Source organism: Lytechinus variegatus, chromosome 3 (assembly GCF_018143015.1).
Source record: "Lytechinus variegatus isolate NC3 chromosome 3, Lvar_3.0, whole genome shotgun sequence".
In the NCBI taxonomy this organism is placed as follows: domain Eukaryota; kingdom Metazoa; phylum Echinodermata; class Echinoidea; order Temnopleuroida; family Toxopneustidae; genus Lytechinus; species Lytechinus variegatus.
The window spans coordinates 36,677,956-36,954,031 of record NC_054742.1 but is presented as its reverse complement, the minus strand read 5'-3'; the positions used below and the strand labels follow the sequence as shown (position 1 = coordinate 36,954,031).

Genomic DNA, 276,076 nt, shown 5'->3' with positions numbered 1-276,076 from the left:
TAAGTTTGAGTGAACTGATTTATTTCTGCTACACCATAACTGCCAAATTTTGTGGTTGATATTAAAGATACATATTTTGATTAAGTGTAGACAAGGAAATTATAATTACTCTCTCTCCCTCTCTTTGTCCAAGATTGAAATCTAAATTGAATAAGATCTTCAGCTCCTAAAGGCTAGTTTAATACTGTATTTGACCCAATTCCTGTGCCCTTGGGGTAGGGAGACATTCTTATATCTTTCCAAGTTGTAATCAAAGTGGCATTAAGTCCTTGATCAAACCCAGTTTTTACTTTTTTGCGGGGGGGGGGGGGGGGGTGGAGGAGAGGGCACTTCCATTGACGAGTGGATACCATGCGCGACCATGAATTTTGAAAAGGATCCTAAACAAGTATTTTCTGTATCCTGAAAATGCACCCCTTAACAAGTATTGGCGTGTGAAACCCTACCCTTAACAAGTATTGGAAACAAAACAATGCCCTTGGCCAATGTTCCCTGAATTGACCCCCTAAACAAGTACAGCGATATTTTAAGTCCTGGACGTGATCACAAACATTGGCTTTACCTTTACGTACATTAATCGGGTTTAGTATCGCCCCACCTCCCACACCTTGTTCAAATAGGACTCTAAACACGTAGTGATGGGGTAACAAGTACATACCTAACATCAAAATCACTTTAGTTGTTTTTATACCCTCGCAAATGTGACCATAAACATGAAGCTTTCCTTTAGATATACATATCTTTTTGTGTGTGTTTTTGACACCCTTATCTTGAATAAGAGATCCCATTTATGCTTTTCTTTGGTCGTGCCTGGTATCCACTCGTCAATGGAAGTGGTCCCCGGGCTTTTTTGCCCAAAATATTTGAAAAAATAAGCATTTCTGTCAGACCTTGTAATTTGTTTGTGTGACACATGTATAGGGCTGAATAAAATCAATATACAATGTCCTAATAGAGAGGGGAATAAGTTCAGATAAAGTTAATTAGTCATAATATTACCCTTGTTACAGAGCATTATCAATTGCTTGTTGCTAAAAATTGTGTTTTTGTTAATGTAATGAAATGTTGAATTAACAACATGGTGCTAACTTAATTATCTTGTCAACATTAATATTACTAGTATTGAAGCATTCAAAAATTTTGTCCAGAATTGATTACAATTTTGTTCATTTTCTTCTTTCTTGTTAATACAGCCTCCTTTTTTGAATGTCTTCATGTTTAAAAATTGAAACTAGAACTATCAGTATCTTAGATTGTAATTGTATTAAGACTAGATATTCAAAGGATAACAGATTGTTTCTAAAAACTCACAAATATATTGCCCTCCCACACACCTTACAATATACCATGTACAACTAAACAAATTTATCATATTTACAAACATCAGTTAGCCACCAGGTGTGGGGAAAATCCCTGTCAAATTATTGTGTTAAAAATATCATTCTATAATACTTTTCATATTTCAACGTCATAAGGAATCATAATATTTTGTACTATAATCGAGAAAGAAAGATCCAAATGATATTTAGTTTTATCCGGTCACATGCCAAGAGTTGCTGTTTAACATCTTGAACATCTTGATGGGTTATTAAAACAAATGTGATCAAATGAAAAATTGAATTTCAGAGTTTATTTCAGGTAAGGCAATGTTGAATGGTCTAGCCATTTTCTTTCCTTCGTTTTACAAATCATGGAGGAATAATTTTCATATCTATTTTAGGGGAAAGTAATTGAAATATGCAGTTGATTATCATGTTATCATAACTGATTATAAGTTTAAGTGAAAACCAAAGAATCTGTTGTTGATTAGATTTGCAGAAATTTGCCTGTTGTCTTGATTGTAATGTAACATACATTTCTTTGCAAAAAAAATGTCTTTGACATTTTAGTTTTATGCAATAAATATTGTCGAACCTCATGAATAATGATTTTAACAAGATATTACTCTGTCTTTCAATGGAGGTGAATGAATGATTTTCATGGAGGAAAACTGAATAAATGGTTGCCTTGTAATACAAAAGTATGAACTAGTTCTGGATAAGTATAATTGATCTTGTTGGTTGATATCATAATTAGATATGTAATCAAAACAAAAAAAATTAGTAATATTTGCATATCCTATTAAAAGTTAATGTTGAACGAATATGAAATTGAGAATATTATCTAATTTCTAAATGCAATTGACATGCAAACGAACAAATTTCCAATTCTGGACTGATAGCCAGTAGAGAATAATTGTTCTGATCTCATTTTATTAGCCTGCATGATATTGGGATATTGTAAGATTCCATTGACATTGTGAAAACACTTTGACAGGCATGAAACTATCAACTCTATTTACAATTCATTCACATAAATTACATGAATAGCATGATCCTCATTATATTTCATGTAAAGGCCAAGCTTCACATGTGGTTTTTGCTATTTCTTCTGGTTACTAAATACATCAGATATTGCATCTTTTTATGAGATAAAATAAAATATCAATTGTTTCATCATTCTAACTATAATTTCCCAATGTCATCCACTATATGTGTATATTCAACACAAGTTAATTTACTCATCTATTTCATTTTCTGAGTATTTGTAACTTAAAAAAACCCCACTTAAATCAATGTCATGTTCCTTGATATTCCCAATATCATATCATATATATTTCTTACCTTACTCCTTTTGTTTAGTGTATTTTATTAAGAGACATGTCTTCAAATGTACCTTTTTCATTTGATGGAATAGTGGCTCAAGCCATTGTCTATAGAGTATTATTCAATTGCTCCTAAAATAAGAATGAGGCTGTATTACAAAATATATGCAATATGACAAAAGTTTAATATATGTATTAATCTTAACGACCTGTCTTCTTGAATTCCAACAATGTGTATTACCATATTAAATATAAAGTTGATATTAAATTAAAGCATGACTTTTATGAATAACAAGCAGTTGTCGAGATGAGGCTGTGTATAAAATTTACATTCAATTAAAGTTGAGGGGAAATATGTGAAATCACATCATACACGTCAATTGGGAATATTTATGAATAGATATTGAAATATATGTGTATATAATTACAGAATTTGGGAAAATTCATCTTCATACAATTGTAAGAATTCTGATGGATTCTGATCGCAGTTATGATACATGGAATTTAATCTTGCAACAACTCACTGATCGCATGTAATGTAAAAAATGATTGTTATTTTCTTAAACAGAAATACATTATATGAAATGATATGATTGTATTTTCATATTTATGAACATGTTTAAATGATCTGTACACAATTTGTATGGTTTTCTTTTGTACCATGTAAATGAAACATTTTGTATTAATTAATCTGGTATGCACTGTTACTTTTGTATGCATTATTTCATATTGGTGCTGAAATGTAAAGTCATGTTTATAAACATTTTTGTTTGGTTACTTTTGTAAATATTATATTATTTGATGGTTTAGTCCAAAAGTGAATGAAAAAGTAAATAAAGAGAGTATAGAATTCATTAACATGGTTTGTTGCCTGTTTCCCATTTACGTTGTATAGAGATCTACAGGGAGATGATGAATGAAAGGGAAGGGGGAAGAGAGTATGGGGACGGATAGTGGAAAAGGGGAAAGAGGAGAGAGGGGGAAGGGAGTGTATGGGATGTGCGTTAATCAGGACAGGGGGGGACTAGAGAGCAAAGCCCGTCTCACACTATGCGATCCAGTGCGACACAATTTGTCAAGAAATCGCATTTTGCATTTGAATATGAAAATTCAAAGAAGAAAAATTATTTCGTTTAAAGTTTGGCATAATGTTAGGAAAACTAAAATCATATTTTTACTTTGAGGCAAGCCCTATGGTCGGAGAAAAGTCTAAATCGGCTTCAAGTCGCAGTTGATAATGATGTCATTATGATTTGGAATTAAATTTGTTTTTATTCATTCATGGAGGCTCTAAATGGAGTAAATTTTGATTTCAGTAGTCCTACCAATATTCTGAGCTCTGATCCATAATATTTTATTGGTTGGAATGTCCATATCAAAGGTTATCACAATATGAAATTCGGATTGCAACAAATTGTAGTGTGAGATGGGCTTAAGAGAAGAAGGGTACAGTTTGACATCACAAAGAAGTACACAAAACACAGAAAGGTGTGCTATAAATTCTTAATGTGATAAAAGAAACAGTTCCTGTAAAACACACTCAGTATACTCTCAGACGAGTGTGTAAATCCCTGCTACAGTAACCATTACTTTCATCTAAACTCTTCTAATAGGCACTTTACCAAATGCTCATCTTTCATTTAGGGATTCTTTTATTTATCATAGACAAAAACAATGGGGAAAGGAGGAAAACTGCTCCAAAAGACAAAAAGCGCCATTAAATCCAGTGAAAATAATCAATATATCATTCGGGGTGACTTTCCACATTGCCTATTGTTTTATCTGTAATGAATGTTGTAATGCAAGGTTTTTGTGTAAAGATGTGGATCTGACTTTTTGTAATAGAGTATCGGAGCAATGATGTCAGTTTCCATGGTGTCATGGCGGCCTGGTTCTAAACAAATGAGCCCGGGGGCAGTTTCATAAAGCTGTTCGGAAGTTGGGAGCAACTATTTTAGGTGGAGAAGAAATGTTGACAAATCAAAATAGTTTACATACAACACTGCCACCTTTATCATTTATACAAAATCTTGTTTTATTCTCTAAATCACAATATTTCACGACAAAGGAATCTTACAAGAACTGATAAAAACAATGGTACTTTCAAACAATGACCCTCTATTTGATTACTACCTAATAAGTCAACATAGCAATCAATGTTTCTATCAAACAACACATTTTCAAGATCAACAATAATCATTGAATTTTATCACATGTCTTTAAAAATACCATCATTATGATCAAAACTATAATCTCTTCAGACACATATAAAAATGCTAATATTTTCAACATTATTCAGTATCTACCATGAAAATGATATCACCACTTTACACAATTACCAATTCATTTACAAATCACATATCTACACACTTCACTAAAGAGGTGATATAATCATTAAAAAAAATCAAAGTGTACAATAAAATTTGTTACAATACTTTATAATTACTACTTAACAAAATCTCAAAATATGAACAGAGCTAACATAGATGTATGTTTGTCATATACAAATATGAAAAAGGCAGTGTTCTGAAAGTTTGCAAGATATATTACATTACACAGATGACAAGAACCAGAAAATGTGCATGATATACAGTCCCCTACTTGCAACTTCCCTTTCCAAATACGACTCCTTCAATTTATTCCATTTTGCTCATATTTGACATCAATTATCAAATATGTACAGAAGCAACAAATGCATACTCCTCTAGCCACTTTAGGAAACATATTTTAGTAAAAATTAATTCAGGATCTAGCAAAAGCAGACCTTCTTTAAGTTGACCAGATTTCTGTGGTTCTTAAATATTTAACTTACAAAATTTCACCTGTACAAATATCATGTTCTGAACTTGTGGCAGAAAATTGTTATAATTTACAATACACTTCAATAGTCAATAAATATATTCAATCAAATTAGATTTTATATTCTGAAATACTGAAATATGAGCATGATGAAATGCAAATAAAGAAAGATCAACATCTTTATTCAAATTTTAGAAAGATATTAGTTGTTAAAAGCATAAAATACAAATTTTCAATAATTTTCTAAAAATAAATCATAACGAAGTAGAATACTTGAAATCACATAATTTGTGAGTCCAGAGAAAGGGCAGGGGTATGTGATACAAAATACAAGAATGAAATAGAAATCAGAAGAAACATCATTTACAACATAGTGAATCCACCATACAATATATTGTATTTTCTTCTACACCTACATAACAAAAAAATGATGAAAAATGAACATTTGTTTGAATTCTAATGGACATTAAGTACATTCAACATTGTGGCTTTAATTGGAGCAAAATCCACAGTACATAACATGTATATACATTACATCATTTCATGTAGCTATAAATAGTTGAGTTATAGGGATATTGCACTGCTCCATTTCAGCTTAGGAAATAACTACTTTAATACTGTAACAACACAATTTATTCCTGATATCTATGCTCTATACTGGTATATATTGTGGAATTCATAATCTAAATACTGCAACAATATTAGTAAGAATTCACTTCAGTTTGAATTTGGCCCCTTAGAAATATAGCACCTGCATGAATAGGGGCTTCTAGTACCCTCAAATACATATTAATTCACATCTAATCCTAGTTCAATTCAATAAGGTAAACACAGTACTCTCAAGCAATTTCCAGCAAGGCGATTGCAATCATTTGTAGTTTCTTTGAAAATAGAATATAAACAGTGATATTCAATTCATGCAACTCTGGAATGAGAGCAATATGCCCAACCAAACTAAAGAACATTGTTTAAAAAGGCCAAGCAAGAACAAGCATCCTGTTCAGATATAATAATGTAAAATGAGGCAAACAAGCCATACTTAAAATAATTTCATACTTCTTTTAATAGTATGAGGTAGGTCATAATTAAGGATCGGTATAATACATACAACACTGGTTGTAAAAGCAGTGAAGTTATTAAATAATATTCCCTTTGAATACGCAAGCCAGCCAAATATCATTTATCATTACATTCTTTTGAAAGAACATTAATACTTTCAGGATGGAATCACCCAAACTCTCAAACTGTCTCAATTCAACTACAGTTTGCATACTATAAAGTTTGATAAAATCAGGTACTGGTAGGTAGAACAGAAATGATTCTGAAAGGATGGACAAAGATGCTATAGGGGTCAATAGAAGTACATGAACTCTGGAGTCAATAAACTCCACACAGGCTAAGTTTTGTTGGCAGCAGGGAAATAAAAGAAGAAATCCCTTACAATTGCGACATGTTTGGCTTTTATTACAAGCAGCAATTCAAGAAAATGAAGCCGAGGGGAATGCACGCATTGCATGCAGGATATATTCCAGCTTTCCTGCCATTCTGGACGAGCTTTGGGCAATGTTTTGACTCTTGCATGTAGGTCACTACTAAATCCACAAGACTTCTTTGTCCCACACATTCCCCATTCCACCCCTGCTTTCGAGGGTTCAATCACGTTTCCCTGTAATCCTAGATTTTGTCTTGCTCTCTTGAAGTGAGTTTGTTAAGAATGGTTACATGGAGGATTAGATTTTCCTCAGGTACTTTCAACCTCTTGTTAGCCATGTCTTTGAATTGAGTATGATTGAAATTGTGCTACATTCTGCATCAATCAATGGAATAAATGGCAACCAATTACCTTCTCTTTTTAATCTGAAGAATACTGAAATAAAGTCAAAGTCATATAACTCTACAAAATGAAAACATTCAACACAATTTGAAATAATTGTGCTTAGCAAAGGGCTATCAAAATACTTGTTAGAATCACAGAATAAAGTGAAATGACAAAGTTTCAGAAGAGTAAAGTTAAGACATTCTCCCAATTTTAGTGTAACCATATTTTCAAATTACAAATATGCATATCAGTGACTTTGCATGGACTGTCTCACAACTTTATATATGAATCTTAATGAATTCACCACACTTTAAAGATGCAGGGGAGCGGTTTATGAAAGGACTTGTCAGACATTTTATCTGACAAGTCCCATTTCATCTGACAATTTCCATAGTAACCATGCTTCTCAGCCAATCAAAATCAAGAAAAGCAATCAGATCTGACAACTTGTCAGACAAAGATGTTGATACAACTCTCTCCTTGTATGTGTAAAATATACAAGTGACTTAAATCTAGCTCTCATCATTAATGGGACCCTTCACATCCCCAAAAGTCTTAAAATTATTTTTTGACAAAGCTGTACAATCAATTCTCTAAAAGTTTACCATACTTTAAACTTTAAAATAATATTAAAAGAAGTCTTTTTTATGGAGAGATTGAATATTCTCTGGCCAACATGTTCTGATGAAACTCACAGTGACTCATAGTGATGCAGCTGGGTTTAGTCTTTCTACTGCAAGGATTTTTTTCTTGAGGTCAAGTAGAATGATACTGTGACCTGTGAAATGCAAGCATCAGCTAGGAGTGGACTATGTCATACAGGGTACCTCATCTGACCTGGAATTAAGGAGCACAAAACCAACACTGTCATGGTTTGCTTAATATGCTAACACAAGTTAATAATATCACATTATTGTATCCATTTTTAATAATGCTTAGTACCTCATACGTCTCAAATCCGTTTCTTTTCAGTCACAAGCTGAATTCTGTGTTGCCTGTATTCATTATAAACACATTCTTCACTCCCTGGGGAATGTCTATCAAGGCCCTCAACACCCTGAGCCAACTATATTGATCTCCACAACACCACTTGCACTGATACAACTTTGAATTCACTTTGCAAATCTAATCTAATTTCTGTAGATGTTTGTAGTTTTTACATACAGCAGTTCTACTGCATATGTCAATGAACACAATAAAAGCATCTTCTTGGTCCCCAACACAAAGTTTGTAATAGATTACAAAAATAGAACAATTCTGATTTGATCCTGGTCTGTATTTTGACGAAAATGTACAAGCAACAATGGATCTAGATTGGCCCTTGCCATTTATTTAGTGACTCGAAACCACTGGTTGAAGGAGATCTGATTTTTTGGATTTTAGATGTTAGCCATTTCTTGACAGTCAGAAGGCCAACAGGTATACATATTTTAGGACACCTATCATATGCATCATCGATGATGAATGATTGATTTTACACACAGGACCATGGTGATACCCATTCTTGCTTCTCATAAATCACCCTATAATTGGAGAATCAGCTCATAGTAGAATGCACATGCCTAGAGAATCAGTGACTATGAAAACTGTTGCTTACAAGAAACCTCGAGTTATGAAAGTCAGAAAACCTGAGTGGGAATTCACAGCTTGAATTCACCCAGAGAATGATTTGAAAAACAAGAAATACTCAAGAAGTAGAGAAAGATTTACATATTAAGTGAATTAAAGGTCAATTTGGTAGACTGGGAAAGAATTGTATTTTAGCCTATCACAACAGGAAAGATTAAAAACAAATATAATCATCAGTCAAAAGTTAGAGATTTACTGAAAGACGAATTCTTCCGCTTATATTGAAAAGGATCAAAAAGATTACATGAAAGTCACAACATATTGCATATCAATTGTAAGATTGCATGAATCAATTAGTGTCAATTATCATGTAATTATGAAACACAAGATGATCAACTCTTTGGACACTTATAACATTCTTGTCACACTTCTACAGGAGGTTTGAACAGAATGTCATCAGAGTTCACTGCATGTCATTGAGATCAAATCACAAGATGGACTGTAGGCATGGGAATAGGAGAGTGACAATCGAAACCAAGAACATGGATGGGAGGCATGTATGCATTTCAAGACGGTGATATTAAATTTGGTTGCCTGGTGACAAGTTGGTCAAAACATAGCTGTTGTCATGTGCAAGACAGGTGCATGCCCTAAATAGACAACATATCACCATTCTCCTCCTTTACTTAACCCTTCAAAGACTCTCAAACTCTCATATATTCACAGATGGACACATATTCCTAATGAAAATTCAATCTTGTAGAATAAGTGATTGGATTGAGGTACGAGTATGACAGAGTACTTTCAAGCTGACCTCCCCTGTACATTTTGGCAAATGTAATTTGGCCACATCAATTCTTTGCTCTGACCTCTCCTATATGGTTACTCAAAATGAGTCACATATTTTTTGGGGTCAAGATATACAAAACATCCAACATGATGGATAAAGAGTTAACCATTCATGCTTACTCATGCTTAATCTAGTGAAACCTCTTTTTCAAAAATTTCATGAAATTATGACCTTTCTGAATTTCTTGTGATTTAGAAATTACCTCCTACATATACAATGTATTTGGGGATAGTGTTACTCTCATATTTCTCAATTTAAGAATACAAATTTTTGGACAAAAAAGGGAAAAGAGAACAATGGTAACAAAATTGTAGAGCACCAAGTGGGAAAAGAAGGGGGAGCGACCATTGTAAAAGTTAAGATACCACAAGACAAAATAATCAAGACTATCAAAATTTTCCTCCATATCACCCAAATCTTACAGTGGAAATCCTGATAACACATGAATGGTTTAATTTTGGATTTCAAGATTTTCATGAACTTGATCATTCCCTTAAAGCAATATCCGCAAATTTCAAATTGCTTGGAGGAAATGGGAAAGGATTCCTGAAATACATTGCATGTCAACACCGATCCTCTCCCTTGAATCAAGGAATTGTGATAGATGTAAACCAACATGGAGAATTATGTGAGGAATGACGCCAGAGATGAATCCCACAATAAATCAGTCTGCCCTCTATATGTGGATGGGTGTTTTGTCTCTTTTTTTGTCCAAATGATTCAGGCACTGGCAATGGGACCTCTCATGAGAGTTTGTTAGACACATGAAAGTCATTATGTTGCATCTCAACATGTTATGATGAATTCAAGCTATTCCTGGTGGTAAGTGTGGACAGCCTGTCAAAGAACAATGTTTATAACTTTGAACCATTCCAAATATGGATATACGGAGTGAATTCTCCCTCTTTTTTTGCAATTTTGACATTCTCAGTATTCCAAACAGCTTTGTCTTAATTTCTCGAATTCCTAAAATACATGTTTACTGTTTCAAGAAATGATTGAGGAGGAACAGAGCAACCTTGATGTGAGCAACTTTAAAGTGAGGAAAATGTTAATGAGATCTCCTACAGAATTGTAACAAAATATACTGCAGTATAAAGTGTACATGCAGTCAATCAGACATATTTTCTGCAGAAATACTGCAGTACTCTCAGTTTTTTTACAAGGACTTGTATGAATTTTATAATTTCACAATATATCTAAAATGCTTAGAATAGATATCCGAAAATTGTAACGTATATTGCAATTCCATTCTGTCAAATGGGCCTCTAGCATAGGCACAAACAACAATATTAATAACAATATTGTCATTTTGGCATATAACATTCATTAAGGAAGTATACACATCATGAATGAAACACTGCTACAAGTTTTCCATTTTCACTCTGAAAATAAGATTGACGGTCTCCACAGCGAACCCAAGTCCATCTCAATTCTACCATTTTGAGGAGGGTGTGTAGATAATGGATGTAATTTCTCACTCCTGCTCCCAAACTGTCATAGATGTCAGTGACACATCAAGGGGGTAATACATCAAGGTGTACCAAGATGGAGGTGTAACTAAAGGTCCTTTCATACCAGACTGATCAGCTCATATACTTTTTTTGTTCTATAGAAAAGTAACTTGTAATATCCCTAAAAATAATTACCCCCAAATCAGTAGATATTTTTCTGACCTTTTAGAGCTTCACATGTACCAGTATTTCTCAGAGGTTGTAGAGATTGTGACTATGAATGCAAATTGCAGTAAATTTTCATGTGATGCAAGGGTGAACATCTTTTTCTATATTGCAAAAATTGTTTCATGTTCATGACCATGGAAACTTAATATTGTCAATATAACAGTGAAGGTGAATTATCGGATGATTCCAGGCTTGAAAATTTTCTTCATTTCCTAATGGAGGAGGTGTGAATACACCAACACGGTCTCCAGATACTAAAAATGGTGGGAGAGGTTTCCTCTCCATGATGAATGCAACCTCTTCCATCCACCTTCTGTCTATTTGCTTTTAGTAACCCAAGATGGATGGGGTCATAGAGAAGTAGTTCCAAGTCACACATTTTACTTGTAACAACTCTTAGCACCGATTTAGAATTCCTAGCATTCCTTGGAGAAAGATATCTTTACTCGACTCACAACAAAAATAGACATGAACTACATGTATGTTTATTCATGCCATTTCTATCATGGATTTGTGCGAAAATAGGTCCCTTGACAGTAGACTGTAAACTTGAGATTCAGCACAATGAGAGAATAAAAAAGAACTTGAAAGGATTTAATTGGGAAAAATACTTTGGGGTTGGTTTACTGTGAAATAAAATGAAATACAATATCATGCATAATGCACAGACAAATGACTTTTTTTGGAGTATTGGAGTTGTATACAATCATTAACTGTCAAAACATCATACATACCTTATCTAAACTCATCAATAACTATCTTTCCCTCAAACAGATAGACACTTCAAGGGAGGACTGAGAGAGAGAGTGCAAAGGTATTAATTATTCATTTCATATTCCCGAATCAATTTCCAATTTTCCACACCTATTCTAAATGGCCATAGGGAGGAGGAGGGCAGATCATTGGGCCACGCTCTCTTGCGTTATCGTCCATCATCAACCTTGGATATCACTCCATCTCCTGGTGAAAAGTAATAACCATGATGCGTGAAATGCTCCAGTTAAGGAGCGTGGGATGGGGGCATGGGTAAATAACCCAGACAGGGAGAGTTGATATGCGCAGTTGTGCATATAATAAGTGAGCAAAGATAAATGAAAATGCAATGCTAGCCTTGGGTTTCAATTATGCACACAGTGAGATAAAGAGATGCACTGTGGCATAAAAAAAGATTCCATGGAATTTTTATAAATATGCAACCAAGGACAGATAAAAATGAAACTAATCATCCAATATATCTCATAGATGTAAGTTCCTTTGAATGATCACATTTCAACTTTCAAGAAGAAAGTCTTTGGTGGAGTGTGGTCAAGGATGTTTTCTAGTAAAGATACAACCCGTCAATTTGAACAGCAACACATAACAGATTCATCATGTTTCCAATGAATATCAAATAAATGAAACTGTAAATATATTCATCTATATCTCTCCTATGATTACCATCATAATGCAGTTTCATTGACAGTATGCCTGAGGATATATGATTGTCATTTACTACTCAAGTCAGATGATTGTATCACTTTACACTGTCCGGGGAAATAAAACTGAATTTCAATCCCATTCTAGATTGAGATGGATGGGATATTCTTTTTTCTAATTCTCTCTACCATCCCCCCCCCCATATCTCTCCTTTTTGGTTTTCCTATCATCCTAAATACTGCAAGTTATTTTCAGTGACCTCTCATATGTATGATCAGTATACACCAAAGTATGCTATTCTGCACAGTATTATCAGTTTAGAAGATAGATGGGAAAGCTTCGTGCCCTTGATATGTTCATCTTCTCCTATATTATGGAAACATCTTATAAACCATGCTGTTAATACCAGTAAATTATATTTTCTTTCTGTTCACAAAAAATTGTATGAGATAAAATATTAATAAATTTAGGTTATTATGCACAAGTCAAGAGATTTCAGATATTATTTTTTACAATTTTGGTATTGTTTTCATGTTCAGCAATAGCAAAATGCAGTAATGGAGATTTTAGAGATGTTGGACTGAAACCACTGTGAAAATATCAACCAACATGTTCCATGCAAACATTTTCCCGTGGGACAGTAAAATTAAATTTCTTGGATTGATTTCACCCAAAATTGGCATTGAATGAAATTGACATGTCCCTTCCTGGTACATGATATCTTGCTATTGAACAGATTGTCCACCTAATTCACCTGCCTCTTTGAATCTTTGCTGAAGATTCAATTTCATGCATGATTCTTGAAACAAAGATTGGCAGGAAATTGGGCAATTACAGACATATGGGAGGTGAAATTATATACACATTTATATGAAACAAAATGGGACAATTTTTATCTGAAATCAAACTGACAAAATCTGATGCACAGAATCATCAAGATATTCAGACCTCCAACTGAATTTAGGTAGGTACGTATCATGAGTAATACTTAGTCATCCTCACTCTAAATTTAAAAGATTTAGAATAAAATCATGAACTACTGTGAATTGTGACTAACTGAACATTGGATTTAGATTTTAACCTCAAGTTAAATAGAAGATTTGAATTGGAATCTTTTGAGATTTGATAATAAATCCTTAAGATTCTAAATAATCCACTGTTCAGCTGGTATTTGTGCACAGCCTTTCTGAACTTACTTCAAATCTCTGAAATTTAGAGTGCATTAACTATTAAAAGACAGTACTGCAAAAACCAATTGGACAATGACACATCATTCAAATTGAGTACTGATAAACTTCTTGGTACATGTACTGTTACTAAAGTACATCAACTCATATCATCAATCATTCTGTGCATCATAAAAACCTTGACACCAAATCCTATTGTGAATGTACAATTAGATTCCATGCTTTGTATTCAATTGCATTGGGCAAAGTGTTGTTATCTTAATCAAAGCTCAATACAGTTGTATACAAATGAACAATTACTATGAATTGATTTTTACCCAAAAGAATTATTCAGATATAGGGACAGGTATCATTAAAAAATAAACAAAACATGCATATATGTATTATGTACCCCTTTTCAGATCAAACTATGCACACTAATAAAACCAAGAATGAAATATAAATACTTGTTTTTCAAATGTATTATGAACTCACTACAACTCAGTACTGACAGCTTAATGAAAAATCATAAATAACCCTTTGATAACAAAAATTGAAATAGAAAACACTGTTGTTGGATATCTTATAAACAACAAAGCATATGCTTCTATCAGGATTTGACCTCTCTGAACAGGTGATTATTTTCCTATAATGAAGAGCGGCAACGTTTGATGTTGCCAATTCAATGAAGATAGTGGTTAGTCTGGAGGTAGAAAAAGTTCTTAAAAAGAACTGTGACCTTTTGTACGTAACCAAGTACAGTACATTAAAGGTGATATGATATCCCTTTTTATCACTCTTCTTTCAAGAGACTGTTCCAAGAGATAACGTCACTACGATAATTGAGTCACAGCAGAAACATATGAGTTAACACGTATATACCGATACATTGTTTTTTTATTTTTACATTTAAATATTTTGCCAAAAAAAATCTTGAAGGTGAGTTTGAGTTACAGGTATACTTTGAGCTATGAGATGCAAGGTAAATCATTTCATAAAGGAATATAAACATTAATCTATCACACTTTAGATTTGATACAATTCAAGTAATATTAATTCGTACCATAGTATCAAAAAGTGGGCATTGCAATCCTGACAGGATAAAAGTAAATTTAAATACATTCATGTGATCAAATAATTACAGAGAAATATTATTATCCTCCATAATTTTCATAAGTATATACAAGCAACCTCGTGATCACATACACCTCTTCATAATATACACCTCACGTTTTACATCCAAACGCTTGTTTCTAAAATCTTCATGTCTGAAGCAATCAATTGTCCGATGTTTCTTGTATGCTGCTTAGTAGATCTATTAGGCAGAAGAAGGGATAGCAGATTACCATATGTTATGATAAGGTATTGAGACGGGTGAACAGGGGAACACTCACTATGTTAATATCTTACCCTGATAGCAGGGCCCTGTTACACAAAAACAGTTGGCACATTACATGCTACTGTCATAAGCTACTGAGCTGCCATTTTATTGGCTGATGAAGGAAGAGAATAATTTTCATAAAGTTCAAGTAATTACTGCAGATAGTATATTATTGAGGAAAAAATGGTCAAATGTTTTTGGTGTTGGTAGATTGGCAAAAACACATCTAATATAGAATTATTACCATGTTCTATGTGTTAAATCATGAAAACACTGCCCAATATAGTGCATAAATTGCAATGATAACTGCAACACAAAATGATGAAGAAATATACATAAATCTTATGGTCAATGGGAACAATAAATAATGGATGCATAGGCCTCATCTTAATACAAACTTAATTTTTCATAAAAAAATATATAGTAGAACTTTATATCATATCCAATGTCTTGACATTTTCTGTCCTACTTTCAAGTCTTAAGTGACAAATTCTGTATTCTATGAGAAGGTTCTTTTTGCTACATTTCAAGATGTCTATCATTTAAAATTACTCATCAAAGATTATACCTTGATGGTCAGATAAAAACCATTCAACTCATACATATTCATGACACCTTGATACACATTCCTCATGCCTTCATACATATTCATGCCTTATCCCACATGTAGGTTTTTTTTTTCAAAGGCCACAAAAGAATATGCAGCATTTTAGTGTCGCAGCTACCTATAATGGCAGAGATTGCATTTTTGAATATGTTAGTCATATATTCATTTCAAACACTAATGTGAAATAGAGTCATTGCATATTATAGAAGTAGCATTCGGATATGACCATTACAACATATGTTGCTCACGGTATGCATAGAGATGGCAATAGCTAAATATAGCAAGTGCAATGAGATATGCTGTTCTTCTCAGACAGAATGCTCAAAGGCCTTTAAGAGTTCATTAAACCATGCATGGAAAGCAATCATGAACTTCTTCATTGTCTCCTACAACAATCCATCCATAAAAATAAGCAATTTTACCATCATGTCAGAGTCTGAATTCTGGCCAAATTTTCAGGACAACAATCTGTGTTAAGTTTGAAATGAGGTGCATGTAGTTTAAAAATGATATTGCAATTTTAGGCAAGATCTGAGTGGGCAAGAACTTTTTTTTTAAATAAATATATTTTGTTCCAATTTCATGTTTTGAAACAAACCACCTATAGTTGGCTTCAGTTACTCCTTCTGGGAGTGTTCTCTTTATTGTAAAGAAACATTTTTCTAGGGATGTGAAATCTTTCTGATTAATGACTTACACCTTTCTGACGTTGAAGGAAAGGTATGATAATTCAAGTTTTATTGGACGACAATAAATTCAAACTTTGAAAATGAACAATCTGTGAATTAAGCAGGCTTTTAAAGATTGAAAAATAATGACAGCATCATGCATTGTGCATTTCCATTAACATTGATCCAATGCAAGATTGGGAAACAAAACAGAAATTTACCTTCCACCCTAAATGGAAATAATGGCAGCCTCAAATGGCTTCGGGGAAAAGAGAAAGGCAAGAGTTAATGCATTCAGAAAAGCCTTGGTGCACTGCATGACAAACCTGCAAGCCAGCTTTTCTACAGAATACCTTTTCATTCTCCCCATCACCTTTTAACTTGCTGTAAGAAAGACAAGCACCAGACTCAAGCCTTTAGGGGAAACCATTTTGTATGCTATGCGTTATTAATGAATGCATGAAGAATAATGACGTGGAAGCCTTCTTTGCCTGTAAACAAGAACCAAGTGTGTTGCTTGATGCAGTGCACATCATTTCAAATGACAGTTCTTGAATTAATTGCTATTCCAGTTTACCACTGCAAGCGTGATAAATCAAATTAATATCTTATAAGATTATTCAGAACTCATCTACATAAATGAATCATCCATTGTTTCTCTTTATCATCTGGATGTTTTTTTTTCATTGACATTCATAATGTACAATGTTTTGCTAAAACTTTCTAAACCCACTGCATCATCAAGGGCAGAGTTTTCTATTGCAAAATTTAATGCAGTATTATATTAGTCTTCATAAAAATACCATGTCTATCTCTTTTTAATACTAGAAAAGTGCTACATGACCTACTCTGTTTATGAAAACGGACACAGCCAACACTATAAGGGTGCATGTTCTATTCCAAACGCGCATACAAAGATGTTCATGAATACAATACAGAAAACAAGAGCTGTGGCAAAGTTGTTGATCCAATCCAACTTTCGTTGTTTGTAGACATCGTTGAGGTTATCACGGCCTAGAAGGAGCAGGAAGACGATGACGATGATTAAGAGTACGATGGAGAGGATGACCAGGGCAGTGACAAAGCCATGGAATTGATTCTCTTTGCCTGCTGTGATGATAGTCTTAAGTTGGGCAGCATTAGCAGCAAGGAGAGCCACTACCAAAAAGCCCTCCGCTATCGTCTTCTTCGTAGCATATAGGTTGAAGTCTATCGGAGGCGGTGGCGGGTTCTGGAAAGAAAAAAAAACAGATATTTGTGATAAATTAAAAATAAGATTATGAATTGCAACAATACTTATTTAACCACTCCTAAAGGATGAGATAACTGAAAGGATATTAGATTATGGATACTTGGTCAAATGAAAAATTGAAATTAAACTTCAATTCATGTCAAAAAGAAAATAAAACAGAGCAATTGCAACCTCTAATTGTTTAAATGAACAACACTTCTGATTTTTTACAGTGTAACATTACAAAGTGTAATGTTGCATTCATTATGATAATAAAGTTACTTCATTCATAAGACCTTCTAAATGCTGATATTACATTTTAGTCTTTAGGGGCATAATTAACCCTCACTAAATACATCCACAATTCAATACACATCATATTTACAAATACTATTCAACATCTGGTCCAGTACCCTTGCAAAAACAAAAGAGAAGGGGTGAGAGACAAAGAGAAAAATGGTGCACCAAAAGTAACCCCAAAGCGTCCATATGGACAATGCACTTCACAAGTTCACATGAATGGCACCTGTGAAAGAAAATTTGAACCGCTGTCTCCTCCTATGCCAACAAATTTCATATTTCACACGCTTGATGAGACACAGACATATGCAACCAGACACCATTTTTTCTTGTTTGCTTTTCTCTCTCTTTGGACAAAACTCTCACAGCTCTCCATTGACAGTAGCATTCAAGTAACGAACAAAAACTATGGCATGGGTACGAGCAACGAGCTACTATCAAACAAAGAAAACTCATTCTTCAAAATATCATTTATCAATTTTGGGTTCTATTTTAAGCTACTGCATAACATAAGGATCATTACGATATTTGTCATAATGCAGTGTAGATATGTGCATTTGTGGAATCAATTGCATCCATAATTTAATATGACAGAAATATGAAGGTTTTCAATTAAGTTTTTTAAATGTTTACACCTTAACAGAAAGATTTATTTTTACTATTTTTTCAAAACAATCCATACAAATTGGAAAACAAATTTCATTATCTATTCATATTTTACTACATATTCCCCTGTATAAAGGTATAGGGGAAATTTTAGTAAAATATGGATAGATAATAAAAGTTGCTTATTTCACCTATTCAACTCATTCATCTTCCAAGTTTTATTTTATACATCATGTAAGTTTGAATTTTCACTTGAAAACATCAAAATAATCATTTTCCACTATCGATATATATCTCACTAACTTCACATCATTATAAGATTGTATTGTTCCTTTAAGATGAGAATGTAGAGGTTTTCTCTTCTGAGATTAGGGTCAATGGGTTTATCGATCTGGAGAAGGGGAAGGTGAGAAAAGATGAGAGTCTTGGGCCAGCTACCAAAGGAACCCAAAAAGGTGAGGGATGCTTAATGAATTCTGGTGTCTCAAGACAGATCAAATTACACCCAGCATCATGAACAGCAAATTACTAATTCTTATGCACAGCACACCTCCCTCATTTCCTCTGGTTTATGCCTCACAATGGGAGATTCGTCCATCTTAATGTAAAGGGTGTTGACAAAGAGGCTATAAGTACCTATTGCACTTTGGGGAGGATGCTTTCTATTTCTTTCTGTTTTTAGCATTGATGTGCAAAAAAATAATGAATTGTTATCTTGATCTGAAATCGATTGAATTTTTTTAAATTTCAATCGGGGGGGGCACTTACATTGACAAGTGGATACCACGCGCGACCCCAAAACCATGTAAAAAGAATGTCTTTTTCAAGAGATAGGGCACGTTTTGTACGTAATGTAATAAGGGTGTCACAAACACTAAAATAATGAAAAAAAACTATATCTAGGAAGCTACGTGTTTTGGGTCAAATTAGCGATGGTGTAAAAAAATTAAGATTGAATTGTTTTATAAAGGATGTACTTTTTGCCCCAAGAGTCATCACTACGTGTTTAGAGTACGAGTTGCGCAAGGTGTGGGAGGTGGGGTTGTACTAAACCCAACGATGTAGGTAAAGGTAAAACCGACAACCAACGTCCATGACATAACAATTAAAATATTGCTGTACTTGTTTAGGGGTTCAATTCAGGGAATACTTGTCAAGAGTATCGTTTTGTTTCCAATACAAGTTGTTAAGGGTAGGGTTTCATCACACGCCAATACTTGTTAAGGGGTGTACTTTCAGAATATGGAAAATATGTGTTTAGGGTGCTTTTCGAGACCTCATGGTTGCGCACGCATGGTATCCTCTCGTCAAGGCAGTGCCCCCCCCCCCTCCTGGGATTTCAATACAATATTCATCAATATTCACAAGTATGTTTATGACCCCAAAAAGGAAAATATCTCCCTCTCTCTCTTGCTTATACACACCATGCTCTAACCCCCCCCTCTCTCTCTCTCTATCATTACATTCCACGGTACTCTCTCATTATCTGTAATTTGTCTGTCTGGTTCTCTTTATTTTCTCTCTCCATCTCTTCTCTCTCTTCATTTTAATAAATATGTAGTACTACAATTTTCTGTAAATTGTAAATAAAAACTCAGCAACCCCGCAGAACCAGTATATTTCATCATGAAGTAATGACCACATACAGACAAAACACACAATTCATGATTCTTTAGTCTGCTACCTCCATATTTGCTAGCTGCATCTCAAGTTCTTCCATACTAACAGTGGGCCGCGTCTCAAACGGAGGGTATCTCCTAGGGGGGCGTCCCCCACAGCACAAGGAATCTAACCTCATGGTGGTATAAGTATGCCGCTTGGTGATAGGAGGAGATGAGCTACGGCTGCGAGCGGCTCGGTACGTCGCTGGGTTAGCCATTTGTTTCCATAGCAGTTCCACACCACACTAATCACTATCAAAACTAGGATGAAGCACTCCTATGAGGATGAACTTGAAGAAGCTCTGCCAGGAGATATCAGACTGTTTCAGTTCTTTCAGTTACTCCAAGAAAAGCCGTACAATCCAAAAGTGCATTAAGGTGCTTTAACAAAAGCAGACCATGCAGTCACAAGCTAGTCCATATTGAATGCAGTAAGAGTCAAACAAATCAGCCATAATTCAAAAATATGCATCCTTTCATGCAATCAGCCGGTAAGAGGAGTAAAACCAGGGCAAAACATCATCGCATGGCAGTAGAAGTCCACTGCAGAGACAAGTAGCATAAATGGGTATAAGAGATGGATAAGAGAGAGGGGGAGATGAAGAAGAGAGGGGGAAGCGTGTGTGTGCGCAGTGAGTGTCACTCGCTGGGTTTAATGTGTGGAAGATGAATGAATGAATGGAGATGTTTGTGTGTATATGCGTAGTGCATTGATATGGACAGGTACTCGATGGAAGAGCGTTAGTTAGTTACGTGTGTTGTTGCACAGTGAGCTGGTTAAACACAGGTGGATTTTTTTTCTCCCAAGGTTACTACTACTGGTTCTCCCAGGGGTTGTAATTAGTCTTGGAAAGCAGGCTTCCATAGAAATATAATTCTCTGTGGAATATCACACCCAGCAGTGAGGCAAGTAAACATACCACAAATAGAACTGATTTCTGTGATGCCTTACATTGTATGGAATGGCAACAAATATACAATTGCAATTTTTTCTTTAATTAAGGACGGGTGGAGAAATTTTTCTTTAATTTTCTAATCAAGAAAAGATTATTTCTAGAAGCATCTGTAGTGTTACATGTTACAATGAATTCAATGCAATTAAAAGAATAAACTTTATATTCATAAAACATAGTTATTGCATATAAAAATTTTGCTTAAACATGCGTCATATCTACTAATGAACTACATAACCTACAATGAAATAAGATCAGAGGGCATGTAACCTGACTGTCTGTGTCCCTCCATAAAAAATAATAATTCCAACCAATTTCATATATCCACAATACATGTATAAGGCTGCTCTTTGTATTTTCCATCAAAATGATAATAGTATGTGAGCTCATTCACAATATAATTCCAGGGGGGACTTCCATTAAAAAGTAGACACCATGCTCGTACATTAACTTTCAAAACAAATATAGTCCTTTGATTTCGAACTCAGAACCAATATTTTCAATATACATCAAACAAGTCATGTTTTCCCCATCCTAAATTATGCCTCAAATATTTTTCATAATTGGGTGAAATATACATGCCTAACTTTTCCACATACCAAGATTTGAAAGGTATACCATTTTTTCCTGTTTTCAAATTTTGATACCCTTTTCACTGTACGTGCGTTCGATGAACAACAGTGAAAACAACACTTTTTATCTGTTTTGTGAATGAGCAAGGTTCCCCCATACCCAGATGTAATGGCCTTAATCTGGAATGAATATATATTATTCAGATACATTAGTACAGAAAAGAAGGAACATAAATTTTGAATAATACATTGTTAAAGATAAACATAAAACAAAAAATGAGAAAAATAAAAATGAAAAGAAAAAGAGAGCCTGATCAACAGAAGCTTCGGTAAAGCTTGTTAAGAAGAAGAATCTTTTTAGCTTGCAACCACCTGGTACTACAAATGAAAAGATGAAAATTAAGCCTTTTATCGCTGAATTTATAAAGAGGTGAAATGATCACGTCCGCATGCAAGCCATGAATTATGGGAAGGATAGACAGACCCTCCATGCACAAGATCTCAGATCCAGTCAAACAGTTGCTGTAAATCGCCCCAGGGTGAAATATGGAATATTGGTTTACAACAAAAGTTAGCACTTCTTGATGGGAATTCTTGATAAGGAACACATGTGGCCAAGAAATTGGATTTTGAGGGAAAGCCTTTGTTGCTAGTGTAACATTTTGATGAGTTGTTCATCCAACCATAACTCTCAATGAGCCACAGAATAAGGAAATTATTGAAGAAGGGCACTTGTTCATTGGTTCAGGTAAAAAAAACTATAATTTATGATATTTACATAGCAAAATTAAAATCTCCCTTCAATTATCTACCTAAAATGGAAAAAATCAGGACTATAACTATAAATTTTGCCTCTACACTTTCCTTGCCAATTTATGATTTTTATATCATACTTCTAGGGCACCTCCCATCATTTTACAGTCAAATATTGCACACATAAATAAAACATGCACATTAATAAAGATTGATAAGGTTTAATAACAGATATGATTTTGTTATGATGTCTTCTTAATTATTCCAACAAAACTCATTAAAAGATTCTACTTTCAAATTATGGATTATGTCTCATGTAAACAGAGATAAAAATTTTGTTGCATATGAAGCTATTCATGATTTTTTTGACTTGTCAACTGTACCAACAACATGAATATATTAATTTGTCCATTTGAAACATTTTGAGGAAACTTTGGGAACAAATTCATGTGTCAAATTTCATGTTATTGCATTTATAGGCTATAAGTATACTGGATTTTATTTGATGGTGAAGTAGGTTTCTTTCTAATGGTTCAATAGAAAAATACAAAAATAATATTGGAGCATCTTCACATAACAGCCACAATGGCATCAAGTCAACAAAAATGATGTCTATAGTTAGTTGATTGAGTAAAATATGCACAGTAATTCATTTATTCATTCTCGGGATTGATCTTCTGTGGTCTGGTTTCCTTATTTCTTCAAGAAAATCTTTTACAGATATTGCATTTAGGACCTAGAATCAAATGGGGCTTTTTTTTATTTTAAATCAAGAACAAGGTAGGTAAATGAGTGTCTATTATAAAGTAGGAGGAAGGGTGAGCCATGTTGGTAATAACGAGAGTCCTCCTGGTGTGTATGTGACATTATCAATTCCCTCATGTGCTATGCGTTTTGCCTCAGTTTTTGAAAAGTAGGATAAGCATGAATATTCCATTAGCACTTCTATTTTCAAACATATTTTAGCATGATTCTTGTTCTACTAATTGATTCATTCAAATAAACCAATTGTTTGGTGGATTTTTTCTTATTTACTGATACATTCAAATTAATCTTACATAAATAAAAATATACTAATAATAGTACTTGAAGATTTTTTGTTTTCCAAAGAATTGGGCTGACCTCATAACCTTTACGACATATGCTGCTCCACCACCTCTTGCATCATCCACTACTCAAATGATGATTTACCAAAAAGTCATTTTACAATTTTATTGATAGAAAATAGGACGGTGTTTGCTTCAAGAGCTCATCGGACGCAATCACATCTTCTGGGAGAGGAAGGTTGGGCATGCTTTTAATTTGATGCTTGAGGTTGACATTTATTAAGCCTAACTAGAGAGGGCAGTGTTGACAAAGACAACAGGTGGTGATGGGAGGAAGACACTGATCTTTGAGAAGATGGCTCAGTAATCATATGCAAGAGCTCTAAATGTTTATCTTACAGCGTAACCTATCAACCACATTATAAATGATGCATGTTATGCATTATAATTCATGTCATGCATCAAGTATATCCTTATTAAAGGACGCCTAGACAGTTCGAGGTATCCATTGGTTGTATATGAAAACTTACTTAAAATTCTTCATTCTGCATCAAAAACACTTCATAGTCATGTTTTCAAACCCTAAACTACATTACACATTCTTCCAATATAATGCAACATCATATTTCAAAGTATTTTTTGTATCAGAGAAACTTAAAATATACAGCTGTAAATAATCATATGGTGACAATAGCTCATTCTGGTGTGAAAATAACACATGCACACACAACTAAAGGTACATATCAAATTCACCTTTTTAGGTGGTCTGTCTATGACAGATCACCTATTGATTTCGTCAGAATTTTCTTTATTTCTTTCTTTCTTTATTTATTCTTATCACCTATGTTTGTCGCCAACTTTTCTCCGAATTGGCTAAATCAATTTAGCTGATTTTTCTGTCATATATAGAATCTATCATAGAGACGGCATACTAAGCTTTTCAAGGTCATCTGGTCATGATGACGTCATCTACGCGCCATTTTGTAAAATTCTTCATTTGATCATATCTTCATTATCAATTATCAAAAATTAACAATACTTACATGACATTAACTTCATGTCAAGGGTCAACTGTCAATGTCATCAAAGGTCATGTAAAGGTCATGACGCGCGCGTACGCGCGCGTCAAAGGTAAAAAAAATCGTCCAAACGACCTATAAAATTTTTTGGGTACGTTTCAGGTCATTTTAAGCATTTCAAAAATTTGCCGTTTCCGCGCGTTACACCTTAACGCAACGCAGAAAAACCGTTTCTTTTAATATCATTGCATTGCTAATAAAATTCTGAGCAATTTGATACCTTGATCAACCTTCTACAACCATTAATAACGAAATTAACACCCGTTAAACTTTGCAGCACGTGTGCGCGCGAGCTCTCACTATAGGCCATATATGGGCAAAAACATGCCTATTGAAAATTCACTGTAGCTCTTTAAATAGTCCGTTGACCCCCAATTTTTTTTTCATATATCGATAGAGTATTAGTTGTAGATTTGATTTCATGTCACCATTGTCCCTAGATTATATCGTGACGTCATCAAAATGGCGCCTAAACTAAAAATTTCATTTTTTCAAAAATGACGTCATCAAATTTATGCAAATTTGGCTGTAACTTCTCGAATATAGATTGTTTTTCGCCCAGATTTCAATATGTTGTAGTTTAGAATGTACTGTTTCTGCTCAGTTACATAAACTTTCGTTTTGAGAAACGCATCATTGCGTAAAACAGCGATGAAAAGAGGCCTGTCATTTTTCTTCATTTTGCGTGTAATCTCTATGGGACATGACTTTTTCTCAAAACTAGATTCGACATTCCTCTATTTCGTGAGCCATATCTCCATTTTTTCTGGTCAGTTTTCCCTGAGCATTTAGTATGTTGTAGCTGAGATTCTGAGCTTTCGCAAGTGTGCCCTTCATTTTTTGATCAGATGCCGGGATCATGCCCGTATTTCGCTTGCAAAATTGGACTTGTAATTCTCAAAATTGCTTACGTGTAATCTCTATGGGGAATATCGTAGCTCAATGGATAACGCATTTGACTTGCTTTCTCGAGGGCGGAGGTTCGAGTCCTGGGGTGAACAAGATGATTTTTTTTCACTTTTTTTGTCTTTTTGCCACCTCTTACATGATCCTTTATGATAATTAGAAGGCATAAAAGTTTAAATTTAGTAAGATAAACCAGATTATAATTGCTTTTTTCATATCACATGTATTTTGCGTGTAATCTCTATGGGACATGACTTTCTCAAAACTAGATTCGACATTCCTCTATTTCGTGAGCCATATCTCCATTTTTTCTTGTCGGGTTTCCCTGAGCTTTTAGTATGTTGTAGCTGAGATTCTAAGCTTTCGTAATGTGCCCTCCATTTTTTGATCAGATGCCGGGATCATGCCCGTATTTCGCTTGCAAAATTGGAATTGTAATTCTCAAATTTGCTTACGTGTAAAGTCTATGGGAAATATGCTAGCTCAATCGGTTAGGCGTCAGACTTGCATCTGATTCAATCATGCAGGCAGGGGTTCGAGTCCGCGGGTGGACTTGATTTTTGTTTTTTTTTTGTTGTTTTTTTTTTTTACTATCTTGCGCACGATCAATTATAACAATTCTAATAATTAATAGCTAAAATATTGCAAAATAAAACAGATTATAATTACTTTTTTTCGTATTATATCTATCTAATCATATCCGTCCATCCGCTATCTGTTATAAATCTATCTATCCATATATATATGTCTATCTGTCTATCTACCTACTCTGTATATGTATCTGTCTATCTATCTCTCTCTCTGTCTAATATAACATATCTATCTGTTTAGATATGTATATCTATCTATCGTTCTATATATCCATCAATCTATCTGCCTGTCTCTATCTATCTTTCTATATGTATGTCTGTCTGGCTATCTATCTATATCAGTCTATTTGTCTCTATCTATCTATATGTCTGTCTGTCTGTCTATCTATGTCTTATTAATATAACTACCTATCATTTATCTCTCAATCGATCACTTGATCCATCCATCGCTCCATCCATCACTCCATCCATCTATATATATAATCATCTATCTTGTATGTATCTGTTTGAAGATGTATGTCTGACGATTGTCATCACCACATCAAGAATCACATTTAGCAATGGTCAAAACTTATTCTGAGGATGTCTACGATCAAGATTATCAATGATATCTAAATGATTTATTTCATACATCAGCCGACACTGAACAAATCATGACAGACCACCTAATTCGTCCGCATGACGAATTAAATTCTAGTTCAAGTTGATTTTCCAATCACAAGGAATGAATTTCATCACATGTAGTAGAGTGAATACCACATCATAGCAAATAATCGTTATAAATGTACTGATACTGCCTACAGTATAGATGTACTTTCCTTGTGTCTTTACTTGACATCATCATTGGGGACTGTTATCTCATATTTTAACACCTTGAAAATCTAGTTCGATTTTAAATTTTATGATTTGTGCTGGTTAAGGGATGAAACACACATGGCAATGTCAAAGCCAACACCCCCCCCCCCCTCCCCCCAGAAAATGTGTGTACCCTTGTATTGGTATGGATATTTTTTATAATTAGGGGTACAATTTAAAGGAATTACACTTGATTACAGGTCAAATTTTTTTTAAGCATTTGACAAATATTTGAGATGCTGATGCTATTGTTAATGCAATATATTCATGCTGTGGGAGTTGAGTGCCCATTCCTTGGTTTTAAATCCTAGCACTCAATCCCTGAAGAAATAATATTACTACATCATAACAAAGACCACAACTGTACAACACCTGGCATCAGTGAATACATTATATTCATTGATACAGAGGTGTTGTGGTTTTTGTTAAGGTGTTTTGTTAAGTTTGGTCACGGGGTTCATGATTCAAATCCTACCACATTCATGTCATTTACCACTCAATGCAATTCTAAACCCAGTCAGAGTACATAACTAAACTTTAAAGCTACCTTGATTACAAAAGGCAGCTCAGCTACAACTCAGGTAATAATGCAATGCTTTTTCATACATTTAGGATTAAAGATTTACCAAATGGAAGTATATCATGTCAATGGGTCTGTTAAAATTATAAACTAATTAACAATCTCATGAAACGTGATTAACAATCTCATGAAACGTGATAAACAGAGTACATGCAATGCCATGGTTGGTAATCTGATATTTGTGTCGTTTACGTGACCTTTCAAGTTTTAAATGGAAGGTAACACTTCTATGTTGCTTTTCAAAAGCATTTTATTGAAGATTTCATACAATAACAACATATGCTTTAAAGGCTCTGATTTCTCACCATTTTAATCACTATTTTGCCTCATCCAATATCTACAGCCTGAGTTCTTGAAGCTTGTTTTATTCAGTGTTGATAAAATAAAATTCTAATAAATATTTCATATTTCTGAGACACAATTATCCTAATCAAAGTTTTATTTTCTTAAATCTAGTGATCAAAATATTTTTAAGCACTGAAACAATGAATCAGAATGTATTTTACATATAATTTTTTTATTGAGATACAGTAGCAAATACTATACAAATAATGATAACTTATTAAAGACAAATTCCTATAGAACCAATGCGTCTTCTGTGTTTTCTCTATGTAAAGATTTAAACACATCAATTACAACACCAATAAGCAATACAGTGAAATATAAGAAGCACCTATCTCATATCACACAGCTGCACTTGGCTTTCCACCTGCCCAAGGCGATGAGAAATCTTATGTTAAGATAACCCTCCCCTACCTCTCCTCTTTCAATTGCCCATTCATATACATGCAAGGAACTGTGACTGAGACCGTGTCAATAACTATGGTAATGTATTCCTCAGCTTCTTATCGCTTAACATCGTGACTCTAATTAGAATCACAAATGAACTCTCCTCATGAATGTTCAGAACATGAAAAGGGATTTCCCAGGCTACTCACCGCTTCATGAAGTCGAGTGGATTCGTCTCGATGCAAAGCATAATTAGCAAGCATGATCGGTGAGGCAACGGAGAACCCGAGTCAGATACATGTGTACATGGAATCTACAAGAATGAAATGTGGCTTCTCACTTCCAATACGACATAAAATACTTTCAGTCACTCATGTCTGCGATGGTGATACGATCCTTCTCTGAGAAGCCATAATCAAGAAACAAATCATGGATTCACACATAAGAATAAGCCAGCCCGGCAGTTGATCTATCATTCATGCAGTCTTAAATGAAGTTGGATGGGTTTCACAACACTTCCAGACTGAAACAAAATTAGAAAGCGTCAAAGCAAATCCCTACAATGGCAGCTTTTGCTAAATTGGCAACCAGAAGCGATAGGGGCAGCCAGAATCAAGACGGCAATATCGCTGTATAAGGAATCTATAAATGTTTGAATAAAACTGGCAAAAAGACTTTTGTAGATTAAACCAACACTGCAAAGTAAACTTGCATCTAATCTTCAGAGGAAATGGCACGCATGCAAATTGGCAACAAAAAACGAGCCAAGAGTAGATGACCAGAGTTACGAGGAAAGAGTCATAAAAAAATAGTGGCGGCTTCCATGTTTATCCTGAGGTAATGCGGTAGTGCAGAAGTGGTGATTATTATCATCCCTTTCTACAGGCATCTCCTAACTGACGTTGCATTAAAAATGGAACAGTTAGAAATAGAATGAAGTTTATGAAGTGCATGATCAGCCCCATTTCACATGCACTCTGGCATTAAAGGAGTGCACTGCCCTCAAAGCTAGATATCTGCTCAAGATGTGAAAGTAGTGGTGACATTTTATTTAATCAAGTCAATCACATCTATAGCCAGAGGAGACACACACTTTGCTTTTATCTTTCTCATTTTTATGACTGCTTTTGTTTTCAAGATGGCTATGTCAATATTGTGTCAATACATACAGATTAATCTGACAATTAATTACAACTTCAGGCAGCAAAGATGTATTTTCCAGTTCCTCAAAAAAAGTACAGGCTTTTGAACTAGTTATCTGTTTTGGGTGAATTTCTTTCAGCAAATATCAACAATTTACATAATAGTAACACTGGATTTCAATTAAATAAGCTTCTAAAATTACTCTGCAATCTCCATTAAAGGAAAGGATGGTGACAATAACAACAAACATTCCATTATTGCCTTAAATTTTAACCAAAGGGCACAATGATTCAGTTATTAAATGAACAAGACAACTTATTGATTTCTATATTCTCTCTTTCATAATAAATTCCTGCATTAACATTCACTATAACTAATTATATTATTTCCACAAAATAATTATTGTTACTACATTTTATCCTGAAGAATTGAATACGATGTCCAAACTATATATTTTCAGGTAAATAAGATTGCTGATAATTGCTAAAGCCTTAAATTATGTAAAGCTCCTTGAGGTGTAGGTATAAAGCACAAAAATCCTTAATTTTTCTGCTATTATAATATAAGAAAGTAACACAAAACTTGACTGATTTACATATTGGCTGAAAATATGATTGCCACTCAAATTGTGAGGTAAAGAATGTTACATTGTTTATCAACATTTACTGATCTGCTATTAATTTCAGCTAATGATTGGAATGCGTAATGATCAAGGAAACTAGCTTGTTTTGCAATACATTACATCCCAACACCTGCAAGGTCAAGGGTACATTTAGCTTTAGAAAAGATCTCTCAGGATGAGCATTATGAATTTGTAAGAGAGATTTTATGAAGCACACTGTAGTTTCATGGCTTCATCTCATATACATCCTCAGAGAGTCAAACACCCCCATCTTCCTTCTGAGTGTAAAACTCATGCTTGATATATAGTGGATCATGACATAAATAAGCGAAATAGCCAAATTTCCCAGGCAGAATTGGGACATTTAATACACAAAAGGAAAGCCATCCAGCTTTATTGGACTCATATGTGATCTGTGCTCAATTTCACTTGGTAGTCTCCAAAGAAAGTCTCTTGCATCATAAATGTTCATGCATACTAACAAAAATACACAGGAATATATTATTACACAATAGCCTTGTATGAAAAAATTTTGCAAAAGGCAGGATATTTCATACTGCAAAAGTTACTAAAACTTGCATATAGTTTCAATGAATGAATTTGCAATGTAGCCTCAATGATGATTTATTATCTAAACATTTTTTCTGAATTGGGCCAAAAAATAAAACCTATAAACTGGCCAATAAATTCACTATATACAGTGCGTCCCAGAAAAAACGAAACCGAGATTTAGCGATCATTTATCATTACTTAATCATAAATAAAATAGACAAATGACCTACCAATTTAAAGCTTAGAATCTCCTCTTTCATCTGATATTACTTAGATTATTTCTTATTCACGCATGAGTGAGCAAATGCAATTTGAAGAAAGGATATCAAAAACTCATTTGGCGGGGGGGTATCTGGGTTTCAAAAAGAAAACCACATTTTTGAAAAGTTCAATATCTCCTCTTTAATTTGATACCTAAATTACAGAAAATGGTCACGAAATAACAAAGTTCTGGTCATTTGAAATAAGGCTTGAATTTCAATAATTTCATAAAATGAAGAGGTTCTCCAGGATGGCTTTCAAACTCTCTCGACACTCTGTTTTGTTGACGATCAGCCATGCATTAAATCTTTTGTTCACCATGCGAAAGCTTCTGTGGGAAACCGGTGAAAACACGTTTATCTCATGAAAATATGGAAATACAAGCCTTATTTCAAATGAACAGAACTTTTTTATTTCTTGACCATTTTTTTGTAATTTTGGTACCAAATTAAAGAGCAGATATTGAACTTTTCAGAAATGTGGTTTTCTTTTTGAAACCCAGATAACCCCCGCCAAATGAGTTTTTGGTATCCTTTCTTCAAATTGTTTTTGCTCACTCATGCGTGAATAAGAAATAACCTAAGTAATATCAGATGAAAGAGGAGATTCTAAGCTTTAAATTGGTAGGTCATTTGTCTATTCTATTTATGATTAAGTTATGATAAATGATCGCTTAATCTCAGTTTTGTTTATTCTGGGACGCACTGTATAATATTGAAACTAAAAAAAAACAATATGGAGTGCAAATTTCTAAGACTAGCCTCTCAATTGCAGCATATGGCAGGCAGATGAAATAAAACGGTCTTTCATCAAATACTCAAAAGATTGGGGTAATAGAGGAGATGAAAGGAGGGAGGACAGCAAGAAATAGACAGAAGGAAAGAGAAATGGATGGGATAGGGCAATGAGAACAAGAAAGAGTGGGAGAGAGAAAGAGAGACAGAGTATGCAAGCAATAAAAAATTTAGCATTTGAAGATTTTGATTTGAATATTTTGAAGAAAAAAATAAAAAAATACACAAATGTGTCAAATAGTGAAAACAACATGGAAGAAAATAATTTTTCTTTATTTATTTATTCATTAAATGTTCAGGATATAATGAATAATAATGAATCAGCAAAGCTGTATAAAAAAAAATAATGTCTTGTTAACACAACCACACAAGATATCAAATGCCATTCTTACCTTCTTACATTCTTATTCTTTCAGGCAAAATAAATGCAATTTTATTAAGAAAATAATAAAAACCATAAGACACGATCTGTTGTACCTACCATCATAAAGTTTTGGAGTTAATTTCAATAAATATGATATTTACTCATGTAAAATCCATAAAAAAAACATGACGTAAAAAGCAATAGTGAGGGATCCAGGGAGGGTACGATTTGAATTACGAAGAGTGGGAGGGATGGAGGGAACAAGAGAGAAAAGGAGCAAGGGTAGATGAAAAAATAAATCCAGATACAAATCTTGAGACTGAAATGAATGTCTCCAGGTCAGATCCGATGCGGTTTGTTTGCTCACGTTGGCCTGTGGGGGTATTATATGAGAGGGAGTCAAATCGTGTTATATCTGATACCAAAGAGTACATTGTCCTCTCATTAGAATGCAGAGTAAAGGAGGGCAGTACAACCAAGCATCACGCAATATACCATGTACGGTGCTACTCAATGGCATATGAGAACAAATTCTAGTTCTTCATTGACACAGTACAAATGCATCCAAAACTGGAAGAGTACTGGGTGTGAAGTTACCACAAATTCTATTCAACGTTTTGAGTACTTGGTTATTATTGCAAACCTATCCACGCATTTCCGTTTCATCCATTCATAGCAAAAATGGTGACTCAATTTGAATATGATGGGCATTTCTTTCAACCCCAGTTTTCTGGGGGGATTCTCTCGCTCACTCACTCTCTGTCTCTCAGGAATGAGAATGCAAGTGAATATTGTGCTTTTCTGATATAAGAGAAGTATCCTAAATGAAGTTTGCTAAGGAAATGACAAAGGCCATTAACCAATTCCATCCATCATAAATGAACTTGTGTTTGAACAAGAATTTCAAGGATGTCTGGGCATCTGTTACAGTATTTCCCCCTGACTGATGTGGATGATTCAGATTCAAATACAAATATCCCTGCAGCATTTCTTACTTTTTTCAATTCATGGTTTGTTTTAATATTTCTCCATAAATATAAGTGATGTTATTAAACACATGAAATTTATGTTTGAGATAATGTTGAGAAATATTATAAAATGTTTGATATTTAGATCATCCTCCAGGGTATGAATTTGAAATTTTACCATAATAAACTTCACCTATTTCATAACTTTAAGTTCAATTTAAGTGAATGAAGAAAAAAATGTCTAAATAAATATCACCTGAATAAAAAACGCCAGAATTATGTATATATTTCTAAACAAAATGTGAGTTCCAAGGGGTTCTATAACAAAATATTTACGATTTGAACATAACACATTATTTTGGGACTCAATATCACCCTTTTGTACAATAAACTCAATCTGCAATCAGGTTCCATACCAGTTCTTTCTTCCAAATGCAAGTCATAGACATATTGTAAAAAACTTATTACAAAACATAGATTTTGATTTTTTAAGATTCTTCCCCATAAATCCCAATTTTCATATAGCATCTTCTTATAAGATTGAGATGGATAATGTTACATGGAGAGGTAGAGTAAGTGTCATCACCCTGGTATTAAGCATCACCTGCTAAGCAGTTTTTCTTCTCCACCCCCCCCCCCCCTTGCCCATTCGTCTCTCCATACTCTCATCACATAGGGTGGTGTGAGTAATTGGCTGCTTTTATGAATGGAAGACTTCATGTCTGCCAGTGCATCTGATTAAACAAGATGGTCTTCTTAATCAGACCCTTTCTGTAGCTGTAAGAAATGCATCAGGTTGAATGCTTCATTGATAATTTTTACTATAATCTACTTATATTAATTTCAAACAAAATTTATGGGGAGTAAAGTAATAAAAATGCAATTTGAATTTGACATGTACATACATGGTAACACTTGTGCTTAAACTTTGTTTTTCCTTCCTTTAATGGTAGTTGAAAGTACCTTTCAGGGGCGGATCCAGCTTTTGCCAATAGGGGGGGCCGAAAAATATTTCCATCAATTTTTTTCTTGATTGGCTGCTATAATCTGATTTTTTTGTGGGTTTTTCAGGGGTAACTAGAGACTGAAATTTTAAGTATATGTTACTTTTTTTATAGTTATAAACAAGATAAGGTATCTCAAGTGGTCGTAATATATAATGCGAGCGCGAAGCGCGAGCTATAATTCTTTGATATTTTTAGAACTGAAGATTCTGAGCAGTTTTTATAATCATGAACAAAGATTAGTATTCAACTAAACAATGCGAGCACGAAGCGCAAGCTGAAATTTTATTATAGTAACGTGAAAAGGGACTCAATTAGGACTGTTTTTAGTGATTAATGAAGAGGATACAAGCATCACCAATTAAATAATGAGAGTGCAAAGCGCGAGCTCAAAATTTTTGATATTCCGACCTGAAAACTAAACAGTCTAAGCGCATGTTTATTTAAATAAGGAACAAGCTGCGTGTCTCAAACCATTAAATGCAAGCGCGAAGCACGAGCTTAATTTTTTATATACTGACATGATAAAGGAGCATTTTGACAAATTTCCAAAGAGAATAGATATCTCACAAGTCAAACAATGCGAGCGCGCAACGCGAGCTGAAAATTTTGATATAACAATTTGTGTAAATCAAACAAAATAATGAAAGCTTGATGTGCGAGCTAAAATATTGTGTGCAAATTGATTTCAGAACTGGATATATGAAGTGTCATTTAATCCTCTTGCATGGGATTCATTACACAGGCAATGCGAGCGCGAAGCGCGAGCGAAAATTCTTATATAAAGTCTTTTTTCCAATTCTTTCCCCTCACCTTTCTCTTGTTTCCTTTCGGGGTCGGGCCGGCCGTTACGAGGCTGTAAATTACACATCATGGGTATAATGCCTCTTTCTTAATTTTCTTTCTGCTTTTTGTAGTTTCTATCAAGATAAAGTACACTTTTTTCTGCAGGTTGTCAAAAAATAGGGGGGGCCGGGGCCGGTTCGGCCCCCTTTCATAAACCTATCCTCTAATTAGCCGCCTAAGGGTAATGCAGATAATTCAATAAAAATTGTGTTCATAAACTCCGAAAATAATCTGCACTATTTTTACGAGCGCCCGTCCTGAAAAGGGAGGATAATCTTCATGGCAACCGAACACACCCCCTCCGATGCAGTTGCGTTGGAAAAGGGTGGTACCTTGTGACCGCTCCATGGTAATTATCCGCATTTCTTTCGAAATGCATTCATAAAGTCAAAATCTGGTCCCGATGCTGCTATTATGCAGATAATTGCAGCATCAAAATAATGCGGATAACTCTCATCCTCCTCCGATTTTACAACCAAATTATGCTGCTATTAGCCGCATAATTGGGTTTATGAAAGGGGTATAAAATGCCATCCAATCTTCACTTCAATCACATCTTTAAATCCAGAATCTAATCCTTCTAGAAATACTTATCATTATCATAATGAAAGCTATGATTTGAGAGATACTGAGATACTAATGGCATCTAAATGATTAAATTTACTGAAATTGAAAAATCATGGCTAGACCAGTAATCCCATGATCATTATCCCTTAAGCCTGCAAGAATGGAGATCATATTGCACTCAATCATCCAAGCATAAATCATAATAAATTCATAACTCTTTATGCCTCATTAAATATCTACAGTAGGGATGCATGTCCATTTTGCTGGGCGACTGCAGGACTTTGTCCAGGTAATCAATAATCCCATTATCTCATTGCCATAGCAACAAGGTCCTTCTTCCTTGTAAAAACCTTTCACTCGCCACCCATATACACACTAGAATCCACTTACCCAAGCTTCATTTCAACCCATGAGATTGCAGTGCACACGCTAACAGGTCACGTGACAAAATATTTTGCTCATTATGCGGTGAATGGTGCAATCATAGCGGATCAAGAGTGACCAGAAATGCCCAAAGGCAACATGCATTGTTTTCATCTTTATATGCCGGCTTATAAGCTTGCCGCCAACTGAATTTATCAGGTTGACAGTTTAAAAGAGGAAAATGAAACTGGATTGAGAGGGCATGGAAAGACAATAATATCAATAAAGAAACTCAGCAGGCATATATATCAGAAACAAATATAACAAATGATTCAATGTTCAAGGTTCTCTATTAATATACATATTTTATGTGTATAAATGTATCTCTGTAGATCAATGTATGTGAATGAAATTTCACATGTAATATCAAGCCAAAGCCAAGGAAAGGCAAATATGAACTAGTAAGATATTAGGCTTGCAAAAAACATCTAAAGGTGCATGTCCCTATTCCATATCATATGAATCCATGTGCTCTAAAATGGTTATGATATTAATATGAAGGATATAAACTAAAAATGTTTCTCATTGGATAACTTGACTGATTTTACATCAAAATCTGTTTCAATCAAGTGCTCAATCAAAAAAAAATATTGACAGTTTGGTCTTAAAACCCCTTCTCAAGCATGAAATGGAGTGAAAATATCAGGATGTAATCTTTGTAAGTAGATTGTAAATATCCATCATTAAATGCCAAGTAAGAGCTACAAGAATATTTTGAATAAAAATGGAATCATTTCCAAGAGAGGGTGCTAGATTTAAATTAAATCCTATGGGCTGAACAATGCTAAATATAAATTCTTATAGCTTAAAAACACATACTTTCAGGGTATAATTTATATTACTGACCCTTCAACAAAACTAAAGGTATTAAGGTCCTTTAAGAAAAGCAATTTTACTCTCATTTCAATGTGTAATTTTCATTAACATGTAGGACAGTCTGTATCATCTTTTCATTGACATTAGAATTTCTTATTTTGTTTGTCTCTCTCCCTCTCTCATCCATCCTCCTTAACACCCCCCCCCCCCATGGTTCTCTCTCCCTTTCCATTTCTCCCCTTTCTCTCTCTTCTCCACTCACTTTCTATGCATGCCCATTCTAAAATTGTTTCCACAAGCGTAACTTAGATGGTATAGAGGCCAGTAATATTAGCTGTGTGGCTCAGTCAATACTGACTGGATGCCCTCTCCTCTCTCCTTGCATCTAAAGATGGAATCTTCATGTGGGTTACATAAATACACAGTCATATGAAATCACATTTGGTGTTTGCCGACAAGGCACAGAATGGTTGATCAAGTAGCATGTTTGCTGACATACTTTGTTTCATGGCCTGGCTGTAAGACTGCTGCCAATGTCTGCATTGCATTGAATTGAAACACTACATCTCATGATTTGAGGTTTACAAACTTGATCAAGAAAAAATTGTGGGTGAAAAATGACAAAGAATTTAGATTTAAATTCACAAATACAAATACCCTTGCTTTAAAACATTAAGAGAATGACGCATGTGTCCATGAGCAGTGTTTGCTTTCATAATATGATAAAAAATTTCATTTACATTACATTTAATCATATTTTGAGGAAAAATTCACATGAACATATTTTGTTTTCACTATCTATTACAAGAAAACTCTAAACAATTTCTTCTTATTTTCACTAATTCCTTTCTCTCATTCCTGCTTTATTTCCCTTTTAATGCCAAATGCAGTTGTGACTCCTCATTGGCAGACCAACTGAAATCATTGTTGATACAACTCATTGAAATATATGTAGTGGTCACTGGCTGGCTTGACAGTTAATTCTATCTACAAAGACAATCTTCAATTAAGGAATTCATGAGTCACCCTACTGCACAGAATGTAACAGGCATTCAGCAGGAAAAAGCTAATCTATCAAATATTGGCAAATTTTGAAGTGAATTTAACTGGGTGAAGAATGCATGCATCTTGGTCCTGTATGGCCTGCATGACTATGACTTATGAGCCGCAACCAACTTTGTGGATTTAATCAAGGAACCAGGCAATCTTCCGCATGGTAGGGCAATTACATCCACCATGTTTCTTCACTTATGAAGATGAGCGACATAATAAATGCAATACTGTATGGTTCAAGCATACGTAGTATCTGTAGAGAGGGACTACATGTAGGTTTACATCTTCAGAAGATAGCATTGCATCAATAGTTTTTTCAACAATCTGTTATTTTACTCATCTGTATCCAGGGTGTTTGTGTGATGAATTCAATGAAATATTCATCTTTTTGTCTTTCAATTTTGACAGCATGATAATGAAGGTATGGAGATGAAAGTTCTACATCAAGAAGCAGCTAAGCAGGTGGAGCAATTTCCTTTCCAGATCACAGGGGATGAATTAAAGCTCCATCAAAGATATTACTTCAGTGATCTTACTTCAACGATTATGTCAGGCAAGGAGTATGAAAGTGACACCTGCACTAACAAACCTGTCAAAACTACAACAAAATAAGCTCTTTTTAGATATTACAAAAATATTGCAAGCCATATCACAAATAAATATTACAGAAATATGAAGATCATTATATGTATACAATTTATTTTCAGATGATCATGTGCACCTAAATAGTAAATATACAACTGAAATACCACGAATCATCATAAATGTACAACTATTAGATTCTTGGTGTATGTATGTTTGTTTAATTAATTGCTACTGCAAAATATAGTGGTTGAATGATATCTATAGTAGATTGTAAACAACTCTCACTTTAGGTGATAAGCTTTGCAGTGCGTTATTCATTTGCACTTTACTTTAATACTCCAAAAGGAAACAGATGAATAAGTCTAAATAAAGGAAGCTTTGTTTGAATGATTAACTTTGAGAATTAAAACAATCGACATTTTATATGAATATTAACTTTTGGGCTAAGTAAACATATTCTTGATATAAATGAATCACAGAAAATTGGATATAGCACCAAATAAATGCATGGATTTTAAAATGTAGACATGCATGTTAACATGCATTTTTTTTTTCTAGTATCCTACTATCAACTATTCAACTTTCTCTCTGAGGATTTCAGAATATGACCACTTTCTTTCGAGCTGATAATCAACAAAACTCCAATTTAAGTTATACAAGTAGTGGTATTTATTACACTCATTCCTTTGTTTTATTTCATTCGCTTCTTTTTCTTTATTTTGTTGGCAGAAGAGAGATTATTCTGGAAAAATACAGCATCTTAACATATGTTGCAAATATACACCCTGAAAGATCAATTGAAATCAAATGAACGAATGAAATTAAATGGATGACTGAAAACAATCTGCTACACCACTACACCTGTAATGAACACAGTATTATCGGCGATCTCTAGCAGCCCTCATATCACATACAACAACAGCATACACGTGTGTAATTAAAATCAAGACACCTCGCATGATCAGTACTACAATCACATCTAATTAAATTGAGGATTACTGCATTAATTACAGTATACCCTCACAGTGTCAGAATTCAATAAACACAGTGTAAACCTGATAAAAACCATTCCATCTTATGGTCTATTATCCATTCCAATATGTCATTAACCTCTCTTTAACAAAATGGCTGCTTCTCTTTCTTTATTTCTAAGTGAACAGAGTAAAGTTGATTGTCTCCGCTTCAGTGGATTACCTAAAGATGCCTACCGGTGGCCAGCCCCTGTAGATAGGATTAGGCTTTCTACTCCAGCCGACCTACCAAGCCATTGGTGGTAGTTAATATTCATATTTAATGAAAATGAGTCATACATGTGCCCGGCTTGAGAGGGGGCATGGGCTAGGTTGCTGATCATAAATAATGGGAAGAATTCAGTGAGGCATGGAAGAATTATGTGCGGAGTATGAGTGGATTGGTAGGATCACTTGTATGAGTGCTGTGGCATTTCATTGCAAAAAGGATCAACTCAGAGTGGGTTTTTTTTCTGAATGAGCAGAAACCACTTGTAATGTAATGCTTTGGATTGTTGTAAGAGGTCCACATGTATGCATTACAAAACCAATACACTGTAAAAAATATTGGGTAAAATTCTAACCAGCACAAGGGTAATTATGTGTCCAACTGATTTGGGGCAGTAGTTTACCCAATATAGTAAGCATATTGTCCAGTAAGGTTAAAATTAAGCAGCAATTACTTTAGAATGGGCAAACTTTTCATCACTGGATAAATAAAAATGCCAACAAGAAATGCCCAATGTTCGTTAGACACATAATTACCCTCATGGAGCATTTTTATCCAATATTTTTTAGAGTTTATGAGCTAACGAAAATAAACTACTACCCCCCTCTATCTCTCTCTTACAATCACGATAGCTCAAAATTTTAGAGACGCAAGGATATTAACCATTGATTATGTTCAATTTTAGTACAAATGCTATAGAAATGATTTGTTGCAATAATTCATTTGTAAAGCTATATCTGTTTCAAATATAAATCTACTTTGTTTAATGATTTACAGTATGTGAATTAATTTTAAAAATACAAAGGTATATGATAAGAAGGTCACCTCTAATCATATTCTGTGTATAAATAATTTTCAAAATACTTTGAATTCTGTTATTTCACAATACTTTGACATTTGTTATTTCACAGCTCTCTTGTTATATTTTGTTTCAGCTTGTCATAATCAACTTACCTGAGGAACTGGGGTAGCTGGAACACTCATTGCTGTCTCTACATCATACTCATTCTCCACAATATTCAGATGCCTTCTAACACTGCCTGGCTGAACAATCATAGATAGGGAACGCCTGTGTACTCTACCCTTCTGAGAACCTAAGGTGCCTTTAGCTGAAGAGCTACCAGCACGACTGCCTGCTCGACTTGAGGTGGCGGAGCGCTTTGCCTCCAACAAGGGGCTTTCCTCGTCCGAGATTGGGGAGCCTGGGTGGGGGTAAGGATGTGCCTGAGGCCGGCCTAGTTGAACATGATGGGTGGACACATTGTCCTTGTTACTCAGGGTACTATGTTTGCTGGATCCTTCTCCACCAAAACTGGAAGACTGGAGGGGCTCGCCGTTTTCCTCGTCAGCTGGAGAGCTCTGAAAATAGAAATGATGTGCCTTAGAGTTTGGACAAACATTCTGAAAGTTGGTAATTGGATTTAGCGGCTTAATCATTAATTACAAGAGGTATTTCCATTTGGAAGCAGAAGTCATTGCTTATTCAACAGTCAGGTGGATCCATTATAAGGCATGAATTTAACAGGTCGTCAGCATGAGAAAATAGCACTTCTAATAGCAATGCACTAATAATTAGCAAAACAGATTTGACAATTTTACAAAATCATAATCTTGTAGCAAGACTTACTACGTTATGATATGAAATATACTTGGAGTAATTCAAATTCTCTTCAATGTGTCAGGGTATCTTCTCTCAGTATACGATCCTCCCAATTCAATCTTTAGTACTTCATTATTTTGCATAGATCTCTGAGTCTATCAATGCCACTCACAACACTCAATATCTAATTTGAAATCATACTTGTTCTCTAGTACATGTAAGTGCTATTTACTTTAGTCCACAAAATGTGCACTTTCTTTCATCTACTCAACATTTTATTTCATCAATTATATAATTTTGGTATTGTAAACAGTGTGGTCTATTTTACAACTACATGAACATATCCCTTTTTTTATCAAGAAACAGTTAATGTACAATCTTCTATAATTTTTTTCAAAAATTGACGAAACACATAACTAATATCTGGATACAAATATGTCCATTATGTATCTTCCTCAGTATCTCTTTCGTGCAGTTTTGGTCTTCCCATCTGAAAATCAGTAGGAGTTGAAATTCGGCACTGTGTTTATCAAGTATCTTTTCAATGACCTTTTTCTCCCCACGTTCATAATTCATCATACTGTGGAACAGACTGACACAGTGGCCCGTATTCTGAAGTTTGGTTTAACTTAGACCATGGTCTAACTCTGTGCTAAAATTATGGGGAGCCAAAAATTCAAAAATATGGTTTATATTGTATATTTCTTATGTTTACTATATCATTTTCTTTTGCTTTCACAATGAAGAAAAATACTTCAGTTATCATTCTCAGACAATTATGAAGAATATGAGTGTCAAATGAGTTTACATAGTACATTTGTACAGATTTGTGCCCAAATTGGCAATCCATAGTTAACAACTTAAAACCAGGGTTTGATTTAAACCCAAGTTCAGAATACGAGCCAGTAGGTTTAATTCACTGCAACATTTATTTCCTTTATTATGAAAGAGTGACTCCTCTGATATAAACTAACACATTTTGTACAGTGTGTGTATACTTACACATAATGGATTCAAAGATAGTCTTAAATGACCACACTTATATGGTCACACTGTCAATGAATTCATGGGGTATACTCCATTTTCTGTGTGGGTTTATACACAAAATAAGACAAACTGGCTAAATACAGTGTTGAAAAAATAAACTATATTTCTTCAATGTCCCGCATTGTTCCAAAGTGTGACAAAGCTCCTGCAATAATGTTGAACATTCACACCACTAACTAGATGTCATGTCTCTCACTCTTTATTTCCAGTCAGGTAATTTATCATTCACACATAGGATATATTCAGTATTATTTGGTATATTTGAATATTATAAAGAGTTGTTTTTAATTCCAATAGTGAGCTTTTCAAATACATTTCTAAACAGTCATGCTCCTGAAGGCATAGTAGAGGCCTGGACTTTCTATATCAACAATACTAGCACTTGCAGGAAACAAAAGTTGTTCTAAACCCCATCCTATGAACCAAAGTTCTATTGGTGAAGGAAATAACTTAATAGGTCATTGCACAATACAACACTGGATTTACTTTTTTGGTCTTGTTTTATTTATTTTATTTATTCATTTATTTATTTATTAGAACATATTTAATCAGGTACAAAAGATCAGTATAAAACTGTTTTTCATCAATGACCTGATGAAAACATAAAGAATAACATAAATCATCACATCATACATGAAAATATAGTCAAAATCTAAATCAAAGATAACAATACTTAGTAACATAAATAAACAAATATTGTTACTTAAATGGTAATATTAATCAAACTAAAATATTTTAAATTATTAAAAAGGAACAGTTACTAATTTTAATACTACTAATTGTATAATTTATTCGCTGATAAAAACAATGAACAATGAAATAATTTTGGCACAATAGAAAATCGTGTGAAAAAAAATGGCAATCAGTTATAAATGTATTTATTTATATTTAATTTCTTTTTATTTGGAGGGAGGCATTTCCCCTTCTATATGTACATATACCAGTCCACTATGACATATCAATGGATCAGAGGCAATGATCCTTAGGATGGCAGCCCCTACTCATGAAAATATTTTTAGGGGGCAAACATTGACTTGCCCCCCCCCCTCTCAATAATTTTGACACCATGAAAAATGTATACTATGCAGTGGAAATAAATGTTGGAAAAGGCATTGGAAAGCAGTATAAAAGCATTAAACTTGGCATAAAAATACTTAAAACATAAAATCATCAATTTCTTAGAACTGCTTTGCAAATGAAATTCTTCATTATTTTTGGTACTCAATTTCTTACAATATATCTACACTTTTGCCCCCCCCCCCCCATTTGAAACATGGATCAACGCCCTTGCCATGGCCCATGGATACATCTTATTTCATTTAATCCTACAATTTCATCATTTTGTTCCCTCCTCAATCTCTTTTAATAATGCTCACTCTCAATTATCCACTTACTCTCTCCATCCATAATTTTTCTGATTTGTTTCCTTTTTCTGACTGCCTCCATCACAAATATTAAAACAATTACTAAATCATCAAAATAGCCTTCAATTTTATACAAAATGTATCTGAATTTCTGCTTCCAATTAATTTCCATGCCTATCATAATTACCATACTTCAATAACTAGTAATCCTAATATTGCATAGTGAATGAAAGGAATACTTTTTTTTTTTTTTTAAACAAGTGCACACCTAGTTACCAATAATGCATATAGCATTTCCATTTATTTGAAAGCAATATAAAAGAGCATTGTAGATTAAATGATTTGCTCACGGGCATAGGTGCCGCAGCCGGGGATCGAACCCCGGACTTTCCATGTATAGCCAGGCGCCTTAGACCACTCGGCCACGGCACCTCACCTCTACACTTTTGCCCCCCCCCCCACACACACACCACTACCCTGACCACTACCACCCAGGCCAGGTGATATTTTGTTAATCATGTGTCAAGTAGTGAAGAGAACCATTTTCTGCACACTATTTTGGAATAGTTCATTCCATACCCATTCATACATTCCTTGATATACTGTAAACAAGCACCTCATAAAACGAAATGAATCAGTAATGAATAAGGCATTCTTACCAACATCACTGGTGGCGAATCCCCCGATCCATCTACCAGCGACCCGCTTCCGTGCGGCGAGCTTTGGCGGCGTATCTCCTCCGTCATGCGTTGAGATGTTATGAGTGTGATGGAAAACACTGTTGCTATTTAACATAAGATCAGGTCCTTGAAAGCGTTATTTCTTGGAGAATCAACTTAAGATTCGAGTATATCTTTTGCTTGGATTGTCTACATGGAATAACTCTTTATCGGTTACTCAGCAAACAAGTGTCGAGTACAGATCCCGGAACAGATTTCATCTCACGCTCAACTCACTGCCTGGTCCCATCTACATTGGATGTACATTGGCACAGTACACAGAATTGTATGCTGACCGAGCTCGGAAAACAATACAAGAATATGATGCCTCAATAATTAGTTCTGTCTTTCTTTCCTTTCCTTCCTTTCCTTTTTCTTCCCTTTTCTTTTTTTTCGCTATTTCTCTTTCATCTCTTGCGATTTTTTTAAATGTGTTTGTTTGTCAGTGCAATTCATTTCATTTCAGTTGTGTGTACGTGATGTGTTGCGGGGCATGGTGTTCGTGGGGAGAGAGATAGGGGCGGCTCGACCCCTAGCTGTTTTTGCCGCAGTCTATTCTTTTTTTCAGTGTCATTATTGAATAATTCAGCAAATGTGGTAATCATGCACTCTAAATTCCAAGAATTTGAAATAAATCCCGATCGGCTGTGAATAGTGACCAACCGAATATTATATAAAGATTGTAACCTTGTTTATTTAAATACATGTATAAATCTAAGAGATTTGAATTTAAATCTTGATCTCAGTGGATTTGAAGTTAATCCTTAAGATTTGAACTGATAATAATATTTAATTATAATTTAAAAATTTGGCTGGTCACTATTCACAGCCGATCTGGGTCTATTTTAAATCCTTGCAATTTAGAGTGTGAAATTTATTTTGGGGAATCTCTATATTATGTGAAAAATAATTATATTTTTTGTAAATTGTTGTTATTGCATGTTACTGATGACTATAATTAAGGTAGGCCTGCTGTAGGCCTATATGAGATCGCCTGTGCGATTTGTAGATTAATATTGTTACATTTTGTATTGCTTTCGGATTAAGTTAATATATTATTATTCCATAAGAATACCCACCTGTTTTACGTGTACACTTTCTAGTATAGGTAGGCCTATACTCGATGAATGAAAAATAGGCTTTTGTCTTGTTCACATCTGTTTTGAATAAAGAAAGTTTGAAGGCGAATCAAACTGACTTAGGACCTATAGTTTAGATTTACCAAACGGTTAAAATAATGGAAATGGATGCATGGGGAGAGAGTGGATTTCGGGTTTGAGTCACCGATTTGAGGACCTTGGGCCATCTCTAGGCTCATCAAACTATGCTTTCTAAATGAATTTTAATTTCGATGAATGCAATAATCCCATTATTACAATGTGCCTCGACGCCCCCCCCCCCCCCCCCAAAAAAAAAAGTTCTGAAATTTATTGTAACATTAGACCCTATATATCGTGATATTACTTCTAATTTCAACAATGAATATCTTGTTTTTCTAGTGAGGCTTTGAAAATTATTTTCTTGGGATAGCCTTTATCTGATCATGACGAAGTCAGTCTCGGAACCACTCCAACTCCTCATGGAGCCGAGACTACAGGCCATGAAGGGGCCCAAGCAGCTGCGGTCACCTCATTGCCGGGCCCCATTGGCTAAGCAAGGAGGGAAAGGGGGGGGAAGAAGCCAAAATTGAGGGGAGAATTAAGAAAACAAAAAGTTGCATGATTATGAAAATATAGGAAGACGCGGACCCGGGGACGCGGATCCATCTGGATTAGACACAGTGGTTTTGAGAGGCCGATTATTGTGCCAAAACGATAAACAATATTATAGCCCCTAAAATGGTATTATGTCAAACTGATCCGGCTGGTGGATCCGCGCCAACCACCCCCCCCCCCCTCGCACTTCTGCCGACTCGCCCCTGGATCGTTCGGAGAGCATTGTGATTTGGCCTTTGGTCTGAAAGCTACAGGGCGCCATCCGCGGTGAAATCTTGCACCATAGAGATTTTTATCCATTTTCAATTCAATTCATTTATTTCCCAAGATAAAAGCATTAATGCAATTTCAAATTTTTTAACAACACAATGGACGGTACTCTGTAAGCAGTGCTTGTGATGAGTGCACCGTGACATATAGACAATAAAGACATAATGCAAAAACAAATTATCCGTACAAAGTACATTACATAACAGGGGAAACAAATGGAAAACAAATCAAACCAAGGAGGTTTCAAATGAGATGGAGTAACAGCAAATAAAATCTCTTTGAACAAGGTTAAAAGCCGCCAGCGGAAAGTATGTCAGGCATGCACTTTGCTCAACATCTCATGCAATTGTGCAGACAAATGATTCCCGCATGACTCCGCAGCTATAGGTCATAAAGGGAAATATGCTATTGTGATGATAATTACTTTTTCGCCGCATCTGGTCTGGTTATATGTGTAGTACATAATTCGGAGGCATGCAAAAATAAACTATGCAATTATGTCCTGAAATATGACTCAAATTTCCTCGACTAGGCATGTGCTGGCACTCATCTGGCATATACAATAATGAATAGCACTATTCCATCGACCACATTTGAAATTTTCATTTGCCGCAAACGATCGGAAAAGTGTTAAAATCTGGTTTCAGTAAAGGTCAAATTCTTACTTTTTCTACTAATTAAAGGTAAATTGATATAATCTGGGCAAATATCTCAGCGTAATAGTGCTTGGTTATTGATGTCTTGTCATACGTAAAAATTTCTGTTCGTTTATTAATATAAAAGATGGAAAATTAATCCATATGGATATTCGTAAAATTTCACTCCTCGGATTTCTTCACTGAAACTGTCGGCTTCGAAGGCGGACATCAAAAAGGTCATAACTGCCGTTCTTCCTTTTGCGCTTCTTTAGAAATGAACAGCTGCTTGAATAAATGTGTTGCCTGTTGGAACTCCAGTCATAGAAACTTCTTGATCAGACCAACTCTTACATTATATCAAATGAAACAGTAAACAAATCGTCAAACCAATCATCCTACAACTGTACCTTGAATTTATTTTCAAAATTATGTGGAGTGGTTGGGCAAATTATTCTAAAATAGCGTGACGTCCGATTTTTTCCCAGTAGAGTTGAATAAATCCAATCTCCCTCTCTATCTGGCTGCTCTTCTTTTAATTTTCCCCCAAAATTTTGCCCGCCCCCATTACTTTAAACATAATAGGGGCAGCATGTTCAACGATGTCTGATTTATTGTCAAAATGTAATCGTTATATAATATTGTTAAAGTAGAGGTACCGTGGCCGAGTGGTCTAAGGCGCCTAGCTATATACATGGAAAGTCCGGGGTTCGATCCCGGCCGCGGCACCTATGCCCGTTAGCAAAGCATTTAATCTACAAAGCTCTTTTATCTTGCTTTCAAATAAATTGAAATGCTATATTCATTATTGGTAACTAGGTGTGCACTTGTTTAAAAAAAAAGTTACGTAGAAATCAAATTAAATCTAATCACCCCTGTTTCATGCATTAATATTCCGCGAGTGAGCGTATCGAGTATAAGGGATTCCGAAAAAAAAATGAAATAAGAAGTTGTATAGGTAGAATTACTATTAACAGGGAATCCTTTCCCTTGTAGTAATTTTGTTTGTTGATTAGAAAGTGAGAGTCGACATAAACTATAGCCTACAGGGGCGGGCCAGATAAATATTTTCATCCATATTGTCCCCGACAGGCCGTTGAAAATTTATTTTTGTTGTTGGCCTTTCAAAAGGTATATTCCTACTCTTATTAATCCTAAATAAAAAAAAGCTACATCTTTGATTTATTTTTACAAACATAAACATTTCTGAGCAGTTTTGTGATCATGAAATAGATTCGTACTATTATACTGACTTTAATAGGGTTTTGTTAAAGGTCAAGTCCACCTCAGAAAAAACAATGTTAATCTGAATCAATAAAGAAATATCAGATAAGCATAATGCAGAAAATTTCATCAAAATCGGATGTAAAATAAAAAAAAGTTTAAACATTTCGAAGTTTCGCTTATTTTTAAAAAACTGCATAGTTATTATGCACAATTTTATTCACGTGCAAATGAGCGAATCGATGATGTCCCTTTTTCACTATTTCTTTTGTTTTTCACTGTTTGAATTATACAGTGCGTATCAAAAAAAAAGTTTACACTTTAAAAAAGCCCTCGGAATTAAAAAATAGACAACATGTGGGTATTTTTTTTTCACATATTATCTTGGGTTTGGGTCATATCTATCCAATGAAAGTAAAAGTTTTGACAGAATGTTACACTTGAGTGAGCACTGTCCATTTTTGTAAAGCTCACACAAATCTGTTTGCGCAGAAATGCTTGTTTTCACGCTGTGTCAAGAGGAAAGGGCGAAATCAAACTTACCCTGCGAGACATTTCTCATAAATTTCCCTCGGACTTTTGGTCAATTGAAATAAAACGGATACATTCAAGCATTTTGTAACAATTTTGTAACCCAAATTGAAATTTCAACACTTAGTAAGCACAACCTTTATCCCTTTTGTGCCAGCTGGATCTGAGGACATAACTAAATCTGAACAAAACTTTATGTAAGACATTTCCACCTTTTTTATTAAGTTTTTATCATTTAAAGTGGGTTTACATGTCATTTTACATTTAATACTTGTTTCTCCACACTTTTCCCAAGCTTGACAATGATTAACAAAATGAAAATCAAGCCTAAGCCATTTCATGTAAATCGCAGCTCAGTGTAAAGCAAATACGATGACCTCGGTGTGTGGGGGAGTGGGGTGGGCCGCAATGCACTCTTCGAAGTGTTTTGGGCAAGGAAACAAGTTTAAAAGGTAAAAGATATCTTCAAATCAATTTTACTAGCTAAATTCCACGTGTTCTTTATGATTTAGGTCTACTTTTATTCGCATAACTATTTCAAAGTTCTGCGCAAATAATTTTTCACTAACTTTTCAAAAGTATGTGGTGCTCACTCAAGCGGAAATATTTTTCGACAGTTATATCGTCAAATGCTTGAATGGATCTGTACCAATGATAAAATGTGTAAAAATATTCAGGATATTACAAATGTATAATTTTACAGGATTTTTATTAAGTGTAAACTTTTTTTGATACGCACTGTATAATATTTAAATTTTACAGATTTGACAATAAGGACCAACTTGACGTAACCATAAGATGTTTAGAAATGGTCAATTCCGCACGTTCAGGGAGAAATAAAACTTTGTTTCATAGGACAATGGAGAGAAAATTAGAATATTATTATAATATATCATATGTTTGTGGATCCCCTTAAACCTCCAATTACATAGGCGGATCTAGGGGCCGAAGGGCCCTCCCTCCCCCCCCCCCCCCCATTGGCGGAGCAAAAAGACAAAAGAAAAAAGGGGGAAAGAAAGAAAAAAAAAGAAAAATAAGGGAAAAGAGAGGAGGAAAAAAGAAGGAGAAACATAAAAGGAGGAAGGTGAGTGAATAAAATAAGATAAGGGGAAGACTTGGAAAATATTATTTTTTAATATTTCATGCCACTGTACAGTATCAAATTTTCGCTCGCGCTTCGCGCTCGCATTGCCTTTTAGGTGATCTTTATCGCTCAGTATGGAGCTTAAGTATCAAATTTTGTAGTCAGTATTATATACAAAACATATTTCAGCTCCGATATTCGAACTTTCATTATTTCATTTCATTTACAGATTGATTTTTAAAACTCAGAACTGTAAGAATTTGTATGTTTTATCTTCTAAATACATGTACTAACATTTTCTGCTAGCGCTTGAAATGTCCAGCTTTTAGACCATAATAACTTAACAGATTTTGCGCCCTCATTTGGCTTGTTAAATTAATAAATAATATATTAATTTAATAAAGAACATTGCCCCTTTTTCAGACTGGAATATCGACAAGCTTGATCTCCCGCTTAGGAAGAGAAATAAGAAGATAGTCATCATTTTCATATGATGACATAATGTTCTTAGAATGTCCCGGTCCTATGTCAAAACTCATATTGATAATAATGAAACATATCAGATCTTTTTTAACTGCGATTCAAATCCACCACGTAATTTTCCTACAAAGTGCTTAAAATACAGAGATTAAATTGAACTTTTTTCAGATTGGAATAATATCAATATTTTAAGCTCGAGCTTCGCGCTCGCTTTATTGATTTTCATGATAAAAAAGGGTATTTAGAATGCCCAGATTCTAGGTCGAAATCTGAAACACGCGCACGCATGTTTATTCAGATACGAAGCTTGTTCTCTACTTCAATCATTATGAGCCTATAATCCAGTTTCATATCAGAATATCAAAATTTACTGCTCACCCTTTGCGCTCGCATTATCAAGTTATACCCATTTTTCATGATTTACAAAACATGAAGAGAGTGTCCCGTTTATATAGGTTTGAAATCTCATTTTATCCACTCGCGCTTCGCGCACGCATCAATATTGTTTGGTTATACACTTATACCATTGATGATTACAAAAAGTGCATAGAACGTTAATTTTTCAGGCCGGAAAGTCAAAAAAATTCAGCTCACATTATTTAATCATTGAAATATGTATTGTCTTAATGGCTAACTGCAAATCGTCCTTAACAGGACAGGTCCCTTTTCGACAGAACGCATTATAAAAAGTTCTGATCGCGCTTTGCGCTCTCAGTAATAATTATCTAGTTACATAAACGCATTCAGGTTTACAAAGTTTGCCCACGAATGTTCAACTGAATTTTCAAGACAAAATATATGAAATTTCAAAATTGTTTAGCTCGCACTTCGATCGCGCTCACACTATTTTAATAAATCGATCACGAAAAAAAAGAGAAAAGGGTAAAATATATATTTTCCAAATATTATGTTAAAATCTACCATAAACTTGGATTTTTGTAATAAAAATGTCAAATTTTTTGCTCGTTCGCTTAGCTCGCTCGTAACTTCTTATGAATTTTACGTGATACACCATTTCGAGCCCCCTCAATTTTTTTGGCGCATTACGTCACACGGACAACCCCTTCAAAGAAAGAAACAAAAATCAACTTTGAGCGACCGATCGGAAAAATATGGGTGAAAAAAGTTTCGCCCCCCCCCCCGCCATTGGCGGAGGCTGGATCCGCCCCCTGCACTTAAAATTGTAAATGGAACAAAAATAACGAGAGCTCGATGTCCGAGCTAAAATATGTTTTGTATATTAACTTCAAAACTTGCCTCATATTAGCCTATTGATGAATATACCGTACAGGCAATTCTGGCGCGAAGCGCAAGCAAACATTTTATTTAGTAACATAAAAGATTTTTTTTTTTTGCAAGTCTTCCCCTCATATTTTTTCATTCACTCGTCTTCCTCCTCTTATTTTTCCTCTTTTGTTTTCTTCTGTCTTTCTTCTTCTTTTTCCTTTTTTTCTTTTTTTCTTTCTCCCTTTTTCCTTTCTTTTTTGCACTGCCAATTTTTTTTCATGGGGGCACCTGGCCTGGGGGGCACACCAAATCTCACGTGCCCCCCCCCCCAGGCCCCAAGGGCAAACATGGCAAAACCCACCTAAAAAGACGCAAAATTTCGTTCGTACGTACAATTTTGTGTGTGTGTATTGTGCCTCTCAAATGGGGGTCGGCTTGCCCTCCCCCCCCCCCCCCCCCCTGGATCCGCCAGTGACTCTACCCTTGCCTCTGATCTGGCGACAAAATTCGGACTCACCTAATTGGTCGGAACTCGGAAGTATTGGATTTAAATGTATTTGTGTGCGTACCATGTGCCGTAAGTGACATTCCAGACTTCCCGTACGTACTATTGATCAAGCTCATTCAGCTTTATCTATCTCTGAATGGGGTTCAGTGTAATACTACTACTACGGTATACTACGACCGCATGCATGCGCTATACGAGTACGTAACGAGACTACGAAATGGTAAACACAACAACACATGACGAATACGGTACAACTTAACTACAAGGATGTGTTAAAACCAAGTTTGCTAATGCTACATCATCAGATGATTGACATCATTCCTGGTCTGAAAAAGGTACAGCAGGTGAGTGGAAAATCGTAATTTTTATCCTTGTAGTAAACTGAGGAGAAGATGGGCATTATGATGAACAAATGATAGAGTTAGGCCCACTTGAATAGAATTGTGAATTTGATGTGATAGTGAATTGAACGACCCGAAAAAAGCGTGGCCTAACTAAAGTAAGAGTAGACAGGCGCCGTTTGTGTGGCAATCAAACACACGTTGGAGCTCACATATATCTAGTCATACGTGTAGTTTACTTACTTTACTTTACTTTACTTAAGTCCTCGATGCTGTAGGCTTGTGTTGAGTGCCTGTTCATCGATCGGAGTATCTCCTCTGGTGGTTGTACAGTATCCATGATATTAGAACAAAATATATACCGGTACTTAAGACGAGAAAGGACTGACGGAAGTGTGTACATGTATGCTAGAAACCATGGAAAAACAAATACAATACTGCCTTCACTGGCTTATAGAGCAAATCATAATTCCTTGACCAGTGCCTATCTTTACTTTTAGCCTCCTCGTTCTACTTACTGCTATTTTACTAGCATGACTCTAAAATGCTAACGGCCTACTAACTACGGTACCGGTATGCGGCGCTACCGGTATCTAGAGAGTAGAGGGCTAGATTTAGTCAAATAGAGTGCTACATGTAGATCTAACGAGTAACGTTAGTAATAATCATACCGGTAGGTCTAGATAGGAATAACCGTCGTTTCTGGGGAATTTAACAATTTCTGACATTTAATGATCATGATGATGGTGGTCTTTTCTACTTTTTTTTAGCCTTGAGCTTGCCTTTAGTTTGAGGACTCCATGATGATGTTTTTTTTTTATTTTGACATGTATGGTAGGGGGTCCTAAAATAAAGGAAAGCTGCGCGGGTCCTAAAGCTACGCACCACTCATCACGCATACAGTTTTTATGGCAAATGCGCACTCTGTGTTGAAGTGTGAGTCTGTGACTGCAGAGTGATGAAGGATTCCTATTCAATTTTTTTCTACAGAGGCTGCAGTAAATCTCTAACGTTAAATGCAGAGAAAACAATTTTTTGGAATTTTTGAGTTATAATCACTTTAATTTCATTTTATCCTATAATAATGTGAATATGGTAGTGGATCGTATTACCAAACACTTTTCATGAATTCAATCATATCAAAAACATTCTCATATCTCACCATAAATACACAATTACCTACAAAATATAAATATGTAAAAAAATTGCCGAAATCGTTTTTCTTTTTGACGATATTAGCTTCCAATCGGACCCCTCTCCGCATGTGAAATATTTTGGTCACTTGAAAAAGGTATCGTATTACCGAACGTGTGTTTTCTATGGGAAAAGTTGAGAAAACAACAGAATCACTGAGCTATTTTGACCATATTTTATTATTTTTAGAATATTAAGACTTTGAAAATGTGTTTTTGACCATTTTTCATCATCTTTCTATTCAAGTTCCCTTTGGAAGGATGTTGCAAAGAATTGAGCGTATGAAATTATTTTCTGACGTGTACATGTACGATGTGCGCGTTCGGTAATACAAGGCCGGTTGGTATTACAATCACTATACATTTCAGAAATTGAGGCACAGGAAATACTATTTATTTACACCATAAATCGAGTGCACAGCTTAAGGACCCCTTCTACATCGGGGGGCGAAATCAAGAGGTGTTTGGAAAACACAGCGGGATTTTCGTATTTATAGTGAGTTTTGCGATATTTTCTTCTTGGTTTAATGATCTTTAGAATGTTTGCCAATTGCCACAAATAAGTGAAAGATAATTGTTCAAATATTAAAATTGGCATAGTTTTTATCGTCTGAAAACAAAGTGCGTAGCTTTAGGTCCCCCCATCATACTTCTTCATCATGGAGCCTTGAGTCTGACACTCTTCTCATATGCAGAAGCGAGACCTAGACACCAGTCCCAGGGTTAAATCGTTTTGTACGGGTGAATCTTTTTAATTTGAACCTTCAAACGCCTAATGATGGCTGCGTATGAAGGTTCTAAAAATTGGTTAATAAAAAAGTGAAAATTTTAGGTTTCTTATCAGACCAATCTCATGTAGATCCCTTGATCCGTTTGTCAACAAAGCAAATACAAGACCGTCTGACCCTTGAACCGTGTTGTTATGACGTACATTTGATTAGCGATCTTACAAAATGCTGTTTTGAAGAACAATTCATAGATTATGATTTGACAAATACTAAAATTTAATACTAGATTATAAATAATTATTATTTTTTCCCATGAAACTGGCATCAGCGCAGGTCGCCACCTGCACCTGTGAATTCTTGAGAAATTTGAAGCTACATCATTACATGAATTAATTTGCATTCTGTTATGACTCCATCCTTTTAACCTCCATGGTGGCACCATCATGACCATGTAGATATGAGTATACATGTATGACTTCACATGCCTTTTTTTTGTCTGGCATGCATTGTGTTTTATATTGTCAATATTCCACTAGGGCTTACATGTACATGTAGGCCTAATTGTATACTGTCAACAAGACCCATGGTCAACCATCATCAGCATTAAATTTATCAAAATTCAAAGTTTGTAATAGTAGGCCTACAATGTAGTTTATGTTGGCCATATATGTCAGTGGACCTCAGACATTTGGTCCAGTGATCACTCTAATCACCAGATTCTCTATGTCCATATCGTCTTATAACCAGCTGGTGTACTACTACCCATTTTCTTTTCATTCATTTTGCCCAATGAACACTTTGTCCAATTAGACCAAATGGTATATGGACCAAATGGCTATATGACCAAGTAGCAATTAGATGAAATGGTGAGTGGACAAAATGGCAATTAGAGTAGACCATGGAGCTACTAATCAAATGTAGCTCCATGATTAGATCATGTGAATAGTGGACGAACTGATAGTAGACCAAATGATAGTTGGGAATTGGACGAATTGGCATTGGACCAATTGATTGGAAATATTGATTGGAAATAAACCTCCCATACACACCGCACTGGTGTTACTGATAGTACACATGCCATAATGATAACAATCGGCTGGCATGTTCTAGCTGTGCATAGAAACATGACGAAGAAGCAAACCTTGTCTTTTTGGAATCAAAATTTTGTATTTTACATCTCATATTTTGAGAAACTGCTGTGATGATTATATTTGCAAGAAGTTATTTTTTCCTCATCAAAAGTGGGATAAGCAGTTATCAAAGAGGGTGCAGCAGCTCACTATTTTCCCTAGACTGATATATCCACTGTTTTAGGGGAGTTTTTAACATTTTCTGATTTTTTGTCCCAAACAAAGTCTTTGCGAAGCATATCCCTGACAGAAATAGACTTATAATATTAATTGGTCTACATTTTCCCCAAACGCTATATAGTTAGGCTTGACGCGAACCACCCTGTTACAAGTCCTGTGGGACACTTCCAGCTGTGTAGGAGGAGAACTAAGAAAAATCAGATTAAAAAAAAAAAAACTCTTAAACAGTCAAATTTTCAGTCTGCAAAAGGGGAATCTATCCAAATGTGATGTACATGTAGAGCTAAAGAGAGCTGCATATCTCACTTTAGTTGACTCAGTGATCTCTACAAAGCGACTCATCACCAAAGTGCAAGATAGACCAATCAATTTTAAGAGAAGGTAACTGGGTTATGGTGTAAGGGAATATGATGACAATTGATTCATCCTAATCCTACTTCAATGCACAACTCAGCTGGAAAGTTGAAATCGTCTGTTTGGAGGATTTTTTTTTTTAGAGAAACTGTACTGAGATGATTTTGATTATTTAGAGCTTAATATTAAGAATACACAAAACAAAAACAGGGTTTAGCTGTAGTCTATTCACAAATCATGCACCTGAAACTGCAATGATACACAAGCCTTACATGTAGAAGTCTTGCATTTGTCTATGATTTTAGACTTTTTATACTATGACTCATTCATCCACTGTGCACCAGTGAAGCATAACTTGACCCAAGTACTGAAATTTATTACAAAGAATCATTAAAATATATATTATAACTTGGGGAGTTTAATTCTTATATTTTTTTCTGAATTTTTTTTCACAAAATATGATTCATAAAATAAGATTTCATTTGGGGTCTAAAAAGTTAGAAAAAAAATGAAATTGAGCCCAATGAAAATCTAAATCGCTGTTCACCGATGTTCTGCATAGTGCATGTAGTGTGTAGATCTGAGCAAGAAATTTTTATGTGCCACATTTTCTGAACATGCGAGAAAAAAATTTGGTAAAACTGATTTCTTTTCCCTAACTACTGTATTTTGACAGGTACATGTATGGTGCTTTAAAATTTAAGGAGTGCAGTAGGCCCAACCATATAAGCAGGCCTATATTCTGACATAACTTTCTTTAAAAACCTATTTTTATGCAAATTTTATTTTTATGCTTCTGCCCACCTCAGGTGGTTGTTAGAGGCATTATGTTTCCACAATCTAGATTGTCTATCCCTTTTTCATTTTCTCAATTTGACAGATAAACTTCAAACTTAGTCCAAACTGAATTGATGGTTTTGATTAAAAAAAAAGTTATCTCAACATGGATGATTTCCCCCAAATGTAAAAAAAATGTTGCTTTGATAGTTGATTGATTAGTGTTATTTTTTACTTTTTTTATTTCAGAGAGGACTGTGGCTACGGCTTGGTGTAAGTTTGTATTAAAGACTTCATAAAATACTGTGGGCTCTAAGCGTGAAAAGTTAATCAGAGATGAAGGAAAATTACAAAATGTGGCTTTCACATCCAGCATCACAGGACAAGTATCGTTATCGAGGTCGTTGAACCTCCAGATAACCAGCTAAGAATCATACCATGTATCCAGTCGGTCTCCAAGATTCTGAACGGGAGCAGGCTGTCGTTCATTCAACAAATCAACTTAATATATCATTGACTTCCGGTAGTGTAGGTGGCCTAAGTGGTGTTAGCAATGTTGGTGTTCGAGGAACCCTCCAACGAAACCCTCAGCTGACTGCTGAAGAACGTCAACTCAGAAGTAGGTATCGGAAAAGGCGTAACCGTATAGGACTCCTACTTATCTTTGCCACATTACTTCTATTTGCTGGACTTGTCATTTGTGTGAACACGAAGGAGTACATTGCCGGAGCAACGATCAGTGTAATTGGAGTTCTTCTCGGAAGTTCTTCCATGGTACTTTGTCTTCTTACAACAGACTCTTGCGGGAGAGTGGGTGGTCTTCATGGGATCCGGGAACGAGTATCGAGTTACTCGCGATCAAGCAGACGTCAGAATTCAACCAGAGATCGTGCCAATATCCAGGGGTTGCAACCTCGTGATGGGGATGGTGCAACAGCATCCATTGCAAACTCTTCCATCAATATTCATGAAACATTAATGTTACATTCACTTTCACCATCATGTAACTTGTCAGGAGATTTCTTAAGTCACCTTCCACCGCCATCGTACGAGACTGCAGAGATTTTACGACGGGAGGACATTGGGGCTGATCACATGTTAGGAGATGTACAAGGTGCTGCCGGTGGCTCTGCCAGTTTTCAGTATGTTCAATTTCATTTGATAATATTATGTAGGCCTTTTACTTGAAAACAAAAATCTTATGTGTACATGTAGGAGCTGATGCAAATGTAAATTATTTATCAAAACAAAGCAAAGACCAAAGGGCATCTTCTTTCTCCGTGCCATCAAAATCTGTGCACTTCCTGTCCGGTTAGCTCCCACTGTGGGGCATTGGGCAGTATACCCAAAGATGAAGAATTAATTTTTGTTTTTGATTAAACAAGAGATTTAGAGCACTTTGTCTAGGTAAACAAGCTTGTATATCCAAAAAAAAAAGAGCTCAACATTTCCATGACCAAGCTGTAATCTTAATCAAATATTTGTATCCTGGTATTTTTTTGACAGGTACTATAAAGTGAGCCAGACGGACATCCATGACAACCCATTAGCATCGTCGTCATCAACCAACCTTGCCTCATCATCGACTGCCCCCGTCTCAAGCCACATGTGCGAGGAATGCGTCCAACGTCAGCAGCAACACCTTGATGACAGTGGGGGTGCACAAAGCCACCCTATATCACCTGAAGAACAAATATTACTAGCGCCAGCTATAGTTGTTGAGCTACCAACGTATGATGAGGCAATTGCTGAAGATAGGTAGCAGGCAAAGTGTGTTTGGCATTGCTTGTCAGCAGCTGTAATGAACATATTTCATGATGAAATTTCATGCTAAAGAAACAGAAACTTTAATGAGAATAACTGACATGTCAGAAGAATGAAAGTTATAATCCATCAATGTATTTATACTTCTCACCATATCAATTTAGACCATTACTTCAAGATTTTTAATAACTGTTGTCTATTTATTTCTACCAAACAACTGATATGAGTGAAAATAACATGTACATCATTCCAAGGGCTAAAAATTGGCTTCCATCATTGTGTCTTTTCTACTGAACATGATTTTTTGGGGAAAAAAATTGTCTTATTTGCATGGTCAATTTTCAATGATTATATTCTCTTTGTATGCTAATACTACAGCTAGAGCGCCTTTGTCAAATATTACCCTAAAAAGTAAGTATGCAAGTTACATGTAAGTGATAAAATTATTAACGATACAACATTGGTATTCTCATGTGATCATAACATATGATCGGGAAATACCTTTTCATTTCTTAACCTTAACTAGGCCGGGCTTTTTTGGCTGTTCTGTGGCCGCCGATTGCGCCAGCGCCGCAAAAAATTTGCATGCTTGTAGTGTGCAATGTAATCTACAAGGCTGTATGGTAAAATTTTCCAAAATAATGAAATTTTATATGAATTAATTATGCTTATTTATGCATAAATCGTACTTTTTGCTCTAATTCACTGAATAAAGCTCCTAGAATGCTAATTTTTTGTAAAAATATTCTTTGTAGCAATCTTAACAATCGCAATTGAAAAAAACTTCGGTTTGGAAATCAATTTCTTATGTATTTTATTGTTTTATGAATTTCTTATGTATTTCCTTGTTTTTCTTTGTGTTTTTTTTCACCAGATTTATTGTACAACCGTTTTGAAGCATATTTATACTAAAATCAATTGATTTCAGCTGTTTAAAGTAAAATAATCATACCTTTATGAATAAGATGAGAAAACTAAATTTGCATTGACTTTGTACACAGAATCATGTTTTGGAACAATTTTTTGTCTGACATGCACTTACAAAATGTTGTGTAATTTCGGAACTCCGTACCCGGGCATCGTAAATTTGGTCTCAAAAGATGAGCGAGACTTAAAAGTATAAACTCTGCGAGTGGCGCAGTCCAAAAATTTCGCGTGGCAGAATGGTTGCAGAAAATGTTGAGGGGGGGTTGATTCAACCCCCCTGGCCTGTTTAGGGTTAAATTATTATTGGAACTGTTCTCCTACACTCATGCTAATTGTTCCAAGACAGTTCTGCATGTATATTGTTTGATAAATACCCCAGGTATTAAAGGGAAAGACCACCCCTGATACCAAAAGTTGACTTGAATAAAAGAGAAAAATCAAACAAGCATAATGATGATAATTTTAAATCAACATTTTGGTGGGGTGGACTTGTTCTCTTGTATGTGGCATTGGAAGATACACATTGCTATCTTATATAATCATTGGTTAGATACAAGTAATAATGGTTTATTAAAACACATGTCATTCTTTATCTATATTAAGTATGATAAATATGTTACTCTGTTATGTTGATTTTTTAATGTCATCTACCTTTTTTTAGGTTTAATATTTCCACTTGTAGTACTAAGATGTATTTTTCTACCTTGATGCTGCTGAATTGACGCTTGAGGCTGTTACATGTATATGTTTCATATTGTGTCTTTATAAGTATTTCAAAGGAACATTATAAATGAATATCCAAGAGCAATCTGAAAAGAAGTTCAAAATCAAGGATGTGTCTACATGTCTAAATGATTGGGGAAAAGGGAACAATTTATTTGAACTCCTAACTTATGAATATCTGCAATTCTGAAAATACCTTTTTTTCTAGAGAGATTTAAATAAAACACATATTTATTATATGTACAGTACATGAATATTATCTCTGATAACTTATGGCTCATGCAATTGCAAATATTTATTTTAACCATGTTCCATGAATGTATGTTTGGACAATTTGATGTTCTGCTAGTGTGATTGGTAGATATTCAGAACTCCTATTAGAAATTTGAATTGATTCTGCATGAAATTTTGAGGGCAATGAAAGATAATTGAATTTCTCTACTTGAAAGTTCAGATCTAAGAAGGTAAAAAAAAACAGTCGAAGAATGCAGGTGAAAATACAGTACCAACATACGATCCTATCCTAAAGGGGGATAATTATTCTAATTTCAGATATGTATTAGTTTAGCCATTTTTGTTTTACTATCATAAATATTTTGTTCTTTTGTACATGGTGTTTTAACTCTTTGCACGCTGAATTAATTTTTTTGGGATAATAATGACAATTGTTTCCATGTTATTTTCTTTAAATCAAAATATCCATATTACACCAATTGTACTTATTATGTAGATGTTATCCAGGAACTACTGCCTTTTATTAGCTTATCTAATTGAAGATAGGGGAGAAATTTATTAATTATAACAATTGTTGAATTTAATTGTACGAATGTACAAAATTGCAACATCAGCACGCAAAGGTTAAAAAAAGCAGTTTTAAGTTCTGCATGAAGTTGAAATTAGGTGAAATCCAGGGCCCTGGGAATGATTATTTTACAGGTGGTGCTGATGTAAATTTGATAAGCAAAAACAAAAAAAAGGTTTCACTACAGACTGAAGTTATTTTTGGTCCCAAGAAATTTGACCAGCAAAAAAAGGGGGAGGGGGGTCATTAAAAATGTTGGCCCTCAGGGTTATATTCATCCACTTTGACACATGTACCACAAATCCAGGGAGTATTACCTATGGAAAATAACACACACAGCACCCCATCCCCCCCAGGAATTTCTTGGGGGTACCACCCCCACTTCTCACGGCCATGGTGAGATCCAATCTGGGTTAACTAAATACTAATTTTATTATTTGTTGAAATCAGGGTGCATTTGATGAAGAGTTACCACAATAATGGTGATTTTTACCTAATAACTACCATTGTAAAAGTACTCGGCAACCAATCACAATCAAGGTTTCCATGGCAATTTAAGTTACTGTAATTGTAGGTTTTTATGAAATGGACCTCTCAAACATGTGATGTTGTAGTCACATTTCCCCTGCGGTGCCCTCATGGCGAGTCGAAAATATCTGTTATTTATGTACATGTAGTTGTGTAAAAATGTTTAAATGGTTTTCAATGGCCACTGCGTGGGAAATGTGATTGCCTTATAAGAAGATATTCATTTACACAAAGTGAAAGCAGGAGCAATATAGGATATCTCTTATAGGAGAAGGACAGTTACCAATCTTGTGTAACATAAGTTAAAAACATGTAGAAGTATCTTTTAAAACAGTCCCTTGGGATATTATTTCAAATTTATATGTCGTTTGCAGGAAGACAGGGTAAGAAAGAGAGGTGGAGGGGTCAGAAAGTGAGACTGGAAGGTGAACTTCTATTCTTTTTATATTTACATGTATGCTCTTGAAAGGATTCGTCATAATAACCAATTTGTTGGTGAATATTCGGCAAGAAATTTACCCACAATGTGTTGCACTCAACCCAGGTGAGGTGAATAGGTACCTGGTAGGATTTATTCCTTGAATGCTTTAGCGCCTATACAGCGGCTCAGCTACAGGTGGGGTAATAATATGTTACCAACCAAGTATCAAGTGCAGTCGAGTATATGCAATTGTAGTAGCTGCGCTATACAAATGGAACATTGTTTTTTTTCTTGCCCAGCTTTAGTAATTGGAGCGATAAAGATAAGATGTATTGTGTAACCTGTATTATAATTATCAATGAGTTTATTTAACACGGAATTTGCAACGTTTTCTTGCAAACAAATCAAATAATGATTTTTAACAATTTCATATCTTTTAATGTAATAAACAAATTTTTGTGTTTTTTTTCTATCAAAAAAAATGTTTTTGAGTAATAAATTGTACATTAATGAAAATGTATTATTGGGTAATTAAGTATTAAGTTTTAGGTCAAAATGATATGTCCATACAATCCCGCAGCTTTTATTGCGTCATCAGCATTTTCATTTCCAAGAAATGCTAATGTGAAACCGTTGAACGGTGAGTCTCGATTCTTTTTTTGTTAATGTGTATCAATTCAAATATAATGTCTGCTGCATCTTTTTTTCTATCAATGAAATAATGTGAACCTTAACCCTGTTTCATGCTTTCCATTGATGTACATGTATACTGTTGATAGGAATCTTCAAGAGCATATTTTTGTGCAATTTTGTAACATAGAGATGCATTAAAAAGAAATAAAAAGTCAGTGAAATGTAATGTTAAAATCGTTGGAGATATTCAGTGCATGAATCAACCTTTGTATCATTAATTTTTTTTTTTTGGTGGGGGTGAAAATGTTTATATGAGGAAGAATGAGGAGGTGTAGGAGAGATGTATTTCTTTCTGAGTGAGAAAGTATGCAAGAAGTAGAAATAAGTGTTTATAAGGAAATGTCGAACAGTAGACCAAGAGCAAAGAATTTGACCAAAAATATTGATATTTTAGAATTTGATATATCATTAAAGGGGAATGAAACCTTTGGAACAAATAGGCTTGTGTAGAAACAGAAAAATCAAAGAATAAGAATAAAGAAAGTTTGAGAAAAATCGGACAAATAATGAGAAAGTTATGAGCATTTGATTATTGCAATCACTAATGCTATGGAGATCCTCCTATTGGCAATGCGGCAAGGATGTGTGATGTCACTGATGAACAACTTTCCCTTTGGTGGACTATAAAATACCCTCAAAATGTATCTTTTTGCTTTTTCTTATGATGATACAAACTCTTTATCCATGATGTATTCTTAAAAAATATGTATTACATGCCCTCATGTAGAAAGAACACATTATCTATGGATAGATGTGACAAAAGAGGCAATTCAAATGAAATATATACTAAAGTAATGGGGAGAGTTGTTCACAAGTGACATCACACATCTTTGTCGCATTGCCCATTTGCTATCTCCATAGCATTAGTGATTGCAATATTCAGATGCTCATAACTTTCTCATTATTTGTCCGATTTTTCTCTAACTTTCGTTGATCTGTTTCTTTGATTTTTCTGTTTTCACACAAGCTATCTTGTTCCAATGGTTTCATTCTCCACCCCACAAAAAGTAGATTTTAAAAATTTCATCAAAATCGGATGCAGAATTAAAAAGTTATGACCTTTTGAAAATTTCCCTTAATTTCGTAAACTTATAGTTGAATGCACATCTGGTTGGAATGCAAATGAGGGAACTGATGACGTCACAAAATCACTTGCATTTTATTATAGGAAATCTGATGAAATATATTAAATTTTTCCTCATAAAAATGTTTACATATTGTGCTGATTTTCTGAAAAATTGCAAAACTTTGTAACCTTTTAATTTTACATCTGATTTTGATGGAATTTTCAGTATTATGCTTGTTTGAGTTTTCTCTTTTTATTCAATTCCACTTTTGGGGATGGATTTACCCTTTAATATAGATTTTGAAGAATTTTTTTCAAATTTACAGATGAATAAGGAACGGGAGTTTGTTTTTAATAGACGCTTCTGTACAACTGAACTGCTAGATTGGGTTGGTAGAGAGATGGGTATGATATAGAGAGAGAGGGAGAGCGAGAAGGGGGGGGCACATATTTCCTCTTTATGAATTCAAACGCTACAAACAATCCACTTAAAGGACAAGTCTACCCCAACAAAAACTTGATTTGAAAAAAAGAGAAAAATTCAACAAACACAACACTGAAAATTTCATCAAAATCGGATGTAAAATAAGAAAGTTATGACATTTCAAAGTTTCGCTTATTTCTAACAAAATAGTTATATGAACGAGCCAGTTACATCCAAATGAGAGAGTTGATGATGTCACTCACTCACTATTTCTTTTGTTTTTTATTGTTTGAAATATGAAATATTTTGATTTTCTTGTCAATGTCATGTAAAATGAAGTTTCATTCCTCTCTGAACATGTGGAATTCCATTATTTTAACATTTTGTGCTTCAGGCAAGGAGGTCCTAATCATCAAATTCGTAAAAATTGAAAAATTGTATAATTCAAACAATAAAAAACAAAAGAAATAATGAGTGAGTGCAGTCAGGGGCGTCGATCCATTTTTCAGATTGGGGGGGGGCAAAATCATGAATCAATTTTCCAAAAGCGCTCGATCACACAAAACGAACAAACTCACACACATATGCCTATATATATGTGTACATATATATATATGTATATATATACACACACACACCCACATATATATATATATATATATAAAACATATCTCACCAGCAGATTAATGCGAGCGCGAAGCGCGAGCTGAAAAATTTTGATATTTCGATCTGAAAAAAAATGAGTTTAATGGACGTTTTTAATGAAGAACAAGATATATATCCAACAAAAGATTATTGCAAGTCGAAGTGGGAGTTCTTTTGAGGTTTAGAACTGAAAATGGGACCATATTCACCTATTTAATCATGGAAAGTATGGGTGTTTGTTACAGAAATGATGCGAGCGCGAAGCGCGAGCTGAAATTTTTTGATATTCCAATCTGAAAAGTGGACATTTTGAGCACGATTTTAGACGAAGAACGAGTTGTGTATCTCAATCTCGCTCGCTGATATCTGTGTAACATCACAATCTTATTTTATTTTTAGCACATGCGGAATTATTGGGGGGCAAAACGATATGTTTGCCCCCCCCCCAATATTTTCATTGGTGGGGCGATCGCCCCCCTGCCTCCCCCATAATCGACGCCTCTGACTGTGAGTGACATCATCGACTCTCTCATTTGGATGTAACTGGCTCGTTCATATAACTATTTTGTTAAAAATAAGCGAAACTTTGAAATGTCATAACTTTCTTATTTTACATCCGATTTTGATGAAATCTTCAGCATTGTGCTTGTCTGATTTTTCTCTATTGATTCAAATCAACATTTTTCTGAGGTGGACTTGACCTTAAAAAAAGGATCTCACGTTTTACATTTTTGTTTTGTGGCAGACTAACACTTATCTTCTTCTTGAATTCAGTGTTCTTTTTTTTCAGATTAGAATATCATCGATATCTAGCTAGGTCGCTAGAATTAATTATATAAGCCTATATCAATTATTGAGAGCTCAGTAAATAGGGCTCTACGCGAGTGATCTGAGGGAATGAATATAGCATGGAACTTTAAAACATACAGCTCCATAGTACAACCGCGTAGCCAAGATTTAATTTTGGAGGGGGTGGTAAGTGCACGCAAAGCGTGCCAACACAGAGCGCGCGAAGCGTCTCGTTTAGGTTTTTATTCTTTTAATAAAAAAGAAGGGGAAACCAACAAAGCTATACCTTTTTTATCCTTTTTTTTGGGGGGGGGGGGTTACGCACCTGATATAGTATATAATATGTGTATTCTTGCGAACCAGATCAGTCCGGCTTTCCTGATGCATTGCTGCCAGGATGGCGCTATTCAATGTTCATCTTCTTGCACAATATTTTGTAGCAAGTTTTTATTTCCATTTTCTCTGTTATCATGTTTATTACTATTAAACATTCCAAATTTATGAGACGTAAAGAACGAATATTTTCATGCAAATATTAAAAAGTTAAAAATTGGGTATGGGGAAACCTCTGTCTTTTCTAAATGGGCCTATGTTTCGCTAGCTCAATGTGGCCCATTTTTGCTGTGCGTTGACCCAATGTTGATAGCATGCGTAAATGTGTCGGATAAATTATTATATTTCCGAAATATTTGTATTCATGTGTAATTCTATTCATTGTTATAAGACATTTGCCCTATCCGTGTTGAAATTAAAATTCAAATTATTTTAGTCTCTCAGTAAAACCTTTACATAAAAACAAATACAATACAAAGTTAAAATACATGTATTACAAATCGGTGAAAAAGACAGTCTAAAAATTGCATTATGGTTCAGAATCATTCTGAGGGGTAGCAGCCAATAGGTAGAAAATCCTTATGATTAGGCCGACCCATTATTAAAACGAAAAGGTGACATAGAAAATGCAATAATTACAGGGATATAGCAAAAACAATTCTTTACTTTAGCTTCCTTTGGCAACTCTTTTATTTTCAATATATTGTGAAAGATGGATGAAGAGAACATTGGTAGGCGTAGCTTAAATCAAGGTTCCCGAGAGCTATCTACCCCGAAGTTTAGAAAAAATGGTGATGCCGAAAAAATGTCTCTGCCGGGAATCGAGTCCGAGCCCCCAGCTTATATCGTTAAGTTCTTTGTAAGTGAAAAAAGGGCCCTCTTGTGAACTGTGAACACTATAGATGTTTTGGGGAAAAAGGTATGAACTCATTTCTTCTTTTCCTTATATTCCAGCTAACATACAAACACGGGGGTGGGAGACAATCGCATGACGGTAGGCCTAATTATTCATAGAGATGTATACTAATTATTATGTATATATCTCTATGGCCTAATTCCAGTGCAAAGCAGCAGCTAGTTGGGCTAGGGGACATGGGCGGAAACATATTGTTTTGCCCCCCCCCCCAATAATTCCGCATACATGTGCCAAAAATAAATGTTACACAGAAATCAGCAAGCGAGATTGAGATACACAACTCATTCTTTATTTAAAATCGTACTCAAAATGTCCGCTTTTCACATTAGAATATAAAAATTTTCAGCTCTCGCTTCGCGCTCGCCGGGGCGCTTGCATCATTTCTGTAGCAAAACCCCTTACTTTTCATGATTAATTAGGTGAATAGAATGTCCCGTTTGCAGTTCTAAACCTCACAAGAACTCCCGCTTCGATTTGCAATAATCCTTTATTGGATATATATCTTGTCCTTTATTAAATACGTCTACTAAACTCAATTTTTTTTTCAGATCGAAATATCAAAATTTTCAGCTCGCGCTTCGCGCTCGTATTAATTTGTTGGTGAGATATATATATACACAAACACACACACATATGCCTATATATATAGAGAGAGAGGCATATATATATATATATAGCAGGGGCGGATCCAGCCTTCGCCAATAGGGGGGGGGGCCGGAATTTTTTCAGCCATATTTTCCCCGATCGGCCGGTCGAATATGATTTTTGCTGGGATTTTTTGTTTCTTTGAAGGGGTAGTCCTAATGGTCACTTTTTAGCTTTATTCTTATGAAGCATAAATTTGTAATATTGTTAATATAATGCGAGCGCGAAGCCCGAGCTAAATTTTTTGGAAATCTTATGTACGCTTTCATAAAATTTTGAACATTCTGGGATATGTTTGTTTTCCTGAAAAAAAAGATGTGTATGCAAGTTTATAATTACTACGAACGTAAAGAGTGAGCAGAAATGAAGTGACGGAAAAGGAACTGTTAAATACTTGCTTGCAATTAGCCATGAAGACGTTACATATTTTTAAAAATCAAATAATGCGAGCGCGAAGTACGAGCCGAAATTTTTGACATTTTTACCTAAGTAATGGAAATTCTTGGCACTTTTTGTAACTTAACAGAATAGGTATATAATTAAATATGCGAGCACGGAGCGTGAGCAAAAAATGTCGATATTTAGACCTACTGAACAAGACACTCTTTTCAATTAGTTTTGTAAATCATGAAAAGGATGAGTAAGTGGGGATCTTCCTTACATTAATAATGCGAGCGCAGAGCGCGAGCAGAAAATCTTTGTATCCGTTTTGAACTGCTCGAAATTGTACCTGTTATGGACTGTTTGCATTTAGCCATGAAGACGTTACATATTTTAACATTCAAATATTGCGAGCGCGCGAAGCGCCAGCTGGAAATTTTTGACCCTTTTTACCTGAATAATGGAAATTCTAAGCACTTTTTGTAATCTTGGAAGGACTCTAAGTATATAAACTAAACTTTATTGATGCGAGCGCGAAGCGCGAGTGGAAAAATTCTGGACACTCTATTCATGTTTTGTAAATCATGAAAAGGATGAGTTATTATCAATTTTCATACATTAATAATGCGAGCGCAAAGCGCGAGCAGACACTTTTTGATATTGTTATCTGAAACTGTATAATGATTTAAATAGACAACAATCTGTGTATCTGAATAAACGTGTGTTTCAGATTTCCACCCAGAATTTGGGTATTCTAAGTACCTTTCTTATCATGAAAATCAATAAAGCGAGCGCAAAGCGCGAGCTAAAAATATATGATATTCCGATCTAACAAAGGGTCAATTTAAAGCTCTAGTGTATTGCAAACACTTTGTGGGAAAATTGTGAATTGTGATGGATCACAGTTAAAAAAGAGCTGATGTATATATTATTATTACTTTGAGTTATTACATAGGACCGGGACATTCTATAAGGGCATTATGTCATCATATGAAAATGATGACTATCTTCCTATTTCTCTTCCTAAGCATGAGAGCGCGAAATCTGTTAATATTATGGCCTGAAAACTGGACATTTAAAGCACTTTTGTAATTATGCATAAGATGCATGACAATATCTATCAATGCGAGCGGAAATCGCGAGCCGAAATTTTTGTCAGCAAAGTGTCTGACTTAGTAGTTTGATTTAGAATTAACATTGGGGTGTACATAACTCACTAATCAAAATGCTAGCGTGCAGCGCTAGCTGATACGTTTTGACAATCTGACCTGAATAGGGATATTTTGAGAACTTAATGGAATACAGGAAAATAATAGGTACCTGACAAATCAAATTTTGCGAGCGCGCAGCGCAAGCAGAAAATGATAATATTCAGACCATAACACAGACATTTTTACAGAGCACTTTTTAACAATCAATTTGTAAATCAAACAAAATAATGGAAGTTTGATATTTCAAGCTCCATATTGAGCAAGATATGCAAAACCCCTAAAAGACAATGCGAGCGCGAAGCGCGAGCGAAAATTTTATATCCTAACAAATAGACTTTTCAAAAAAAATATTTTCATAGTCTTCCCCTCATGTTATTGTATTCAATCATGTTCCTCCTCTTACGTTTGCCTTTCTTCTTTTCTACTCTCTTTTCCCTTCCTTTTCTTTTTTGCTTTCTTTTCCCCTTTTTTTCTTTCTTTTTTTTTGCTCCGCCAATAGGGGGGGGGGGCCGGGCCCCTCGGGCCCCCCTGGATCCGCCTATGTATAGGCATATGTGTGTGTGAGTTTGTTTGCTTTTGTGTGATCGAACGCCGCTGATTCATGATTTTGCCCCCCCCCCCCCATCTGGATCGACGCCCCTGCGTCACTGGTAATTCCTTATGGAAATTATGAACCATCAACATATCAATGATTTGAATAACTTAAAAAATAGCTTTTCCAATGATTTTGATGAGTTTGATGTGCAATATGACCTTGATTTTAACTGTAAATACTACCTCGAAAGTGAATTTGAAGACTTGTAGGGATAAGTGCTCTGATAACCATTTTAGTATGTTACACTTTAACTCACGCAGTCTCTCCAAAAACTTTCAGGCTATTTCTGACTTTATAAGTACATTACCTTTGAGTTTCACTATTTATGGTTTCTCTGAGACTTGGATCAATAATAGCACTCCCATTTTGTTTAATATCACAGGTTATAATTTTATTAATAAAGACCGTAAACATGGAAGAGGTGGTGGTGTGGCCTTGATGGTTGATGATAAGTTAGATATTACTATCAGAGACGATATACTTGCCAATGAAGATGATTATGAATCCCTTTTTATTGAAGTTAATTTGAAAAAGAGAAAAAATATATTGGTCGGTATTATTTATAGAAAACCACAATCTAGCATTACTCATTTTAACGACATATTTCAGAACTGCTTAGAAAAAATTGATAGTGAAAATAAACCTTGTTATATCATGGGAGATTTTTTAATATCGATCTTATCAAATCAACCAGTGTGGGTTCAAACCATTTTCTTAATGTCTTATATGCCAATAATTTTCTTCCTTTAATTGACAAACCTTCTAGAATTTCAAACATCTCATATACTCTTATAGACAATATATTTACCAATAACCTAAATTGCGATATATCATCTGGCTTATTTTATAATGACATTTCAGACCATTTACCAGTTTTTCAGATTACCAAAGAATATAGCCTCAATACTAAAAATGATGGTTGTGTGAAACGACTCATTAATAAAAATACTATAAACGAATTTCAAGAAAAGCTATTAAACATTGATTGGAATGTATTATTTGATTATGACAATGCCAACAAAGCATATGATATTTTCTTAAACAAATTTCTTTTATTGTATAATGCAACTTTTAAAAATGTAAAGTCAAGACCTAAAAACAGAGCTAAAAAACCATGGATTGATTCATCACTACTTAAAATGATTAGAAAAAAACATAGACTTTATAAAGATTATTGTTAAAATAGATCTGTAAATAATAAAAAGAAACATGTTATACTCAGGAACAAATTAAATCAATTACTAAAAGAAGCTAGGAGGAAATTTTATGTTAACAAATTTGATGAATGAAACGGAAATATTAAAAAAACATGGAATGCTATCAGAGAGTTACTTGGTCAAAAGAAAAAGAAGTTACCAGATTATATAATAAATGGTAATGATTCAATCCATGGTGATGAGAATATTGCCAATTGTTTTAATGATTTTTTTTGTGAAAATTGGTTTACTTTCAAATAATTCTACAAACTTTGGTGGTTTAAATATTTTTACAAAGTTTCTTCCGGAACCATGTGATAAATCATTATTTCTTCACCCTGTTTCAGATAGCGAAATATTTGATGTTGTAAAGAACTTAAATTCAACTTCCTCTTGTGGAATCGATGGTATTAGTCCTATTGTCATAAAGAAAATTATATACTTGATATTAAAACCATTGTGTTATATTTTTAATTTGTCTTTGTCTTCAGGCATTGTTCCTTCTAATTTAAAGATTGCTCGAGTTACGCCCATATATAAAAAAGATGATGTACATAATGTCTCCAATTATCGTCCAATATCTGTTTTGCCATTTTTCTCTAAAATTCTTGAAAAAATAGTTTACTCCAGACTGTATGATTTCCTATGTAAAAATAATATCTTGAACCAGTCTCAATTTGGATTTTTGAAGAATTCCTCCACTGACTTTGCCGTTATAAAATTACATGATTACATTATTGATGCCTTAGATAAAAAATTAACTACTATTGGTATATTCCTTGATCTTGGTAAAGCTTTCGACTGTATAGATTTTCAAATATTATTGTATAAATTGCAATGTTATGGTGTAAGAGGTACCTCTTTACTTTGGTTCAAACATTATTTGTATGATAGATCCCAATATGTATCGTATAATGAAACCCTGTCTGACTCTCGTTCAATTTCATGTGGCGTTCCTCAAGGGTCCATTCTGGGCCCACTGTTATTTTTAATTTTTATCAATGATTTACCATATTGCACAGACAAACTCAAGTTTATTTTGTTTGCTGATGACACCAACATTTTAATCTCCAGTGATTCATTTTCTTCATTAAATACTTTACTTAATACTGAACTGAAGAAAGTCTCACTTTGGTTCTCTTCAAATAAACTTTTATTGAATACAGAAAAATCTAATTATGTATATTTTCATATCAACTCAAAAAATTCACCACAGCAATCTTTGGATAATTTTCAAATCAAAATGAATGATAAAATTATTGAACGTGTCCATCATACAAAGTTTTTAGGTGTTTTAATAGATGAAAAATTATCATGGAGTATTCATATTTCTACTATTACAAATAAGGTAGCAAAAAATGTTGGTGTTATCAGCAAACTCCGTCATATTCTCCCTCAACGAGTTCTTTTGACTTTATATAATACATTAATCTTATCTTACCTAAGTTATTGCAATATTGTATGGGCTAATACTTATCATTCAAAACTACAACCATTGTATCTTCTCCAAAAGAAAGTAGTCAGAATATGCACTCATTCTCATTACTTGGCACATACAAAAGATCTTTTTATTCAACTGAATGTACTTAATATATTTAATCTAAATGATTACCAATGTGCAATACTTATATTTAAAAATGAAAATAATATTCTTCCTAGCACAGTTTCATGTATGGTAAATAAAAATTGTAATATACATACTTATAACACAAGAACTAGGGAAAATTATCATTTATACCCAGTTGCAAAAAATTATACACTTCAATCTTTTCGACATCGTGCCCCAAAAGTTTGGAATAGTCTTTCAATTGAAATTCGATCTTGTAAAACACTTAACGTATTTAAAAGGAAGCTTAAGAAATATTTGCTGACATCTTGAATATTTTAGATATGCTGCTTTGTATAGGGTTGTGTGGTATCTGTCCTATTCTTCTGTTAATTTAATTTCAATATAGTTTTATATCTGGTTTTATTTCAATATTGACAATAATTTATTTCCCCCTACTAGGGTAGCCTGCTCGACAAGCCATCTGGCTTTTTTTTGGCTTTCCCCTAATTCCTGTAAATTGCAATATGTTAACATTATTCGTATATACCATGTATATCAAATTATTGTTTAATCCTTGTTTCTATTGTGTGTAGATATATGTATTTTCTTAATGTTATTTTTATATGGAATTTGAAATAAAATGAACTGAACTGAACCTGGGATTATGGATTTTGTTCGGTTATGATATAGTTATAGCCATATAGCCATATTATCGACTACTATACGCTACAGCGCATGGTTTGCCCCGATTGTTTGGCAACCGGCATCCATCTCTACCGGATTATCTTCTTCTCTTTCCCTTTTGATGGTACAGGGGAAAAAATAACGTTATGGAAATTAATAAGAATTATCAGAAATATTTAGAGGTAGAGGGGGGGGGGGGGCTGGGGGGTTATGTATTTAATATTGCACGCAGTACAAATAGTCGCACCTTTGGAAATTCCTGAGTGAAAAGGGATCCATCGATTTTTAACAGGTTGTGAAGATTCGGTGGCGAGGGTTGGAGGTCGTTTTTTTTCTGTTTTCAGGTAGTTCAATACCCATGAAATTCCGAAACATGCATTTTTCAACAGGGTTCGTTGTACATTTTATGTTAATATTTTAATTAATTCGATTGCTTTAATGGAAAAATATTCATTTTTAGGCAATAATTTAATTCAATACATGTTTTGTTTTTGGGAATATGGATAAAATTAGACTCATAAAATACCTGAGCATCCCCCGCTTACCAAGAAAATCCCTATTCATTAATGGTATTGCCCCACTCAATACACATTCCTTCATTCCTGGCATATTTTCTATCAACTTGTTTGATCCCCGTTGCGAACTGGCGATTGTTTGTCGCTGCCAAAAAATTACAAGTCCATTGTGTAAAGTGCGTTTGGAAAGATCATTCACTGAAACAACTTCTTAACTGAGCAAAAGACGTCCCACAAGATTATTCCCTAGTATTTCTTTGAAGTCAGTGTAGCATCATTTTGTTGTTCTTCAGATTCTGCCTTTGTTTACTTCTCAGCCAGGCAAGCAGACAGCTAGCAATCTACATTTATTTTCTCTCCGTGTTTAATACGTGCTGCGAGAGCAGATCAGAATTGGGGTGCAAATTCTCAATCATGGAGACACCACTTGATGTTCTCTCCCGAGCGGCTACACTGGTTGAAACAGATCCTAAAGAAGGTGAGTTTCATCATTTATCTTTACTCTCTCAGATCAGAACAAAATCCCTATCGAAATATAACAACGGCATACAGACCGAGACACTTAAAGACGTTGTATTATACTACCACTGCACTGGCACTCTTGCCAGTGTTTCTACATTCATTCAGTGCAATAGCAACCTGTTAGCACGTTTTTGCTTCCGAGTCCGACGACGCCTCTCGCACTCTCTCTAGCACGCCCAGGATGCCGGGATGTGCGCTGCATCAAATGCCGCGTCGGAAAATCGTCTATTCTCGATCGCCAAGCAAGCTTCTCTCTATAAATGTGTGGGGGTATCATGTTTTTAAATTAACTTTAAACAAATGAATATAATGAGGACTATTGACCTATCTTTTATTAGTAGTAATATTAGTATTATTAATTTTATTAGAATAACAAACGGGACTGTCCAAAAAGTTTGGACAGAAATCATGATATTTTCTCATCCCACTGCTGCCACCACAAAGCACAACTATCCTAATTTAGGTGAAGAAACTATCATAATCCAGCAAAAGCAAACATCTAGGACAAGCACCAATTTAAATCAAGACCCAGATCGGACCTAGCCTGGGGCGTTTTGGGGACTGAAAGTCATATACTGTACGTATGGAGTCACTCCATACGTACAGTATATGACTTTCAAAACGCCCCAGGCTATTAAATCGGACCCAAAAGTGAAAATGACAAATAACTCCTGTACCCCCTCTACGGGATTCCAATCAAAAGCTTTATATGAAAATGATAAACGTAACAATCGGAAATAGGCCACAAGGTTTACAAGCATCACACCGCTTAATACTAAACCAAAAGCTTCGGTCTGTGTTATATTGATTGTTCCACTGAACTCCGTTGGCTCCATTCACCAATAACAGATCAAAGTATGACTCAATTGGTACAGGAACTCCATAACCGTTTTTTTTTCCTTTTAAGTTTATTTTTTTTGTTTTGGTGCATTTCAGGCCAAAATGGAACAATCTTTATTTGGGTCCTGTTTTTATATATTTCTATGAAATAAAGACAAAACTCGATGAGCCCCGTCGGGGGATTTTGCATTGTTAACCTAGCCAGGCGTCGGGTAACGTTGGCGAAGAACAATAGGAAGTAAGATGGCGGCCTAAAGATCAGGCAAGTCTCTTCCGTCTTTTCACAATATTTTTCTCATATTTTTGATGAATTTTTGTTCAAAAAATAACGAGAGTGTAGAAATGTCGGACATGAAGTTTTATCCCATGTACATGATTTAGGGCTAGATCTTTTGGAAGGAAAGTAGAATTCTCGGGGGTTAAAGTTTCAGGTTTTGGCTTCCGTCGTGTGGGTCAATGACCAGGAAGACCTGGCTTCGTATGAGAGTAAGCTTACGTTAGTAAATGATTTTTACTCTCTAGAAGCCGCCTGGCTATGTTAACCCCCTAATGGCGGCTGCGCAATCACGAGCCGTCTGTGTATAGGAGGAAAAATTAAATATTTTAAAAATGTTTAAAAACTCAAAACAGATGGCTGCCAACTGTCTAACTGCTTACCAGCTATACTTTAAAGTTCTGGTATTTTTGCTTGAGAAAAGCTCCAGTTCATTATCAGGCTTCAAAAACAGACTTCCTTGTGCTTTTGCTGGCCTCGAGACTTTGATGTTGTGTTAGAAATTATATGATTCCATATAGGTTTGTACAGAAAAACAGGATGAATTTCTGCTTCTCAGATAAGTCATTTTATTTTCTTCTATCACATAGAGATAAATATCTTTTCTTGCGTCACAGACTTGAATTGATGAAATCTTCATCTACAGATTACTTTTTGCCATATTTTGTTTCCTGCTTATCTGGCAAGTCTATCTACATTCAGATTAGAATCTATATGTGTAAAAACTCTCTTTCCTGGCATAGCAATTTAGGCCCAATAAGAGCTGAAGAGTATGGGAAAGACAAGTAGTGAACCACAGCAAATGCTTCACTATCCACCATACAAACACTGAATTAAATTTAAGCAATCATATTTTGTAGGTTCCCCCTTGGAACAATCTCCAATTAAAAGTACCGGTAGATTATCACTACTGGTGTACTAGTCAAATAACCACCTAAGCTATGACTAGATATCATATTGCCCTCTCTCACTTGCTGCATAACTGGCCACCATCAGTGTAAAAACCTGATCAAAGTAAATTCACTGCCATGAAATCCTACCTTTAAAGGACAAGTCCACCCAAACAAAAAGTTGGTTTTAATTAAACGAATAATCAAACAAGCATAACACTGAAAGTTTCATCAAAATCAAATTTGTTTCACTTAATTTCACAAAACAGTTATATGTACACCCTGGTGAGGTGACTGATGTCATACGCCATGGACATGCATTCACTCACTTTTTCTTGTGTAAGTTACTAGATGAAATATGAAATATTCTAATTTTCTCATTGTCCTTTGAAACTAACATTTATTAGCCCCTGAATATGTGAAATTATTGTTTTAACATTATGTGGTTCAGTCAAGTTGCTCCATATTGTCAAATCTGTAGAAATTGAAATATAAAAAACAAAAGAAATAGTGAGTGAGGGACATCAATTACTCTCTCATTTTTGAGTACTGTAGTGCATATCGGCCACGGCGGCCTATTTAACTTTTTTTTTTTGGAACAATATGCAAAACTTTTAAATGCCATAACTTAATCATTTTACATATATGGTTTTGATTAACTTTTCAGTGATATGCTTTGATTTAGTTTGATATCTCTCTATTCATTCAGATCCACAACTTTCTGGGGAGGACTTGACCTTTAAAGGATCTATCATGTAATTAATAAGAGACAAATAAAGGAAAACCAATAAAAGTAGATGCTAGGATGAATGCAGATGAATTGGGTTGATATTCAGTTCAAGACACAGCTGCACAAATGCATTGTACAGGTTCATATAAAAAAATTACAAATGTTTAACTGTACAATGATTATAAAGGAACAAACAAACCAAAAAACAGAATGTGACAAGATGCAAGTAAAGAAGAATGTTTTGAATATTAAGAACAAGACAATAGAAATATTTCAAGTGGAGTTTAGGTGGAATGGAAACAAAATGTATACCGGTATGTGAGATGGAACAGAATGGGAGTTTACTAACTGTGAGGGGGCGTAAAAATGAGAGTGAAAAAATATAATGTACATTATACCCTTATATGTGGCATATGTCATGTGTAAAATAGAGATGAAAAAAAATAAAATTTATATTGATGAAATAAACAAAGGACCCCAGAAATCAATGAAGATGGATATGATATTTCATTAATATTATCTTTGTCATAATTTGAATTTAACCATCATATTAAATGCTCTCTCTGTGTATTGTTTTTTTTTTCTTTATACACCATGACATGTAAACATGATAATTGAAGCCAAAGCCAGAAGAGAAAGATTGCATCCTAAATTTTTTCTTCTCATATCATGCTTGTGAAGGTGTTGTTCATTTGAGATCAGCAGGTTTACATATTTTTTTTTTACTACATAATGGAATTTTTAGTGTCTTGTCCGATTTCTCCTTGTTTCAGGATTGAAGCAGATTTCCTTGAATTCCTGAAAGTCACAATGTAACAAAATTTGGTAAAATAAAATATCAATTAATTGCTTGCTTTGAAAATTTAAAACAAACCTTGAATTAAGTAATCAAGTGGTGCCTTCGGGAGGGAGGGGGGGGGGGTGCATGAAGTCAAGTATGTGAGCATGTATAGTTCTGTAGGAATCAGTTTTGTTTCTTGGCGTATTGGTGAGAAATAACTCACTGTCACGACTTGTATACTGAGAAGAAATATGTCAGCATCCATGGAAATCCAAGATGGTCACATGACCATCAAAATCCAAAGAGTTGCAGCTTTTTTCTTAATTCACATTTACTTCACACTATCACTTTACTGTATACGATAGACTGCACACATTACTTTGAACTTGAACACAAGGAAAAATAATCTACATCATCTGCCTTTCCTATTCAAATTTTAGCTGATGCCTGTAAGACTCCCCTCACGAGCACAGTCATATTGAAAAATCATCCAAGTTTGCACCAACATTAACCATTTCCGCTGTAATTTTCTTTCCTGCAAACTTAAAGGAGACTGTTGAAATGGGATTTGCAATTTTCGCATGCATTGTAGTTTGCATATTACATTTCCATTTATGTGAGAAAGAGTACTCAGTTAATTGCAAGCAATTTGGCACTTCAGAGGAAAATTGTTTTAGATTGCTTAAATTTGTATTATTGATTTACAGGGGATAGGGGACTAAGTGGGGTCTGAGTGGAATTGTGCCAGAAGCCTGGTTCATGTTTGGATACATTTTTTTTTAATTATACATGTACCTTATTTCACAAATAATACTTTAGTCATGCTATTTCAAGAAATATCCCTGGGGACCTGGGGGTCAATCATTATTTTGTAAATTCACTGATTTTCAGTTTTATTTTCAAATATACATGTAGACCTACAGTTTATCAATGATAAAAAAATCTGTTTATTAGGGTTTTTGGGGGAAAGGGATAAGGAATATTAGCCTACATGTAGATGTGTTTAGCAGTTCATGAGGGGGATATGTATAAATTGGAGGAAAATATTGAGGTTTCCAATAGCTTTTTCATATAAACTACACTTTTATGTGTAATGATCACATGGCCAGCAACCTTTCTATTACACTTGTGAATTATTCAATAAATCGCAGTAATACTGCGTTATAGTGTGTTTGGGGAAGATCCTGTTTAATCTATCAGCAACTCGCCTGGGATTTCCAACCAAATGTGAACCAGTGACATTGGCAGTGGGTCCATGAAATGCTGAGAGAAATTATTAGTAAAAGGAAGGAAATTGCCACTTTAGAGGAGAGAGAACAGCAGAGGGAAATAGAGAGAGGTATGGGGGGGGGGACAAAATATCAGATGGTGATAATACAGACAAAAAAGGGAAATTTATGGGGGAATAAAGGTTTATTTTGGGTGGAGGGGGGGGGGGACAAAGAGAGAGTGAAGGGGGGGGGATATTATGACAGAACCAAAGCTGGGTATAATTCATAACAAAATGTGAACCCCCCGAAAAAAAAGGATTTTATTTTGGAGAGAAAAAGTTGAATTAATAGTTTACACGTACTAGTATACCTGTACATATGGTTTAAAGGGAAGAACAGAAGCTTCTCACCCATAACAGAATTATGAATCAATTGATAATTTAGAAATTGGAGTGATGTTTGAATAAGAACTTGGAAATTTGCATGCTGGCAGAATGGACATCTATGAATGATATGAAAAAATTGCATCCATTCTGTGAGATACATGTACATACATGTATATTCATTAGAGTCTCTTGGGGTGGGCCCAGGGTTCCCAGATCCTTATAATCAGAAGATCAGATCCTGGCCCCCACCCCTGGATCTGTGATGACACTTTGTTAGCTTGTTTACTTTTAACGACAAAAAATTCAGTAAACCCCGTCTCCATCATCGCAAGAAGAGCGATTCCTGCTTGAGCGAGGCATTGATGCATTACGGTTATGACGCCATGAATAAATAATCCCAAGCGCGTCTGCACCTGCAAATTTGGCTGGTGCCGCGGCTCTACTGTGTCAGAGGGTTCTTGATCCTCTACCTTTTTATGGTTTGTAGTTTAATCTTGAGTTCCTCCTGAATTGATAGAGGCTATCAATTTTGAACAATTATGTAACAATCATTTGTATTAATATTGTATTTGTTGTGTATATTGTATCAATGAATAAATCAATCCATAGAAATTTTGCTAATCATTGATTAAGAATATGATTGAAAACCTAACCCTAAAATGAGAGTAGAATGTTGTCTCTTTTTGTAAGTTTAAATTTTCTTTCTGTGAAAGGATCGTCCAATCAAAGACACATTGTTGTGTTACTAATTTGTTTGCCTTTGCAAATTTTTGGATGTTGACACAATTTTGTATATATGCCCCCAGGAGATTCTAGAATTATACTACAAATTTAAGCTTTGACTGGTGCCTTCTGCATCAAAACCATTTGGAGGGAATTTGATAGAAATCTTTAGCCAAGCAATAGGGGGCTTACGGAGAGAAGTTTCGGAATGCAGGTAATTTGCTCATTTGAAAAACATGGACAATTTCAAGCTAACCAAACCCATGTGGCCCCAAATATTTCACGATTAACCTGGACATTTGAACCAGGGGAGTTTTTAAAATGTACACCCTGTAGTCTTGTAGCACAGCTCTCTATCTTAGACACTTTCACTGTAAATATCATGATAGTATGATTGATACTGCTACATTTTGATGGATATATATATATATATATATAATACAATGTTACTTTTTCATCTATTACTTTGCTTGGTTTGAAAATTAAGCAATCTTTGATCTATATTATCGGTAAGGCTTCCTCCAGTTGCTTGTATGTGTGCTTACGCTTTTCTTTATTCATTCAGCACGCCTACCGGGGAAGTGCGCTTTCAACTTTCACCTCGTCAGCCCTCAAGCTGTTGTTAAGATCTGGTATCCAGGGATGTTGGGATGACCCCTACATTCTTGGCATAGCACAGATTGCCATTTGCATAGCTAGCTGGTGTTTGGACCTGGTTTCACTGGTTGCAGTCTGAGACATGACTTCAAATTTGTGTTAGGTCCGTGGTTAGGGTGATTGTGGGTAAAAAAAAGTATTTTTCCCATTCCTATTATTTGCTGATATTGCACATCATGCCGTTGAGCAAATCGTTTTATTCATTTTCTGAATGTTTCGGTGGCATTCTTTGACTTACTATGAACATGCCTGAAATCCCATATTTATTTAGGCCTATGCTTTTTACCTGTAAGTTTCAGTACCACTCCATTCGGGATTGAGAATAAGTTTGCAATCACACAAGTATACGCTTGTATTTCTCTCCCCCCTCCAGAGGGATCAGGGGCACGTAATACAAAGGTTAAAGATTAATCGCCAATTTGAAAGAAGAGTTTTGATTGGATCCTTGTCTGTGTACTGAGCAAAATGCGCATTCAATAATGATCTTGATAGGCCATTTCATTTAGCGATTAATCGCTTAACTTTGTGTTCCGGCGCCCAGATTATTACATTCACATTTTTTTGCCTGCATGATTAGGAAGGGGAATGCTATTCCTGGTACCGATTTTAGTACGGCAGTTCTTATGTTTTGTTAAAACTGGTCAAGTGTTGTCACTACACAGGAGGCCTGGTGGGATCACAAGCGAGCAAGCAGTGGTATTTTGGGGTTGGTCGCAATCCCTGGCATCTGTGGATTCCACTTCCCAGGCTTTGCCATTTCATCTTTCTAGTCTGTGTGAGAAGGCTTGTGTAAGTGAAGTCTTCAACAAAGAAGAAGGTTTAGCATTGTATTTTATTGTAATCGTAGATTCATATACTATTTGTTACCTTATCTCCAAGTTCAAGTAGCACACTGACTCCCAGTGAGCAACAGCAATTGATCCAGTCAGTTTTAAACAAGCTCCATGACATAAATAACTTTTTTGGTACTATGAGAATACAAAAATTGTTTTATATTGATAATTCATAATAAAGATGGTTAATTCTATCATCAGCCATTGAAAAGTATCTCCTTTGATTATTTCAAATCATTTTCACAATTTAATGTTACAATGTAGGGATCCACTTTCTTTTACATTTTCTTTATACTCCACAATCCATTTCTGATGAAGACCGGTATGGGGAACCAAGACTATCAAACAAGTTGATGCCTGTAAGAATTTTGTTTCATTACTTGCAAGGGATGCTCGCAGAAGATGCCTGCTCCTGATTGGATGTTCAATGCCATGGTTAGTTAGACTGATGAGGTGGTAGTAGTAACGGTGGTGGTTGGATCAGAACTTTGGGACGGAACCACAGACCAAGTGTGTGCCAGTGCTAAAAGATGCTGATGGAATGGTCGGTAGTGTGTTTTTTATTGAATTCTTCGAGGGATCCACTTCCTGCGACCTGTTTCAATCTCTGTGGGTGTATGTTGTGGCTTTGATATTCCTGGAGCCTAGAGTATCTCCTGATTGCATCTAATCTGTGGTGATTCTTTCATCACAACTTGCTGTGGATCATCAAGACCACAGGTTAAAGACCATTTAGACCAAGATCTTGGGTTCAGTTGACCTGGCCTATCTTCTAGCAATTGTTTTTTACATTTTCTAGAAACCTCGCCTTTGTTTCTGAAGTGGCAAGATGGAAACAATGAGCTATGCGCCATTCTTGACATGTTTCAATGCTTTCCATCTACCCTACTTATCTCCTCCAACAGGTAGGTTAACCTTTTGACAACTAAATTATCTTATTTTCATAGGAAGACTAGAGGGAACGACAAAGAGTAGTCCTAGATTCCCATTCATGTACATTGTTGTTGCTGATGGGGTCAAATAGTGAAAATACTTTCTCTGGGTTTTTTAAAATGTCATTTATTGAGTCAATATATTTATATTTCTTTCATTTTATTTTGCTTTTGTATAGAGATATATGTGGCTTAGAAGTTTATCAAATATAACCGAAAATTGTTTATTAGCTTATAGCAACTTGATTTACAAACAAGCAAATGCATGTATTCTTATGATAATAAATAAACGTTTCTTGTATAGTGCATATCACATCTCTATGTGCTTCCAAATTAGGGACATGGATATCATTACCTCGGCGTTCTTGTTTTTATTCATTTTATTATTCAGTGTTCAGGATTGGCTTTGCAGCAGGGCACTAAAGAAAAGATAACAGGCAAAACTGCTCCTCAGATTTCAAAAAAAAAAAAGTGTTACATGTAACTGGTATGGGGACAAAGTTAATCGCGCATGCGTCAAGTATTGACCACATCAATTAGTGTCAGTCCGACAAAACTTATGCCTCTAGCTAGTTTACTTGTAGGGAGTGAAATGTGAATAGTAATTATTATTTATGCAGGGATTTTTTTGTGTGTGCGTCATCTTTCCTTATTTCTTTCTGTAAAATTATGATTTTGTTACTTCAAAATATTTTCTAGTTATCATCAAAAAGTCATGATTGATCCAATCAATTACAACTATGGAAAGCCAGCAAACTCAACACTTAAAATACATGTTTCTTCAAAATATTTTCTAGTTATGAGGTATGTTCATATTCATACATTAACTATTTTCTTGACCATTCTGTACGCTTCTCTTTGTTTTCAAAGGACATTGTGCAAATTTCCTAAAGAAATAAATTATGACACTGATGGATTTCAATAGGGTTACGATCGACAGGATCAGTCGTGACTCTTTGTAAGATGGGGCCTAGATAGTTTATTTGGGACCTTAAACTAGTGGGGCTACTTTTTTTAAATCAAGAACAAGTTAGGCAAAAATAGTGTCAAATCCAAAATGGATGGGGCAAGCTCCACAACAGTCTACAGAGTACTACTTTGCAGGATCAAGGAATAGATTTGAGATTTCCTTTTTATTTTCTAGAATTTGAATTTTTATATACTTTAAAGAAGTTGGTTGCCCAAAAATATAGTGCCTTCCAGGCAAAACTAAAATAATTGTAAAAATGGATGGTTGTGTACATTACATGTAAAGTGAGTTTTAGATATAATGAAATAGACAAATGCCTAGCTTTCTAGCTATGCATTCACTCTCGCTACTGGAGTGGGAAGACAAGATGCATAAATTAGCTCTTTTTTCATTATGATTGAAAAAGATGACTCATTTTTCTTCAGCGTCACTGTTGCCAATGTGTCTGTCTCTCCTCGTCAGATGGCGACTTGGAGAGGTGGAACAAGAAATGAGAGAAAAGGGATTCATAATTGATGCATACCGATGCGGAGAGTGGATGATAGGTGGATGCTGCTGCTGCTACATGAGCAATGTGTATGACAGTTTGTGTGTCTGCATGTCTTTTGATGTATGTGTATGGGTGTGCTTTAACTCTGCATGCACCATACATACTTGTACAGAAATTTTCATGAATGAAATGGAATATATACTGTCAGCCGGACAAAATCGCAAAATAAGCATCACTTGTAGATTTTAATTCCAATGATAAACTCTACAACTGCTCAATGTAGAATATGCGCGATAATGATTGAGAATGATTGATCTGCTCTCGACCATACAGTGTACACACAACCATAGGGATTTAAAATTTTACATTAAGTACCAACCATGCTTTTTAGTTTGCTGGTGTATAGATTATTTACTGTACTATAAGCTACATGTATACTATTTTCAAATCTCATATTACAAGGGGTCCATATGGTTTTGATATATTTTGTTGCATTGCATTTACTATTGTAGTGCATTAAGCATCCATTTTGATCATTAAAAAAACCCCGAAAATAATGATGATCATGCAATTGATGAACTAATTTATAATTGGTCTTTGGATTAAATGGAAGGAATATTTTGGTTATTAAAAGGAGCCAATTGTAAATATATATATATATATATATATATATATCATAATGCCTCCCGATGGGCTCTAAACCTCTAAACCTCTAAACTCTAAACCAATATGAAGAAAGGGAGAAAAAAGATAATCCATATCCCTCTGGGTAATTCTTGAATATTTTGAGGGTGTAGATGGACATAGCATTTGTTCTCTCTGCTGAACATTTAATTTGCTCGGTTACACTACACTACATTACACTACCTACGTTACATGTACATGTATGTAATGTGTGGTTTTTGTATGGTGTTGAGATGACATGACAATCATAGTGAGCGTGTGAGTCATACATGAATTAAATACCTTGGATTCAGGTTGTGTACATCGTGTGAAATATTCCAATGGTGAATATGTCCACGGTACACAGACCAACATTTGTGATAAAGCAGCAAAAATACCCCCACCCCCTTGGAAATAGTAAATTACATTGATGGATAGAAAGAAAAAGAGATGGGATGGGGCATAGCAAAAATGGATGCATGGTAGAGGGTTCCAGATTTGTGTGTGTGTGTGTGGGGGGGGTAGGGGCGGGGTATCCATCCGGCTCCAGTGGGGTGTAAACATGTACTATGCTTTAATACATTTTCCATGTCATACAAAATTCCCAACATTTAATTTTTCATATCTTTGGTATGGTGGTAAAAAAATTCATTTTTTTTACCATTAGGTTTGTAAGTAACATCAGAACACTGGTATGATTTTTCCCTCCTACTAGTATAAATTATATCTACTCCAATTTATGTTCCATTCTATATTTTATAGTTGCAATTTTAACTTATACTAACCTAATTCATGGTTGCATGTTTTTTATTCATTTTTAGAGTTTGGATGCATTCCAAAATGTAGGAAGAAGGAGTAGGAAGTACAAATCCTCATCTACATGTTGTTAGCTCTGCCTAATTTCCTTCTTTCAAAACAAGGGGAAATTTGGCTTGACAGAAACAAGAAGTTCAATCAAATAATATGCCATGTTTGATATTGCTTTCATCTAAATTCACATTTTTGGAGGTATTCTTTTTGAAGACATGTGGAATTTCCGATGGCAAAAGAAATTTCACAGAGTAAATTTTAATTAAGAGAACTGCTGATTAAATTGCATGATTTGTTAAAGGTTGTTTGTAATACATAAGAATTGCAATTCTTGAATTAATTCGAATCGACAAAGGGCCCTTACAAGAAGGCAATGGGGAACTTGCTCACACATAAAACTGGTCATTCTCAGGTGAAAGGGACACAGAACACGTTGGTGTGGGACTTTTTTCTTGGGTAAAAAGGGGCACTGATTTGAGAAAGGGCACTTACAGGAAGGCAAGGGGGCTTTAACAGGTCCTCAGTTGAAAGGGGCACAGAACACGCTCGAGAGGGAGCATTTTCACTAAAAAAAAGGGGCATGTATACTAGAAAGGGCACTCGGTAACACCTAAAACAGGTCTTCCATAGGAAAAAGGGGCACAGATCACGTTCGTGGGGCACTTTTCTTGGGTAAAAATGGGCACTGATTCGAGAAAGGGCACTTTATAGGAAGGCATTGGGGCACTTGCTCAAACATGAAATGAGTTTCTCGGGTGAAAGGGGCACAGTTCATCAGGGTGGATTTTTCTTGTGTAAAAAAGACACCTTTTCAGTGCTTCAAAAAGTGGGTGCCCCCCCAAGGATTGCTGCCCCTGAAATGTTTTCATAAAATATTGCTGCACTTAGAAATTAAATAACTTATTTATCAAATTTTGATGAAATTTTCTGTATTTTGCTGGGTGAATTTTACTCTTATAGATATAAGTATTTTCACCAAGATTTTATTGATATTGATTTTTTCCCCTGTCTATTATATACCTCAATATTTCTTATCTTATATTTGATCTTCATTTCATTTTAGCAATACTCAAAGATCCATTTCCTTGTACATCAAATATAGTAAGATTAAGAATTTGAACTCTATTTGTTATTTCTCTCCCTTCATTGTATTGTTCGGATGTACAGTCAAGTTGAATTTAATTTGATGCTTTAATGTTTCCACTCCTGGATATAGAGGTAATTTTTTTCAGTGAAGTCATGGATAAGGGATGGAATCAAATGAAAATTGGCAGGAAATACATCTGTTTTATGATGATTATGACTAAGTTCAGTACAGCAAGAAGAAAAGGGGGTTTAAAAGTAGGACCATGATACATGCACTTTTCCGACATGGAAGTTTTAATCACAACACTACATTTGGACATCCATGAAATGAGCACCATATCATACATGATTCCAAAAAGGGCTGTATGTTTTGTATTTATTTCCTATAATTTTGTTTCTTAAAAGGATGAATGAGGGGATCTATAAATGATTGATTCTCACTTGATTTGAGATGATAAGAAATCTGAAAATAGATTAGGATACCTCCTGATTGTAATTCATTTTTCCCTTCTGACTGAAATATATGAATGTGTGAACACCATAAGTGAATAAAGCTGAACATTTATATGCGTGTACTGTAGGACCCATAGGATTATTTCATAGCACTATAAAACAAAGAATAAAACCCCAATGAATATTAAGTTACAATTTCAAGTTTACAGTTCCAAGTAAATTTTCCTGGTGATAACAGGTAATCAATGACACTTTCTTAATATGCATAATCACATTAAGGCAATTTTATTTCAAACATAATAAATAAAATCTTATTCTGATTGGGGGATATGTTTGTCCAAACTGTTTAATACTTGATGGACCTAGCAAAACGTAACACTAACATTTTTCTTCCAAAGATCATAGTACCGTGGACCCTACCATATGATAGTACCATCTTTGCTACGGTTCTTTATCTCCTTCATGCTGTAGTTATGCTTGGTTTTTATAGATCTCTGGTTCATATTCATTGTCTGTGAATCAATAACGCTAGTCATTAGGAATTCTTCACATACCAGCCTTCCAACAAAGGAAATAAAATACATAGAAGAGGTGCACAAAAATGCCAGGCTATTGTCAATCGTGTTGACACGAGGGCTGGGCTCTGCTACTAAGGATTCCACAATGCACAAAAATTAAGTCAAAGAAGGTATTTTTCATATATCACTGCATTCAGAATGCTCTCTAGTACTACTAATGATCCCGTTTTTGTGTCAAAATTTCTTGAACTCCATGGTGGTTTGCATTTGAAAGGGTTTATATATGTATACTGTATGAATAAATGTCCTAAATACCTGAATATATCCAGATTTTATAAACATACATGTCCTTCACAAAAACATAGCATTGAATAACAGCTTATCAATATTTGCATTGAGCAAGAAAATGTAGCATTTTGCTGATTCTGACATTCTGTACTCTTATTTACTTTGATACACTGTTTTTTACATCAATTGTTCCGATTTTTTAGAAAAAAACCCAAACATTTTAACAGAGCATGGGTGTACTACAGTGCACTGATTGGAGTTTCTCTGTATATCAACATTGATTTACTTCAATAACTCCATACATCTACTTGATTTGCTAGTTCAGCCCTCTGGACTGCCATACCCGAATAGAACTCCCAAGGATTTAAAAAGCGCGAGCGCGCCCTCTCCCGTTCAGGCTTACTACCCATGATCACCGCGCAATTAGCGTCCATCTCCCTCTTTTGCTTTCGGCAAGCCACCTGTCAAGACGTGCTCAGATAAGTCTCCTAAGAGCTCAAATCTTTTTGAGCTTTGGTATATTATTTTCGCTTATCTGTGGTGCATTCTCCCTTTTAATTTCAATCTTTCCATTTGTGTGTAAGATTGTGTTCAGAATTTACACTTGGCGTGACTTTTTAGACGTGTTTTTGGTGACACTTAAATTGTTTTTCTAACGTTTGAGTTCTCGTCGCGCCGCATCGCTAGCGCGTTCGCGAGGCACCGGGCTTGGCCTGCCTACGTGGCAGCAAGCCTTCACCACCTGTCTTGGTTATTGTTCTTCACGTTCAAAGCGTGGTGGCTTTTGGTGCCGTTTTTGAATTAATTTCTAGACAGCCTCTACACTTTGTTGTCGAGGGTGTTATTGTTATTTCTTTTTGCAGGTTGGGATCTTCAACTCTGTTCCTTCCTTGCTTTCTGGAATTGATTTATTAAGATTTTCGATTGATTATTGATTGATTAATTCTTCAATTCTCTTTCCTTTCTGTTCTGAATAAATTTCTTAATTGATATTTTATTCACAGGCGGATCTTAAAGCTCAATTCGTTTTTCCTTCTGTTCTGAATAAATTTCTTGATTGATATTTTATTCACAGGCGGATCTTAAAGCTCAATTCCTTTTCCTTCTGTTCTGAATAAATTTCTTGATTGATATTTTATTCACAGGCGCATCCTAAAGCTCAATTCCTTTTCCTTTCTGTTCTGAATAAAATTCTTGATTAATATTTTATTCACAGACGCTTCGGGGATTGTTTAATTCGGCTTACGCAATTATACCTGATGATTGTTTGGTTATTCAATCCCCCCCAAAAAAAAAAAAAAAAAAAAAAATTTTGTTCTTTACAGGTGGGGTCTCCTTCCTGTTAGAAATTTTTTTGACCTGTCCCGGAATTGTTTTCTTCGTTCAATTCCCTCTTCCCTCCTAGTCTTATATATTTTTTATTTCGACAGGCGGGCTCTACGATTCCCTTTGAGGATTTACTGTGTCGTTCTTCCTCTTGGAATCGTTACTAGAGACGTTCCTCCTTCTGTTCTGAATTTCTTTACCTTTCCACAGGAGGTTACTTTTTTTTTTCCTCTTGGAAATTATCGTAAAATTTCTCTTATCTGGAATTATTTGTCTCTCAATCCCTTTTCTTCCTGCTCTGAAATGCTTGTTTTTGTGTTTCTTCGCAGGTGGAAAGTTCGTTCTCTTCTGAACTTGCATTCAATTTTGAATTTTTGTTTCGAATTTTTCCTTCGGGCACAAAAAAGAGAATATAGTAGGGGAACATTGTAGGAGTTTCTTTTTTCAAAGTCTCCGACCTCCTTTTTATTTTCTTACAGGCAGATACCTAAACTATTCTTAGTTTTTTCTTCCTCCCTACCCCTCCCCTCTTGTTTTGTTCTGTTTGCTCAAACAAACTCCTTTTAGGAGGAGGGAAAGACCACTCCGGTCTCCACCTTTAATCTACGAGATCTTTGTAAAAAAAAAGAAAAAGAAAAATTCTTGTTTTTCCTTTTTCAGGGTAGAGAGAGGTATCTTTGAATGGGACTAACACAGCCCCAGAGGACCTGGTGCCCTCCACGGGGACCGTCCCGATTGCAAGTTACAGAAGTCGGCCGCCTCCAGGCGAGCAGGAAGGACGCCGCGGTGAGCGCCCAGCGGCGGTGAGTATGAGGGTGCGTCGATCAGCATTCCGAATTTGCGGTCGGATGCTAAGAGAAGGAAGGCCGAGACTGTGGTGCCACGGTCTCGGACAAAGGAAAAAGTGGTAGCCAAGGCTTCCAAGCCTAAACTAGGTCCTGCCGCCGCAGCACCCATAGGGCTATGCGACCCACCGGCTACCGGGTCACCAGAAGTCCGGAGGGAGAGTGTGGTTCTCTCCCCCCGGCACAGGTCAGGATCTCTGCCGTATAAGTCGTCCTCTGTTGACAGCATCGGGAGAGATCGCCCAGCCCCTGACCGCGAGAGGCGTCACACAGACTGTAACCACAATCTGATCGTGACCACAATCTGACCCCGTCAGATTCGGGTGAAGTTTCGTTGTTGGCGGCCGCCCTGCCAGGGGCGGCAAATCGTAAGAGATCACCCGTGCCTCTTGTGCCTTCTTCTGCTCCGGCCACGCCGGCGGAGCCCGCAAAATAAGAAGAAGAAGAAGAGGTCGAAGGAGAGGTCGGCCAGCCCTGTTGCCATGGGCATTCCTCCTTCAGACCCTCTTATCGGTGGCCAGATGTTACAGTCATACATGTTATGCTGCTATATTCTGCTACCGCGAGAGGCGTCACACATCGGGCTGTGACCACAATCTGACCCCGTCAGATTCGGGTGAATTTTCATTGTCGGCGGCCGCCCTGCCAGGGGCGGCAAATCGTAAGAAATCACCCGTGCCTCTCATGCCTTCTTCTGCCCCGGCCACGCCGGCGGAGCCCGCAGAAAGAGAAGAAGAAGAAGAGGTCGAAGGAGAGGTTGGCCAGCCCTGCTGCCATGGGCGTTCCTCCTTCAGACCCTTGTGTCGGTGGTCAGATGTTACAGCTATTCATGCTGCTACATTCTGCTACCGCGAGAGGCGTCACACATCAGACTGTGACCACAATCTGACCCCGTCAGATTCGGGTGAAGTTTCGTTGTTGACGGCCGCCCTGCCAGGGGCGGCAAATCGTAAGAAATCACCCGTGCCTCTTGTGCCTTCTTCTGCCCCGGCCACACCGGCGGAGGCCGCGAAGAAGAAGAGGTCGAAGGTGAGGTCGGCCAGCCCTGTTGCCATGGGCGTCCCTCCTTCAGACCCTTGTGTCGGTGGTCAGATGTTACAGCTATTCATGCTGCTACATTCTGCTTTCGAGTAGTGCGGGTTCACCCCACCCTCGACGTCTACTCACCCCGCTGATGCCCCTGAGCATCAAGCGAGACAAGTGGGCAATAACCACCAGACACCCGGGAAATCCTCGAGCGATTCTGTTAAATCGCCAGCCAGTGCACCGACTAACCGGGTGCCCCAAGATCGCGTGTGCTTTCCAGCATTTTCGTCGATCTCAGAGCACGTGTCCCAGCCGACACGCGGGGCCACCCCGGCGCTTACTGGACAACCCCCCGGTTCAGTCCATAGAGCGAGACTCCCTTTACGAGGACAACACCTATCCCGCGGTCGACTTTTCAGTAAGCGCTCAGGCGCTGCTTGACAAGTATCTACCTCACATCTACCCTCCGAGTGGGGGTATTGATGAAGCAAGGGAGTCCATATTTTCTCGCCCCGCCTCTTCAGGCGCTCCGAGCTCAATCGGCCGAATTGGGGGTCTCGGAGAGTGACGGGGTCGCTCTAGACGAGGCGGCTCCTACGACGAGGAAGCCGCCAGCTCCGTGGGTGTAAACCCACCCCCGCTCTGCTGCTGCCCGGAAGCGCCAGGCTCCGGCGCCGCCGTCTCGAAATTTTCAAGCCTCTCGAGGCTAGCGAGAAGGCAGAGGCAGGGGGGGGGGCGATTATTATGCAGGTTCTCCCGAATTCGCCCTCTACGTCAAGCTCACATACGGCGACGACTCCTTCAGCGGTAACTCTCTCCATTCTTCCCCCTAAGCGGGCCCGTAGATTGGAGGTATGAATCTCTTACATACCGCATGCCGCACTTCTCTCGTGAGAATGTTTGGCTGCTTTGAGAGGACAACCTATCACGTCCGCGGACCGTCCGCCCAGGCGACGGGACCGTCGCTTTTCTGGCCTGAACCTCACTTTCTAGTCGAAAGTAAGGGTGCCCTGTCTTACTTAGCTCCTACCCTTGCAACGCCAGAGTCAGGGCTAGTACAGACATCCGTTCTCCAGCGATCGCCGCTGAAGAGAGGGCGACTCTGATATGAGCACCATCACCGCTCAGCGGTATGTCTCACTATCTCATAGCTCTCCGAGCTTATGAGTATGTATATCGGATCTGAATGTCACGGCGATTAAAAGTTCTCCTGTGCTTAATAATCGCTATGCCTTCACCACCCGGTGCATTATGGTTATGTTAACCTATTTGTCTCGTATTCGGGCGGCTCGTACGAACCCTGCCCGAGCTGCCATCACCGGTCGTCCCCCCGGACACCGCCGGCAGCACCCGCACCGAATACGTGGAAGGAATCAGCTTTTCATATGCTAGATATCCCTCCTGTTGACATTCACAGCTGTTCCCCGAGTCTTTCCCGGTTGGGTAAACATCATCTCGGAGGAAAGTAACCGCCGTACATCTCATGAGATTGTTGGCTATGTACGCGCGTTCAAACTTGTTTAAAGCCCCAGGATTCTCTGTCGGCATTCTATGCCTACTTTCTGGGCACACCCACCGTACCGGGTCGGCGAGTTCACACCAAACTGTACACCGCCAGACCATCGGTCGAGCTCTAACTGTCTATCTTATAGACTGCCCTCTATGTGGGTCAATCTTGCGGGCGTCTCCGCCGCTCCCTCCTTGTGCGGAGTGGTCTACGGTGGATGTCTTTACCGTGCCCGTTAGTCGAATCGGCTTCTTTCTTAGAAATTTTTTCACGGCACACTCGAGTCGCCCCGCATGCTGCTTTCATCCTCCTTCCATGCAAGGCATGTGGCCAGGGTCACCGCACGACCGAGGATGATGTAACAGTGGATGGATGTATGCTTATGCCTTCCTAACCACGATCACTACGACCCGCCTTCTCTCGGGCCGACTGTGGATGAGCCTCTCCATGTAAGTGATTTACTTCACTGGAGTTCTTCTTTTAGAAATTTAGATTCTCATCCCCCGCTGCTTAGGGCGTCATTTTTGCCGCCCCCCGCAGCTTTTTGGAGCTCCTTATCTTACCGATATCGGACTGTTCCACGCTGCCGCAACCGGCGCCGGCGGTGCTCGCTCTTACGATCACCTGAGAAACAGGCCTTGTGACTGTTTTCATAAACAACTGGTTCTCACCGCAGACTGATGGAAATTTTGTGATTACTTCCTCAAGTCTCCTTCGCTTGTTTCTTCAAGCGAGGACTTCGACACTCTTAGCCAGTTTCCGTCCCTAACTTGATAGGACAGGGCCGTTGCTACCTCATTCGATTCCGTTGGGAATGTAACGGTTGAGGTATCATATCTGGCGATGTCTGTTCGTTTAGAGCATCTCTTGATGGTCGTTTACACGTAATATCGTGACAGATTTTTTTTCGCCAGCTCCCTCTGGCGTACACTTGCTGCTGCTAGGGATTCCCCCGCCCAGCGGTCAGCCATCGCAGCCTAGCCTCACGGGCTCTCTCGGCGATGGTGGCTTGAGCCAAGCCACCTCTTCCACCGCGGGCACTGCACCCTCAGATGGGTGCTTCAATCAGTATGGGAGAAAGGGGATCCTGAGTTCTCTCTCGATCACTCGGTCTAACACACTTTTGTCGTGATGTGTACCGCGCTGTATTCCTGACACGCCCGGTTGAGCTGTTTTGACCAGACTGCTCTATTCTACATAGGCAACATGTCCGCGGCATTCCTTTTTAACAGGATGGCACTCAGTCGCTTTCTCGACCCTTGTCTGCCTTACGAGTGGTTTTCTTCCTAAATCCCTACTCTCCGTCGTTCCTGGTCCCCTTCGGACCGCTAGTAACTTTTTACCACAGCTCTCTATCAGAATTCTGCAGATTTCTGCCCTCACGCATTTGAGACAGATATCGAATTCTGGGCGCTTTCTCCCACGCGGAGGCTTCCCCTACAGAAATTTCCAAGCTTGCGGGAAGCGTGCGACTAGCTTGCGCAAGCTTGCGGCATGCTAGTAACTAGCATGCGGTTAGCTTAATAAGCGTGTGATATGCGTGCAGAGTAATAGTTAAGCGATCTTTTAGCGAGCAGGGACTGTTCGCTAGCATGCACTCGCTTATTAAGCGAGTGCCCTGCTAGTCGCATGCTAGTTACTAGCAAGCGGCACGCTTAAATTTCGGTAGGGGTTCTGAGATATCTCGCCTTCTCAGACTGGTCGATTGATCACTTACTGAGCCTTAAAAGCTTCAGTTTTCCGATCACGATTCTTGTTGAAATTTTCAACAAATTTCGATTCTTACGCTCTAGTCAGCAGGTGATGTTGTTCTCCTGACACTAGGCCGAGGGCCCATGATACTTAGTATTCCTGAGTATACAGGGCATTCCTCTCGAGGACATTTTTGAGGGCCGCCTTTTGGCGCTCAACTAACTCCTTCACTTCTTTCTACTTGAAGGACATTCCGTCCAGCGAGGCGAGATTTGCTGCTTCGGCGCTTAAAGCAGCTGCGGCTTTTTCCCCCTCTCCCTAAATTTCGTTGTTTTTGTTTTTTTCTTTTAAATTTTCTTAGGCTTACAATTGAAAACATGCCTCCCTACGGTTTGAGTCCGTGCTGGTCTAGCAAATCAAGTAGATGTATGGAGTTATTGAAGTAAATCATGAAAATACTTACCTGATTTTCTTATTTACGAGATAACTCATACATCTACTTGATACCCTCCCACCGACCCTCCGCCTTGCGTAGCAACATGTTTCAACGTATGGGCTTGCGAAAGGTGAGGAAGATGGACGCTAATTGCGCGGTGATCATGGGTAGTAAGCCTGAACGGGAGAGGGCGCGCTCGCGCTTTTTAAATCCTTGGGAGTTCTATTCGGGTATGGCAGTCCAGAGGGCTGAACTAGCAAATCAAGTAGATGTATGAGTTATCTCGTAAATAAGAAAATCAGGTAAGTATTTTCATGGATGATGGTAAAAGATTGACAGAAGATTGTGAAAATAATACAAAAGTTCAGGGCTTGCAACATGAACTGGAAAATTATTGAGATATGAAAAAGATGAAAATAAAGAGGAGGAGAAGAAAGTTGAACTGTTTTGTCAGTGGCTGTCCCCGTCTCTGTTCCTGTCGCGGAGAAGAAAATTAAATCAATCCCTAGGCTCCATTCCCTACATAGTCTGCATAGCTGAGGCCTGTTGATAGCGTGGGAAAGTGGCTGGTGAGCTTTGCCTACAGAGCGTTTGCTTGCACGCACAAAGATTTAAAAAAAGAAGAAGAGTGAAGAAACAGGGAAAAGTACTTTAAAATAGGAAGAGACGGAAGATATTTTTTAGTTATTTTAGAGTGAATGTTGCCCGATGCTGTCAAGGAATGAAGGAAAGTGCACAGGCTATGCTATAAACATCAGATTTTATTGTCATAATCCATAAGATTTATCATTTTTGGAAATATGCTCTCTTTGTGCTTCCTGGGGGAGCTTTTGTGTTCTACAAGTTGGTTAAATCTTGAAATATTTCTTTCTTTTAAAGAAACTCATCAAAGTAATCATTACGGAAAGTCTGAAAAAAGAGTTGTCCTATAGTATTGCAGTTTTGTTGGGGGGTGGTAAAAATTGAGATATATTTTTGCAGCATAGAAAAATGATAACAAAACCACTCTTTTTCTGACTTTTCTTTTTTTTTTTTTGGGGGGGGGGTACATACATTCATGCAGGATCACCAAAATTTGAAATAATCTTTATAACAGAGTGATTTTAGTTATAGTTTGAGGGGCTTGGCAGTGGACAAACAAGGTGACCTTTATGAAGATTTCTCATAGAGGTTGGTGTCAAATAGGACTGTGTACCAAGCAACAATGAGTCATATTTTCATGGAGCTAGGACAGTGGTAAAGGAGTTCAGTTTTATTCTTTGAAGATTAATCCACCCCAGCTAACAGGTTATTCATAGTAAAACAAAGACAAAAGAAATCATACAAACAGAACACTGAAAAAGTCTTTAATTTTGTATATATTTCATGGTTTTATGCACAAAATGGCTGTTATACAAATGAGAAAAGAGTTTCATGCACACAGGTCTATTTCCATTGTATTTATTGTATGATATTAAAAACCTTTTTGCAGATTTGATGGTAAGCTTTAGCTCTTTTGATTTTTAATAAAAAGATTTGAAATCACTAGCTCAGCAGCCACCCACAGCACCATTGCCCAACTATATAGAAATATATATAAAGTTCTCGTAATTTTGTCAAGTACCTACTATTTAGCGTGCATTTTCTTTCAGGGATATTACATGTAATTTGCTTTCACACTGCCAAAGTTACCTGGTATTTTCTGATCGAGGTAGATCAAATTTCCCCAATCAGAAATACCTGGAACTGATGAACTTTGAGGCGGTCTGAAGCCACCTAGTGATGTAAGTTTTCACTTCCAATTAGGCTGTGTTTATGCGACCTCAAGCCAGAATCATGATTTGAATCATGATCTGAATCATGATTCTAAACACAAACATGAACCACGATACCACAGAATCAGGGTTTATACGACTTTCAATACATTATTTTTTCTCGTATTCGGGCCAATCCAGAGCGCATCACAGTGCGCACTTTGGCCTGCAGGAAGTAACTTTTCGCGCGTGTTTTAGGTTTCAAAAATTAAATCTTCTGCTTCTAGACTGATATTTGTAATATTGCAAATATTTCCTTGCAATTCATTTTAATGCAGGCCTATTTTCAGTTTGTCTTTTATTTTGTATCAAATCTTATCAGCACCCATGTTTGTTTGTTTTTGTAGGTGACATGGGTTACGCCATGGGCAGACGATCAGAATCACCAAAGGAGTTACCATCACGCATTAACCGACAGCGACGTAGTGTAGAGAGACGGGAAGGTCCACTCGTCATGAAGTGTGATGGTGACCACAATCATAAGGCTACGAGTACAGCAACAACGTCGACAAGGTGTGCCAGCACGCAGACGTGAGTGTCTTGCTTCGCTAGCTATGCTTATCTCGCACTTTATTACAGGGAATTATTCCCCTTCTGGCCTTCATACCCTTTTAATATAGATAACAATAATAGATTGATGTCCTGTCTTTCCAACTGAACACATTTTTTTTATTCTCATTTTATCATGTTTTTCTATTTCTTTTTTTTTTGCTACCTCTCTTATTCTCATTCTCCATCTCTTTATTCCACTTGATTTTCTATTTTATTATTATAATAGGAAAACCAGAGTGAATATACAGTGCGTATCAAAAAAAAGTTTACACTTAGAAAAAATCCTGTGAAATTGTACATTTGGAATATCCTGAAGATTTTTCCACATTTTAACATTGGTACAGATCCATTTAATCAAATGACGATATAACTGTCGAAAAATATTTCCGCTTGAGTGAGCACCACTTACTTTTGAAAAGCTGGTGAAAAATCATTTGCGCAGAACTTTGAAATAATTATGCAAATAAAAGTAGATATTAATCTTGAAGAACACATGGAATTTAGCTAGTAAAATTGATTTGAAGATCTCTTTAACTTTTCAAAACTTGTTTCCTTTCCCAAAACCCTCCGAAGAGTGCATTGCGCCCCATCCCACTTCCCCACACACCTAGGCCATCGTGACGATATTTGCTTTACACTGAGCTGTGATTTACATGAGATAACTTAGGCTTGATTTTCATTGTGTTAATCATTTCCAAGCTTGGGAAAAGGGTGGAGAAACAGTATTAAATGAAAAATGAAATGTAAACCCACTTTAAATGATAAAAACTTAGTGAAAAAAATGCTAGAGATGTCTGATTTTAACTTTTCTTCAGATTCAGTTATGTCCTCAGATCCAGCTGGCACAAAAAATTGTAAAGGTTGTTGAAATTTCAATTAAGGTGGAAAATTGTTACAAAATGGTTGAATGTATCCGTTTTATTTCGATTGACTGAAAGTGCAAGGGAAATGTAAGAGAAATGTTTCACAAGGTAAGTTTGATTTCGCCCTTTCCCCTTTACACAGCGTGAAAACGAGCATTTCTGCGCAAACAGATTTCTGTGAGCTTTACAAAAATGGACAGTGCTCACTCAAGTGTAACATTCTGTCAAAACTTTTACTTTCATGTGATAGATGAGACCCTAACCCAAGATTATATGTCAAAAAATTACCCACATGTATATTTCTTAATTCCCAGAGCTTTTTCAAAGTGTAAACTTTTTTTTGATACGCACTGTATAATCATTTATCTTTGGCATACTGTGAGATACGATCAATTTTGGCATCAAAAGCTTGTACCCAGGTGATTTGTAATAGTTGTATTATGTTATTATTAGTTTGTTTGAATGTTTTATCTGTATGTTCATGTCTATATTGATCTTTGCATGAACAGTGTATGCTAGAGGGAAAATCACTGTCTACGTGTAAAATCGTCTTCCCTGTTGCTGTAGAAGCCTATTCGGATTTTAATTTTCTTTATTTTTTGCTCCATAGATTTGTACACTCTGACCCTCAAAATAGATAAGAATCAAATAGTTGATATTTTGTTTGCTCAGTGCCATGGATAAGCCACATTCCTTGCATATGTAGGTTGATAGTGTCTGTTATAGAAGACCTGTTCATATTAGAATATTAATCTTTCCATTGAGGACACCATAAGTGGGGAGGGGGTGTAAAGCCACAGAAATTTGTTTCAGTACCCCTTTCTATAGAAACATGAACTCGCTTTTAATATATAGCATCCTTAAAATTTGATTTATTTTCTATTTCCTCCTCTTGTCCCAAATAACACCTTGGCTAGGCTTTTAGTCTGACTATCAGGCCTACAAATGTGAACATTTAAAGGGAGCATATACAATTATGTAATAATCGTGGGGGGATTCAAATTTAGGCCATACATGTCATTACATCAGAGTAATTTGATACTTGGAGTTCTTAAATCATGCCCCCCCCCCAAAAAAAAAAATTATATCAACATTTTTGTGTATTAAGAGTTTAAAACTTACAGTATTCCCAGGAAAGTAATTGGAAATGTTTGACCATATGAAAATTGAGTTTCCATCTAGGCTCTAAAGTTATGTATTTTATCAAATAGGACTATTAAAATTTGTTTCATTTGACATGCCACATTTCAACTTTTCTGTGTGGTTTTGCCTTTGAAACAAGTAACAATATCTCTCTGTTAAGTTTGAAGGATAATTGACAGAGTTGGAATGGAACATGTTACAAAGCTATTGCTACATGTAGGGGAGACGGGGGTTAGTTGGAACGCGGGGTAAGTTGAAACATTGTAATTTTCTTTAACGCCTGTTAAATAAATTTATGCAATACTGCCCTCAATTTATTGTTGATAATAATACAACACTGTTATATTATTAATAGCAATAAATTCAGGGCAGTATTGCATAAATTTATTTAACATGCGTTAAAGAAAATTACAATGTTTCAACTTACCCCGCGTTCCAACTAACCCCGGTCTCCCCTACTTTTTGGTGGTATATTGGGCAGTTGACCAAATTTGTAAGAATTGCAAACTTTTGACCCTCGAAGGACTTGTGTGCTGGTCAACAATAGGGTGCAAAGCTTGACCATCGTTTGATTCCTAATATCTGAAATGTATGGTATTTTTTTTTTTCACTTAGGCCTTTTGTTAATGGAATGTCCTCTGGGAAGAATTTGACCCAATACAATAAGAACAAGTCATACATAAAATGTTCAAGAATTTAAGCTTTATAAGAATGGCTGCAATATGTAAAGAGGTTTATTGTTGATATTTACTAAATGATGATCCAATGGCAATGAATAATTACACTGTATTTACCCCACACCTCCACAAGAAAAAACTGAAAATATATACCTTCTCTAAATGTGTCTTTAATTGTGCATGTAGGTGTGCAACTGTGCATGTGTTTGAAACCTGCTGTAATGTGGAAATTTGGACAAAGACCCCTGTTACACCGGATTTCCTAAGTACATGTAGCCTCGGGGTAACCCAAGACCAGTGTCGGGCAGGTTTCTTATGCAGTGTAAAAGCACATACCTACCCGAGACCCCTTCAAAGCAAACCTAACTTGGACCACCTCGCGATGTGTTCTGAGACCGGTCTCTAGGTGCCCCGAGACTGCTTTGGATTCGGTCTAAACGCAAACCTGCCTGAGACTGGTCCGAGACAGGTTCGCTTGATGCGCTACACATGGAATGAGTGTGCGCTTGGCACCCTGCCAAACCTCTCTCAGACAGCTTTGGTAATTCAGTGTAAATGCACAGAAAGCTGTCTCCTGGCGCCCCGAGACCCCTTACGATTTCGGTGTAATTGGGGACCAAAAATTTAGGTCAACTTTTTGGAAACCAGTCTCTGGGCGCCCCGAGACTGGTCTCGGGTAGGAAACCTGTTTAACAGGGGTCGGAGTTATAATTGTAGAAAACAAGGAAAGCAATGTCTGGCACTTGATGGAAATTCTAATAAAAATGGTATTTTAATTCCATTATTAAATAATGCTGATCAATTCTAATAGTTATTAGATAAAGTTAAGTTCATAGTGTCTTGAATCATAGGAGTTCTAATGAAAGGTTACTAAATAACCTTTTATTTCATAGACAGTGTGTTGAATCATATGAATAATATTCTCTTAGTAACGAATCATGCTACTCTTACACATGGTTCAGAGAATCTTAGTGCTGCAGTGGTGTTGAAACCCTTGGTCAACAGACGAATTCAGAAATAAACATTGCTGTTTTATTGGTTATTTTCAACTGGAGGGGCTGAAATTATGCACAATAAAAGATGATTCATGCACTCATATACCTCATTCATTGCATCACCACTTAATAATTTTCCATCTGATATCAATGCAATTTTCAGCATTGCTTGATTGATTTTGCTCTATTTGCTTAAAGACAAGTCAACCTCAACAGAAAGCTGATCTGAATTTAAAAAAAAGGATTCCAACAAGTACAACACTGAAAATTTCATCAAAATTGGATGTGAAATAAAATAAGAGTTATGACATTTTAAAGATTTGCTTAATTTCACAAAACGGTTATAAGAACATCCTGGTTGACATGCAAATGAGGAGACTGATAATGTCATCCACTCACTATTTTCTATTTCATTATGAAATATGAAACATTCTAATTTTCTCCTCTATCAAGTGAAACAACAATTGTTTCATCCCTGTACATTTGGAATTAGCATTGTTTTAGTACTACATATAATGGTTCAGTCAAGTTGGTCTTTATTGTCAAATCTGTAAAAAATGAAATATTGTATAATTCCAACAGTAAAAAAAAAAGAAATAGTGAAGGACATCATCGACCGTCTCATTTGCATGTCACTGAATTGTGCATGTCACTAAAGGTGAAGCTTAAGAAGTCATAAGTTATTTAAATCTGATTTTGATGAAATTTTCATCATTATGCTAGCTTGATTTTTCTATATTTGAATAATTTTTTTTCTGGGGTGGACTTGCCCTTCAAAATAATTTGTCACTAAGATTAACTTTAAATCTATTGATCCGCTTCTGGTAACATGTCCTTGGTTCATTGTGCATTGCTATCTTTGTAATTCTCTTTCCACGTGCAGGTTAATCACCAGTGAGATGGTAGGAATCCCTGAGATCAATCCAGACCTTCCAATACCAAGTAGCTCTAGCCTCATATCACAGGACAACCTACTCAAGAGACCCTCTGCCATCCCACCACCACCACCACACCCCTCTCACAGACACAGGAATATGCCCCCGCAGCTTCTACGCCCATCAGTCATCACCTGCGCCCCTGCACCACTCCTGAGAGAACCCAATAGGACCGATCCAGGACCAGTAGCCATGGGGCCAGGAGCGGGGGCAGGGCTTGGTCCAGTCCCGTACCTCAATGGAAGGGCTAGTAGCACAGAGAGGTGGTCGTCGAGGATGCCTCAGAATCACTTACCATCGCAACCACAAAATGCAGGTGAGAATGGATCTTGTCTTCATTTATTTGAGCTACAAATATATCTTAAGTAGGAATTATAAAACAATTGAAATCAATATTTTATCAGAATTTTGTATCACTTGCATCTCTTTCACCGTTAATAATTGATTTTCATGTTTCCTTTTCAGATATAGATCCTGATATTGAAGAGCATTTTAGGAGAAGCTTGGGCCAAAATTACCGTGAAACCTACTCCAGTCCCCCACCCATGGCCACCAGTCCACCCAAAGCTACTTCACCTACCCTCAGACAGTCCTCATCATCACCTAAAGAGGTCAACATTACAGGGTCTGTTGATGATCACTTTGCCAAGGCTCTTGGAGACAAGTGGTCCCAGATCAAAGATGTTATTGAGCCGGTGTCAGACAGGACATCACCCTCGGTGTCCCCTTCCCTAGCAATGTCTTCATCTCCCGTTGTACAACATCAGCAAGCTTCAGTGGCATCGTGAACCTTACTAAGAGAGAATGCCATGAAGAAATATACACATTACTGATATGTTGGTTTAGACTGGGACAATCATCTCTATTGTGCAAAGGAGATGTGGACAGTGTTCTGAAATGTTACAAACCCCTTGGATCTTACATGTGCACATGGAAAAACTTTATATTCATCATGTGTTTTTTAACCAGTCATTTTGAGCTACAGACTTTCTAACCCTTTGAAGTCTATTCATCTCTCATCTGTGTTTGCCAGTCATTCTTGCTTCTGGAAAGTCTGCATATTTGATAGAACATTCATCGAAAAAGTTTGAGTTAAAAACTAGTTAGGTGACATGATCATTAAAAAGTCCAAATCAAGTAAGTTTAATTGATTACAGCTGTAGGGATATTAGACAAAGGCCTAGATGTAAGGATGAAAATAAACTCTTCTATTTTTTTTTTAATTAAAAAAAAAATGATTTGAAATTAAAATTTCTGAATGCCTGATACTTGCAATATATTATCTATTATTATGATATCAAAGTTTGCTAAGATTTATCATGGGGAACTTATTAGGCCAGTGATGGGGTAGGTGACTGAAATATGATGTGCTCTGTTGAAAGTTATATCTTTACTTGTACAATGTATGATATGTGCTTGGTCTTTTTTTTGTAGTTATCTTTAATGTAATGAATAGAGTTTTATTCAAATTGGAGAAAGATATTGTTGTACTTGTACATGTGGCTATAGATGAATTGTGTATGCTGATGTGAGCCTCAGACAATAGGCTTCATCTCTTCGTACCCTGTATAGACCCTCTTCTGTGCTGATAAGATTTGAGAAAGGGCCCCCATAGTAAATAGATTGGCAGGCATTACACTATACCAACGGAGAGGGGGCGAATGGGAGAGAAATTTAGCAGTAATAATACAGAGAGGGAGAGAAAGAAAGAGAGGGAGAGAGAGAGAGAAATGGCGAAGGGGAGGGTTGTGATTAATAAGGGTGTTTCAAGAAGAGGATTAGATGGGGTGGGATCAGTATGAGAGAGAAAGAAACAAATGGAAAGGAAAAAAATTATGGTTTATATTGTCCTCCCAAAAATACTAGGGGGGAGATCTTATCTTTTTAATGACTGATAGTCCACACCATGTTCAAATCCCCTGCTATCCAGGTGACAGATCACGTTCTTCCATTTCTTTCATTATTTTGCTGATTATGACATGGGCTGCTGCTTTCACTGACTTACAGCTCATCGGTTTATTTCAACACACCAAAAGCAATTCTTCATTCCCCCATCTCTAACACCCAACATGGTTCAGGGGAGAGGGGGCAAGCCCCTGCAAGCATCCACACTTCAGTGTTAGTGGGGGATGCTCTAAATGTGGGGATTGCTAAAAATGGAGAGAGAAAGGAGATAATGATGGGAGAGAGAGGAAGGGAGAGAAAGGAGGGAGGGAGGGATTTGGGGAAGAAATCTGAAGAATGAAGGAAGGAGAAAGGAAGAAGAGCAGGTGCATGGCTATGATAATTTGGCATGTAGCCAGGTAGGCTAGAATTAGCTTTTGTGTTCAAGTTTAAGTGCACAGACTTCATAATCTAATTTGCATCTTGTAATTGATTGGTTACAAATGCCCCCCATGGAGCCTTGTATTGTTGGATTGAAGACAATAGCTGGACACCCATGTGAGTGAGGAAGGGGGGGGTAAGGAAATCAAGGTGATTTGTAATGACTGTAGATTCTGTACTCGGTCTACCCATCTTTTGCTATCTATCTAAAGATTTCCAGTTGGTTTTTCATACTTCTATGATCTAACGATAGTCTCCCCTCATACATCCTTTTCTGCCTATGCCTGCTATACACCCAGCCACCTGTATAGTTAATTGCAAGACCACATGCTGTATACCCTCAATATTCATATGTAATTGTATATGTGATGTTTATATTCACTTAATGTTTTTTGCAGCAATAATAAGAACAAGTTGGTTCTTTGCCATTCCCAACTTCTTGTACTCTATATTCAAATTACAGGAGATGAATATATTATATATGCTTTCCGTCATCATTTTACATGGAAAATGTACATTAAGTGTCATGACAAGCTAAGCTTCTGGAATATCTGTAAATATTGTACAATATAAACTGAATTATATGAGAACTGAGCTAGTGGTGAGTTGCTTGTCTTGAATGTTGAGATACATGTAGGATTGTGACATTAATTTGGAGAAATATCAAGTGTTTGTATTGTATGTGAATGTATAGCTGTGCTTCTCCACACATGCAATGTAAAAGTCATGCAACAAGTTAAAAACATGTGGAAGTACATGTATGAGTAAGATCTTGTTCAGGTGTGGAGATATTGTTTACTGTGACAGGAAATAATGAACCCTGTTGTTACTGTGAAATAAAATATGGACATTTTATATCATATTTTTTGAGGTTGGTACAATTTTTTTCTTTCATGTGAGAGAATTGTGTGGTAGGCCTATATGCAGGAAAATGGAATGAGATGACAGTCTGTTTGTATAAATGTTTCATTCGTTTTATTCACAAAGTGAGGAAAATATAGAAAGGAAATCGCAAGATTGGATCCAGGAAAAAAACGAGGATTGGGATAAAAACTTTGTTGAACTATTCCCTATAATTAATATATTTAACTATGACTTTAAAATAATCCAATATGTTGGTTTGAAATGAGGTAGAGCCAACGTGGTCATGGTATGAACAATTTGGTGGTGAAAATATGATGGTGATATGATGATGGGATTGTGATAGATGATAATACTGATGGAGAAGATGAATGATGGGTGATGATGAATGGATGACATTGGTGATGATGGATGACTATTATGGTAATGATGTTGTCCTGTAGAAGGAGGAAAAGAAAGAAGAAGAGGTAGTGGTGGAGGAGGAAGAAGAGGTTGCGGAGGGGGAAGAAGTAGGAGGTGGAGGAGAAAGAAGTAGCAGAAGAAGGAAGAGGATAAGAAGGAAAATAGAAGGACGTGGTGGAGGAGGAGTAGCAGAAGGAGAGGGAGCAAGAAGAAAAAAAAGGAAGAGAAGAGGTGGTGGTGAGGAGGAAGAAAAAGGAGAGGAGAGGAGAAGAAAAAAAGGAGGAGGAAGAACAAGTAGGAGGAGAGGAAGAAGTAGCAGGAGGAGGAGGAGAAGAACAGAAGAAAAAGAACAAAAAAAAGAATGAGGGGGAGGAGGAAAAGAAGAAGTGGTGATATGATGATGAATCCCAGTCGAACATGAGAAGATAAATCTGCTAATGATAATGGTACAATCTATTAAATATATTTATGAAAAGTTTAGCATCTTCAGATTCATAATCCTATTGCGATATTTGTAATAATTACGAGAATATACGATTAGGATGAGGATGACGTCGTATCATTTACGTCAAAGGATCACAACTGACGTATGCGCCTCGTCATAATGCCTGGCTTTAATCTCTTCATATACATACCGTACATGTATATGTTTAATTAGAATCACAGTAATAGGTATCCGTTACCATAGTTACATTGGCTTGCTATATCTAACATCACCTTTCTTGTATATTTTGCATCTTTCCTACTTTTAAATCACCCTTTTCAAGAATACTGTTCTCGATATTTCAACTCGGAAGGGAGCCCCTGAAGGTAGCGAGGCGCCTTGGAGTGGTGACAAAGAAAAGTACTAGTAAGCCTATGAGCGAGCAAGCGAGATGTAATTATTCATTTTATGAGTCAATTAATTGTTCTCACCGTTTTGTTGTAAAGTTGGTCACATTTATGAATTCAAATGATCTGCAGCGGAAGCAGCTACACTTAATACTCTGATATTGTATTTCACCGTTTCTATTGAACTATTGTTGTTTCTTTGCATTTTGAATATATTTCACCATCGTTCAGAAAGAAATTAAATCATATGAATTAGATATAATAAAACACACATGAACCTACTTAGAAAAAATATATATATATACAAAACATCTGTGATCATCTATCGATTATTCTGAGTAAATGCTCTTGCTTGACATAGAATGTTTGAAAACTTCGGAGTGCCCTCTCTCGTGGTCGGAAAATAAAGTCGGAATAAAGTTGACGAACATGACTGTGTATAAGGTAAGATATGCTTTGCTTGCCCATGTCATGCAGGCTGTCCTATCATGAAAATAAAAAAGCGGCGATAAGCAATTTGCATCGCTTATGTCATGAATGACAAGAACGATATGAATGAGAATTATTTTTGTCAAGGCCCGTTCGCTCTTCGCTCTGATGATCCTGTCCAAGCAGGTATGTGAAACGCGCAAACTTTGCCGTGCCGGAAGAGCAATACAGATTATAGGATGCGTTTACACCCAGTCATTTTAATCTTGAATCATAAAAAGAGAACAAGTACATTTAAGTACAAGATGTGCGCATGCTCATTGATTTGAAGAAGTCCATTGACCAAGCGATGAAAACGAAATCTGCACTATTCCCTCAAATATAGGCCTGTATGAAATTTTACTTATAAATATATGGAGATTGTTGGATATGAAGGCATCCATAAAAGTTGAAGAGGATTAAATACTAGTACTCTGAAGGAAGGAGATATGAAATTGTCCAAATTCTCGGTTATAACATATATATAATAATATTATCTTAATCGAAATGCAATGTATAGCGAGTACTTTCATTTTTACAAACATTCGTTTTTAAGTAGGGGCAAAGATTTAAAAATTGAAATGAGATGTGGAAAGAATATAGACTTCATCAGATTAAGACCAATTTCCATGATAGAATCATTCAGGCCTAGTACAACATGCAGCGGATCTTGGTTGCTCCTAAGGGGCAGGCGGCATAGGGAGGGCAACTGCCTCTCAATTAATTATAAAAAAAAGGGAGGGGGTCAAAAATTGAGAATAGGGAGAAAGAAGGAATAGGAGTATACATAGATAGAGGTTGGTCTTTTTGAAATATTTTTTATAATTACAATCATAAAAAAGAGTCACCTTCGCACCACGATCGTCCCTTTCGAATAGAGACCCCCCCCCTGTTGCAACTTACATTTATTGGGTACTAGAAAATGTAACTACAATCAAAACGGTAAGTTGAATGAAGAAGGCAGTGTGTGAACACGAGAATGAAGAAGGCAGTGGCATAATGAGCCAACATTTTTTAGGGGACCAGATAGGGTGTATATCGGGCAAAATTTGTAAAAAGTTGTGAGCGAGTGAAGCAAACAAGCAAACTTTTTTGACATATTTTTTTACAGAAGCAGTGGTGGTACGGGTGGGATGGTGGCATTTGCCCCCGTCCCAGGTCAGTTTTATCAAGTTTTATAAAACGGGCCACATGCAGGTGCCTGTTTTATAAATCTTGTTACAATAATAAATTTACAACTACAATTTAAAGCTACTGAAATCATTTGATTGGATAATAATAATAATAATTGGTATTTATATAGCGCTTTATCAATCTACGACTGGATGGCAGTATACTTGTTAGAGAAATGTGTGAATTTGTTATTATTACACGTTTTTGTAAAACAGGACATAGGTTTGTCAGCTAGTCCACTAGTGACCCTATCCCTTTCTGATTTATGAATGTGGCTGCTTATTAACCCCAATTAAAGGATCAGTTGATATTTACAGATATTACTTTAGTAAGTGAACATACATGAGATCCAGGGTGATATGCATCGACCATTGAAATCAAATATTGAAAAAAATATATACAAATCATAGTCACTTTTGTAAACATCATTGTATGTCTGAACACCATCACCACTACATAAGAACAAAACCACCACTAGCAACAGCACCATAAGACATGCACCACTACCTTTGCCAATATCATGAGACACCACCATTACTGCAACCCATCTGCACTATATCACTAACATTTCATGCATGCCTTTACTTTGAAAACTTGGGAATTATTTGTCAGTATACTCGGAATGATGATGAAAATCATCAAAGCCATCCCCACCGTCATTTTTTTCAGTTACGTTCCAAATAACCAGCATTACATATGTGACCAGCCCCCCCCCCCAAAAAAAAAAAATTGTTGCCCCCCCCAAAAAATGGTGCTTTTTACTTGACTGAATGCAGAAGAAATTCTGTGACGGCTTGAAAAAATATGTGAAAACAAAATTTGAAGTATGGGTTTCACTCAAGCATGAAATGCACTCACTGTGTAATCTTGGTGAAACTTCTAGTTTTTTCCAAAAAAATTGTTTTCTATTCAACTTTAAAGCTTCAAAATTTGGATATTATTTTCAAATGTTTGATGTTTGAAGACCAAATTACTATTTTGGCTTTTTACAGAGAACCTTTCCTTGCAACCTATTGTTGGTTTGGGGTGACTGGTCACATAGGCCCGTATTCTGAAGTTAGGTTTAAGTTAGTCCATAGTAAAACTCTGTGCTAAAATTATGGGAAGCCAAAAGTGTCAATTTTTTTTACTAAGTTGTATGTTTTTTATGTTTACTGTGCTCTTTCCTGATTCATCGATGGTGAAGACAATCATCTTTTTATACTTCCTAGACAATTATGAATGATTTTAGAGCCAAATGAGCTGAAATATGATATCTCTACAGTTAGTGATTTATGTAACAATTGGCTTACCATACTTAAACAACTTTAAACCTGAGTTTAAGTTAAACCCGTCTTCAGAATACAGGCCATAATGTATATCTTCATAAGAATCACTGATTTTTTGTTATGTCATAAAACACACAATCATAGACCAATAGAGCTTGGTGATATATGAGAAACAAATTGGGGTTTATTTTCCATAATTCCTAAATCTTAATCACAAATGAGAAATAATTACTGTAATCTACTAATTGCACATTCACTTTGTCCTACTTTGTTTCCTTTGAGAATAAATCAACTCTGAAAAGACTGATGATGGTGTGGCATCTATCACAAAACAATATTCAGTAAGGACCCTGACATTGGATAATCTCATCCATTTCAACTGTATCACTAGATTTACATTGTAAAATCATAATTTTGTGAAAAATATGAGATGGAATTTGATATGAAAGTAAATAGATCTAAGATTATTCTCAGTATCTCCATCATAATTTCAACTATTAGTTTATTAGGAATGGATTGAGTGACTGAAGCATATAACAAAATCTGCTATATTAAAAAAAAATCTTTTAAAGCATGTATTCATACCAATCCAATGCAAATATATTTCCACATACCATCATGCAATAATGAGAACAGAGAATGGGTATACAAAAATATATTATCATCTTTAACCATATACATCAAGAAATAATATTCATATTCATCAAATATACAGAAAAAAGCAAATATCAGCAAAATAATTAAAACTATAGGCCGAGGTCCATCATCATCATAGGTCTTCCAATAATCTCTGATCTAACAAACTATCCTTATCAGAAAAATCACATTTATCTTTATATCACATACAATTTTAAACAAGACACAACTATCAATTATTTGCGGGCATCAGCGCAAAATTATTCTTCAGTTAACCTTTTCAAAATCATCAAAATGTTACAGCAAGATGATAAGAATTTGGGTTACATTATATATCGGTATGGTAGTCCTGAGAAGGACTGTTGGGTAATCTATCTACAGAACGGTAGATCCCAATATATTGAGCATGTTAACTCTGCTCTTTGTCACTCCTGACGAAGATAAGGGTTTACGTGCTCAAAGCGTACAGATTAACATTACTTCAGAAAAAGTTTATGCGCTCAAAATGTTGAGATCAACAGGACTACCTTATCATTCAGTCTTACCACCATGCAAACCTTCACAGCTCACATATTACAACAATTTACTTACTAAAGTATGAACTCTGTAGTTTCATCATAAAGAATTTTTTTGAAATTGATAAAAAATGAAATATATTGATAATCAAAGCTAGAGTTTTAGAAATCCAGGCAAGGCTAAACAAAAAGTGTACATTATGTGTTAAAGAAATTGTTTTGATCTTGTTTCCAAATGACAAAATCAAAGAAATCAACTTTGTTTGTTGAAGGCAAATCAAATGTTTATTTACAAGATGCAACATATTTACATATCACGACCATCAAATAGTTCCTACAAATTCTGAACCATAAGATTAAATCATTATAGCTTCATCAGACCCCCCGTAACACAAAGGTTATCGATTAATCCCTGATTTGAAAGAACAATCCCGATTGCTTCCTCTTCAGTCTACTGAGCAAAATGCGCATGTAACAATGATCTTGATTGGCCATTCTATTTGGTGATCAGTCTGTAACCAATCTGATACGGGGCCCAGATTTGTTTGAAACCATCTTACTGATTTACAACAGTATTCCCAAAGGTTTTGAACAAAGATCAACGGAAAGGTGTTTCATAAAGCTGTTCGTAAGTCAACGACTGAAATCAGTTCTTAAGTGTTGAGTAAAATCTCAATCCTTAATATTGATTATCTGAATATTATAAGAATGTCAGTCCTATTTTGTTGAAACACCAGTGAAGCTATTCAATATCCCATTCAGAACAAGAATAGAACACCAGTAATGCAAAAAATTTGTGCATCATGTAACAAATAATTTCATGAAGCACTCTGCTTTTAGTAGGAAACAGGTTGACAGGCATCATATATTTAACAAATCAAACTTATGTCCTGGTATTGAACCTGCAATACAACAGAATTTCAATTTCAAACAAGCATAAGATGTGCAATAACTATCGCTACTACAAATACAAAAACATATCAAAATAATCTGAATCATTACATGGATTTTGAATAAACACCATTACCATGATTATCCTCACGTAGCATAGAAATAGAAAATCCCAGTATTTCATATTTTTCATGGTTTTGTGAACACAATAATGCAAAAAAAGATGTTTTAAAGGGGAAGTTCACCCTAAAGAAAACTTTGTGGTAAAAATAGCAGAAAAAATGGTAAAAATATTTGTGAAGGTTTGAGGAAAATCCTTTAAAGAGTAAGAAAGTTATTAAAGTTCAAAGTTTTGGATTTGTGACGTCATAAACGAGCAGCTGCCCCATGTGTTATGTAATATAAAATGCATGAATTTCAAATTTTGTATGGTTCCTGATGACTTAATTTTGTTTTCTATTCATGATCAGGTGTGAAATGATTTGTCTATTGATATACAAAAGGTACAGTGAAAACCATTTTCAATTTTCTGAGGAAATGGCATTTCATTGATTTTTTACCATTCGCTATGTAGGAATGCTGCTCGCATATGACGTCACAAATCAAATAATTGAAATTCTAATAACTTTTTAATTATTTGATGAATTTTTCTCAAACCTTCAGCAATATTTATTATTATTTTTTCTGCTATTTTTACAATAAGCTTTTTGTCAGGGTAAACTTCCCCATTAAGGTTATTTTCTCCCATAGATGTGTACACACAATCTGTCCCTTGTATTTGAGCAAGTTTCAATAATCATAAACTTACCCATCTCGTAAAAATCTAACAAAGCTTTCATTGAAAAAAAAAATGAAATTTAAGATAATCATCATAATTTGCAATTATATTTCTACCTCAATATCAGATAATTATCTTATTCTCTATCTCAATGGCAAGTAACAGTATACTCTACATTCTATCTCATAAAAATGGCAGCTATAGTACATATAACTTTCAAGGCATTGCCACATACTGTCATTTAACATTTGTTTGCCTCTATCTAATTATGTCACACGGTATCAAATGGCGTACAATTTAACCAGGAACATATCTAATATAGTCCACATACTTGAGACAACCAGCTGAAGAATAAATGAAGTATGTACTCATTCTTTCACAGATGGGGAGTTTAGATGGCAGGATGTGACATGGCCTATAATATTCACTTATCTAAAACATTCCATCCGATTCTGCATTACCTGTGCTACTGTACTATCATAAGACATGGAGTAATAATTTCAACATCGATCAATCTTCTTTTTCACTCATAGGTCAGATATATTTACTATTTTAAGTAGACACACATTGAAATTTCCAAAATACAAATTCAATAAAGCTAACAAACACAATAAATCATTTAGCAAACTCATTTTCACTGATACAATATGAATATCTGAGGAGCAGCTCTATTGATCTCTTTTATTATTAGCACATTATATCCCCACCTTTAGCGCTTATCAAATATCATTATCAATTCAAGAAGCCATTTCAAAAATTCTTTTTATAACCAATGTCCATTTGTGAGGTATAATATGTAAGTTACATTCATATCATAGAATGCAGTTTTCAAATGCAGAAGATTGATATAGATGGTGAATAATACAAGTTCTGTAGACATTTTAAAAAGCAAGTCACACTTCATTATATATATATATATTAACATGAGCACTATACTATAGGGTATGATGCCATTTAGCTAGCAATTATCCTGAAAAAGAAAGGAGGATTTGCGGTCCTTTATACAACAAATTAAAAGAAAATACTTGGTTTGAAATAATTCATTATTGTATTTTGCTTCTGCATACCGTTTTTTCTTCAATTATACCAAATTCAGCCAATATCATTTTCCTGTGTGTCTATGTTAAAAATTTCTTCTACGCCTATATCTTGATGCACATACAAATGTTAATCTCAATACTTGTAAAGTATTGTACATTCTAGAAATTAAGATATCTTGCTTTACTAACATGTAAAACACACACAAACACTGATAACAACAATAATAATAAGAAAAACCCTTCTTAAAAGGTATCTTTTTTATTACAATATATCAAAACCAAAGGGCTTTTGAATATTTGATCTAGCATTAGATCTCAAAATCTTTATAGCGCTAGGAGTCTGCCACATAACTGTGCCATGTAACACAGGGACACAATCGAATTGTTGATTGATATAAATCGTAAACATCTGGAAAATAATGTACTTATGAAACTGTTGATGAGATTTAGGTTAATCTCTTTACATCACAGTGTACTGGTTTAATAGAACCAACAACAAAGGATAAATGATGAACAACCTCATATTTCATATATCACCCTAAAAACATCTTATCAAAATGTGATGTATTTGTTTTCCTCTCTGTATCACATGGAACATCTCTTTCCTGTTGATATCCAGTAAGATCCAGGAGTAATGATGAAATTATTGAGATGATGAGCTCATTGTTTCATCATCGCTGAAATCAAGGATCTGCAAGGGGAAGATGACAAATAGAAAGCAATATAATAAGATACACATTTAGAAGTATCCAAGGAATATGAATGATGATTATACAGACAATAAGATTGGAAAGACAGCCAATGTCAAGGACTGTGTGTATCTACTGGATCATGCTCTCACACAGCCTTAGTAATGCGCATATAACTATTTTCCTTCAAGGCTGCGCCCCTCGAGAAAATAGTCACGTTCTCATCACTTCGGGGTCCATAGTTCCAACCGCCTCCTCAGGGGACCGTACATATTTTTTCACACTATCACCCAGACAGAACATTTACCTCACATCACTTTTGTCAAAGTCTTTAGTGCAACGTATATGTATATTTTGCCTCAATTTGGATGAGGTCATTTACCTACAATGTATACAGTCATACCTGTAAAAATGTCAGGAGAAAAATGAATTTGTATTTTGCCACATCATATTTGAGTTGTTTGTAAAGATATGAGTAACTTTCTGTATAGCTTATGAAACTATCCCCTGGTATCATTCTATTTATCATGATTTATTGCTACATTGGTGGATTTAAATTTAATTTTGCCAACTGATGTGCAAAATTACACATTTTTAGAAACTCACTGAAGAATAGTGAAAATATTTTCTCCTTACTCTTTGTACTACAGAAAAAAAAAAATTATGATGAAGTATCATCCTTAGAATAATGTCAAGTATTAGATCTACAATGATCAAATCAGAAATTACAACAAATATCACAAGAATAATTGTCATTGTTATCTTAGCAGAATTAACACAACACACAAAGAGTATAGGCCACAGCATCTTATTTAAACTAGGCTAAGACTTACATCACTTTATGTTCCACTCCCAATAATATGATACGCATGAGTTTTGTAAACGTACATTTTGTGTTGAAAATACATGTAGATTAGGCAGCCTAAGTAACACTCTTATAAATACTAAAAGCAACACCAGCACCATCGCTATAAACACTAAACGTGAATTCCGTCACTGACTAACCTCTACAAGTTCCGAATCCTGATGCAGCTGACTAAGTCCTGTCAAATCTTCAACAAACCGTGGTTCATTAAACACCTTGAGTAAGAAGTCAAAGCCATCTCTCTCATAGCTCACCAGGACGATATCACTGCATGCTGTACACTTATCAAAGCATATGCTAGCAGGAAGCACACAGTGATAGCGTGCTAGGAATCCTCGAATCTACAGAAAAAAGGAGAAAAATTGTTCTTAGACATGTCTACTGAGCTATGAAAGAAAGTGTTCAAAATGAAAGCCCTCAGTTGAGGTCACTTGCAGTGTTTTGAAAAATAGGTAGGGGGCATGTAATAAACTTGTGTACCCTAGATTAGTCTTGATACATAATACATGATAAATATGCGATATCTTTGATATTATGGCCAACTCAACCCCACAAATGTCAAAACCTTAATTAGCAGGTCCATTTATTCTGTGCACACTGTATCCATGGATCTGCCCCAGAATATGTTAATTTGTTGATGCCATACAATCCTCCTCGATGTTTAAGATCTTCTGATTTGAAATTGCTTGTAGTTCCTAAATCCAAGAAATCATGGGGGCTCAGTCATTTGCACATGCTGGACCATCCTTGTAGAATCAGTTGCCATATTCCATTTGTAGTATTTCAAATATCGATAATTTCAAAATTTCTCTAAAAACCCATTTGTTTAAAATTGCCTTCCAGTAGTTTCCTTTCAATGTCATGACTGTGCTTCTTTTATCCTTGTCCCTTCCTGCTCCATGTAATTTTTTCTCTTATTTCCTTTTCGCAGGGCCTTCAGTACATAATCAATGTGGATTTTGTGCCTCAGAAATATTCTATATTATTATTATTACTTTTATTTGTACACATGAACTAAATTTGATCTCTAATCCAGCTGGAGCTCCATTACAGCAGAGATGCTAACCTTATTACAAGAAATGCATTATTTCAAAGAAGAAAAAAATACTTTGGGTGGATAAACAGTACTTTCTACTTTTCTGCATTAAGCATGAGTGTCATCAAATTATAGGAGAAAAGTAATTCTCATGAATCTCCCACATTTTCATTAAAATATAAAATGAAATACTGCAAAGAAGGAACAGTATGCATATCTGTCACTGTATGTTTTGTCTGTATAGGGGTTCATTTGTAAATCTGCTATGTATTTCTTCCTTGCGAATCGGGTGAATTAAATGTTTAAACCACATAAGGGTGTTTTTTTATAATAAAATTGAAAGAAGCTCCATAATGCAACTTGCAGTAGATTCTGGACCCCCAAGAGGGGTGCCAAAACTATTGTGATGAATTCTGGGTAATTAAGCTTGCTTGCTGTATAGCAGATAACCTGAATTACCTGATGAGGGACTAGACCTAATGGTGATGTAAGATCAACTGTCAGATGAGAATCCTTGGCACTGGTCTCTGCTGCTGCATAGCCTCTAAAATAACAAAGAATTCACAAGGTTGATAGACAGATATTGATATGTGATTCAACACACAAAAAGTAGTTTCTCTCCAAGGAGTGTGGTTGGGTTCACAAATATTGTGAGATTTTGAAAATAACTTGAAGTAAAATATTAAAATACTGTACATATATATATATTTCTTTAATTTGAATTTTTCTGTCTTTCTATCTTTCTTTGCGCCTCTTTTTTTTTTACTTTATTAATTATATAGCAAAGTCAGTCATCCCTGCCAACTTTCATATTAGCTAGAGGATAGTAAGTCTTGCTAGAATGTCAACTACCATGACAACAGTGAAAACTATGCTTTTGATTAGCTCTTCCAATGAAAATTGATATTCCAGCATGAATTGCTATCATAACAACCTGGTGTGCTGCTCCGGATGCAATTGGTTGTAACTTACCCCTGAGAATGTTGTAGAATGCTGACCATGAGTTCAACTACCAGCGCTGCAGCAACCATCGACAGACCTGGCCTCGACACTGTACACTGTTGGTCTAACGTCCGGTCACGGGTGGACTGGCCAAAAGAAATTTCAAGTTGGGAGAGTGTTCATGGGTAATGTAACAGGTGAAATCAAAGTAATAAGCGAATGAGTGTATTATTTCTCCACATTTCACATCAAATAATGGTTGTGATAAATAAAGCTTATCAATATAATGCATTGTAAATTGTAATATAAAAATCAAATTAATTGTGATAAAGTGAATTTGGTAGAAACTTTAAAATAGATCCATACATATCACATGAATGGCCTGGAATTGTGAGAGAAATTAAAGTAGAAATGTATAAAATAGGAAATTACGGTTAATTAATTAAGGTTAATGCCACATTATATCTTTGTTTTAAAAATGTGCAAATTTCCCATTCGAGCAACTCTCTCCTGAGCCAATATTTTGGAACCCATCGGAAATGATTTCAATACTCACATCACCAGGAGCAACGACATCATTGCAGAAATAACATCCTAGTTTATCTCCTGGAATATGAGAGAGATTGATGGAGGATGTGGAGCATGCTGCCCCTCCCGCTGCTTCTGATGTTGATGATGATGGAGTTTGGTCTGGTGGTGGCTGGTCTCGAGGGGGTTTCATTCCATGTCGTAGCACCAGGTAGGTATCAAACCCCAATGCAGCATTCATTACAATCTAAAAACAGAGAAGAGGACACTCTCACAATGATAACAACAACAATAATAATCCATTTTTTCTGTAAGCCTTTTAAGTACATAGTGACAAAGAGCATCATTACCGAAGTCTGTGAATTTTTTTTTCTAGAATACAATAAATGTAAATTCTTCATCCACTGGGTAGTATGCATGTCAGCTGCTCTTTTGACAACCTACTCGACAGATGCATTATAACGTTTAGTGTTGGGACAGTAAGTAGCCGTTAAAAATCAAAGACCACTTTCATACACTTGGACTTCACTCAGACCATCCACATCACATAGAAATGAAAACCTAGTAATTTGCAAAATAGAGTTGAGATGTCAACATTGAAGGGGGCATAATCAACTCTAAATTAGAAGTGGAACAAGGTATTAACCATATTTAGATGTCAATATGATGAAGTTGTATTGGTCATCACTTTTCCCAGTTGCTCTGAATAATCTATTCAAGTCATGCATGCCACAAATAAAAGGAAAAAAAGTGAACCTTATAAAGTCCATCTTAAGTTTTGGTAGAGGGTCAATAGTGCAAATTATATCTGAGTATCATCTATTTTGCAATCTTACAAAAGTTCAGTGGCTGTTAAATCTTTCCTTTCAGCTGTGAACAATTTAACTGTGATTTTTTCACAAATACATACATCTAGCACCCTTGATAATGTTTTGATTTTAAAAGAAGATTTAAACTCTAATTTGGAAAGTAAAATTCAGAATAAGAAAACAGTATCTCAGAAATTGAAAAGTAACACAGTTGTTTTGCAATTTTCTCTACCATAAAAGATGAAAGCATGCTCAACAAGAATAAAATCTTACATGTAGGTAAAGAAATTCCCATATCCATGACTCTAATTTAAGATTAGTACCTTTCTCTTACTGCCTGCTATGACAGTAGGAAGCCATCTGCTTTCTCGTGTGTCCATTAATAAGAATAACACATCATGCTCATCTATTAGCTCTTCTAATCTCTGAACAGACTCCCTTGTTTGTTGTATTGCTTCATCTGAAATGAAAACAGGACTTTTATCAGTTTCACAATTCAAATCCCTGGAATAAATTTCCCAAGCATTGATCATTCAAGATATCTACAAATAATTTCTCCATAACATACATGCATTGTTTAGAACTTGCTCAATCAATTTAGGGTTGTTCTGAGCATGCATTTTTCTGTAGATTTTGACACTGAAATTCCTGAACCATGAAAAATATTCAGAACCGACATTTTTAATAAATATCAGCTAAATGAAGGGCTCGGCAGTAGAAGTGGCCCGGTGGCAACCAAAAATGAGAGTCGGGCCACCAAATTTTTTCAAAAGCCCACTACCAAAGTTTTTATAAACTGCAATGTTTTCTTTTGTTTTAGGGCCACCACATTAGATTTGAAGGCCAGCAAAAATATGAAATCAATGATTTTGGTGGACTGATTGGGCCATTAAGAAAAAAAAAGTTAGTGTGCGTCCTTGGCTTGATGAATATTGTGACCAAACCAAGAAAGGGTAGTAACATGGTAATAATTGAATTTAATTTATTGGGAAATCCATAAAGCAATGTTTCCTTTGCTTCCTGCAGCCACATTAGCAAAGTGTTAAATTAAAATATTGTAAGGTAATATTGTAAAATGACTTTCTTATGATAGTGACATTATATCTGGATTGTTTCAATACACAAATAATTCTCCTTCATGAATAAATCTGGTGCTTGCATACATACCTGATGTACCTACTGCATGTCCTGGCATTGGGATAGAGAGACTTATTCCTTTTGTTTTCTGTCAAATACAATTCAACCAATGAAGAAAATGATTTGCAAACCAACTGGTGATAACGACATATATATTTTAGAAATAGAAGAGTAAGAAAGAGAGAGAGAGAAAGAAAGAAAGAAAGAAAGAAAGAAAGAAAAGGAAAGAAAGAAAAAGAAAGAAATGGAGGGAGCAAGAAAGGAAAAGGAAAACAAGTGGAATGCCTCTGGCCGTCTCACCTGCATCACGCGGTTCAATATAGCAGCAGTGCTGACTTTGAATACTACTCTAACTTGCACAAGATGTTCAGTGATACATGGTTACTCTTATGTCCACTTTTTATGAACTAGACCAATAAACTTACAGAGATATGATGGTTATTCAACAAAAAACCCCAACATGGCCAAAGTTCATTGACCTTACATGACCTTTGACCTTGAACATGTGACCTGAAACTCGAACAGGATGTTCAGTGATACTTGATTACTCTTATGTACAAGTTTCATGAATCAGATCCATAAACTTTCAAAGTTATGATGGTAATTCAACAGATACACCCAATTCGGCCAAAGTTCATTGACCTTTGACCTTGGTCATGTGACCTGAAACGCACACAGGATGTTCAGTGATACTTGATTACTCTAATGTCCAAGTTTAATGAACAAGACCAATAAACTTTCAAAGTTATGATGATAATTCAACAGATACCCCCGATTCGGCCAAAGTTCATTGACCCTAAATGACCTTTGACCTTAATCATGAGACCTGAAACTTGCACAAAATTTTCAGTGATGCTTGATTACTATTATGTCCAAGTTTCATGAATCAGATCCATAAACTTTCAAAGTTATGATGGGAATTCAACAGATATCCCCAATTCGGCCAAAGTTCATTGACCCTAACTGACCTTTGACCTTGGTCATGTGACGTGAAACTCATGCAGGATGTTCAGTGATACTTGATTAACCTTATGTCCAAGTTTCATGAACTAGGTCCATATATTTTCTAAGTTATGATGACATTTCAAAAACTTAACCTCAGGTTAAGATTTCGATGTTGATTCCTCCAACATGGTCTAAGTTCATTGACCCTAAATGACCTTTGACCTTGGTCATGTGACATGAAACTCTACTAGGATGTTCAGTAATACTTGATTAACCTTATGGCCAAGTTTTATTAACTAGGTCCATATACTTTCTAAGTTATGACGTCATTTCAAAAACTTATCCTCAGGTTAAGATTTGATGTTGACGCCGCCGCCGCCGTCGGAAAAGCGGCGCCTATAGTCTCACTTTGCTTCGCAGGTGAGACAAAAATGGAGGAAGGGAGCAAGAAAAAAAAGGAAAAAGAAAGAAAAGAAAGAGAAAAGGCAAACTAGATAGAAAGAGTAAAAGCATGAAAAATAAAAACCCAGGGTGAAAATGAACAATAGCTATTAAAAGTGCCTTTCAATATATCTGGTCACTGGTGATATAATGCCATTGCAAATGCTTTGACTGGGACCCTGTCTAATAAAGGGTTGTGATTGATCCAATCAATCTCAACTTTGGAAAGTAGATAACTCCATCTAGCATTGATGACCCTTTAAATATGACACACATCACTTTATATATCACTCTTCTCACCGATCAGCATACTGAATTTCATTCACAAATAATGCATATGCAACCTAGATGAAGAATCAGACATCATAGTCGAGACATAGATGGGATCAACTGGAATAATTAAAGAATTGTTAATAATCTTGGCATTTCTATTGCCACTGATAATGGACAAAGTAGTAAACATTTCTTTTCAACTGGAGTTACCGGACAACACAAATTCCTTTAGGGAAAGTGACAACTTCAAAGAATCATGGACTACATTGATAACTTTCAATATGATGTCTATTTGCACTCTCATCCTTCTTGAAATATATAAATAGATGCCTTGAATTTTTGAGATCTTACCACTCCAGGAAAGATCTTTTGTATCTTCTCAGCTGCAGTTTGAGCCTTGGGTTTTCCTCCTCCTAAAGAGTCTTCAAACTCAAAGAGACTCTGCCTTACAGGATTTGAGTAGGATACGGTAGAATTGTCAACAAAAGTGATGGTACGAACACCCCAACCCTGTAATATAAAAAACAGAAAATATTTTATCTAAGAGTATTACAGGTAGATAGTATATAACATGTAAGACAAACAATTTTTTTTCAAAATTCATCAAATTAAAACATTTCCAAAATGTAATTTTATTTGACATGGCATTACTTGAGTAAATAATTTCTAGTATTCAAATAAAAATAAATTATACAGTATTTGAGGGGCATTTTGGGCTTCTTGACTGCTGCTCTCGTGATTATATGCTATTGGATTTTGAAGCTTAAGTTAACACTTCTATAAGCAGTTTCTTAGTTATCACAAGAATGAAAATGGGATGGCCAGACAGACAAACAACCAATAATCATAAAGACTTTGGCAACAACCTACAATGGATGGATGCATAAAAATTGAAATTGCAGGTTAACTCAATATAAACATAATCATAAAAAGTCATTAAAAAATCATAACAGCCATAAAAGCATGATTATATGAATATGCATGCAATGTCATCAAAATCAGACCACATTCAATGGTTGCTGTTATAGGTTATGCATTCATTAAATATATGTGCGTGGTATTATGTTTATCATGCAGTGCAAATATTTGCCCTTGTTGGGTGACTGAAATAATGAGATGCTTTGGCATTCAAACTCTTCAAACATACATGTAGCAATTGCATATGTGATTCACTATGGGGAATTAATAGTGTAAAGCTTGGGGCTGTGGGAGGGACTCAATTTGACACCTCTCTTTCAGATCTTTGTGGTAACAGGTCTACATAGGTCCAAATAGAAAATGTTTGCACAGGGTTTTGGAAACTGCTGTATGGCCCAGGGAGGGAACGTTTCTGAAACTTTTGGCTGTCATACCATATAATTTCATCGGATACTTGAATAGACATCCCATATCTGACTTTGCTCAAATAGACTGAAACAAAAACCTGCACAGACTTGTCTACTACTAGATAAAGACAGATTTAAACCTTTCATCTTTAAGAATACCTTAATATTTATGGTTGACGACAATGTTCTCCTTCACTAAAGATGATGGGTTGAACATCCCATCCCTCTCACACAAAAACAATGACAATATAACTTTGATACCAGATGAAAGGTGCCAGATTCAATTCTTCAAAACGCCTCATAATCTTGTTTTGGGACTTAAATAATGAACAAGTGAAGCGCCTCTGGCTGTCTCACTTGCATTACACGATTCAATATAGCAACAGTGCTGACTTTGAAAATGACTATGAAATGATTATTTACCAAAATCACCATTCATATAATATGCTACTATGTTCATTGACCCTAAATATTTGACCTTGATCCACGACTACCACCTACTACTACCTACCACCTACGACTTGTGCAATATGAGCAATGATACTGGATTATCCCTTATTTCCACATTTCATTACATATATCCATAAACTTTTGAAAAGTATGATTGAAATTCAACAAACACCCCGAACATGCCCAAAGACCCTAAATGACCTTTGACCTTGGTCATTTGACCTGAAACCAAGGAAGGCTCTTGAGTAATACTTAATTACCCTTAGGTCCAAGTTTCATGACCTAGGTCCATATACTTTTTAAGTTATGATGTCATTTCAAAAACTTAACCTTAGGTTTCATCGCCGTCAGAAAAGCAGCGCCTATAGTCTCTCTCTGCTATGCAGGCGAGACAAAAATGCTGCATAATAAAAAGTAAGGATATACTATCAAGGAACAAAGTGGAATGGCATTTTAAACTGATCATGCAGAAGTAGAATATTAAGTCAATATTTTGTAATAAAAAAAGTCTAAGACTGACTCACTAATAAACATCTTGCCACATTACATCCAAGAGTACCAGATCCAAGCAGAAGGCATCTTGTCTGAGAAACCTTGTCCAAGTCTAAAGAGGGCATCAGACGCCATCTCATAAGCTTGAGATTTAGATCAACTGAAGTCTCAGCTAGTCTGTAGGACAATGCAAACAATAAGTTCAGTGTTAATCCTGGTGTGGGTGTTGGAAGTGTAAATCATATTCCCTTCCCCGGCTCTAACATCTAACATGAGTGAACAAACTTGATCCAAATCATATTTTTCAGCCGAAACTTACTGAGGCTTCTCCCAAAACCAGCTTCATGTTAAATTTTGTGTTGTGCTGATGGAGACATGGGCAAACACTAATAACAAAATGCCAACACAGAACTTTAAAAAAAATATATACTAAGTGTCAATTACATATTATGGTAGCTTTGTAAAATATGAACACTATGACTCTTCATATTATAAAAGTATGTTATAAAGCATATGCCTAAAGCATGAAAAGTTCACGTCAAAAGAGCCACATGCTTTGAAAGACTATATAATTGAAAGTATCTGACCAGAAATGTACCTCAGAGAACATAGTGCTTATAAAGAGTAATAGTAGAACAAAGTCAATAATTGCCCTATTGCCCCTATTCATTCAGTTCCATTCATAAAAAAAATCAGTGAAGATGATTAATACCCCCTTCAATCACAACTGCCTTATATGAGTAAATAGTAATACCATGTGCCATTACATTGACCAAATAGTTTGTGTTTCTGATACACCCGAATAATGTGTTTTGCACTCTTCACTCCAATGTTTGTACCAAATTGAACATTGGGAATAAAACTGAAGAAGTACTTCGCTCTGCAAGATTTTCCTGATTTATTACCATAACATATCATTACCCTTTGAACACAATTCAAGAAACGTTAAAAAATATGTCTAGCACGTCTCTCTACAAGATCAATGTGTGTGTCCCGAGCATCAGACAAAAACAGGAGGAAGATTGATCTGCAAGATTTCCAATGGATTGACCTGGACATGCTGATTACATAGATAAACCATTTAAAATTCAGAGGGAAAAAAGCCATCACCGATGAATTTCTATGGATTTATCACATTACATGTGAATAAAATCAAGATGCTCAAAATGACTACTCAAAATTCAACTCTTTTATTCCTTTATTGATTTTCACTAAACCTAAAATATCACTTTCTTTTTCACATTTTTAAAAAGAAAAACCCGATGTCAGGGTGGACTTCTCCTTCACTGTTATTCAACAGTGAGTAAACTAACCTTGTTGGGTCCATACTAGAACTTAAATCAACTTTCCTTGCACCAAGTTTATTCCTCTGATTCTTCTCCCATCCAACACATTTAGGACAAGCTGTCAGACAAGATAGAAGTACACAAATAATTTTTAGAAGGGTACCAATCAATACTGAGAAAATATTTCCAACTGTAACATTATCAACATTAATTACAATAAATAGCTTTCACAAAAGTTTTCTAAATGTAGATTTGCTATAAATAAATGTGTAACATAGAGAATCTCATACTCATCCTGGACCATGTTGCAGGACATTCACTGTTAGAGTTTACCTTGCAAATCAATAACACACACTTACTATTCTGTTTTCTGTTGGGCATTGTAAACATAAAACTTAACATTAAATGCAGTTACCTTCAACAGCACGTTTAATGCAACTGATTGAAGGATAGTCAAGATACAGATATAAAAATTAAAACATGTAAAACTACCATGAGGAAAAGATATCTTCAAACTTATGCTCAACAAAATTATCTGTGGCTTTAAATAATGTCCCTCATTTAATAGACATTATATGTGTCTTTCTTTGACAGCACAAATTTTCTACTCCATGGACATATGTATACTGTTTCAGAATAAAAGCAGGAAAAATATCTCACATATTTCAAAACTTGTTGAAGGAACTTGCAGTCTAAGAACCAAACTATGAGAACTGTTCCGGATACCTTCCCTAGTTCTGTCCCTGAAACAGACCACTGTTACTTGTTCCAGCTGGGAAGCCCTGTAAATTTTAGAAAATAAAATCTACTGAGTTAAGAAAAAACTAGGTTTGTTTATCTCAATCAAATATAAGTATTTAATACTACCAGAAGTCTTTCAAATTAATTCTTCTGATTCACTTCTACCTCCCTGCTCTCACAGCATGTTCGTAAATAGCAAACAGAAAAATGCCTGGCAGCATCGTATTCCCTGCAAAAGAACTTTCACATTCACTTGGTTTTTGATCCCATAACCTGGTTACAGAACCACTGATCCACCAGTGCTTTGTACCCAACTCTCTTAAATTTCATCAAATTTAATTTATCATTAAATCACATTTCACTGTTCATGATTAAACCACAGATTTATTTTGTCTACCTGGCACTTGGTCTAAATACTACCTTGTGTAATCATCATCAGCCAAAATTTAAATCTACCCCCAGTTAAATTGGACTACATTGGATTAAATGGGGATAGCAAAACATGATACTAGACAAAGTAGTTACTAAGCAGTGGAAACTGGACAGAATGGTAAGTAGATTATCTGGATGCAAACAAATTCTATTAAGACCATGTGAAGTTTGACAACTGTCAATGAATCAAAGTGGTTAATGTGAAGGTAAATCAAGTAGTAGACAGCCCACATGAAATGAAGCTCGCATACCAGTGACATGAGATGAGGCAGAGGAAGTTCCTTAGGGGCCATCCTGGATATTGGTCTAAAGTACAGGGATCAGCATAACCAAACATCACCTGAAAAACAAATTCACACAGCAAGTTTTAAAAGATGAGGTCCAACGTACTATCACATATAACAGGCAGTATAAAGCACACATCAACATACATCAACTTCAATCATGTCTACACGAGTGGCTTACATAAACAGGCAAAAGGATAAGTCATAAAATTTATGAATTATACAAATGGGGGTAGACAACGGCCAAAAAGGAGTGAACATTGAAAGAGTCCAATGGAGCATGTACATGAAAATATCAGCGATATCATTGTTCAGTGCATGACAAATTCTGTTTTGAATTGTGAAATATAATTTGTAAACAGCTACCACAAAAATTGCAGTCTTTTAGATTTATACCATTATAGTCTGAAAATGAGAGGGTAAAGAAATAATCAATGAGAATCAGTTGACAAGTAGAGAAGAAATATATATTTTTTTTATTGCTGCCACTTAAACAAACTGAAAATGAAAAAAGAAAATAATAAATATGTTACTTGAATACAGGTCGATATTAGCTTAACTTAACCTCTTCGAACTCCTCTACCACTCACTTCTTCCATGTCTTTTTTTGTTCCCCCTCCCATATCCACCGAACAGGATGTGATAAACATTCCTTCTCCGCAAATACTAATTTACTCGTCGATATCCAGGATCTCAGAATAGGGAGGGGAGGGTTTGATGGGCACATAACTTTTTTTGAAGTAAACAAGCTAAATAAAGATCATCATTTTTAAATGATGTATTCTCATCCTTGTTTCTAAAAGAAGGACTAGAATGAGACACAATATATATGTACTAAACGGAATTCTTGTGGGCACATATTTGGATAAAACAGGCATATCTTCCCACCTACTCATACTACCTTGGATTTATCTGTGATCTGATCCCAAGCTGACAGGGGTAAGACCGCAGTCTTCTCATCTTCTGTTGATATCAGAAAGAATGCAGGATCTTGACCCAATGACTCTGATGCTGTATCGTAAGCTGCTTCAAGAGCTGCTATCTGAAGGATGCAAGATTACATTGAGAAGTTAAAAGGTGAGAGTTGAACATTTAATGGAAAGGAAGACCAATCCCCATGAATCTTAGAGTTACATAAAAATTGTGTATTGCAAAATCAGAGGGAATACACTGCATAAGACAATTTCATTGAAATAATAAGACAGTGAAGCTTCAATGAATAGACAGTACTTCATACACAATTCATCATCTCTAAAGGTTAAAATTGGTTTTAAAATGTTCCATGCAAGTCACCTGCTTTAAACTGCTGTGAATCGCTGAGGTAAGGTCTTAAATCCATACACTCTCCCCCTTCATCCTTGTCCAACTGAAGCAAGGAGTCATTAGAATGGCAAACCTAACCTAACCCTGTATTGTACCAAATACAGCCTTTGATATTATGGAAGATAGACATTGATGAAAGATTCATGAATGATTGTGATATTAGGCCTGGTGATCAGCAAAGATATAAATACACAATTAAACGCTTCTATGTTAGGACAAATTATAGTATATTATTCATGATTATTATCATATAGTAGACTTGCCTTCTCTTGATTCATGTCCTTATCTAACCGTTGAGGTGGTTGAATTAGTTTAATTCCTTCTGGTGCTAATAGAGCTGGGAATGCAAACCAGTAGCAGTAGTGATACTTCTTCAAATCCTTAAGGTATAACAGAAAGAAATACAATTCAATATACAATCAATCGTAACTTACAATGCATGGTTTGCCAGACTTCAAGTTATGATTATTTGTATTGTATTGTGGTATACAACCAGGGCAAATGAATTACACAAATATTTAGCAGTTTTTACAGGAACATGGTGTCATGTAAAATCAAACAAGCAATATACAAAGAAAGACTGTGATAAAGCAATTCCTGTTTAAAGAATTTTAATATAAGGATTTCGCTATTCAAATACATCAATATGATTGTACTATTCATCTGAAGTTGATTGCTTTTTTTGATGCGCTGTTGTATCTAACCACATCAACATGATAAAGGTTTTGGTAAATCGACTCTAATCAGTCTTTAATTATAAGTTACTGCCAGTAAATTTGATACTTACAGCAAATGTAAGAAGCAAGAATCGAGACAGCAAGGATGGATCTTGAATTGCACTGTCTTGTCTGATGTCATCCCATAGCTGCAAGAGAGAGAGTTGGAGGCAGACCAGAAAAGTACATCCATTAACATTTTCCAAATGAAAATATGACACCAAGTGCCTCACTGTTTATCCCTTTCCAGTTTATTCTTATGCACAAACATATTTTAGCCTAGCCCCCCCTTTTTTGGAGGGGAGGGGGGAGAATTTTTCTTCATAATTTTCAGAGCCCTTCTATTGGTGTTATATATGTTTTGAATTTCTGCTTAATACTGAACTACTTTGTAGTTATATTAACATTTGTCATGCCATAATGCTATTATTAATATACTGTTTGCTATATAATGGAAACAAAATCAAATAAATCATAGTAAATATAATTCTTCAAATATACCTTCTCAGCTGTGACATCAAGCAGTGCCTTTTTATCACATGTTTTGAAAGCATCCAGAGTATTAAAGTTGACTAGTGTTCCCCTTGAAGAATAACAGTGAGGAGGAGTAGTTTCTGACCTGAAAATGAATTAATATTATTATTACTATTATCATTGTCATGATACAACAACTTAATTTGACAAGATTGAACTGTTGTACTTCAGTGTTTTTCTCAACCAATTAATGAAAATAGTAAAAAATAATTGGTATAATTCTCTTCCTTTCTAAAAGTTTATGCAGATTGTCATGGAAATAATACTTTATGACTTCATCTTCACCAACCAGTTGTTTGCGATCCATATATTTCAAAATCTTATTAATTTTGGTCCTATAAAATACAATATACAACCTCTCACTTTAGATTACTAACAACTTGAATCTTAAGAATATAAATATAAGTAGAATTAATCAAATATACAAAAATATGTCATTAACCCTTTGCACGCTAATTTTGCACATTCGTACAATTAAATTCAACAATTGTATTAATTTTTTTTTCCCATGACTTCATTATTAGCAAAGCTAATGAATGGCAAAAGTTCTTGGGCAACATCTATATAATAATCATTAGTTTCAATCGTTCAAGATGGAAATCTTGACACACAAAAAAAATAACATTGAAACAGTTGTCATTATTATCCCCAAGATTAATTAAGCGTGCAAATAGTTAAACAAGTGGATTTTCAAATCACCACATTATGTTATTTGTAAAGTCTTCCACATTTTGCAAATGGTTAGAATTTGATGGCCTGAAAAGAATCTTGCAAATTACATGTACATGACGAAAATACATATTTAATACAAAAGAATAAGATGGATTAATGAATAATTATATAAGGACCTCTTTCTAAATCTTCAAAATTTGAATACTTACTGATCAAATGCATTAAATTCCAAACAAAGTCTGCATGGCAATCCATCAGGATCACCTGTAAAGAAAAAAAAGCAAAATAAAAAAAATATTTGGTCATTATTCTCTATGCTATATCTAAAATGCAAAAATAGCCACTTAACTAATATCTCTGGGGAGGGGGTATGAACATGTTCTCTTTAACCTGTTGGAGACTGGCTGATTATGCTGCAATAAAAACATTTATACATTGTGTTTCTTTTCAAAAATCCATTTGTCATCAGATCTTTCTTTGTCAGGCATGTTAGCATTCCAATCATCATTTAAATGTGCTTTCTTGATATTATTCTATCAACAAATTACCAACCATTGTAGTAGTAACCATAGATGTCTTTTGGTCGATCATCAAGCTTGTATTCATTCAGCTTCTTCTGAGTAAGTTTGTGCCAGAACCCAACATCAAGGGCACTACTGAATGGTGCAAACTGGAGTTGTTGCTGTGATGCATCTGTCTTCTCCTGAGAGGACATTTTTGAAGAACCCTGTTAATCAAAATTTCAAAAAATATATTTCAAAAGCATTGTGAGAAAAAATATGTAGAGAATAATCATACTGGCACTTCCCATTCTAATTTGAGCGTTTCACAACATATGTTATAGGCCATGGGACAGCAAGCAGAAAACAAGATTAGTTCCAAGTTTCATTACATATTAAAAATATCTCAATTATCTTTTAAATGCAGCATTTGTTCATTTAGACTAAAGTTACAGACTGATGACTGATATAGCAAGAAAGCAGCTACTCTGCAGCCAGTACATGGTTGTATTTATCCTTAGCACACGACGCTCACCAAGTTCAACATACAGCACAGCAGTTTTAAGTGTTATGCAGAGAAAGTAGTCACATACATGGAGACAAACATTAAAGCAAATCTCAATGTTGCCATTTTGATTAAGATGCACTGATCAAAGTCATGATAGTATGTAGGCCTACCTGCAGAGTACATTATCATTTTGATAACAAAAAATCTGTAATTCTATTGCTGTCAATTTTGATAAATAATGATGAAAAATAAATGGTAATATCATAAACTCTACTTTGTAAATAGTAATATCATATTCTCTACAGTGCGTAGGCCTACTGTATTAAAATAAATGTAATCTGAATTCAGAGGGCTACAAAAATATATTACAGTTTATAGTTTTACCAGAATGGGAAAGATTAACTTGTCCTTTACTTATACTGCTGACATCAAACAATTTGAGGGGCAAGAGCTACAGACCCCATTGGTCCAGTTTTTAAATGGACAAAGTGAATGAAAAGTGATCAGTCAGAGAGGAAGAACAACCTTTCACTCATTAGCCTACAAAAACAGACTTTCTAAGAGACATTTTTTGTGACAAAGAAGTCACTCAGCTAAGGCATCAACGATGTTTTTATCTCAGTCTCATTTGCGCAAAATTGGAACACAATTAGATCTGCATTTAAAGATCAAGTAAACCCCAACAAAATGTTGATTTTGATAAAAAGAGAAAAATCCAGCGAACATAACACTGCAAATTTCATCAAAATCGGATGTAAATTAAGAAAGTTATGACATTATAAATTTTCTCTTAATTTCACAAACACTTATATTTACATCACGGTTGGTATGCAAATGTGGGGACTGATGACATCACTCATTCATTATTTCTTTTGTATCTTATTATATGAAATATGCTATATTCCAATTTTCTCCCCATTGTCCTGCGAAACAACTTAGTTTTATTCCTCCCTGAACATGTGGTATTACCATTGTTTTAACATTTTTTGGTTCAGTCAAGTTTGTCCTTATTCTCAAATCTGTACAAAAATGAAAAATTGTCTAATTCAAACAATAAAAAACAAAAAGAAATATTGAGGGACATCATTGACTCTCTCATTTGCATATCACTGAGTTCTGCATATGCCGAGTGAGTAAAGAAGAGCAATGTAAATGACTGATTGTTTGAAATCGATAGATAGACTGAGGTGGTTATTTTATTTTACTAAGTGCAGACCTAGCAGCAAAGCTAGCAGAACGCACGAAAGATGAGGCAAGCTCGAGGGCGAGAGCGCAGGAAAAAAAAGTCAGTTTGCCAATCAGATCAGCCATTTATTGCATGTGATTCCGAGTTTGGAATCAAGAAAGGACTAGTGTAGCTCGGCACAGTATTAGCAAAAATTCTACCCCCAAATTAAACAAGGATAATGCCATACCCTCCTTAATAAAGGTCAATATTAACATTTTTTAAACTTAAAGGGGTACTCCAGGCTGAAAATAATATGATTTGAACAGATTAAGAAAAATCAGACAAACAAAACACTGAAAATCTGATCAAAATCGGACAAAGAATAATAAAGTTATGGCATTTTAAAGATCTGCATTATTCCGGTGAAACAGTTCGAGGCATATCTTCATGAATATTCAATGAGCAAACTGATGATATCATATCCCCACTTGTTCTTTTTCATTTTATTAGCAGTACATGAAATTAGGTTTATTCATTTTTGTTTCCTTCAAGAACCAAAAATATTGGAATAACAACTGAGATAGTGCATTATACAGTGCGTCCCAGAAAAAACGAAATAAAAAAGTTCTGGTCATTTGAAATAAGGCTTGTATTTCCATAATTTCATGAGATAAACGTGTTTTCACCGGTTTCCCACAGAAGCTATCACATGGTGAACAAAAGATTTAATGCATGGCTGATCGTCAACAAAACAGAGTGTCGAGTGAGTTTGAAAGCCAGCCTGGAGAACCTCTTCATTTTATGAAATTATTGAAATTCAAGCCTTATTTCAAATGACCAGAACTTTGTTATTTCTTGACCATTTTCTGTAATTTAGGTATCAAATTAAAGAGCAGATATTGAACTTTTCAAAAATGTGGTTTTCTTTTTGAAACCCAGATACCCCCGCCAAATGAGTTTTTGGTATCCTTTCTTCAAATTGTTTTTGCTCACTCATGCGTGAATAAGAAATAATCTAAGTAATATCAGATGAAAGAGGAGATTCTAAGCTTTAAATTGGTATGTCATTTGTCTATTCTATTCATGATTAGGTAATGATAAATGATCGCTAAATCTCGGTTTTGTTTTTTCTCGGACGCACTGTATATTCATTGTTGCACCTTATTTCATTATAAGGGAGACATATCATTCACACATGTATGAAAAAATGAAACAATTATGATTTCATGTAATACCATAAGAAGGAAAGTGGGAATGTGGCATTATCAGCCCACCTTATGAACATTAATGATGACATGCATATAACTGCTTTCACAATATATTGCTAAACTTTTGAATTAATAACATTGCTATTTGTTCTCCAATTTTGATGAAATTTTCAGCATTCTGCTTTGTGAATTTTACTCTATTTATTTAGATATAAATATTTTCTGCCCGTAGCATCCCTTTAAAAGAAAGGGGCTCTAGATCTAGAGTAGGCTACTAATGTCAGGCCCTAGTCACTCACACTCACACGTATTGCGAGGTACTAACATGATTAATAATGGGCCCTAGTATGGCAGTGAGTCCAAACTTTGTGTGTGTCCATACTTAGCGGACAGACATGAACTAAAAAACTAGCCAAGCCCAATATCATTAACATCTGACATCATCAACGTGAAAGCGACCTAAAATTACCCTTTGGTGTAAGTTTCTTTAGGATGAGTTCAAGTATTCCTGAAAATATTGATAAAAGATCGGAAAAATTGTCACCGTTCAGAAGAAATCTGATATTCTCAACAACCATCACAATATCACCATTTTGCAAGAATAAATCATAAACAAGTGGAATGCCTCTGGCCGTCTCACCTGCATCACGCGGTTCAATATAGCAGCAGTGCTGACTTTGAATACTACTCTAACTCGCACAAGATGTTCAGTGATACATGGTTACTCTTATGTCCACTTTTTATGAACTAGACCAATAAACTTACAGAGATATGATGGTTATTCAACAAAAAACCCCAACATGGCCAAAGTTCATTGACCTTACATGACCTTTGACCTTGATCGAACAGGATATTCAGTGATACTTGATTACTCTTATGTACAAGTTTCATGAATCAGATCCATAAACTTTCAAAGTTATGATGGTAATTCAACAGATACACCCAATTCAGCCAAAGTTCATTGACCTTTGATCTTGGTCATGTGACCTGAAACGCGCACAGGATGTTCAGTGATACTTGATTACTCTAATGTCCAAGTTTAATGAACTAGACCAATAAACTTTCAAAGTTATGATGGTAATTCAACAGATACCCCCGATTCGGCCAAAGTTCATTGACCCTAAATGACCTTTGACCTTAATCATGAGACCTGAAACTTGCACAAAATTTTCAGTGATGCTTGATTACTATTATGTCCAAGTTTCATGAATCAGATCCATAAACTTTCAAAGTTATGATGGGAATTCAACAGATATCCCCAATTCGGCCAAAGTTCATTGACCCTAAATGACCTTTGACCTTGGTCATGTGACGTGAAACTCACGCAGGATGTTCAGTGATACTTGATTAACCTTATGTCCAAGTTTCATGAACTAGGTCCATATATTCTCTAAGTTATGATGACATTTCAAAAACTTAACCTCAGGTTAAGATTTTGATGTTGATTCCTCCAACATGGTCTAAGTTCATTGACCCTAAATGACCTTTGACCTTGGTCATGTAACATGAAACTCTAATAGGATGTTCAGTAATACTTGATTAACCTTATGGCCAAGTTTTATTAACTAGGTCCATATACTTTCTAAGTTATGATGTCATTTCAAAAACTTAACCTCAGGTTAAGATTTGATGTTGACGCCGCCGCCGCCGTCGGAAAAGCGGCGCCTATAGTCTCACTTTGCTTCGCAGGTGAGACAAAAATGTAAATTAAATGTGGTTACTGGTACTAACTGATTCTATAGCATTTTGCAGTCAATCTGATATAAATATTTCATATTTTGAGCTTGAGTTCTTTATTAAAATCTCCACAAAAACTTTAATCCGCGAAGTTATGTCACACTTTTTCAGAATGGTTTTCCAGGAAAGCATGCATTCGCCGATCAGAATAAAATTTTGAGATTGCGATACGGGCGAAATCCCTTGACCTACTTTACATTTTCATCGATAATTTTATAGTTTACGATCTTGCCGTCAATATGGTAGCTATTTCTTGAATTGGTTTTGAATAAATTGTGAATATTTTGTGAACAAATTCAAGCCTGATGAATATTTTACATGTATGATGTAGGAAAAGTCTGCAAAGTTTGGACACCCCATCATAATTGAACGGACTCCATGCTTTCATTTTTAATTTTATTTTTAGTGGGGGTGCATATGAAACTCTTGCCCTTTTGAAAAATGTGATTACTGCGCCACTGGACAGTGGAAAATAGATCTAAACAAAAATCTTCTAACGTGATAAAAGTAGAACTAGTAGTATAACTAGAGCCAATATATGGGACCGTGTTGTAATTTGTGCATTTCCTGCCACCGACAGCCAGTAAAAAATAGTTGATATTTCTTACATTTCTAACTTGATTATGCTACTGACTGGCACTAGACAACTCTGATATTTGGGCAATATTTGCTCTCAAGTTACCTTATCAGTTAAGTTAGCCAGATTAAAAATTTTATCTCCATACCTGTTCATCAACGATCCACCTCTACGTTTACAGTCTAATAAGTTTTTCACCGCAGCTGCATACACAGGGCTAGCTAGGGCCGGCGCTACCTGGACGGACTTCGCAGGCCAGGCAGCAGGGTCAGGACAGGGGCCGGGAGTACGACGCCTACCATACCGGATATGCGATGTCTACGGGATTGGTCGATCATGGGATCAAAAGTGGGCGGAGTCCATAGAGATGTATATCTCTATGCCTATGGCGGAGTCGTTTACCAGCGGAAAACTTTTGACGCGCGACGCTTGCAGACTCTATTTCAAAATGTACATTTTTGTCGTAGAAGTAGTAGTAGATTTTTGTTTTTCTTTGAAGGTGTAGTTCTAATTCCGAAGCTTCGTTGTTCCGAAAGTTCGGATATTTCGAAGGTTCGTTATTCCGAAGGGTCGTATTTCCGAAGGTTCGTAATTCCGAAGGTTCGTTAGTCTCAAAACGAAATTAGGTTCGTAATTCCGAAGGTTCGTTAGTCCCAAAACGAAATTAGGTTCGTATTTCCGAAGGTTCGTTAGTTCGAAAACGAAGTGAGGTTCATAATTCCGAAGGTTCGTTAATCCGAAAAAGAAGTGAGGTTCGTAATTCCGAAGGTTCGTAATTCCGAAGGTTCATTAGTCCGAAAACTAAATGATTAACTAACCTTATTTCGTTTTCGGACTAACGAACCTTAATTTGGAACAACGAACCTTATTTCATTTTCGGATTAACGAACCTTCGGAATATATACCGGGTCGGAATAACACCGACCCTAATTATTTCGTTTTCGGATTAACGAACTTTCGGAACATCGAACCTTATTTCGTTTTCGGATTATCGAACCTTCGGAATAACGCCACAAATGTTCAGATTAACGAGCCCTTTTACGTTTTGGGATTAACGAACTTCGAGGTATACATGGTATAGGCAATTTGCGTGTTACGGAATTACAAACCTTCGGAATATAGAATCTTCGGAATTACGAAGTGTAATCATCTTCTTAACTTTCGAAATCAACATAAAAATACAATAATGCGAGCGCGAAGCGCGAGTTAAATATTTATTCAAAGTTTATGTATTTTGTCCAAAAATTTGAAAATTCTATGCAATGTTTGTTATCCTGAAAAAGATGTGTACATGCAATGAAATAAGCGGAAATTTTTAATACACGTTTTGAACTGATCGAAAACTACCTGTTACGTTGCATATTTCAACAATCAAATAATGCGAGTGCGAACTGATTTTTAAAAAATATTTTTACATAAAGAATGGAAAATTTTAATCAATTTTTGAAATCGTGAACAGGATAGCTATAATATAACTACACAATTAATTCGAGCGAAAAGCGCGAGCGGAAAATTCGAGATTTAGACCTAAAAACGAGACGCTCTATTCATGTTTTCTAAATCAAAATGATTAGTAAAAGGGGATCTTTTTACATTTAAATAATACGAGCACAACGCACGAGCAGAAAATTTTTGATATTATGATCTGAAACTGGATAATGATATAAATAGAGAACAAGTCGCGTATCTGAATAAACATGCGAGCGCGTGTTTCAGATTTAGACATAGACTATATCTAAAGGACAAGTTCACCTCAACACAAAGTATATATGAATAAAAAGAAAAAATCCAACAAGCTTAACACTGAAAATTTCATCAAAATCGGATGTAAAATAAGAAAGATATGATATTTCAACAGTTTTGCTTAATTTCAATTCTGGTCGGTATGCAAATGAAAAGACTGGATGATGATGTCATCCACTCACTATTTCTTTTGTATTTCATTAAATGAAATATTAAATATTCTAATTTTCTTCTCAATGTCAAGTGAAACAACTATTAATACCTCCCTAGACGTGTGGAATATAAGCATTGTGTAATAATAAATGGTTCAGTCAAGTTGGTCCTTGTCAAATCTATAAAAAAAAATGAAATATTGTATGATTCAAACAATAAAAACAAAAACAGTGAGTGCCGGGGACACCATCGTCTGTCTCATTTGCATGTCACTGAGTTGTGCATATCACTATTTTGTGAAAAATAAGCGAAACTTTAAGATGTCAACTTCCTTATTTTACATCCGATTTTGATGAAATTTTCAGCGTTATATGCTAGTTTGATATTTCTTATTTATATAAAGCAACATTTTTCTAGAATGGACTTGACCTTTAAATACATTTTTTATCATGAAAATCAATAAAGCGAGAGCGACGCGCGAGCTTATATTCCGATCTGAAAAAGTGGTTATTTTCAGCTCTATATAGGCCTATGTCAAGCACTTTGTAGGAAAAATTTGAAGTGGATATTATCAGGGGCGGATCCAGCTTTAATTCGCTAATATGGGGGGGGGGGACATTCTCATCTACATGTTTTCCGTTCGATTATTCTAAGCACTTTTTGTAACCGTGAACATGATGGTATACGTTATCTAAATAATTATTGATGCGAGCGCGAAACTCGAGATGAAAATGTTGATATTCTGACATCAAATTTGGGAAGTCTATATTCACTTTTAATCAAGAAAAGACAATAATAATCTTGGTAATCAAGGATGGGTATATATCTCATCAGTCTATGCATGCAAGCGCAAAGCGCGAGCTGAAAATCATTGAATTTCTGACCCAAAACTGGACATTATAAGCATTTATCTAACCATAAAGAGGATGAAATCTTTCTGAATAGCTGATGCTAGCGCGAAGCGAAAGCTAAAAATGTTTGATATTCTAACCTAAAATAATGACTTTAAGCACTTTTGGTAATCGCGATCGACAGGATGGGCATCTAACTTTTGATGCGATATAGTGCGAGCTCCACACACATGTAAAACATGAATATGGCGCCCCGGTCAAACATTTGGAACCCACTCCCCCCCACGAGATTAAGGTCGATTTGGCCCCCGATCGAACATCAATTTGGCGCCCCTTGTTTCAGGAAAATAATTAAGTGCCTCCGGTCAAACATCAATTTGGCTCCCCCGCCGCATGTGAAACTTAAATTTGGCGCCCCAGGTCAAACATCAATTGGCGACCCAGGGTCGAATATGAATTTGTCGCCTCCCTCCCTAGTTGAACATGGATTTGGCGCCCCAAAGGCCCTTAGCTCTTGCAAAGAGTTACGATTGATCCGATCAATCGCAACTATGCATGGAAAGCCAGCAAAGTCAACATACAAAATGCATGTTTGCTCAAAATTGTTTCTAGATAATGTATCCACAAATTCATTGATTTCTTGACAGTTCGATGTGTTCTCTTTGGTTTACAAAGGACATTTTGCACATTTCGTGTAGAAACAAATTATGAGAATGATGAATTTCCATAAAGTTACAATTGGATCAATCGTAACTCTTTGTAAGACGGGGCCCAGGACAAACATCATTTCGGCGTCCCTATATGTCGAACATCAATTTCGGTGCACCGAGGTCGAACTTCAAGTCGGCGCCACCCCCCCCCCCCCCTTCACACTAAGAAATTCGGGTTAGATTTTAGACCAGAAGGGGTGCACGGGCTTGTCCCTATACGAGTACCCCTATAGAGGTGCCCCGGGGGCCACTTCCACACACACCCACATATACCCGAGCCCGGATTATATTTTGGTGAGATATCCTCTTCTTGATTTATTACAAGCAGTCCTTTAACAGGTTACTTTTTAAGTCAGTATAATGGGCTATATAGAAAAATTTAGCTCGCTTCGAGCTAGATTTTCTGAAACGTTTAAAGAGTTTGCATCAACCTTTGCTACCCCAAAATGTTCTTCTGCCATAGGCGGATCGCCCGAGGGGTCCGGACCCCCTATAAAGAAAAAAAGGGAAAGAAAGAAAAAAGGGAAAAAATTGCCTTATAGGTGATTTACATAATCTTGCTCAATATGGAGTTTAAAATATCGAATTTTGAAGTCAATATACAAAACATATTTCAGCTCGGAAATCGAACTTTCATTATTTTTTTTTATTTACAAATTGATTTTTAAAAAGTGGTCTGTAAAATTTAAGTTATGTTTTTGTAGAGTTCCAGTAATACAATATTTAAGAGGCTTGAGAGACACTTGTGTATAGTTTGGCTACTTTATTGGAACTGAATTCATTTGTACAATTAACTTCCATTTTAGCATGGATAAAGAGAGTATATACTTCATCTCATTGGAATGTGTGGTTACCTACCCGTGTCATCATCTTGTGATTTCTCACACAAAGAAGTTTCACAGGCATTATCTAGAGTCATTTCACTTTAGCATTACTCCGGGGCATTACTATAAATTTCCCAACCTTATAACAATTTAATGGTGGGTCTGAATATTAACCTTTTCTGCTCGCGCCACGCGCTATAGCAGCCATAGCGCTGCACGCTTGCATTTTGATTGGTGAGTTATGTATATCTCAATATCAATTCTATAACAAATTACTTAAATTTTTCTGGCCATAATATTAACAGATTTTTCGCTCTCATTATAGGCTTATATAAATAAGATATTAATCTAATTCAAATTGTCCCCTTTTTCAGAATGGAATATCAACAAATTTCATCTCGTGTTTAGGAAGAGAAATATAAAGATAGTCATAATTTTCATAATTATAATGACATAGTGTTCTTACAATTCCCCGGTCCTATGTCAAAACTCAAAGTAATATACAGCTCTTTTCTTAACTGTGATCCATATTCACCTCACAATTTTCCTACAAAGTGCTTGAAATACAGAGCTTAAATTGACCCTTTTCAGATCGGAATATCAAATATTCCAAGCTTCGCGCTCTCTTTATTGATTTTCATGATTAAAAAAAGCGATTTAGAATGCCCAGATTCTAGGCCGAAACATGAAACACATCCGAGCGCATGTTTATTTAGATAATATATACGCAGTTTGTTCTCTATTAAATCGTTGTCCCGTTTCAGATCACAATATAAAAACTTTTCTACTCGAGCTTTGCGCTCGCATTATTAACGTAAAAAGTTTTCCAATTACTCATTTATGATGATTTACAAAACATAGTGTCCCATGTTTAGGAGTAATCTCTAACTTTTCCTCTCGCACTTCGCGCTCACATCAATTGTTTAGTTATATACGTATCCTTTTCACGATAAAAAAAACGTGCTTAGAATTTCGATTTCTTATAAATTATGTATATTCATTTGAAATCTTTTTCCATGTTCGTTAGCTCTTTGAACAGCCTCTGCAGAATGCCCTTACAATGTATCATTCATCTCCACGAGATGTAGTCGAGGCCGGCCCTCGAAGTAAGATTTTGACGGCCTTGGCCTCGGTCCAACTAACATATCCAAAGTCCGTGGGAAGAGATTTTCTCCAGCAGCCTCATCCGAAGTACCGGCCTCGACGACATAACTGTCATCATCTATGGCTTCCGTATCAATGTGAAGAAATATTCTATTTTAAATCCTGATGCCTTTTTATTGCCTTATATTCTTCTCATGAATCTTTGACTCTCATTTGAATCGTATGGTTTCTCTTAATTGCCATTCTTTTTCCCCTTCTCATCATTTTCAACATACTGTACCTCATTTTCTGATTCGAATTAACTCTCAACAACTACTCTCCTCCATAAAGGGTCCAATACCATGCAATAAGCCATACAAAAGCATGACAAAGATTACAGGAATTATGTGCAAAGATGTATTTTAATAACTCTGTATATAATACCATGATTCGAAAAAAGCAAACCATTTTCCAGTTTCCATAATAAAAAAAATTACACAATAGATCTCTACAAATTATTTTCTTTCAAAGAAAATTTCACAACTTAAGAAAAATCAACAGCTGGAAAAAAACTCTACATACATGTACTCATAATTTAAGCATTGTTTTAATATATCTCATATATTGAATGATTTCCTTTTTTTTAATGTCACCACTGACATTTCATTGTGAGTTTTAAAAAAAGATTAAACTTTCGGGACAATGCATTCAAAACCATACCTGATATTTTCACTTTAAAACTTAGAGAGAACATGTTATGGAATTGTATTGGGTTACCAGACTTAGAAGATGTATGGGATAAACAATAGCCCCATCACCTAATTCATTAATAGTTTTAATTTTGTATAGACTGTTATATGCAGACTTCCTGTGCAATGTAAGAATGTAACATTTGGACATATATATGTATTTGGCAAGCAGTATTGTCCCATCCAAACAACTTACTGGTTCCATTAAAAATACAATAAGGAGATCACGTTATTGTTGACAGAAAAATAAAGATCTGATCTTATGTCACTCAACAACTCATTCCAAATGATTTTACAAAGAAGGTTCAGATGAAATTATGCTTACATCTTGTCATTCTCAAACCCCTTGTAACCTTTCATTAAAATCATGTCTCATCTGTCTTAACCACAACCCAACATCTCCAGGACAGTCCAACAAGACTTAAACATAAGCTGTACATTGCATTCCTCTTTGGAGGCCAGCAACTCTGTGATTGGATGCAAAAGCAAATTACAAACTACTTTGCATATTCAAGCAAACGCATCACTGCTAGCCCCATATTGTCATGGGGGCATTGTGGTCTAGTGGTAACTCTAATCTTTTAATCTGAGTGACGTGGGTTTGATTCCCAACCATGGCGTGTTTTCTTTCGGCTGGAAGTTTACCTACACTTTACTGCACTCAACCCAGTTAAGGTGAATGGGTACCCGTTAGGAAGAAATTCCTTGATTGCTTGAGCACCTATATGGCAGCTCAGCTACAGCCAGGTAATAATATGATACCAATGTTAAATACAGTAGGGTACCTTAACATAGTAGATGTGCCATGTAAATGGTCCATATTATTAGCTACAGACCAACAGATGTTTGAGACTATGAATTGGAAGAAATTTTGTCAGAACTTTGAATTGATCATTTCATTGTAATTTTGGTGCAACAATCACTTGGTTACAATGTCACGGCAGTTAGCATAGTAACGCACTGTTTTGGAAATCCTTACTCAGACTGGATTTAAAGTATAAACATCATTTACAGCTAGAATGAACATATAAGAACCAGAACATACAAGTTCAGATCCAAGATTATAGAGAACTGAAAATTATTGGTGACTTGACAGTATGGCCATGGGTTGCCTATTTCTATGATAATATCATATTAAGAGAATAAATGTGATAACTAAATCAGTTGCATTGTTGCCAGAGAGAGGTTGTATATAGCATGTAACATGTAAAAAAACAAAACACAAACACATCCTTGAAAATGTCTCCTTATTTTTTGGCTTGAGTAAAAAGAAAAAAAAATGTCTGCCTACATTAATAAGAGGCACTTTAAACACTCAAATATTCTACAATGTCCATTTCATATTCATTTTTTTTTATCTATGCACATAAATGGACTGTACAGGTCAGGAAGTACAACTACAAACCCATTTGATTTATACAATGATACACACACCAAAAAAAAAACAACTTTACTGTGCATTTATCTATTAAAAAAAAGAGTAGATCATATGCTTGCATGTGACACTAAATTTCACAAAATGGTATTTTATTTTTCTCAAAGTTGTAGGGAGGGAGTTGGGTTGGCTCTACACTGGCATTCAGACCAATTATCCCAGTCTTGGCCTCAACCTCAGTACCATGTGTATTAAAATTATAAGAGAATTTTATCAAGTGCTTTTATGACTTGTTCTTCCCAGCCTCATCTCCCTTTCTCTTGTAATTTGCTCTTGTTTAGTGTAAATAAAATATAACAAATCCTTCACAGAAAGTAAGGATAATGTTCAGCAATTGGTTATCTTGTCTCTCACATGGTGCAATGTCAGGTTATGCCATTGCCTAAGTAACATGTAAGTATCCTCTTGAGTTAAATGTGGACTTGTCATCTAAATTGCCGAGATGATAGATTAAGATTAGGAAGAGTACAAAGACAAATACATGACACAAGCACCACCCCTCCCCCCAATATAGGACTGCATATTGGAAGTAATAGATGAAATTAGATTTTAAGTACAAAATAATTACTGTCAGCTTATCCTATCTATGTACAATAAAACTCATTCTAGTATAGATTTACACTATGGCAATCATGATCACATTTGCATATTGAAGAAGACAAAATGAAAACAAAAAATTACTATTGCATTTATGGTTCCCTAGGCTTATCTTCAAGACCCATGACATGTTTTCTTCTAAATAACAAAATGTTATTTAGCACCTTGGTAAATATGATGAGAAAGGATTTCTCTTCCAAGGGGATAGGGATGTAGCAAACCTTTGGAAAGACGTCAAGTATGTCCAGATCACCAAGAAAATAAAAATGTGATTATTTGCTTTATGTTCAAAATCTGAAGTAATCTATCTACATAATTCCCTCTGGGCGCATCATGGTCTAGTGGTTCTAACTCTCACCTTTCAAACAGAGGGTCGTGGGTTCGAATCCTAGCCATGGCGTGTTTTACTTCAGCAAGAAATTTATCCACACTGCTGCACTCGACCCAGGTGAGGTAAATGGGTACCGGCAGGAATAAATTCCTCAAAACCTGTGCGCACCAGAATCGGTAGACTAGCTGGGGTAATATAGGAGCGCCTTGAGCACCTAGCAAAGTGGATATGTGCGCTATACAAATCCTATATTATTATTATTATTAAAAAATGTTAAGCACTGTTAAAACCCTTCAGGCAGGGTGTGCCTAAGTGTAATCTATAAGAGTGGCCACATGTACTATGTGTTAATTTATGCTTACTTAGTTTATAATAATTCCTTTAGATATCTTCATTCATTGAGATAAATTGAGAGACTCTAAACATTCATTCATGAATTATTCTCCAATTTTTCATCATTGGAATACATCAGCCACTATGAACCCGCTGAGGCAATTGGTCAACACATCTCAAAAAGGTGTGAGAAATAATCTCACGGGACTACAAGATTAATTTAGAGCAACTTAACAAGAATTAATTTCTTCACAATGAGGGATATTGGCTACAATAAGAGGATGTGCATGCTTTGATTCTTACATTGTCATCTGAGTTCATAAAGAATTTGAAAAGAAAAAAATCTTTGCACATGAGTAAAACTGGCAAAATCTTATGAAAAATAGTGGTATCTTAGCAATTATAAATGTATATGGAATTAAAAACTTGGACCTTGGATATATTGGGGAGTATTGCAAAATGGGTGGATGGTCCTAACTATTCCTTACAAAATGAAAGCTATAGAGCATTTTACATATAGGTTCTTCATATTGAAACTAAGATTACCTTATTACTAATGTATTTGTTATCTACATGTAGATGACCATCTTCCATATGCAAAACAAAATGATAGCATGATTTACAGTAAACTTTTCCAATGCACCATGATCGGACAACAAATTAACACAATAACAAACAAAAGCATTAGTATGGGCATTCAAATCGATAGTCTATATAAATAAATCTTCAATTCATTAATTCTTTCACCTCATTGTAGTATTCATAATGCTATGTTTAAAGATACAGTACAACGGAAATGTACATTTTCTACAATGATAAAGGATAGTCTAGTACGATTATATCACCTTAATAGCAGGCCCCCTTTTGTTGTTTCTTGTATGGCATACCATAACTGAAGATCAATATAAGACACATGTTAATCATCATACAGAGATCGTCCTTCTTTACCCTAAGCCAATGGAAGGCAATCATCAATTTCTAACTCAAAGAGAAAGAGATATAGGAAGAAGTGAAGAACTGAGTAGATGAATGGATAAGTGAAGAGACAACATAAGATGAGTGATCATTAAATGGCCATTCTCATAATGTCATCAAATTTAATGCAAACCTTTCTGTTATTAAGCACTAGAATACTAATGATTCCATTTGCCTGATAATATAAATGATATTTCAAAATCAAGAATGCTGACAAATACATTACTCATTGAAAGGTCACAAACACATTATTTGGAGAAAATTTGACTTTGGGAGGTGCAGGATGAATTAAAAGGCATTTCATAAGTAGAATATTGAACTGGGTGAATTAGGGAAAGTCAACCAAGAAATAATTGAGTGTAACAATCACAGAATAGAATCACCCCTATCAAAGTAACTGACAGATAAGCTGTGCATTAAATTTGGTAACCTAACAAATGGCCAATGAGAAAATGAAGAGATGAAATAGGAGATAGAGAATGAATAAAGACATAGAATAAGAACCTAAAAATAGCAATGCTGAACTTCATTTTAAAAAATAAACAGAAATGAAGCATCATCTAAATTTTGGTGCTTTTTTGGTAGAGTATTAAAGTCAGAGTACAAGGTGTAAAAAAGTTTCTCCTTGTTCAAGGAATGTATTGTACAGCAAGGGGAGCCAGACTCTGAATGGTTTGGTGTATAAAAGACATGATGAAGAACTAAGATGTACTATTCCTCAAAACTGAAACAAGAAGAAAGAAAGAACATTTTTTTATTAATATTGACAATCAATTACACAACATATTACAAAGTAGAGGGTTGCTTTTAAAATTTTTGTACATTAACAATTAAAAAAAACAACTGCACATGGATTTACCAAGAACGTGTATAGCATTTTCATTCATTTGAATGTAGGATAAAAGTGCATTGTCAATTAGATGCCTTGCTCATGGGCATAGGTGCAGTGGCCGGGATCGAACCCTAGACTTTCCACACAACTTGGCCACGGCACCTCCATACAATTTTTATATCTTAAATAATTGTATTCAAATTGTAGCTAATAACTACTTATTGCACTAAGATGTATATTTACGGTAAAAAATATCAATGTTAAAGTCACTTGAAGATTCATGCACCATTTCCGAGTTTTGGACATAATTGGAATCAAACTAGTATATAAACATACCAGGATTTGAGGAAGTATATAGCAGGAATGATTTTATAGAGGTAGGACTGGCAAAGGGAAAAGTAGTAATATTGCAGTACAACCAAGGATGAATAATTCCCTCTATACTTTGAAACAATACCTGACATATTTGTTTGATATCCTACTTTGGATAAGTTACAACAATGTCTGATTCAGATTCAGAAGCAAAATATAGATAAAACACTGCGCTTGTCGCATAGCCCAGTTGCATTACTTGTGATGACCTACTTTTCCTGAAGCAACCATGCTCAGTGGAACCTTATCAGTGTCTACGCCAGCCCTTCATAGGACTTGCCCGATACAGACACTTTGCTGATTGGTGCACCTGAGAGATTATAATTGCAGCAAAATTTCATGTGGTAAGTAAAAACAGTCTCTTACCTTTTTGAGGAACTCCTCTGCAACAATCCTAGCACGAGCATTGACACTGAGCTTCATTTCACTGATCTCCTTATCAATGTCTTCCATGAACTGGATGATGAAGTCAACAAGCTTGTGTTTCAACATCTGCTCTGTGTGGAAGTTTGTGATGAGGAAGCTGATATCATATCCCTGCACAGACCATAAAAAAGTTTAAATTTAAAATGAAACACAAAAATCAATGAGCAGTTTATCACAAACATCAATACTGTATGCTACCTATGTTAAATCTTGATTACTGCCTGGACAGAAAAGTGCTTAAGAGAAAACAATTCCTGATAAATAGTTATACTTGTCATTATTTACTCACCATATTTTCAATTAGAAATTTCAATCCCTTTTTGAAATTTTAACCTTCTTCCCAAATCATTGGCATTCACCCGCATTGTTGTATCAGTCAATTTTGGTCAAAAAATAGATTTTGTGATTTTTGCAGAAAATGAAAGTACAAGACCTACTCTATACTTAATTGAATTTCTAGACAGCAATTAAGCTTAGTCCGAGAAATGTGGGGATTTTCAGGGCGATGCCATACAAATTTTTGATAAAATGCACAAATCTTATTGGAAACGTATACTGTAGCAAAGCAAAAAACGGCTTCGTGCACTTAATATCCAAAAGAGTCGTCAGCCAAACTGTCGTATCTGCATGCACTGATTTTGCATATGAAAGAGTGATATGACATTTTGCTGATCACATGTATTGAAAATGCGGTCAGCATTGTTGTATTCTCTACAAATGGCATTTTTGTACAAGTAAACTCTAAACCACTCAAACCAAAACAGCTCTTTGCAATATTTTCTATGATTCTTGGTGTTACGTAAAAATAAAGGTACCAAATGTATGGTCGTTCCTACCATATAGGATGCGAAAGTTATTGTAAGTTTGAATTTGCCAGTGCCATTATGAGGCTGCAATGAATGCAAGGAATGCTCCCCAGGGAGGAGAAATTGTGACCAAGGTAATAATATGCTGTAAAGCACTTTGAGCTGTTCTTGGAAAAGCGCTATATAAAAACCAGCTATTATTGTTATCATATTTTTCTAGCAATGAAAATCTTAAGAGGCTGGGGACAACAGTGTGGAAATTAGAGTAAACTTTGAAGTTTATTTTCTCTGAAATGGGTTTGCACTGTCGTATCTGCAATATGACTGTTTGGATGATAGCTGACAAAATGGCCAATGGTAGCTACATGTAGTAATACATGCTGAAATTGTTGCCAATCAAAATCAAATTTTTTCAGCAGAAACCAGAAATGGGAGGGTTTTTTATATTCATGAGTTTCTTCATGTACAAGAAGCATTTATTGCACTCTTTCCCCTTCTTTGTATTCTTAATGTGCTAGAAACACAAAATTTATTCATGATGCATATAAGAACTTACCTCGACAGGTTTTCTTCTAAGAATAAAGAAGTTATCTGCTCTGAGCATCATGAAACGGGTAAATTTGTGACAAAGGATCTTCTCGATTTCATCGGCCTGAAATAGGGAACGAAATACTGTGAACATCATGGGAAATTTGAAAAGAATCAACATGCTTGTGAATTAAGGATAAGAAAATAAATGAAATACTTCCAGACCTCCCAACACCACTGATGTATTAAGGAAAATAGTGATGAATTTAATAAAATAAACAGGAAACACAGTGTACCATTAGAGTACATGTATGTGATTGACTTATTAAGAAAAGTATGAAAATGGAAAGAACAATATGGAAAAAGGGTCAAGTTTGTAATAAGATTTCCATTTTTCTGGATAATGTGCATAATTGTGAATTCTCTATAAACATGTCTTTGTATAAGATTGAAACAAAATGAAAGAAATGTAATATTGCCCATGAAGTTCAGTCCCTTCAGGTATTCTTAAGTGAATTAGAGGAAAGTTAAGAGAGAAGCTAACCAATATAAGTATGAGACCAGTTAATATATGAACTACCAATGTAATCCCCAAAATGACAAGAAAACACAAGTTCGTCAGGAACAAATTAAAATGTAGTTTAAATCATGGGATTTGCAGTTATATTTGCAATCTGAACAACAGTTTCATGAAATAAAACCCCTGTGGTATCAAGTGTGATTCTAACCTGTTTGATGGCGATGCTTATTCTGAGTGAGTTGATAGAACCTTCTATTAGAACTTTTTCTCTTTCATTCCTGCTCACTGATACTGGTGTCAACAATAATTCTTTACTACTCCTGTACAATGAAATGTAACATCAAATAGAAATTTAATAAGCCATCCATCTATTAGCTTTTTTTCAAAATATACAGTCATGTCTGCCTAAGTCAACCATCCATAGGGAAAAAAAAACACCTAAGTAAAAAAATTTCAGAAATGACCATTAAAAAACAGGTTTTATTTCCTTCTTCTATTTCTAATTTCTTCAAAGTTTAATAGTCTCCTTGAAAAACAGCCATCGGTTGATTGAGTGCCATTGCAAAATGTATCAAATCCAAATCAAGTCACTTGGATATATACATTTTGATCCTTTCAAAACAATTGTTTTAACCCTCTTCCCACATGACATATAGCCGGTGTTCATCCCCATTGTCGTATCAGTTACTGATTCTTTATAAGACAAATTATAAGTTTCTTATTTTACATCCAACTTTTATGAAATTTCAGTGTTATGTTCATTAGATTTTTCTCTTTTAATTCAAATATCTTTTGAGGGGGTGGACTTGCCATATAAGAAATGATGACGTATTTAATTTCTTTTACTCACCTGACTTCTACTTCTGGTTTGTTATGTCTTTCAACAACTTGTGAAGAGAAGTTTTCTAGGCACATAGCAGCAGTCAATGTTGACCTAACAGCATTAAGGTATGGTCTCAGTGTTGCAGCCTATAAAGTCAAATTATGATAATCATAATGATTAATAATAAAATTATAATAACAACAATTATAATAATAATAATAGTAATGATAATAACAATAATAATAATAATAATAATAATAATAATAATAATAATAATAATAATAATAATAATAATAATGATAATGATAATGATAATAATAATAATAATGATAATGATAATGATAATAATAATAATAATAAATAACAATAATAATAATGATGATGACAATAATTATAACAATAAAAATTATAATAATAATAACAATAATAAAATCCACTCAGCAGAGTTACTGAAGGCACTTCTACTTTATAATCAAATATGTGAGAATAATTGAAAAGTGGGCATCAATGTTCAAAAAAGGGAATACAAAGCTGTACAAAATGGTATCTCCCACATAAAAAAATTATCATCTTAAGGTCAAGTTTCTTCTACACATGGTACAAAGGGCTTACAATTATTTAATCTATGAGAATATCCATTTTTAATACTAAAACTAGGAAAATGCCATTAAAAATGTCTTTCTGAGACTTCTGATAGATTTACATGAATATACCTGTAGACATCAATGTGTTTTGCCAGTTCAGGTGCACAAATCAAACATTGTTACATATTCTCTTGGCCTACATTTTTTTTTTACAAGTATCAATTCATGTTCAGGAACCACTTCCAGTTTCCTGATTGAACATGCAGACTAAGTATAATATATCAGAGTGAATTTCTAAGGATATATATGGCTGTAAGAGGTAGTAAATCAAGCACATGTATTTCCTTTACTTTGGTACAGGGAATCTGCAAATCTATAGTAGGAAACAATGCATGAAGTTCTATTGAAACAAGTCCATGAATGCAATGAAGAGATTACACTACTTCCTCATGTGCATAGTCCATGGCTTCTCTTTTCTTACAATCTTTTTTTTTCAAGAGCTACAACCTTCCCTTTCCAATGATACATGTATCTCAATCAATATCAAGCTTTCAATTCAGATGGTGGTCTCTGCACTCTTTGGCATTTCTGTTGTAATTTGAAGTTCAACCCTAAAAAACCTGGGAGGGGGGAGGATTTTGCCCCCCTCTATATTTTTCACAATAAATTCACCGCGCAAAAGTTTTCAACCACGCAGCTTGCTTACTATTTACTTTCAAATCTTTTGACACCAAATTTGTGATGTCCAGTTACGTGGTAACAAAATCACACAATATCATGTTAGTGTATATCAGACCCAAAACTGCTCAAAAACGTGAATTCATGTACAAAACTAATGCAAATAGTGTATTTAGCCACAAAATGCAAATTGTGTATTTAGCCACAAGTCAAACATATCATTATTTCTACTCTTACTGATTAAGCTTAATCAATTCTGTCTTGTTCATGATCAGAATTCAGTCTGCAACAATTTCCATCGAAAAAACAATAAAAACCAAAAATTTCATGCATGAATTAGCATAATAAATTAATAAAATAAAAAATCTTATTATTTCCAAAAAATTAACCATACAGCCTTGTAGATTTTATCACACACTAGCGACACTACTACTGTGCAAATTTTTGCGCAATGTTGAATATCTCAATAGGGCGATTCCACACTTGAACTTCAAAAATATCATAAATTTCAACATGCTTTCAATAAGTCATAAGTAGTGTACTATGATACCTAAATTTTATGAAAATTATGAGTTTTAACCAAAAGTGAAGTCAGATATAGTTTTTTTGGGGTGGAACAATGGAATTTTCAATTTTCAATAATTTTGCTAATTAAATAGTCAAGTACAAACACTGCCTGAAACAATTATTGGCAAAGCACGAGAAGATTGAAAATATTGCAGGTCAACGGAATAATGTATCATTGATGGTTCCAAATAATATCTACATTTTCATGATCCATAATAGGGGCAGCACTGATTTTTCCGAACCTATTTTTGGCAATGTCCGTACGACACATGAAAATGCACAAGTTTTTCCTACAATTTCATTTTTGATGATGCAATTTCACAATATCAGTTTCTCTATCTTTGACCCATAGGTGATCGATTTATCCCATAAGGATCTAATTACTGCCCTTCATTTTTCAATAATTGTCCTATTAAAAGTTGTCCTGTACGACTCAGTGTGTGTCGTAAGGGACATGTCCCATACGACACACAATATATAATGCATTTAATTGCAGGATTTGGATTCAGAAACTATAAATAGACTGCCTATTTTAATTCAAGTAATTGATTTGACATAAAGTGAACTGCAAAAGTACTTTTTATCTCAATAGAACATGAAACAGGTGATTAATTCTAACCATTTAAATTGATTTCATGTCGCTGTATTCTTTTGTGAATCCCTTCAGCTAAACTGGTGATTTTCACTGGTCAGAGCAGGTTAATTTCTTTGTCACTGAGCATGAAAAGAAAACCTTTATAATTGATTCACCCTAGCCTGGAAGATCACTTCCTCTTGCATGCTAATGTGGAATTATTATAAGATGTAAAAAAATTACATATCAATCATCTATTTGGACTTCCCTTGATGATCACTAAGTTGTTTCATATACAGTATTGAAACTCCTTACTTTTTTTCAAGTTGTAAAAAAAATCTGGAAAATAAGACAAACCATGTTGTTTAAAAAAATCTGGAAAATAAGACAAACCATATACATGGACATTGTAGTTTCATGAACCGCATTTCTTTAGAAAAAAATATTATGTGGAATTGCAAGTGACAGTTGTGACATATATCATGTATATATACATTTTATATGAATTTTTAAAAACATTTTAGCCCCATGATTTACACAAACAGTTCCATTCATTCATCGTTTAAATAGTGTATTGGAAATCATCAATTAATTCACTAAAATATAACTTCACACAAAACCTCAAGTTTTTCAGCTCGTAAATATGCTGTGAACCTTTGTACATTTCCAGTCATGAAAACAAATGACAACATATTGCTCCCGATTGTATATACTGAGGTTACTTAATTATGTTCTCCTGAATGACTACCTATTAAAAGACTTTTCATTAAAAGGGAAAAATTTCGGGGCAATGCTCCCCTTCTGATTGATTAATACTTCAATGTTTTATTCAGGTTGCCCTGTACAACACGCAAGTGCCTGTACAACACGCAAGTGTCCCGTACGACACATTTTGTTTATGATATATTGACAGAAATATTCAGCCAATAGTGGTTTCTAACATAATGAATGTCTTTAGTTTGATAGGATTATTATTAACATCAGCCAAATAAAGTGATTGAAGAAGTCAAAGAGACATAAAGTAAGAAAGTTTGGCTTCAATTTAGAGATGTCCCGTACGACACATTTTGAGTGTCCCGTACGCCACAATGTTCTCGAAAATTGTAATTTGCTTCATTTATTCATGAATGTTTATTTTGCTTTCTTTCATAGATGTGTTTGTTCTTCGGTAATTGAATATCAATTTGAGTTCAGTTTCTATGAAAATCATCTGTCCAACTCACAGACTTTAGAGTACAAACTTGAGGTTTCTAAAAAAGCCACTTTTTCTGCGTCCGTACGACACATTACTATTTTAAATCTGTATAATACAGGATGTGAATTCAAGTCATGTTAAGTCTTGGTTTTTCTAACACTCTGGTAGTACTTGATGATCACCTTTAGTTACTGGAATATTTTTTGTTTTTCTTGTCAAAAAACTGTCAAATGTTCTCTAAATATCCCGTACGACACGTATGGAATCACCCAATAGCGAATTAATATCTTGAAAATCTGATAACACCAACAGAAAGAACAATCTAAAATCATGCAGATTAATAATTTTCTTCACGATAATGTCTCTATTTCTGAAAATATTGGAAAAACATCAGCAAATGATCAAAACATAGTCATCCTCGATCCTTTTGTTGGTCAACGTAAGTTGCCATCTTGGATGACGTCATCATCCTTACAGACGTATTTACCAGTCGCTATATATCGCGATTCGTCCCACTGCGTTGCGCTCGTCTATGTGCGTGCGTTCGGAACTTGTTGCTCGCATTGATTGGCCAGGATATCGAAAATTCTAATCAGAAAGCCTAACTCAAGGAGGCAGAAAAAAAAAGGAATAAATCTTTGGTAACGTATATTTTCGAAATTTTATTTGAAAATGCATTGGATCAAAAAAAGAAGAGTCTAACGAAAGTCTAACGAAAATAAAGGCCATCATTCAAGATAATATAATGTCATTTAGACCTTTAAAAGAAATCAAATCTAGACTAAAACCTTAAGGCCCGGATTGGGAGAAATGATTACATATACATGTAAGGGCTCACACTAACGTACTACTGTCGGTGAATGGGGATAATAGTAAAATGTCAGAAATTGTTAAATAAATCCCCAGAAACAACAGTTATTCCTGTCTATCATTTTGCAAGCAAAGGTCTTCAAACATGTGATACTAACCAATTTTATGGCATTTTAACCTCCATTTGATACATTTATCTTACCTTTGTCTACTTGATTTCTTTCTAAAGCTTTGCAAAACAATCATGTGCAAATTAAGGTCACACTTTTTTATGACGCTTTTTTTCACTAGTCCATTGCCATGGAATTTTGAGATTGCGATACCAGCGAAACCCTTGACCTACTTTATAATTCTGTCAATTTTGCCTTCCTTTTGCTATTCGTGCTTTTGATTAATTTTGTGTAAACTGTGAGAAATTTTTGGTTGAAAATCAACTTCATAATATTTTTTTAAATGTGCGCAAACTACGGTCACCCCATCGGACATACACACATCAGACTTTTGTTAGACAGATTTGGGAATGAGCGGGAATCAAACCCCTCACATTGACATCTACGATCTCATCCAAAATAGTCACTCTAACGTAACTGACTATTAAGCTACACTACATGTACCTCTCTGTGGATGAATCATATTTACAGATGTGATTACCTCAGGCTCAGCTCACTCACAATAGTGTGTGGTTAGTATAGTATATCATACAACTCCCAAGAATGTTCTGTAATCTGATTGGTCCAAATCGGATCATATGATATTCAGCGAATTATCATATGATATTCTGACATCATACCAAATGTACTATCCTGCACTCTGACGTCATACCAAAAGTACCGGTACTATCCTGCACTCTGACATCAGAGTGCAGGATAGTGCGAGGTCTGGAATTATCTATAATTATCTAGAATTTAGATCAAATATAGCATTCGGGGCAACTCAGTAACATGATGGAGGAGGGGGGTTGTATAAAACAAACAATGCACGCATTCTTGAGCATAAGAGGACCTAAGTAATGAACTCTGTGCTCGACTTGCCAAATGGATATACCGCACTCAGTCCTGCGGACCTCGGTGCGGTATATCCATTGGCGCTTCTCGCACATCGTTCATTATTTGGCCCTGCATGCACGCGCTTACGTGCATTATTTGTATACTAACCGCAGCTAAAATTTCACTGCAACCAAGGCCAGGCCAGGCTACACAGCTGGCAGCCATCTGTTTTGAGTTTTTCAACATTTTATTTTTTCAAATTTCTCCTCTTAGACAGATGGCTCGTGCTCATGCAGCCGCCATTAGCAGATTAACAATGCAAAATCCTGACAAGGCTATCGATTTTTGTCTTTATTCCATAAAAAAAGGAACTGGACCAAAATAAAGATTATTATTCTGTTTTGGTCTGAAATGCAACAAAACAGGAAAAAATTAACTTAAAAAGGGACAAAAACAGTGCTTTACTTCGGCTGTCGTGCAACTTCACTTCCTTGGTTTATCCGAACTTGATACATAAACATATGGCCATTGAGTCCTTGTACAGATCGAGTTAGAACTTCGGTCTCTGTAATTGGCAAGTGGAGCCAACGGAGTTCAGCGAACAACCAATTTAACAGAGACCGAAGCTTAGCTTTGGTCAAGGCCAGGCAGGCTAGCGGCTAGTCAGGAATAACCGTCATTTCTGGGGATTTATTTACCAATTTCTGACATTTACAATCATCCCCATTCACCGACGGTAATGAATTAGTGCGAGCCTGCATGTGTAATAATTTCTTCCAATTCGAGCGACTGGGTTTATAGATTTTCTTTTTTTAATTATGACATTATATTATCTTGAATGAATGCCCACTATTTTCGTTAGATTCTAATCTTTCTTATCATACTATACAAATGCAAGAAAATATCGAAAATATGTTACCGATAATTCATTCCTTATTTTGTTAAATTCTTCTGCCGGAGATGAAAAAATGGCAGCCGTGTGTTGCTGCCCTCTACGTTCAATGAGTTGTGCTTTTATCAAGGCTTTCCGATTAGAATTTTCAATATTCTGGCGAATCAATGCGAGCGACAAGTTCCGAACGAATGCACATAGATTACAAGCGCAAAGCAGCGGCACAAATCGCGATATATAGCGATTGGTAAATACGTCTGTAAGGATGATGACGTCATCCAAGATGGCAACTTACATTGACCAACGAAAGGATCGAAGATGACTATGTTTCGATCATCATTTCAAAGGAATTAGCAATAACTGCCATCTAAGGTACAATATTTCTGAATTTTATACATTTTTTGTAAATTTTTGTAATTTATTTTCATGTGACATTTTATGTAAAAAAAAACAATTGGAAAATCGGGTTTCCGCCGAATGTTAGTTCTAACGTTACTGCTAATACGTTGTTTGTACGTACGGGCCTCCAAGCTCTTCAGTCTATGTATTGGTGAGCCAATGCAGTCCAGCGGAATAACCAAAATACAGAGACTGACATCTTTTGGTCTAGCTAGCGCCAGGCAACATAGACAGCTGGCAGCCGTCTATTTTGAGGAGTTATTCAACACTTATTTATTTTTAATTTCTCCTCATACATAGATGGCTCTATCGTGCAGCCACTATTATTAGGGGTGAACAGTGCAAAATCCCCCTGACGGGGCACATCGATTTTTGTCTTTATTTCATAAAAATATTAAAAGAATTGAACCAAAATAGAGATTATTATTCCGTTTTGGCCTGAAATGCACCAAAACAGAGAAAAATAGACTTAAAGGGAAAGTTCACCCTGACAAAAAAGTTTATTGTAAAAATAAAAGAAAAAATAATGAAAAATATTGCCGAAGGTTTGAGAAAAATTCATCAAATAATTAAAAAGTTATTAGAATTTTAATGATTTGATTTGTGATGTCATATGCAAGCAGAATTCCTACATAGTGAATGGTAAAAAATCAATGAAATGTCATTTTCTCAGAAAATTGAAAATGGTTTTCACTGTACCTTTTGTATATCAATAGACAAATCATTTCACACCCGATCATGAATAGAAAACAAAATTAAGTCACCAGGAACCATACAAAATTTGAAATTCATGCATTTTATATTACATAACAAATGGGGCAGCTGCTCGTTTATGACGTCAAAAATCCAAAACTTTGAACTGTAATAACTTTCTTACTCTTTAACGGATTTTCCTCAAACCTTCACCAATATTTTTCATAATTTTTCATGCTATTTTTCCAACAAAATTTTCTTCAGGGTGAACTTCCCCTTTAAAGGGATGGTCCGGGCAAAAAATATTTGTATCTTAGTACACAGAGTAGAATTCACTGAGCAAAATGCCGAAAATTTAATCAAAATCGGATAACAAATAATAAATATTGAGGTTTAAAAATATTTTGTGAAAACAATCGTCATGAATATTCATTAGTTTTCGTTTTCTTATGTTATTACATAAAATCAGATTTTTTTTAATTATTTCATACTTGTGTGAATATTATGTATATCTGATTATCTCCCTTATAATGAAAATAAGTTGCAGCAATAAATATCTAATGCGCTAAATCAGTTGTCAATCCTATTTTTCTATTTCTTGGAGGAAAAAATCTGAATAAACATCATTTCATATAATAAAATACAAAAGAACAAGTGGAGATGTGACATCATCAGTACACAATGACAATTCATGATGACTGTTTTCACAAAATATTGCTAAACTCTAAAATTCAATAACTTTGTTATCCAATTTTGATGAAATTTTCAGCATTTTGCTCAGTGAATTCTACTCTATTTATTTAGCTATACATACTTTCAGCCCGGACCATCCCTTTAAAAAGGGAAAAACAGTGACTTACTTCTAAGCTTCGGCTGTCACTTCACTCCCCCGTTTTATCCGAACTTAAGTACATGACCATTGAGTCCCCTGTACAGATCGCACTAGAACTTTGGTCTCTGTATTTGGTGAGTGGAGCCAACGTAGTTCAGCGGAACAACCAACATAACAGAGACTGAAGCTTTTGGTTTTGGTTTAACGTTAGTTACAGCCAGGCAACACTGCCCAATCATCATTATGGCTCATGCCAATCAATCGGGCCAGGTTTTATTTTGTGAAGCTGAAACTCTGTATGTTCTGTTTTGAATCACTTTGGACAATACATATTTCAAATTGAAATTACACAATTGAGGCATCTATTTCATGGTATGTTGGTATGTCAAAATCATTTGGATAACCGGAAGTCAATTGTAATGGATTAGAAGCGGCGCGGCACGTAAGGTAGCGAAGACCACCAGGCAAACCAGGCCAGAACGCTCCCGTGGATAAACTGTGCCTCAACCGTACGTGAGATATTCGACATCCTTTTCCGCGTTCAATTTAGACACCTTTTAGGGCGTTACCAGTAAACTTAACAACAAGCCTCTGACTGCCAATGGTTACATACATAGTGAAAATACGATGAATATCGATTTACAAAGTTATTCTTTACTAAAATAAATAATACATACCATCTTTTATCGCACTTCCTACACTGACAAGATCGGAAACGCCCGGTCATCAGCACGAAATGCCTCTCTAGGTTTCAACTCTGAGGGAGCCAAACAAGAGTGATCAAACCTGGATCAAACACTGATCTCTCAGTGGGATCAAACACTGATCTCTCAGTGGGATCAAACCAAACAACGACGAATACGTGGGGAAGCAAAGAACTAGAAGATGCGTAGAATGTGGGAGGAACGAATATAGTACAGACGCGGATCCAGGAGGGGGCCGAGCCGGCCCCGGCCCCCCTATTTTTTGACAACCTGCAGAAAAAAGTTTACTCTTTACCTTGATAGAAACTACGAAAAACAGAAAGAAAAGTAAGAAAGAGGTATTTTACCCATGATGTGCAATTTACAGCCTCGTAACGACCGGCCCGACCCCGAAGGAAACAAAAAAAGGGGTGAGGGGAAGAATTGGAAAATAGACTTTATATAAATTTTTTCGCTCGCGCTTCGCGCTCGCATTGCCGGTGTAATGAATCCCATTCAAGAGGGTTAAATGACACTAATATATAACCAGTATATATACAATATATCCAGTTCTGATATAAATTTGCACACAATTCTCTAGCACATCAAGCATCTATTATTTTGTTTGATTTACACAAATTGTTAATGTGTATCAAAATGTTCGACTCGCGCTGCGCGCTCGCATTGTTTAATTTGTGAGATACCTATGCTTGGAAATTCTTACCAAAATTTGTTAAAATGCTCCTTTATCGTGTCAGTATATCAAAAAATTAAGCTCATGCTTCGCGCTCGCATTTAATTGTTTGAGACGCACAGCTTGTTTATTTGAATAAAAACGCGCTTAGACTGTTCATTTTTTCAGGTCGGAATATTAGAAATTTTGAGCTCGCGCTTCGCACTCTCATTATTTATTTGGTGATACTTGTATCCTCTTCAATAATCACTAAAAACAGTCCTAATTGAGTCACTTTTCACGTTACTATATGATAAAATTTCGGCTCGCGCTTCGCGCTCGCATTGTTTAGTTGGATACTTATCTTTGTTCATGATTATAAAGACTGCTCTGAATCTTCAGTTCTAAGGACATAAAATATCAAAGACTTTTAGCTCGCGCTTCGCGCTCGCATTATATATTAAGACCACATGAGATACGTAATATTGTTTATAGCAATAAAAACTAACATTTACTTAAAGCTTCAGTCTTTAGTTAGGACTACCCCGTGAAATACCAACAAAAAAAAGCTAGATTGTAGCGGCCAATCGAGAAAAATGTTGATCAAAATATTTTTCGGCCCCCCCCCCCTATTGGCGAAAGCTGCATGGATCCGCCCCTGTAGTATAACCAAAATATAAAGCAATAAAAAAAAATATTCGTATGACACGTGAGAGTTAAAGGGAGCTTGAAGAAAAAGTTATCATGGCAGTCTTAATTCGATATTAACTATTTTACAAAGGGGGAGGGCCTCGTCATATCGGAAATAGACTTCGCTCTAGAATTAAAAGTTAAGTAGATCGGGGGCCGGGGTATATATTTTGCCGTCGGAGAAGGAAACTATTAAAAAATTACAACTTGATCTATTTGGGAGCAGTTTATATTATTGTCTGCGGGGTAGGGTGGAGGGTGAAAACTTTTCATCCACGTTTATCCTTTTTGTTTATTGGTCTCTCTTGTCTGTTTTTCTGTTTTATTTTATTTTTTTTTTGGGGGGGGTGATCATTAAGACTAAAACTAAAATCGATGTACATGCCTTTGTTTACGAACTATACTAACTTGCCATATTTAGGCAGAGATTTTGTCCCATTTACACTAGAATCTTTGATTTTTTTTTATAGATAAAGTGACTTTGTGAGTGGCGTCATGTTCCAAATAAGGCCGTATGATTTTGATATCGTGTAAAAAAAATGTTAATGATATAGGTACCTGATAAATTAAGGGTCTCGAACATAGTCAATACATTATTCATCAAGTAGATTCTTGACAGAAATTGTGTAATATGTAATTATTCATTGTGTATAATGCAATCGTATTCAGGGATGCAGGACATATAAGCTTATTCACCTAAAAAAATAAATGAAGGAAAAGGTCTTTATCTGAGAACTTGTTTCGAGCCAGAGGAAGGATGTCAAAATAGATTTTCTAACTGTATACAAAGTACAGGCTTTGTTGCAAACATCGGACCCCCCCCCCCCTGGCTGATTTCACGCGACGTTCAACAGGTATCATTCAGCCCCGGGCATTAAACAGGAGCCGCAACAATACAACAGTTGATTAGATCCTTTGCTATTGTCTGTATCGGACATTGTGTATGTTCATCCATGGTATGTCCAAGCGAAGAGTACGGGAGCGTTGGTCAACTCTCTGGACATACGAAATGTCAAGAAAAAAGCATTGCAGAAGTGCTAAAGGAACTGACGCCGAAATCTTTTGGAGGTGACCGATGAAAGTTCTGCTCGCTGTTGGTAAGTCGAAATTGCGTTCTTAGGGTCAAGAGAATATTATATCGTAATATGATTGTTATTGTATGATATGGTCATCTGCACGGACGGGTTGCCTTTTCTTGGTCATCTGCAATTACACGTGCACTCCCACAGAAGTCCTCTGGAGTAGTCCACATGCGACTACAATACATCCGGTGGATCCACGAGGAAGCCCTGGTCGAACTTGACCATATCTATTTTCACGTAAGGGTAGACGCAGTAATTAACCCCCTACAACTTAAACAACAACTTTGGGATAAACGAAAATGATTCATATTTAATTGTTTCAGGATTTTTCTCATAAAAGGGATTATTTGTTAATTTTGGGGGCTTATTTGTTTTTATGTCATCGTTATTATCCCCCCCCCAAAAAAAAAAGGTTTTAAAGAAGACCGATATCAGGAGTTAGATGACAGCATAATCCATAAAGTCGGTCGTTATGTTAGTCACTACTTGCCCAGGCCTTGAATCGTGAAAGATTCTCTTCAGGTTTTTATATTTGTGATTGACATTTTCAGTGGGGGGGGGGATGTTTGATACTGTCCTGAAAAAAGAATATTTTAAGTACATGTTTGACTTGTATGAAAATGTGAATACATCTTGATGTGCAAGTGTAAGCTGATTTTATTATATCCAGACTTGAACATGCCGAAAAGGACATTTTAAGCACCTTTTTTCATTAGTGAGGTCATGAACAGGACGCATTCGTATCTAAAAAAAAAAAATAGAAGCGCGAGTAGAAAAGCATTTTACACATTGACTTTAATATTTAGCGCCATTTAATCCCCTAATATAAACAAAAAAGCAATGCAAATGCGAAGCGAGAGTGAAAATTGAAATTGCAATTTATCACAACATGGTTATATTTTTATAGGACTTATATATTATTTGATACGTCTTGCTATTTACAATTTTTTGATATACATATTTTTCTAGTTTTAAATATGCATGACTTTTAATCATGATATTTTAAAAGTGTAAATATTAATGTTTTTAAAACTCGCAACTTTACTGATTTAATTTTTACACTGATAGTTTCACAATGATATAATTTCAATCAATTTTAATCTTTTTTGAGATTGTCCAAAATGATTTTTTCTGCCTTTATTTGTTGATTATTAGTCTAGCACTAGAATTATGATGCATTGTAATCTTTTAATAATATACATGTACATTTTTACTTTGTAAATATGATATGAGTCTTCGGACTTTTGTCATGTACCATTTTCACAATAAAACCAGAATTGAATTGAAAATTGAAATGAATTGAATTTCCTTAACTTTGGAGAATGAAACCTTTGGAACAAGATAGCTTGTGTCTAAACAGAAAAATCAAAGAAACAGATCAACAAAAGTTTGAGAAAGATTGGACAAATAATGAGAAAGTTACGAGCATTTGAATATTGCGATCACTAATACTATGGAGATCCTCAAATTGGCAATGCGAAAGTTCTTATACACGTTTTGAACTGATCGAACAGGTAGACCCTACCTGTGAAGGACTGCTTAGCCATGGAGACGTAAATATTTCAACAATCAAATAATGCCAGCGCGAAGCGCGAGCTGAATTTTTTTTGAAATTCCTACATAAAGAATGGAAAATTTCAATCAATATTTATAATCGTAAACAGGATAGCTATATAGCAAAATAATTGATGCGCGAATAGCGAGCGGAAAAACTCGAGATTTAGACCTGAAAACGGGACACTCTATTCATCTTTGGAAATTATGAAAAGATGAGTAATAGGGGATCTTCCTACATTAATAAATGCGAACACAAAGCACAAGCAGATGCACGCGCGTGTTTCAGATTTAATCCTAGAATCTAGGCATTCTAAACACATCTTTTATCATTGAAATCAAAGCGAGCGTGAAGCGCGAGCTTAAAATAATTCTTTTTAATGTCCAAGTTTTCCCCTCATTTTTATTTTTTTTTATTCAATCGTCTTCCCCCTCTTCTTTTTTCTCCTATACCTTTTCCTTTTTTTTGCTCCGCCAATAGGGGGGGGGGGGGGGCGGGCCCCCTGAATCCGCCTATGCTAGAGATACATTATAATAGCTTGGGATTAGTACTATAGATCCAATCATCATCGCTGATGATTTAAAAATCCGAGTGCGTTTACTATTTTTTTTCCAGATGAATGTAAAGGAGGAGCATGCAGCTATAGGTGTCGAATTTTAAAATTCATACCGCAGTCTTCTGGCACTGGCATGTTTGTCTTTAAAATGATATTCACAAAAATTAATGTCTATTGTTGATTGCAGGTTTGTCGCCGGCCGCATCATGCCCGAAGGTCCGAGCGTTAGACGATGGGGTGACATCGCTCGTCAATTCCTCAAGAAACGCATCAAGGAAGTGAAAGGAGTCAGCAAAGTTATGGAACGCGAGAGATGGAGAGGTGCATTTATCAACGATGTTGTCGTCTACGGCAAGCAGTTGTTTTTTCAACTCCTCAAAGAGGGTTTTTCGGAAGGGGACACAAAAAGTGACAGGGAATTAGACACATCCAGGAAGAATAAAACGCGGAAGGTGCATGATCATCGAGAAAAAGACCAAGATTACGGAGAAGACTCCATCTGGTATCGCTATCACTTCTTGATGTGGGGTAGCCTTCGCGCGAACGAATATAAAGAACCTTCAAAGCGTTCGAAGAGAGCAAAAAAGTTAGAGTCACCGAAAGCTCCGAATCCTATGGTCGAGTTTCTATTTGAAGATAAGACATTTCTTGTTTTCTACGGCGGCAGCATCCGTATTGTTGACGGACCATGCAAAGACGAAGGAACTGATGTTCTCTCCGAGACATTCGATGTCGAAAAGGCGACGGCAGCGCTACAGAAACCAATACCAGTATGCTATACCATCATGGACCAGGCATACTTCGCAGGAGCTGGTAACATTGTCAAGAATGAAGTATTGTATGTATGTCGGAAGCATCCTCTTGAGCTAGGAAGTAATTTGACCCAAGATGAAGCAGTGCAACTCGCAACGGAAGTCTTGCGATTTACAAAGGACTGGTTAAAATGGGAGGAAGAGTTGAACGAGTATAAAAAATTTGGCTCCTGGTTGAAAATGTACTGGAAATTCAAATGTCCCGATGGTCATAAGACAATGAGAGGATTTTTTGGAGATGAACTGAAGCGGATGACGACATGGTGTCCTGAATGTCAAAAACTGAGATTTGAGAGTGATGCGTCAAAGAGCGAACTGGAAAACATCGGGAAATTCAGGAAGACTACGCATGTAAAACCAATGAAGGAAGTTGCGCCCAATGATGATTATGATGCGCAACCATCCAAGAAACTAAAATCGAAAAAGCTCTCTGGTAAAAGAGAAGCGAGAAATAACAATTCAACAAACAACATCTTAGGAATAACACAGGGAGATGATGATGGCTTTTATCAAGTGTGTCGCACATCGTGTACATCAAAATCAAGAAAGTCTAGGAAAGTGTCACTGACAAGAGAGAAAACCATATCAGACACATCCAAAGCTGAAGAAACAGATGGCAATTTACACAGCTTTTCACCAAACAAGCAATCGAGAAAGCGAAGACATTCGGAGATGGCCAACTCGGAACCGAATGAAAAATACAAACATGCAGATGTCAAACATGAATGCCATCATGGTCATGAGGGTGTTACAAGAGGTACAAGAAAAAGTTTGAGATTGAGAGCCAAAGTTGAAAGTCAAGGAAACAAGAGTGAGAAATCGGTAAAGACAAAATAATCTCTATAAGTTTCCCCTTAGCACATTTAACAAAACAAGGAAAATTAGATAGTGACAAGTGAAGAGATCAAACAAGTGATGTACCGGGTGATTCTGATTGGACCACAAATATCTAAACTAAATTATATTACAATGATGACTTTGATACAAATGGATTGTTTTTGAAAAATATACAGGGAATGATAAAAAAACCGTGGGAAATAAAACGGAGCGATGAAATGCTCAAATGATACGTGGCACATATTATAATGGTGTCATGGCAGGTTTTTCTCTCCTAATTCGTTCTCTCTTCTATACTAATTCGCTTCATGACAACGTGCAGCGATATCACGATTTTGAAAGCAGGAGTGGGGGGGGGGGGGCGAATGGAAGGCAAATGTTTTAACGTCGAGGGGCGGGGTGTTGCCCCCTTTACGGCTTTAATAAGATTCTTATGTACGGTGCATTAACAAGCGGTTGTGACTGAGGAGGAATTGCTACTTATAACTCGTTCCATCAACTAACTTTCAGAGAGTCACGAGTCTTAGAGACCGAATCATCTTCATGAAAAATGAAGAAATATATCTTTTGGATGGTGGGTATGTACTAGCGGAAGACGCAGGAAATTATTTATCTGAGCTTTTATGGATTTTGATATCGGTACGTGATGGATGGTGTAAAGTAAATATCCCGGCACAGTGCGAAATATTCTCAATTTGTATATGTTTTGGGGAGGTGGGGGGGGGGGGCTGCATTGGAATCTCAGAATCAATTAATTCTGATCCTGACCATTAACAATTATGACATGTCATTCAATCGTTGGCTGTTTGGAAAAGTGTCTTTAAACGAGAAAGAAACATTTGGAACAAGATTGCTCGTGTGAAAACAGAAAAATCAAAGAAACAGATCAACAAAAGTTTGAGAAAAATCGGACAAATAATGAGAAAGTTATGAGCAATTGAATATTGCGATCACTAATGCTATGGAGATCCTCAAATTGGCAATGCGACAAAGATGTGTGATGTCACTTGTGAACAACTCTCCTCATTTTTGCCTCTTTTATCACATCTATCCGTAGACCATGTGTTCTTTCTGTAGGAGGGCATGTAATACAGATTTTTAAAGAATGATGGATAAAGAGTTTGTATCACCATAAGAAAAAGCAAAATAAGACATTTAAAGTATTTTATATCATATCATCACATGTCACACATCCTTGTCGCATTGCCAATGGCAGGATCTCCATAGCATTAGGGATTGCAATATTCAAATACTCATGACTTCCTCATTATTTGTTCAATTTTTCTCAAACTTTCTTTGTTCTTATTCTTTGAGTTTTATGTTTACACACAAGCCTACTTGTTCCAAAAGTTTCATTTTCCTTTCATAATTGAACGAAATATGTATTTCAGTCTGACCAGCAAAACAAATGCATTTACTTTTTGGCATGATGTATTTTAACTCTTTGGTCTATATATATACGTATATATATGTATGTATATATATGTGTATTCTGCCTGAAATCAGAATTCTTTCTTACTCTAATGATAACGATAATGCTTCTTAAGCATTGTGATGAAAAAAAAATATAATCCGAAGTTCCCGTTTTGTAAAGCTTTTTTTAAATTCTTGCCCGTAATCAGACTATTAACAAAAATGTCAAAGTAAGAACAACTATAAAGAACACAATTCGTACAGTGTAAAGTGTATCTTGTCTTACATTGCTTTTATCTAAACGTATTTTTTTACTCAGAGAAATGATCTTTTTTGCATCAATACAATTGTAACTATTAGCTGTAATTCATAAGCATGACTGTACATGATAAGTTATGGAAGTCAATTAAATCTTTCTCCCCTCTCTCTCTCTCTCTCTCTTTGTTTGTAATTTCGATATTTATTTTCTTCCTGAAAACAGAAAAAAGAGATATGTGAAGGTACTACTTCAGAAGTTCAGACCCAAAAATAAATCAATTAAAAAATATGACATTGAATCAATAGGTTATATACACTTCTTTGAAATTCTGATTAAAAGTGTTCAAAGATAATTTTAGAGAAATCATTATAGATATAGAGGCTACTTTAATTACATAACTCCGGTGTTGATTTAACACCAGCTCGGAATCTACATAAATTATGTCCACACCAGAGAAGTATTGAAACAATACCAGTTTGGAATCAAACCGATGCTGTTTTGATACTATTTGGTGTTGTATAAACACTATATGTGGTCAGTGGTGTTAGACTAATACAAAAACCGGTGGTGTTTAATATTTCTCTGGTGTAGACATAATATTCCGGGCTGGTGTTGCAGTGCACACGATTGTTTGGTGTTGTATGAAGAGAAATCAAATCTTATTTTTAGAAGACTAATCTGCATGCAATGAATTTTCAACCAAAAACAATTGGGGTGTTGTATATTTCAAAGTTTTGCATGAAAACCAGTTTGCTAAAAAGTAGCCGAAAACGGTCAGTATATACCCGAATTCGTACATTTGACGGGCAGAAATGTTCCCTATTTATAGTTCTTTTAGTTCTTTACTTCTTAAGGTTTCTTTTTTGGAATTATTTTTACTATCACTTCGGAGTTCTCTCCAGCCTAATTCAGATAATATTTACCAGTTGGAATCTTTCCATGTTACGACTGTATGATAAGCATAATAGCCAAGAAATATATATATTTCATTTCTACTCTGAAGCCAAGTAAGATGTCGATCAATCGAATATTTTTTAGCTTTTTTCACTATACGATAATCCCTTCTCCGTATTTACTTTTTTGTTTTAAATGTTTCAAATGTTTTACATTACTGCTCAAAGAAATATTTACAGAGCGCCATCTCCCGTTTCTCTTGTAATGAATTTTCTTAATCTCTTGAAAAAAAAGGGGAGGGGGGGTTAGTTTGTTCACTTTGTTGTTTGCTTCGGGGTTTGCTTTCTTTCACTTCAGCGGAATTTTTCAAACCTTAACTCCAGGCAAACAAACCCGACCCCAATTGATACATGGATTTAAAGATTTATTTTATGGTACAAAAATTGATTATGTATAGAGCAACAGGTTTTAAAAAATATAATTGTATGCAATCTACTGATTTTTTTACCAGAAGAAATGCTGGATACTAGTATATGGAAATTATGAAAAGTGGTTCATAATTATTATGTGGTATGTAATGTATTGGAAAATTAATAATCACATTTTCAGATAATACTCCACATTGTATATGACTACTTGTTCAGAAGACTGAATTTGAAAATAGATGAAAAAAAGAAGATTACGTATTTTGATACACAGGCGCGGATCCAGCCGGATAAGCTAAAATACCATTTTAAGCGCCATTTTGTTTTTATTTTTGTTTCATTTTTTGCACAATAGTCAACCCCTCAAAACTATTGTGTATAATCCGCTGAAAGATCCACACGGGGGGGGGGAGCGACCTCTATATCTTTTTAAGCAATGAAAAAAAGAAAAAAAGAACTGAAAGAAAAGAAAGTAGGATATAAAAAGGAGATATCCTGACCGTGTAACTCTATTTGATAAAGATATGACAGCAATTTGGGCGGGCTTGCCCACCTTAACAAGCCTATATATTACCTGGTACCCCAGCTATCCGCGGACATTCCTATTCTTATGATTTTGTTAAAAAGGTATATACTTGCAATTTTCTGTTGCAAAGTATACCATTCTCGCATTGAAAGTGAGATTCTATTTCCTCAATATTGTAACGAGAGAAATCGAAATAAAATGGCTTATCTTCCGTCATATTGTGGTTGTTGCGTGTTTTAGAGTCGTGAGAATATCACTTTTTAAATGCAAAACTCAGTTGTCAAAAAAAAATCTCCGATAAATACCCAGACAGACAATGGGCATTTAATTAGCTTTTATTTGAAAAGGAATATGATTATAATTCTATTGAAAACACGATTTTTTTCTAAATGACAAAATAATTTATTTTCTTTAATCAATATCTTTTATAAGTTCACTATATATACAGAGAACTATGTATTTAGGCTTACCTCTTGAAATTATACTGCTTTAAGAGTTTATCATATTAACTTTTTATAGTTTTCCACTCCCATATGAGTGCCTGATTATTTGTGTAATTGAATCGATCTAACTCCCAAATCCCTGATCTAACGCACAACAGGTTTGTAATGTTCCTTTAATTATACGGAAATTGACAACATTTCAAGTAACATAATTATACCAGACAAAGTAATATATAGAACAACTTGACCACAACACGTATCCTGTTGAGGATGTAATTAACCTCAATACAAGCGACTATCGACGGTCTATAAAGTTCTGATAAAGTCCCTGTAATGAGCAGTGCCGGCACCAGGATTTTCAAAGTGGGGGGGCAAATGGGGGGCAAAAGAAAATATTGGGGGGGCAAGGGCAGTCAAAAAATTTTTTTGCATGTGTGGAAAAATCGAGCGCGAAGCGCGAGTTTTAGTGGCCCCAATAAACATTTTTTTGTTACACTTGATATGAACAGAAATTTTTGTAAAATCAGGTAATGCTTAATGGAGCAAAGTTATTGATCAAAACTAGATCATGAACTGAACATTTACATATATGTAATCTTAAGGCGTAGACCTATTCAACTTTTACATTTTTGTATCACATCAGAAAAAATGCATGATCGCATTGTAAAAGACTTCAATATTTAATTTCTGTTCTCTTTTTCATATCTTATTTTTTTCATACATAGGCCTAATAATTTTCTTCCGAAGACAGGAAAGTTTTTAATACACAGGGTAAAGTTTATTTTCAAATATACTATAGTTGGGTGTCTTGTTATGAGAATATAGCCTAATAGATACAGACATTCCCCTCGTGGAAAGGTCGAAAATTTAAGAGGGAGGGGACAGAACACCCATCGCAGATTGCACATCTTTACATAGCCTATTTACTTTTTCACTAAAAACCATGACGGTGACAAATTATGAACGAAGAGTTCAAGCATTCTTATTTGTTAATGAAGCAAATCGATGAGTTTAATCCAAATTTTACATGAGTAGATGCATATTTATTTCAAGGAAGGGGGCAGACTTTGAGTATTTGTCCTCCACGCCCCCCCCCCCAAAGAATAAACATTGCTGACGACAGAATACACGCCATGTACTGTAGTTTAACACTTACATTAGCTTGTGTATCACACATTGAAATGTCTGCCTTAATGCAAGATATAACAAGCGATATAAACTTATTACAAACTAATAGTGTGCGAGGAAGCCAACAGCGACTAAGTGAAAAAATTTTCAAGTTTTGAAGAGCAGAAAATGGTATTTTAGAGCACTTCACAGCTGAGCTTGAATATGTATTACGACAGCATCTACTTATTTACAAATTACTGTATAATTTTCTTTTAAGTCCTCAAAATTTCTGGGGGGCAACTGGGGGGGCAAAGCTTCTGAGTGGGGGGGCAAATGCCCCCCCATGCCCCCCCTTGGTGCCGCCACTGGTAATGAGCTAAACTATAAAAGCCATAACTGAAATGTATATGGTGGATCCGGAAAAAATACAAATTTTTAAACAGAAAAGTTGCGTCAAGTTGTCATTTAGGGCGGAAATCTCTCCCCAAAGATATGGGGGCAGGGGCTTGACAAGCAAAAAAAAAAAAAAAGTGGTAATCACCAAAATGTAAGGTCATGTCGATAAAAATGAATTTGACAAGCAAAAAAAGGTTATCACCAAAAATAAACTCGTCCAATAAAACATGTTTTATTTCGATTATGAATGATGTATTTCTTCTCATTATAAAGGACCACAAATATAGGGGGACATTTGATGTTGTCCCCCCTACTATTTGGGATAGGGGGACTCGTCCCCCTATGGGATTTCAGCCCATTGTGATTGGAGTGTTGATTCGACGGAAAAGACGAAAACGTGATGACTTTTGAACTTCTTTTGTTGCTTGCGGGGTCCGGCTTGTCATAAAAACAAAGTAAAAAAACAAATCGAAAATATTCCCCTTCTTGGCATATAGTGCACCCATTATAATCCTATAAGGGATGATCATCAAGCGGCGTTATAGTATTATAATGGTGGAGATATTGAGAGCAAAATCTGCCTGATATTGGGGGCAACCGAAATCAAAGTTGACTTTATATCCGTGTCAGTGGTCAGTAGAGGGGCACACCACGGGGGCACACCCTGGGGAGGTGGAACTAAAGTTTGGAAAATCAGCTGAAGAAGAAGGGGTACAAATTTTCGTTTTGCTTGCCAGTGTTGCAACTCCTCTGCCTCAGCACATTGCAAAAACTCCGGTGGAAGTTGATCCCGGGGGGGGGGGCACTTCCATTCACTAGTGGATACCATGCGCGACCAGCATGGGGTCTCGAAAAGCACCCTAAACACGCAATTTCCATTTTCTGAAAATGCACCCCTTAAAGTAGAAATATATTGAAAATCGTAAAAATGGAGAATCATATATCAAAATAAAGGAGAAAATAAGGAGAACACGATGGTGTACATCATTTATCATGGAGACCGATGAAACTCAGTTAATTGATAGTTTAAAGTTCTCTCTCTGAATGCTTCAAACACGCAGAATTACGTCCGCGAAATTGGGGATTTTTTAATGACGTCACTGTCTGTACGAGAGGCGTGATTGGCTCTCCCACGTGAAGCTCCACTTGCATGCAAAACCTGTTGCGAGGGTACGTTTTCTCCACATTGTCACTGAATACTTCGATCCCGAAATGAAAGAAACCCGGAATTTTATCTACATTTGGATTTTTAAATTGATGATTTTGAGATGAACAGAATGATGATGAAGTGAACAACAAAGTGACGTAGTTGGAGGTATAATTGGGGGAATTACGCCGATGATGATGATGATGAAAATTCAACTTGCAACACGATCACAAGTCATGTACATGCCGATTCGCTACCAATTCATGCAGCTGGAAGTGCTAGCTACACAGCGCGGGCAAAATTGAATTCATGAAAATGAATAACCACATCCAGACAGAGTCTATCATAACAAGGAAAATAATGATATAACTGTACTTACAAACAGGTGAATAATCCGAACCTGAAGGCAAATCAACTCAACGAATAGCAGCAGACGATATGGCATATGCACCGACGATAAACTTCATGTGGCTGGATAGATCGTCACTCGTTCTGTTAGATGTAACTTTTATCTCATTAATTTGACAAAATTACGAAACTCGGGGAATTATTTATCTATATAAAAATATAGTAACATCTCTTATCATTTTTTTAATTACGATAAAACCTTTTTTGAAGGAAAACGTTGAGGTAAATTAAAATTAGATGTAAAAGATCATCCCCATCATTGTGTAGCATATGTGATCGTAAACAAACCATCACAACACATGCCGTATTGTTTGCTCGCCTTGACTGAGAGAATAGATCTATGCACTTGTTGCACAGCTCTCAATCAGCAAGGCGAGCAAGGAAGGAATACCGGTACCGTGCATGTTCGAGATGGTTTGTTTGCAATGACATCAAGCTACACATGATTTACATGTAATTTTAGTTTACCTCAACGTTTTCCTTCAAAAAAGGTTTTTTCGTAATTCAAAAAATAATAAGAGATGTAACTATATTTTTATATAGATAAATAATTCCCCGAGTTTCGTAATTTTGTCAAATTAATGAGATAAAAATTACATCTAACAGAACGATCTCCCAGCCTCTCCCAGCCACATGAAGTTTATCGTCTGCTGCTATTCCTTGAGTTGATTTGCCTTCAGGTTCGGATTATTCACTTGTTTGTAAGTACAGTTATATCATTATTTTTCTTCTTATGATAGACTCTGTCTGGATGTGGATATTCATTTTCATGGATTTAATTTGGCCCGCGCAGTGTAGCTAGCACTTGTAGCAGCAGCTGCATGAGTTGGTAGCGAATCCGCATGTACATGACTTGTGATCGTCATGCAAGTTGAATTTTCATCATCATAATCATCATCATCGGCGTAATTCCCCCAATTTACCTCCTACTACGTCACTTTGTTGTTCACTTTATCATCATTCTCTTCATCTTGAAAATCATCAACTTTTAAATCCAAATCTAGATAAAATTCTGGGTTTTCTTTCATTTCATTTCGGGATCAGTGTGGAGAAAACGTACCAACGCGACAGGTTTTGCATGCAAGTGGAGCTTCACGTGGGAGAGCCAATCACGCCTCTCGTACAGACAGTGACGTCATCAAATTCCCGTCAATTCAGTGACCGATGCGAGGCATATTTCGGAGAGGCATTTTAGCGTTTTTTAATCGGCGATTTTCACCTCTTGTATTATTTTCCGTATTTTTGAATGACCCACTGATAATCCCCACATCATTACCTTTCCATTGATATATAATAAGACCACATTCATAATCAATACATTTCTCCTTTAACAAGTATTGGCGTGTGAAACCCTACCCTTAACAAGTATTGGAAACAAAACCTCTTATTGACTTATTGGTAATATTCCCTGAAATGAACCCCTAAACAAGTACAGGAATGTTTTATTGTTACGGGTCCTTCGGTCGTCGGATTTACCTTATTTGGTTTAGTACGACCCCACCTTCTACACCTCGCGCAAATCGGACTCTAAACACGAAGTTTTGGGGCAAAAAGGACATCCTTTATAAAACATTTTAATTTTGTTATATCATCCCCGCATATTCGACCCTAAACACGTAATTTTCCTAGCGAAAAAGATACCCTTTTTTCATTATTTTTGTGTTTTTGACACCCTAATCACGTTACGTACGTAACGTGCCCTATCGTGAAAAAGACATCCTTTTTTACGTGTTTTTTTGGTCGCGCATGGTATCCACTCGCCAATGTAAGTGGCCCCCCCGGGAAGTTGATTTAACGTAAGCCTGGAATCTATCCACACCAGAGAAGAGTTAAACAACACCAATTAGTATTAAAACAATGATCGGTTTGATTCCAAACTGGTGTTATTTCAACTTGCTTCTCTGGTGTGGATACTTTTTTAAATCAGCGCTTTCAAGTCGCTATAAAAAATTTGTGCACTTCGTTCAAGCTCGCATTATTCATTTACTTATTCATTTATTCATTATTCATTCATTGAACTACGTATCTTACATATATCAAATAGGACTTAAATCATTCGTTTTCAGGGACCGCCATATATATATATATGTTGGTGAAGTTATATGTTGGTGAAGATACGCATCTTTGTTCAGTATGTAGGTTATACCGTTTTCAAACGTTCAACTCTCACTTTTTATTTGATTATAGCGAGATGTGATAAATTGGCCTATTTCTATACAAAACAATCTTTGAAATGTTCTCGGGCCGGTTAGGTATCAACTAAATTCCAAAGTGTGGTTCGCAACGCATGAATTCGATACGAATGACCCCCTCCTTATATGCTTGGTCTTCCCTGACTTACCCCTACCCCACTGCACTCTGAGACCGCACCGCGTTTCGAGCCCCAGCCCCGCGCCCCCCCCCCCCGACAGACTCTTTTGTACTGTCAAGGCTCACAGTAAAATGTCGTTTATTGGCGATATGACTACCTAAAAGAAAACTGATTACTGATTGCATGTCGTGAACATTGGAATGTCAAATACGCCTCTTTTTTTTCTCTATCAGTAGACCAACCCAAAGCGACGCCTACACATTTTCTGTTATGCCCCCTTTAATAACGAAGCACGTGGTTTAAAGAGCTGAAGTTGACTTTCGTTTTGTTGATCCCAGGCCAGGTCCTTGCTTGTGTACCCGATCGGTCCGACCCACGCACACAATGTACTAGTATAGTATACAGTGTATAGCTCATAACAAAGGACGCTAAATTTTCCAGTGTTGTGAAGTGTTGCGGACAATCAGCTGACTACTTCTTCAAGTACCTCTCTGTTCTACGTTTATCAAAGGAAGAAAAATCTGTACAGAGCTCCCAAGTCTTGGAAAATATATACGCTGCTATACTATCGGGGGCAAACTAGATCGAATTGTAATTGAGGTCGAAAGAGAGGGGAGATAGTTCAAGACAAGAAATCAGGGCAAAATGGCTGACACATCTGCTGCGGCCGGAGATGCTGGTGGAGAACCCGTGAAACGGGGCAGGGGAAGACCCCGCAAGCAGCCCGAGGTATTTGTCTCAAGATTGTTGATGTGTGAACTGTGATTGTCTGTGTTTCCTCTTGGCCTGGCTTTCTTTAGAAATTCCTGACAGAGCAAAGAAAATGGTTAAGTTTCACATTGCATAGATATGATAAATCTACAGTGGAGGATAACGAGAACTAAATGATTGTGCCTTTGTGAAATTGTGGCAAGTTGAGCAGTGAATTGTGAGTACAGATATGCAGGGGCCTTGTGAGGGGGGGGGGGGGGAGTTGCATCCCTGATGACTTGCATTATTGTACTTCATCTGAATGAGAATGGAAATAGATTTGTGATATGTAGTATAAAATAGGGAAATAACCCAGAGTCACATCATTCATCAACATAAATGTGACGAAGAGGAGGGGGGGGGGGGGTGCAAATGAAGAAGGTGTGTGTGCGTGTGTACATGGTGGACAATTAGACCATGTGGATAGTGGACGAACTGAAGGTAGACTAAATGATACATGTAGTTGACGAGTTGGCAATTGGACAAATTGGCTTTAGACGAATGGGAAATAAACTGTGAGGGGAGAGATTGGAGATTTGGCATAAAAATGGTATTTATGAAATCACACAGAAAATATGTTTCCTCCTCATATCGAGGAGTTACTCCTTGTTTATACATACTTGGTCTTGGATGTTCATGATTTAAAGAGGCAATGGGGTGCATTACTCTGTTGTATATAATTTGCTCTTTTTCATTTCCCCTGAGCTGTGGTGCCCCACGGCACCACCCAATTTCCTTGTTTGCAGGGAGAAGACCATCTCTAAATGAAATAGTCTTAATACAAAAGTGTAATTTAATAAAAAGGTCTAATTCCCTTCATTTTAAAATTGATCACTAACATGATAAAATGATTATTGAAATAATGTTTTTTGAAATAAAAATTAATTTTACCATTGTGTACTTTTCATGAGGAATGCTGATTCAATTATATTTACTTGAAATTTTTGCATGGTAGGATACAATTTTCATTTTTATGGGCTATCTTTTTTTCAATATTGGGGGCGATTGTAGAATTTTAGGGGCTATTTCTTTCATTTGAGTGCTACTTTTTCGGGGCAACAAGAAATTATGAAAAAATGCAAATACCGTTATTCTCCCAAAGTTACATGTACATGTAGAATATTGATTTGTGAATAATCTTGAATATTGTTTGTGGAACGATTCTAGATAGAAATTAGAATGGTGAACTTTAGAGGTAATTTGGGCAGTGGCAAAGTATGCTGAGTTGTATGGTGAGGTATGGGGCTGTACATTTATTAAAGTGTCATGTTGCCATTACATGCATATTTGTTTTTTAGATTGCCTTTGAATTGATCTTTGTCCTCTACATTAAATATTACATTTTATGAACATAGGGCAACACAACATACACAGGAAGAAGATCATTATGTGGAGTAGTAAAACATTACAAAAGTTGGACAAAGTATTGAAACCTCTCCCTTCTCCGAGTGTAATTCACTTTTATTGTGAAGTACTGAGAGTGCTACATTCTACAAGTAGGAGAGGAAGCTTTGGTACTTTGCATTAAAGAGAACCCCTTTACTGATAACATCGAAGGACAAAGAATTGGTATTTTGATCTTGCATTGAGTGTAACCTTGAGTAGTCATTGTTTGAACAGGTGATTGACGATGATCAAGTACCCCCATTCATTAACAGAAAATTGTGATCACCGTACATATTTATTTCTTAATCATGTTAAAAAATATGAATACATAGTTTTATTTTATTGATGCTCTACCTTATTCATGTTTGTCTGGTAATATGATTTTTTGTCAATTTTCTATGAATGTACATCTTCCAGATTTGTTCTCATCTAGATACTAGATGTGTGTGCTTGCTATGTAAGGGTGTTTGTTATAAACCCTGAAAGTGATTGCCTTGGTTAACATTGGTTTGACTTTTTAAAAATCTGAGCTAGAAAGTCACACTTGTCACCTGTGTCTGTGATATATTACAAAAATGAAGCCCAGAAAAAATTGCGTTCGAAAATAATTATTTAGTGCTTCAAAAATTGAAATATAAAGTGACCAGAAACACCATCTTAATTTCATCCCATACACTTATGTGTACTATTTAGGTGTCTATAAGACGCCTATTTACAAAATCGGGGTTTGCCTTGTAGTTTTAGCTTTTCATTCTCATTATTGGTTGTTTTCAGAGTTTATGAGTTCTAATACATACACTTGTATACATGTTTCATCTTGGTTTGAGAATTTTTTAAATTGGCTGCTCACAAAGTTAAACAATACCTTTAAGAATTGCGGTTTTATTATTAGTAGTATTAGTAGTAGTAAAAGATGCTTGTATATTACTGCTCTTGAAACACCTCCCTAAAATATACTTGTCAAGAAACATCCAAAGTAATTTCTCTACTAATGTAGATGTTTGTGTTATTCCTGGTTGATTTTATGGAAACCTTTCTACAAGAAGCCTGTGATTAACTTTTTATATCTACATGTATATATATGATCTCCAATAGACTTATTGGGAACATTATGCAAACATGTAAATTTGAAATACACATGTACTGACAAGACTTCTTGAAAAAAAATTCAAAACAATTTTTTTTTGCAGTCAGAGATTTCTAAAAGAAATTGAAACAAGGTTGGTTAATGAATATATTGAAAATACTATAATATTACCTGCTTGTCTGATAAAAAACGAAAACATTGAGAAATGACAATTTGATTAGCTGAGAGACTTCTTGAAAAGAATTCAATAAATTTGTCTGATACTTGATAGACTTATTGATAAACTTCACAACACAACTTTCCAATAAACTTCTTTCTTGATATGGGTTTGAACTAAGACCTCTTGATAGATTTCTTTACAAGATGATTTTTCTGACATGTAGACTTTTCATCTGTAGCCGATCTAGGCTTCCTGAGAAAAAAACAAACTGTACTTGTTGGGCAGACCTCTTGTTAGTAAGAAGTTTGTCTGTTACTTGGAACATAATAAAAAAAATATATATATAAACTTCATGAGAAACTGCAAACCACTTTGTTAAAAGACATTTTAAAAAATTGTAAGAAGCTTCTCTGATAACCACCCTACATGTAGACTTCTTGAGAAATTTAGAATTCCTGAGAAATTGCATCTTTGTTGATAAACCTCTTGAAAGATTGGAACTTGAAAGAAACTTGTTTGATACTTGGAATACATCTAAAACTAACCTGGACTTCTTTAGAAACTGAAAACTACTTGGTTGATAAGACTACTTGAAAAATAAAATGAAGCTTGTCTGATAAGTTGAAATACATCTAAGACCAACCTGGACTTCTTTAGAAATTGCAAACTACTTGGTTGATAGGCTACTTGAAAGATAAATTGAAGTTTGCCTTGTCTGATACTTGGAATAGGCCTACATCTAAAACCACTCTAGACTTCATTTAATAGAAATTGCCAGATACTTGGTGGACAGACTTTTTGAAAGTTGAAGCCTATCTGTTATCTGTTACTTGCAATGCATAAACAACCTGGACTTCTTGAGAAACTGCCAACTACTTGGCTGAAACTTCTTGAAAGATTGAAAGAAAGTAACTAGACTTCTTTGGCAACTGCAAATGACTTGGTTGGTAGACTGATTGAAAGATACAATGAAGCTTGCCTGATACTTGTAAATGGAATACATCTAATTCAAAAAAATCTTGACATCCTTTAAATGATAGAAAATAGAAATTGCAAACTACTTGATTGACAGACTTCTTGAAAGTTTGTAAGAAGCTTATCTGATACTTTCAATACATAATAACCAACCTGGACTTCCTGAGAAACTGCAAACTACTTGTTGATATGCCTTTTGAGAGATTGGAATAAAAACTTGTTTCATACTTGAAATACATCTAAAACCAATTAAGACTTCCTGACAGACTGCAATCTACTTGGTTGAAACATCTTGAATGATTGTATGAAGGATTATTTGATACATTTGGAATACATGTACATACATCTGAAACCAATTGAGATTTCCATAGTAACTGTAAACTACTTTGTTGATAGACTAAATGCATTTGAAAGATTGTAAGAAACTTTCTGATTAACTTAGGAGTTTCTGAAAAGCTGCTACCTACAAAATCAAAAGACTTCTTGATTGATTGTAAAAAGATTTTACTGATACTTGGAATATATCTATTAAAAATATTATTCTAGACTTCCTGAGACACTGCAACATACTTGGGTCATAGACTACATAACTGAGAAGTTTGTCTGAATGAATTCTTGATAAACCTCTTTACAAAATTTCTGTATGATAGATTTAGGGTGAAAATATTCCACAGCAATATCTGATAGACTTCTAAACTGCACCATATTTGGTAAGTGGAAGTCTTGAAAGATGATTGTTCAAGCATTTCTGCTGGACTTCTTGGAAAACTGCAATACTTGTACATGTTGATGTTTGAGTAATGTACTATTATTATATCACAAGTACTTGGTTGATACATGTAGAACTCTTTAAAAACATTGTACAATATGGGCTATTCCACGGTTACTCACGTTACATTTGGAGACACCTTGACTCATACTTGGAGCTGTAACTCCATTATTATTGATAGGAACTAAACATCTCCTTATCACAACAAAGTACACAGTCTGACTATCCTTTGTATAAAAACAAAACTTGGGAAATTCTATTATGCTCCTGGCAAATCTTTGGAATGTGTCGGTTACTCACGTTACAGATTTGTCTCAACCTGTGGAATTGCCCATATGCTTTTCAAATCAAGACTACAGGTACAGGTATTTACATGTAAGAATATACAAGTAGCATTGACTTCTCTACAATGACAATGTTGTTAGTTCTGGACCAGCTTGTCTGGTACAGTTCGTGAGACAAGTGCTTACACATTAGCTAGACCAAGAACTTGTGGTATAATTGTAGGTTTTGTATATGGTTGCCATCATTTTTATAGGATGTTTGTTTCCCTACTATGGATTGGATGTCTTCCCTTTTATGTGAAGCTACAACATTTAACTTTATGTGAATGAGTGAATAGAAGATGCTGAAATTCATGTAAAAAGGAAATGTTCAAAGGAAAATTTACAGAGAAGAGTGTGTTATCATTTCTAAGTTATGAAAATAAATCTTAGCTAGGCTCATCTCTTTGCACAAGCCCTGAAAAGTACTTTCTTTCATTTGGGCCTGTTAATTTATTTTCCCCAATTGTCTTCAGTATTATATCATTATTTTTTGTAAATTGCCTATGTCCTCTGTACCAAGTATGTGGTTGACAGCTGCATTGTTTTTAATATTTCGGGTTGTCTATCTGTCTGTTTGTCCACCCATCCATTGCTCTGTCCTGTTATCATTCTCATGATGATAGAGAACCATTTGATAGATTAACTTCAAACTTGGAGTGATGACAGTAATTTGGGAATTATCATGGTCAATTGTAAAAGTTATAGGTCATATCTGAAATATCTTGTTCTTGCAATAACTACTTGCAGAACTGTTTAAGGTTCAACTTCAGATGTAGCTCATTGAGTGATAGTGATCTGAATATGTTCTGGTGTCATGAGGTGAAGGTGGTCATTTAATCTACATTGAAATATCTCACTCTCACTTTGAATTGAAGAACATTTTTTAGCAAATTCCATATTTGGTTCATGTAGGCATATTGCAACTGAATGATCTAAAATATGTTTGGAGGTCATAGGTTCAAAGACAAATGTTCCAGAAGTCCTGATGTAGTTCGAAATATTTTAATTTTTCAATTTCATATCTTGTTCTAGTGATAACTAAAGAAGGTTTTGAGGGTTAAACTTTTAAACCTTGCTTATAAATGTACAGCATGTATATTGTAGTGATAATATTCTGATTTTAGGGTCATGAGGTCAAATGTCGCAGATGTCAGTCAGTGTAAATCAAAAGGACTTGCTCTTGCGAATTGTGTTAACTGAAGAATTGTTTGAGAGGGATCATCTTCAATTTTTGTTATGAAGTCAACGGTCACAATGGAATACAACCAATTTATTGTGGCTGATTGACACGTTATTCCTATATATCCTTCATTTAAAGATTAACAGTAATGTATATATCTCCTTTTTAAAGGATTCAGAACCAAAGGAGAAGAGACCAAGAGGTAGGCCAAAGGGAAGTGTAAACAAGTCACCCAAGAAATCACAAACGCAGGTTAGTAATATATTTTTTATGTCTCATTTGTTGTTCTTTATATATTTTTTTAATACTGTTTCTCATTTTAATGCCATTTGCTTTGAGCCTAATTTCATGTTGCCATTTACATGTATTAAAGGTGGGGATAAATCATTATGGTAAGATAGCCTGACAGGTCTATGGGGTACAGCTTAGACTACTTTCTGTTCTCACAACATTTTTGCAAGTTAGTTAATAGTACTGAATTATGTGGCCCTGCAAGAAAACTTAGAAAAGCATGTTCAGCCTTGCCTTACAGATATAGGGGGCTTAGCTCCTGTTCTCATTAAACGTCCTAAAACTAGTTTGTACTGGAAACCAGTATGGAAGAAGTATGTGCTAACTTTCCCATTTTGTCACTTGAAAGAAGTTTTTAAAAGCACTTCACGTAAAGCGGTCTTGTTGCTATTGGAACGCAATTGTAGCTAAGACACCGTTCTCACTACCTCCCTAAAACTTTTATTAAGAACGGTCGTAGTGAGTTGGGAAGCGATCTTCCAAACCGGTTCAGAAAACCACCTTGCGATGTAGGTTTGAAGATCGCTCTGCTTCGTTAAACTGGGTTTCGCGTTAGGACACAACCATTCTTCGGGAAGTGATCTTTGCACATTTTGAGTGTGCTACTCTGCACGACAGGTGCAGAATGCCTATGCTGCAGTTTTGAATTTCGCGCGAAATGTGTCACCCCACTAAGAGCATTTCCATAGGAACAAGATCGCTTTACGTGAAGTGATTTTGAAAACCACTTTCGTGTGATCAAGTGGGAACGCTAGCAATGCGATCTTCCAAACTGGTTCCTGAATCGGTTTCCAGTAAACTTTTTTTAGAAAGCGTAACGAGAACGGCCTCTTAGACACTCTACACACATATTGTGGAGTAGCATGCTCTAAATGTGCGAAGATCGCTTCCTGAAGGTAGATTGTGTCCTCACGCTGAAACTAGTTTAATGAGGAAAAAAAGGTCTTGAAAGCTACATTGTGAGGTGGTTTCCGAACTAGTTTGAAAGATAGCCTCCAAGACTTTGAGTGTTCTTATTTTACGTTTAACTTGTTTCCAGTAAACAAGTTTTAGGATGGTAATGAGAATAGGGTCTAAGAGCTCTTGAAAACAGACATGTCCAAGCCAAGAGTAGTCTTCCATGCAAGTATCAGTACTGATAATTTTTGAGAACAGCAATTATTTCCTTAGCTGTGGTTAGGTAGAAAGTTTGGCAAATGTGGATAGGATATTTTAAAATGTGGGGTTATGGATGATGTTGGTTGGTCTTGAGTTAGGATTATGAAACCGCCGCGAGAAATTGGTATAAGTGGACAACCTGGCTTGTGGCTAGAATGCAGAAGGTCCCATATATCTTTGGTTGAGAACTATGGATGATCAAGGAACCTTTTTCAATATACTCCGATACCCTGGAAGGGGGGTGGCACTTCCATTGACAAGTGAATACCATGCATGACCCCCAAAACACGTAAAAATGATCTCTTTTTCAAGATAGGGCATGTTATGTAGGTAACGTAATAAGGGTATCAAAACACTAAATTAATGAAAAAAAGGGTATATATTTCGCAAGGTAACCTATGTATTTATGGTCCAATTAGCGAGGGTATAAAAAAACTAAAATACTTTATAAAAAATGTACTTTTTGCCCCAACACTACGTGTTTAGAGTCCGACTTGAGCAAGGTGTGTGGGGGTGGTACTAATGAAAGACGGGTTAAGCCGACGTCCGTGATATAACACTAACAATATTGTTGTACTTGATTAGGGGGTCAATTCAGGGAATACTTGCCAGTGGTACCATTTTTTTTCCAATACTTGTTAAGGGTAGGGTTTCACATGCCAATACTTGTTCAGAACATGGAAATTGGAAAATACTTGTTTAGGGTGCTTTTCGAAACCCCATGGTCACGCATGGTATCCAATTGTCAATGGAAGTGACCACCCCGGGTCGGATATCAAGCAAACAAAACAATACTGCATTGCACATTCACATATGCAAAGGGCTTTCAAATTATCAATGAGTCTGTATCTAAGGAAAAGAGGCTTGAAAAAAATGACTATAGTAGAATGTTATTTATCAACAAATACATGTAGCATTATTTTTTTAAACCATTAAGACACTACTGTGTATACACTTTCATTTCTTATGTTGGGATTATGCATCCTTTCATGATCAATTGGTAAAACATGTTCCAGGGTATTGGAGGAGTAAAAGAAAACCAGTTTCAAGGCTGTCTTTTTAATGAAAAAATGCGTGATTCATCTGTTTGGTATGTCAAGCAAAGATGAGCCCAGCAGTGTTTATTTTCCTTCATCATTCTAGATCTAAGGGACTGTCCAGAATGCAAATAAATACATTTCTTCGTGGGAAAGAGAAGGAGGTTGAATGAAAATGAAACATGCATGTGGAGTTAAATGACCCCCATCAATAGATATTCAACAGATTCAATAGAACTTGTTGTCTGAATAGACTACTTTTGTCACTGTGTCTTAGGGGCAACTTGCATGCTTAGAAAGAATGGTAGTCAAAGGAGCTATGAAAAAGTGAAAGAGAACTACAATAACCTGTATTGCACGAAGATGAAAAGTAAATAAGTGAAAGAATGTGATGTGTATGCAATAATGTATTGGACATGTGTATTAGACTAAATGCTGTTTGACAGGTTGAATAAGAAAATCAAATTTTTAATATCATTCACTGAATTAATAGCAGCAATGGTGAAAATTTGGTATATGACATTATAATTCTGAATCATTATTTCTATATCATATGACATTTTGCCAAACCACTTTATGACAGATGTCTTAAAGTGATTGGTTAACATTGGTTTGACATTTAAAAAATCTGAGCTAGAAGGTCACACTTGTCACCTGTGTCTGTGATATGTTCCAAAAATGAAGCCTTGAAAAAATTGCGTTCGAAAATGATTATTTAGTGCTTCAAAAATTGAAATATAAAGTGACCGGAAACACCATCTTAATTTCATCCCATACACTTATGTGTACTATTTAGGTGTCTATAAGACGCCTATTTACTAAATCAGGGTTTGCCTTGTAGTTTTAGCTTTTCATTCTCAATAATGGTTGTTTTCAGGGTTTATTAGTTCTAATACATGCACTTGTACACATGTTTCATCTTGGTTTGAGAATTTTTTAAATCGGCTGCTCACAAAGTTAAACAATATTCGTTTTGTTAGAATTTAGCATGTAGCAAGCACAAGCTCCAGTGCATCTGATGATGAACTGTATACTGTTCTAAAAACCAATACATGTTTGTCGGTCAAATCAAAGTCAGAGTCCACAGGTCAAAGGTCACAGCTTGTTATATTAATAAATTTCGGCATGAAATTTTAAGACAAAATTGAAGGGATTTTATTCTATTTCAGAACAAAGAGCTACAAAATCTGGGCAAATTTGTTCTATGAACACATCAAATTTATTCTGTCGTATGCTCTCTCAAGCCTTTTTTGTTGTTCCCACTACTTTTTTTCAGCAAAGAAGCTTGTTTCTTGTTTAATATATTTACAATTTGCAAAAGTACATGAAGTCTTTGTTTTTGTATGTGTTAGAGGTCCAGGAGAATCAAGAAAAAATAGAAGCAGGCTAAAATAAGGGGGGGGTAAACTTCACCCCTTAGCCCCTCCCACTTTATTTCAACTTGTCATTTTTTACGGAAAAACATGAGTGGTAATAAATTTTTGTATGTTAGTGTAAGTGATTGCCAGAGGCATGGGTCTTCCATCCATCTTTACTGATTTCTTTCTTTCGATCACTAAATAACTTTTTGATTTCAAACTTGATCCATGTATTCATATAGGAGGGACGAGAATCTGACTAGAATGGGTGTCACTACATGTAGGTCAGTGGTCACAGATATCATGTGTTTTAGAAATAAATTGATATGAAGATATTATTAGACTTTCCAAAATATTTTTTGAAGAGCAGTTTCCTTAGTTATAAATGTAGCCTCCAGACGGTGTTATTGAATTATATTTATAATGACCAGCTACACTTCCATTTCACCTACATGGAGTCTACGGAGAAATATGTGGAATATGCATGCTTGAGTCCATGCGTGGGAATAAAATACCAGCACTTGTAAAAGGTATTAACTACAGATTGACCACTCTCCAGTCATGGTCCAAACAAGGAGGTCTACATGTACATGTACATGAGGTGATGTCCGAACTGACCTGACAAATTGTACACTGATCCTCCCTATTTGATGGTGAACTGATTCAGGTTTGGGTGACTTTCTAGTACAAAGAATGTTATCCCTCTTTCTGCGTTCCTTCCATTTCACCTGTCTTTATACTGTTATCCCGGGGGGGGGGGGGGGTTGGTGGGGCCACTTCCATTGACGAGTGGATCTCGAAAAGCACCCTAAACACGTAATTTCCATATTCTGAAAATGCACCCCTTAACAAGTACATGTAAGGGCATGTGAAATCCTACCCTTAGTATTGGAAACAAAACGATACTCTTGGCAAGAATTCCCTGAAATGAACCCCTAAACAAGTACAACGATATTTTATTGTTATGTTACGGGTCCATCGGTCGTCGTTTTACCTTAACCCTGTACACACCATTTGGTTTAGTACGGCCCCACCTTCCACACCTCGCGCAAATCGGACTCTAAACACGTACATTTTAATTTTGTTTTATCATCCCAGAAAAAAATGACCCTAAATGCGTAGCTTTCCTAGCAAAATACATACCCTTTTTTCATTATTTAGTGTTTTTGACACTCTTATCACGTTACGTACCTAACGTGCCCTATCTTGAAAAAGACATCCTTTTTACGTGTTTTTGGTCGCGCATGGTATCCACTCGTCAATGTAAGTGGCCCCCCCCCCCTGGGCTGTTATCGCACTTGAATAGTTATGAATAAAGATATTCATTTCAAATTGACTTATTATTAATGACTAAAATGCCGTTTGAGAGATTAGTTTGTTTTTTCTTCACTTCCTATCAGTGCATATATTTCTACTTCTAAGAAATATAACCAAAAGTAATGACATGTTGTCCTGTTACAAATGACAGTCTCCTATGTATGGTATTATTTTTATCAGACTAAACTGAATTCAGAATGTCAGTTTATTATGGCAACATATACTCAGCTATCTCATTGTGTTACCAAAGACTATAAGAAATCATCTTCACAGTAGTAATCTATATTGTTTTTTTTTCTTTCAATTTGATGGTTATAGAAAGATACCAGTGGTGCCAAACGAGGACGAGGAAGACCTAGGAAACGACCCGTAAGTACAATTGTATATCAAATCCAGATTTAGAAAATTCATGTTAGCCAGAGTGAAAAAAAGAGGGTGGGTGGGCTTCTTTAAGAGGTCTTCATGTATCTGGAGACAAAAAAAAAATTACTAAAATTTTGTCCATTTTACGTTGCTCCCTTGGTTCATGATACTAAACTTGAATGTTTCTTTAAAAAGAAAAGAATATGAAACTTTTCTTTTTAGATTGTCCCTTTCATGGCCTTGGATTATTGCTTTTATGTTTATTCAGAGGACAAATAAAATGAAAATGTTTCATAACGTATTTCTATGTCGCAAAATCAACACTGGTGCTATAATGCAGGAGAGACTGCCAGGGGCGTTCCACTTCTACACAGGCCTGGATGTGTGTACATGTAGGTACTTGTTCGAAAAAAAGTATGTAAATTTTATTAATTTTTAAACTCATATTTTCATTATTGAAGCCAATTATTATTTTAATTTTTATTACTTTTTTCTTATTCATTTGTTTATTGATTGATTGATTTACTTATCTATTTATTTTTTATGTAATTATTTATATTTTTATTATTTTCTTTATTCATTTATTTATTTTATCTTTTTATTTTATTTTTTATGTTATTTATTTATTTTTTTTTTTTTTTGGGGTGTTGATTGTTTAGACCATGCTAGTAGGTCCATGTTTAGACTTACCCACCAGGCTAAAAAGGTATGATGAGCAACAATCTTGTTAACTTTTATTGACTTCTCATTCTCAGCTTGAATATCACTGTAATATACAGTATGATGATCATGAAATCTGAAAATCATAATCTTGTATTTAATATATTGTTGAATTTGAAAAACCTCTTTGAAATTAGTATTATTGAAAACCTCATTCTTGTGCTTTGCGCATTGCACCTGCTTCCTCCAAATGTAAATAAAACCCATGAACTGTGCAGTGTAGAGAGATCGAGGGTCCTGCTCTGATCATAGCAGAGACCAGACCACAGGTCCTGTAGCATTTGCACCCAGTTACTGTAGGCTGTGTATGGAAGAGTAAAACCAAAATGGAAGCCTGATAAAAAGCAGCATATTAAATCTCTCAGTATGGTTGTCCCTTGTATGAACTCTGAGTGTCAAGTCAAGGTAATGTCATTGCCCTGGCTATCCCATACCACATGCCTATTAATGAAAAGAGGAAAACCCTACATCCTCTAGTCTGCTGCCAGCCATTCCTACTTTTTTCATTAAAAAAATTGTACTATATCATTTCAATGCCATGTTCACAGTATTTGTGGTTTAGTTTAGATGGACATGTTGTGATGTTCCTCAGTTTTCTTTTGAATTGGAAACAAAAATCATGCTTTTCTCAACCTTAGAGGTTGTGGGGAGTGCTGCTTAAAAATGAAAATCTCTCATAAATTGGATCATTTATGATGAATTTAGGCTGTTGATAGACTAACTTCAACTTGGAAGGAATGTGATTTCTATTCCTTCGGGTGATTGAATCATTATAATGTCTCAATACTTTACAAGATCTGTAAGGAAATTTATTCTCATGAACGCATGTCAGAGTTAGTTTGTAAGAAGATTTACTCAGTTTGTGTACCATACTTTACAGAAGGAGTTTCCACAAAAAAATCAAGCTTATATCAACTATTATGTTAAAGCTTCTCATGTGAGAATAATTCTCGCCATGCAATTGAATTCGATCAATTTGATTCATCAAACCATGAGAATTCAAAGTAGGTTATTTTTAGGCCTACAGTATAAATTGCATGTTTAATATCTGTATAACATTTGTCAAAAAAGGCAACAAGAATGTGACATTAATACAAGCATATACATGTACCCTCTTTGTTGCCAGTTATTCAACCCTATATTATCTAGGCTTACATAGAATTTATTCGAATGATTTTTAAATTAAAGAATTAAATTAAATATATTGTCCTTAGTCTAATTATGGTATAAACTAGAGTTAAGTTATCTAATAATTATTTTTTCACTATCGGCTCTTTTGAATATTTTTTTTAAAGAATTCTTTTCATGCAGTCTTGTCATTTGGATTTTATCATAATTTCTGTATATACATGAAATGTTTGTCTCTTGTTTAAAGGGAAAATTTGTGAAATTGTGAATCTGTGAAATTGAAGGTTATTTTTTTTTCAGTCAAACCAATCTGAAAGTTTACTTACCCTTATGATTTACTACTAGTCTGTCAAAGGGAATTGAATATACTTGTTTTAAAAGTAATGTTTAATCATTAATGAAGTAGTCCAAACAGTATAATGACTTGCAAAAATAAAGTTTTATGATCTTTACAATCTGTGGTTTTATTCATGACTAAATTTCATTGTATTTGTATTCAGTGATTTTTTTTGTATAAGGATGGCATAGAAACTGAAGTATTTTGTTTAAGATTAACCAACATTTCACTTATTCCTCAAAGTTATTTCAATCAACTGAATAGTGGTAATAACATTTTCAATGACTTTATTTGACAACAAATAAGAAAACATGTGGAAACCATTTATTTCATCGGTAATAATGTGCTTGACCTCTTTTTTAGGCCTTCATGTGTTCAGGTCATACCTGTAGCACATATTATTGATTATGAAAGATGTTGAATTTCAGTGTTTGAAAATTGAGAGTGCCAATATAAGATGCACTTGTGGATTTGGTTTTATTTTGAACAAATCTGGAGGAACTGTTTACAGATCCACAAAACTGATGTCATCTATAAAAGCATGTTGTATCACAAAGAATTCACAAAATACCTCATACAATAAAATAATTGATATAACAAAATGGGGAAGGGTTGAAAAAGCAGGTTAAAGAATAAGCCTTTGACTTGATTCACGCCAAAGTGTGTTATCTACTGCAGATGTTGAAGTATTATTGATTTTAAGCATTAAGATGATAACATCCATGCATTTCTTTGAATTAAATTATTGATGTTTTTGTTTTCATGTTATAGGTGGAGGAAGTAGTTGAGGAGGCAGAGGAGGTAAATATATTGGATGATCCTGATGTCTCTAAATATATTTTATGCAAATTTAGTAATTCTGACCACATAAAATGTGTCAAAGTGATAATTGTGCATATCAATAACTTTGGAAAGAGAAGGCTGTGAATCCTTCAAAAATACTTTAGTATCATGTTGGCAGGATATCTAGAATTTAGGTAGTGTTAAAATGTTAACTTCAGAGCCAATTATTCTAATGATGTAATAAGTCAGTTAATTAATTAATTTGTTTATTTATTTGGGATAATTTTCTTTTATCCTTTGTGTGATTGTGATTACAGTCTAGTAATTATTATGATTATTTTTTGCATATTAGGAAGCTGGAGCTGAGGATGATGAGTAAGATGGTCCATACATCAGATTAGAGGAAAAAACAGTGGTCTCTAAACAGTTGTTCATCTTCATTCTCCTAAAGGATCATTGAAGTCAAAGTACGAGAGCCTTCTAACCCTAGGAATAAACCGTTATTCCCAACAATCATAAAAATTAAGCCTATTTTAAATTGAAATAGAAAAGATATTTTCTTCATTAAAAAAAAAATTAGAAAAATATGGGGTCATCATTCACTGGATGCAATACATGATCTTCAAAATGCATGATTATTACATGTTTTAAACTTGTTCGACTCGAGTATTGGATGGGGTACCCATAATGCAAAGCATTGCTAGGTGTACCAGTCCTGTCAAGGCAAATTGATTAATACTGTTGAGAAGTTTTTGAAATTATGTAACATTCTAAATCAGATATTAAGTACTCTTACAAGCAACATAACATGCTTTTGTATGTGTTTGATGGGAAATTTTGATCTTGAAATAAATAAATTTTATTCAATTTATCAAAGTGATGGTGAAAGGCTTTTTATATCAGTATTCTAGTGATCAGAAGACAGGAGAATTTAAAGAAAATGAGGGAAAAATATTCTCTCCCATTAGACCATTGATTTAAAAATGTAAATAATCATGTACATGTATTCGTCATTTTGATTGTGTTTTTGTAAATTATGTTTTTCTTGTGACAGACATTAAGTTAACAACTTATATTTTTGTTTGATAGCTAGTGTTTTTATATATACATTCATCACAATGAAATAAAATATGTTGACCAGATAAAAATAATAGTCTCAGTAATGGTTACAAAAATAGTCTTTAATTTTTTTTTTCTTCAAAATACCACTTCTTTCTATCATGTTGTATTCTGCCCAGTATAATAATAATATGCTTAATACTAGTGAGGGTGTGTTTGCATTATCATTTGAAATATGGAAAGTTTGGAAACATTGCAATGCTAAATTATTGATGGATAATAAGAACGAATGAATTATAATCATGCATTATTACAGTAGATTTTTGGTTGCCATGGCTATGCCACTGTCAAAACCTTAGCATGAAAGGACAGATGATCGGACAAGGGCAATTTGAAATACATATAATTCATCATGCAAAAATACAATCACTTTCTTCATATTCAAAGGAAGGTTTTGTATTTAAATTACGTCTGTGAGTCTGTTGCTTACATCGTTGCTTAGAAATCTGGATTGAAATCTTGATAAAAGAAGGATACTATAGTACTGTATCAATAGAGAATACCCATATGTCTGATGTGAAATTCTCTAGTACTTGAGTTTAAGTTATTCACCAAGGTCAAAATCAAATGATACTTGTTTGTTTGTGTTGTAAAACTTTTGTTTATGCAGTCAAATACATTTTTAAATTAATTTGCACTTTTGTCCTCTTGAATATAAAATGTTGTAATTTTGATTTGAAGAATTTTAAGCATAAATCTGAGAAGTAAATAATTAGTGATGGAGCTTTTCCATTGTTTTTCTCTACCCCAGGAATCTGGTAGCAAGATTGATATGAACAGATTACAAACTGATATTACTAATCCTGATCCATAATTGTTTGAAAAAAGAAAACTTGTGGAATCAATTCAAACATGATTTGACTCATTTAAATCTCTTACAGGCAATGATATATCCATAAATGATCAGACACCCTTTCATCAATTTTGAATTTTATCAAATTGGTCGTGATACTCTTTGATATTTTGTGGTGGTGTTCACAAATAATTTGGTCTTGTTCAGTTTCTGTTGTTATATTCAAAGCAAATGTAATGTGAACATGTCTACCTCACTTAAATAGGGGTGCTCTTGGCATACCTCATGCTAAAGAGAAAGAAATGCAATAGTTAATAAGGATTTATTTTGATGAACAATGAGACAGTTGAGCCAATCAAAACTAAAAGATGAATTACGAATCAGTGAATGTTTATTTTGCAGTTCCTTGGAATTGTTTAGTGCAAACATATTTGTGTAAAGCAAAAGCCATTAATCACAACTCAGTATGAATGCTTAAAAATGATGATCATCTACCAAGTTAGAGTTACATGTGAAATATGATGTTGAACAGTTATGCTGCAGTGTCGCTAAACTTGAACCAGTTGTGTGTATTGCTAATACTATAGTCAAAGAAATGCATGCTGTGGAAGTAGGATCTTGTTATTTTCTGTCTCCCTAAAAGTCATTTCAATATTGCACCCATGTCATGGGTTTTTGTAATCAACATTTTTGTATATGATTAAAGCAGTGCAAAATATTCATTGCTAAATTGAATTATTTTGAGGTACTGAGATTACAAATTGCTGTATGGCCTCAGAGATATCCCTCTGTCAGTAGACATTTGGTATAAGCATGAGATCTTTGATCTCTTTGTCTTTAATCAAATCCATGTCATTAATGTGTTTTTAGGGATTTTGAATGTTATGTGGGTCATTTTCCCAATTCTTCTATTGTGATTTTATTCAGATTTGTTCATCACCTCCATATGGTGCATTCAAATGATGCCCACACTTCGTTCATAATGTGATCTATTCCCACTTTGGTCGAGACTGCATAGATTATTCAATTAACAAATGAAAACTTGCATCTTTTGATTTATGCAGTGACTCTTAAATATCATGGTATTTGATAAAATAGAAAACAAAACCCCTCCAACAATTCATGATTTTACAAAAATGCAAGCGCGAGGGCTCGATTTGATATGCTGATCTTATAGGTGAATGTTGATAATTTGTTTCCAAGGAGTATTCTTGTTTAAAAGCTGTTGTATGCTCTCTTGTGTGTTGCATTCCTTAGAGTGCATGTATCATACAAACTCAGAAGTGTTATTTGTAATACACCCGTTGGTATTGTGAGGGGATCGCTGAAAACACTCTATACCAGTGTTTAACTCATGGTGTTTGTTAGACAACTTTTCAACACTAATTTAGTGTCAAATTCAAACTCTATGGGTTTGTTTTCAACACTTGAAGGGTACAATCCTCACAACATCATATCAGTGTTTTTAGTGTTGTCTCCTTGTCATCTAATGTGATAACTTTGTAAACCAAATAGTATTATTAATGCAAATGAATCTAATTTATAATAACTTTGTCAAGAATTGCCCTAAATTCAATGAAATTAATGTTTAATTTCTGATTGAAAAATCATGTTACTTAGCTGTACAGTTGGTTGTGTATTCAAAGCTTTTGTGTGTTGGGTCAACTTCTTTTCATAGGCCTGATTGCACAAATGAGGTTTAAATTCCTCCCGGTTTTCGTCTCACCTGCGAAGCAAAGTGAGACTATAGGCGCCGCTTTTCCGACGGCGGCGGCGACGGCGGCGGCGGCGGCGTCAACATCAAATCTTAACCTGAGGTTAAGTTTTTGAAATGACATCATAACTTAGAAAGTATATGGACCTAGTTCATGAAACTTGGCCATAAGGTTAATCAAGTATGACTGAACATCCTATTAGAGTTTCATGTCACATGACCAAGGTCAAAGGTCATTTAGGGTCAATGAACTTAGACCATGTTGGAGGAATCAACATCGAAATCTTAACCTGAGGTTAAGTTTTTGAAATGTCATCATAACTTAGAAAATATATGGACCTAGTTCATGAAACTTGGACATAAGGTTAATCAAGTATCACTGAACATCCTGCATGAGTTTCACGTCACATGACCAAGGTCAAAGGTCATTTAGGGTCAATGAACTTTGGCCGAATTGGGGATATCTGTTGAATTCCCATCATAACTTTGAAAGTTTATGGATCTGATTCATGAAACTTGGACATAATAGTAATCAAGCATCACTGAAAATTTTGTGCAAGTTTCAGGTCTCATGATTAAGGTCAAAGGTCATTAAGGGTCAATGAACTTTGGCCGAATCAGGGGTATCTGTTGAATTACCATCATAACTTTGATAGTTTATTGGTCTAGTTCATTAAACTTGGACATTAGAGTAATCAAGTATCACTGAACATCCTGTGCACGTTTCAGGTCACATGACCAAGGTCAAAGGTCAATGAACTTTGGCCGAATTGGGTGTATCTGTTGAATTACCATCATAACTTTGAAAGTTTATTGGTCTAGTTCATTAAACTTGGACATTAGAGTAATCAAGTATCACTGAACATCCTGTGCACGTTTCAGGTCACATGACCAAGGTCATGTAAGGTCAATGAACTTTGGCCATGTTGGGGTTTTTTGGTGAATCTCTGTAAGTTTATTGGTCTAGTTCATAAAAAGTGGACATAAGAGTAACCATGTATCACTGAACATCTTGTGCGAGTTAGAGTAGTATTCAAAGTCAGCACTGCTGCTATATTGAACCGCGTGATGCAGGTGAGACGGCCAGAGGCATTCCACTTGTTTGTTTTTATTTTCTAAGCATGTCTCTCATACTGAATCTATTAAAGCTTCATTTGTAATTATTTGGTATAGGTGTGCATATCGTGTGTAAAATGTGCTCATAATCGCTCATTTTTACCAAACTCATTTGATGGGAATATAAGTCCTTTTGGTTTAATCCTCTTTTGTGTATTCTGGCCTCAATGTTTACTACCTGTATATCTGTTATTTACTAGATTGATATTTGAAACAACTCATCATTTCGTCTGTAAAAATGTCAACCATTGAGCAAAGGAATTTATGATTAAAAAAAAGACCAAGGGTATATTAATTTAACCTGACCATTTTTGCCATTGATGTGGGAAGTGTGCCTGTATTTAAATGTAATTGAAGAACAGAAATTACCAAAAGTCTTTAATTCTGCTCTTATAATCACGACATACAAATTCTTTCATATCGCGCTTAAATCTGAAAGGTATATTTTGGCCTAACAACAATATGAGAATGTGCATGTAGGTTTGCATGTATAATTGAGTGATTGTTTATCTTAGTTTGAATGGTCCAATTATGACATAAAATGTAATTTGTAGTGTGATGTTTCAATGTAGGGATAGTAATTTTACTTTCTGAACATTTGATGTATTTTCTGTGTACTATAGTGCTTGTGAACAGCTTTTTACATTTAAAAATGTTTTGTGACAATGCCAATTTTACATGTTTTTTAAAAATAAATGTGTACTGTTTCAGTAGAGTTATTATCTTTGTATTCATTACTGGTAGTAAATTTTAACCAAAATTTATCAAGTCACTTCTCATTGTTTGATAAAACTCCACAATGAACCAGTTCTCAAATGTATGTTTACTACAGTATGCATGTCTTTTACAAAGTGATACACTTGTATGGGCTTATACTAATCAGTTGGGTCTCCGACTCTCGTGCCCGTGCGAAATCACTCGGGTTTTAGATCTGTGTGATTTTTTTTCTAACGATGTCTTCAATAGGACAAACAGGCTGGGAAAATAAAATGAAATTTAAATTCAAGTTTTGTTTTAAGCCGGCAAGTTACCTAATCAAAATGTACTGGACTACTGTTTTTACATACCAAACAACCAAATTGACTACTATTTTAACATAATCACATTCCACATATTTGACCTGATTTCTGTTGAATTTTGTGTATTTCCCACATCGTTATCTCCCATTTACTCCAACATGTACTTCTCTCTCCGCACACTTGATTTTGATCGTGAGGTACTGAACTGAAATATTGGTCACAAATACACAAACTTCTAAGGTATACGGGACCCTTAAAATGATTCTTGTCCAAGTTGTGTTTACTTTTTTTCTTGCCATGCTATTTACATTATACACTTCATTGTAAATATATGTAGCTTACTTTTTTCCCTGTTTGTCTTTGTTATGAATGATCAGTTCAAAGAAATTGCTGTAGTGCTGATAACTACAAAATTTTGCTCTAAGGTTTAATTTGGCGTGCAATAGCCTAATTTTGGTATAGGAATAATTTTACCAAATGAAATAGTGAATGTTTCAGATCGTTTCGTGTTACAGCAACAGAAATATGATCTTAGGCCTCATGAATATTTAATATGTCATTGAAGCCCTCGCTGGCACGCTCATTGGATGATTTTCACCGACCCCAAAAAATTATAAGACATAAGAACTTCGGTGAAATTCAAGTTGGGTGTCAAGAGTCTGAATCGAGAGAAAAGAAACGATAGAAAGACGAAACGAAATTAAAAAGGAATCATGTACGACGTATATTTACAACAAAGCGTATACATGTAATGTAAAAAGCACGGCAAAAAAAGTAAACACGACTTTGACAAGAATCTATTTAAGGATACCGTAGACCTTAGAAGTTTGTGTGTTTGTGACCAATAACTTCAGTTCAGTACCTCACGATAAAAATTGAGTGTGCAGAGAGAGAAGTACATGTTGGAGTAGATGGGAGTTAACGATGTGGGATGTTTACAAAATTCAACAGAAATCGGGTCAAATATGTGGAATGTGATTATGGCAATGTTAAAAACAGTAGTCGAAATTCGCTTGTTTGCTATGTGAAAACAGTAGTCTAGTACATTTAATTTAAGGCACTTGCCGGCTTAAAATGAAACTTGAATTTCAATTTGATTTTATTTTCCCAGCGTGTTTGTCCCATTGAATACACCGTTAGAAAAAAATTGCATGGAAATCCAAAACCTGAGTGATTTTGCACGTGCACATGACCCGATTGATTAGTATAAGCCTTTGTATGGTAGTCTCAGAAGCTATGTCTAGAAAAGTGCACAGGTGAATGACATGTGGATGAGTTATCCTCATATCAAACAGTAAGACCCAATTCAATTAAATATGAAATGGTTCAAGAACAATGTTTATTTAGATTTCATGCATACTTTTGGAAAAAGGTTCTTAATTCGGCCTCATTTATTATTGGAACCTGAATATCCAGAATTATGTGCTGAAATAAGTACAGTAGATGCATAAAATATGAATGAATTCATTTTTGAACTGATATCGTATCCACCTTCATGAAATAGGGCCATTGATTTTTGTCTTGCCTGCATAGCAGAACAAGAATATAGACGCAGCTTTTCTGATGGCGGCAGCGGCAACATCAACAACATTGAAATCTTCTTAACCTGAGGTTAAGTTTTTAAATGTCATTATAACTGGACCCTAGTTCATGAAACATGGACACATTGGCGGCGGAAGCCAAAAAAATTTAGGGGGGTCTACCTGAAATTTTGTGATGGACACATGTAAAAAAATTTGACAAGCAAAAAAAAAGGTTATCAACTAAAAATTTAGGGGGGGGGGCTGTCCCCCCACCTCAAATTTTTTTTGGGATCTGTCCCCACCCATCCCCCCGCCTATGCATGGACATAAGGGTAATTTTTACTGAACATCCTTCCCAAGTTTCAGGTCACATGACCAAGGTCAAAGGTCATTTAATGTCAATGAACTTTGGCCATGTTTGGGGTAATTGTTGAATAGCTGTCATAACTTTGAAAGTTTATGGATGTAGTTCATGAAATGTGGACATAGTCATAGCGGTAATAAAATATCACCGATCATCTGGCACTAGTCTCAGGTTACATGATCAAGGTCAAATGCCATTTAGGGTCAATGAATGTAGTATTATATTATTGTTAGAATGGTGTTTTTATGAAAAACAATGGTAATGTATGCATCCTCTATAGTGCTAATTAGAAAATAACCTAGCACAGCAATGATATGGAGCTCTTCCGCCATCTCGCAACAAAATTTAAACAATTTTAAATTTCAGCCCAGTAGACATTGTAGTGAATTATATTGGTCACATAAATTGAGGAAATATAATTGAAATTGATGAAGAAATGACAGACGAAGCACTTTTTGTGATTTATAAATAAATTTTGTATTACCATAAATTTCTAAATTCTGTGCAGAAGTTTGGTGAACCTCGTGAAGCTCTACTAGATGGAAGGAAAAAAATCAAAATCTGTCTTCATTTGTTGACAGATTTTTATTTTATATGAAATTTTAAAAATATGCATAAATTGATTTCACATAAATTAGCAAAAAAATTTGTCAAAATTTTGAAATTCTGTGTAGAAGTTTGGTGAAACTCATGAAGCTCTACTAGATAGAAGCAAAAAACTAGAATTTAATTCGTCATGCGGACGAATTAGGTGGTCTGTCTTTATTATTGCCATCATGATCACTATTACCATGTTCATGCAGATCAATATGATCTTCATGATGACAATAGAATGCTCATTATGGATGGAATACTTGTGAAAGACGGGAGATGATAAAGCACTGTGAGAAGGGTCTCTTTGATGTATGACAATACATGTGATATGAAAAAAGTAATTATAATCTCTCTTATCTTGCTAAATTTTAACTTTTGTACCTTTAAATTATCATAAATGATCATGTACGAGGTGGTAAAAAGAAAAAAAAATCATCATGTTTACCCCAGGACTCGAACCTCCGCCCTCGAGAAAGCAAGTCAAATGCGTTATCCATTGAGCCACGATATTCCCCATAGAGATTACACGTAAGCAATTTTGAGAATTACAATTCCAATTTTGCAAGTGAAAAACGGGCATGATCCCGGCATCTGATCAAAAAATGGAGGGCACACTTGCGAAAGCTTAGGATCTCAGCTACATCATACCTAAAGCTCAGGGAAAAGTGACACTAAAAAATGGAGATATGGCTCACGAAATAGAGGAATGTCAAATCCAGTTTTGAGAAAAAGTCATGTCCCATAGAGATTACACGCAAAATGAGGAAAAATGACATGCCTCTTTTCATCGCTGTTTTACGCCATGATGCGTTTTTCAAAATGAAAATTCATGTTAACTCAGGAGAAAGAGTACATTCTAAACTACAAAATATCCAAACCTGGGCGAAAGACGATCTATATTCGAGAAGTTACAACCAAATTTGATGACGTCATTTTTGAAAAAATGAAATTTTTAGTTTAGGCGCCATTTTGATGACGTCATGATCAAATTGAGGGACATTGGTGACATGAAATCAAATTTACAACTAATACTCTATCGATATATGAAAAAAAAATTGGGGGTCAACGGACTATTTAAAGAGCTACAGTGAATTTTCAATAGGCATGTTTTTGCCCATATATGGCCTATAGTGAGAGCTCGCGCGCACACGTGCTGCAAAGTTTAACGGGTGTTAATTTCGTTATTAATGGTTGTAGAAGGTTGATCAAGGTATCAAATTGTTCAGAATTTTATTATCAATGCAATGATGTAAAAAAAACGGTGTTTCTGTGTTCCGTAAAGGCGTTACGCGCGGAAGCGCGCGCGCGTACGTGCGCGCGCGCAAATTTTTGAAATGCTTAAAATGACCTGAAACGTACCCAAAAAAATTTATAGGCCATTTGGAGAATTTTTTTACCTTTGACGCGCGCGTACGCGCGCGTCATGACCTTTACATGACCTTTGATGACATTGACAGTTGACCTTTGACCTGAAGTTAATGTCATGTAAATATTGTTAATTTTTGATAATTGATAATGAAGATATGATCAAATGAAGAATTTTACAAAATGGCGCGTAGATGACGTCATCATAACCATATGACCTTCAAAAGCTTAGTATGCCGTCTCTATGATAGATTCTATGTATGACGAAAAAATCAGCAAAATTGATTCAGCCAATTCCGAGAAAAGTTGGCGACAAACATAGGTGCCAAGAATAAATAATAAAGAAAGAAAATTCTGACGAAATCAATAGGTGATCTGTCATAGACAGACCACCTAAAAATATAAAAATAAAAATCGATCAACAAATGAAGCATTTTTTTTTAATTTTGAAAAATGCACATAAATTAGCATGTTTAATAGGTTTCAAAATTATGTGTAGAAGTTTTGAATACCCCACCTAGTGCTATCATATAAAGCAAACAGAATTTAAATCGGACTTGAAATGACGAAGGAGCATTTTGAAATTGTGGACAGAAGACTGACGCCACGGCATGAGCTCATCTGGCCCTTCGGGTCTGACGAGCTAAAAATCACTTCAGTTACTTGTAAATGAAATTCTATGATCTACCTAAACACCTCCCCAGAATCATGTTTTCTTTAATGGCAGCCTTTAAAAAAAATGAGGCTTTTGTTTCACGTGAAATGAAGAAAATCATGGGGGTGACAAGAACCTAAAAGAAAAGTCCACCCCATAAAAATGATTATTTGAATAATAGAGAAAACTCAAACAAGCACAACAATGAAAATGTCATCAAAATAAGATGTAAAATATGAAAGCTCTGGCATTTATAGTTTTGCTTATTTTTCCAACAACAGTTATAAGCACAACTGAGTGATATACAAATGAGAGTTTTGTTTTATTTAGTATGAATTATGCAATATTCAATTTTTCTTCAGATAATGACCAAATTGACTGAACCACATGTTAATACAATGGTAATCAACAAACATGTTCAGGGAGGGATAAACATTTTCTTCTTCACCTGATAATGAGGAAGAAATACAAATATTTCATAATTCATATAATCAAATACAAAAGAAAATGTGGGTGATGTCATCAGTCCCCTCATTTGCATACTGACCAGGATGTGCATTTATATACCGTTTTGTGATTTTAAGAAAATCTTTAAAAACTTGTATTTCACATCCAATTTTTATGAAATTTTCGGTATGTTTGTTGGATTTGTTTTACTTCTATTCAAGTCAACCTTTTGTTGGGGTGGACTTGTCCCTTTATAAGGAAAACAGGGATATTCCATTTAGTGAGGTGATCAAATGTGGAATGATCGAGGGTTCCTTCTTTCAAGGGAATTGAATATTTCAGTTTCCTGTCATTAATCAAGAATTTAATAGAAATACATGTATACACAAATTCACCAAACACACAAGTTTGTGTTCAATACCAAAAGAAATGGGTGAAACTTATACATCATGATAAAAGTTTTAAAATCTACATTGGATTAAGTTACACAAAAACCCAAGATCATGTACAACTTTTCTATAAATAATTTGACATCTCACATAAAGATTTTTTTTCAGACGTAATGCATTTATTGTTGCCATACATTGAAGTACAGGATACAGGTATTTAGTATTCCACATAGTGATCAAAATTAATTCATATTAAAAAATGTTTTATGATATGACATAAACCAACAAAATCTCTTTATTTTCACCTTTCTGTAACCTAACAGCTGAAGCAATAAGAGCTATGTAACATACAGTGGATATCAACAGGAATAACGGACATAGAGAAGTCTGTCCTCGTTATGTCAAAGTAACATGCCCAGTCCTCTGAAAAGCAAACGCTCTGTATTAACTTGAGACCTTGGCCATCGATCGCGCCAAAAATTGGCAAGCAGGTTGTCTGGGACAATATATAAAACTGTAAAGTAATTTATTTCATTCAAGTTCCTATTTATTAATTATGCTAATTTATATGGAATTATACCTTTTCCTCTAATCCATGGAGTTTCTTTTTACACAATTTTGTAAAGGAGCATAGTGGATATGCACACTCCTATTTTCCATACAAAGGAAAGCAAAATTGGTAAAATGTGAGAATCACTAATGATTAATCCACTGTATTTTTTGTATAGACAAAATAAAATTAATAACAATAACAAAATAATAATAATAATAACAATAATACTAATAAAAATGATAATTTCCTTTCATTTTAATTAGATGGTCAAGGGCAAGGCGCTATGGCATGCAATGGTGTATTAGGGATGCTTTTCAATTGAGGAATGGTACACTTTACTTTGTTGTATGTTGACAAAAATAAACCCTGTTTCAAAAATGCATGAATGAGTCATCAACAAATCTAAAGGAGAAAACATTACAAAAAAAACTACATACAAGAGTGTATAAACAAGTACATATGAATTTCTGGTAAACTTTTTGGCTTCACAAGTTACAAGGCAAGAATATAATGTGGAATGCACATGTGAACAAGTACTGAACACTGACAGCAGAGAGCTTGGCAGGAGATTCATACATAAACAAGGATCATTGTCAATTCATTCACACAAAAGAGAGAAACACACACAAAAAGCAAATTTACTTGGCAGATAGATGCTTTAAATAATGATAACTCAAGAGAATCTAACTTCATAGTTTTGTAGTCAGAGTAATTATATGATTCAGACATTATCATTTTCATACCAGCGTCATGGAGTTGTGTATGTAATTTTGCTAAACTGTATGTCATGCCATAATGATTTCATACAAAGGCAGTAAAAAGAAAATGAGAGAGATCATAAGTACAAATCAAATGAATGATGAATCACTAAGCTTTCTTGTATTACAGGGCCTTGGATGGTGTTTCATAAATCTGTACATACACTATGCATGACTAGCAGTAACCTGATCTTGGTTGCTACATCAGATTCTCTAGCATTTTTGTTAATCCATTTCCATTTAAAGTGATATAATACATGTATGCATACATCCTACGTAAGGGCGAATGGGTTTATTCCATCATAATACACATATAGACGAAAGTAGAGGGCATTAAGGCGCATTACGAACATTGAAAGAAGACAAAAAAATTTGCCTTAAACACAGATGTAGAAAGATATATATATATATATGTATATAAAGTGCATATAACATTTTGGCACAAGCGTCTCTTTGAACCCCCCCGACATAAACTCCCCGTGTTTGCTCAACCATGAACAAATTTTTTTTTTAATGGCATTTCAAAGATAAGATCTCAGAACATCTATTAACATCAAAATATAGGTATATTTTGAAACCAATTTTGTATAGACTTTTCAAAACTGTCTTTTTTTATACGCACTGTATATAAGGCGCATTACAACATTGAAAGAAGACCCAAAAAATTTGTCTTAAACACAGAACATTGAAAGAAGAAGAAAAAAATTTGCCTTAAACACAGATCTTTCTACATCTGTGTTTCTTTCAAAGTTCGTAATGCACATTAACGCCCTCTATCTTTGACTTAACGTCTAAATGTGTATTTACAGTGCGTCCCACAAAAAACGAAACCGAGATTTATTGATGATTTATCATAACTTAACCACAAAAATAATAGACAAATGACCTACCATTTTAAAGCTTAGAATCTCCTCTTTCATCTGAAATTAGTTATAATTATTTTTCATTCACGCATAAGTGAGCAAAAACAATTTGAAAAGGGGATACCAAAAAGTCACTTGGCGGGTCGTATCTGGGTTTTAAAAAGAAAACCATATTTTTTAAAATCTCAATCTGCTCTTTAATTTGACACCTCAATTACAGAAAATGGTCAAAAGATAACAAAGTTCTGGTTATTTGAAATAAGGCTTGAATTTCAATAATTTCAGAAAATGAAGATGTTTTACAGGCTAGCGTTCAAACTCAATCAACACTCCGTTTTGTTGACGATCAGCCATGCATCAAGTCTTTTGTTACCGTGCGATACCTTCTGTGGGAAACCGGTGAAAACAAGTTTATTTAATGAAATTAGGGAAATACAAGCATTGATTCGAGGGATCGTAACTTTTTTAATTCTAGACCATTTTCTGTGAGTAAGGTATCAAAGAAAAGAGCTTTTTAGTCATGTGATTTTCTTTTTGAAATTCAGATACCCCCGCCAAATGAGTTTTTGGCATCCTCTCTTCGAATTGTTTTTGCTCACTCATGCGTGAATGAGGAATAATCTTAGTAATACCAGATGAAAGAGGAGATTGTAAGCTTTTCATTGATAGGTCATTTGTCTATTTTATTTATGATTAAGTTGTGATAAATCATCGCTAAATCTCGGTTTAGTTTTTTCTGGGACGCACTGTATAGCAGAATAAAGCCATTCATAGACTTCACCCTTACGTAGGATGTATGCACATATATATATATAATACATGTCACAAATAATGTCAGACCTAACTCATATTTATGAAACACCAGTAAGGGTTGAAACCTATGTGATTTGACTAGGATTGTGAGCACCAAGAATCCTGGATGGAACAATCCTCAAGGAATGGAGAATGTGCATTCATTTACAACCCTTAATCTAATGTCCATTTGGATATACCATATATGAAGTAGAACAGAATAGAACATGGTATAACTCAATATCATGCCAGAAGATGTAAAATCCAATTAAAAGTTTTTTTGCACAAAGCTTACATATATTTTTAGACAAGAATATTGTTATATGCTCATATATGAATAATTTACTTTGTATATATTCCATTTGTGTGATTAATTTATCCACATATATCCAGTGATATCCCAAAGCACCAGTTAGAAAAAAAACAATTCAGAGTGTATATAATATATGTATTTCTAATTCTATCATTTTACATAATATATCATACAATTACATGTAGTTGAACACCTCACTATGACTGAACAAATGAACAAGATTTATTTAACAGCATGGGAAGTATGTGAGGGTGACAGGCAATTACATCCTCATGACAGCAAAATTGCCCCTAAATATTTGAAAAATGAAATGCTTTGGAGCTATTATGTTTTCTAAAGTTGCTCCAATATCTGCCTCAGACAATAATCAAGAACATTTAGAAAATTAATTTTCTGCATACAGCAGAATAATGAGATGCTTTTACAACATAATTGCTCACAGAGCAAAACAAAAAAAATAGTTATTGAAAATTAAAAAAGAAACCCCTGAAATTCAGTTATCGCCCCAAAATGGCAAAAATGGTCCCTAAAATATAAAAATTAATTCATACTTTTTTACCATTTGCTATGTAGGAACGCTGCTCGCATATGACGTCACATATCAAATAATTAAAATTGTAATAACTTTTAAATTCTTCGATGGATTTTTTTCGAATCTTCGGCATTATTTTGTATTTTTTCTGCAATCTTTACAATAAACTTTTTGTCAGGGTGAACTTCCCCTATAGTCAATAAGCAGCATAATTTGTTTCCTCGTTTTCATTTCACCAATATTTCATGTATTACCTTTTTTGTGAAAATAAGTGACATTTGTTATAAGTCCTAACTTCTTATTTCGCATCCAAACTTTATGGAAATATTCATTAAAAAATTGTTTAGGCATATGATAAGATTGTTTCAATATTCACTAGATGAACAAAATATTTGTGACTTTGGTTTGTTCAGTATTATTTGTTGAACTATCAAATGAGTGAAATTTAAAAACTGCAACAAGGTGTGAAACAGAATTTCAAAAGGATTCATAATTAGAAAGAAAATGCTCAAGTTTACAAGAAGATAATAACATCTATTATGGACAACTTCTAAAACCTGGTAAATTATATTTTACTACATTTCATTCTGTTTTTCTCTCAATATTGAAGACCGTTATGAGAAAGCTGGTGTATAGGGAAGAGATTACAGAATACCAAAAAAGTCATAAATGCTCAGAGCTGCATTTGAGTTGCAATATCACTTCCAAAGCTATATTTGAAAAAAAAATACAATACACTCCACTATATTGTCTACATCATTTCATATTCATCAATAATTTTTATTTTTAGAATTCTTACCCTGGATTGTTCCAAAAACCGGTTCGTAAAGTAATGTATGGTAGAGTACGAGTGATTCAACTTTTTCTTGATATTCACAAACTTACAGGACACTTACATCCAACACTATCAATATTTGAATTTGATGACAACTATCAAAGACAAAAATTGAAATTTGTCTTGCTATATGCCAACTTCATATGATGCATACAAAAAAATGTTGGAAAGATTATTATAATGATTATACAGCCTGAAAATAGTTACATCACAACTATATGAGGAAGCCAAAACATTTTATTCTGGCTATTGACATTATTTATATTTTATTGAAATCATGGCATTTTCAAGAAACAAGTGGAATGCCTCTGGCAGTCTCACCTGCATTACATGATTCAATATCGCAGCAGTGCCAACTTTGAAAACAAATACTGAATAATTATCACAAAGAATTACCATTCATAATGATAATAAATCACTAAATTCATTTATCATAAATGATCTTAGATCTTGATCATGTGACCTAAAACAATAAGCGATACTTGATTACCCTTTCGTCCTTGTTACATGAACTAGATCCATAAACTTTCAAAGTTTTGATGGCAAATCAACAATACCCCCAACATAACCAGTTTGTTGATCCTATATGACCTTTAACCTTAGTCAGTGATATACTCTTAAGTCAAAGTTATGAACTAGATCTATAATTTTTTATAGTCATGAAGAAATTTGAAAAACTTAACCTTGTTAAAGATTTTGATGTTGATTCCCCCAACATGGTCTAAGTCCATTGACCCAAATGACCTTTGACCTTGGTCATCTGACCTGAATCTCTCAGGCAGGATGTTCAGTAATACTTGATTACCCTTATGATCAAGTTTCATGAACTAGATCCGTATACTTTCTAATTGATGATGACATTTCAAAAAATTAACCTTGTTAAGATTTCATGTTGACGCCACCGTCGGAAAAGCGTCCCATAGTCTTGCTCTGCTATGCAGGCGAGACAAAAAGAGAAAGAAAATGCATGTGAGTTTGGCCACATTCAAAATTAATGGTCGATCTTCATATCAAATGTTTCTTCTATCATGAGCTACATTGACGAAAAAAGTTGTTTACATACTCTTCATTTGCTATTCATATTCACTTTCAAGTGCTGTAATATAATGTCCATTAGATTTATGTTAGGATTTGCAGCAAAATAATATCCGTTACAGAATATACAATACGTTATCAGCATAAGCAAATACAAGGTATCAAAAAATAGAAAATGAAAAAAAAATAGCAGATTAGCAGTGCAAGCTTTCCACAATACCCCCCAAAAATTACTGTAAGCATAAATCATACCACTCTTACAAAATCTTTCCAATTAGAAATAACTACATATACTTCTTACATATAAATTCAGCAGAATCCTAAATCCATCATAAAATCATACCATCTACATAAATTCTAAGCATTCCTTAGTAATTGCACGAACCCCAACATCCCTTTTTATGTTTTATTACAGTCTTACAAAGTCATGGCCATATGCAGCTTCTCTTTTTTTTTTTTTGGGGGGGGGGGAGCAGGAACTGCTACAAATTTTAAAATATATACCCAAGCAAGACCCAAGCAAGAACCAATGCAAGGAGCAGAATAACCATGCTGACCACTAATGCATTTTCTTTTTCATTGTTAGGGTATGTGAAGAGAAATCATTTGCAGTGGACCTACTTTAATATCTTCTTAGAAACAATGAAAATAGCTTGAAAACCCTTTGATAATTGATTTCACCTCTCCCACAGGAGTCTCCCCATAAATATGTCAATGCAGATAAAAACTTTAGCTCACACGACAAGCATAAAAAAAGGATTAATACTAAAAAAAAGAATCTCTCTTAACTACAATAGCATGTAGTTTTATGGCAAAATCTATTGCTTGTGCTTGAAGCAAAAATCTTTCTTGTGCTTAAAGAAAAAGCCAACAAGCAAAGTATTAAATTTCATGTATTTGATTAAATGCAAGCACATTATACTATTTGGCAAGGTTAATAAAATGAAGCTCTTTCTAATGAAATGTCTCATTGCTACATCTTAAAGTCAAATGGTATGTAAATACATGTACATGAGGAACATGAAATATGATTTATTGTTGTGTTAAGTTCTGCACATACATGGGTGTCGATCAAGGGGGGATGGGGGGGATATATCCCCCCAATATTTCAAGTGGGGGGGATGGCCTGTATTATCATCCCCCCCAATAATTTAGGGTAGAAAAATTATAATAATGATGAAAAAATGAAAAGTTTGATCATGATGATTATAGTATGCCATCAATCAATTTGTTTCCCTCGCAATTTGTGTATATTGTTATTAAATAAAAACAATCTTTTTCAGGACTATTAAACAGATGGGTGGAGGTTCAAGATGAAAAAGAATGAAATGTTCATGTATCTGATATTTTTTAACACATGACATAAAAGGACCCCAACGAAAATCAACTTTTGTTGATTGGGTGTTCCATCCCACCAGTGGTGAATAAATTAATTTAAATATCATTAACTCAAAAGGGTGGAAAAATAAACGGGAGTAAAAGGGCGGCAAGATAAATAAAGGAATGACTGTAAGCCTGATGGCGCACGAGAAGCCACACAGGTTGTAATTTGTGCTAGTCTTCATTGGTCCGAATCTGCATTTTATCATCATGCATTAAGAAGAATAAAGATATTGCCAGTCAGGTTAGATTTAAGAGAGAAGTTGTATACACAGAGGCGTCGATCCTGGGTGGGGGGGGGGGACAGGGGGCGATCGCCCCACCAATGAAAACATTGGGGGGCAAACATATCGTTTTGCCCCCCCCCCAATAATTCTGCATGTGCAACTAAAAAATAAAATAAGATTGTAATGCTACACTGAAATCAGCAAGCGAGATTGAGATACCAACTCGATCTTGATTTAAAATCATGCTCAAAATGTCTGCTTTTCAGATTGGAATATAAAAATTTTCAGCTCGCGCTTTGCGCTCGCATCATGTACCAAAAACCCATACTTTTCATGATTATATAGGTGAATATAATGTCCCGTTTTCAATTCTAAACCTCAAAAGAACTTTGATTTTGCAATAATCTTTTGTTGGATATATATCTTCCATTAAAATGTCCTTTTTTCCAGATCAAAATATCAAAATTTTCAGCTCGCGCTCGCATCTAGGCCTATTGTTCTTCTAGATACCCATCTTAATCATTGGTACCAAAAATGCTTAGAATATCAAGCTTTCAGGTCAGAATATAGAGAAATTTCAGCTCGCTCTCTAGTGAGATACATGTATCGACCCTCCTCATGAGTTACTACAAACAAACGTAAACAGGTACATTTTTCCTGTTTTCATGACATACTAAAAAAATTTAGCTCGCGCTTTGCGCTCGCATTGTTGGTGAAGGTGAGATATGTGTCTCTTTCTCATGAGTTATATATATATATATATATATTGTGATCGAGCGCCTTTGGAACGTTGATTCATAATTTTGCCCCCCCCCATCTGAAAAATGGATCGACGCCCCTGTGTATACATCATGCTCAATAAACAGATCACTATGTACATGGTCCAGTCAATTTTTGTCATTTTTTCTCGGTATGAGTTTAGAATAGGCTTACTTGTAACACAAATTGAATTTTCAAAAAAATTATACAAGTATAGTACACTACAACAATGAAGGAATTTCCAAGAACACCATGCATATTAACTACTCCCAAATGTCCTAACTTGTGATTTTAGTGGGGGTAATGTTGAAATATCCCCATCCACAAGAACATTTGTGTCAATCATCCCCCCCAACCAAGAACACCGATCGACACCCATGTGCACATATATTTCATCTTGTGTGGAGTATTGTGGCCCAGTGGATTAGTCTTCTGACTTTGAAACAGAGGGTCATGGGTTTGAATCCCAGCCATGGCGTAATTTCCTTCAGCAAGAAATTTACCTGCATTGTGTTGCACTCAACCCAGGTGAGGTGAATGGGTACCCGGCAGGAATAATTCCTTGAATGCATAAGCACTGAAAGGCAGCTCAAGCTAAAGCCGGGGTAATAATAATATCGTGCCTCGGAATAGAATATTTCTAGATAGATGGCGCTATATAAATGCCTATTATTTTTATCTCACTGTTTGCATTTTGAAGATATTAATCAAGAGGATATTATCTTCAGTGACACAACATTTGATTCGGGCTTAATTTCGTCATATAGGGTTAGGGTTTCACTAGGGTTTTATTGTTAGGTTCAGGGTATGGTATAGAGCTAAACCCAGGGTTAAAGTTGGTTGTGTGACTAATATGTGAAATTTAGAGTGGAGCAATTGTTGCCAGAGCAATAATCATGGAATCAGATTTCCAAACACACACAAATCCCTCTCATTACATAAATATTGTACTTTATAAAGGGCAAATATCTTAACATTCCAATTCTCCTATCCGTGGTAGTTAGAGTTGGATGCAAGCTTTTAAAACCTATCAACAGGTTCTATAACATATGAAATGCCCGGGGGGGGGGTACTCAACCAAAAAAGGTGTAGGGGTGTGCCGTGGGCGAGACAAAAAACGGTAGCCTTGGAGCTGGCTTTTTGTAAAAAGGAGGGTCGTCAGAACAGGCTTCGGAACTACAAATGTTTGTGAAAACGGGGGTCCTTGGAACGGATCGCCAGCATGTGAGTGCGTATGCATCCCTATGGAACGGGCACACGTGCATGATACTCTGTCAGACTCTGTAGTCTGGTTGAAAAGCTTTTGGAATGAGTTTTGTTCTAGGGGCCGTTTATGTTCCTCATGAGGGTTCCATCCACTAAGACAAAGATGTGTTTGACATTTCATGTGAAGACATAGTTAATATTTCCTGTGTTTCTCATCTACCCATATGTCTGATTGGAAATTTTAATTCGCAGACAGGCACTTTAGATGGTTTCTTATGCAATGAAGATAATATTGCAAAAGAAACAAGTGTAGATATGATTGCTTCATATTTCTGTTTCCCCGACAGAATCTTGAAACTCTTGGTAATGAAAGTTCTTATTACAACCAGGATAAAGTTGTCAATAATAATGGTTGTCACCTTATTGAAATATGCAAGAGTGTGGATGTAAAAATTTGTAATGGGAGATCCAGCTCAGATAGGGGTATGGGATCATTTACTCGCTGGAAAACAATGGTAATGGTGTAGTCGATAATGCTATTTTATCTCCTATTATTATGCTACTTGTTGAGACCTTTTAGATTCATGACTTTGATCCATGCCTTTCTGATGTTCTTTGTTTGAAACTTTGGAGTGTCCTGATAATAATAATAATTGGCATTTATATAGCGCTTTATCAATCTATGACTGCTCAAAGCGCTTCACAATTATTATTACCTGGTCACTAGATTCATAGCATTTCAAGCAGCCTGTTAGGCGCACACTTGCTAAACCAACCACAATGATGGTTGTTTCCTACCGGTACCCAATTAGCACCTGGGTGAGAGTGGCAAAGTGTGGATTGACGCCTTGTCAAAGAACGCTAGGCCTTGGTGGGATGCGAACACACGACCCTCTGATTACAAGGCGAGAGTCAGAACCGCTACACTACAGTAGGTGTACATGTGTGCAGGTATACATGTTAATTCAGATCTAAGGTACTCAAAGGCCTTCTAGTAATGGTTATATCGGTCATCAAAATGACTGTACCGATACAGCTGAAATTATCGCTTTCCCGCATAAGGGCCGTTAGCGCAGAGTGCGCGTCACCTTCCCGCACAAAGGCTGTTAGCATGCACTGTTCACTGCACGCCAACAGCCTTTCTGCAGGAAGGCGACATGCAGTGCGCGCTAACGGGCTTTGTGCGGTAAGGCAATGGTATGTTCTTCTATATGCAGCTGACACCATTGTTATGTCTGAAAATGATTTACAACAAGTGCCGCTGGGGCGAGCATATAATACACCCATCTGTAACACGGAAAATGAGGTTATTGGTCAAACAAGAAAAGTGAAACGTGGCAACTTGATCTCAGCCCTTTTATGACCTCAAAATCAATAGGCTTCCTGGGATCCATGTTAGCATCATACACACCAAATTATATGAGCCTAGGTTTACAAAGAAAGGTTAACTGGCAGACAGATGGACATCGAGCGTGATACCATAATACAGGTGCATAATAAAAAGCTTTAGATGCTTTGGCGAAACATTGTGATCTCTGGAATCTAACTGCATTAACACTTCAAAAACAAAGGTAGTGATATACTCTTGAGGTAAAGTAAGGAAGATGCTAAAGTTCTCCTTTGGTAATAGTGAACTTGAAATTGTAGATGATTATGCTTATCTCGGTGTGACAAGGAATTATAATGGTCATTTTAAAAAAGTAATTTCAAAACAGGTATGTCAGGCAAGGAAGAGCTATGTTTAGTCTACTGGGAAAAATCAAACTTATGCAATTACCTTTTGACATGGCCTGTGAGCTTTTTGACATGATAGTACTGCCTATTCTGTAGTACTGGAGCAAAATTTGGGGTTTTGAAGATATTTCACAATTTGAAGTTTTTTATATAAATTTTTTAGAGTATTCTTAAGTTGAATAAGTCCATGGCTAACTGCGTCATCTATGGTGAGTCGGGTAGATATAAACTGACAAGTACTGTTGGAATGAGAATGATTTTTGGTGCAGACTTCTGGGTGGTAAGATGACTAAACTGTCCTGTATGTGGTATATACTAATAAAATATATGCATGTGAGGAGATAGTTTAAAGGATTATTAGATGTGGGTGGGATTGGCAATGCTTGGTTTGAGCAGGAATATTAGTCTGCACTTGAATTAAATCTAAAAGATATTGATAGGTAGAACTGGCATGATGAGGTTCAAGGCAACAGCCAATGCGTAAATTACAGAATCTTTAATACTAGGAAAGTCTTGACTTTGAACCCTACTTAACTCAGCTAAATGACAATGAAAGAATTCCTCTGAGTAAATTTAGATGTACATGTAGTAACCACCATCTTACAGGTAGTTATGCGAACATTCCTACACCTGAGAGAAATTGTAACCGATTTTGAATTGAATATGTTGGGAGATAAATTTCATTTTATTTGATGACAGGACTAAGTATATTCTGTCTTGTTTGAGCATAGCCGAAATATGCAAAAGATGTCCATGCAGTTTAATACCAAAGACCTAAAAGTGTTGTCAAAACTTGCCAATTTGTAAAAATAACACTTACTGAATTTAGAAAGTAGATGTTAAAGGCCTACCTCCAAGGTATATAATGCAAACCTGCATGTCATGCACATGCATGTTAACTGCCATATATTTTAATGTTTTCTTTCATGCCATCTTTTTGTTCTCAAACAATGTATTAAACATGTATGTTAAATATCTGTGTATTTCTCATACCCCAAAAGGGGTCGACATAAATTTGCAAATAAAGTTAAAAAGTTCAAGTTCAAAGGCCAAATACTTGGCTGATAAGCAGTGAAAATGCATTAAAGCTTGCATTGCTGTATTTAGGAGATTATTCGCATAGGATTTGTCATTTTCACTTTGGATCCAGCCTGGGTCTTCATTATTACTGTTTAATAACAACCTCAATACAAAAATAAGAAAATGACTTGACCGCATTTATAGTTCATATGGATTTAACTTATGAACAACATACTGTGCAAGTGGCCATGCTAATGTCACTGAGCACATTCATCATATTTCAGTGAGTACATAAACCAATTAGCGTTATACCAATAATCCCCCAGGAGGATGCTTCTGCCCCCACAGAAATACCACAAGATCAATTCCCTGGAGCATCGTTACCTCAGAAGAGGGCACATTTTTTCTCAAAAGAGGCCAAGTTCCCCAAGAGGAGAGTTTACACAAATGACATCTCCATTCCGGAATACAAGCAATTCCAGGAGCTGTCTAAGAACAACATAATAGAGAGATTTTGTGCATGTCTCTGGTCATTTTTTCGAGGTCTGAGGCAGCTCTCATTAAAGTGCACAACAAAACATGGCACAAAAATACATTCATATTATTTATTGCAGGAGTTTCTTCATTCAAGTGTTTCTTCATTCAAGTGTTTCTTCTGCAATGACAAGTTCAAATTTAGCCACATTCATGCTTTTTGTCAGTTCAAGGATCTTCAAGCAAATGATGATTAACAGTGTATTGCATGATGGGTAAGACACAGAACAATACATCAATACAAAGTGTGAATCAAACTTGTACAACCAATTCAACTTTGAGCTAGACACCAACATGACGATTTGATATGAATGCCATGGCTCATACATCAGCGGCAGGGTAGTTGAATCTCAGCTGTGGAACTTCTGCTTGGCTTGCTGGCTGCGGTATGCAAATGAAAAAGAAATAAAGAAAATTACCCCATACTCCCATGTTGCATCATGGCAAAATCAGTTTATATGCCGTTTAGTTCATTATTTATTTGGAGAAAACTCTTCAGCATTAAACTATTGTTGCTGAACAACCAGTAAGTTGTAATACACAGGCAATGTGTGACATCTACAAATAGGACAAGTGTTTTTTTCATCTGGCAACAAAGAAAATAGTAATGTATTTGAGGTGACCACATATAGCATATTGACAGAAAAAGAAGTTCCTATTTGCAACTATCGTTGTAAGCCCTGCTTTACTGCAACATTGTAATATTGCAGTATTTTATCCTGGGTTCTATCTAAAAGCATAAAAAATAAATAAACGTCATCAAATTCATTGCCCCCTGTTCATACATGCCATTGAAAAGCACACTGCAATATATTTGTATCTTATGTAGATATGCCGTATCAATATAACTTCCTGTTATATTTTCTGTCATTCACCTTAACTGTTTACAACTCCCCCAATGTCATCTAAGAATTCCATCTCCCCCCATTACTCCTAAACCCTGAGCATCAGAGACCAACCCTCAATGACATCAGCTAACTTCAAGGAACAAAAGTTCTAAGAACTATGACTCATTCTTCCAGCCCCAGTCAATTGCACTGAGCATCACCACACCCCTTATACCAGAGATTTTGATAGACAGTTACCTGTAGACCAATCAGAGCAAGTTTATATCACTCACACCTTAAATTGTTACACCCCCAAAACTTATGCTATAATTAAGACTTCTTGATTATTAGAGAGACTCTCAGACACTTACATTAGACATAGACTATAGACCCAGAGACTGACATCTGCAGACTTTGGCCCATATTCACCAAATATTATACAGATCCCGACTACACAACAGTATATGAACTCTGTACAACATTACCTTTGGAGGGGCTTGAGTGGCATTTGTTTGCTGACTAGTCTGTGTTCTTGGGTCAGTTAATAATTCTGTTTCCCAGTCCTCTCCCTCTGCAGGATCAAAGCTATACATTGGCATCAGCTGATGTCGTAGCTTGTCTAGTCTACATTAGAACAAAACAATTCAAGTTCAAAATGATCACTACCATAGAGTAATGTGTAGTGAATAGAAAACTAATTTAATTATAATTCAACACTTCTACATATCAGACTCCTCAAGAAAAGAATATTTTATGAAAAGCCTGAATTTGTTCAATGAATTATTCTTTGTTGTCTTAAAAATGAATAATATTCTAAGAGTGTGGTAAAAGTTCTCTTACAGAAAGCTGAAATTTGAAAGCCATAAGAAAAATGGGAAGGGGAGATGTGATCAAATATTATCATGAAATAATCCTGACATCATAACCAATTGTTCCAACACACAAAAAAGTCAAATATGACTTTCTCGTCCTTCTGTGAGTTTTGAAAAAATTTCCTTTTCTTTTTCAATTAACAATATGTATATGCATGCAATATATACACACCGAGTTTCCCACTCTCAAGACAAATGTTTCTAATGAGAAAATATTTTGAACATAGAATATCATTATTATGTCTATCAACAAAAATATTTTATTACTTAAAAAAATATGTCACAATCAAATCCCCATTTTTTTTGTGTGTGTGTGTCATGATTTACATGTAGATGGTAGCATTGTAATAACTACCATTAAAAATGAGGTAATTAGGGCTAAGCAGCCAATAAAAATAAAGGATTATTTAACATAGCTACCAAAATAGTTGGGCTTCTTCTAACAGGAACCTAGATATATCTTAATATATTTACATGTACCTTAATTTCTTGCGGCAGTACTTCCCAAAGAGAATGAAAAATGAGATGAGCAGTCCAACGCACACTGGAACAGTTAAGAATACAGCAATGCTGACATGTTCATGGTCATGGTCAGGGACACTTGGTTTCTTCACTACTGTCACTGATACTTCCACAGTAGATACTGCCATTGTAGATACCGGTTTGGGCAGGGTAAATGGTGTGGCAATGGATGCAGCTGTTGAAGATGCTTGAGCAGGCAGGGATGTTGTCATCCTGTCTGTATCAAATGATTGTTCTTGTGTGACAGGAGAGGATGTCAGCATCTGGCTCGTATTACCGGTTATGGCCATCATAATGTCAGACACGGCAGTTTTGTTAATTGTGGGAATTTCTGTGCGCAGGAACTCAGCTGGATTGATATCTGGAGGTGGACTCATTTCTGGTCCTGATGCATTGAATGGAGGCCATGTATTTTTCAGTCTTGGTGGCAAGCTAACATGAGGCAAAACATCTGGAAGGGTCTCCACAATCGAGTCTATGATTTCTCCTGTCTCGTTTCTGTCAGCTCTCGCTACTGTCCCGAACACACAGATACTGAGCAGAATAAATTCCATGATGAAGTCATCTCATCTCTGTCATTTCATTATCAAGAACTCACAGTACTAATGAAATGGAACACTATATCAAAAAGACAAAAGAAAACATGTATAACCTAAATGTACTATTCTTCCTCTATTATCTCACCCAAATTTGTAACCGTACTCATCCATGTACCGGGAAATCAAATTTGAACTTTCATCAATGTACATGTAAACTTTTGGGCTGTCATATGTTTGCTTTAATAAATACCATTTTGCTAAGTTTTGGTCCTTCAGTATTCTGCATGATTATCAAAGTTAGTCAGCCAGTTTTTCCTCAATGGTGTCTTTCAAATAACAAAGCTAACAAGAAATCACTCAAGGGTCAGCTCTTCACATCACCCGAACAGCTAGCTATCACTTTATATATCAGGTCCAATATAGGCCCTGGCCAGGCAAATAGAATTAAGGCAATCTCGGGCTCATCTGGGGTTGAACTGAGCTACAAACTACATGTAGGCTACTGTCACTGCACTTCCACAAAAGAGCACTACAGAATGTATCTGGGTGAAAGTATAAAAAGGAAAAATACTAATCTAATAATTAACATGTAACAACTTTCTAATCTTCAAAGTCCCGACTCCAAGATGGTGGACATTGCATCAGTACATCGCATGAGCATGCATGCTTATAGCCCTTGCCACACCCGCTTGTATATTTTGCAGAAGTGATTTACGTTACCTATGTTCTTTGAAAGACACAAGAGGAAAATTTGTCTGGCTAGCTTCAGACATCCATGCAAAATTTACCCGAAATTGAAATGAAAATCACCCAAGTTTTATCAAAAGTCATTGTAGCAGGGTAAAAAATTTGACAGGGTTTAGAGTCAATTACATCTTTCTGTTTGTCAGAGATGAAAATAATTTCAAAATATATTATAATAGACATTATGAATGCGCCAGCCAGTCACTTTTGTGTTACCATTTTCAGTTCATCATGAACTGAAAATGGTATCACATGTATGCTTAATCTATGAACCTGACATCGGCTCTACGGAATCAAAATTTTGGATTTTACATATTTCTCAAAGCAGGTAAGCTGATCATAATCTTCATAGTAAGTTAAAATTATTGCGCTCCGTTTCTCCCACCAAAAGGGGGATTTAAGCAGTAATCGATAGATGCTGTAGTTAAGCATCGTGTGAAGCACCGTCACAATGTGTCCTATAGGAGACTTTGATCTATTAATTGGATCCCAGGAAGCCAGACAAAGTCTCAGTGGAGCTTATCCTGACTGAAATAGACTGATTTTTCAGTCTAACATGAGGCATGATTTCCCTTTGCACCCCTGATGCTTAAACATGTACAAACATAAGGTTCAGTCCTGGATGTAGGATCTTCTGTTCCTTTATGTCCAGCTCCTGGTGATATACAGTGATGTCTTAAGAATTGGCACGGTCCAGAGGAGGGACTTTATAACTAAATTTAAATTCTGCATTACGCCTCCAAAACTCAATCCTCTTTTCAAATTGTAATACATCTTTAGACTCTACTAAAAGCTCAGGAAGACTATTCCTTAAGTTACGGATTTTCAATCTAAAAAAGTTCTTATGGGGATTCTTATCAGCGCTAACCTTGAAAAGCTTGTGAGCATGACCCCTTGTACAGGTGTGAGAATTCAGTTGCAAACATGGGTCAACATCAGGGTCATATTTGTGGAGAATCTTCAAGATCTTTATCATGTCACCCCTAGCTCGTATATAAACAAGAGCAGGCAAATTAACCTTCTTCTATCTCTCAGAGTACGAGATTTATTTCAAAGATGTGACGTAGCAAGTAGCTCATCTCTGCACATTCTGAAGTGCATCAATATGGATTCCACAACACAGCGAGACCAAACTCTAGATGAGGCTGAACAAAAGCCTTTAAAAGTCTCTAAAACATACAGTACATTACACTATCTTCATTCAGAAAAAAAAGATTTCCTTACCAAACCTGCTAGTTATTGAATTTTAAAATTTATCAATATTTTGTGAAAACAGTTAGTTATATGCCAGGGCTCCACACTAACCCATTTTTTCTACTGGTCCAACCTATTCATGTTGGACCAGTAGATACCCAGTTTTTCAAATTTTTACTGGTCCGAACCCAAAATCTACTGGTCCCAAAAAAGAAAACATTAAAAAAAAGGCGCAAGTTTATTTTTCTAGCCTTTCGTGACCTACCCCCCCCCCCCCCCCCCGTAAAACGAAGGAATGAAGGACAAAAAGAAAGCAAGACAGAAATGAAGAAAGTAAGAAAGAAAGAAAGAAAGAAAGAAGGAAAGAAAGAAGGAAGGAAAGAAAGAAGGAAGGAAGGAAGGAAGGAAGGAAGGAAGGAAGGAAGGAAGGAAGGAAGGAAGGAAGGAAAGAAGGAAGGAAAGAAGGAAGGAAAGAAGGAAGGAAAGAAGGAAGGAAAGAAGGAAGGAAAGAAGGAAGGAAAGAAGGAAAGAAGGAAGGAAAGTCAGAAAGAAAGAAAGGATGGAAGGAAGGAAGGAAGGAAAGAAGGAAGGAAAGAAGGAAGGGAGGAAAGGGGGGAGGAAAGAAGGGAGGAAAGAAGGGAGGAAAGAAGGGAGGAAAGAAGGAAGGAAAGAAGGAAGGAAGGAAAGAAAGAAATAGAGAAAAAAAAAATTAAAAGAAAGATTGAAAAGAAAGAAGGAAAGATAACAGGAAGAAAACAGAGGAAGAAAGCTAAACTATTATAAATAATTTGTTTCTTTTTTGGCTCAATTAAAATAGCTACGAAAGAAAGTCAGAAACCAAGTGTATCAACACACACATAAATGCATATGTGGGGCTAATATGTATTCAGACGATACCACCCGAAACCTGATCTGTTTGAACCAAACAGAAGTGAAAATTTACCCTTTTACTGCTTACAGATGACAGAGTTACTCCAATTTTTAGGAAATATGGACATTATAAGAACCTTTCATGAGTATGAACCGTGAATTGTGACAGTTCTCTGAGAGATTTCTGCCAGAGTTTAGCCAAGCTTCGTTCGCGCAGCCAGCAGAGAATTAACCATGTGGGTTGTGTACGTATGGCCGTGGCTGGCTACGCTACATGTACACTGATCTACTCTGGTAACACTTACGTGCGATTCATTCTGTGTGTATTCTGTGTGTGAATGGCAGAATTTATCGGGGGAAATGTTCATGCAGTGAATTTGACCATTTCTGGAAAAGTTAATTGGCCCAACAATGGTTTTATTACTGGTCATGTCGGACCCTTAAAATCTTGCTGTTTTTTTGAAAAATTACTGGCCCGACAATGATATTTTTTACTGGTCATGTCGGACCAGTAAATCTTCCTATTTTTGAAAATCTACTGGCCCGACGGCGATTTTTACCGGTCTGGGACCGTCGGACCGCCGCTAGTGTCGAGCCCTGTATATGCACATTGTCATGAATATTCATTCGGTGGGCTGATGATGTCACATCCCCACTTTCCTTTTTGTCTCGCCCATCGGAGGTGAAGGCGAGACTTAGGGATCCAAATGTCGTCCGTCCGTCACAAATCTAATGACACATAACTCCACAACCGTACGTCGCTTTTCAACCAAACTTGGATGGTAGATGGACTTGGGGGACCTGCATGTTATACTGCAGTCGGAGATCACATGATAAGGTCAAAGGTCATTTTCAGGTCAACGTTAAAGTTTACATGCAAGACTCTCTTATGACACCTAACTCTGCAACATTAAGTTGCTTTTCAACCAAACTTGGATGGTAGATGAACTTGGGGGACCTGCATGTTATGCTGCAGTCGGAGGTCACATGGTAAGGTAAAAGGTCATTTCCAGGTCAACATTAAAATTTACATGCAAGACTCTCTTATGACACCTAACTCCGCAACCGTAAGTCACTTTTCAACCAAACTTGGATGGTAGATGGACTTGGGGGACATGCATGTTATGCTGCAGTTGGAGGTCACATGGTAAGTATTTCTGGTTATTTTCATAAGTGGGCGAGACACAAAATCGCTTTTGCCTTGTTCTTAAGTTATTACAAGAAATCATAAATGTTTCATTTTTTTCATACTTGTGTAAATGAGTCTCCATTATGATGTAATAAGTTGTGGCAATAAATAACTAATGCACTTAATCAATTGTCAATCCAATTGTTTTATTTCTTAGTAGTAACCGCGTAGCCAGGATTTGATTTTGGAGGGGGCAGTAAATGCACTTTACATCATAGCTAGGAATTCTAATTGTGCTATGACACTTACCGAACCATATGGATTGTTTTTTTACTTCTCTTTGCTGTTTTTTTAATAAAATAAAAGCATTTTTTCGTGATCTTCACGTAGATGCCTCTTGATCAGCGTGGATATCAATTTTTGCCTAAAGAGGGCGCGCGATACTATTCACAAGCCGGTTTGTTTACGCTTCTGCAGCTTGTACTGCTACAGTTCTAGCTGCATTCTAGGCGATCAGCATTATTTTCTTGCTCGTTCAATCCACTTTCATCATCATCTTGTCAAAAGATGGCGTACTTTACCTATAAGTATATACATGAGATGCAACCTGTTGACTTTTGGTACAATTTCCTATTATGCGCCGACGACTTGAATCGAGAATCTTCAATAGGAAAAATTGAATTTCGATTGTTTGCGTAATTTCCACCGCAGTATTAAGGATAACTAAGGACGGATCAAACGGAGTATCCTGGTTGATATTTGGAGGTAAGCGATAAAAACACTTTTATAAATAATTTCCAATTCCTTTTTAAAATGAACTTAAATCATACGATCAGATTAATATAGACAGTGGAGAAATATTGAAAGGTTTGGCTTGTTTTATTGAATGAAAATGTCAAAGGCCACTATGAAATCACATGCGTTGTGCGAGGTTAGTATTACTAACCTCGCATGTTGTGTGAGTGACCTCCACCAAAATATAATTTGAGTGCCCCCTCCCCCCAATGGCCGGGGTCTAGATTGTCACAGACAGACATAACATGACTCACACTTCAGTCACAGTAAAAACAAATAATAAACATGAATGATAAATCAATTTATGCCCCGGGGGGGGGGGGGGAGGCACTCGACCAAAAAAGTGGTAGGGGTGTGCCGCCGGCGAGACAAAAAACGGGGGCCTTGGAGCGGGCTGATTGTAAAAAGGAGGGTCCTCAGAACGGGCTTCGGAACTACAAATGTTTGTGAAAACGGGGGTCCTTGGAACGGATCGCCAGCGTACGTGTGAGTGCGTATGCATCCCTATGGAACGGGCATGCGTGCATGATGCAGCTATTGCGACCTCCGCCGGTGCGCTCGGGCAGAGGTGTTGGTCGGACAGCGCTCTGCGGCCGATTTTTACCCAAATTGCAGCTCATCGGAACAGATCAATGCGACCGGAACGGCATAACGAAAAATATGCGAAGCTCCGGAGCGGATTTCTTTCTTCTTTTTTTCTCGATAAGAAGAAAATGCTGTGCCTTGGAGCGGCTTTCTTTGTTCTTTTTCTCAGTAAGACAAAAATGCTATGCCTTGGAACAGAAATTTGAGTGTGAAAATGGGGGTCCCCTCTGCGGCACATACCCACTATGCATTATATACTGAGTGCCCCCCCCCCCGTTTATGCCATAATAATCAATATAATGATTGTGTGCATTAACGGAAAGACAATTTTTTAATCATAATTTAACTTAAAGTAGAATTAGAAATTTGTCTAAAAGAGAATTCAATTTACTTCAGAACCAAATTATATATTACCAGCTGTAATGGAAACTGACAGTGTCAAAAAATCAACATTTATAGATCTAACGTTAAGCCAAAAACATTGCCAACCTCCGGCCAACCTTCATGACCTTCGCCACACAGCTCACACAGTCCGCGAGTGAGCCGTCAGTGACAGTGTCAGACAGTCAGAGCAGAGCTACTGTAACCCAGGGAAAACTCCCGCCCACTACGCGGGCGGGAGCCCAGGATCGTACGTGCAATTTGGCACACTCACCTGACAAGCGTGAAGTATGGTCAAAATAATTCTCCGAATAAATAGTTAAAACAGAAATCAAGCACTTACCACGATTATATGGATGATGGTCTAACGAGTGGCAGTTTTTCTGACATCTAGGCACAGACTGGAACCTCAAAAAACAATAAGTTCTCTCCTTCTACCCCCGTCTCGATCGGCCATTTTTGTTATGAATTGTAACAAAATGGCCAATCGAGACGGGGGTAGGAGAGAAATTTTCGTTTTTTGAGGTTCCAGTCTGTGCCCAGATGTCAGAAAAACTGCCACTTCTACCTTTGAGTTCTGAACACCAAGTGTCTACTGACACTGACTGAGCCTAGCATGACTAGGGCGTGAAACAGGCCCTAAACGAACAACAACTGCCACTCGTTAGACCTTCATTAATATAATCGTGGTAAGTGCTTGATTTCTGTTTTAACTATTTATTCAGAGAATTATTTTGACCATACTTCACGCTTGTCAGCTCAGGTGAGTAGGCCTAGGCCAAATTGCACGTACGATCCCGGGGCCGATTGCACGAAAGGGTCTTTCAAAGGACCTTCTTTCGTATCGCCCATCTTTTATGATACGCTATAAGCGGGGTGATTCTGAAATTTATGATAAAGAATAAGATTCGTACGTTAGCTTGCTTTTAAAAATCAAATTTCATACAATTTCATGATATATTAAATCATTTTATAAACAAATATTTTGTTATTTTAACAGACATATGAAATATGTTTGCAGAGGATTTATTTAAAATGTGTTTCACATGGCGCATCATAAAAGATGGGCGACACGAAAGACGGTCCTTGCAAAGACCCTTTCGTGCAATCGGCCCCTGGGCACCCGCCCGCGGGCGGGAGTTCCCTGGGTACGTTAGAGCAGAGCCAGAGACAAGGCCAAGCCAAGGCCCAAGGGAAAGGCGTTGATTTCTGTTGATTTGGGAAAATCTCACCTAAAAATCTTGCAAAATTGAGCTGGGCTCTCTTTAGGATATGGTTAAAATTCTCGTGTACATGACCTGCTCCCTGAGCTCAGGCATCATGAGCGTTGATCAGCTCGAAAGGATGCGTGCATTCCTTGGTTGGATGGAGTAGACGGTTGTTGTTCAGCGAATATCATAATCATCATACACAAAAATGTGATACGTAAACGTAGGATACACATCAGTAGTACAGGCAGCTGCGCTGCTCGGGGCGCTCTGGGCTGCTCTCTAGCCTGCGCCCGCGCCCCTTTTTCTCAGACTCTCTCTCATCTGTCTTCATCCAGGGCCTTTTCCAGTTTGTGGGGGGGGGGGGGGGGTGTGGAATCCCTGATCAGTACCGACAAAATGTCGGTGCCGATTACCGACGTCCGGCGACAGAATCTTCTTCTTTTTCTTGTTCTACATTCTCCTTAGTCACGCGTCATTGCCCATCAGGAGCAGCGGCTTTCATCAATGGGGAGGGAGGCCAGGGGCGAATATTTTCATCCGCATTTTCCCTGTCGCGGCAGCCAAAATTTGATTTTTTTTTTAATTTTGTGTGTGTGTGGGGGGGGGGGGGATTTTTCTCCTCTCTTTCCCTTCTTTTTCTTTCTTTCCCCCTTTTTCCTTTTTTTGCTCCGCCAATGGGGGGGGGGGGGGGGTGGGGGGCCTTCGGGCCCCTCGATCCGCCTATGAAAACCACCCTTTTTTAAATTGATACCCTTAATGAGCGCACTTAACATTTAACAAACTTAACATTTTCACAAGTTTTTTTAAAATAAAAAACAAACTCAGATGCGGCATAGGGAGATGCATTAATCGATGTAAATGCGAGCGGGAGCGGAGAAAAGAGAGAAAATCACTATAGTAGGCCTTTAATCCTATCAATATTTAAAGGTCAAGTTCACCAAAAAAATGTTGATTTGAATCAATAAAAAAATAAAACAAGCATAACGCTTAAAATATCATAATCGGATGCAAAATAAGAAAGTATGACATTTTTTATTTTCGCTTATTTTTCACATAACATTCAGCAAAACAGTTACAATCATGCACAAGTCATTCAGAGTTGATGATGTACCTCACTCACTATATACTTCCTTTTTTTTAATTGTTTGAAATTTACAGTATTTTTACAGATTTGACAATAAGGACCAACTTGACTGCAAAACCACACCGGAACCACTTGTTCAGGGAGGAATACAGGGGCGGATCCAGCCTTCGCCAATAGAGGAGAGGGGCGGATTTTTTCTTCAGCCATAGAGTCCCCGATCGGCCGCTCGAAGTTAATTTTGTTTGTTTCTTTGAAGGGGTAGTCCTATTAGTCACTTGTAAGCTTTATAGAATCAGCCTCTCATAAGCCTTATTTGCAAAATTAATTTTTTTGGGGGCAAAACGAGATTTTGCCCCCCCCCCATGTGCCCCCCTGAAAGTAGAAAAATTATAAATTATTTAGGACAAAAGCAAACGAAGGCACTTTTCTGCCTGAAAATTGTCATTTCCATTGTCAAAAATGATTTTTTTTTGCCCCTGACGGGGCAAATACATTATCATACTAAGCCTCGCGCGTCTTTCGACGAACAGTTCCTCTGTGAAACATACCTTTGATAAGCCCCTTTTCCATCTTATTACAGTGTGATAACGTTTAACCTTTTAATGGATACATTTCAGACTAAAAGCGAATGGCAAATTGATAGTGGTCCACCAATGATTAGGTTTATGATGCTGGCTGTGTCGTCTAACAAACGCGTGGTCGCCCAGAAACGCTCAGACCGGACCCGATATCACTAACGCGCGTGAACACTATGTTGCTCGAGTATTCTCGAGCAACATAATATGGAATCTATGTAGCTGTCAAGCCCAGAAACCATAACATCTCGAGAAACTTGTTTCAATTATTTCATTTTCAACTAAATATAAATTGAGTTAATACAGTGCTAACAAGACAGTTCCCTAAAGAAAATACCAAGGTCATTTCAACTCGATATAGACATGTTATTATAAAATTACACTCAGAATATAATGTGTATAGAGGATTATAATTCATAATGGTGAATCCCACTCGAAAGCAACTTGAGATAATGTTTAGACATGAAAAAATAAAATCATCTGTGAAAGTGTCTTCTTGACCGAACTCATTATCCGAGATATGAACACTCCAGGCGCGCCGGAACACTTTCAGTCTTGGGGGGGGGGGCAAAATCGACAGCGTGAGATACAGAAGCGGTCGAGCGGGAGAGGGGGTTGGACCCCCCGTAAGGACTTTGTGTAAAAATGGAGTATAAAAGTTGCGTTTCTAAGAGAATTCAAGAATTCACTACGAAAGACTATACTCAGAGTTTATCAGAACCTATAAAATCTACGCGCAAAATGTGTTTTTTGTGTCTGATTAACTAAATTACGTAATACGCTTATATTGACTCAAAATACCAGAAATTACATTTTTCATGCATTATCCTTTCAGAAATATTTATTTATGTACATTTAAATACACGGACGACGCGAGAGAGCACAATTATCATAAGTTTCAAGGAGTGTATTTTTTTTTTGCAGGAGTTTCTGCATTTATTGTAAAGTCAAAATAAATTTTACAATACATAAAACATAATCGTAATATGACATGAAAGTACATTGTAATGTGACAGATTTATAATAGTATAAACAAAATTTTAGACATGAATACAATAAGGATAAGACAAAGTAATGAAAAAAAAAAGCAAATGCAGTGGCACACTATATAAGCAAAAAAATGCTTGAGCAATAGCAGCCAAAGGGGGAAGAGCGCTACATGGAAACCTAATATTTTATACTGGTCCGGGTCTGGAAGAAAATGTTACGTCACAAATTATTAGAAAAGGAGAAAGAAGAAAAAAGAAGAAATGAAGAGTGCGTGTGTGTGCAAGTGGGTGAACGTGCAGGTGTGATACTAAGAATACTTCGATAAAAGATATTTTTTCAATGAAGCTTTAAAAGAAAAGATAGATGCAGTGAGTTTTATATCATTGGGCAAATCATTCCAGATGTCTGGGCCGTGATGTCTGATCGTTTTATGTGCGAATATTGTTATCGGGTTTGTGAGGTGGATGTTGGATGAGTGGCGTGTAGGATATGAATGAATGTTGCTGTTGTATTAAGCTGCTGTTGTATTAAGCAGAAGCGTAACAATAGAAACAATTTACATTCTAATGAATGTCTTTTTAAATTCAAAATGTCATACTGTTCTGACGTGGCAGACGTCGATAAGCACTTAAATCCCCATTTTATGCAAATCATTTCTGACCTCAGCATTGGAGATAGTCGGTCCCTGATTATCCATGCATAGGCAAAACGTTTCATATTTTGTAACTGGAGGAAAAAGAAATATGACCTGCTTAATTATTGTCTAACAATTTTAAACGTTTCTGAAAATTTAAACCATTACTCGATTTATGTGTTTCCTTTGACATGTTTTGTATGGCTGGGAATCACTTTTGGATGACCCCTTAAAAATCTTCTTTTTTCTTTACATATTTTCTGGGGAAAATGTGACCATAACTAGGAAATGATGAATATCAAATTCCAGGAAACATTCATTTGTAAGTAATCATGAATTAGCAAACTATACGGCAGTTCACGTAACATTATTTAGAAGAAACCAATTACATTGTAGCAGATGTGGTTGACGGTACACCATGTGGAGTTTTCGAAAAAGTGGATAGAGGAAGAAGTGAAATTGATAGGAGGAAGTGGACAGTTGATAGTCGAGTAATTTTTTTTCAAATGAGCGTAGTCCTGATAAAGACAGTAAACCAGAAAAGGTTGAAGACTTGAAGAGGCTTGATTAGTTGATAGATGAGTACTCCTGCTCTGCACTCCATTCGCAAACTCAAGCTAGCATCTTCTCATTTATCCAATAAGCAACTACTCAAGCCTCTATAACTCTTTAAACTTTTCGGTTTTACAGCTATTTTCAGATTCCATATGTTGCTCGAGTAACTATATTAGCGTTCACGCGCGTTGGTGATATCGGGTCCGGGGAGCATTTCATGAAAGGACTTAATGTCGGACGTTTTATCCGACAGTTGCTATGGTAACAATGCTTCTCAACCAATCAGAATACAGGAAAGTTGTCAGATCTGACAACTTGTCGGACGAAAATATTGATGAAACACCACCCCGGTCTGAGCGTTTCTGGGCGACCGCACGTTTGTTAGCCGACACAGCATTGGTGAACCACTTTCAATTTGCCATTCGGTTTTAGTCTAAAATGTATTCATTAAAAGGTTAAACGTTATCACACTGTAATAAGATGGAAAAGGGGCTTATCAAAGGTATGTTTCACAGAGGGAGATATTCGTCAAAAGACGCAAGGCTTACTATGATGTGTAATTGCCCCGTCAGGGGCGAAATTTTTTCATTTTTGACAATGGAAATGACAATTCTTAGGCAGAAAAGTGCCTTCATCGTTACTTTTGTCCTTAAATAATATAATTTTTCTACTTTTAGGGGGCGCCTTGGGGGGCAAAATCTCGTTTTGCCCCCCCCAAAATTTTCTTTGAGGGGGCAAGTGCCCCCCTGCCCCCCCCCCGCTTCCGGCGCCCTTGGAACACTCTAAAAAATGGAATGTTAAATCAACATTTAAAAGGTTGGAGGAGTGACAACCTTTTCCAAATGTTACATCCAACTTTGTATAAAGCTAATTCCAACATTTTAAGTGTTGGGTAGAACCATTTAAAGTGGTAAATGCAACATTTAATGTTGTCACTCCTCCAACCTTTCAAAATGTTGATTTAACATTCCATTTTTAGAGTGAATAAAAATGTAAATAAAGAATATAAAAGAAAAAAAGCCTTACAGTACTGCTCTACTATAAAAAAAAATCTTAAGATATTTTCACAGCCCCGTATTTTCCGCTATTCCTTTTCATTGGCATGATTGGAAGGCGTTTTGTCTGATACTATTTCAGCTCATATGATATAGCACTTATGTATTTTATATTCCAAAACTTCTTCCCATTACCTGTTACTAATCAGATCGAGATGGCAGCTATGTTCTCTGGTTCATCCCAGATTTTGTTATTCATGGACATTTGCAAATATAAAAACAATCCGGGAGTGGGTGGGGCTGCAAGACCTAAATTTTCGAAGAAACTTAAGAGCGAGGGGGTTTGTGATGGGGGAGCTTAAAAATTTTCTATAATAAAATTGAAGGATTTCGTGCACACTTTTGGTGAATTTTGCCCTCTCGATCGGCGGCCCCCGGCTGCGTACGGTCATGTTTGTCATCTTAAGTCTTTAAAAGGCCTATATTACATTGGTTTGAAACAATTTCGTTTGCAATAAGGCTCGAAATTTGCTGGAACTGCGACCCTGATCATGAAGAAACACCAGTCTGGGTCAGAAGGAGCAAAAAGAACTCCAAGACTGTTTAATTCTCAAGAAATTTATTTTTGAATGCTCTTAGAAACGCAACTTTTATACTCCATTTTTACACAAAGTCCTTACCGTGGGGTGGGGGGTCCCACAGCCTCTCCCGCTGGATCGCTTCGGTATCTCACACTGTCAAAAATATTGTGCCCCTTTCGGGAGTTTGCCCCCCCAAAAAAAAAAAAACTGAAAGTGTTCCGGCGCGCCTGCTTATTTGAATAGTGCGAGTGCGAAGCGCGGGCTTTTTTTTATAAAAACATGTATTTCATGTATTTTGTCCTAAATTACTGCGTGTGCGAAATGTGAGCATAAATTTTTGATCTGATCAAAAAAGGATCTTTTAACAGCTCCTTGCAGTTAGCCATGAAGACGTTATATTTCAACAATTAAATAATGCGAGCACAAAGAAGCGCGTGCTCAAAATTTTGACATTTCTACTTGAAGAATGGAAATTCTAAGCACTTTTTGTAATCGTGAAAAGGATAAGTACATTACTAAACGATTGATGCGTGTTTTGTAAATCATGGAAATGATGAGTAAATGGAAATCTTCCTCCATTAATAATGCGAGCACAAAGCGCGAGCAGAAAATATTTGATTTTGTGATCTGAAACTGAATTCTGGTTTAAACAGGGAACAAGCTGCTATCTAAATAAACATGCGCACGTGTTTCAGATGTCGACCTAGAATCTGGGCATTCTAAATACCTATTTTATCATGAAAATTAATAAAGCGAGCGCGAGCTTAAAATATTGGATATTCCGATCTAAAAAATGGTAAATTTAAGCTCGGTATTTCAAGCACCTTGTAGGAAATTGTGAGGTTGATGTGGATCACAGTTATAAAAGAGCTGATATGTTTCATTATTATTACTTTGAGTTTTGACAAAGGACAGGGACATTCTAAGAACATTATGTCATCATATGAAAATGATGACTATCTTCCTATTTCTCTTCCTAAGCGCGAGATGAAACTTGTCGATATTCCATTCTGAAAAAATTGACAATTTGATTAATTAATTAATATCTTATTTATTAATTAAGCCTATAATGACAGCGCGAAATCAGTTAATATTATTATATGGGCGAAACTGGACATTATAGCACTTTCATCATTATGAATGAGATGCATGAGTTCATATATTTTCAACAATCAATACGAGCGCAAATCGTGAGCCGAAATTTGTGATAAACTGTCATGAAATGGGGATTTTAAGTACTTTGTTATAGAATTAATATTGAAATATACAGTACATAACTCAACAATAAAAATGAAAGCGTGCAGCGCTAGCTGATACGTTTTGAAAAATATGACCTGAATAGGGATATTTTGAGAACTTTATGGATTGCAGGAAAATAATAGGTACCTGACAATCAAATTTTGTGAGCGCGCAGCGCGAGCAGAAAATCAATATTCAGACCATAAACCACAATTTTTTTACAGAGCACTTTTCAAAAATCAATCTGTAAATCAAACAAAATAATGAATGTTCGATTTCCGAGCTGAAATATGTTTCGTTTATTGACTTCAAAGTTTGATATTTTAAGCTCCATTATAAGCAAGATATGTAAATCACTCAGATTCAGATTTAGATTTATTTCCAACAGAAATTGATACAAATTATTTTCATACTTTATAACAAATATTTGCGATACAAATCATTTTCATTATCATCATATTAAAAAACATCCATGATAATTAACATATAAAGATATATAAAAAATATGGTGCATTTTGTAAACAAATTATAATATATAATTTAAATAGAAAAAATAGAAAAAAGGGTATCTGTGGAAATGGGAGATTCACTAAAAAGCATAGCTTGTATAATGTGAACCTCCCTAAAGGAAAAGAAGGGAGAGAGAGGCAATGCGAGCGCGAAGCGCGAGCGAAAATTTTACATTGTGACATGAAAGCTAGTTTTCATTATTTTTCGAGTCCTGTCCTTTTTTTATTCAATCGTCTTCCCCTCTTATGTTTCCCCTTTTCCCCCTCTCTTTTTTTTTCTTTCTTCCCCCTTTTTTTGGCTACGCCAATAGGGGGAGGGGGGGGGGGGTAGGCGGGCCCCCTGGATCCGCCTAATAATTTTTGTTTCATATGGCAAGGAGGAGAAAATGAGAATATTTAACATTTCATGCAATAAAATACAATAGTGAGTGAATGACGTCATCAGTCCCCTCATTTGCACACAGACTAGAACGTGCATATAACTGTTTTATGAAATAAAGTAAAAAAATTAGAAATATCATAACTTTCTTGGTTCTTGGTTTTGATGAAATATTATATTTTTTTCAAATCAATTAGTTTTTATTGGAGTGGACTTGTCTTTTGATATACTAAACTGACGTTGAGTATTATAGATTTTCACTATTTTTTTTTCTTGTGTGACTTCACCGACTTGATCACCAGTATTATTTTGCATTAAACGATAGGCCTATCCCGGGGGCCTATCAACAGGAGCGGGGCAGCGGGGGGGGGGGTATGTGTACGTTATAGGTCTACATGAAATACTTATATAATATTGACTGGCCTTGAGGGAGATACCAAATATATTTCCCAAACTAGTCTCATATTGCCCCGAGTCGAAGACGAGGGCAATATTGGTCTAGTGAGGGAAATATTTTTGGTATCTCCCGAAAGTAACGCCAGTCAATATTATTATTATTACCTGTTCAACACTTTCTGGTACATTAAATTAACATATTGATAGATTATATAACTAAATTGTTTGACTTACCTTGGTCAAGCCTGTAGTGTCGATTCTGCACTTTACCATTATGACGTACTTACAATAATTATTAAGCGCTCGGATCCAGCGTTGTCTTTATTGTTAGTGCGCGGATACCTATAAAGCGTATCTCTTTATACGCATCCACAAATGCGCTGGGGGATTGATGAGCTCGAGCTCGGAATACGGATATTATGGACCGCTAATTATTATTGTACGTAGGTGCAGAAGGAAAATTACTCTTTTCGGGGAGGAGGGGTGTACGAATATTATGGTCACCATGGGTGTCGATCACGGGGGATGGGGGGGATATATCCTCCCCAATATTTCAAGTGGGGGGGATGGCCTGTATTATCATCCCCCCCAATAATTTAGGGTAGAAAAATTGTAATAATGATGATGAAAAAATGAAAAGTTTGATCATGATGATTATAGTATGCCATCAATCAATTTGTTTCCCTCGCAATTTGTGTATATTGTTATTAAATAAAAACAATCTTTTTCAGGACTATTAAACAGATGGGTGGAGGTTCAAGATGAAAAAGAATGAAATGTTCATGTATCTGATATTTTTTAACACATGACATAAAAGGACCCCAACGAAAATCAACTTTTGTTGATTGGGTGTTCCATCCCACCAGTGGTGAATAAATTAATTTAAATAAATCATTAACTCAAAAGGGTGGAAAAATAAACGGGAGTAAAAGGGTGGCAAGATAAATAAAGGAATGACGGTAACTGAGCCCGATGGCGCACGAGAAGCCACACAGGTTGTAATTTGTGCTAGTCTTAATTGGTCCGAATCTGCATTTTATCATCATGCATTAAGAAGAATAAAGATATTGCCAGTCAGGTTAGATTTAAGAGAGAAGTTGTATACACAGAGGCGTCGATCCTGGGTGGGGGGGGGGACAGGGGGCGATCGCCCCACCAATGAAAATATTGGGGGGCAAACATATCGTTTTGCCCCCCCCCAATAATTCCGCATGTGCAACTAAAAAATAAAATAAGATTGTAATGCTACACTGAAATCAGCAAGAGAGATTGAGATACCAACTCGATCTTGATTTAAAATCATGCTCAAAATGTCTGCTTTTCAGATTGGAATATAAAAATTTTCAGCTCGCGCTTCGCGCTCGCATCATGTACCAAAACCCCATACTTTTCATGATTATATAGGTGAATATAATGTCCCGTTTTCAATTCTAAACCTCAAAAGAACTTTGATTTTGCAATAATCTTTTGTTGGATATATATCTTCCATTAAAATGTCCTTTTTTCCAGATCAAAATATCAAAATTTTCAGCTCGCGCTCGCATCTAGGCCTATTGTTCTTCTAGATACCCATCTTAATCATTGGTACCAAAAATGCTTAGAATATCAAGCTTTCAGGTCAGAATATAGAGAAATTTCAGCTCGCTCTCTAGTGAGATACATGTATCGACCCTCCTCATGAGTTACTACAAACAAACGTAAACAGGTACATTTTTCCTGTTTTCATGACATACTAAAAAAATTTAGCTCGCGCTTCGCGCTCGCATTGTTGGTGAAGGTGAGATATGTGTCTCTTTCTCATGAGTTATATATATATATATTGTGATCGAGCGCCTTTGGAACGTTGATTCATAATTTTGCCCCCCCCCATCTGAAAAATGGATCGACGCCCCTGTGTATACATCATGCTCAATAAACAGATCACTATGTACATGGTCCAGTCAATTTTTGTCATTTTTTCTCGGTATGAGTTTAGAATAGGCTTACTTGTAACACAAATTCAATTTTCACAAAAATTATACAAGTATAGTACACTACAACAATGAAGGAATTTCCAAGAACACCATGCATATTAACCACTCCCAAATGTCCTAACTTGTGATTTTAGTGGGGGTAATGTTGAAATATCCCCATCCACAAGAACATTTTGTGTCAATCATCCCCCCCAACCAAGAATACAGATCGACACCCATGATGGTCACTCGTCATTCAGCTGATCGCTGACCGAGCCATTGTGACGTAGTTTATGTTGAGTTAATCAGTTAGACAGACAAAATACGCGTTTATATCATGTCTCCAAAATGCCTCATTCAGGTAATAAATAAGAATATGGCCTACATATTACAGAGGAATGTATGGGTACCCTGAATATGTCCTATATATAAAGCAAGTTATATTAGAAAATGCTGATATTTATAAGCGATATGACTCTTTTAATTCTGGAGGGAAGAGCCATAGGAGAGTGTGTATTTGAGTTTTGTCAGACGTGTATCAATCAGATATGATTATTTACGCACAGCTTAGATTACAGGAGATGAGTTGTTTGACAGACTTTTAGCATTGTATTATATTTATTTGAATTGGTGACTGCCAGTAAGTTTGGGTAGTGCATAGATGCTTTGATTTGAATTGTCCTCTAATTATTCACGGAAATATCTTGTAAAAGATAGCATATATCACCAGATTTTGCATAATGACCTGGTAACCGAATACGATCTTTTTGCTTGTCAAAATGTTGAAGACCTCATTTTTTTTTAAAAATCAATCTATCTACCTACCTACCTACCCACCCACCCACCCACCCACCCATCCATCCATCCATCCATCCATCCATCTATCTATCTATCTATCTATCTATCTCTATCTATATCTGTCCATTTTTTATTCATTCATTATTTGTTAATATATATATATATATATATATATATATATATATAACAGGGCCGTCACCAGCTTTTTTCTAAGGGGGGGGTGCTTTTTATGAAAAAAAAACACAAAAAACAACGTATTAACTCAATTTCATGCAGTTATATAGCCCGCCGGCCAGATCTATTTCAAAAGAGCCCTCAAGTATCCCTACCCCCCCTCCGGTTTTTTTTTTTTTTTTTTAATTTTTTTTGTTCTGAAGGGGGGTGCGTTCGCACCCTCCGCACCCCCCCTGGCGACGGCCCTGTATACATATATATATATTTATTCAGTCATTTATTTCATTTCTTTTTTTTCAGGATGGCGAGAACTTTGCGGGGAGCGGGAGAGGATTTTTTAGAATTTGTGATGAAAAGTGTGCACATTAAATCTTTCACAACCCAGCATAATTTTGGGCGGATCTTTAATAGTCTTTCATTCAAACAGTTTCCTGTGCTATGGAAAATAAAAAGGCAGGAGCACGGAGGTTTTTATCTACCTCCATGCCAGGACAGGAGGCAGACCTCGGGGCTGGAAGTTGTGCACCGCACCCACTGATTTGCGAATTTTCTTTTTTTGTTTGCCATCTCTGTTGTTTACGTTGACGTTACACTTTTTTTTTCTTCCGGCGATCTCTTCTTTAAAAGAAGTCACGTCACTTCAATACCTCTAACAAAATGTATCGCTCAAAAGTAAGTATTGATGCATTAATGTCTTGATATTAATGAATGTCCCGTTTAAAGTTCGAGTTTGCTGTGATTATTTATGTGGCAAAAGCCATCCATCGGCCAGGCCAAGGATAGCGACCTGTTAAGTCCCGTTCCCTTATTTTCGTGTAGGCCTAGGCCTATCGTAGTAATTTACCGGACATGCATCAATCATTGAATGATTCCGGACGCGCATAATATAGGTATAATATCGCTAATCAGAACTAGTCTTGAGGACCCCATGATGATGTCTTTAAAAAAATTTTACATATACTGCTAAATCATGGAGTCTTGAATCCCCGCCCATAGTTTAGGCATATAGACAGCTGGCAGCCGTCTGTTTCGAGGAGTTTTTAACATTTAAAAAAAAATTTCTCCTCGTACACAGACGGCTCGCTATCGTGCAGCCACCATTTTTGATTAGGGGACTTGCAGGCAATCCTGTATTTTAGGGGTCTAAATTATTTTAGGTTGCTAACTTCAGGCAACAGCTCAACGGGCGGGCGATGTATAGGGGCCGGGGGGGGGGGGGTGGTATAGAAATAGAATGACGGTATACCTAAAGCCGTCGGGGTGTCACGTGACCCGGGACTACTATAGTCATGGCCGAGCCGGGGGGGGGTATGCAATGAAGAAATATAATGCCATGCAGCACGCCTTGGTTTTAGGGGTTTTTATTATTTGGGGCATATTAAATAGGCAGTGTATACAGCCACACGCGTGTGTCTTTACCATCCAGCCACACGCGTGTGGTTATATCCAGAACACCTATCTATGGATACCGCCACACGCCGCCAGCAATAACAGTAAAACACGTATGTGGGTCTGACCGTCTATATCACGATCAAAATAACCTCATTTCTTCATTAAATTCTAACCCCTTTGATATCCTTAGATCGTTTCAATTTCATTCTCACCGTCTTCTCTCCTTGCTTTTCTTGTCTTGTTACAAACGGTCGTCTGTTTAACAGCAAATTTCCACACTACTTGTGTCGATTCTCCACTTGTGTCGATTCTCTAGATCTACTGACTCTAGGCTATGTGCGCGTACGTACGTGCGTACGTACGAAACTCGGGATTCGTGCATGCTTAACGCTTGGTACGAAAATTATGAATATTCATAAGCTTGTATATCTTGCATGATAGTAATGCATATGCATGATTTCATTCTTACGATCTCCTGCTAACGATACAGCCTCTGGAGATGAAATGAAAACGAATACTAAACGTTAGTACTTAGTAGATGGATAGATAGATAAATTTTAGATAAATAGAAAACAGATAGAGTGATAGACATATAGATAGATAGATAGATAAACAAATAGATAGGATGGAAAGACAGATATATCTAGCAAATTAGAATGAAATAAGAAGAAAATAAATGAATCTATAATAGATTGATACCTGAAAAATTAAACAAATGAATAAATGAATGAACAGGATGAATGAATGAATATGAATAAATAAATGAATAGATAAATGACTAAATGAATAGAAAAATTAATAAAGAAATTAATGATCGAATAAATGGTTGAATAAATCAATCAATCAATACCTGTCAATAATAAATAATTTGTTTGACTTGGGCTTGTGGGAGGTCACATTGTGTGTAATCGGCCATGCATGAAAACAACACCAACTTTGTATGTGTTTGTGGTGATGTGGATGTGTGATTTTAGCATACCTATTCTCCTTTTTTGCCCTCCCCCTTTTTTTTTGGGGGGGGGGGATGGGGATGGGTTAGGGGGTATGATAAACAGTGATTATTACCATTAGCTTAATTATTGATTTCATTATTTCCCCTCATACAGTGATCATTACAGGTTTTAGATTAATTTCATAATTATTCATTATTCTCCACTAACCCCTCCCCCCTTACATGTACACACCAACACAACTCACGGACGTATAAACACCCATTGATACTTGCACACATGCACATATACAGAAACAAAGAAACAAGCACGCACATTGATAAGAAATATGTTTACTCATTATGTAGCCATTTTGTTTGTTTACTCTACATATACTAACCCCGATTGACTATTTGACTCCCCCCCCATCCCTATGATCCCCCCCCCCAGTTTAAAATAATTCAGACACAATTTGCACACATTCTAATTAAGTCAAAACACATTTTTATTTTCAACTTTATATCCAAACTCAGTTCAAAAGAGAACATAAACATGTATAATGCCAACTTATAAAGATCATTAATCTTTTAAAACACAACAATGACTCTACTTGGTCAGAGTAAAAGAAAGCCAATATGAAAATCACATTCATCTTTGGCAGTGCACAGTTTTCTTTTCTTTTTATCCAGATGGCCAGTCTATATCAAATGGAACCATATACTTGCATTTTGTATGTATCGAGTCTAAAGTTGCTGTCCTTTTTTAGCAAATGCAAACATGGGAGTGTACTGTAATGCCTTGTTTAAAAATGTGTACCAAAAACATGATTGTTAAAAGTGAAAAGGAGTTACCAGTTCATCACTTTCTGTGACTGCACTTAGATTCATTGGAACACATAAAATTATCATGTAACATATAGAACCTTTTTCCCCCCGATGACTTTGATTCAGTTCAATATCAGCACTTCATTGAAACTGTCATCCTCTTCAAAAAATGGTCAACATGAGGAAAACTGAGTCATTAATCACGAGGAGACTTGAGCCATCAATGTGTAGGTACGTTAAGTGAATTCAGCTTTTGAAAAGAAACAAAAAAGCTTTAAGAGTTTCTTCTGCCGAATCATATATAAACCTAGAATCATACAGAATTCTACATACTACAATCATGCAAATTTTTAATATTAAAGGGGGTACCCAATGCTCAAACAATGTTAGTTCATTTAAAAGAGCATGATTTTATTAGCAGAAAATCATCTGTCTAAAGTTTCTTTAAAAGTCGTGTTGCCAAGGAAACCCCCAAATGTGGTAAGAATTCAGGATATTTTTGACCCCTAAGCTGTGACCCAGTTTCAACTGGGTACCCACTTTGATGTCAAAATGATTTAAAAGTGGGTACCTTGTCGCGCACTTCTAGCAAAATGCGCGCAATGTATAATACATGTTGTACAGTCTAACGCGTAGCACAACTGCAATGCGTGAAGCTGGGTACCCACTTATACGTCATACCTTAAACTCATTTTTTTGGGTCAGCTCATAACTTTTTATGAGAAAATTTGCCAAAATGCAATGATTTCGATTGAAAATCATCATATTTTTAATGTCATTCTTCTTAGAATTCTATTCTTGATCATATATCAAAATTTTGTTTACCATTGTGTAATCACTTTAATGTATTTGAATATTTAGGCTATAGCAGATTACACATTTTAATTATTTTACTGTTCATTCTTTCATGTTTTTTTTTGTATAGCATACATATCTTATGCCAGTTACATAACGGCTGAAAACCGCATAAACTCTCCTTAAACGTGGCATTGGAAATAGGCCAAGAGTTTGCTTTCTTTTCCGATTTTGAAAAAAAAAAAAAAACTATTAAAATGAATACCAAAGGAATGAATAAAGAATAAAATGAAAGCGAGTCTTCTTTCACTAAGTTCTACACAAGGATTTCAAGAAGTATCGATCTGTGCAACAGATCGAGACCAGAGGAGAGACATATCTCCGCTCAACTGAAATATGGAATGCTTGAGGTAAGCCTGACCGACCTTAGGCCAAACTAGGTAAAATTAGCAATTCCATACTAATTTCATGACTTTTGAGCCTGGATGGATCTGTTCCCAAATTAATCAGTTTTGGGAGTTGCGGTGTGTGGCATTGCGGCAAACTGAGCAGAACCATTTGGCCGCCTTTGGCTGGCTTGCTTTCCCTAGACATTTCAGGTGAAACCATTCCAAGCAGGCATCACACCCAAGTGTAGGTGAGTCTATGTCATCAAGGTCAAGGTTGCAAATAGGGCATGTCCATCTTGGATCATTCCTCTTGGCAGCCACCACATCCTGCACCAAACTCCAGGCATCTTTGGTAAAATACTTCCTCATCCTGTTAACATCGACCTGCTCGTCTAAAATCCTGGAGGGCAGTTTCTCAGGTCTGACCTCGACATCCACCTCCTCGATCATATATCCTCTTAGAATACTTCTCTTTGCCAGCTCTTCTCCGACAAGCCATGACACAACAGCTGTTTAAGATTCAACATTAAAGGCAAAAAATCATTTCATGTAATTGTATACCTCAGAAATTCAAGCAAGTGATTCATATGTACTACATGTAGTACCATAAATAAGGTTATATTTTCCCCTGGCCTCAGCCAAGTTGGATCCATATTTGGAAGAGCATGACTCAGACTTTGACTACAACTGTAACGTTTAAACTTGGCTAAATTGTTACATGTACATGAAAATTATCATATTTAAGAGTGAATTTTCATTCTCTTTATCTATTGACTTGATTTTATTTTGACTTTGTTTCTTGTTTCTTTGCCAGGAAAAATTGCAAGTATGACAATTTAGCTTCAAATCATGAGTCCAGATACTCACAAAATGCCTGCAATGGTGTATGCTAACTTTGTAATATCTGATTTTTCTTTTGCAGAGTCCATGCATGTTATTATTTTCTTGGTAAAAATTTCAATCTTCCTTTAATTTCCCTGAATTACCTTGATCTTTCTCACATGGATGCAATCTTGAGAATGGAATGGTCTGACGTTTTTTTCTCTTTGGCAGCCCAACAACAGTGCACTCCTGGCCCTTTGGTCTTCCTCTTTTCTTCATTTTGGGTGGTAGTCTCAACCCCTTCAGATCTGGGAAAAAAAAGAAGAAATAAACAGGTGTTTCATTGCACCTGGAATATTCATATTTCAAGAGTGTAGTATTGAACCTCCTTGACTATGATAGCTATATTATATATTTGTCAGAAATGAGTCCTGCACAACTACCCCCTAGACAATTACCCCCAGCACAATAAGCCCCCTAGGACAATAATAGGGGGTGGGGTTAATGACTGGGCTTTCAGGTATAACCACTGACTTCACACGACAGGTGCATCACCTTAAATTGTTTATTAACCAGTATACAGTAAATGAATGCCAATACTGACCATCAAATGCATCCTTCATCTGCACTTCTTTCGCCTGATGATCATCACCCTTCTCTTGTGCTGTCACTTCCTGTACTTCCCCCTTCTGCTGATTTTCAGTACGTCCTTCATTCACCTCCAAAGCATTTGGAGCTAAAATAAGAATACATACAAGATTCATGTATAATTATATAAACATATATATAGTTAAATACGTAGATAGGTCAATAGTTGATCTAAGATAGCTGAATATATGGATAGATATATACATGGAAGTAGAGAGACACTAGAAAGATGTAGACTTATTGTAGATAAATGCTGTAGATTAGATGTTGTTAGGTTAAAAGGATTAATGAATTTTCAATATAGAATTCAAATCTTTGAATTACAAGGCTCTCAACTCCTTGCTTCTGAAGTTCGACTTTCCGCACATCTGCTACTTGGCAGCTTTGACTTTTGGCACAAACATTGGTGTGAACCCATTCGTGACAGGAATTATTTAAAGCCTAATTTGATCCGCTTTTATTCTTCAAATTGATCCGCTTTTATTCTTCAAATTGGCAACATTTTTCTTTTATTGCTACATTTTTCTTATAAAACATCATGTATCTGAAACAAATTTTAATTGACAGTATGTATGATGAGAAGTCATGAAGTTGCCAATTTGCAGGAAAAAACGGTAATTTTGACATTTTCATAGCATTGTCAATTTAAGGATTTTAATGCTTATTTTCCTTTTAAAAAATTTCAGCATCAAACAACAAATACTGATGCAACGAAAATGGGCACAGTAAGTGTAGATTTTTTTGCTCTTTCTGCTCATGTATTTGATATGATTTTTAGGGCTCTGCATCAAAAGTTATTAGGTCAAACCACATAATGTGGACCCTCTGTCACGAATGGGTTAACACATTCATACTGAGGTATTGTGTTCACATGCACACAACAGCACAATATCAGTGTCCAAATCGTATTGTACACATTGTCATAACCTCTAGCATGTCAAATTTATAATGACAAAGTTTAATTCCTGTCTTTTGACTATCTGTGAATCCTTGATCTCTGTGTCAGTACATGAACAATAATCTGGCAACCAGGGGATTCAGTATGATGAGCAACCCCTAAGGCCAAAGGGAAGGGTAAGGGGAAAGGCTCTTTTCTAACAGCAGTCAAATGTAGTGATGTAATCTTCTAGATTAAGAAATAACTAACCATCAACGTTTGTACTCTCTGCCCTCAGTTCCTCCAGTAAATGGACTAGTTCATCGTCATTCACCTCTGATACAGTCTCATTGTCCTGCGTTACCTCACATTCCTTCAACCTTTCCTCTTCCATCATCTCAACCTCTGGAGACTTGATAACTATGTAAAGCAAATCAGCAATACAAAGGAACAAATGATAAGTTGCAATCAATCTTCTGAAAATATACACTCACATAAAATATCTGAAGAAGACAGATACTAAATAGACAAGAAAATGATCTTACACTTTCAGATAAAAAAACATGAGTTTTATTATTACAATTTTATACAGGTTTCACCAAACCATTAAAAAGATATCGAAGTATCCATTATAAAACAAAAAATCTGAAACACCTCATATTATGATGTCTATAGTTCTTCATAGAAAGAATGCTATTTAGTGTACCATCAACCTCATTACAAATTTCTCTTAGTTGACATCTCGAGTTGGAATACATTTTTACTTTCAAATAACTGCGCAAAATAATTGCGCATGCTTAAAAGACTACTTTTGAAAGAATGTTTTAGTAATGAAAGCAATACTTTCAAACAACTACTATACCTGTCAAATGCATTTCCTGAAGCAGACCTACAGCTGTCAGATCATCTTCCCTCTCCTCTTGTCTAATCTCCTTGTCCTGTCCCACCTCCTCCTCCTCAGCCTGATCCTCCTCTCCTTCCTTATTGTCCCCTCCATGCTCTCTCTCCTCTTCCTGGTCCATCCTGTCAACTACCATCACCTCTGTGGCCTCCTGGGCATCAATGTCTAGTTTGATTTTAAAAGAAAAAGAAAGAGAAAATAGTAAGCAATGCAATGCATTAATTTATGGTACATAACTTTTCTTGTTTTAGAAACTAATGAGGAAAGGCAGAACATTCCTAATTCCAGGTGTTAATTCCTACATTGACTGTGAGCCCCATAAAGGATGACCCAGATTTGCAATGAATGCTTCTATTCATTGGACGCACTCATTTGCATTTAGTGCAATCTCTGTGGCTCTCTTTTTTAACACATAAGGTTTCAAGATCACCAAAATCTGAAGCCAATTTTTGAAGAGAATGCATAAAAGTGAAAAAATGCAAGATATCTGTGCCTCCAAATTTATTTTTTATAAAAATGAAATTGTACTCATCTGCTATACACTACCAAAATCTGATTATCATCTATGAATGCAGTAAAAAGGTATTGGCGATGAAAAATAGCAAAAGGTTCTTTTTAACACCTGGTATGAATGTATGTATGTGCGTGTGAGTGGGTGTGTATTCATTAGGCAAAAAAACAATGAACTCACCATCCTGTTTTTCCGTTATGGTAACTTCTTTTCCTTGGCACCACATCTCGTAGATCCTTCTAAGTGATGTTATTCTGTTCTGGTAGATTTGTCCAGCTGTCTCTGATGCAACAGATGCCAACTTTGATGTTATGTCTATCACTGTCCTATAGCGCGCATGCTGGCTAATTGGGCGTATTTGCTGTTGCTCCACTGAAACTCCTGCAGATCTCGGTGTTACCATGTGCTGATCCTGGTGAGTCACAAAAATCCTCTGTTGGGATTTGTAGAAGGCAGTGGTCCAACGCAGTGGGCACAGGTCATTGTCATACTTTGGCAGCCCCTGCTCAGCCCTAAGCTGGAAGATGTGACAGCATGGTAGGTGAGTAGCATTGTAGAAACTACAGTTACATTCATTTTGCATTGTTTTGTACTGGGAATTTGGGCTGGCCTTTCTGCTCAATTGCTGGTTCACTAATGAGGCTGCATATGGGGTAAGAACCTCACAGTATTTCCTTTCCGGTGCATCTTCTGGCAACTTCATCACCTTCCTCTTATGAACTATGTTTGCTGCATCTTGGTCCCGCTCACCTCTCAATGAGTGCACCAAAACAAAGAATCTTGATATGAACTCTGGCAGTGTGCTGTAGCGTCCTACAACGCTTTTTACTTTCTGATTCAGACACTCCAGACGATTGTTTGTGTTGTTTAACAGTGTGTAAGTGTTCTTCATGCCAAGGACCCATTCTTCTCTGATGGGATCCCAGTTTGCCTTCACATACTGTGTGACTGCAGATGGACATGACTCCTCAAGAAGTGTTAGATTTTTCTTGTACTCTTCTTCATTCTGACTGTATGCTATTTTCTGAAGTATCCTCAGAGCCGTCATTCTCTGTCCACTGGTAATACCCATCTTCCCTTCTGTTACCTCTCGACGGAAGGTCCGCAGTGTGTGGAACAAGCAAACATGCATGCTTGCTTGAGGGAAGGCATCTCCTATTGCCTCTCGTTCATTCATATCTTTGTCACTCATGATGTTAACTGTTTGGGGCCAGTGTTCATTGTGTTTCTTGAAACTTTCAAACAGCCATTTCAAGCTCTCTCTGTTTTCACTCGCAAGAATTGCTGCCGCTGCTATTTCACTTTTACCGTTACCATCTTCCACAAGAATCAGGTAGAGAGGCATCCTGAGGTTGTTTAGTTTGTATGTTGCATCTACGCAGATAAGTTCCGGATAGGCCTGATAGATTCGATGCATATCCGGATCTTGAAAGAATAGGCCAGTGAGTTGATTGCTCTTGTCTTTCAGGACTTCTGTTGTCGCACCTGTAATATAACAATAAAAGGATTCTGGTGATGCTAAATTGCCATTCCTTCCTCATATCGAAGAAAGAAAAGAAACAGAAAAAGAAAGAGAGATAAAGAGAGAAAGAGAGAAAGGAAGGAAGGAACCCAGGTAAAAAAAAAAAAAAAAATTGAGGACCAGAAAGGCAACTTGTACTGGTACCAGTTGATTCCAGTTCTGGTTTTAACTGTTTTTTCTACCTTGGAAGAAAGTGGCTATTCCTTTCCTAATTTCTTTTTCAGCTCGACCCCCACCAGTAGATGCTGACAGAAAGGCAAGTTACTAACCATATTTTTCACGGAGTGTCCGCACAATGGTGGCTGCATCTTGTTCTCTACACTTCACCTTAGCAGCAATGTTTGTTAAATCTCGAAGCACAATGACCTTCCCAGTTTTGCTCTGCATTCTCTCTTGAATGAGTTTCTTGTTGGCCTGAATGAAAACACAAAAAAAGAACAGTGTGATGTATACAAAGGAATGATGTAATTCAAACCCCGTATTGCATCCAATTTGCACAAGAAAATATATGTGATCAGCTAGTGTAGATGTGCATAAATACATGTTTTTTTTTCATAATCACCTTTATTGATTTCAAACCAAGGGAAACAAACATAAAAAGTCCAGGTTACATGTTTCTATGGGAACATTGTACAGGACTGTGGGTAAGAGCATGATTACAAAACATAGTACTTACATCATAATACATACACATAAAATACATCAAACATTTTAAGCAAATTGAGACATAGTGAGGGTAAGAACTAAACCAAGAATGAAGGTAAAATGGGGAAAATGCAGTTAACATATAGACGTCATAATAAATTGATGCTGATGTTTTCTGAATGAAGGAGTAGCTGAGTGAGTGCCTGCAGTGAAAGAAATAGAAGAGCTGAAGGGCAGCAAAGGCCAGAAGGAAAGGAATTATGGACTGAAAACAGGGAAGAAGAGGGTATATGGAGAAGGAACTGTATAGAAGGAAAGGGTTCTGAAAGACGAAACTGGATTAGAGAGAATTTAGCAAAGGATAAAGAAAGGGGGTAGGAAGACTAAAAAACAAGAAATCAAGACGTAGGCAGGATACACCAAGTTAGTCCAGTAGTGACATGTCTGTCCAATGCGGTTCACCCCTGGCATTGAATATTACATAGGATCCTACAAGGGCCAGTTTACTAATTGTGAGTATGGTATTCTTACAAGCTCTAACATTTACATGACGGAATATTTCTTTGATCTGCTGTTTACTTTCTTTTGTTACAACACGATAAATGCGAATGTCACTGGTGATGCATCTTTCTTGATAGTTGTGATTATTAAAGACAAGAGTACACGTTTGTATGGGCTGCACTAACAAAAAATTGGGCTAATCATTTTGATAATTTTGCTTCGTAGAGACCTCCGTGAAATTTCACTTCTTTCACTCTCAGAAACGGACTTATTTGCAGTTAGTATTAGCCCACAACTTGTTTTTTTTACCATCTAAGATCAAGTGACATACTTACATCCATTGCAAGAAATCCCATTACTTCCTCCCTCTCATCATCAGACAGTTTCCTCTGCTGAGGCAGGTGGCGAAACAGTGCCTGCAGATGAAACAGTTAAAGTTGATTAATGGATACCGGTATGTAGGATGGAGTATTAAACACACATACAGTAGATCATAGTGACAATCTGGCAGGTGGGCTCTCAACTTCCAGAATGATTTTCACTATGCATCACTATAATGCAGTGATATTTGGCAGCATTTGTAGGCTGCAAATTGGTATTTTGGATGAAAACAGTACTTTCACCAATTTAGCAATAAACATGTGTAGTGATAAACTTTGAGACAAAAACAGTATTTTCACAAATCCTGCAGTATTTTCATTTAAGAAACAGTACAAAATACTGCAAAAAGTAAGACTTGCCATCTCTGATAATGCCATTTACCAATTTATTCACAAGTGTAGCCCTTCACGTTGGTTCACTCTGGTGTAGATTTGTACCTTGGGAAGGTCTTAATTACTATAGTAGCTCAGAATACTAATGTTAATACTAGATTACTGAAAAGACAATATTATTATCATCATAATCACCATCATCATCATCACCATCATCATTAGTATCATGAAAATTTTCATTCTTGTTTAAGGTGATCTTAAATTTGCACCTGTAACAGTTTAAGATGAATTTAGGGAGGACATTTCCTTCTTTTTGATTTAGCTCTAATCTAGTTCCATTCTCGTAATTTGTTCTAGCAGCTATGTAATGAATTATGATTGGCATTTTTTTTTTTTAATAATTCTGTTCATTTTAAAATTTCTTCAACTCTTTTAAAGAAAGAGTAATCTATCTTCCAGACTAAATCATACCTCTGACACCTCATGATTATGCTCTGATACCATGGACGATAAGCGAAGTTTCTTCCCATCCACGGAAGCCAGCAACTTTAGCATGACAGGACACGATGACCGCATTGTGCTACATAATGAAGATGAAAGAATTATAAATGTATAGTTTGGTCGGCATGGTAAATTTGGTCAGAATCATACGCATATTTAATGATACATTAGGTTGAGCCATCAAACACTTTCAGAAAATTTTAGACTTTCGAATAATTTTGAAAATTAGACCTCTTTTTGTGGTTCAGTAGTAATTCAGTGATTTTGGTGTATGTATATATATATATATTTATATATATATGTGTGTGTGTGTCTGTGTGAGGGTGTGTGGATGTGTGCATTTTCATTGTCTTTGCATTTGTAATGGGTAAAGTGACTCGATCTTGGTCTCAAGACTTGGATTGATTGGACTAGAGCCCATTCACTGATCATACCAGGATCATACCTTCTATCACGCTTTCCTGATCCGCGACTTCTTGGTTTTTCTCCTCCAATGACACAGTGCAACTGAAAGAAAAAAAAATGTACATTTTAAATTTCTACCACTTACATTATCTCTCTTTTCAATGAGCACGGTTATAGTGTAGTGGTCATGTTCCAAATGCCTACTTTCAATTGCCACTATTTTCTCACCTTCTCTTTATGTTTCAATCCACTTTTTTTTCCATTTATATGCTTCAATTTCACCCATTGAGTAGCAGACCACATCTGATACAATTCAATCAGGTTTTCTAAAATTCTGAAATATGTACAAAAAGAGAGGGGTTTTTTTTCTGAAAAAATTAGCCCTCATGAATGGCTGAGTGGCTCATAGGAATTATTTCAAGTGCAAACTGAAATAATGTGAATCCTCAATTGGCAGCATTTACAAAATTGGTGCAAATTGGTAACTTGTTAGATTAGAAAGATTGCCAAATGATATTTGAGTTTGTTAACCCCAAATATCAAGTTCTACTGGTTTGTAATTAAGAAATTGTCGCCAATGTCATGAAACAATTGAGGTTTTAACTCCTCTTGGGAATAATCAATTTTGAGTCTTCATTCTGAATATGCTTCTGCCTGCACCCACCTCTCCACTGACTCCAGTAGATCTACAAGTAGTAAATTTTCACATATGTACACAACACAGTCACCCCCCCCCCAACCCAAATGTAGTGTTGTAAGCCTGTCAGCACTCTATTGGAGGTGATTTTATCATTGAAAAAAAAGCACACAATCACCATAAATCTGCCACTGTTGGTGTTGCAAGGTAATTGGCTCAAAGTTACCATCGACAACAGACCAATCAGATTTCGTTATTTCGACTAGCTAAACAACGACCGCCTTGGCATTAGGGGCGCTGCGCTCGCTATAGCGCTACGTACGTACGTACGTCTATACCCAGTATGCAGTAGCTTTCAATGGCGAGCGCGCGATTGGCGTGAATACCGAGCTAGTGCCAGAGTACAGTGGAATGAAGTGTCTTGCAATCACATGAAAACAGACATTACATAACCTGCAGTATGTTTTACTTTTAAACAAGAATTTATACTAGACTTTCTTATCATTGCGCATCACATTTGGGTAGATGATCGTCTAAAAAGCGACACAACGAAAGCACATGCCTTATTTGGCCTAGGCCCCGGCCTAGGCACCTAGGGTCGATCAGACTTACCTCAAGCATTCCATATTTCAGTTGAGGAGAGATACGTCTCTCTTCTGGTCTAGATCTGTTGCAAAGCTGGTAACTTTTTGATGTCCTTGTGAAGAACTGAGTGTGACGAGTCTGGCTATATACCTCTAGTTTCTTTTTGAAATCTGAAAAGCTAGTGAATTCTTGTCCCACTTCCAAAGTCATTTTTAACTCTTCAGAGGCATTACCAACCAGCATGCAGATGCAAATTCGGCGGCAACGTAGATGGGCGCGCGCTGCACGCAATGGACCCCCCCACTACTCCAGATATGAAAATGGAATATCCTCGTTTAGGGTGTGCAAAGCTGGGACATCTGCACAAAATCCGTGTTAAGGGTGTCCTAGCGACCTGCCCTTGAATCCTCGTTTAGGGTGCTCTTTAAGGACGATTCTCGCGAATGCTGTCCACTCTTCAATGGAAGTGATCCCCCGGGGGGGGGGGGGGGTTGCCAGGCCAGTTCAAAATGCTAAATTATCGTACCATAGGGTCTAACTAGTCGTTTTTAGAAGAAAATTATCGTACACATACCGGCGTGAATCCGTTTTGAAGAGGGGGTGATCGACTTTTTTTTGCCCAAAATTTCTTGCGTGAACGCACACACACATACACACACCCTTACACTCACATACCCACCCACACACACACACACACACACACAACACACTCACGCACATGCACACACGCATTCACCGTGCAGACCCCTCCAACCCCCCATCCAACACACGCACAAACCCACATGCATTTTGTGAGCGATCAGTCGCTTCTCTCCTCGCCTTGCCCCCCCCCATATGCCACTTGCCAAGATGCCCCTTATCCTGAATTTTTAGTGTGCAGAAAATGCCATTATCATGCTCGAATTTTCAAAAAAAATCTCCCTACCGTGAGAAGGGGAATACCCCCTCCCCCCCCCTCGGTCTCTTCGCTCCCTCTCCTTGCCCCACCCCCTCCTGTTGGAAATTCCTGGCTACGCCAGTGGTTATGATGTATACATTATGACCCCCTCCCATCACCAGAAATCTAAGTTTACCTAGGTCTACTTCTTCATTTATTTATTTATTTATCCAATCATTTGTTTTAGTAGTAATGTAGGTACCCATAAATCTAATACTTATAGATTCATTTATTTTCTTTTATATTATATTCATATTCATTATATTCATTTATATTTCATTCTAATGCCAGGCCTATATATTCTGTCTTTCTGTCAGATCTATCTGTCCACTATCCCCGGTGTCTCTGTCTATCTATCTATCTATCTATCTATCTATATCTATCTATCTATATGTCTATCACTCTATCTGTTTCCTGTTTATCTAAATTTTATCTGTCTATCCATCTAAGTATTCGTTTCCATTTCATCTCCTGAGGCTATCGATATCGTTAGCAGGAGATCGTAAAAATGAAATCATGCATATTCATGCAAGCACTACCAAGACGTACTACTAAGTTATGAATATTCATAATTCGTACCAAACGTAAACCCAAACTGTGTCTACTATAACTGCGCTGCGTTAACGCTGTATGGGTCTGCCACCGCGAAGGAAGCCAGAATCGACACAAGTAGTGTGGAAATTTGCTGTTAAACAGACGACCGTTTGTAACAAGACAAGAAAAGCAAGGAGAGAAGACGGTGAGAATGAAATTGAAACGATCTAAGGATATCAAAGGGGTTTAGAATGTAAGAATTTAATGAAGAAATGAGGTTATTTTGATCGTGATAATGATATAGACGGTCAGACCTACATACCGGTACGTGTTTTACTGTTATTACTGGCGGCGTGTGGCGGTATCCACAGATAGGTGTTCTGGATATAACCACACGCGTGTGGCTGAATGGTAAAGACACACGCGTGTGGCTGTATACACTGCCTATTAAATAGGGGGTATATCTGACTTCTGAGCACTTATGGGTATACCACCCCCCCCCTCCCCTATATATTGCATGATACCCCATTGGTAAATACAACTTTACATCATGTACATCTACTACATAGGCGTTTAGTAGTAATCCTATAATAGCTTACGTACGCACTACTGTTGCCTGAACTGAAGTTAGCAACCTAAAATAATTTAGACCCCTAAAATACAGGATTGCCGACTTGCAATGCAAAATCCTCCCGTCGGGGCTCTTCAATTTTTGTCTTTAATGAATAAAAATTTTGAAAGTTAACACGAACAAAATGCAAATTAATATTCCCTCTTGGCATTAATTGCCAAAAAACTGAGAAAAATCAAGTTAAAAGGAACAAAAACAGTGACTTACCTCGGCTGTCGCGCAAATTCACTTCCCCGTTTTATCCGATCTTAAGTACATAAACATATGGCTATAGAGTCCCCTGTATGGTAGGGGGTCCTAAAGCTGCGCGGGTCCTAAAGCTACGCACCACTCATCGCGCATGCAGTTTTCAATGGCAAATGCGCACTCTGTGTGTGGAACTGTGACTGCAGAGTGATGAACAATTCCTATTAATTTTTTTCTACAGAGGCTGCAGTAAATCTCTAAAAAGCAGAGAAAACCAACAACTGTTAGGAAGTTTGGAGTTATATTCGCTTTAATTTCATTTTATCCTATAATAATTTGAATATATTTTAGAAATTGAGGCACAGGAAATACTATTTTTTTGCATGATAAATCGAGTGCGTAGCTTTAGGACCCCTTCTACATCGGGCGGCGAAATCAAGAGGTGTTCGAAAAACACGACGGGATTTTCGTATTAGTGAGTTTTGTGATAGTTTCTACTTGGTTAATGATCTTTAGAATGTTTGCCACAAATTAGTGAAATATGATTTGTTGAAATATTAAAATTGGGACAGTATTTATTGTTTGAAAACAAAGTGCGTAGCTTTAGGTCCCCCCATCATACAGATCGCGCTAGAACTTCGGTCTCTGTATTTGGTGAGTGAAGCCAACGGAGTTCAGCTGAACAACCAACATAACAGGCGAGACCGAAGCTTTTGGTCTACGCCCATATAGCCCAGGCACTTGTCCACTGCAAGCAACCATCCTGCCTGTGGCTGTGGCCGGCCTACACTACAGCTACATGTAGGACCATGGAGCTATTAACAGAGAAGGAGAACCATCTTCCAATTCCTCTGTTAATCCTTTGTTATTGCTTCCTTCAGGCGAAGGAACGATATCTAACATCAATCGGCGAGCCGCCAGGCGAAAGTTAGAGCACGCTTACATAACGCGATAAGCCCCCTCGTAAAATCTGAGGTCAGAGATTTTTTGAAGGACCCTGCGAGGCACCGCCGTAAACAACGTTCTCCCACATAACTTCCCCCGAGCTCAGTTTTTTTTCAAAATTGAAACACGACTTGCTGTTCTTCTAACATCCATATCTCTTCGTACGGATTCCTGATGTACGTCTTTTATGTATGGTTGAACTTCTGAGATGATCCCCTTTGCATACATACCAAATACGTTGCAATCTGAATTGACTCAACAAAATTACAAACGGGGGAAGTTGGAGATTGGTCATTTTAAGTATGTCTGCCTTTCTTCCGTAGTTAAATCTTTCCCTGCACGTACATGTTTTAGAAATTATAATACGGAGAAAAAGCATACTTTGAGCTTAATTTTGATGCAAAGATCATTAGCGAGGTTACAATTGTTTTGATAATATAACGACGAATCTGCAGGGCATTTCTCTGGCGATTGTCGCATCGTGGAGTACCCTCCGGTGCCCCACGCACTCCTATTTGTGTAAGTTGAAAGTGAGTGTAATGAATGACAGGAGCTCCGTGCTCGCTCAGCTCTTGTCTGTATCGTTTTTGGAAAATAGCAGGGGCCGCGGAGCGAAGAGATTTAATTTACAAACCAGTAAAAAGAGAACAAAGTATAAAAATTGTTATTCTACATAATAAAGAACTTAAAAACAACATGTTTGGGACCACAAAGAAGTATACCCAGTTCTATGTCAGGACGATTCATTTTAAGTTACAAAGTCATTTGGAAAAATTTACAAGCGAAGTTTTACAATTTTTAGGACAAAAAATAATCGTGATTTAAAAATATTATAGAGAACAAAAAAAAAGATGATTACAACTATTGAATTCATATTTTTAGTTTAATCTAAAGAAAAAAAAAGAAGGCTTCCAAAATATAAAGTGTCCGGACACCTGACCCCCCCTCATTCTAAAACATTCTATTTCTGTTCTAGATATATTTAGAAACACCGAATATATGATTTTTGTTAGATTATGAGATTTTTTGTTTGTTTAAGATTGTACTTTTTTCTTTCTTTCATATCCTTTTTCTGGCATCATTCTATCCTTCCTCTTTGCCCCTTTTTTATTCCATCCTATCTTTCTTTCCTGATCTTCTCTCTCTGTTCATTTTTCTTTCTTTCCTTCTTTGTCTTACTCTCCGTCCTATTTTAAATTTCCTTTCCTTCCTCCTTCCTTGCTTCCTTCTCCCTTTTCTTTTCATTCTTTCTCGATCCTTCCATTATTTTCTTTTTTAAATTCTCTCCTTCCTTTATTTTTTCCTCCCTCTCTTTCATCCTTTCTTTCATTCTTTATTATATTTTTTCCTTCTACTTTGTGTCCTAAGTTTCTTTATTTCCCTCCCTTCCTTCCTTCCTGTTTTTCTTCTTTCTTTCTTTCTTTCTTTCAAAGAATAAAGGAAACATTTTTCTTTTATTCGTTCTTTCTTTCCTCATCCTTTTTTCTTGCTTCTTTTTTTCTCTCCCTTATGTTTTCTTTCACACATCTTCCCTTCCTTCTTTTCTTTTTCTTTCCTTCTTAATTCATTTCAAATAATGACGAAACGTTTTTTTCTTTGATTCTATCTTTCATCATTTTATTCTAACATTCCTTTTTTCTTCATTTTTCTTTCTTTCCGTTCTCAATTCAACTCTTTTCTTTCGCCTTTTCATTCCCTCCTTCATTCTTTCGTTCACCCCCCCCGCCCCCCACCTTCCAATCCTGTACATTTTTTCCCCAAGTCGAACACCGTGTAGCCTCCTTTGTTGATTTTTTTTTTAAGACCTGGCTCGGTCGATCCGCTCATGCAGCGTACTTTGTCGATTGTCCTGTATTTCTTTTTGTGAAATCTGGTCAGTCCTGCATTCAGCTGGTTCCAAAACCAGATTTTCGTCTTCGAAATCACGACGTTCGAAATCGTGAGCTGCCATGTTTGCATAAAATTCGTGAAGCCGATATGAAATGCATTATGGGTGAAAACGCTACTGCGCAAGCGCAAACCCGAGCTGTCGATCGCGTCGATCAACTTTCCTTATCTGATTTACGAGCGGCCTGTGTAATGCGCCATGAGGGACCCTGCTGAGAGGGGATTAGCGGTGCCGCGCATGGGGCAAAGCGTTTGAGAGAGTCAGATCTCCTTCTGTTAATAGCTCTATGGTAGGACTATGCCAATGCTGTACATAGCACACACTTTGAAAAATCATTAAAATATCACTTTTGTGACCAAAATTACTAATTTCCATACAGTTGCAATTTATTTTTCATTACTAACTTGGGAATAATTTTTGTATTCACCAGAGCACTCAAAAACTTGAATTTTGGGCATATTTTTGTGTACGCCCTCAATTGGTGGAAAGTAATATGGCAAGAAAATTTTCATTTTTCAATCTCTATTTTTTTAATTAAGAAAAAAATAATTTAAAGAATTAAATTTACATAAGTGCCAAGTTATATGATGAATAGCTGTAATGAAAACTGACAGTGTAAGAAATCAAGCATTTGTCCCATATAAAAAGAGAAATTAAGCCAAACATTGCCACCATTATGTTGCCACCATTATATTGCCACACATGGGGATGTAACTGAGAACAAGGTTATATCATAACCTTGTTCCATTGAATGAGTGATATAGCCTACAGATGGATTCCCCTTGGAAATCCATTTTTTGTCTCACCTGCGAAGCAAAGTGAGACTATAGGCGCCGCTTTTCCGACGGCGGCGGCGGCGTCAACATCAAATCTTAACCTGAGGTTAAGTTTTTGAAATGACGTCATAACTTAGAAAGTATATGGACCTAGTTAATAAAACTTGGCCATAAGGTTAATCAAGTATTACTGAACATCTTTTCAGAGTTTCATGTCACATGACCAAGGTCAAAGGTCATTTAGGGTCAATGAACTTAGACCATGTTGGAGGAATCAACATCGAAATCTTAACCTGAGGTTAAGTTTTTGAAATGTCATCATAACTTAGAAAATATATGGACCTAGTTCATGAAACTTGGACATAAGGTTAATCAAGTATCACTGAACATCCTGCATGAGTTTCACGTCACATGACCAAGGTCAAAGGTCATTTAGGGTCAATGAACTTTGGCCGAATTGGGGATATCTGTTGAATTCCCATCATAACTTTGAAAGTTTATGGATCTGATTCATGAAACTTGGACATGATAGTAATCAAGCATCACTGAAAATTTTGTGCAAGTTTCAGGTCTCATGATTAAGGTCAAAGGTCATTTAGGGTCAATGAACTTTGGCCGAATCGGGGTATTTGTTGAATTACCATCATAACTTTGAAAGTTTATTGGTCTAGTTCATTAAACTTGGACATTAGAGTAATCAAGTATCACTGAACATCCTGTGCGCGTTTCAGGTCACATGACCAAGGTCAAAGGTCAATGAACTTTGGCCGAATTGGGTGTATCTGTTGAATTACCATCATAAATTTGAAAGTTTATGGATCTGATTCATGAAACTTGTACATAAGAGTAATCAAGTATCACTGAACATCCTGTTCGAGTTTCAGGTCACATGATCAAGGTCAAAGGTCATGTAAGGTCAATGAACTTTGGCCATGTTGGGTTTTTTTGTTGAATAACCATCATATCTCTGTAAGTTTATTGGTCTAGTTCATAAAAGTGGACATAAGAGTAACCATGTATCACTGAACATCTTGTGCAAGTTAGAGTAGTATTCAAAGTCAGCACTGCTGCTATATTGAACCGCGTGATGCAGGTGAGACGGCCAGAGGCATTCCACTTGTTTATTAAAAATCACCTAATTGGTCGTGATTTAATTTAACTCTAGATCTACACCTTCCTACACCTAATGTGTAGGAAGGTTTAAAAAAACAGGAAAATAAAAAGGTGAAAAATAAAGGATTCTTACCAGACCGATGTCGCGTAGACCCCTCGATAAAAAAGATGGATTTCCAAGGGGAATCCATCTGTATTTACTTGGTTCTCTTAAGGCTATATGGGCGGGGATTCAAGACTCCATGATGAAGAAGTATATGTCAATTTTTTTTTAAGACATCATCATGGAGTCCTCAAGACTAAATCAGAACAGCAATGCATTATGGGATTGGAAAGGGGGCCATTAACTAGCTCTGCGCACGCGCACTGTGAACTGTCCGCTAGTGGCCTTTCCGATCTAGGCCTATATGGTATGCGGTTCTGATTTAGCGATAAACCTGATACTTACTAAAGTGATAGTGATTTTTTTGAGCTGCGTACGAACAGGCGAAAACAATTTTTACCATATGGCTTCCGCAGTTCAATATCACAGAGCAATACATAGAATAAAATTGCAAAAACAAGGCTAAAGTTTTAGTAAAATCAAACTTTACCTAAGGCATAGGCCTATTGATTCTAGATTGACAGAAAATGCTTAAATATCATGAATATCATAAGTATAATAGAATAGATCTAGTACATGTAGATCTATAATTTCTAGATAGTTGTTCATTAACAATTTATATATTTTCTGACAGAAATATGGCCTGATTTGCCGAATTTCAAATTCGTCTTTCGATCAAATGTTGAGGTGTGGACTGGGTGATCGTTGACATAAGCATAGCGGCTAGTTCTTAAGGTACCGTGAGGTTTACCGTGATAAGAGCTGTTGACTATCGACAGTGCATTGATTAACTTGATGAGCGTCACAATATGAATGAGCGTAATATTGGAAAGTGCCATGGAACATGCAGTTAAAAAAAAAAAATTAGTTAGCAAACACAAATTTATTACCAACATCTGCTCAGAATAGATATTAAAAAAAAACGAACTTAAACGTAGAATTTACTCATGATATGATATATTAATAGGAAGAGAATTTAAAATCCCACCAATTAATTGTGAAGAATTTTTCTCTCAGAAAACAAAGTCAGTTTTGTCGGTTACTCACGTTACATCACCTGAGCAGGTTGCAATATTCATTTTTGAATGAGTACTACAAATTTACTTGAAAAGCTGTTGTGTATTGTAAGTAATTTGAGTCTTCTAAACCTTAGAAATATATAAAGTGGTATGTTGTTGCAATAACAAAATGGTAATAAGGCATATTTCATTTTTCACTATTTTTCTTATATTTTGGTACAGAATGGAAGACACAACTTTTGACCATATTTTCCAAAGTATTCATATGAAAATAAACTTTTTATTTCTTGTTCCTGAAACTATCATCTATGAAGGACTTAAAGTATTAAAAAATAAAAAAATATTGAATTTGAATTTTTAAGCTCATGTCCACCCTCCTGTGGAATCGCCCTTGATATTATTTCTTCCCTTTTCCCCGTCAAAAAGCAAAATTTAGGAGTAATTGAGGAGAATTCGCCAGTGCACCCTTTTCTCCATAGACGCTGTAGTCAAGGCATCGGTGGAGCTCCACCACTACGAGCCCAATGGCCATCATTGGTCTATTGATAGAGGGGATACCACGGAGCCAGATGTCCCAGTCTTAACAGAGCATATCCCTGACAGAAATAGACATATTTATCGGTCTACATTAATGTGGTACTTAAAAAAACGTACTTAAGGATTTTTTTTTCTTTATGATACATGTACATGCAACACTTTTTATACGTCGTCCTAGACGGGAGTTATTATGGGATCATGCTCTGTGTCCGTCTGTCTGTCTGTTAACTTTTCCTTGTAAGCACGATAACGTCAGTTTTACTTAAGCTAGGCTCATATAATTTGGTTTGTATGATACTAGCATGGATCCCAGGAAGCCTATTGATTTTGAAGTCAAAAGGTCAAAGGTCAAGGTCACAGTGACATGTTTTCATCTTACCCTTCTGCAGTCCTTGTAAACGCGATAACTTCAGTTTAACTTAACCTAGGCTCATATGATTTGATGTGTATAATACTAGCGTAGATCCCAAGAATTCTATTGATTTTGAGGTCAGAAGGTCAAAGGTGAAGTCGCCACCTTCCACTTTTCTTGCTTGATCAATAACTCCATTTTCCACGTTACAGGTGGGCGTATTATATGCTCGCCTTAGTGACATTCTTGTTGTGTATGCTATAGAGAAGTGACAAAATAAATGACAATTTGATAAAATCCTCCAGAATACAAATTCTGTCATATCTCTGAGAAAAATATTGAGAAAAGACCATGTTCAGAATACCACCCCAGGTTCCCTAGTTATATGAAAAATTGGTATATTATTCAATTTGCAGTATCCAGATGATCCAGGTATGCATAATGTAGGTGGATTGCCAGGGGTTAGTGCCTCCAGACTACCATCTACCTATAGTAAGAGAGGAGACTCCACGTTTGTCGAACGTGTAAGCAACAGCTTCACGGGGTCCTTGCTAGGGCTCGGTCTAGTAGCTATTGGACTTTTCAGCATCACAGTCAATGAGGTGAATATAATTTTGATAGCAGTATATATCTTATCTATATGTAGTTGTAGTATAAATACTATTTTGTCATGCACTTCTTGCTCTTTCTCTTTCTCCCTTCTTTCAAAGAGGTCCTCTTTCATGTTCCTCCTCACTCTCAACTACATTTATGCCTGAGTACATCATGTTGAAATAATGGAATCTGTTTGATATAATTGGATGCCGTAATTGGTTTTCCCAGACACGAAGTCCAGTATATTCTTAAATTGATTTTCAATGTGTTGATGTTCTTTGCATTCATCTATGATTAATTTCTGCATATTTTTCAAAATTCACAAAAACGCTTCTCCTTCTTTATTTGTTGACCAATTTTTATTTTTTTTTTGCTTTCACTTTCATCTGGTAGAGCTGCATGAGGTTTACCAAACTTGCACACAGAATCTTGAAATTTTGACTAGAAAATTACTTTTGCTAATTTATGCAAAATTTATTCATAATCACATTTTTTCATCCATCTGGTAGAACTACATGAAGGTCACCAAACTGCCGCACAGAATTTTGACATTTTGACTAGAAAATTTATTCTTAAATCACAAAAAATGCTTTTTCTCTTTCATTTGTTGAACAATTTCAATTTTGTTTATGTGGGGATACAAAATTTCTACATAGAATTTGGAAACTCATTAAATATGCTTATTTAGGCATATTTTTCAAAACTCACAAAAAATGCTTTATATTTATTTGTTGACCGATTTTGATTTTTTTGTTCCATCTGAGAGCTGCGTGAGGTACACCAAGATTCTACACAGAATTTAGAATTTTTGACTAGAAATTATTTATGCTTATTCATACGAAATTTATTCATACATCACAAAAAATGTTTCTTCTCTGTCATTTCTTCATCAATTTCAATTCTGTTTCCTTAATTTATGTCACCAATATAATTCACTACAGTGTTAACTAGGCTGAAATTACAAATTGTCTTAAATTTCTTTGCGAGATGAGCTCCACATCATTGATGTGCTTCGCGGATGGTAGTTGCCTTTTTCTTTGATTTCTATCTGTTATACATTTCTCCCTTCTTTTTAGTTTCTTTTCCCTTTTTCGGGGCTTTCTTTATTCTTTTTCATTAGTTTGTTCTTTTCTTTTTTTTTTATTTCTGATTTCTGACCATTCTATGTGTATCTTTTTACTTTTTCTTTTTTAATGCCTTTTTTGTCTTGCCTGCATAGCAGAGCGAGACTATACACGCCGCTTTTCAGACGGCGGCGGCAGCGTCAACATTAAATCTTAACCTAAGTAGTTTTTGAAATGTCATCATAACTTAAAAAAGTATATGGACCTAGTTCATGAAACCTGGACATACGGGTAATCAAGTGTTACTAAATATCCTGCCTTTGTTTCAGGGAACACGACCAGGGTGGAAGGTCATTTAGGGTGAATGAACTTAATCATATTCATGAAACTTACACATAAGGGTAATGAATTATAATTGAACATCCTGCCTGAGTTTCAGGTCATATGACCAAGGTCAAAGGTCAATGAACTTTGGGCATGTTGGGGATATTTGTTAAATTGGCATCATAACTTCGAAAAGTTATGGATCTAGTCCATGAAACATCTAGACATATTAGTAATTAAGTATAAAAGATTGTTTTGCACACATCTTCGATCACATGATCATGGTCGAAGGTCATTTTGGGTCAATGGACATACTATTTTATTATCATATGAATGTTTTCTTTTGTGAATAATAATTCAGCAGTTTTTCAAGTCAGCACTGCTGCTACATGTATATCGAATCGCGTAATGCAGGCGAGATTGCCAGAATTGTTCCACTTGTCATTTGCTCTTTATTTCGCTCATTCTTTATTTACTCTCTTACTGTATTTTGTGCTCGTGTAAAGAAATAAAAATCAGTCATTGAGTATTAAATGCCCATTTCGTGCAATGTGCCAGAAATTAGTGTAAGTGCAGAGTGCATGATATTCTCTTGACATAAGGAAAGCTACTATTGGCTAAACTGCCAATATAATGTTTTGATTGGTAATATATAAAAAAGGGGTATGTTGAAGATTAGAAAGGGGCAGTCATTATAGAGATAAGAATGCATTGAGAAGATTTTCAGAATACCAATTTGCAATGATTTAGCATCTTCTTGTCTCAATGAGATAAGATAAAAAGATACGAACAGAGATAAGAATACCACCCCTTGAAAACAAATGTCCAACATCACTTAGCCTAAATCTCAACTCCATTTCTTCTAACCTTTTCATTTGTGTATTCCATATTAGGTTAATCATCTTAATTTCCTGCTTTATTTTTTCTTGTCTTTTGATTCTCCTAGACTCCTACCTCAACCTTTATGTCCGTCTTTGTCTCTGTCTTGATCATGCTCTCTTTCCTACTTCCCTAACAATTGTGATCTCTTTGATTTCTGTGGTTATTTCTTCCTCCACAAGTCATTAGTTTGTATGATTGCAGTTGCAATTTATAATTGTTTGCACTTTCAGTTTTAAACACAATCATGTATTTCCTCTTTTAATTCCATGGCACAATACAACCAAACAGTTGGGGGTATGATTTTATCCCAGGAGCTAAAACAGGAGAGTATAAGATGAAATATCAGGTTTTATTGTCTCGCCCACCAGAGGTGAAGGCTAGACTTAGGGATCCAAAAAATCTAATGACACATAACTCCACAACCATAAGTCGCTTTTCAACCAAACTTGGACAGTGAATGGACTTGGGGGACCTGCATGTTTTGCTGCAGTCGGAGGTCACATGGTAAGGTCAAAGGTCATTTTCAGGTCAACGTTAAAGTTTACATACAAGACTCTCTTATGACACCTAACTCCGCAACCGTAAGTCACTTTTCAACCAAACTTGGATAGTAGATGGACTTGGGGGACCTGCATGTTATGCTGCAGTCGGAGGTCACATGGTAAGGTCAAAGGTCATTTTCAGGTCAACGTTAAAGTTTACATGCAAGACTCTCTTATGACACCTAACTCCGCAACCATAAGTCACTTTTCAACCAAACTTGGACAGTGGATGGACTTGGGGGACCTGCATGTTTTGCTGCAGTGGGAGGTTACATTGTAAGGTCAAAGGTCATTTTCAGGTCAACATTAAAGTTTACATGCTAGGCTCTTATGACAAGTGTTATTCCATCCCAGTCATTTCACAATGAAGTTTCGATGTACAATTCTGTTGCGTGCCCTCGCAAATCACGATATTTCTGTTTATTTTCATAAGTGGGCGAGACACAAAATCGCTTTTGCCTTGTATTTGCCATTTTTCCGAAAGAAAATTTCAGGTCAGATGCCTCTGAATTGCATCTATGATTACTATGAGAAGTTGTCTACTTTCTTCTTATTATAGGGCAAATAAATCATGAATTTATTCACAGATGCTGAAACTTTCAACTTTGGGATAATAATAGTTAATAAATAAAGAGATGATGAATCGAATATTATAAGGACAGGTTTTTTTTCTGAGCTTCAACTTACAATTCCTTCAGTGTTAATTCGTTGGAGTTATAAAATTTCATGCAAGGAGCTATAACAGACTTTTTTATATGATTTTTTTTTCTGAAAGGGTAAATTGTCAAAATTTTAGACCAAATGCCTTTGAATTGCATCTGTTTTTTTAGTATGAAAATATGTCATCTTACAGGTACAGTGTAGGGCAATAACTCATGAATTTATTCAGAAATGCTCAGACTGTCAACCTTTAGATAATGATGGGATTATTTTAAGGACAGTTTTTGCTGTATTGTTTAAATCTTTTGGAAAAAAATTGAAAATAAAGAGTGCAATGAATACTGTAATAGTTAGTTCAAAACCCGGGGGGGCCACTTACATTGACGAGTGGATACCATGCGCGACCAAAAAAACACGTAAAAAGGATGTCTTTTTCACGATAGGGCACGTTACGTACGTAACGTGATAAGGGTGTCAAAAACACAAAAATAATGAAAAAGGGGTATCTATTTCGCCAGGAAAATTACGTGTTTAGGGTCGAATTTGCGGGGATGATAAAACAAAATTAAAATGTTTTATAAAGGATGTCCTTTTTGCCTCAACACTTCGTGTTTAGAGTCCGATTTGCGCAAGGTGTAGACGGGATCGTATTACCGAACACTTTTCATGAATTCAATCATTTCAAAAATATTATTCTCATAAAATTCACCAAACTTTCACCATAAATACACAATTACCTACAAAATATAAATATGTAAAAAATTTGCCGAAATCGTTTTTTCTTTTGATGATATTAGCTTCCAATCAGACCCCTCTTCGGATGTGAATATTTTGGTCACCTGAAAAAGGTGTCGTATTACCGAACGTGTGTTTTCAATGGGAAAAGTTGAGAAATCAACAAAATCACTGATGAGCTATTTTGACCATATTTTATTATTTTTAGAATATTAAGACTTTGAAAATGTGTTTTGACCATTTTTCATCATCTTTCTATTCAAGTTCTCTTTGGAAGGATGTTGCAAAGAATGGAGCGTATGAAATTATTTTCTGACGCGTACGATGCGCACGTTCGGTAATACAAGGCCGGTCGGTAATACAACCACTCACTATACCGGTAAACTAAATAGGATAAAGCCGACGACCAAAGGACCGGTATAACAATAAAACATTCCTGTACTTGTTTAGGGGTTCATTTCAGGGAATATTTGCCAAGAGTTTTGTTTCCAATACTTGTTAAGGGATGGGTTTCACACACCAATACTTGTTAAGGGGTGCATTTTAAGAATATGAAAATTACGTGTTTAGGGTGCTTTTCGAGACCCCATGGTCGCGCATGGTATCCACTCGTGAATGGAAGTGGCCCCCCGGGGTTCAAAATGAAGCATAAGAATTAAATGTCGAATTAGATGATTGATACAAAATAGTGATTAAGTGGATGTATGTTTTTATTTTGTTCTGACTTTCCAGAGCTTTGCTGCATATGTCTCATGGCAGCTGGATGATGGCTTGCGTAACATTATCCCTTTGGAATCCAGTGAGGTGATATTTACAGAAAATAACAATAAGCTTATACATGTTACAGGAAAGCTACGAACAACTGAGGTGAGTTACTCAAAGGGATGGTAGGGTATTTAAAAAAAAATCTAAATGCTAATGGTGCTTTGCTAAAGATTCTGAGTAGTGTAGGAATACTCATATCACATTGTTTCAAATGAAAATAAGGAAATTTGATTTGATTTGATTTGATTTTGATTTGAATTTATTTCTGCACTCAGCATAAATATTCAATATATCATCTAGGTGATACAATTGAGTTTTACAAAACAAGTTAAGAAATAGTCATAACAAAGCAATGAAAAATTAATATAAAAAAGTAGCAATATTCAATGAAAATAAAATAACAGTTTAAACGAATGCAGGAGAATGCCATCGTGAGCGGTTAAGCTTGAAGATGATGGCGGCCTCGTAAAATGGTACATAAATTTCTTTCATTGATCAAGTGGGTGCAATGCAGGTGCAGGTGCGGGTGCAGTAAAGGGCAGTTGAATAATTAACTTGAAGAGGGGGATGCATATGATTCAATGGTTTTTCTTTTAATAGTGGCTTTAAATGAGTATATTGTTGAACATGACTTAACTTTGTTTGGAAAGTTGTTCCAAATATCGGGACCATAATGTCGAATTGATTTATGAGTTATTAATAACTTAGGGTTGGTGAGATGAAGGTTTCCTGATGTGCGGGTTGGGTAGGAATGAACAGACCTGTTAAACCTAAACATATTATTAAAGGACGGAGGAAGTTGATTATTAAAGTATTTGAACATAAAGATAGCTACTTGAATCGTATTGATATCAAAGATTTTTAAGGTTTTAAGTTTATGAAACAATGGGTCAGAATGAGCCAAGTAATGTGACCCTGTGCACATACGGATTGCTCTTTTTTGTAGTTTAAAGATGGAGTTTAGTTTAAAAGAACCACAATTTGCCCAAACGATATTACAATATGTTATATAAGGGAGGACTAATGAATTGTATAATAAGAATAAAGTTTTGTCAGGAAGAGTGAATTTTAACTTAGAAATTATTCCAATACTTTTGGAAACGGACATCGTAACATGGTGAATGTGTTGATTCCAAGTCAAAAATTCATCCATAATTATACCTAAAAATTTAGATTGGTTTTTCTGTTCAAGGGGGGTGCCGTCAATGTTAATGTGAATCGGTGTGTTAATGTTATGGGAATGGTGTCTGAAATACATAAAATGTGTCTTTTTTGTATTAAGGGAGAGTTTGTTGGCTTTGAACCAGTTTGACACTTTGTCTATTTCACGATTAACGATATTGTTTAATGAATTAAGGTCTCTATGAGAATAAAATATATTGGTGTCGTCGGCAAATAATACGAAGGATAAAATAGAGGAGGTTCTAATAATGTCGTTAATGTAGAGTAAAAATAAAAGTGGGCCTAAAATGGAACCTTGAGGGACACCACATCGAACTAAAAGAGAATCAGAGTCGCAACTGTTAAAATTGACATATTGCCTTCGATTATTTAAGTAGTCTTTAAAAAAAGAGAGACATTGACCTCGTATTCCATAATGGTTGAGTTTGGAAAGTAAAATTTCATGGTTGAGGGTGTCAAACGCTTTACTAAGATCGCAAAAAATGCCAATTACGTGTTCTTTGTTCGCTATGGCATTTGTTATTTTGTCATAAATTTGAAGTAATGCTAAGTCTGTTGAATAATTTTTTCTAAAACCATATTGATTACAATTTAGAATGTTGTATTTGTTTATGAATTTATAAAGTCTTGTGTAAACTATTTTTTCGAGAATTTTAGATATTGTTGGAAGTAAGGAAATGGGACGGTAATTACTTATTTCGTGAGGGTTGTCTTTTTTAAAGATTGGATTAACTTTTGCAATTTTGAATAAGTCTGGAAAAACACCTTGGGATAGGGAGTTATTAAATATGTGAGTAAGAGGGCTAGCAAGAGGGTGGATTATTTGCTTAAGAAGAGACATGTTAATGCCATCGCAACCAGAAGATCTAGAATTATGAAGGGAACGAACAATAGTGATTATTTCGGAGGGGTTTGTTGGGGTTAAAAAAAGAGATTCTTGATTTGGATCTGTGAGGTAATCTGTAAAATGTGCGTTGGGACTATTAATTTTGTTTGCAAGCTCGGGTCCAATATTGGTAAAGAAAGAATTAAATGAGTTTGCATAATTAGTGGGATCAAGTATTTCAGATCCATTGAGAGTGATTTTATCATTAGGTGGGGGGTGTGTTATAGTACCCAACACTTCTTTGATAACTTTCCAAGTTGTATTTGTATTTCCATTGGCAGCGTTTATTTTGTTAGTAAAGTGCAATTTTCGGGATATTCGAATTAATTTTGTTAGTTTATTACGATATATTTTATATGTTTTTAAAGAATCATCAGTTGGATTACGTAAGTGATATTTATATAGGCGATTACGTGTCTGTATGGACTTCAGTAAACCTTTCGTTATCCAAGGATTTTGGGGTTTGTTACGTTGGTTTTTTATTTTACCTATAGGGATATTCTTTTCATAATAATGTTTTAATGTATTATTGAAGTTATTGTATGCAATATTGGGATTTACTTCATTATAAACATCATCCCATTCTTCCAAAACTAGATCTTGCTTCAGTAATTCTATATTTTGTTTAGATTCTTTACGATAAGTATATTCTTTGTTTGATTTGGGGTAAGACAGTTTACAATCACAAGTTAAGAAAATAGGCAGGTGGTCCGAAACTTCAGAACATAAAATCCCTCCTATGGCTTTGTTATTATGAACATTCGAAAATATGTTATCAATCTGAGTTGATGAATTCAAGTTAATCCTTGTGGGTTTATTAATAATAGAAATAAACCAAACGAATATATTAATTTCATTAAATTTGATGAATTATTAATGTGAGATGAGGGCAAGAAGTTGATATTAAAATCACCGAGCAAAAAACAATGTTTGTTTTCATTCCCTATTTCATGAAGAAAATATTCTAGTTCATCGTGAAAACGATCGATATTTGTATCAGGTGGTCTATAAATTAATCCTATGATGATATTTTTGGAATTAGAATTTTCAATCTCTATAAACAATGACTCGGCATGCAATAATTTAACATCAGATCGAATCTTGAATTTGAGATTTTGTGAAATGTAAAAAGCAACTCCTCCTCCTCTTCTTCCCTTACGGTCTGCCCTTATCAATTTATAATTAGGTATATCAAACATGTCAGGAGAACTTTCATGTAGCCATGTTTCGCTTAAACCGATGACTGAAAATTGAAAGTTATTTAATGAGTGTAAGAGGTTAACTAAATATTCAAAGTTTCTATTTAGACTTCTTATGTTTGCATGTAAAAGAGATAGATGATCTGGAGTAATATTAAATTCGTTGTTGAATTCTTGGGGAGTGTAATATTTGCTATCTTGCGGGTTCTCAATGAAAATATCTGGAGTAAAATTATGTGACTCAAACAGGGGAACGTGAAAATGTAAAGTACCGGAGGTTTGGAGAGAGGTCAACTGCAAGTGTGCAAGTGGTGCATGTGCGTGAGTGTGTGTGTAGAGGTGTATTCATGTGTGAGAGTGGTGCTAGTGTATCAACAATAAGACCATATTTGAATGCAAAAAGAGTAAGACCCATCTTGGTCAATGATGGCTGGGCAGCAGAGCAGAGCTCGACCACCCTAAAGATACAATGGATAAACCAATTTCAGCAAATAAAAACTTAGAGTTTACTATGAGGGCATTGGAAGAAGACAATATTTACAACAAAAAAAGAACCATGAATCATAAAAAGAAGTCCAACAAGATTGAGTAATCACTATAGACTTCTAATGTCTTACATAATCTACATTGAATTGAATTAATACATTGAAACCGCATTACATGCTTTTCAGTCTAGAAAATACCGAGAATGGTCTACATCAAAGGGAGTATTTTTCCTTAGAAATCTGTTACAAAGAGGAATAAATAAATGAGGGAAACTGGAAATGAGCTTTGAATTAATTTGAAAGTATAAAGAGAGTTCAAGAATGTACTAGAGAAGTCATTCAAATGAGAAGTCATTCAAAGATTAGTAACTTATGTTACTGGATTTCCCAAGAGATTGCTGTAATGACATTTAATTTTGTCCTCAGAAAAAATAACTGGAGAAATACATGCTAATGGCTTGTAATTAGCTTTACATCTATTACGTTATAGTTGCAAGGACGTTTAGAGTGTACCAAATATGATGCAAATGGCATGACTTCAGATAAAATATTGGTAATATCACTTTTTATACATTTGTAATTTCAAAAATTTGGAAAAGGTAGGTTTTGTACCCTTCAATTTCAAAGGACCCTACCTCTGTTATCCGGGATCATGATGATGTGAGCAAGTTGTCAAATTAAAGTTGATGAGTTACTTAGTACTGCAGTATGGAAATTACAAATGTCTACCATGTATTCTTGATATAGCTGACATTTGAACTTATATAATTTTTTTTCTTGCTCACTTCATCATTCCACCTTTGATTATTCAGGGTACCATATTTCTATTTATCTACATGTACTTTATTTTTCATGTGTTTTGTAGCCCCTGGTTGATTCTCAGTTTGGTATATCAGTAAGAGCGGTGAAGCTACGTCGTCATGTCCAGATGTATCAGTGGGTTGAACATAGGAAGCAATTAGCAGGAGATGATATCCAATATACATACAGTGAGTATAGTCATTATTAATACCAACTCTTTTGTTTGCATAGATCTACTCCCCTTACACTTGGCTTTTATTGAGATAAAACTTCAAAAACAAAATACAGACAGACTGTCCAAAGGCGGATAAATGTCTTTGTGTAAAGATAACACAAATTATGTTCATCCATAATAAATCACAGGAAAGGTAAACATTGAAGCAATCAAATAAAATACACATAGCATTTACATAGAAGAGATTAAAGTTACAATTATGGTATTTTTGTTCTCAGTGGTAATTACCTTGGTAACCGTTCTCAGCGACCAATTGAAATAAAGGTTTACGATAAATTCAGCATGAATTATACAACAGGATCCTGGGCCCTATTAAAGAGGAAATTTACCCTGACAAAAATTTTGTTGAAAAGATACTCTAAAAAATAGTGGTGAAGGTTTGAAGAAAAAAATCCATTAAAAAAAAAATTGTTGAAAAAAATACTCTAAAAAATAGTGGTGAAGGTTTGAAAAAAAAATTGTTGAAAAAATTTAAGTTTTTGAATTGTGATGTCATATAGTTGCCCCATATGTTATGTAATATAAAATGCAGATATTTAAACTTTTTAATGGTTCATGATGACTAATAATTTTCTTTTCTCAAAGCGGATGTGAAATAATTTGTTGATATACTAAAGGTACAATGAAAACAACTTTCTTCTTTGAGAAAATGACATTTCATATATTTTACAAAATTTCACAATACATGGAAGCTGCTCATGTATGATGTCACAAATAAAAAAAAATCAAATAACTTGAAATTTTTGATGGATTTCTCCAACCTTCAATATCTTTTATTAGTTTTTTCTGCTCTTTTTACAAACTTTTTGTCATTGGTCATACAGCTGATTGTTACATTGATTATTATGTGCAATTAAGCATTTAAAAATAGTTCTACCAAATGCTAGGCTTTATATCATAGGCCCCTTATCTAATCTTAGCTACTATCAAGCATCCCCAATCATGGTATTTATTTTACTAAGGCACCCTTTCCCACTGAAAAATATGATACATCTGGCCTAGATATTTTACTGATGCTATGAGTAGAAGCTCTTTTTTACACAAGGTTGGCTTGAGAAAAATAAAAAAAGTTCTTTTTGAAATTACAAATTTTATTAATTGTCTTTAAGGGATTTAAACAGATTGGTGTGTTTCCGCAGCTTACATCAATTTCTTCATAATTTTTAATTACACCATTGAATGTTAAATTTGTATATTTAGCCTAAGTGCATCTTCATGATTTCAATTTGCAGCTAAAGAATGGAGGTCAGAACTCATTGACAGTGAAACTTTTGAAAACTCTGACAGGCACACCAATAAAAAGTGAGTTTTTGAAATGTCATTCATTTATTTAAATACAACTTTTAATATACAGGTAGTACAATTGTTTTCATAAATATAACATATATCTTTAACAGTTGAAAGAGTCATTTACATTTCCATCAAAGATAGACAAGATGCAATTAAGCTTGGTAACAGGAGGAGGAACCGTGGTGTAGTGGTTCTGACTCTTGCCTTGTAAAGAGAGGGTCGTGTGTTCGAATCCCACCACGGTCTGGTGTCCTTTGGCAAGGCGTTAATCCACAGTTTGCCACTCTCGACCCAGGTGCTAAATGGGTACCAGGTAGGATGTGAAAGTCATTGTAGCTTGTCCAGCACTGTGTGCGCCTCACCAGCGACTGACTGGAATACTCCCCAGGGAGTGGAGGATGTGCACACATTGTGTGCGGGAATGACTGATTGAATCCGATGACCGGGGTAATAATATATCTGTAAAGCGCTTAGACGCGTCGTTCCGATGTATTAAGCGCTATATAAAAGTGGATTATTATTATTATTAATAACAAAAACAAAATGTTATGAATAGTGTCAATGTGATATGAGAGGCAGGATTGACTGTCACCTGGCTACACAAAGTTGCTGATCAATGAATTCTTTAAAAAGTAGAGTTCAAATGGGTTATGATTGGAAAAGTTGCTTGGACATTCTCATAACGCCTTATGCTATCTTTAGCTCCACATAAACAATTTTTGTTTGGAACATCACTTCTGGAACGTATGTCTCGGAATCATCAAAGATAACATCATGCATCATCCGGGAAACACACCATTTATCCGCCAACAATTGCTAAGGCTTTATTTTGTCTAAGATATAGGGTTGCAATAAGTTTTTATGTTAGGATTAAAGGAAGGATTAGGAAAGGTTATAGTGTTTAATCAAGGGTTGAAGTTGGTTATTCCAGTGTATGGAATGTACAGCAGAGCAATTGTTGCAGATGTCATGGAACCATCATCCCGTCTCAAATTAATTGGATGAGAATATCAGCTCTATCACACCTAATTCAAGAATGGGCTGACATATTTAGGGTACATTGTTTATGAACAGAATATGAATTTATTAGCTAATTTACATTTCTTTATTCACAGAGAAATGTCTGTCCAAGGCACTACTTTTGTTGCAATCAGAGCTTATATTGGAAACTTCCAGTTGAAGGAGCCGTTGAAGGAAAAGATTGAAAGCTTTGACCCTTATATCGCCAACCAGCAACCACCCAATCCAAGCATCAAACTACACAATGGATTTTATTACTTCTCACTTCCAAACAGACCTATGGTATGTACAATTATTCATTTGTATTTGTTTTGAAAATGTATACATGTTTTGTTATTACATTGTTTATTGATTTTTGATTACTTGAAGATATCTTGCAAATGTTGAAGACCAATATATTGTGAAAATATTGCTTATGGCAGGTCACAAACAACACACACTGGAAGGGTTGACTGTAAAAAGAATAACCAAACACTTTGGCTGTGTTAAAATGCACCAAAGTTTCATATCAAAAGATATGTTGAAGGAAAGAGAAGAGTGAACTAGACCAACAGGAAGACCCAGAGTCAATCAAAATGAAACCAGTTCGTTTGACAAAAAGACTTATTGGAATGAATTTGAAATACTGCAATAAATAAAAATGTACAATACAATCATATGAAGTCTCAAGAGTATGGTATACAAATTGAAATTGGGAAATTAAACAATCAGAGAATTAAAGCATATTAATAATCTTTATTTTGTAATATTTAATATTTTACATTTTCATTTCAAAATTGTAAGAAAGTAGAAATCAGCACATGTGTATGTATATGGCTTTAGTAGGGAAATTAGGGCCAAAGTACTCTGAAGAACTGAATATTGTGAGACTTTATAGAATTAGGTCTGATGGGTTTAGAAAATTGAATGTCTATCTGTACTTGCTTGGCAATAGTAGTTAGCAATTTTTATCATATACCACATTGATTCCTTATTATGTTATTGTTTGTAGATAGGAGATGTGAGAGTGACATTCAGCTATGCTGGTGTGAGTGGTCCAGAGAACAGCATTATAGGGCCACCTGCTACTGTAAGTAAAATCTCTATCTGGAATCTAACATTTTTTCATGAACTTGGCCCCATAACACAGAGGTATGCAACCATTGCAAAATGGCAATAGCCTATCAAGATCATTGTTGGGATGACCATTTGGATGTTTCATATTAGGATATGATTTCATTGTGTTATAGAGCAGTTGACATGAAATGGCAGTTCTATATACGCAACATGTTTTGATGCCATGGCATGAAGTGATTTTCATCCAGAACAAACATATTTTATGAGCATTTTATGCATTCAAAATTACATTCTGTTAGCTTAAAACTATCCATTATAAAGAATAAGTGATGTTTTAATTAATATGAGACATTTGTATACTCTTTTACAGACAAAAAATAAGAAATAAAAAGTATTATCAGCTTGGACAAAAGCAATCTCTGGTTGTTTTTGCATTATCTATTTGTAGCTTTCATTTCTATTGTAAGATATAAATCGTGACAGATGAATTGATAAAGCTATATGCTACCCCTTTCCCTCTCTTCATCAGGTGAGCATAATTGCAAAGCAAGCAGGAGGAATTCTGACTAATTATGTAGATAACAGTGGTACAGCAAGAGAGATGGTTCAGATGGGAAAATGGTCTGCAGAGGTAAGACTACATATCTTCACCTTTTGAGACCTGTGCCTCTATTCATTAATGCTACTTTTTAACTTGCCCTCTCATTTGTGAAGTTTAAGTAAAGTTATGTGAATTGTATAATTATGATCAAAATCTTACAAAAGCGTAGTGACTATTTTTCTTATTTTTCAAGTATTGATTTTTTATGCACGTTTTACTTTGACTGTGTATCTAATTTAATGCCTTCTCTTAATATTACTTTGCTATGAAAATGCCCTTCAAGGTGTAAATTAATCCAAGGTCATTGCCTTGGATGGCCCTTTGATTTGCCTCAATGCTTTATAATATAATCTTTTATTTCATGTTACAATGAATTCAAACTTAATAATCTTTAGATAGCCTAATACATGCTTTGAAATTACTCTAAAAAAGTGAAGTAGTTATCAATAGCTGTTCATTATCATATTAAAGATGGCATTGTCACAATAAAATGTAGATTCATCTACTTTGATATAAAAACCCTTTTCTTCCCTCTCCTTGAAAAAAAGGTGACCCCCCAAAAAAAAAAACATTGTGCTAATTTGCATGCAGGAATACTCAATACAATGATGATTTTTCTTCTCAATCTTAAATTAATACCAGAATGTTTGTCTAATGTTTTCAGTATGCTTCTTGGCAATCTTTTTTTTTCTCTATCATATCCTGGTAATCAAAGTTTACAGTTTGTTTCTGATATCTATCAAGTCTATCCTAATTTCCACGCCTATGCCTATAGCGGGAGATATACTGTATTCTTACTTTACTGCCCCTTTAAATTACGTTATATTAACTATTAAAGCAATAGTCTAATCAAATATGAGTACCAGTATTTCAGGCACCCTGTTAATGTAATATGTGCAAAAAAATAAAGTCAAATGTCAGTGCCAACTGCCTAGTGTAAATCTCTTGAAAATCAAAAGACAAGTTTTCTATTAAGTCATTAACGCCTAGAAAAATAAAGGAAGAAGGAAATCATTAACAGGATGAAATGGAAGTAACTTGTGAAATGATTGTGATTTTTGTTTTTAATTGTGTGCAGGAAATGCTGATTCACCATTTGAATTTCCAGACGTCATTGACATGGTGTTTAAGAATTGGAGGATGGTTAATGGTATTCTTAGGATTTTTTTTCATGAAACTCATCATATTCTATGTCAGTGAGTATTTCCAAGATTCCCATCTTCTCAACATCTAAATGTTGCATCCAAATCATATGGTTACATATCGGGAAAAAGTAATTCTCCTCCAAAGTTATGACTGAAGATTTCAGAGGTTAACAAACAACAAGCTTGCCTTGCTTAAAACTACTGTGATTTGACAAATCTTTGACAATTTTCTGTTAAGTTAATCTATTCACTAATTTAAAAAAAAGGTTAGGGAAACAGTCATATGCAAATATGCATTAAATTATATTAGGGTGTAGATTCTCAATTATTATTCTTGCGATATTCCATATACATCATTATAAAGCAGTGCTTCTCAAACAGTGGGCCACAAAGCTCTCCCAGGTGGGCTGGGAGAAGCTGAAGAGAAAGAAAAAAAATAGGGGGAAAACTATAGTATATTTCACAGACCTGGACCTGTCCGAAAGTTTGAGCTTTTTGTTCAAATTTCAGGAAACATACTTAAATCAAAATTGATCTTTTTTTAAGCAATTTAAAAGGGCGAGGAAGAAAACAAATTTACTATTGAAAAATCTCAGAAGGTGACTGTAAGAAAATATGACCCTGAATATTTGGATTCATCATGACTGGCAGTGATGCAAAACCAAAAGCAATGTGTGTAGAAGAATGTTGAAGGTATTCAGCATTTTGTTGTGTTGTCATGGTTGTACAATGTTTGGGGGCCTGAAAGTTATGCACTGATATGCTTACTATAATCATTGTGTATCTTTGAGTCGAGACAAGTAGTCATATCGCGTTCTTAAAGTTTTGGTAGGTGGGCCTCGAAAAAACATTTTAGAGTCAAAGTGGTCCTCGAGGAAAAAAAAAGGTTGAGAAGCGCTGTTATAAAGTTAGGGTTTTCCTCTTGTTTATGCCTTATACAATATTATGACTCATTACCATTTCTTTTGTGCCTTTCGTTAAATTATTACTTGATCTGTCAGTGGATTGTAGATTCAAATGTGAAATTTCTGCCAAAGTTGCTTTTGTCTTGTCTCAGTTTTTATTGCTTTTAATTGACCATGTGAGACCAATCCACTAAGTATTTGATCTCAAATGAAAGAGAAGATTTTATTCATCTAAGTGCAAAATTTGGAGGAAACATATATTTTTTAACTTTTGTCCTTGAGCATGGGTTTCCTTTTTTGTGGGACGCAATTTGTGTCCTAGATTCAAATAATTAGTGCATGAAATCTACTATGGTTTCAGATTATAGATTTAAAACCACTTTTGTTATTTCAGACCATAAAAGCGACTTAGGATTAGGCCTTTGAAAAGAGTTTTAGTCTGTGGAAAAAGGATCTTATTTCAGATGAACGCTGAAGTTAACCCACAAGAATTTAGATATTTTCTTATAAAATTGAGATATTTTGATCAAAAGTTATTGTCTTGAGGTTGTAAACTTCAAAGATTTTTTTATAAAAGAAATGGGGAAAAAAGAAGTTTTTAATAAATAAATGGAAGCTAAAAATTACTAGGGAGATAAGAATCAGATTTTTGTCTCACCTGCGAAGCAGAGTGAGACTATAGGCGCCGCTTTTCCGACGGCGGCGGCGTCAACATCAAATCTTAACCTGAGGTTAAGTTTTTGAAATGACATCATAACTTAGAAAGTATATGGACCTAGTTAATAAAACTTGGCCATAAGGTTAATCAAGTATTACTGAACATCCTATCAGAGTTTCATGTCACATGACCAAGGTCAAAGGTCATTTAGGGTCAATGAACTTAGACCATGTTGGGGGAATCAACATCGAAATCTTAACCTGAGGTTAAGTTTTTGAAATGTCATCATAACTTAGAAAATATATGGACCTAGTTCATTAAACTTGGACATAAGGTCAATCATGTATCACCAAACATCCTGCATGAGTTTCATGTCACATGACCAAGGTCAAAGGTCATTTAGGGTCAATGAACTTTGGCCGATTTGTGGGTATCTGTTGAATTACAATCAAAACTTTAAAAGTTTTTGGATCTGATTCATGAAACTTGGACATAATAGTAATCAAGTATCACTGAACATTCTGTGCAAGTTTCAGGTCACATGATCAAGGTCAAAGGTCATTTAGGGTCAATGAACTTTGGCCGAATTGGGGGTATTTGTTGAATTACCATCATAACTTTGAAAGTATGTTGGTCTAGTTCATAAATCTTGGACATAAGAGTAATCAAGTATCACTGAACATCCTGTGCACATTTTAGGTCACATGACCAAGGTCAAAGGTCAATGAACTTTGGCTAAATGGGTTATCTGTTGAATTACCATCATAACTTTGCAAGTTTATTGATCTGACTTTTGAAACTTGAACATAAGAGAAATCAAGTATCACTGAATATCCTGTGCAAGTTTCAGGTCACATGATCAAGGACAAAGGTCATGTGAGGTCAATGAATTTTGGCCACATTGGGGGTATTTGTTGAATTACCATCCTATCTCTGTAAGTGTATTGGTCTAGTTCATAAAACGTCGAAATGAGAGTAACCAAGTATCACTGAACATCTTGTGCGAGTTATAGTAGTTTTCAAAGTCAGCAATGCTGCTATGTTGAATCGCGTGATGCAGGTGAGATGGCCAGAGGCATTCCACTTGTTTAGATTAGGTATTTGTAATTAAGTTGTCCATGTATTGAATCAATCAAGTTTATTCTATCCCACTCCCTTTCCTAACAAACTTTAAGGGGTTATTATATGAAGAGCATGGTTGGTCAGTCCATTCCAAATCTTGCACCCATACTGTTTTTCTGCAGTGTTCACAGATTTCTGCTCTCACACATTTTTATTTGGATAAAGGCTTACAGTATATATTGTGTCAGAATCTATGTTTCCATGGTAACAGCTGATTGCAATAAGTCGGGAAAAACTTGTAGTTCAAGGGATTTCTTTATATCCTTGTAAAATATGGCATTTGCATTGGGCCAATGTTTTTGGGATCACCTTTAGTGATATATCTTTTTTTTCTGTTTTACTCTTCTCTCTCACTCTAGTGGATCTGGTACCAGCCTTGCAGAAGATAGCATCATTTGGTCTGATCAACTTCAATCTATGCTCCTCATTTTCACTAGCATTAGGTTTTGCAGCCTTATGTTATATAATGACCAGACCCTTTCAAGCTCTTCTTATGATGACTATAGCATTACTTCCAGCAATCATAGCTTTTCTACGTCATAAAAAATCACAAAAGGAAAGTTTGAGGTTATGAGTACATACCATCAATTAAAATTATATTTTTTCCAGATTAATTTGTATTCATAAATGTAATAAAATATTTATTTTAGTATGTTTTAGGATTGAGATTGATTGTAACATCTTTTATTTGTAGGTGGTGAAGAGATGTTGAAAAATTCAAACAAACTAACAAGTTAACAACCTTTAAAAGATAAGAATTATCATAAACAAACTTGTACAAATTGACTATGATATAATATTTGATTCAGAGTAAAGAATTTTCTACTTTATACTCTTTTTTTTAAATTGTATTTTAAGGTATTGCAATTAAAAAAAAGAGCTTTAAGATTCTACTTTAATTGAAATTAACAGATGTAATGTTCTTTTTAAACTATCTTCAATCAAATATGTTGTTTGCATATGGCTATTTTCACTTTCTATGGATATCATTCTTACAATCATGCTAGTTTGATTGAATTTATATTCTTTTACAATAGTAGAGCAAGGTTGCAACATGTCCTTTGAAATATCTCTATCAATTCAGAATCTATCATGGTGCAATGTAAGAAGAACTTTAGGGCCCTCTATAGTCTGAGATGAGCAAGTAAGTTTAGTCTTATTCCTCAGACTTCTTGATAAGGATCATGTGGCATGTCCGCAAGCTTCTGCATGCATTCATGTAAGATCGTACCATTATACAGTGCCTATTCAATAGATGATGTAAGCAAGGAATGTATAAAATACAAATGAAATGAGCCATCTATTGCTGAACTGACTGTCGTGTGGTCAAGTTTTTTTTGCCTTCAGTATGTAGTGAGAAAATATATGTTACAGCACGGTTGCATTTGCTCTATGGCGGCTGTACGGCAAGTCGAAAATAGCCGTTTCATTATTTTTTATTTAAATCAACTATATGTAGCTGGTACAAAAAATGTTGAAACGTCTGTTTTCGACTTGCCATACGGCCGCCGTAGAGCAATGTGACCAAGGTATTACTTACCCCCCCCCCCCTCCCCCATTCTCAATATCCCGTGGAAGTTGCAAAATAGCCCTTAAATTATCATAGGGCCTAATAGACACACAATTTGCAAAGCACAGGAGCAGGGACTGAAGCCACCATAATTTCCTAGCTCTTCAGGGTTTTTTTTTGTCACCTGCCATCATTTTCACTAAGTGTACCAAGATGGTTAAATTAGTGAATACAAAAATATTTGTTTTGCTATTTTGACTAGTCTGTTGAATATCTATATCCTGAGAAAATTGAAATTTGTTAATAGTCTCATTTAGGTATTGTACTATCATAGTATAAAAAGGTTGAATTGAATTGCATACTTTTAACACTCCAAAGTAGCATTTAAAATCATGTATCTCCTGTTTTTTTTTCCTGAAATCCTTACGGACAATTAGTTCATGAAATCAGTGACGATTGTATTACTGTAAATTACTGCTATAGCTGGTTTAGGGATGAATTGTAATTATTATTTGTAAATCAGTTATGCATAGCATAACTAAACATCAAATTATCAAGCCCTACTCATTATCTGTACAACCAAGATGCTGGTAGAGTATTAGATATTCCCCCAAATAGGGAATAAGGTTGCGTGTATCCATGTTTTCAAAGCAGCTGTTAGTTGATGTGCTGAACGAATATCCAATATTGTATTGCGTGGTTTATAAATGTGTCGATCTGCCCAAGATATTTGCAGCTCTTTGGGATTTAAATGTATGTGTATTACAAATTAAGTTTCTAATTAAGTTTAAGAGTAAGCTATGTACCAGTATGAAACTAAAACTAACAAACCTTAGTAACACTTAGTCTTATTTTATACATATATTTTGCAAAGTCATGCCAAATAACCTTTTCTTAAACATTGTTGCTGTAGTCCATATTCAAATTAACTATTGCATTGATCAAAATAATGACTTATCTTCTTTCATTTATTTCATAGTATCTGTTTAGCCCATCAACAATCTCATGGTCTAGACCATCAAATATAATTGATCAGCAGCTCTTATTGTAGCTTGGTGACAAGAATTAATTTTCATATCTTCTTGCACCAACATTGTTCACTCAATATTGATGTGCTTTATTGCACAATGTCTGAATATGCCTGAGAGGTAACCTCAGTATTTTGCATTATTGAGCGCTGAATCTTAGGATTATATTATAGGGATAGGATATCATTCATCCTTTCATATTACTAACTTCACATACTTTAACCATAAAAACCTTGCCTCAGAGAGAAATTATTTCATTACTTCCTTTTCATATATAGTGCCATCTTGTGTGAGTCACAAGAAAGCCATAAAACGGTTTGTGTTAACTTTGTTTTAAATCAGTATGAAAACGGAGGTTGCCCAGCAAGGAAATTTGGAAAGGAAGTGACAGAATTCATTTGTCTGAAAAGAGAGTTTCTTTCGGTTATGACTCAAAATTTATTCATTTGGGACATTCAGAAGTTCTAATATTAAACTTTACTACAGTCCCTAGGATATTGCATGCGTACTATCTTTGAGTATCAATATACATATTGACACTTTTGTAGTAGTGTATTACTATCAGCAGTAGTATACATACACAATGTCTATTAAAAGCAAGTAAAAAAGAAAGGTTGATCGTTGTTTGGGAATGGAGATTTTATTTTCTTGGGTTACAAAACTGTTTATAGAAAGGGTCAAGTGAATT

The 276,076-nt window shown here is 35.7% G+C and overlaps 10 protein-coding genes across 13 annotated transcripts; 4 read left to right on the top strand and 6 right to left on the bottom strand.

Annotated features, from left to right (window-relative positions):
• Positions 1-11,437: 11,437 nt before the first annotated feature.
• LOC121410916 lies at positions 11,438-44,708 on the bottom strand. The gene is made up of 3 exons (XM_041603301.1): positions 44,370-44,708; positions 40,654-41,058; positions 11,438-17,832 (listed from the first exon to the last, which is right to left on the bottom strand). Exons 1-3 carry the CDS (start codon positions 44,454-44,456, stop codon positions 17,479-17,481), a joined length of 846 nt encoding a protein of 281 aa, XP_041459235.1. The 5' UTR covers positions 44,457-44,708; the 3' UTR covers positions 11,438-17,478.
• Positions 44,709-52,185: 7,477 nt separating this feature from the next.
• On the top strand, positions 52,186-59,134 carry LOC121410915. 2 transcript variants are annotated; one of them, XM_041603299.1, is made up of 3 exons: positions 52,186-52,438; positions 57,056-57,948; positions 58,313-59,134. In XM_041603299.1, exons 2-3 carry the CDS (start codon positions 57,245-57,247, stop codon positions 58,566-58,568), a joined length of 960 nt encoding a protein of 319 aa, XP_041459233.1. In that variant the 5' UTR covers positions 52,186-52,438; positions 57,056-57,244; the 3' UTR covers positions 58,569-59,134. The 2 variants fall into 2 exon arrangements, with proteins under 2 accessions (XP_041459233.1, XP_041459232.1); XM_041603298.1 differs by having other exon boundaries at positions 52,186-52,447.
• Positions 59,135-73,700: 14,566 nt separating this feature from the next.
• Positions 73,701-104,647, top strand: LOC121410914 (transcription cofactor vestigial-like protein 4). Of its 2 annotated transcripts, none has more exons than XM_041603297.1 (4): positions 73,701-74,091; positions 96,643-96,826; positions 101,409-101,776; positions 101,926-104,647. In XM_041603297.1, exons 1-4 carry the CDS (start codon positions 74,028-74,030, stop codon positions 102,246-102,248), a joined length of 939 nt encoding a protein of 312 aa, XP_041459231.1. In that variant the 5' UTR covers positions 73,701-74,027; the 3' UTR covers positions 102,249-104,647. The 2 variants fall into 2 exon arrangements, with proteins under 2 accessions (XP_041459231.1, XP_041459230.1); XM_041603296.1 differs by lacking the exon at positions 73,701-74,091 and adding an exon at positions 81,886-82,365.
• Positions 104,648-111,485: 6,838 nt separating this feature from the next.
• Positions 111,486-134,517, bottom strand: LOC121410912 (ubiquitin-like modifier-activating enzyme ATG7). Of its 2 annotated transcripts, none has more exons than XM_041603295.1 (19): positions 134,415-134,517; positions 129,121-129,295; positions 128,778-128,832; positions 127,864-127,981; positions 127,434-127,511; positions 126,910-127,026; positions 126,225-126,365; positions 125,291-125,379; positions 124,527-124,648; positions 123,894-123,984; positions 122,613-122,757; positions 120,665-120,823; positions 118,685-118,742; positions 117,841-117,977; positions 116,737-116,955; positions 116,211-116,326; positions 115,698-115,782; positions 114,343-114,543; positions 111,486-113,339 (listed from the first exon to the last, which is right to left on the bottom strand). In XM_041603295.1, exons 2-19 carry the CDS (start codon positions 129,281-129,283, stop codon positions 113,292-113,294), a joined length of 2,142 nt encoding a protein of 713 aa, XP_041459229.1. In that variant the 5' UTR covers positions 129,284-129,295; positions 134,415-134,517; the 3' UTR covers positions 111,486-113,291. The 2 variants fall into 2 exon arrangements, with proteins under 2 accessions (XP_041459229.1, XP_041459228.1); XM_041603294.1 differs by having other exon boundaries at positions 134,372-134,463.
• Positions 134,518-143,089: 8,572 nt separating this feature from the next.
• Positions 143,090-157,351, bottom strand: LOC121410911 (actin-related protein 2/3 complex subunit 4). Its single transcript, XM_041603293.1, has 6 exons — positions 157,245-157,351; positions 148,385-148,503; positions 147,743-147,854; positions 147,043-147,138; positions 145,621-145,791; positions 143,090-144,774 (listed from the first exon to the last, which is right to left on the bottom strand). The coding sequence occupies exons 1-6, from the start codon at positions 157,245-157,247 to the stop codon at positions 144,769-144,771; spliced, it is 507 nt and encodes a 168-aa protein (XP_041459227.1). The 5' UTR covers positions 157,248-157,351; the 3' UTR covers positions 143,090-144,768.
• A 2,182-nt stretch (positions 157,352-159,533) lies between these two features.
• LOC121410910 (endonuclease 8-like 2) lies at positions 159,534-191,416 on the top strand. Its single transcript, XM_041603292.1, has 6 exons — positions 159,534-159,710; positions 161,994-163,440; positions 179,592-179,672; positions 184,900-184,950; positions 187,901-187,930; positions 188,265-191,416. Exons 2-6 carry the CDS (start codon positions 162,013-162,015, stop codon positions 188,289-188,291), a joined length of 1,617 nt encoding a protein of 538 aa, XP_041459226.1. The 5' UTR covers positions 159,534-159,710; positions 161,994-162,012; the 3' UTR covers positions 188,292-191,416.
• A 19,530-nt stretch (positions 191,417-210,946) lies between these two features.
• On the bottom strand, positions 210,947-221,382 carry LOC121410909. The gene is made up of 4 exons (XM_041603291.1): positions 221,242-221,382; positions 213,731-214,390; positions 212,864-213,002; positions 210,947-211,932 (listed from the first exon to the last, which is right to left on the bottom strand). The coding sequence occupies exons 2-4, from the start codon at positions 214,324-214,326 to the stop codon at positions 211,873-211,875; spliced, it is 795 nt and encodes a 264-aa protein (XP_041459225.1). The 5' UTR covers positions 214,327-214,390; positions 221,242-221,382; the 3' UTR covers positions 210,947-211,872.
• A 10,985-nt stretch (positions 221,383-232,367) lies between these two features.
• LOC121410906 (transmembrane protein 43-like) lies at positions 232,368-274,307 on the top strand. The gene is made up of 10 exons (XM_041603287.1): positions 232,368-232,753; positions 255,116-255,301; positions 260,233-260,367; positions 264,883-265,006; positions 266,286-266,355; positions 267,459-267,645; positions 268,355-268,432; positions 268,949-269,050; positions 270,099-270,216; positions 273,210-274,307. Exons 1-10 carry the CDS (start codon positions 232,739-232,741, stop codon positions 273,422-273,424), a joined length of 1,230 nt encoding a protein of 409 aa, XP_041459221.1. The 5' UTR covers positions 232,368-232,738; the 3' UTR covers positions 273,425-274,307.
• Positions 234,490-240,435, bottom strand: LOC121410907 (transcription initiation factor TFIID subunit 3-like). Its single transcript, XM_041603289.1, has 5 exons — positions 239,620-240,435; positions 239,028-239,177; positions 237,837-237,968; positions 237,397-237,540; positions 234,490-236,919 (listed from the first exon to the last, which is right to left on the bottom strand). The coding sequence occupies exons 1-5, from the start codon at positions 239,792-239,794 to the stop codon at positions 236,528-236,530; spliced, it is 993 nt and encodes a 330-aa protein (XP_041459223.1). The 5' UTR covers positions 239,795-240,435; the 3' UTR covers positions 234,490-236,527.
• LOC121410908 lies at positions 241,386-245,259 on the bottom strand. Its single transcript, XM_041603290.1, has 4 exons — positions 244,497-245,259; positions 244,022-244,130; positions 243,173-243,253; positions 241,386-242,105 (listed from the first exon to the last, which is right to left on the bottom strand). Exons 2-4 carry the CDS (start codon positions 244,124-244,126, stop codon positions 241,956-241,958), a joined length of 336 nt encoding a protein of 111 aa, XP_041459224.1. The 5' UTR covers positions 244,127-244,130; positions 244,497-245,259; the 3' UTR covers positions 241,386-241,955.
• Positions 274,308-276,076: the final 1,769 nt, after the last annotated feature.

Coding starts and splice junctions, on each gene's coding strand:
- LOC121410911 (XM_041603293.1), bottom strand. Junction 147,855..148,384: donor AAACCAGAAGTAGAAGTCAG/GTGAGTAAAAGA, acceptor TTCATTGTACAG/GAGTAGTAAAGAATTATTGT. Junction 145,792..147,042: donor TTAGAAGAAAACCTGTCGAG/GTAAGTTCTTAT, acceptor TGGTCTGTGCAG/GGATATGATATCAGCTTCCT.
- LOC121410907 (XM_041603289.1), bottom strand. CDS start 239,794: ATGGTAGTTGACAGGATGGACCAGGAAGAGGAGAGAGAGCATGGAGGG. Junction 239,178..239,619: donor TCAGGAAATGCATTTGACAG/GTATAGTAGTTG, acceptor TGCTTTACATAG/TTATCAAGTCTCCAGAGGTT. Junction 236,920..237,396: donor TCCATGTGAGAAAGATCAAG/GTAATTCAGGGA, acceptor AATCTTAAACAG/CTGTTGTGTCATGGCTTGTC.
- LOC121410914 (XM_041603296.1), top strand. CDS start 82,290: ATGGAAACAATGAGCTATGCGCCATTCTTGACATGTTTCAATGCTTTC. Junction 96,827..101,408: donor AGGTGTGCCAGCACGCAGAC/GTGAGTGTCTTG, acceptor TTCCACGTGCAG/GTTAATCACCAGTGAGATGG. Junction 101,777..101,925: donor ATCGCAACCACAAAATGCAG/GTGAGAATGGAT, acceptor TTTCCTTTTCAG/ATATAGATCCTGATATTGAA.
- LOC121410912 (XM_041603294.1), bottom strand. CDS start 134,422: ATGAACAGGTATGGAGATAAAATTTTTAATCTGGCTAACTTAACTGAT. Junction 129,296..134,371: donor TGGCTAACTTAACTGATAAG/GTAACTTGAGAG, acceptor TTTGATTAACAG/GGTTCTTCAAAAATGTCCTC. Junction 114,544..115,697: donor TAGGTCTAGTCCCTCATCAG/GTAATTCAGGTT, acceptor TTTTTTCTGTAG/ATTCGAGGATTCCTAGCACG.
- LOC121410909 (XM_041603291.1), bottom strand. CDS start 214,326: ATGGAATTTATTCTGCTCAGTATCTGTGTGTTCGGGACAGTAGCGAGA. Junction 213,003..213,730: donor TACTGCCGCAAGAAATTAAG/GTACATGTAAAT, acceptor GTTCTAATGTAG/ACTAGACAAGCTACGACATC. Junction 211,933..212,863: donor CCACTCAAGCCCCTCCAAAG/GTAATGTTGTAC, acceptor TGCATACCGCAG/CCAGCAAGCCAAGCAGAAGT.
- LOC121410906 (XM_041603287.1), top strand. Junction 266,356..267,458: donor GACAGGCACACCAATAAAAA/GTGAGTTTTTGA, acceptor CTTTATTCACAG/AGAAATGTCTGTCCAAGGCA. Junction 267,646..268,354: donor CACTTCCAAACAGACCTATG/GTATGTACAATT, acceptor TATTGTTTGTAG/ATAGGAGATGTGAGAGTGAC.
- LOC121410915 (XM_041603299.1), top strand. CDS start 57,245: ATGTATCCAGTCGGTCTCCAAGATTCTGAACGGGAGCAGGCTGTCGTT. Junction 57,949..58,312: donor GGTGGCTCTGCCAGTTTTCA/GTATGTTCAATT, acceptor TTTTTTTGACAG/GTACTATAAAGTGAGCCAGA.
- LOC121410910 (XM_041603292.1), top strand. CDS start 162,013: ATGCCCGAAGGTCCGAGCGTTAGACGATGGGGTGACATCGCTCGTCAA. Junction 184,951..187,900: donor GAAGACCTAGGAAACGACCC/GTAAGTACAATT, acceptor TTCATGTTATAG/GTGGAGGAAGTAGTTGAGGA. Junction 187,931..188,264: donor TAGTTGAGGAGGCAGAGGAG/GTAAATATATTG, acceptor TTTGCATATTAG/GAAGCTGGAGCTGAGGATGA.
- LOC121410916 (XM_041603301.1), bottom strand. CDS start 44,456: ATGACGGAGGAGATACGCCGCCAAAGCTCGCCGCACGGAAGCGGGTCG. Junction 41,059..44,369: donor ATTCGCCACCAGTGATGTTG/GTAAGAATGCCT, acceptor TTCTATTTTCAG/AGCTCTCCAGCTGACGAGGA. Junction 17,833..40,653: donor CAGCTACCCCAGTTCCTCAG/GTAAGTTGATTA, acceptor TTTTCTTTCCAG/AACCCGCCACCGCCTCCGAT.
- LOC121410908 (XM_041603290.1), bottom strand. CDS start 244,126: ATGCGGTCATCGTGTCCTGTCATGCTAAAGTTGCTGGCTTCCGTGGAT. Junction 243,254..244,021: donor ATAATCATGAGGTGTCAGAG/GTATGATTTAGT, acceptor TTTCATCTGCAG/GCACTGTTTCGCCACCTGCC. Junction 242,106..243,172: donor TGGGATTTCTTGCAATGGAT/GTAAGTATGTCA, acceptor GTTTTCATTCAG/GCCAACAAGAAACTCATTCA.